The 288,358-nt window shown below is 44.6% G+C and overlaps 7 protein-coding genes and 1 pseudogene across 22 annotated transcripts in view; 6 read left to right on the top strand and 2 right to left on the bottom strand.

Moving 5' to 3' along the window:
* Nucleotides 1–4,327: 4,327 nt before the first annotated feature.
* Nucleotides 4,328–17,414, top strand: ADISSP (adipose secreted signaling protein). Of its 3 annotated transcripts, none has more exons than XM_081033615.1 (6): nucleotides 4,328–4,558; nucleotides 11,243–11,350; nucleotides 12,761–12,903; nucleotides 15,334–15,472; nucleotides 16,383–16,505; nucleotides 16,743–17,414. In XM_081033615.1, exons 2-6 carry the CDS (start codon nucleotides 11,332–11,334, stop codon nucleotides 16,841–16,843), a joined length of 525 nt encoding a protein of 174 aa, XP_080889741.1. In that variant the 5' UTR covers nucleotides 4,328–4,558; nucleotides 11,243–11,331; the 3' UTR covers nucleotides 16,844–17,414. The 3 variants fall into 3 exon arrangements, with proteins under 3 accessions (XP_080889741.1, XP_080889742.1, XP_080889740.1); XM_081033614.1 differs by having other exon boundaries at nucleotides 4,337–4,474; XM_081033616.1 differs by lacking the exon at nucleotides 11,243–11,350 and having other exon boundaries at nucleotides 4,328–4,474.
* Nucleotides 17,411–36,026, bottom strand: HSPA12B (heat shock protein family A (Hsp70) member 12B). Of its 2 annotated transcripts, XM_081033612.1 has the most exons (14): nucleotides 35,886–36,010; nucleotides 33,662–33,783; nucleotides 30,975–31,034; nucleotides 29,085–29,182; nucleotides 27,953–28,077; nucleotides 25,242–25,428; nucleotides 24,779–24,883; nucleotides 24,354–24,470; nucleotides 22,312–22,486; nucleotides 21,348–21,434; nucleotides 20,809–20,913; nucleotides 20,457–20,715; nucleotides 19,980–20,083; nucleotides 17,411–19,350 (listed from the first exon to the last, which is right to left on the bottom strand). In XM_081033612.1, the coding sequence occupies exons 2-14, from the start codon at nucleotides 33,666–33,668 to the stop codon at nucleotides 18,689–18,691; spliced, it is 2,091 nt and encodes a 696-aa protein (XP_080889738.1). In that variant the 5' UTR covers nucleotides 33,669–33,783; nucleotides 35,886–36,010; the 3' UTR covers nucleotides 17,411–18,688. The 2 variants fall into 2 exon arrangements, with proteins under 2 accessions (XP_080889738.1, XP_080889739.1); XM_081033613.1 differs by lacking the exon at nucleotides 33,662–33,783 and having other exon boundaries at nucleotides 35,886–36,026.
* A 22,813-nt stretch (nucleotides 36,027–58,839) lies between these two features.
* On the top strand, nucleotides 58,840–76,611 carry SIGLEC1 (sialic acid binding Ig like lectin 1; the record flags this gene model as incomplete). The annotated part of the gene is made up of 21 exons (XM_081033781.1): nucleotides 58,840–58,888; nucleotides 59,170–59,529; nucleotides 59,790–60,086; nucleotides 61,551–61,817; nucleotides 62,155–62,409; nucleotides 63,711–64,010; nucleotides 64,666–64,923; nucleotides 65,984–66,319; nucleotides 66,585–66,842; nucleotides 67,060–67,362; nucleotides 68,733–68,993; nucleotides 69,156–69,467; nucleotides 69,939–70,190; nucleotides 70,492–70,761; nucleotides 70,851–71,102; nucleotides 71,361–71,663; nucleotides 72,311–72,571; nucleotides 73,366–73,668; nucleotides 73,938–74,040; nucleotides 74,419–74,491; nucleotides 75,139–76,611. 21 exons carry the CDS (start codon nucleotides 58,840–58,842, stop codon nucleotides 75,241–75,243), a joined length of 5,178 nt encoding a protein of 1,725 aa, XP_080889907.1. The 3' UTR covers nucleotides 75,244–76,611.
* Nucleotides 76,612–82,768: 6,157 nt separating this feature from the next.
* ADAM33 (ADAM metallopeptidase domain 33) lies at nucleotides 82,769–96,332 on the top strand. Of its 9 annotated transcripts, none has more exons than XM_081034311.1 (22): nucleotides 82,769–82,931; nucleotides 85,219–85,331; nucleotides 87,680–87,756; nucleotides 89,481–89,559; nucleotides 89,761–89,837; nucleotides 89,921–90,110; nucleotides 90,352–90,414; nucleotides 90,493–90,564; nucleotides 90,765–90,931; nucleotides 91,017–91,101; nucleotides 91,197–91,339; nucleotides 91,860–92,037; nucleotides 92,155–92,244; nucleotides 92,495–92,690; nucleotides 92,843–92,951; nucleotides 93,046–93,244; nucleotides 93,333–93,410; nucleotides 93,491–93,599; nucleotides 93,677–93,824; nucleotides 95,180–95,271; nucleotides 95,437–95,510; nucleotides 95,817–96,329. In XM_081034311.1, the coding sequence occupies exons 1-21, from the start codon at nucleotides 82,832–82,834 to the stop codon at nucleotides 95,472–95,474; spliced, it is 2,403 nt and encodes an 800-aa protein (XP_080890437.1). In that variant the 5' UTR covers nucleotides 82,769–82,831; the 3' UTR covers nucleotides 95,475–95,510; nucleotides 95,817–96,329. The 9 variants fall into 9 exon arrangements, with proteins under 9 accessions (XP_080890437.1, XP_080890435.1, XP_080890436.1 ...); XM_081034309.1 differs by having other exon boundaries at nucleotides 82,774–82,931; nucleotides 85,252–85,331; nucleotides 89,484–89,559; nucleotides 89,668–89,837; XM_081034314.1 differs by having other exon boundaries at nucleotides 82,789–82,931; nucleotides 85,252–85,331; nucleotides 89,484–89,559; nucleotides 95,410–95,510.
* Nucleotides 96,333–98,962: 2,630 nt separating this feature from the next.
* Nucleotides 98,963–103,729, top strand: GFRA4 (GDNF family receptor alpha 4). Of its 3 annotated transcripts, none has more exons than XR_013992285.1 (6): nucleotides 98,963–99,094; nucleotides 101,147–101,492; nucleotides 101,584–101,693; nucleotides 101,785–101,919; nucleotides 102,533–102,774; nucleotides 102,949–103,729. XR_013992285.1 is itself a non-coding variant. In XM_081034075.1 (6 exons), the coding sequence occupies exons 1-6, from the start codon at nucleotides 99,034–99,036 to the stop codon at nucleotides 103,027–103,029; spliced, it is 825 nt and encodes a 274-aa protein (XP_080890201.1). In that variant the 5' UTR covers nucleotides 98,963–99,033; the 3' UTR covers nucleotides 103,030–103,729. The 3 variants fall into 3 exon arrangements, 2 of the variants coding, with proteins under 2 accessions (XP_080890201.1, XP_080890202.1); XM_081034075.1 differs by having other exon boundaries at nucleotides 102,683–102,774; XM_081034076.1 differs by having other exon boundaries at nucleotides 101,785–102,014; nucleotides 102,683–102,774.
* Nucleotides 103,730–111,657: 7,928 nt separating this feature from the next.
* On the bottom strand, nucleotides 111,658–255,102 carry ATRN (attractin). 2 transcript variants are annotated; one of them, XM_081034073.1, is made up of 29 exons: nucleotides 254,647–255,102; nucleotides 222,346–222,429; nucleotides 218,728–218,841; nucleotides 212,827–212,955; nucleotides 208,920–209,125; nucleotides 207,233–207,401; nucleotides 200,258–200,348; nucleotides 199,113–199,356; nucleotides 198,163–198,346; nucleotides 196,971–197,125; nucleotides 194,275–194,359; nucleotides 185,708–185,928; nucleotides 183,624–183,745; nucleotides 183,169–183,307; nucleotides 181,397–181,587; nucleotides 177,688–177,907; nucleotides 175,890–176,075; nucleotides 175,103–175,336; nucleotides 171,557–171,694; nucleotides 169,659–169,752; nucleotides 167,733–167,785; nucleotides 164,576–164,670; nucleotides 161,455–161,533; nucleotides 159,582–159,739; nucleotides 144,011–144,072; nucleotides 127,454–127,532; nucleotides 123,319–123,426; nucleotides 118,926–119,040; nucleotides 111,658–116,081 (listed from the first exon to the last, which is right to left on the bottom strand). In XM_081034073.1, exons 1-29 carry the CDS (start codon nucleotides 255,024–255,026, stop codon nucleotides 115,957–115,959), a joined length of 4,260 nt encoding a protein of 1,419 aa, XP_080890199.1. In that variant the 5' UTR covers nucleotides 255,027–255,102; the 3' UTR covers nucleotides 111,658–115,956. The 2 variants fall into 2 exon arrangements, with proteins under 2 accessions (XP_080890199.1, XP_080890200.1); XM_081034074.1 differs by lacking the exons at nucleotides 111,658–116,081; nucleotides 118,926–119,040; nucleotides 123,319–123,426; nucleotides 127,454–127,532 and adding an exon at nucleotides 136,426–137,575.
* Nucleotides 156,814–157,388, top strand: LOC308491126 (small ribosomal subunit protein eS7-like; annotated as a pseudogene). Its single transcript has one exon. The product of its transcript is annotated as a small ribosomal subunit protein eS7-like (transcript).
* Nucleotides 255,103–285,787: 30,685 nt separating the features above from the next.
* DNAAF9 (dynein axonemal assembly factor 9) overlaps nucleotides 285,788–288,358 on the top strand; it is a 117,434-nt gene continuing 114,863 nt past the window's right edge. Inside the window, exon 1 of the mRNA XM_081034652.1 lies at nucleotides 285,788–286,233. Coding sequence (XP_080890778.1) covers nucleotides 286,151–286,233 — 83 coding nt within the window. The 5' untranslated portion in view covers nucleotides 285,788–286,150. The remainder of the gene's footprint in view (nucleotides 286,234–288,358) is intronic.

Genomic DNA, 288,358 nt, shown 5'->3' with positions numbered 1-288,358 from the left:
CAGAGCTGTGGTCTCATCTGAAGGCTCGACTGGGAAAGGACTTCTGGAAGTTGTTGAAAGAGTTCAGTTTCTTGTGGGTTGTTGGCTGGTGGCTGCCTTAATTTCTTTGCTATGTGACTATCTCCAGTATGCCAGTTTGCTTCATCAAAGCCAGTGAGAGAGAGAGTTAACAGAGTCTGCCAGCAAAATGGAAGTTATAATCTCATCTAATGTATTCACAGAAGTGACATCCATCACATTTGTCATTCTGTTTATGTGAAGTAAGTCACTACATCCAGCACATTCAAGGAGAGAGGAACACATGGGTGCAAATATCGGGAGGCAGAGATCATTGGGAGACATTTTAGAAGCTGGCTACAAGGAGGAAAAGCAATGAAAGATAAAATCTAGGATAGCGGTTACTTCTGAAGGAAAGCAGGGGGCAGAGGCAAGAAGCACATGGGTAGATATAAGTTATTCATAATGTTTTAATTCTTGGGGCAAGTGGTAGGTTTACAGGTGTTAATAAGGGCTATTTATGGACAAGTAGGGAGAGAGTGACATAAACCAAAGATTACGTGGAGTCCAATTCTATTTACCTGAGTTCCTAAAATAAAAATAAAAATTGATGACTACCCCTGACCTTGGTCTGTGCCTCTCCTTTGCACTTAGCCTGGTCTTAGGTTAACACTGGCTTCAGCCTGCCCTCTGCCTTCCCAAATTAACCACCAGCCTTGCACACATATTTACCCCAGCTCTAGCATTGTTTTCTCTCAGTAGTCTGTATTGGGTCTCCAGAGTTCTTTCTCTAATCCTTTCATCCATCGACGACCCACAATTGTACGCTCCTGTGTGTGGAGCTGGTAGGAATAGTTTGTGGAGGGACTTGAGGACCAGGAGGTGGGGAAGGGCATGGTTCTGCCTGACAGAAGCACAATGAGGGCAGAATGCAGTTTCAGTGACTAGGGTCACCCCCTAACGGTCTTCTGAGCTCCTCTCTAGCAGAGCCTTGGGCCAGATCCTGGAGGTTCCTCCTCCTTTAATTCCCTGTCCCCATTCCTAGTATTCAGATATGCCTGAGTCTGTCTCAATCCACAATTATATCTCAAAACTCTACAGATCAAACCCCAAAAGCAATGGAGAATTTTACTGAATGTTTTCTGGGACTATATATGGAGGTTGATTATATCACACATTGTAATTCGATAACTTTTCTTTAAACTTCTCTCTTGTTCTCCAAACTTCCTTTCTTTTTTCTTTTTTCTTTTTTTTTCAAACTTCCTTTCTGACATCTACTGCCATATTTCTTTCACTCTGCCTCTCACTCCCCTCTCCCCACACTAAATTGGATTTCGTCTGATTTATTCATTCATTAACTCCTCAAATGTTTATTGAATATTTACTATGTACTAAATGCCAGGAACACAAAGATGAATATGAAACATGATTTGTCTCACACAGTATTCACAATCCTAGAAAGGGAAAAGCCATGTGAAAAGGTATTTAAATTTTTTGTTACCTAATGTTTTGAATAGCTAAAACACAAATAATTAAAAAAAAACATGAAAATTGAAAACTCTCTTTGGTCCCCACACACCTCCAATAGGAAATCTTTTTCTTTAGTTTTTGTGTATTCATCCAGAGTGTCTTATGTGAATACAAGCAAATATGCACATTTATTGTTATCTTATCCCCACTTTTTTTTTTAACAGAAAGGAGAAGCAGACTATCCACTCTGTCCTGTATCTTGATTTTCCACTTAATTAGATCTCTTGTAGATACGTGATGGTCAATGTTACATGCCAACTTGACTGGGCCACAGGGTGCCCACATACTTGGTCAAACATTGTTCTGGGTGTTTCCGTGAAGGTGTTTTGGGATGAGATTAACTTTTAAATGGGTAGACTGAGTAAAGCAAGTTGTTCTTCCTCATGTGGGTGGGCCTCTTCCAATTAGTTGAAGGGCTGAATACAATAAAAAAGCTGTCTCTTTGAGTACGAGAGAATTCTTCCTGCCTGATGGCCTTTGAACTGGGACATTGGCTATTTTTTTCCTGCCTTTGGTCTCTAATTGAAACTTTGATTCTTCCTGGGCCTGCTAGCCTTTGGCTTAGAACTAAACCATCAAGTCTCCAGCTTGTTGACTCATCCTACAGATCTTGCAATTTGCTAGCCGCCATGACGGTACGAGCTAATTCCTTATAGTAAATATCTCTGTCTCCCATTGATTCTGTTTCTCTGGAGAACCTTGACTAATATAAGATTATTCTGTAATAAAAGTTATGTGACTATGGTCTCTCTGTTTCTGATAACCAATCTGATAACAGAATGGCTACTAAGTCACTAGCTTATACAGTGTCACTTAGTAGCCATTCATATAATGGGCAGGATGGAGCAGGACAGCGCAAGATTTCTTCATACTACTCAGAACGGTGTACAATTTAAAACGTATGAATGATTTATTTCTGGAATTTTCCATTTAATATTTCGGCACCATGGTTGACTGCAGGAAACTAAAACCATGGAAAGTGAAATCGTGGATAAGGGGACCACTACTGTAGCACCAGGCAGTCCACAGTGAGCAGCTGGTCTGCATGTTTGAAAGAGCCAGGGATGTTTTTGAGGAGAAGTTGGCTAGCAAGACATAAAGAAAGGCAGGTTTTAACCTGGTCTTACAGGGAGGGTGAGTTTTGCCCATGAGAGAAGAGTAGGAAAGGTATTCCAGGTGGGAAGGTAGCATAATGAGGATATCATGAAATCAAATGTTTGTACAGACCCAGAAGGTAAAATTAATGTGAAAAAATAGGGATTGGTGGGGACTATGGCAAATTGATGTGCCAGCCTTTGGTGCCAGGCTGGAATTTGAGTCTATGTTGTTAGATATTCTGATATTTCAAAAGAGGAATAAAAAGAAGAAGAGAAGGCGGAAGAAGAGGAAGAAAAATAATTAGGATTTTTAAAAGCCCATCTGGGCTAAACAAAATACATTTGTAGCCTGCTTTGGGCATACTGTCTGGCAACTTTAGACCTTGAAGAATACAATAGACGGGAATACAATTGGAGGCGGAGCATAGTAGGACGCGCGGAACGGTAGGGTTGGGTAGTGAGAAAGCATCTGGCAGGAATGGATGGGCTGGGATCAGAATGTGGAAACCTCCCAATGTCCGCCAATGCCCACGCTGGAGGTCATCATCTCAAACCCCAAGAGAGCGCACGAATCATCCAAAATGTTGCTTAAAAGTTTGTGACGCTCGGCTGGAGACAGTCGCAGAGCACGGAGCGCTTTGGAGCAGGGGAAGAAGCGATGGAAACAATCGCTCAGGAAGATTAGTTTGTTAACTGTGTGCAGACTAGAGCACGGGTATCCAGCCGAGTGTAGGAGCCTTGGGGGCTTCCCAAAGGCAGAGACTCGGTACTCCCGAAAGGAAGCTGGCCCTCAGCGGCTCATGCCATCTCTCCTCTAGTTAAGTTGAAAAGAGGGAGCTGCAGGCTCCGGACGGCTCCCCGCGATTACTTTTGGGACTGCCCGGGCGAACGGAAGGGGACGTATGGGATGTTCAAGGGTCGGCAGGCGTAGCTGCGGCTAGAACCTCCAGACTCGAAGGCCACGCCTCTCACTCCTCCCGCTCAGTGCCCGCGTCCACATTCCACCCGCGGCGCTGAGCTGAGCTAGGTGCATCCTGCTGCCATGGCAACCGCCTCCGTGGAGACCGGGAGCAGAGGCTGCGGTCCCCGGGGGTGCCTGCATAGCTTCTCCCAACCCCCTCCCAGCGTCTTCTTTGTTCTGATGCTTATCCTGGCCCGCAGGGCTCCCAGGACCCGTTTCTGGTTCGCGCCGGAGCCCTTCCTCCGAGGCAAGGAATAGGGTGGAAGGGGGAAAAAGCCGAAACCCGAGGGTCGCAGAGAGGCTCCTGGACAGGGACTTGCGAAGCGCGTATCGATTGTATCAATTGCTATTGCAGGCTTGGAAGCGATTTTCAGGTGTCCCACCTAGCCCTGAGCCCTGCCTTACGACCGTTCTGGGGGGCAGAGCCTAAGGGACACCCCTTTCACGTTTAGGCAGAGACGAGAGGTGCACACTCCACAGCTGAAGGTGGAACGCGGGCGGGGCCTATTTAAAGAGCTCCTCCTTCTCTTTCTCCCTTCTGTTCCATGCAATACCCTGGGTACTTCGGGCGGCCTTGCTGCCCTCATCGCGATAACTCCCGGAGCTCTGTATAAGCAAGGGCTTGCAGGGCGCAGCTGCAGGGCCTTGCACGAGACGCGGTGGAGCCACGCCCATTGGCAGTGCTCTGGAGCCAGCTTATTGGTCCGAAGCCTCCTAGCCGACCCCCCTCGGCCGACCAATGGGAGGAGGCGGGGGCGTGCCCGTGAGGCGGGCGGTGGCGGCGCGGGGCTTCTTCCTCGTGCTCCGCGTTGATCCCCCGGCTGCCTCCGCAATCGCCACCGCTGCCGCCGCGGTCGTCTCGGCTCCTCCCCGGGGTGCGCAACGCACGGTGAGACTGCTCCTCCCGCTACCTCCCGGTTCCTCCAGGCTCGCGGAGATCCCCTTTCAGTCGAGCCTCTATCCTAGGCAGTCTGTGCGTGAGACCCCATTCGGCTGGGGCGACGGGGGTGGGCTCCAATGTCCTGGCCGGGCCCGGGAGGGCTGCCTGGCATCTGAGCTGGGGAGATGTCAGGCCCCGGGGACGCGGGTGACCGTTAGGTGGTGTAGCTGGGGTGTTTTCCGCGGGGCCCTGTTGGGGGCACGTGTGGCACTGTGAGGGCTGGGGGCGTACATGGGGTCAGCGTCGTCAGCATCCCCCCCACCGCTATTGCCACCGCTTCGCTGTGTGACCTTGGACGTGTAGCCTCTCTGAACCTCGCATGCCTCGGCACCCTCAGGGAGGAGGGCGGTGATGTCTGGGAGTACGGGCTCCAAAGACTGCGTCAACAGAGGTGAGGGTGGGGAGGGCACAGGGTTATCTCTGAGGTTTAGAGCCGCTGCCTTGCAGCCAGGGAGAGATGTGGTGGAAGAGCGGGTGAGGGGGTCGTCTAGCCGCATCTGTTTTCGGAAAAGATGAGAATGGAGCGGGGATGGAGACCGCCACACCCACGGGGATGGAGGCGAGAGAGGATACAGAGTCCTACACCCAGGCCCTGGTGCGTCTGGGGACTTGGCCCGCACCTCCCTTTTGTCACACTGCAGGAGGGATTCGATTTAGGTTCTGGAGCAGTGTTCTTGTTAGTGAGCGGGGACCCTGCTGGACTGAGAAAAGGAGACATTGGGCTGCCTTTCCTCTTGAATATTGGTATTGGAAAGTGGGGATAGGGCATTTCTCTGTCTGGGTAACTGAAGGTCAGGGGCAGCTGACACCCATGGACCCTGCCTGGCCTCTACTTGTTGGGACCACCGGTTCACAGGTGTAAGGCAGGGCCTGGTTGGGGCAGGTAGTCTGGAGGCTAGAGGGGTCTAAGCACCTTCTAGCTGAGGTTTTGGAGTGTGGTTTTGTGGGGAGGGGATGCTCAGAGGGCAGACTCAGAGGGCAGCACTTCTTGGGGAGACAGGAAAGTGGTATGGTGTGGGTGCAGTTCATCTGTGCTTCACCCATATGTGACAGAGAGAGAACCCCTACTTATCCTTGCACCTTTGGCCTGTTGGAGGGAAGAGGAAATGGAGTCATATCCACACTGAGTGGATATGAAACTGCCACAGCCACACCTGACCTCTGGTCTTGCCTCTCCAGGCACTGCTCTAGGTATACGGGCTCCCCACTGTCTTTCTAGTCCTGTTGCTGGAGTCAGAAGAACAGTGTGGCCTCAGTGGGCACTCCTTTTACAAGCTTGAGCCTTTGAGAGGCTGGACATTGATTCTGATGGGCTGAGTGCTTAAGCCAGGACTGAACCCTGGGCTGGGGATATGGGGAGGGAAGAAGGTTGTGGAATTCCTGGTTTAGAAAGTCCCAGAACAGGTTGAGAATGGGGATTGGGGAATTAATGAAAAATGAGGCCCCAAGAGGTTGGGGGCAGCCCCTGAAGCAGAGTGGTGGTGTAGGGGTGAAGCTATGGGGTAGAGGGCAAGAAGGTTCCAGGTTCTGGAGCTCTACTTGCCACGCAGGGACAGACTGATTTTGGCTCTCCCTCCAGTCTGGAGCCTTGGGCACTAGCGTGGGACAGCCTGCAGTAGCATTTAGCACCTAGGGGGCTGAGAACTTGGGTTCCTGTATAACCCTTCGTCTGTCCATCTGTCTGTCCACTTGTCATGTCCCTGGGCCTGCTCTTCATGCCAGAGGCTCCACTTCGCCAAGCTGACCCCTGCCCCGGGGAAGGGTAACCCTGAAGCAGCCATTCTCTAAAACTGAGAGGGACCTGAGCTGGCATATCTCTGTTCCCCAGAGAGAAGTTTCCTCCAATTGCCCTGTGAGTAACAGAGCCAAAGGGGCTTTCAAAGGCCCTGTTCCAGCTTTGCAGCTCGCCTCATCCTGTGACTGGTCCATGGTCCTGTCCCTGACTTGTTGACTGCCCATCCTTAGATGGGAGGGGTATCATTTTTTCTTTTTGAGAGGAGGGGGCATTTCTCAGAATGTACATTCTTCACATCTGCCTTGTGTGGAAACAGTAGGCTTCCAGCAATCTGCTCTCTGGCAATCCCTGGGGACCTGGCTGGCATGGGAGTGGGAGAGGAGGAAGACATGAGGGGGAGGGAATGGGGAGGGAGGCCCCTCAACCCTTGAGCTGTATTCTGAGAAGGCCGAAGTCCCGGGGGCCCACCCTGAGAGCCATTCCTGGATGTTCCAGGATTGGCCTGAAGTGCCCCTTCGCCAGTGCTGCCCTGAAATTGCTGTTGCTTCAGAAACCAGGTCTTTGGGGGTTTGCTTTTGCAAAGGTGGGGGTGGAGTAGGGAGCGTTGTCACAGAGCTGCAGGCACCCGCTGTACCAAATCCTCTGAGGAAGAGGTCACTGCCTATTCCTGTGTTACAGATGAGGAAACTGAGGCACGGAGATGTGAAGTAACTTGCCTGTGCAGCCTGAATTTGAACCAGGACTGTTGGACTCAAGCCCATGCTCCTAATCATGTCCCTGCCGGCTCTGGGAGTCTGCAGCTTGGGCCAGGCTCAGGACTTGGCTGGCACAGGAGGAGGCCTGGGTTTCGAGGGGGCCTAGCGGTTCCTCTGAACACCGCTGTAGCAGGAGGAGGCTCCATACCCTTTCTCTCCTCTTGTTTCTGATGAGGAATTATGTGGATGAGAATCTGGCTTCCAGAGGACAGCGACTCTCAGGAGAAAGGAGGCTTGCTTTTTTTCAGCCTCCTCTGGGCTCCTGAAGTCACTTGCCTTCCCCTCTGCTAGCTCTGTTCTGAGCTCTGGGCTGAACTTGAGAGGCAGGTCCTGCCCTCTGGGCTTTCCATCTCAAGGCCAGCACGGGCAGGTCACCAGCTGATTGTGGCAAGGCTAGAAGAATGCCTAGTTGGAGGCCACTCTCTGAGCTGGGGGAGGGGTGTGCCCTCCAGGCCCTGAGTTAGCTAAGAGTAGGGTGGGGCTCTTCCTGAGAGCTTCCGGTGAGAGAGCTGCTCCCACAACTGCCTAGGGGGCCCCTCCAAGGCCCCTGCTTGGGATCCCTTTAATTTGGTCATTCATTTAATAAATATGAACTGAACACAGGTGCTCCCTGCCAGGTGCTGGGCTGGGTGCTGGGGACACAGGGTTTGGCAAAAATAGTCACTGCCCTTGTAAGGTGAGGAACACAGATATCAAATGATCCCAGAAGTGAGAAAGGGGATCCTTTTAAAGATTTTTCAGGCCTATGCTGACATGGGCAGGGGTAGCGTAGGGTTTGTGCGTCCCTAAGAAAGGTTCTCTGTGGCTGAGACCCAGGCCAAGGTGTGGATGGGGGACGGGGTAGTTCCAGGCAGAGGGGACAGCCTGGGCGACGACAAGCAGGCAACAGGCTATTGGTTGTGGGGGAAGATGGGAAGGGCCCTGCATGTACTGGGTCTGAATATTTTGTGAAGACTTCCCAGGAGCCTTTGCTCATCAGCCATTGGTTAAAAGTTTCACCCAGGCTTCCTGGGAGATGGGGTACCTTGTGGGCATTGGGCAGTCGTCCCCCCATGGCTGCAGAGTTGTGGCTGGAGCAGCCTCTCTGAAAGGTAGTGATGGAGGAATATTTTTCCTCTGATTCCCCAAATGAGGTAGATGATGTTGGATCTGCTGGCAGTTTCTGGGTGTAGACCGGGATCGTGTCTCGTGAGACCGAAGAATGGAAACAAGGACCCAGGAGCGGCAAAGAGTTTTAAAAGGAGAATAGTTTATTGAAAGCAAAGAGTCAGAACTCCCGAGTGGGGGTGGCCCCATGACTGAGGCAAAAGCTCTTTTATACCTTTCATACCTTCCCTTGTCAGTCTGGGGAAGGGGAGCTGTTTGAAGAAGGGAACTGGTGCCTTCTAATGAAATGCGTCTACTAGGTTTGTTCTGCTTGCCCATCGTGGAGGAATTAGCAAAATAACCCACTCTTACCAGATCTGCTCCGTTTGTCAGGCCAAAAGGAATTTTATGATTAACCTCAAGGCCTTGTTACATTATGTCCTGGAGTGAGGAGTGATTTCAAAACCTGGAGTTTTAGGATATGGCTGTCTTTGTTTATTCCACCAGGGACCTCCCTGTCTACCTAGGGACATGCTAGCTAACCTGTATCAGTAGGAAGAGCGCCTGGTACACTTGTGCTTGTCCATTTTTCACATGCTTTGAGCCCACAGCTTCAGAGGGTGGCTGGAGTGGTAGGGGAGGGCGTAGGCCTCTCTCCTGGGGACAAGCTGGCATCGCAGGACTAACGGACTGCCCTTCTGAGGTAGACCCCAGAGCTGCCCTGACCAGTGATGAGTGGGGGCATAGTTTCCCTCCCTGGGTGGGGCCTGGGAGCTAGCCTCCAATGGTGGGGGGCTGGCAGGGGTGTTTGTCCTGGCCTGGAGCTGTTCCTGCCCTGGCTGATCCCGTATTCCTAAGACCCAAGCCTTGCCTTTCCCTGCGTCTCCTAACGCCTGCTTCTGGGGGCTCCTGGCACCCAAGCTCATCACCCTGCCCATGAGGCAGGGCTTGGGCCTGGGTGGGCTTCTCACAGTGGGAAGTGGGGAAGGAGGTGAGGCCGGCTCCCAGGGCAGTAAGGCGTCTGAAAGATCTCAGGGTCATGTCCCCCACAGGCCTTGCCCCTGACTGTGGGGCCACCCCCCCCATGGTTTCTCTTCCTCATTCCTTGGACTAGCCAAAGTCATTCATGGGTCACTCATCTCTAAATACTTCAGTCTGTATCTCTGAAAAATAGGACATATTTCTCTACAGAATACAATTCCATTAGCTCACAAACCAAGATCAGCTCTTATTTCTTAATGTCATTTAAGATCCAGTCCCATTCACACTTCCCAATTCTCTCCCAAGCGTATTTTTTATAGATAATTAGAAACCCCCTACCCCATTTATTTTTCTTCTTGTAACTGCTGTAGTGGAATAAACCAGGTCAGTTGTCCCATAGAATATCCTGCCTTCTTGGTCTCTGTGTGTTAATCTAGAACAGTGGTTGGCAAACTTTTTCTGTGAAGGGCCAGGTAGTAAATATTTTAGACTTTACAGGCTATGTGGTCTCTGTGGCAACTACTCAAACTTGTTTTGCTTTAGTGCAAAAGTAGTTTTAAACAATATAAGCAAACGAGTGCTGTTGTGTTCCAGTAAAACTCGACAGAAAACAGGCGGCAGCCCCACAGCCTGTTTTTTGCCCATCCCCCCCCCCATCTACAACAACCTCCCCTTTATTTTTTCTTTCGCAGTTTGGAAAAAGCCAACAAAAAAACAAACAAACAAAAACCGTTGCTATTGTCCTACAGAATATCCTGCCTCCTGGGTTTGTCTCATTGCTTTTTCTCGTGGAATCATTTAATTTGTTCCTCTCACCTCTGTGTTTTCAGTAAACCAGAAGTTGGAGAGAGGCGCTTGATCAGATCCAGGTTAGACCTGTTGGGCAGATGCTGTGCCCTGGTTAGTGGTGCTGTGACTTGGTGCTACCTCAGACCAGGCGACATCAGTGTGTCAGGTTCCACTGTGAGTGAGGGTCGAGTGATGGGTGCCTGACTGGCTGGTGTCACATTCTTCCATTGCAAACTGTGCCATTCCCCTTAAGAACCTAGGTCCTCTGTCCGCGGAAGTTGGGGATCTGTGATCATCCACTTCTGTCAACCTTTTCGCTCCTGGTTTAGCATCCCACTGACTCATTGCCTCCAGCAAACGAGTTCTTTGGGAGTTGCAGAATTACTTGGCATTGGGTCATTCCTTTGTTATTTAATAGCGGGAATTCTTCTGTAACGAAGAGCTTTCTTTTAACCACCAGGGCAATTTCATTTCAGGGAAGGCTGGGAGACAGGCTGAATTATTTCTCCTTATTGCCAATTTTCAGAGTAAAGAGTTAGGGCATTGCTACTGTCAGTTGTGACAAATGAGGGCTTGGGTTTGTTTGTTTTACTTTCCCTTTTTTTTCTAATCTCTGCGAATGCTCCAATTTTATGTATTCCATCTGTTTCCGTCAGTTGCACTCATTATTCTTTTTGATGCTGAGATGGTCCCAGCTCAGCTCACTGGGGGTCAAACTGCTCACACAGACTTCCTGGGGGCGCCTTCCACTGCCCCTGCCCTGAGGCTGCCAGCTAGCTCTTGGGGAGCTGAGCTGGGGGAACCACCCCTCCACAGGTGCCTATCCTGCATATCGCCCTGACTAATCTCTCACCAGGAAGAAAGCTCCAGGGACATGTTATCTTATGTTTGGGCCTCCATTCTTGCTCCCCTCCGAGCATACAGTTGACTTTGACGTGAACTCAGCAGTACTGGGTGTGACCTTAGTAATGTGGCCTCTGGATGCATGGGGGTACAGCCCTTGGGGTCGCCAACTCCAGAACTGGCTCCTGGAAGGTGCCAAAGAGGTCACCTCCTTTCCAGACTGCCTTTCCACCAGCCTCAGGTGGGCTGGACACATGCGTCCTGTTGTGGCACTTTGACACCCAGAAGCTGCAGCTCAGTGCATGCTGGCCAGGTCCTGGGTCAACAGGGTGTCAGGCAGGGGTGAGGGCTCTTGGTGAATGTGGGGTGTGGGTAGAGTAGTGGAGGTAGAAGCCCCCTGTGCTAGAGGACACAGGCACCACTTGGGCTGCTGAGAGCAGCAGGGGTTTGGGTCCTTCCTAAAGGGAGATCTCTGCTCTCAGGCCATGGGTGGCCCTGACCCATGCCTCCCCATGCCCCATTCTTCAGGCTCCTGCTGGTGTCCTTGGAGCATGGGAGTTTGAGAGGCGGGGTCCGGCAATAGCTGTGTGTCTCACTCCGTGGCAGGGAGGGCGTCCATGGCTGCAGCCAACAAGGGTGAGTGCCTTCCTGACCGGTGGGGTTTGCAGGGTCTTCCAGCGGGCTCTGGTGGGAGAGGTGTTGGTGCATGTGGGGCCTGCATTGGCTGTGGGGGTGTGTGTGTGTGTCTGATTGTGAGTACAAATTGCATCAGTAATTGCACCAGTGTTTGTGCTGGGTCCCGGGGCACACCCAAGCCCTAGCAGGGAACCTGGAGACCTCTGCTGGCTCCATGGTGTGCTGGTCTATGGAGGTGTGTGCCCTGTGTCCCCATGTTCCAGCCCCCGTGTTCCACTTGGGGACTGGGGGCATGAGGGGCTTGGGTGAGCACTGAGATTGGCAAGGTGGGTAGTGCCACAGCAGGCTGTGGAAAGAAATTTGGGTTTCATTCAGTGCCCAGAAGGACTCATGGAGAGTTTTAGGCGAGGAGACCTGGTGAGATTTGAGGGTCAGGTCGGGGGGCGTAGCAGGGAACGTGGAAGTACCAGGCTGGCTCCCCTGGGCTTCCACTGAGTGTCCAAGGTCTCAGGACAGGGCTAGCCCAGGCCCTCCCACCTAAAGGACTCCAAGCGGGGCTCTTGGGAGGCCTAGGGGCGGTGGGGGCCAGAGAGGACTGGGGTCGTGCTCTTGGCAAGATGGACCTCCCCCAGCCGAGGCCCTCAGCCCAGCTTCTGATCCTCTGCCTACTCAACCCCCAGCCTCTTGGCTCGGGAGAACCTGACCCCCCTGAGGGGACAGCTCAGAGCCTTGAGAGGGGGTCAGCAGCGGAGGGAAAGGCATCTCTGGGAAGGGTCCGGGAGGCTCCGCTGGGTTCTTCCATCTTTTGTGCCAGCGATCAGTGATGAGTTAAGGGCAGCTGCAGCTTCTCCTAGGTGGGTGGGCTCAGTGTGGGTTTTGGCCCCCTTTGTTTTTCCCACCTCCCCAGGCAGGTCCCACAGAGCCCCTGTCCGTACCCCCAACCCCTACCAGGTTGGGGTCATCAGGAGGGCCAGGCGGGGCCTCAGGTACAGACATATTTGGAAGAGAAGGTACAGAGATGGGGAGCTTGGTCCTGTGGAGGAGAGCCCTGGGCAGGGAGCCTGAGGCTGGGTTGAATCCTGCCCACCTGGGCCTGGGTGAGAGTCTGGCGGACTGTCTCTTCCTGTCTCTGGTGGCAGCCTTATCCCCTCTAAGTGAGGGGTCATATTAGCTAATCCCTGACTCCCCCCTGACTAATTCTCAGGGTGAGTATTTTTTGTGGGAGGCCTGGGCCTCAAGCCTTATGATCCTGCGTCCAGTAGGATGTGTCCTTGCCCCGAAAGGAGCTCGCCAGTGGGTGCTGAGTAATGTCAAGGGCAGTTGCCGGGGGTGGAGAGACAATAAGAGAGAGTTGTTTCCTGGTGGTAGAGGAAGACTGCAGCCCCTGGAGCCTTCTCCCTCTCTTCCTAGGCAACAAGCCCAGAGTCCGGAGCATCCGCTTTGCGGCAGGCCATGATGCAGAAGGCTCCCAGAGCCATGTCCACTTTGATGAGAAGCTCCATGACTCAGTTGTCATGGTCACCCAGGAGAGTGACAGCAGCTTTCTGGTCAAGGTATGTGCACACCTCCCCCCATCATCAGCCTTCCTCCCTCCAGTTCCTCCTCAGCCCTGTCTGGCTTCCTGGGCCTGTGTGTTCCGTTTCCTCTGCTTTATAGGTATGTCTTTATCCCTCCCTGGACCTTGGTTTCCCCATCTGTAAAGTGGGAGGTGGTGAGATTGCAATGAGCTGAGTGCATTTAGAATGTTACTAGAGTAAAGTGAGCAGAGCAGAGCTGTTGTTACCAGCATCACCCCAACAATAGCATTGGAAGGTGGGTGTTAAGGCTGTGGTGCCACAGGCCTGGGTACAGGCCCAGATCTGCTGTTTGGCTCTGTGTCCTTGGGCAGGTGATGTGAGCTTCCTATTCTCTGAAATGAAGACAATTCACACCCCACAGAAGTGGTGCAAGAATTAAATGGTAAAAACAAAAAACAAAACAGGAAAAAAAAGAATGAAATGGAAGCGTATATGTATGTCACACAGGTGTGAGGCTAATTATACTGATAACAAGGTGTGACTTTATTTACCTTCTTTGTCAGACTTCTGGCTGATTCACCCCATGTTTTCTGCTTGGTGAAGCATCGCCCTCACCTATTGGTGACACCTCACGCACCCTCCAGTAGGGCTTCTCCAGCTGCCAGGAAGGACACTGTGGGATCCCATATTCACATAGGAGGGACAGGAGGCTGTCTCTGTAGGGAATGGATTGGGGGAGACGGAGTGAGGCACTCAGGTTGGACAATACACCAGGGTTCCAGAGATGCGCAGGGATACAGGGGTGAGGGAGGTGGGGGTGGGGATGTGGTCCATTGAGACCACTCTGAGGACGGGCCCAGATTCAGACCTATTTCTGCCAAACTCGAAAATCCTTGTTCCTTCTACAGCTGATAACTTCCCCAAGGGAATAAACAGAATGCACCAAATTTTAAGAAAATAGCACCCTCTCCCTTCCTTCCCATTGCAAAATCCATCCATGTCTATTAGAGAAAATTTGGAAGATAGAGAAAACTATAAAGAAATTTAAAACTACCCACACTCATACTATCCAGAAAAAACCAAATATGGTTAACCAAAATATGGTTAATATTTTGATGTGTGTCATTCTGGCTTTCTTTTCTTTTCTTTTTTTAAGCCATGTTTCCAAAAACAAGCTGGCATCACAGTGTAACACTGTTTTTTTGCTTGCTTTTGTTATGAACCATCTCCTGCCTCTGTCAGTAAATAATTTTCCATGAGATGTTACAATGGCCTCGTGTTCCATTATATGTATCATCATTGATTTAGCTGGTTCCCTATTCCTGGTGTCACGGCTGTTTCTATTTTTCACTGTTGTAAATAGGGCAGGGCAGTGATGAGTATTTTTTGCACATCTCTGATTATTTCCCCTGGAAAATTCCGCGAGGAGTGCAGCCGAGTCCCAGGGTCACCATTGGCAGGTCCAGCCAAAAAGCTCTCTTGAGAGATGTACCTTCCACCTGCAGTGGGAGCCACACTGACAGAACTTTATCGTGCAGTGACATCAGCCTGCTCCCATTGAAAAGCTAACTGCTCTGTGCAGCCAATCCAACTGGCCCCCAGGGACAGGGCCGTCCAGTCCCTGAAACTGAGCAGGGAAGTATGTGCACGTGAGCGGTGGGTACAGCACGCACTCGGGCCTCCTGGTCAGCCACTCTGGTCAGTTACCTGCTCAACAACCACCCTGGCTTGTGACCCTTCACACAACTGGAGTTTCCAAGCATGGCATCTATCCCAGAAGGTGTCAGTTGCCAAGCACTGTGTATGAACAACAGAAATTGCTTTGACCCCGAGTCAGCACCGTTGGACACAGTGAGCCTTTGAGTGGGCAGGCAGGTATCCAGGTTCAGAGGCCAGTAGGGCAGGCAGGAGCCTGGGTTCAATGGCTGGTGCCAGGCCTTGGGCCAGCTCTAGACTGACACAGCTGGTCTAATGTCTGTGTTTCTAACTCTATCCCATCCTTCAGCCTGTGCAATCTGTGTTGGCCCATGTCTCCACATGACTGATGAGAACCAGTGTCCCTGACTCTGGGCTGTTGGCTCTGGGAAGGTGCTGGTAGTGGTGGGGGCAGGTTGTGGGACTTTTAGCCTCCCCTTTGGGCAGTGGCTAGTGCCTTGCTGTCTGCCACTCGCGGCAGGAGTGGTCCAGAGGCCTCAAGCTGGTCATTTCCTGGCTTTCATTTGCTTGTCTATAAAATGGGCCACTGAAGAGCTGTGGGTCCCATGAGACAGATGCTGAGGAAATGTGCTGGCTGAGCCGTAGGGATGCAGTCCTCAGGGGAAGGGCCTGGGAGTGTGAACCAGCTGGAGTGGTGGGGGGAGTTAGGCCCCCCTGGGATCCCCAAGGATCATAGGTGGCACAACCTGGGCAGGCTCAGGGCGAGGCTGTAAGTGAAGGTGCCCCCTTCCCCAACTCTTCCTGCTGCAGGTTGGCTTTCTGAAGATCCTGCACAGGTATGAGATTACCTTCACTCTGCCCTCGGTGCACAGGCTGAGCAAGGACGTCAAAGAGGCACCTGTTCCCAGCCTGCACCTCAAGCTCCTCAGTGTCATGCCTGTCCCAGAAGGTGCGTCCTCTGCTCCGGGTACTGGAGGCCTGCCCTCCTCCAGCAGGGCCTGGGTGTGAGTGGCAGCAGGAGCACGGGATGCTCCCTTCCCACCATTTAGGGTGCACAGGCAGCTCAGCAGCTGGGGACATGGGCCTCTACATGGGCTTGCAATGTGGCCACTTGGGAGGTTCCATGCCACAGGCGTCATTTCCTGGACAGAAGTCCATTGGCTCATTTTGTAGGCTTATGTCTGCCCATCCCCTGGTAGTTTCCTCAGGGGGATGATGAGAGCCAGAGGAACTGGGTCTGGACCTCCAGCCCTCCCTCCCTCCTTCCGGTCCCTCAAGAAAGAAAACCTGCCAGATCTTCAGGAACCCTAGGTGGCCTCCTGCTAGGTGGCCTCCTAGCACCCACCAGTCCTGGGCTTTGGGCAGGGGGTTGCTTCTCCCTACCCTGCTGACTTCATCCCCCACACCCTTCCGAGGCTGGGGTGTCAGTTCTGCCATGTGCTGAAGCCCCAGCTTGTTTCATGTCCCCCAACCTCCTCTTCATGACATTGCCCTTAAATGAACTGAGCAAACCCCCTCAGACCTTTGCCTCTTGCCACCTGATATGCTCAAGGCCTGCCCTGCCCACCCCCCTTTCCTTATCACCCCCTCTCCTTGCCTGCCGTTTTGGGGCATCAGCGGGCCCTGCTCCTAGAAGCCTGAGTTTGACCCTCGGGGTCATAATGGGGGCGGCCTGCAGGCTGGAGGCATGTGGAGCTCACTGAAGAATGGGAAGTTTCCTAGTCCTGTGCCCCAGCCCTGGGGGGCATGGGTCCTGGACCATCCTTGTTCCTTTGGAGGAGGCAGCCAGTCTTGGTGGTGGGTGGTGAGTGCTGGGGGATGGGGGTAGGAGGCAATGGAAGTGCTGATTGCCTGGACAGGTTACAGCATCAAGTGTGAGTACACAGCACACAAGGAAGGCGTCCTCAAGGAGGAAATGCTGCTAGCCTGTGAAGGTGGTGCTGGCACCTGTGTGCGTGTGGTGGTGCAGGCACGAGTCATGGGTGAGAGCATTAAGCATGCATCTGGCTAGAGGAGGGAGGTGCCAGGTTGGCCCAAAGGGTTTCTGCCTTCCTCCCGTCTGAAAAGGGGATCCTTGCCCTGGCTGGGGTTCCTTACCTCCTTGGTGGGTCCTTCTCTCTACCCCCTAGTAGAACTCAGAGGGAAGGTGGAGGGGTCGCTTTGGAGTGGGTGTGACCAGGGGTCCAGCCTGGCATACTGACTTGTATCTTGCCTTGCAGACCGGCACCATGGCACACCCATGCTGCTGGATGGTGTCAAGTGCGTGGGTGCTGAGCTGGAATACGACTCGGAGCACAGCGACTGGCATGGCTTCGACTGAGGCCCACGCCCCGGCCCCCTCGGGACCCCTCAGCCTTAATCTCCACCTCATCTCTCCAAATGCTGTGTGATGGTGTGGCTTCCTGGTCCCTCCCTGGGGTGGGTGTGGGGGTGGATTGCCCAGGGGCCTCTAAGCCACGGTGTCACTCACACCTCACCTCTGCCTTCATTTGTGCCATCTCCCTGCCTCTCCTGCATCTTCCTCTTCCCACTTCCTCCTCTCCGTGTGCCTCAGTCTCCTGCCGGAAGAAATGGGTTGAGCCCCCAAGGAGGCTATCTGAGGGGGAAGGGGGGAGGACTGAGGTGGGTTCAACCCACTCTCCACTGCAAGCCATAGGAGCTGCAGCCAGAGCCTAGGAGAGGAGGGAACTGGCTCTGTGATGTCGGAGTCCCCATTACTGCTGCTGCTGTCTCGTTTCGGCCACCTGCCTCCTCCCTCTTTCCCACTGCTGTCCATGGTGAGTAGGAGGGAGGTGCAGTTACCAGCCCGTACCCCCCAGGTGTGTGTTACTTGGTTTTTAAATGACGGATTGGGATAAAACCCTAAAGAAATAAACTTTCAGTGAATACCAGAGGCTAGTGGTATTTTTATCCTCCAGAGCTCTGAGAATGCTCAATCCTTCAAAGATGGGCCAGGAAACAGTTTGGCTAAACTCACTCTTTTAGGAGGCAAGGGCACTGCGTGGTATTATAGCACCTAGCCTATGAAGAGCTATCTACAGGTGGTGCACTTTAGGCTTGGCAATAGTTGCCAATTCGATTTGGATCGGGAGGAGCCTTCTGCCCAGCCCAGAGAGGTCTTACTGACTGGGGGGCAGTTCTGTTTGGGATGATTGAAAGGGAAACAACAGCACCCCCTTCTGGTCAGTTCCCAGCCCCCTCCACAGCTGAAAGCTTCCTCCCTTCTTTCTGGAACCCAGGCCCGTTCCTCCACACTACTGGGGTCCATCCCCTCTTGTGTGGTACCAGCAGGCTATGGTCTACCTTGAACATAAATGCTTTATTGCCACCTTAGTGTTCTTGGGCAGGGCAGGGAGGGCTGTTGCATGTCGTGGGTGGGCATAATGGCACTTAAGTTGAGACCAGACCTCATTGTTCTGTCCTCCCTACTGCTCCCTTTCCGTCGCTGGGATAGGGTTTGAGTGGATCATCTCTCCTGAAGGAAAGCCCATCCCTCAGCATGCTACCCCCACATCCCTTCATAAGTACCTTCACCCTGTACCCCCACTAGCCTGCTCCTGCCCTGTCTACAGTTAACAGTCATACTTGGGTGGTCAGCAGCACGTCTAGGAAGGTCCTACTATCCATGTCCCTCCTGTGTCTGCTTCCAGTCATTTTTCTGTGGCACAGCGTTGCTCTGCCCGCCTGCCTGTGTGGCCTGAGCCCACAATCAGTGCACTGGTCCTTCAGTCCCAGGCCCTGCAAGCCACCTGCTGCTGCCCCTCTTGTAGCGGCCTTGCTTGGCCTCTCCCTCCCAACTGCCTCCACCCCCCACTCCCACCCCACCCCCAGTTCAGGCCAGGGCCTAATCTTTTGGTGCATGCTGTCTTCCGAGTCACGTGTTCCCTGTGTACGCGCCCAGTCTCCTTGACCTCAGTCCTTGACAGGGCCGTTCAGCCTTACAGTCAGCAAACCAGGGCCCAATCCCAAAGCCAGAGTCTCTGGATGTGTCCCTATCCACCCACCTGTGACCTCATCTTCCCGGGCAGGGAAAGGGGTAAGGCGTTCTGACATCAGAACAAGGACGATCGTCCATCCCCCATCTTCCACCCCTACCGGCTCCCCAGAGCCCGGGACCAAAAGGCGGGGACAGGAAGAGTGGGGCTGACATCGCGCCAGCGCGCCCTCAATTGGAAAGAAAGTCGATGGCAGCGCGCACTGAGCGATTGGTGCTGACGTCGACAGCAGTGACCTTAATCTCGGTGTCGCCAAATTGCATGGCGGCACGGATCTCACGGCGGCCGGCGGGCGCGCCGGCGGCGTCGGGGCCGCTGTCTGCAGGCGCGGGCTCGAGCTCGAGGCTCAGCGCGCCGCACTTGCGCACCCCGGGGTCGGTGATGAAGCGCGCGTCCTCAGCGGCGCAGCAGTACAGGTTGATGAGCACGCGCCGCTGGCCAGGGCGCGCCGGGCAGTAGCTGCGCCGCACCTCTTCGCCCAGGGCTACCGACTGCTCGGCGGCCACGAAGCGCTCAAAGACGTCGGTGCACCAGCGGCGGCCGTCGCGGACCAGCAGCTTGTCTGGCGGATGGCGCCCCGCCACGAAGCGGTTGAGCACGCCCACACCGTACGTGAGTGGCGAGCGGCGCACCCGCACCACGCCCGGCGCCTGCCCGAACAGCACCGCACCCTTGAGGATCGTGAGGCCCACGTCGTGCGGGACCACCACGCGCAGGCCGCGGGGACCCAGCGCCGTCTGCACCGCGTGCTGCAGCACCGCTGACTCGGCAAAGCCGCCCACCAGGAACAGCAGCTTCACGCCCTGCACCTCAGGCCGAGACAGCAGCGCCTCTGCAGGGTGGGGTGGACGGGCGGGTAAAGAGGATGGAAGGGGAAGAGAGGGAGAGTGAGCCAGAGGCCACCATGATGCCGCCACTGGCACCTCCCCGCCACCTGCCTGTGCCCTCCTGGCAATTAGAAACTAGCCGTTTAAACTATAAAATGGTCGACCGGTTCTGATGAAGAAAAACACTGAGCGCTTTCACTGAGGGCTCCTGGAGATCCTCGTGGGCTCTGCCTCGCCAACACTACACCTCTGCCCCCACACCCCGCCGTGGACAGCCTGAAAGGATACACATTTATACCTGCCAAATGCCTACTACCTACTGCGTGCAAGACATTGTGCTCACTCTCTAGATACTTCAGTTCATTTAAATCTGTGATGTTTTGTGATACCAATACTATCACCCCATTTTATAAATGGGGACACTGAGGCACTAGAGATTCTTCAACTTGGCAAGACTACACATCATCCCTCTTAGCTCTTAATCCCCAACGCACTGCATCCTCCAGGTGTTCCAGATGATTCTGGGTCTCGTTCCTGAGTATGGATGTGTGGAGGTTCCCAGGCACTAATAGGGAGAGTTATTCCCACATCTGGTGTGTATGTGAGGGTGGAGGACCGAAGCTCAGGTGCTCACCTATGTGCTGGATGATCCCGCTGACTGTGGGCTGAAAGAGCTCATTCATGGCCTCGCAAGACATCCTGAGCATCCCCTGTGAGGACCACTTCACGAAGTTCACGCTGTAGGGGATGGAAGCACAGACCCATGGGTCAGGGTCCTGGGCACTGACGGCACGTTGTGTCATCCCAGCCCCTCTCAGGGCTTTTGCCTACTTCTGTTGCAGGCTTGAGGTTCCAGGCGCATTGGCTGGTGTGTGTGTGTGTGTGTGTGTGTGTGTGTGTGTGTGTGTACACGCGGGGAGGAGACACACCTCCGCCCTTTCCCCTGAGGCCCATGATTCTCTTGCTCCTCCCCCAGCCGCCGAAGAAGCTGGCCTGACGTACGCGAGTGGCGGATTAGGCACACTCCCATTGGCCCTTGGGACCCACACCCTTTTTGTAGGGGCGTTCCCCATCTGTACACCCTGCTTGAGCCCGCGATGCTCCGGCCCACCTGCTCCGACGCAGGGCAGTCTCCACGTTGTGGCCTCGCTGTTTGCGGTAGAAGTCGATGAAGGAGAAAGGCAGTGAGATGTTGAGCGCCCCGGCACGGTGCGGGCCTGCAGTGCGTTTGCGGGCCTCGAAGGCGATGGTTAGATCCACCCAGGCTGCTGGCCGTTGCCTTTTGAAGGTGGCAATGAAGTCCTCACCGAAGATGCGGCCCAGAAGCTGCTCGAAGGCCAGGTCCACGCCCACCGCGCCATAGGGGCCGCCTGGGGTGGGGCAGGGAGCAAAGGGTAGGTCAGTGCAGACCCCACTGCCAGGAGGCATTGGCGGGCTGGGTACCAAGGGCGCTGGCTACTCACCAGACGCCTTGTAGAGTTCCTTGAGGGTGCCATGGGGCTGTTCCAGCTGGTGCACCGTCAAGTCTACTGTGCCCCCGCCACAGTCGGCCACCACGTAGCGGTCTCCTGTGGCAGCCAGTGTGGGCACACACACTCAAGGCCTGCCTTGCACTCTTAGCCCTGAGCCCTCTCTGGAGTCACCCAGCCTCTGGCCCTGCCCCAGGTGCCCAGCCCTGCTTGTGGTGGTGGGGGTGTGTGAGAGGCTCCAGGTATTTGAACCTCAAGCCACCAGGTAGAGGCACAAGGTGTGTGTGTGTGGGGAAATGGTTCAGGCCTCTGCAATCCATCGGAGGATAACCCCTGAGTGGAGTGAGTTAGGGGCGTGGCTGAGTGAGGTGGGGGTGCAGGTGATGAGGAGGCTGCCAGGTTAGGTACAGGGGATGGAGAAGGGAGGGCTTTCCAAGGGCTGGAGCCAACTTTATGATGTTCCCTTACCCCCCATCAGTATATGGTGTCCCGCAGGGCCCAAGACATATCCCGTCATCTCTCCGTCGCCCCACCTGCTTGCATCTCTGCCCACAACTCTCCGACCCCCGACTCCACCAGGAACGTGCGGCTGTGGCGGGACTTTCGCAGCTGCTCACGGGCTGGGGGGTCGAGGGACAGCCAGACAGTGAGGTTAGGAGGTGCCTCAGCTACAACACTCAATCTCCATCCTCCTGCCAATGCTTTCCATGAGCACCGGGAGCAGCCAGTGCCCTGGAAACTGCCGCTCCACTCCTAACTAGGAGAGGGTAGTGCTGAACCCCAAAGAGTCCAGAGAAACCTGATAGGATAATCTCAGGTGCTGTGACCAACAGCTGAGGGGAAGCATTTCTGGCTGCAGAGCCTTCCCTTAATGCAGGAGGGCTCAGGCAGTGGCAAAATCTAGGTTAGAGGGTTTGAAGGAGCTGGGTGTGTGCTGAGGAGGTCTTAGGGGAATTCGGGAGCCCAGGACTTGGAAACTCTCCCAGTTATGGAGATAGCATGGCGGGGGGGGGGGGGGAACAAAGTTGACCTTGACTGTCTCAGTGCCTGGTCCTGGCAACAGGACCTTAGGGCTGATATGGGGGGGACAGCTGATTCAGGAACTGTTTAGGGGAAAACTCCTGAAGATCTCCTCCATTGGCTCAGAGTGGGGGCTGATGTCTCCTTTGCCAGTACCCAAGCACCACCCTCCCCGACCAGGGGAGGCTGTTTCCCTAGACCCCCAGACTCAGGGCTGGGCTGAGTACTACCCTCTTCAGACAGTGCGCCCCTAGGACAGGGTAAAACTTCTGCCCTCAGACTGGGCTCTCCCAGGTCAGGGCTGTGTCTCCTCCCTCAGACTGAACTCCACCTGGGATGTTTCTGCTCTCCAGTTTGGGCTCCTACAGAATAGGGAGGCCTCTCCTTCATGCTGGACATGGCTGAGCCTCTGGTCTCAGTGACCCTCTGACTCTCCAAGAGCGATTGCCTCCAAGCCCACCACTGGAGGCGGCTCACCTTGCCGGAAGCTGGAGTCAATGGAGCGGCGCTCACCAAGGCGCCCCCTGCCTGGGGCCCTGCTGCTCAGGTCTAGGAGCTGGTGCAGACGCAGCTTGCGGCAGTAGACAGAGGCAGCCTCAGGCTCCAGGGCAATGAGTAGTTTCTCTGCATTCTCTCTAGACACCAGGCCAGCCTGGGGATGGGTGGTGGGGAGGGCCAGAAGCACCATGGGCTGTCACACCTAAGATGGCACCCAGGGCAGGCAACTGGGGCCTGTGGGACTCCTACCTCCTCCCTATCACACGCTACCCATGTTGCACAAATTTGGAGCTGTCTCACAGCCACCTTGTGACCAGACTGGGGAGGGGTATGGCCATTGCCAAGGACACCATGGGGTTGCCCAACAGGAGGAGACCCTAGACATAATACAAATTTAGAGCACCTGGGATTTGCCCACCTGAGCTACTCAAGGAGGCCCGGGCTGCAGCAAGTTCCCTTCACAGGGTAGGGCCGGCCAGCTGGGCACTGGCTGAGGGTATTAGTGAGACTCTAGCATAGTATGTGTGGGGGGTGAGGCAGGGAGGGGGCATAATGGGCAGACCATCGATCAGACGAGATCAGTGATCCTTTGGCTCATTGAACCCTCTTCCTCCACTGGGCTGGTGTCCAGACGGTAGCCACAGGCTTCCCCACTCCCAGAAGAACTTTGTTTCTGGGAAATCTAATATAAGAGGAAGGAAACTCTTAACAGGGAAATTTCAGGCACCAAAATAGGCCAGCTGGGGGGAGAAAAACACTTTGGATCTGGTACTTCCTGCATTAGGACAGGGGATCCCCATGGGAAGTACTTTACGGTTTTGTGGGTTTCCCTGGATTCTGGGCAGGTGGGGCATGGGGATGGGTGGGTATTGAGACTTCCTGCCCAGGGCCAGCCCTTCCTGAGCAGGCAGCCAGGGAAGTGTGGGAGGAAGCAGGATGGGTAAACCAGCACTGGGAGGGGCACTATGGTGGTGGGGGGGGTTGTTCTGGCTGGGCACAGCTTTGTTTTCGTCATGGTGTATGCAGGGAGATGCCCACTGGGCTCAGTGTTAGCTCCTTCCAGTGACAAGCATAGGCACCTAGGGCATGTCTGGCCCACAGTGTCCTCCAAGGGGTCTATAGGCAAGCCCGAGATCCCTTTTGTAGGTCCGATGGTGTCCCCCAAGGCCCCAGAGGCAGGAACAAGCAATGAGTCTGGCTCTGGAAGTCCGTGTCCCTCTTTCTCCCCACATCTTCACTGGAGAGGGGGGTGCCTGAGCTGCACCCATCCTTTCTCCAGACCTGTAAGTATTTCTTATGGTAGGAAAATCAGCAAACATTGGCCCAGATCACCTCCCTCCTTAGTTTCATAGTCCTATTTCCTGTGCTCAAGAACTTACAGTGGCCATAGTGGTGGTGGTATTCCTGAAAATACGGATGCAGGTCAAAATGGACATTCTCAGTGCCCTGCCCAGCTCTTGGGAGTGTTGGCTCACAGCTGCACCCTTCTCTGCAGAATTGCCCTCAGCCAAATGGGAACCACCTTGCTTGAAGAGGTCCCCCCACCAACCTCATGTGATATGGATGCACAAAAAGCTAGCCCCTTTACCTCACTAGCCAACTTCGCGGTACAATTTTCCCTCCAGAGCTCTCCATGGGATCAGGCTGAGGCTAGACTCCAGATGAGACCACATCCTTGGTCAACTTTTTCTCCTGTCCTTCTTCCCTCACCCCCTTTCTCCTGAGAGCCCTTCTTCAGTAGACCAACGCATAAGAATCCCCATCTTGGGCTCTGCTTCTGGAAAACCTGACTTAAGACAGGTTAAGCTGGCCTGGGCTGGACCTGTGTCCCTCAGCCCTCTGTTCCTGCAGGCCCACCCCCTCTCCTGATGGCAACAACCCTCCAAAATGCCCCGCAGGGGAAGACTGGAGGTCTTTACACTATGACTCTGTGGTCCCAAGTAGTGGTGGGGTGAATGAGGATATGGGACCATCTCTGTGGCCCTCCAGAGCAACGCCCACTGCTCGCCTGCATTCCTCACCAGGTAGGCAGCCTCCCGCATGAACTGTTTGGCGGGCTGTTTCCAGATGGCGGGTACTGTCAACACCCAGCGCACAGTGTCCTTTTCTGGCAGCGATGGGCATTGCTCCCTCAGCTCCTGGAGCAAGAGGGGACAGTGACGGGAACGTCTGGCTTGGGTTGGGGAGGGTGTCTTCAGCCCTCTGTGGGAGCTGTTGAAACTCATCAAGCCTCAGGAAGGACTTCCCAGTAGAACTGGAAAAATCCTTAATATTCCCCCCTCCACCAACACCTATATGGGCAGTATAGCCTGTACCAGACAGGAAGGCTGGGGACTGGAGAAGATGACATCTAACAGTGGCTGCCCATCAGATGGGCAGGGAATGGGCTGAGGGGAAAGGGTAGGTCTGGGGGTGATCCTCCGTCTGCAGGGGTGGGGCAGTGCACCTGAAGGGCATGCTCCTTGAAGAAGCGCAGGGCATGGGCGAACACCTCCAGGGCAGGCATTTTCTTTCCATTTACTGCCTCCAGCTGGGTCTTCAAGGTGAGATCCTGGCAGGGACACAGGGTGACTCTGCAGACGGCCATAGTTCTGCCCCCATTTCCGGACGACCTCTCTCTTAAAATCTCCCTATTTCCTGGTGCTTCCCTTTTTTGGCATCATCCCACTCTGGCTCGAATCTCACAATAGTTCTGTCCCCAGCCCCTCTTTACCTCCCCCCTCCTCTAACCTCACTCCTCACTCCTCCACCCGCTTCAATCTCCTCTTACTTCTAAGTTCCGCCCCCTTAGCCACTCCTCCATCCCGCCCCTCCTCACTTTTAACTTTGCCCACCTCCATTAGCCCCGCCCCGCCCCTCCGGGCCCCGCCCCCTGGCTGGAGCCCGTCTCGAGCCACAATGTGACTCACAGTGGCGCTGTGGATTTTCATCTTGAACTTCTCGAAGTAGAGCCAGTCCCGCGCCTCCTCAGGGTCTAGGTCGTGGTAGTAATCGCGGGCGGTGTAGCCAAAGCTGTGAAAGGCGCCCTCCGGAGTCAGCAGCAGGCAGGTGGGCGTCTTCTGGTGGGCCACACCTGGGTCCCCGCCCTCCCATTTCCTGCGGAGAGGAAGGGATGTCAGTGGGGTGAGCAGCAACCCTCCCTTGATGGGGTTGGTGATGGCTCTGGGATGAGCTGTGTGACCTTGGCAGGCCACTTAGCCTCCCCCAGTCTCAGTTTTCCCACCTGTAAAATGGGAATAATAATAGTACTGCCTCTCAGGGTTTTGTGAAGATGGTGTTTGGCATCCACTTAAATCTCCATGAGTGCTGCTCTTGGGATCCTCCCTATCTATGGGACCAAAGGATCCATCCAACATTCTCAGTTCCCACTCCCATGAGGTATACCACTTGACTTCGCCTGCCTGCACCTTAACATACAGCAGCAAACCATCATCCATCCATCTGCCTGGGTCTGGCTTCCTGGTGTGTCTCTCCAGCACCCTACCAGAGTCCTGCTCCCAGCCAGCTGGTTTGCCCTCCTCTAGGCCGTCTTCCACAGCCAATCTCCTTCAAAGCATTCATGACATTCCAATCTGGCCCACCTCAGCAGCTACGCTCCAGTTGATTGCACCTCTGGCAGGTCTCCTCAAACCTGAATGAGATTCCAAACCTCCCTCCCCACAGGTGCATCTGGACCTTCACCCAGAACTTCCTGCCCAGTTCACTGGCCTGGGAAATCCTTCCTGTTCTTCCTCTGCTTTCCCTGGTGCCTTGACCCCTCTGTTCACCACTGCAGCCTTTTGGGAAAGGAACTGGGAATCCAGGCAGAAGGAACAGCATGTACAAATGCTTAGAGGTGTGAAAGAGCAGGAGAACTAGCTGTAGGTTGGCTCAATATGAGCAGGAGAAAATATAGGAGTGTTAAGGACAGCTAAGGGAGAACATCAAATGCCATATCAGAATTCTATCTTGGTGGGTTTTAAGTTGGGGAGTGAAGAGGCACGACATGGGGACAGACTGGAGGGGAGAGAGGCCGGACAAGAAAAACCATCCAGCTGAGAGAGGGTGGGGTTGAACTTAGGGCTGGTGGCTGTTGAGAGAAGTAGATGGGTACTCCAGAGATATTAGAGACAGAAATGACGGGACTTGGTGGCTGCCAGGGGTGGGGAGGGCTTGGGGGGAGGCCAGGATGTCCCCCAGTGACTTCTTATGACTATCACCTCCACAGGATAGAGACAGTGGCCCTTCATGTGTCTTCGGCCCCAGCACGGCCTCAGCTGCTGACTCCTAGAGGGCTGTAAATGCCCAGAATCTTTGTGGCCTCATGTGGATGCGAAGGGAGCAGAAAAAGGGGAAGGACAGTCTGAGTTTACAAAGGTCAAGTCTTTGTATCTTTGGGGCAGTGATCCTTCTGTCAGTCTCTCCATCCACCTTCCGTCTAGCCTCCCAGGCCCTGGGGAAACCCCCTGATCTTCCATGCCAGTTTGGGCTGGGAACTTTGGAGTCCTCTATAGCTCCACCTACTGGTTGCAGCCCCACTAAAATACTTTCAAAGGATCAGGTCTGGAGGCCTGGAGGGAGTGTTCTGGAGGCCTGGAGGGAAATGTTTTGTTTGAACATTTCTTTGAACATCAGAATGGATTTTTCGAACACCTCTTTCTGACAACGGTGTGATTTGTCAACTCAGTTAACCGTATGATGCTTTACATCCTTGTTTTTCATTTGAGATGCTGGACCCAGGAATTTGCCTCTAGGAATCTACCCCATAGAAATCCCAGCACAAGTTTGCAAGGAAGGAGGTTCATTGCAGCACTGTTTATAATAGTGAAAAATTAGAGGAAACCGCGCCCCAATAAAAACTATCAGTAGAAGAACAGGTAAATGATGACACGTCCTTACTGTGGAATGCTATGCAACTGTTAAATAAAAGTGGTAGCTCTATGTATTAACATGAAATGTCTATAAAATAATGTTGAAAGTTTAAAATAAGGCAAATTGAGTGATATCCACTTTTAATTAAAAAAAAAACCATATATGTTGGGGTGGCCGGATGGCTCAGTTGGTTAGAGCGTGACCTGTCAACAATAAGGTTGCTGGTTCAATTCTTATATGGGATGGTGGGCTGTGCCCCCTGCAAGTAAGGATTGAAAACGGCGACTAGACTTGGAGCTGAGCCACGCACTCCACAACTAGCCTGAAAGACAACATGACTTGGAGCTGATGGGCCCTGGAGAAACACACTGTTCCCCAATACTTTCCAATAAATATTTAAAAAATAAAAAGAATAAGTTTTTTTAAAAACCCCACATATATATGCATATGTTGTGTGTGTCTGTGTGTGTACAAGCCCAGAAAGAGATTTGTTTATTTTATTGTATGTTTATCTGAATACATTTTTTAAAAGTTGAAAATAGAGCCCAACATCTCCTGCAGAGTACAGGGAACTGCTCCAGTTGAGGCTGGAGGCCCAGGTATGGGGCCATCCTCAAACTTCTCGCCTGAGCAGGGAGCCCAGACTAGGGGTGGAAGGAGCTCTGAGCATACCCCATGTCTCCTCAGTGACAGTACTTCTGGGACCAGGCCCATCCCAGGGTGAGGGGACAACTGCCCTGGCCCCACCTCCCAGCCCAGCTGCCCTCACCTCATCATGTGGATGGCCTCAGGGTCACTGGCAAAGCTGAAGGCATAGCCACTGGATGTGGTGCCGAAGTCAATGGCCACTACCACGGAGAATGGGGCCTGCTGAGGGGCTCGGGCTTCAGGCTTCTGCAAGTACAAGACCTAGAATCAGGAAGCAGCCCAAGGGCCAGGCTCACTGCACACAGGAGCCCTGCCCCTCCCCTGGCTGTGGTCCAGACAGCCCTGGTGCACCCCCCACCCCACCTGCCTGCCTGGGCTCCCCTCCCTTCCCAGGCTCCAGGCTGAGCCCTGGAGATGCCAACTGCCTCTCAGATAGCCCTGTGCAGCTTTTGGCTCAAGTTCCTGCTTTCTTGCTTCTGGTTCTCTGCCCACTTCTGTCTGCACTGCCTGTGCCCCACCCCCATCTCACACCATCTCACAGCTGGGGCCAGCTGGGAGCAATTATGCTCCTCCTGGCAGCTTCGTAGCACATGGACCTGTGTATGTTTGACCCTCTTGATCTTTGTGGCCACAGCAACACAACCAGACTGTTAGTTTTGTGGCAGAGAAGAGAGGTCCCGTGCAAGTGCCCAGAACGGCCCCTATCTTCTCCCAGACCAGGCCCGGGATCTCTGAGAACAGGGGGTTACTAGGCTGAATCACTAGAGTGAGGCCATCTGGGGTGGAGTAACCCAGGGAGCTTAGGGAACGGTTATGTCCAAGATACTTCAAGCTAGTAATTTCCAAACTATTTTTTAGCAACGTATCTCTTCTTCCCCAGATATAACTTGTATTCAGGTGGGGCTGTAGTTGACAGAAAGGGGAGCGACTCTGGGAGGCCCAGTGCTTTGAAGACCCTAAAAATCGATATGCTTAGAAGTATACCTGCCCCAGGCTGGCTAGCTACAACGGCTCCTGTTTATCTCCCGTAAGGGTGGTGTTTGGGAGGTAGTACGTGGAGCTCACCTCATTAGAATTGTTACCCGTTGTCCAAGGTCACCTAAGGTTAACCCTTCTGCGGGGGGGCACGACTGAGTGTGCTGGTGGCACTCAGGCCCTGCAGGGCCTCTGCCAGACACCAGGCCTCGTTCACTGAAGCACCACCCCCTCCACACCACCCAGGCCACCCACCACCCAGATCCCCACTCGCTTACTGGAGACTGCGAGGGTGTGAGAGGGGCAATGCCACAGCTCTCCTGGGTCCTTGGGGAGCCGGGTGGGCTGGGAACGGGGGACCGCTCTGGGCTGGAGCCTGCAAAGAGAGGGCAAATCACTGTAGCACAGTCAGGGTAGGGGGCTGCTGGCTGGGCCCCAGGACTGGGAAGCTCTCCCATCAGTCCTGGCTGGGCTAAGGCAAGGGGTGCCCTGCTAGGGAAGGGGGATTAATTGGGTGGGTGGGGATGAAGGATGTGACTGAGGCAGGGGCAGGCTGAGGGCCTATTATCAGTTAGAGGCAACCATCTCTGAAGGATAACCTATGCCTCACCTGGGACTCCTGTCGGTCTCCCCCAGCACCTCTCAAACAGAGCAGCGGAGGGGAGAGACAGAAGTGTTGTGGGGGCCAGGGAGACTGAATCCAGAGACAGAAGGGCAGAAGAAATGGGGCAGGTAAGCTCCTGGGGTGCGGTGGAGGGTGGAGAAACCAGAAAAGGTCGGGGAACTATAGACCTAACTGCTCCCCGCTCCCTAGAGTTCAGCCACATGGTTCTAATCAGAACTTGAGGACGTAGCCCCCCTCCCTTCCCCACCAAGGGCCAAGGACAGGCCCAGCTGGCGGCCTGGTGAGGATCAAGGTGGAGCAGCACCTCCCCCAGCCTAGCCCTGAGCTGAGGGGTGTCCACAACACTAGGCAGTTGGGTCCCAAGGCTCCCCCACTACACACACACACACACACACACACACACACATACAACACACATACATCTGCAGCCAGCATTGGCGGGGCAGGAGGCCCAACTGAGGTCCTCTCACAGGCCCAGGACTGAGCTGGACCTTTGGTGGGAGGAAGCAGTGCAGTCCCCGGAAAGCAGCCGAAAGCCTAGTTTGGAGACTCAGGCAGCTCAGGGGGCTGCCTGGCTAGATATCCTCAAGGTGTGGGCTGGTGGCCTGTCACCACCACACTAGCTTTTGCTAAGGCCCCTGTGAGGGAGACTGAGGTTACCCTGAGATTCACACATGGGGACTGGGAGGCTGATGGAGTCTGGTGTGAAGAACCATGAACAAAGCAAACTGGTCTGTCTGGCTGCAGGCTGAGCCAGGGCCAGAGCCTACGCTCCCTCAGTGTCTGCCCTGTCCTGTGGCCCTAACAGGGCCCAGCCCTTCCTGGCCTTGGGGTCACATGTGGGGGCCCAGCTATGAGGGGGACTCTAGAAAGTGCCTGGACAGGGCTGGAGGGGCAGGGATATGACAGTCACACCCCAAGGGCTCCGTTTTCTCAGGCAGCCAGCGCGGGCTTGGGCCCTGCCACCAGCTCCAGTTTGAGGGGCCAAGTTGCTGTGGCTTGAGCCTGGGAAGGGAGGCAGGAAGGAAGGCCCGGCCCGCCAGGTCTTTGTGAGTGGACTTCCTGAGGAGTGTCCCTCCTGCCTCCCGGCCTCCCACCCCTGCAGAGAACCCGGAGCCTGCTTCCAGATCAGGCCACTGGCAGATACACAGGCACACACACAGAGAATTCCGTGCACACAGACCCACCTGCAGACACACACACTCTCATATGAGGCCCTGTGCACAGACCTGCCCACAGGCAAACAGACACATACACACACTCTCACAGTATGTCCTGCACACACAGACCTGCTCTGCACACACACACTAATAGACATGCAGGGGGTACTGTGAATGAATGTGTTCTGTACAATCATGTGCACCTACATTCACATGCAGTCTTGTGTGCACCAATCCTCCCTGCATGCACATGCATGTGCATGCACTCACACACACACACACACACTCAGGAACCTCTCTGGGAAAGGCACCCGTGGACAGCCTGGGGTGAATCTCAGTGCTGGGGCAAGTGGAATGATGGCTCGGTGCCGAGGGGGTCTTACCGATGTACAGTCCCTGCAGGCCCAGCTCCGGGACAGCGAGCATCTTTGCAGGCCCTGTGGCTGTGAACAGGAACAGACAAGCAGAATGGTATTTATTTGTTCCTTTGTTCCCTCATTGAATGTTTATTTATTTTATTTATTTACTTTTGGCTGGAGTGCTTTGAAGCAAATCTCAGATACTATATTGTTTCACTTATAAATTCTTCAGGGTCTCTCCAACAGATAAAGACCTAAAAAACCCCAAAAAACCTCGCCACAACACCATTATCATGTGTAACAAAATTAATAGTAATTCCTTAATCTCCTCTAATGCTCAGTCGCACAGGTCCAGCTTGTCTCAAAAGGTATTAACAGTTGCTTTGTTGGATGCTCCTAATTGTTTTCAGTGCCCACTCTGTGCCAGACGCTGGGGGCCGTTAGAGACCCAGAGACACTGTCCCTGCCCCGGGGGCCCACAGCCTAGTGGGAAAGCTGATTATAACCAGATAATCACCCAAGTGAATTTGAGATTCCAAAGGATGCTTTCAAGGTCACAGCTGGATACAAGTGGGGCAGAAAGGGGAGCATGGTAAGGCTGCAGAGAGCGGCTGGCTGGCCTGAGCCTGCAGTCAGGCCCCTGTGGACCTTATTTTAGATTTGGTTTTACATGAAGGACAACTGCAAATCTTGAAAGGTTTGAAGTGGTGGAGTGGAGGTGGGGGCATGACTAAATTTTCATTTTCAAGTCCCTCTGTCTGCACGGGGGAGGGGGGGTAGGGGGTAGGGGGGTGGCTTACAGTGGGACAACATGGAAGCCGGAGCTCAATGGTTGTATGTCTTGAGACTTGTTAGAGGTTAAAACCAACAGGGCTGATGGAGGATGACTGGATTGGATATGGAGGACGAGGAAGAAGGTTTCAAGGATGACATTATCTGACTCAGGTGAGGAGAGGGCTGGTGAGATGAAGAATACTGGAGAAGGGCAGGCTGGCAGGGGGAGAGGGGCAATGTTCTGAGTGCAGTTCTGAAACTGCTGAAAGGACAGAGCAAGGAGCCAGAGGATATACGATCTAGAAGTCAGGGAGACGCTGAAGTGGAGATGTGTGTTTGGGGGTCATTGACACGCGAGGCTTGGCAGAGAGTAGAGTGGGAGAAAGGAAGTGAGGAGAACCCGCCCACACATGTGGATTAGTGGAAAGTGGGCTAGCTGAGGACACTGAGAGGCCTGCTATGGTTTCATGAAGACCTTGGTAAGAGAAAGGCGTGAGGCTAAATGCCTCTAGACGTGGTTAGATGGGACTAGAAACACCTGTATGAATGGCCCAGGGATGCATTTTGGTGGAATGATGGAAATGGGGTGGGAGGCAGGTAAGCCTAGGTGAGGAGCAAACAGAGGGTAAGAGAGTGGGGCTAGCTAGTCCTTCCAGGAAGGTGGCTGGGATCAGGAGCTGATACGCAGGCAATCACTGAAGGAACTTAACGCTTGAGGAGGGTGGAAGGGTTTTCTTTTCTAAGATGTGAGGAGCTTGAACTTGTGTTGGTGAAGTTCTGCGGTCCGGATTAGAGGCACAGTCCTACAGGTCATCAACTGCTCGGTCACTCAGTGTGGCCTCAGGACAGCAGCACTGGATCCTCTGGGAGCTCGTCAGAAATGCAGAGCCTTAGGCCCTGCCCCGAACCTGCTGAGTCAGAACCTGCGTTTTAACAAGATCCCCAGAGCGTTGGTGCACATTCAAGTTTGAGAAGAGTGCTCAACTGTCCTTGGGCCAGTCTTCGGATCACCAATGCCACTGTCCTCAGTGCGCATGGGAGTACCTCTACACAAAACGGGGGGCTGCCCAGAGCCTACTCCCTCTCTGTAGTCAGTGGACTGATCAGGAAGTTTTGCTAACAGAACACAGGCAGAACACACCCATGTACACACCCTTGCTCACCCACAGTTCATACAACCCAGTCCTGTCATGCACAGACAGCCATACGTGTCCAGGATACCCCTGCAAGGCCAGCACCACGGAGATTTCCAGACACACTCAATCTTGCTGTCATCGGAGGTGCACAGTTGGATGCCCAGGAATCAGAATCAGGGGAAAGATAGGGCCTGGTCGTTGGCACTCATAGAACAGCTAGCTGAGTGACACTGAGCAAAGGAAAAGCAAATAGAGAGGGTGGGTATGGGCCTTGAGATCCAGGGACAGGAGTCCAGCTCCGGGTGATGGAGGGGCGTGCTGGAGCTCATTCCCACCAGTGGGCAAGAACTGATTCTGTGCGTCTCTTCCCAATTCTGAACTCACTGACATCACATTGGCAGCTTTCAGTCAGCCATGGTGGGAGCATTTACACCACAGAAATTGGCAAACACTACAAAATGGGGTTTTGTCCATCTTGTAGAGTTGACTGTAAAATATTTACCAGAGCACTGGTTGGATCAAGGCCACAAGGAGGGAGGTTGGCAGCCCTGTTTGTACATTGTTTCAATTCTTCAGCAAAAACTTATCCAGCATTTCTTTGTGTGGGGTGCTGAGCTAAGTTCTGGGGAAACACTGTTGAAGGAATGAATGGATTTTTTGGACCAAGGCTCTTAGGTCTGAAGGAGAAACAATCTAGAACCATGAGGAAAAAAAGAGTCAGGAGTCATCACTCTAAACTAGATTCCACAGCCACACTGGGTGCCTGTAATCTCCCCAGCTGTCTGAAGCTGGTTCAGTTACCTGCCATCTCTGAGTGTGTGATTCACAGAGTGCCCTCCACTGGGGTCTCAGGGCTGGCAAGGGCTTGTTATGGCACTTGACTGGCATGCACCCTGTTGCCTGTCTGTGACTCAGTGTCTTTCCTGCAAAATGGGTCACACAAAGGACTTATGAGGATCAAGTCCAGGTAAAAAAAGGTTGTTGATAAAGGCAGGGAGTTGGACAGATGTGTGCAGTGTTCTTTCCCTTCATGTTGTGGATTCTGAATTTTCTCTCGTTAGATTTTGGTCTTATTGAGAGTTTTATTCTAGTCATTCTTCATTCTTTAGGGAAGGCAGGAGGACCAGAATCAATTTGTTAAAGAAAGAGGATCCTGCTGATTCCTTGATAGGTGGAGGTAAAAGCGGGGTAGCAACCCCATCTGTCTTTGGGACTTCCTTCACCATGCACACACACCCAGAAACATTTAAGGAGAGTGCTGACCCTGGGGCTCAGGACAACCTCAGCTCCCAAAAATTATATCTTGGGCACAGTCCACGGTTGGAAACGGGAGGAGACAGATCCTGCCCCAGGGGCCCACTAATTTCAGACTGCTAATGCTTATGGGTTTGAGAATAATTGGGTGGGGTAGTTTGATTTACACAAAAAGTAACTTCATTTCCTGGCTATAAGCGCAGGCCAAACTCTGGCTCCAGCCTGACCCTTACCCTACCCACAGACAGATCCTTAACCCTGCCCATGGACTGATCCCTATCCTTGCCTACCGACTGAGGACCCCTAGCCCTTGACCTTATATCAACCTCTAATCTTCAATTTCACCCTGACTCCTGGAACCGACTTCTATCCAACAGGCCTGGGGACCAGGACAGGGTGTGGCTGAGTCGGGACTCAAAACCGGAGATTCCCATCCCAGATGCCCCCAGACTCACAAAAGCCTAGGGTTTCTTGCCTTTTGGAGAGAATTCTCTGAAGATCTCTTCCTGGGGTGGGGGTGTTAAAGCTGGGTACTTATGCCCCCCCAAGCCCCCCCAAGGCATGCTGGGGGCAAGGGGTGTTGCTGGATTTCAGGGCTCTGCACATACCTGTCCTCTGCTTGTGAGGACAAAGAAGCCACCCAGATCTTGATATTTCCCCTCTCTCCCCCACAGGCTGCCTTACACTGGGACCCAACCTCTCCCACCCACTGCTCTCTGCTCAGCATGCTGCTGGCACTTTAATGGAACTCTGTCAGCAGGCAAAGGGAGGCCACACGCTTTCGTCCAAGCCAGAGATTGAGCCAACCAGGGCCGAAGGGACAGATCAGAAATTCCAAAGGGCTGCTTCAGTCTGTCTCTGGAGAGAAGTCCCCCAGGAGAGGGACCAGTGGGAAGCTGCAGGGTGGGGAGACTGGGGCAAGGGTGACAGAAATGGCCTCCTGAGGCCCCTCCTGTCCTTAACTTTCCTTTCCATACATCCTGCCCCACCTTGGTGGGTCCTCATCATGGGAGCAGCCAGTTCATAAACAACCTCTGTCCCACACAGCCCAGGCCCTGAAGCCCCTCCCATCCTCTGTCCACTGGTTCCCCATCACCTCCCTATATTCTGGGGCTCCAGGGCTGCCTTTGCTCTCATAAGGAGTCCATATTTTAGAGCTGACTCCCAGACTTTCTTCCCCACACAAGTCTGCTTCACAGACAGGTTCCACTGCCCTGCAGGGAGCCCAGACCCCACCCTACCTACCTGGACCCCCAAGCTGGTTTCACAGAGAGAAACCAGAATTCCCTAGTCACAGGCTAGTCCATTGTGAAACTGGCACCCTGGCCACCCAGCCACTCTAGAACTTCCAGGACCACAGGCCCTGGGACCCCCACCCAAGACGCCTCCCAAACACACACACACTTAATCCCTAGGTACCGTGTCCTCCACAAATTGGCCCCCTGGAGCAGCCCTCACTCAGGCCCACAACAGCCCCGCCATCCCACGGCACAGGAGTCTCTCCAGCACCCCCACCCTCCGCAGAGCGTGTGTGGGGTCCCAAAGCCCGGATGGGAGCCCATAATCGCTGCCCCAATTTCCTTCCTGAACCCGCAGCCCCCGCTGGAGAGAGGGTCTTGCAAATCTGTCCCTAACCAGCCCCCGCCCTCTCCCGGGCTCAGGAAGTTTGTGGTGGTGTCTCAGCCGACAGCCCAGGACCCAGGACTGGAGGGCTAACCTCGGCGCCTTTCTCCTCTCTGGGAGCCCAGCAGCCCCTCGCCCCAGAACTCACCTCAGCCCAACCGACAGCGCGACCTCAGTCCGGCCACCTTGATCCGCAGCCGGTGGCCGTGCCCTGAGCGGTGGCCGCAGCCCTCGACGTGCGCCCAGCCCCGCGCCGAGCGCCCGCCGCCCCGCACCGCCCACCCCGCCCGCCGCCCCCTCCCCCAGGCCGGATGGCCGCGCCGGCTGCGCCACCGGGTGGGCCCGCGCTCCCAGCCCAGATGTGCGAGGCCGGGGCGGGGCCTGCCTGCGCGGGGCCTCCACCGAGGGGCCCAGCTTGGCCCAGCGTCCAGGGCCCCTCCCTGCGCCCCTCCTTTGCCTGGCGGCCGGGCAGCCCCCACTGCGCCTCCCCGCTCCGGAGCAGGCGGGGGAGTGGCGGGGGTGGAGGGGTGACTGGGGAGGTGGGGGAGAAGGGTGAGGAGGGGAGGTGGAGGGAAGGGAAGAGGAATTCCAGACCCCTCGTTGGCCTCCTGCAGCTCAGCTGTGGAGGGGCTCCCCTGCCCGCCCCAACAGACCCACCTCGGGGCTCTGCCTAAACCAGCCTGTCTGTGAGAGCCTAGCTGCTGGGGCGGGAGGGCCTGCCCCGGACTTCTCACAGCACCCTGTCCCAGACCCCTCCAGGCCCTTGACCCAGACCACACCCCTGTGATCCCTAGCCTGGTTTCCAAGAGTCAGAGGGAAGAGGCCTAATTGAGGCTGAAGCCAGGCCCTCGGGTTTGGGGCCTAGCTCTGTCCTTGCGGAAGTTTGGGGCAGCGATGGGAGAGTTCTCACGGGCTGGAGACCCACTCCTGGCAAGGGAGACCCACTCCGAACTCATCCTGCCTTGGCGAGGAGAGTGCAGCCCCTTTCCTGTGAGGTCTCACAGCCTTATTCCTGTCCTAACCCAGGTCCTCTTAGGGATGCTGGGACATGGCCTTCAAACAGGGGGTTCGCAGTGTGGAGACCCCCTTCTGCCAGGCCCCTGTAAGGCAGCTGACTTAGAGTGCCCCCCCCTACCTCCTGGTTCTGGCATGGCCTGAAGTGGGGACCCTTTTTCTCTGCCCAGTGTGCCCCCACAGAGGCTCAAGCTGGACACCAGTAGGATGGGAGCCAAAAGTTGCTTCTCAGCCTGTCTCTCTGTGCTGGGGGAGCTGGCCTCCCATCTGCTCCCCAACCTCCCCAGACAAGGTCCCCATAGTTCTTTGAACATCATAGCTGCTCCCCATGCCAAACCTTTGCAGGGGCCATTTTCCTGCCCTGGAGTTGTATGTCTCCTCTGCCCATCTAAAAGGCTCCCCAGCTAAAGGGTCACCTCTTCAAAGCTTGTTGCCCTTATTGTCAGGGCCACTGCCCCCAGAGGGCCCCCTGCAAAAAGGCCAGGGGGTAGGGGTGTGCTATCCCAGGTAATTTTGAGTGTTGCTAATATCCAATCAGCAGCAGGAGGGGAGGCTGGCTGCTCCAAGTGTGTGTCCATATGAGTGTGTGTATCTGTTCAGGTGTCTGTGCTTGTGTGTAGGTGTATCTGTGTGAATGAGCGTGTCTGTGACTGTGTGTATATATATGTCTGTGTCTCTTGGGATATCTGTGTGACTTTATCTGTGTATATTATTTATATGTGTCACTGTGTTTTGTGTCTTTGTGTGTGTGTGTTTTGTTTGTGAGTGTGTGACAGGTGTGTGATGGCGGCTGGCAGGCCTTCCTCTCATTTCAGAGGCTGAGCAAAGCCTGGGAGGACTGAAGAGTGGTTGTATGGAGAAAGGGCGAAGGGTCTGGACACAACCTGCCTCTTGTTTTTCTTTTTTCCTTTCATTCCCAGTTTTCCTCCATCCCCATCCCAGCTCCACAGATTGGCTCATCTCTGAGGGGCTGGTAGCAGGCTCTGAGCAGGAGTGAAGACTTGTGGGTGGGGATCCCCATCCCTGGGTACCCTCCTGCTTGGTAGTCTTCTGTCTTTGCCCACCTTCCATTTCAGGCTCCCTCGGCTCAGTCTGACACTGGAGTCACAGGCCCCACCCTTGGGCAGCTTCCAGTCTGACACAGAGAAGCGCAGCAAATAATCCACATGAGTCCTGTTCCATGTTAGAGGTTGTTTGATTCAATTGCCATCAGAAAGTTTGGGCCCAGGTAGACATGGACAAGTGTCCTGCAGAGCCTCCCCACCTTTACTGTCCTCTCTGTGCCCTTGCACCTCCCCCCTCTATCCTCTAGCACGATTGTAAGCCTACCCACTGACCTCACCGGCTTCCTGCTTCTCCTGGTTGGGAAAGCAGAAGGAAGGATCAGCCTCTGAGTGTGTCCTCTAGGAACAGCCTATCTCTAGGCTAGGCTTCCCTCCTCTGGCTTTTGCTCAGGATTTTCTTCCATGGATGCAGTCACTGCCAGCCCTGCCCCTCCAAATCCATCTCTATGGTACAACTGGAGGAGACTTTCAAAAGAGTAATTCTGGTCCTATCACTTCATCACTCCTATACTCTCTGTGTATCCCCCTAACCTACAGGAGAAGATCCAAGGTGTGGACTGCTCCTGGCTGACGTCCCAAGCTGCCCTTCTCAGCCTTAATTTCCAATTTCATCTCTTGCCCCTCATATCTGCCTTCTATGCTTCTGACACTTTGTTCTACTTGGGTGAGTCCCTAGCCCCCACCTGCTCAGAGGCAATAATATCCTTCCCTCCCTTGGAACCTTGGGGATAAACTGGCCCTTTGGACCCTATTGTGGGTGCTATGTCTGCTTAGAGAGCCCCCAGCCCTGGTCACCACCAGGTAGGGCTTTTAGGAAGACTCTTTGGATTCAGCAGGCAGGAGGGGTGTGCCCCTTTCCTCATGCCCACCTCCTGGCCTGACATGGCAGACCAGTAGGCAGTTTTAAGGCAGAGGGTGATGTTTGTCTTTAGGACATGTCATTCCCCCACCCAAGCCTATGGCTGCTGAGGGGCTGTGACGAGAACTTCTTCGTCTCTCCTCCCCGCTGCCCACACCTGGCTGCTTGCTCCTCCCCAGAACTTGGGACACACACACACACACACACACACACACGTGTGTGTGTGTGTGTGTGTACCAGGGGGAGGCCAGATGCCTTCACAGCTTACCTCAGGAGGGAGGGAGGGTGGGCAGAGGCTTTTGTCACCAGTAGACCCTGTTGACTGTGCCTCATGGTGTGCTTGTGCCTAGTTGGGTACCTTACCTGGTTACTTCTCCTGGGGTGGGGGGAGGACTCTCCATCCTCATTCTACAGAAGGGAAAGCTGAGGCTTAGAGAGCACAGGGCCCTACCCAATTCAGACCCAGTGGGCTGTCCCAGAGTCCGTGCCCTTGCCTGTGCCACATGTTGCAGGAGGCTGGTGAAGGGAGGGTAGTACCTGGATACCTAGAAGCAGCCTCCCTGGATGGCTGTCCAGCTCTGCCTGCCCCTTCCCGGGGGCAGAAGGTGGGGGATCCTGGGACAGAGGCTTCTGGAGTATTCCTCTACCAGATTCCTGAGGTGTGAGCTTCCTTCCAGGAATTACTCAGCCTGTTCCCACCCCGCTGGACTTCCTCTCTGTGGCTCACGGCCTCAGTTTGCATCATTTTCCTCGTTGGACATGGGAATATGGGAGGCCCAGCCTGTGACCAGAAGTTCAAGGCTCAGCCTTCATTGTGCCCTACCTCTACTGTTGCAAGGGCCACTGGCACCTCCTCCATCATAAAAAGAAAGCCTTGGGGTCCCACATTCCTGCTGAGCCTCCCCAGTACCTTATCCCAAATGACAGCCAAAGCACCAGAATCGGCCCCATCTCCTGGAACTCTACACCCACACTGCCCCACTTTACAGCCCCCTTTCCAGTGTGATGTTATTAGAATTCCCAGCAGGGACACTGGAAGCCTTCTTGGAGGAGGTGATCCCTGATCTGAGCCCTGAAGGATGACTGAGAGAGTTATCCACATGCAGAAGCAGGAAGGGCATTCCAGGAGAAGGAAACAGTGTAGACAAAGGCAAGGAGGGTGGAATGGGCAGGAGTCAGAATGAAACTGAAAGCCTCAGTCACCAGCTGGATGAGGGGCTGGGTGTGTTTGTCCCTGGTGCTTTCAAGTACAAACCTATCCTGGTGTTTTACCTCAGCAGGCACTTTGGCTCTTTGCTCAGCAGCCCCCAACCCCACTTGCTTCAACTGGGCACTTTCTGTTTTGGGTCTTTGATCTCTATTCCAGGCCACCGAGAGTTCAGCTCCATTGCACAGTTCTCTCTCTGCTCACCACTTTGCTTGGGTGATACCTCCCCTTGCCAGCCCCTGCCCCACAGAATTGCCCCTCCGCTAGGGTGTGGGGGTACCAAGACTGAGGGAAAAGGAAATGTTGGGAGGAAATGATACTTCCATTTTATCCATGTCAATTTGAAGATTCTGGGGCTGCTGTGTAGACAATGCTGGCCATCCCTCCCCCCACTATCTATTCTCTTTTTCTTGATAATTAAATCTTCTCTTTTTAGCCATGCACATGGCCACCCAGCATACAAAATAGATTTCCCAGCCTTTCTTGCTGCTAGGCGTGACCATGTGACCAAGTTCTGGCTAATGAGTTGTAAGCAGAAATGCATGTGGCATTTTCCAGCTTTTAAACATTGCTGTTGGTTGCCCATTATCTCTTATTCCTCATCCTGCCTTTCGCTACCCTGCTGCCTGGAATGTGAATGGGATGACTGGAATTCTAACCACCGTGGACCATAAGGTCGAGAGGCACACCCTAGTGATAGCAGAACAGTCACTTGCAAGGAGACTGGCACTTGAGCAATGTCCCCATGCCAGTCCAGGTCTGTGTACCTCCAGATTTTTAAATACGCGTACGAAAAAAAGAAACTCTTGTTTAGGACACTGTATTTTCGGTCTCTGTTACTCATAGCAGAATGTAACCCTATCTGATTCGACCCCACGGAGAAATGTTGAGTCGGCAGTTGGTATATGGATCTGGAGCTCGGAGCAGAGTTTTGGGTTGTGGGTAGAAATTTGGCAGTCATCCTTATGGAGATGGTAATTGAAGCCACAGGAGCGGATGAGGTCACCCAGGCAGAGTGTGCAGTGTGAAAGAAAAGGGAAGAGGGCTGCCACCCCACCCCCTTGCCCATGAAAGATGATTCTAGCTTTGCCACTCAGTTTCATCCACCCCTTTCATCTCAGGAGGATTCTGTCTCCCCAGAAGGCTTCTTGGCTTTTAGGATACAGAATCAGCATGGAGGGAGTCTGGGGAAAGATAAGAGACGTAGAGACTTGGGGAAAATTGTTTTGAGGTGTTTTTGTTGTTTTTTTTTAATTGGGGGATGTTGGAGAATAGTGTGTTTCTCCAGGGCCCATCAGCTCCAAGTCGTTGTCCTTCAGTTTAGTTGTGGAGGGTGCAACTCATCTGTTTTCAATCTTTAATTGCAGGGGGCGCAACCCACCCTCGCATGTGTGAATTGAACCAGCAACTTTGTTATTGAGAGCTCATGCTCTAACCACCTGAGCCATCGGCCGCCCTCTTGAGGTGTTTTTAATGAGAGAATTATATGTGCAGCTACGGTGTGTGGCAAAGCGGATCAGAGAGAGAAGAAGGGGGTTTTATAAAATGTTGCAAGTGTCCCTTTCATGGTATTCAAGAAAACACATAGAGGAGAACTGATTCTGGGTGGTGAACACACAATGGGATTTATAGACGATGTAATACAGAATTGTACACCTGAAATCTATGTAAATTTACTAACAATTGTCACCCCAATAAATTTAATAAAAATAAAAAAAGAAAACACATAGAACTTGAAATGTGCTGAAATTACTTTTTGGTTGCTAGATTCAACCTCTTCTGTCATCACGTCACCTGAGACTGGTCTACTTGAATGATGGCTTTAGAAGTGTTAGACAAGTAACAAAAATACCTTAGAGTAGAAAAAGAAAGAAGCTTATGTTAAGGACACAAGGGGCTGGTATGTTACAGAATCTGGGAGCAGAGGCATGCATTGGGGCTTCACAAGGGCGTGGAAGAAGAAACTAGAAATATGTCAGCAACCAGGGAGCTGTCGCCCTGGCCACTTTCTTTCCTCTGTTGCCATGTGGATTCTCCTCTCTGCTGCTCTCTGCATATATGCTAAATTCCTGCTTTGCTGCAGATTGCCTTTTTAAATAAATAAATAATAGACTTTATTTTTAAAACAGTTTTAGATTTACAAAAATATTGAGCAAGTAGTACAGAGAGTTCCCATTTATCTTCTCCCTCACACACAGTTTCCCTATTATTAACATCTCAGATTAATGTGGCATATTACTGTAGTTATTAGGTTGCTGCAAAAGTTATTGCAGTTTAAAACGTTAAAAATAATTGCAAAAACCGCAGTTACTTTTGCGCCAACCTAATACAATTAGTGAACCAATATTGATACATGATTAGCTAAAGTCCATAGTTTACCTGAAGGTTCACTCTTTGTGTTGTACATCTATGGCTTTTGATAAATACATAGTATGTATTCACCATTACGATGTCATACGATTTCACTGCCCTAAAAATCCCCTGTGTTCTACGTATTCATCCCTCCCCAAATACCTGGCAACCACTGATCTTTTTACTGCCTCTAACGTTTTGTTCTTTTTTCAGAATGTCAAATAGTAGGAATAATACGGTATGTCGCCTTTTCAGAGTCTCTTCTTTCACTTAACAATATGCATTTAAGTTTCCTCCATGTCTTTTCATATCTTGACAGCTCGTTTCTTTTTTATTGCTGAATTTATATTCCATTGTATGTATTAACATAGTTTATTTATCCATTCACTTACAAAAGGACATCTCAGTTGCTTCCAGTTTTTGGCAATTATAGACAAAGCTGCTATTAACATTTGTGTACAGGGTTTTGTGTAGACATAAATTTTCAACTCAATTGGGTAGATATCGAGGAGCGTGATTGCTAGATTGTATGGCAAGACTGTTTAGCTTTGTAAGAAACCTCCAAACTGTCTTCCAAAGTGGCTGTGCCACTTGGCATCCCTACCAGCAAAGAATGAGAGTTCTTGCTCCACATCCTCGTCAGCATTTGGTGTTGGCAGTGTTCTGCATTTTGGCCATTTTAATAGGTGTGTAGTGGTATCTCACTGTTGTTTTAATTTGCATTTCTTCAGCGACGTGATGTGGAACATCTTTTCATATACTTATTTGTCATCTGTATATCTCCTTTCGTGAGGTGTCTGTTAAGGTCTCTGGCCCATATTTTTAATTGGGTTGTTTGTTTTCTTATCGTTGAAGTTTAAGAGTTCTTTGTATGTTTTGGATGTAAGTCCTTTATCAGATATGTGTTTTGCAAACATTTTTCCCCCCTCAGTTCTTTTTCATTCTCTTAACAGATTGTCTTTTATTTATTTTCTCTTTTCCATGCATGTGATCATTCCATAGCTCCTGAATTTATTTGCCCTTTATATTATAAGCAGATGCCATAAACTAGTGTCTCTAGTTCCAGTTCCAGATTTTTGGGAGACCATTATTTGACCAGTTTAGTGAAGTGGGAAATTAATTATGGCTGAATGTTGTGGTGACATTAAGGTAGCTGGAAGGGAGTCTGGGAAATGTAATTTTAGTTTTCTAGTCTCTTCTGTACAGGAAAACAAACTAAAAAGAGGTGGGAAGGGAGAGTCAACCATCCATGTACATGTATGAGGTAGAGCTTGGTGGGTGGGTGGGTGAGTGTTGATACCGTATAATATGTGTTGGTAAATGCTGGCGTGGATGTGGAGAAAAGGGAACGCTAGTGCACTGTTGGTGGGATTGCAGATTAGTGCAGCCACTATGGAAAACAGTATGGAGGTATCTCAGGAATCTGAAAATGGAACTACCCTATGATCCAGTAATTCCACTCCTAGGCATCTACCCGGAGAAATCCAAAACTCCAATTCAAAAATCTGTATGCACTCCTATGTTTATTGCAGCACTTTACACAATAGCCAAGATATGGAAACAACCGAAGTGCCCATCGGTAGATGACTGGATTAAGAAGCTGTGGTACATTTATACACTGGAGTATTACTCGGCCACAAAGAAGTATGAAATCTTAACCATTTGCAATGATATGGATGGACCTAGAGAACATTATGTTAAGTGAAATAAGTCAGAAAGAGAAAGACAAGTACCATATGATCTCACTTATATATGGAATCTAAAGAAAAGACTATGTGAATGAACTAATCAGAAACAGTTTTGGGGACACAAAGAAAAAACCGAGAGTTGTTAGATGGGTGTGTGGTGGGGGTTGGGGATAAGGGGAAAGGTGAAGGGATTTGGAAGCAGCTGGTAACCACAAGATGGCCTCAGGGTTTTTTTGAAAATTAATTTGGGGAAGGTATTCAATAATGTTGTAAAGATTTTGTTGGGTATCCGATGGACATGCGTCCTATTTGGGAGACCACCTCAGGGATACTGTGGATACCTGATCATGGCATTGTACACCAGAAGCTAAACATTAATGAATGCCAACTATAATTTTATATATATAATGTGATGGTTCAGTGTGAGGTCGGAGGGATAGTGGATGGGGGGAGGGGGGTTCACAGTGTGAGGGATATAAATGATGAACGTCTAAGTATTACCTTGTCTTGTACACCTGAAACTAATAAATAAATAAATTAATTAATTAAAAAAATTTTTAAAAAAATATGTGTTGGTAAAAAAATTCAACCATTACAGAATGGGACAAAATGAAAGCAAAATCCCCTACATCCAGTTCCACTCTTCAGAACTTTTTCCAGTTTTAGTTATTCCAGAGTTTTAACATCATGGTTTTAATAATATGCTTTACTTCTAGTTCTCAGTTTAGTAACTCAAGAGATACCTCATCATTAAAGCGAGAATTTAAACCACACTATCTCTCAGCTTCCCCCATGCCTTCTTGTTTAGTTGTGTGAGCTATGTCATTATTGCAGTCTTAATTGGTGTTATTTATAGTTCTAAACAATCTATATTTACCTTTCTTTTCTGTTTTTTTCCTTTGTGTTAAACAATCTATATTTAAAACTTAGTTCCTTTTCCATCAAGACAGAATTTCCTGAGCCCCACCACTATGGATGAACAATTAGTCTCCCTATGCCACCTACCACCTTCCTTCTTCATGTCCTTCTAATTTCTATTAGTTTTATCTTTGCATTCCCATGGTCAAAGTTTATAACATTTGCATTCTTGTTCTGTAATTGTAATTAAGTCTTCCATTCTTTAGCTTTAGTTTGATTCTGAAAACGAACCCATCTTATGATTGTATAAACATTATTTACTGTAGAACCAAGTCATGAGATAGTTCCACTGAGAAGGAAGTGTAATGCCATCTTCTGCACCCTCTGCTACTCAAAGGAGAATATTTGCTGTCTCAAATACTAAGGTCAAGGAGAGTCCTTTTTTCTTAAAGTCCATTTATTGCTTAAAATCATGCTTCACATGTGTTTGTTTCATATTTAGTCCCTGGAACAGATTTTGTTGTTTCTGGTTTTCTAATTGCTTTTCTTTTTTCTTTCTGAGAGAAGAAACAGATGTCATCTCCATTATGTGACCACAAAATCTACTTGCCATGCACACTTTCCCACGTCTGGGTCCTTTGTATGTTTTGTGAGATGTGGTAGCTGTTGTATTTATCCAGCATTCCTTTTCCCTCCCTTTTCTGTTAGTGAACTGCTGCTCCCTTAGTCCAACTGTGTGACTTGGGTTTTTTCCAATTGCAGTGGCTTCAGGGGTGGGCTTATATTCAACATCTGGCAGTTTACCTCTATTGTGACTCCTCTGAGGGATGGGCATGCAGCGGAGCCACAGATAACTGGAATCCTTCTATGGGATTGATCAGTGGATATTGAGAGAAGCACTCACCCCTTTAGCTTCAGGTAAAGCTTGATCTAGGGACTCTACTGATGTCATCAAGGACCCAGGGTCATTATATAGCTTTCCTCTGTCCTCAGTGTTGTCTTCATTGCCTGGCTATTCACAGTGGACTGCCAGCAGCAACAAGCTCCTCCTACCTAACAAATAGGAAGGAGGGGTGTTAATTTCACCCAGTTCATAGGATCTGAGAATACAGCAGGGAAATCAGAGCATGTTTTACCACAAGAAGAGTGAATTCATTTTGGACACCCATACCACAGATGTTCATACTCCTTTCTATTGAATTTCTTTTTATTACAGTGATTCTATTTTAAATTTCCAGCGATTACTTCTTGCTTTATTTTCATAGCTGTCTCTTTTTGTTCTATGAATGTAATAATATTAGACTTTTTCTTTTCATAAGTTCTCTTCTTTCAATTATCTGTTTCCTCTGGGGTCAGTTTGTTCACCTTTTGTTTATTTTTTATTATTTATTTATTTGTTTAGTTTATTGAAGAGGCGGTATAACTGAGTAGTTCAGAGTAAAATGCAGGAAACAGCCTCGGTTCAGATTCCATCTCTCTGCCTCTCACTAGCTGTGTAAACCTCAGCCAAGTTATGTTACCTTTCTGTGATGTGGATTCCTGTAAAGTGGAGATAACAAAAGCACCGAGGGCAGAGGGTCATTAAAGGAGTTAATAAATGTAAAACACTTAGAACACTGCAAGGCCCACAGTAAGCACACAATAGCTATTTGCTGTGTGTTTTTTTTTTAATCTGTCTCCTTTTCTTGTTTTTTCTCAGCTATCTGGTGATACCTGGTGATCAATTCATCTTTATGAATGAAGGGAAGGGCTAGTTGGCATTGGCGTTGGTGTAGGGTTCTTCCTATGCCCTGGATCATTAGCAGTAGAGCGTGGAGAGGTCCATATGCCTGCTGCCATCATTTTGACGTGTGTTGTCTCCCACAGAGAGTTCACTCCTGCTCTCCATAGCTGCTCCGGCCTCTGAGGCAGCTTTCTCTCAGGCATGCTTCAACTATGATTTCCTCTGCCCCCATTTGTCTCTCATTGCAACCCACCTTTTTCCTGTCTTCTAGAAGTAAATCAATATCCCTGTACAGTTGATGTCCCCCACAACCATCCTGTCCTCAGCCCTCCTATGGGTTTATTTCCTTTTCCCTTACCTTTCTGTGCTTTTGGTGGCATTTGAGGGGCTAGAGGTGGTAGACACACATTCTCAGCCCACCATCTTGAAATGGAAGTTGGTGTAGTGATTTAAGTGTTTATAACTCCAACTAACACTGCACAGATGGGGCTTCTTGGGGTGTAAAGTGTTTACACTGGACACCTAGACCCCACACAGGAAGGAGAAAGGGAGAGTCCACAACTTGGGCCTTTTTATTTTCTTGTGAGGTTTCTGTGGGTCTGTTGGCCTCTGTGAGTTATCCCACAGACCTGACGGCTGGGTTGGGAAGGGTGGCTCTTCGGTCTCCCTAAGAATCCCAGAACTCTCAGACTCTGGGAACAGAAGTGGGTGAGTACAAGCAAGGGAGGAGAACCAGAGGGACAGACCACAGGCTGTGTGGGGTGACTGAATGAGTGAAAATCCGGGTGTGGCTGTGGGAGTAGATGGTACCTTGGGCTGGGGATGGGAAGCACTCTTTCAGCCACTGTCACTCTGCACTCACAGAGCTCTTCTGACATTCCAGGCTCTGTGGGAAGCTCTTCCCACAAGCTGTATGGAAGGCTTCAGGTTCAGAGTGGTTGAGTGACTTCCCCATGATCACACAGCTGGTGAATGTCTGGATTTGAACTCAGCTCTATGCAGGGCCCAGGCTCTTAACCACTGCGCTACATCACTCCGACCTGCCCCCAGGCTGACCAAAGCAGGGTCCGGAAGATCTCCCTTGGGCTACTATGGACTCAGTTGCCCACACTGCAGATGTTGCAATTGGTTATGCAATGACAAAAGCGAGGAAGCCGGGGCTCTGGCGCCCTCTGGAGGAGATAGGAGGCTCTGCAGAGGGCCTAGGGCTGGGATACCTGCAAGTCCAAGGAATGAATGATAGAATTAAGGTTCTGGTTGCACCACGTAAGGGTAAGGCTTAATCTCCCCTCATTCCTTTATAATAAGCCCCCAATATTTACCTGGGCACATCATTTATTGGAATAAAGACATAAGGCCATGGGACTAACTTCTGGCTAGTGTGCTATAAGCAGAAATGAAGTGTGCAGTTTAAGGAGTTATCCTTAAAAGATGGGGGCATGATCTACTATGTTTCTTCCTCCATCCTGCTTTCTGGAATGTAGATATAATGGAGCTCAAACACGCCTCTCAGACCATAAGTAGAAGCAGTCCATTGAAGATGGTGGAGCAAAAAAATAAGAAGGGGGTCTAGTTTTATGATGATTGTGCTATTGCCATATCAGCCTTAGATGCTAATACTTACCTGAGAGAGAGAGGGAGATATACTTCTATTTTATTTAAACCACTGTTATTTTGCATTTTCTGTCCTTCAGCCAAGATTTTTTCATTAAAAAAAATTATGCTTGTTTATTCCAGAACAAAAGTAAGACACATTACCAAAAATTTACTAAGAGTAACACCATTCAGCTAGGAAATAAATTAATTTATTAACCAGAGTTAATTTCATATTCAAGATTTCACATTTTAAGCATTGCCGCTAAATATAGATGGCCCGGTGGCTCAGGCAGTTGGAGTTCCATGCTCCTAAATATGAAGGCTGCCGGTTCAATTCCCACATGGGCCAGTGGGCTCTCAACCACAAGGTTGCCAGTTCAACTCCTCGACTCCCGCAAAGGATGGTGGGCTGCGCCCCCTGCAACTAACAACGGCAACTGGACCTGGATCTGAGCTGCGCCCTCCACAACTAAGATTGAAAGGACAACAACTTCACTTGGAAAAAAATCCTGGAAGTACACACTGTTCCCCAATAAAGTCCTGTGCCCCTTCCCCAATAAAATCTTTAATATATATATATATATATATATATAATGTATATATATATATATATATATATATATATATATATGACATCTTTGCTCATGCTCTGTCTCAATTCTGAAAAGTTCTATTATTTTAGGATCTTCCATTCTTAGGATAAATTTTGATCTGATATGTTTAATTACAAAGAGATGGAATTTCAGGATACAAAAGTCCAAGTTTTGTTAAAGAGTTTCCCCCCTGTCTTTTATTTCTTCTATCTTATAACCTGCAAATACTATGGATATGAACGTAATTATGCACACTACTTTGAGCTACCTGTCTCAAGGTTGAAAATGTCAATTGTCCAAAAAGTCAAGGGCATTAGTTTCATGTAATGGAAAGTGGACGTCAAAGTTGGGTGCCTACCATTTATCGCCAAAATTCTTGGGAGAATTTCTTAGCTCTCACTCCAGCAAGTGGAGCGAATGGAATGACCTCTGTCCTTTTTTTTTTTTTTTTTTGAGCAGTTTTAGGTTCCCAGCAAAATGAGGGAAGGTATAGACTTCCCATATGCCCTCTGTCTCTCCACATGAATAGCCTCCCCGCTATCAACATCCCCCATCAATCTGTTACAATTGATGGACCTGCATTGACACATCATAATCACCCCAAATCCATAGCTTACATTACAGTTCACTCAGACTTGCACATTCTGTTGATTTGGACAAATGTATAATGACATGTATCTATCATCACGGTATCATACAAAGTATTTTCACTGCCCTAAAAAACTCCTGTGTTCCATCTATTCATTCCTGTCTCCCGAACCCCTGGCAACCACTGATCTTTTTACTGTCTCCATAGTTTGGTCTTTTCCATAATGTGATAGAATTGGAATCATATAGTAGGAAGCCTTTTCAGATTGGCTTATTTTATTTAAATATGCATTTAAGGTTTTTTCATATCTCTTCATGACTTAATAGACAGCTAATTTCTTTGAACAATATTCCATTGTTTGGATATGCTACAATTTATTTATCCATCACCTACTGAAGGACGTCTTGGTTGCTTCTAAGTTTTCACAATTATGAATAAAACTACTATAAACATCCATGTACAGATTTTTTTGGCTCAAAAGTTTTCAACTAGACTGGGTAAATACTAAGCAGCATGATTGCTGGATTGTATGGTAAGACTACGCTTCATTTTGTAAGAAACCCCAAACTGGCTTTCAAAGTGGCTCTACCACTTTGTATTCCCACCAGGAATGAATGAGAGCTCCTGTTGTTTTTCATCCTCACCAGAATTTGGTGTTGTCAGTGTTCTAGATTTTGACCATTCTAATAGGTGTGCAGTGGTATCTGGTTTTAATTTGCATTTCTCTGATGACATATGATGTGGAGCATCTTTTCATATGTCGGTTTTCTTTTCTTTTTTAAAAAATTTTATTGGGGAATATTGGGGAACAGTGTGTTTCTCCAGGGCCCATCAGCTCCAAGTCATTGTCCTTCAGTCTAGTTGTGGAGGGCGCAGCTCAGCTCCAAGTCCAGTCCCCGTTTTCAATCTTCAGTTGCAGGAGGCGCAGCCCACCATCTCATGTGGGAATTGAACCGGCAACCTTGTTGTTGAGAGTTCCTGCTCTGACCAACCTGAGCCACCCGGCCGCCCCTTCATATGCTGATTTGCCATCTGTATATCTCTTTGGTGAAGTTTTATTTTTTTTGGAACGAAAAAAATTATGCATTGGGCAAACCTCCAAATGTCCCCATGCCTGATTCTCACATCTGGAATGAGAATCACAGTATGTACCTCACAGAGTGTTTGTGAAAGTTAAAAGTATGTGTGGCAGTGTGACCTCTTGAGAAATAGCCTAGGAATTTTTATTTTTTAAATTTACTTTGGTAACTGTAGACTCAAATAAATAACAAAAGGTAATGTTCCCTAACTAGACAAAGTAGACAAGACTTTGTTCTCCTTACCCCAAGAAAAGATAAGCACGTCCTGTGCATGCTGTTCTGGGACATAGGCCTTGTATAAGTTTACTGCCGGAGCTAACAAGCGACCGCAGAATTCTTGGTGGCATCCGACAATAAACACATACCTGCAGGTGGGCTCAGGTCTGGCTGACTTTGGCGGGGCTCAGCTTGGCTTCATTCCAAGTTGTGGGTTTGGTTCAGGTCTGTTCCACATGTCTGTCCTCCTGTTTGGACCAGTGGGTTACCTGGAGTATGTCCTTTGCATAGTAATGGCAGAAATGCAAGAGGGCAAGGTCAAGACTTGGTTTATGTCATGTCCATTCACATCCATTGGCCACAGTAAATTTTGGTTAAGACCAAAATCAAGGGGTGAAAGAATATGCTTCCCACCATGACGCCATGGAGTAGACGTATATAGTCTACAGTGGACTGAAGGATTGGGGCCGATAAGTTGCACAGGCCTAGAGCTGGGTGTCCCTGGACCGACAAGCTTTATGTTTGGGTTGGATGAAGAAACAATGGGATGAACCCATTGTATTTTGGTCAAAAGAGGAAATGACCCAAGACTCAGAGTAATACAAAGAGGATACAGTGACAGAGACTTAATCTTTCTGGGGTCTGAGGATTTCAGGGTAGAATGTCAAGAGACAATTGCTTTGTGCCACTGGCACCTGAGGTCCTCCAACTGATTCAGGGTTTCATGTGCTTTTTAATATTTTTTTATTTTTAAGGAGGGCACAGCTCACAGTGGCCCATACAGGGATCAAACCGGCAACCTTGGTATTATTAGCACCACGCTGTAACCAACTGAGCTAACCGGCCATCCCTCGTGTCCTTTTTTTAAAAAGATATTATTGGGGAAGAGGAACAGGACTTTTTTGGGGGACAGTGTTGTATTTCCAGGACTTTTTTTCCAAGTCAAGTTGTTGTCCTTTCAGTCTTAGTTGTGGAGGCCTCAGCTCAGCTCCAGGTCCAGTTGCCATTGCTAGTTGCAGGGGGCGCAGCCCACCATCCCTTGCGGGAGTTGAACTGGCAACCTTGTGGTTGAGAGGACGTGCTCCAACCAACTGAGCCATCCAGGAGCTCAGTGGCAGCTCAGTGGCAGCTCAGCGGCAGCTCAGCGGCAGCTCAGCGGCAGCTCAGCTCAAGGTGCCGTGTTCAATCTTAGTTGTAGGGGGTGCAGCCCTCCATCCCTTGTGGGTGTTGAATTGGCAACCTTGTGGTTGAGAGCCCACTGGCCCATGTGGGAATCGAACTGGCAGCCTTAGGAGTTAGGAGCATGGAGCTCCAACCGTCTGAGCCACCGGGCTGGCCCCCCTCATGTCTTTTTTGATAGCCACACATGGTTTGCCCACAGAATATAGGGGAACTGATTGGCTGTGGCTGGGCTCCCCACCAACATAGGTAGGCAGGGGCTGAGTTTAATTAAGTTTGATTTGTAAAACAAAGAAATGTGTTGTCACTTGTATCCAGGATTGTTTGGAGCCATTAAAATCTACGCCATATGTCAAGTGCTTGGCGCAGTAGTGGGGCCTCAGTACAATGGGCCCTAGTATTATGAAGGTAACTCAGCCATGCTGGGTTACCTTTCCTTCTCTGCCTCAGTGAGGGTGGGGGCTTGCTGAAATCATGTGTGTGGTGGGGAGCGGGGTATAGAACAGTGGGGAAGGAGAAAGAAATCAGAGATACTCCTGCAGCCTTGAGGAGTGTCCTGGATGTTGGGGCCCCTGTGTTTCCTACAACTAGGGTCTGCTTCTCAGGGGGTTCTTCTCAGAAGTATCCAGGTTGCAGTGGGGTGCTGAGAGGCTCCCAAAGGGCTTAGAGAATCAATACCTTGGTCTGGGTGCCCTGGAAAGCTTTCTCACCCCAGACTGGGCTTGCCTCTTTCCCAACTGTCAAGAGGAACCGTGTTCAGAAAGCTTCCTTCCACCACTCTCAGACTCCCTAAAAAGGCCAAGTGAGCCCAAAGAGAGGGATATAGAAATGGCTGGTGAACAGGGCTCCCTAGTTTCCACTTCACCTGAGAGGAGGCTCCAGCATGGCCCCAGATCCCACTTCTGCTTGTTCAAGTCCCTCAGTGCCAGGCCTTGCCCGAGGCTTCCCTGCCAACGAGATCTTTCCTGTCCTGGTATTGCGCAAACTTGCAGCTGCCTCCCTGACCAGTGTCTGGGCTGGGCAGTGGAGCTGAGGCTTTGGGAAAAGAGGAAGAAGTTCCTGAGGCTGGATCTCCTCTCTTGCAGTGGCGGAGCCCTGGGAAGCCAGCAGCACCACGAGCTCCCGGGCCTCCTTCCGTTCTCCCCACCTGTGGTTCACCAGCCTTGTAGCCACTTCCCCTGCGGAGCAGGTACTTCCATCCTTGGGCCTGGAGGGTGAGCAGAAGGTTGGGGATAGGACTGGGCTGAGATTGGCTGGGGGGTATCTGGGTGTGGGTGCTGGACTTTAAGCCAACCTGAACCCAAGACACGCATCAAAGCTGCACTCCCAACCCAATCCCCTTCACAACTCCAAATTTTCCCCAACCCACATCCCAATCCCAATCCTAACCACGATCCCGACCCCAGCCCAACCCACACCTGCTCTCTGCTCCAACCCTACCTTACTCTCAGTTGTGTCCCATCCCCAACCATTTACTAATCATTATCTCTACCCACCCGCAGCCCCAGCCTTCACCCTCACCCCAATCCTACCATTTTAGGGACCTCCACGTCAACCCTAATTCCATCTCAAATCGCAGCCTAACTATCTGTCTAACCCAGCGCAGCATCTCTACCCAAACTTCACTGTCCCCTCACTCTAGGCCCATTCCCATTCCACTTCATTCATCGGAGCATAGGAACCCCAGCACAGCCCAGCATAACGGGGAATGGGTGTTCAGGCTAAGAGCATTTATAGCCAGATTAAAATGTGAAATTTCTACTGCCAATTTCGAAGCCAACAGACCTTATTTAAGGGTTATATGGCTTCCAGAGTTAAATGTTTGGGGCTTTCCACTATTATGAAGATAATGTACTCCTGAAATTGCCCAGCTGTACCCTGGTTTCCTATCTATAGGGGAGAGCACTCCAGCTGGCTATGTTACCCAACTTTCCTCCTTCTCCAGCCTGATAGGGAAGTTGGGGGGACAAGGCCTGGTGCTGGGAAACAGAAACTGAATCCTTCATAGCTGCTTACAGTGAAACTTCCTCTGACCTTTCTTCCCTAGGCCGGACTTGGTCTCTGGGATCAGAGGTCAGGGGCTTGGGGACCCAGGCTGCCCTCCCCAGCTGTCCTGCGATGCGTGGTCTCACAAAGACTTTTCCCACTCACTTGCTTTTGCACAGGCAGCAAACATAAATGCCTGTCATGTGCCAGGCCAGCCCATCCCAATCCTGATGCAACATATACCATTTCTAGGTAGGACTGAGGATTTAAAACTCTGTCTTCAGAGTGCCCAAGACTTGGGGATACAAGGATGAACTTCAGGAACTTCCTGAGGTCTGGGAAACAATGCTCTCCCAAGTGGTCATTGTCTAAATGTCGGGTTGTTTTAGGGCTGAGGTGCTCCTTGTCCCCCAATACACCCAATCCCTTCCCCAGGACCTGCAGTCATCCTTCTAGCACCAGGGGCGCTGGGTGCACCCCAGGGCACCCAGAGCTCAGCCTAAGCCTTCAACACCAGGCTTTCAAACAGAAACAAGGGGCTCCCTTTCTGGGGTTCTTGTTGCCCCCTTTTCCCCCAGGAAAGTTCTCTGGACCCAGAGTGGTCTTTGAGGTAGAACAGGCTGAACCAAAAAGCTGGACTCTGGTGGGACCGACCCCTTGGGTGTTGGGGCTGGGCTAAGTAAGTATACGTGATGTGATTTTAGAAAAGGTCTTTTCACACGTTCCAAAAATCCTTGCTCCATTCTGAGGTAAGTGAGTCACCATTCTTCCACCATTAAGTTCAACACTGCCCTTTCCAGGGCCCCAAACAGGAACAACAGAGGAGCTGGGGACATCCTATGCGTGTCTTGCTGATATCCCAGCTACGGAGGATCTGACCCTGATACCTAGCATGGCTCTGGGCTCTGGGGCCACACCTGCCCCCAACCATGCACAGCGAGCTGCCTTTCAGTCCAGCATTCAGCTCATGGGTTCCAGTCTGGGCCAACATGAGCTTCTCCTGTGGCCAAAGACCGGGTGTGAGGGTGTGAGTACAGCCTCCTGGGACAGGAGCAGGCATAGGACTGCCCAAAGAACTGGAGACGAGCTATTGGGTCTCAGCAAATGACCAGACTTGTCTGTGGGAGCAGCCAGTCAGGGGGCCATGTACTCTGAAGAATAGTGCTCTTCCGAGCCTTCCCAGGCCTTTGCTTCATCGTGCTCCCTGCAAGACCATCTCTCCTCCCTTCACATTTGATTACGTACTGTTTGGTCATCCTGACAGGTAATTGTGCCCCATCCAGGTCCTGGGTGTCTGCTTCGCCCTCCCCAGGTGTGCCCCCTGGTAGCCACCAGAATCAGTTGGGCCCCGTCTGTGAGCCTGATGATCTGGGGGCTGGGAGTTCTCATGAGTTTCCTGTCCCCACTTCTAGCCTCCCCCTCACTCTGCTGAGTCAGCATTTAGGACCAGGGAGGATTGCACAGTTGGCAACAGGGGATTTTGTATGTGTGTGGTAACATATACGTAACATAAAATTGATTGTTTTAATCATTTAAAAAAAAAATTTTATTGGGGAACAGTGTGTTTCTCCAGGACCCATCAGCTCCAAGTCGCTGTCCTTCAATCTACCATGTTTCCCCGAAAATAAGACCTAGCAGGACAATCAACTCTAATGCGTCTTTTGGAGCAAAAGTTAATCTAAGACCTGGTCTTATTTTGCTATAATATAAGACCCGGTCTTATCTAACATAATATAATATAAGACCGGGTCTTAGATTAACTTTTGCTCCAAACGGTAAATTAGAGCTGATTGCCCGGCTAGGTCTTATTTTCGGGGAAACACGGTAGTTGTGGAGGGCGCAGCTCAGCTCCAAGTCCAGTTGTCATTTTCAGTCTTTAGTTGCAGGGGGTGCAGCCCACCATCCCATGCGAGAATTGAACTGGCAGCCTTGTTGTTGAGAACTCATGCTCTAACCAACTGAGTCATCCAGCCACCCCTGTTTTAACCATGTTTAAGTGTACAATTCAGTGGCATTAAGTACATTCATAATATTGTGTAACCATCACACTGTCTATTTCCAGAACTTTTTCATCATCCAAAATAGAGACTCTGCACCCATTAAACATTAACTCCCTTTCCTCTCCTCCTTCCAGCCCCTCATAATTTTTATTCTCCTTTCTGTGTCTATGAATTAGCTATCTCATATAAGTGGAATCATGTCATATTTGCCCTTTTGGTCTGGCTGACTTCACTTGGCATAATGTTTTCAAGGTTCACCCATGCTGTAACATGTATGAGTTCCATTCCTTCTTATTCTATCATATTCTATTGTATGGATAGACCATATTTTTTTAATCCAGTCATCTATTGAGGGACACTTGGTCGTTCCCACTTTTTGGCTATCGTGACTAACACTGCTATGAACTTGGGTGTACAAGCACCTGTTTGAATCCCTGTTTTCAATTATTTTGGATCTATACCTAAGAGTGCAGTTGCTAAATCATACAGTAACCCTTTGTCTGCCTTTTTGAGGAACCACCCAACTGTTTTCTACCGGGGCTGCACCGTTGTACATGTCCACCAGCAGTGCACTCAGCTTCTAATTTCTCCATATCCTCTTCAACTTTTATTATTTTCTGGCTTTGTTTGTTTCTTCATAGCCATTCTAATTGGTGTGAAGTGGTAGCTCATGGTGGTTTAATTTGCATTTCCCTAATGATTAATGAATGATGTTAAACATCTTTTTATGAGCTTATTAGCCATTTAATATCATCTTTACAGAAATGTCTATTCAAATCCTTAGCCTATTTTTTGAATTTGGGTTTTATTTTTATTTTCTTCCATTCTCTGGATTGTCTTTTCACTCTCTTGATAGTGTTCTTTGATGCACAAAAGTTTTTAACTTTTTTTTTGAGGGGGGAACTGTGTTAAATTTATTTTGTAATAAGTAAACACTACATAATCTAGAAATAAATTTGTGAAATTAATTCATTTAAGCTATATTTGAAATTGTAATTCAGTCGTTTAAAGAGGATATGAGTATCCAATTTCAACTGTTTGTTTTTAATATAAATGTCACATTCATATTGACAAAAATACTATGCACTTTATGTGTTAATCAGTGGGCTAGTGCTTATTTTGTAATTCCCTTGCCATTCCACTAACTTTCTTCTGTAAAGAATAAAGCTTTTGATGTTTCCTTCAATCCTTCCATTTTTTTTCTTTTATTTCTGTAGCAAATTGATATTTCCCCTTATCTTCTTCCAAGACACACATCTTCATTTGCAACTGCTTTTTAAGAACTGTCATTGCTTCTTTGTGTTGCTTTGCTAAAGTTTCCTTTTGATTCTGAAGAGTTTCCTTTTGTCATTTAAATTCTTGTGTCTCCACAACCGTTTTACCAACCTGCTCTTCATATTGAATTTCTGCTTCCTTTCTCATACATAATTCTTCTAATGCTTCCAGTAAACTTGTTTTGAAATCTCAGAGCTGAACAGAAAACAATGTCTCTGAAGAGATTTGAAGAGCAAAGGAAGATGATGATTCCGTCTTAAAATTGTTCTCCATATTAACATTTATCTCCTTATTTTATTGAGCTTTGCTTTATTGCACACGCTCACAGATGTGGTTTTTTACAAATTGAGGGCAAGACACTTCACCTTACTAACCTGCAGCCTTGATAGCATTTCAGGGAAAGTCACCAGAAGTCCCAGCAAAGAGAATGAGCTCCAAGGGTGATGCTCAGTTACCTCAGAGGAGCGCTCCTGACTCCCCCGGAAGGCAAAAGTTTTTAGCTTTTATTAAGTCCGATGTATCTACTTTTCCTCTTGTTGCCTGTACTTGTGGTGTCATACTTCAGAAGTCGTTGCCTGATCTTAGGTCATGAAGATTTTCACCCATGTTCTCTTCTAACAGTTTTATAATTTTTCTTATATGTGTTTCTGCCATCTCTCCCCTTTAGATTCATATCCATGGCACCCCTTAAAGCCCCATCCCCACCAGGGGTACAATAGGGTCTGCCTTCTTATGCATACTACTATAGTGTAGGCATTTAACTCATGTTTGTGGAATATGTGTTGTGCAGGACACTTGTGTCTCCATCCTACATAGACTTGCCCTGCCACCAACTCTAAATCCCCAAGAACCACACCCATCTCTTGCCCACTACTGCAAGGCCTGAGGGTCTCTGCGCTGCTGCAGGGCACTTATCCCCAGTCCCAGGTCCTGAGAAACGGGTGCTAACAAGCTACCAAGGACAAAAGGAAGAACAGAAATGGCTCTGGGTGGGTACAGGAATCCCAAAGGGGAAGTTGTAGCTAGAAACCGCCTTCGAGCTACACCTTGAAGACTGAATAAGGTTTCAGCAAGCAAAGATTATTTGTGGTGGAGACAGAGATGCTCAATTGGAGAGCCCATGGGCAGATGGGACTGGCCCCAGGGTGGGTGTGTAGGGAGCAGAGAATGAGGGCAGAGCTGGCAGTAAGAAATATGTATTAGGCCCATATCTCATGGGCAATGGGGAGCAACAGAAAGGTTTTGAGCAGGGGAGTGGCTCTTAAAGGTGGCACTTTGGTGAGTGCTCAGTCAAGCCCCATTATAGCTTATAGCTAACTGGTAAGGCTGGAGGTAGGGAGACAAATCTTGAGTTAGAAACCATCATTCTTCCTGAGTGCCTTGGAGTAAGTCACTGGGCCTCTCTGAGTTCCAGTTCCTGTTGGCTCGGATGGCAGGGAGGGACAGGGAAGTGGGAAGAAAGCGAGAAACATCTGTTCATCTGCTCTAGGGCAGTATCCTTAAGGGGCTGGGAAAGCAGAACTTGGGGTGGGGCTTAGGGACACATATTGGACTTTCTGGGGCATGATACCAAGTGAGGGCATTCCTGGTAAAGTCCAAGCCAGGACCGTGGGCTCCTGGCTCCCAGCTGATGACTGCCCAGAAGTCCTTGGCAGCCCTGCCCTCTCACTGGATTGGCCAGCACAGCATGTGGGAACACAAGACTGGGCTCTCAGCAGGCTCTGAGGCTGGGGTGCCCTGAGGTTCCTTAGGAGGCCCCTGTGTGCCCAACCAACACAGTGTACACCACCCTCTCAGGCACCAGAACCAGAGCAAAAGCCTGCTATGGGCCACCTGCTCCAGCTGCTCTACCTGGCCTCATCCATCTCAGCAGGTAAGCTGTGCTGGCCTGGCCTGTTTCCCAGGGCCCGGACTTGCTGGCCCGCAGACTGGACTGTGCCTTGTCACAGGTTTGGCCAGTGAGGTGGAAGGGCAGGCACAGGGAGGCACTAGCAGGGAGCAGTGACCTTCCTTGGGGCTCCCAGAGAGGCTGAGCTGCTGGGGGCAGGGCAGGGTTTGGGGGTTCATCTGGGGCATGTTCCATGGGGCAGATCTTAGGGCTCTTCGGGGACCCCAGGCCTGCAATATTCTCCTGTCTGTCTGCCCCTCCCTCAGTCCTGACGTCGTGGGGCAGCTCCAGTCCTAATGCCGTACAAGGAGTGAAGGGGTCCTGTCTCATCATCCCCTGCATCTTCACTTTCCCTGCTGATGTGGAGGTGCCTCATGGCATTGTAGTCATTTGGTACTATGACTACTCGGGCAGTCGGCTGGTGGTTCACCATTCGGGGGACCCCCAGTTGGTGGAGGAACGCTTCCGCGGCCGCACCGAGCTGCTGGGGCGCCCCGAGCACAGAGTGTGCACCCTGCTCCTAAAGGACCTGCGGCCCCAGGACTCAGGCTCCTATAACTTCCGCTTCGAGATCATTCAGGTCAATGGCTGGTCAGAAGTCAAAGCCACCATGGTCACCGTGACAGGTGAGGAGCAGAGTGATCTGTCTACTGCCTGGAAGGGACTCCCAAGCTGCTCCTGGCTCTGCTAACTCACAGCCCCAACTTCTGTCCTAAGCCTAGCCCCAGCCTTGTGTCCCCCACGCATTTGCCCCAAGTGGGGGTGGGGATAGAAAGCAACCTCTCTTTCCCCTTGAAGACCCTTGCCCAGGGCTCACCCCTTAGCTGGGTGAGGAGGTCTCAAGTGTGGTAAAGGGGAGTCCTGACCCTCTTGTCTTTGTCCTCAGAGAACCCCAGTGTGCCCACCATTGCCTCGCCGTTAGAGCTTCGCGAGGGCATGGAGGCAGAATTCAACTGCTCCACTCCCTACGCGTGCACACAGGAGAGGATCAGCCTGCAGTGGCAAGGCCAGGACCCTGCTCGCTCAGTCACCTCCAACCTCCAGAAGCTCGAGCCCACAGGCATCAGCCATCTGGAGACCCTCCGCATGGCCCTGTCCTGGCAGGACCACGGCCAGACCCTGAGCTGCCAGCTCTCGGTGGCTGAACATAAGACAGCGGGCAAGATTCGCCTCCAAGTGCAGTGTGAGTACACTGGGGCCATTCCCTCATTACCAAGCACGCATCTGTGGCTCCCCAATGGAAACGGTTCCTTCTCCAGCCAGTAGAAACATGGCCCTTGTCCCGAGGCAAAGCTGGGTACACTTGGACCTCCAGGGTGGGGCAGGTGGAGAGAGAATGCTAAGCACTAAGAACCACATTTAATGGCTCCTTTTCACCTCTTGTCCCTGAGGCTAGGCTGGGCACAGGAGAGGAGATACAAAGAGCCAAAGACTTGGGGGTCGGGCAGCAAGCACCCTGGGATTTAGCCCAGCTCTGGAGGATAGTGGGGGAGGGGAGTGGTCCGCCTCTTTCCTGCCTAAGGCTGCTCACGTTCATGGTAATCAGTGTGTCACTGGACGTGGCAAAGACGCCATGGGAGAAAGCCCCAGTTTCCACTTGATTGAGCACCTCCCCATCTCAGTGAAACGGGGTAGCCTGTTCTAGAACAACCACTGTGCGCACGCATCAGGCAGTTAGTTCCACCATCCACTACATGAGCAAATTTTGGGCAACTTACTTGCCTCTCAGAGCCTCTGTTTTCTTGTCTGTACAGGGGAGAGGCCATCTATAGTACTGTTAAGTAAATACTAGTTCCTATCTCATAGAATTGTTATGAAAATTAGAGGAGTGCTTGGCGCATACTAATGGCTCAAAAATAGTAGTTTCTACTATTTTCATATTTACATAGATTAAGCGCTTGAAAATATGAGCTTTTATTAACATATTACATAGAGAGAGGTTTTGGAATAAGATTTAAAGAAATGCAGTTCTTGGGGGCGGCTGGATGGCTCAGTTGGTTAGAGTGTGAGCTCTTAACAACAAAGTTGCCAGTTCAATTCCCGCATGGGATGATGGGCTGCGTCCCCTGCAACTAAAGATTGAAAAAGGTGACTGGACTTGGAGCTGAGCTGCGCCCTCCACAACGAGACTGAAGGACAACGACTTGGAGCTGATGGGCCCTGGGGAAACACACTGTTCCCCAATATTTCCCCCCCAAAATGAAAAAGAAATGCAGTTCTTTGTATGGTTGGCAGCCTCTTTACAAGTCGGCTAACCATTCTCAGAGCTAATTGACTCTGTCTTTGGCCCCCTCCATTAGGTGGTTGGTCCCTCACCAACCAATAGCTACCACAAGCCACCAAAGCAAGTAGTGTGTACCCATGACTCCCAAATAGGTGGACAGTGTCATGAGGCAGAAAGCCCTAGAAGACAGTGTGGCCTGGATACTACGTCAAGCATTGCATTATCAGGCTGTCAATGGAGAAGGAAGGGATCAGGAATTCCTCACAAGGGGGGGGGGGGACAGTGCAGTCCTGGATAGGGGAGCTAACAGGACTGATGATTATTCTGGGTGGGCTTCCTTAGGGCAGAGTGTTGAGAGAGGAAAAGTGTACCAGCCCCTGCCTACCCCAGGCACCTTACCTGACAATCTGTCATACTTTGCAGATGCCCCCAAGGGTGTGGAGATCCTCCTCAGCCCCTCGGAGGGGAACATCCGTCCAGGTGACCCAGTTACACTCACCTGCCAGGTGAACAGCAGCTACCCCAAGGTCAGTTCCGTGCAGTGGGTCAAGGATGGGACACACCTCAAAGCCCAGAGTCATGTGCTGAAGCTGTCCCAGGCCGCCTGGGATGATGCTGGCATCTACACCTGCGAAGCTGAGAATGGTGTGGGCTCCTCAGTCTCCCTTCCTGTCAGCCTCCACGTTTTCAGTGAGTCCTGGGTGAGCCTGGGTCTTGACCAGAGGGCAGAAAAAGGCTCCAGGCCACTGGGGCTGAGGAGAGCCAGGCCAAGATGCCTCCTGGAATGTGGGTGTGGAGTCCCAGCCCTGTGTCAGACAGATGGCAAACCTCCCTGTCAGGGTGGGATATCAGGAGGATCCCCGTGTACAGGACAGATCCCCACAGCCAATCCAGGAGCTCCCCTGCAGAAGGGGTGTGAAGTAGACAGTCAGAGATTTAGGCTGAGTGGCTACAACCCCAGCACTCTGAGAGGTTGGGCCTGGAATGCGGCTGGGTACCTCCAGTGTGCCCTATGTTGCCCCCACAGTGGCGAAGGTCCAGGTGAGCTCAACAGGTCCCATCCAGGAGCACCAGACAGTGACGCTGGCCTGTAACTTGCCTAAAGGAGCACCCAGTGAGCTGCGCTACAACTGGTACAAAAACCAAGTCCTGCTGGAGGATGCCCACAGCAGTACCCTCCAGCTGCTTTCGGCCACCAGGGCCGACACCGGCTTCTACTTCTGTGAGGTGCAGAACGCCCAGGGCAAGGAGCGCTCTCCCCCTGTCAGCGTGGTGGTCATCCGTAAGTGGCCAGGGTGGGACGGACGCTGCCAGAGCCCAGCCAAAGGCTAGAGCCCTGCAGGAGGGCTAGGGTCCTGGGCCCAGGTGACCTTGAGCTCTGCACACCTGAGCAAGGCTTTGATCTCCCTGGGCCTTAGTTTCCTCCTATTTTTAAAACATCTTTATTTTGAAAAAAATTCAAACTAACAAAAAGAGTGCAAAGAATTATCATATACCTTTAACTTAGATTCCCCATTTGTTAATATTTTGGTACATTTGCTCTCTTTCTTTTTAAATATATATTATATATTTATACATATGTGTATACACACATATGAGCATATATGTGTGCGTGCATGTATACACATTTTCTCTTTGTAAACACAGACACATGCATTCTCTATACACACATGTGTATAATATGCACTCTATTGGTATGCATACACCCATATACGCTATCTATCATCTATCTGTCTGTCTATCTATCTATCTATCTATCTATCTATCTATCTATCTATCTATCATCTATCTATCATCTATCTGAATTTATGTTTCTAAAGTTGCAGACATGTTGCCTTTTTACTCCTTTGTTCCTCAGTGTGTACTTTCTAAGGTTGTTCTCATCCAGAACCACAGTGTAGTGACCACAGCTGGGAAATCTAATATTGACCTAAGACCATTACCTGATCAACTGTCCATACTTAAATTTTACCAAAGGACCTAATAATGTTCTTCATGGCAATTATTTTTTCTGATCCAGGGCCTAATCCAGGACCCCATGTTGCATTCAGTTGTCACGTCTCTCTAGTCTCCTTTCATCTGGGGCAGTTCCTCAGCCTTTTCTTGTCTTTCTTGACATTGAAACTTGACAGCACAGGCTAGTTGTTGTGTGGCTGCCCTCAGTTTGCATCTGTGGGAACTGAGTAGACTGAGCAGGGCACTTGGGCGCGAATGTCACAGACGTGATGCCGCATCTGTCTTCTGCATCACATGCGGGGGCACGTCACGTCAGGGTGTCCCACTGCTGGGAGTCTTCACTTTGATAACTTAGTTGAGGTGCTGTTTGTCCACTGCCAAGTCTCTGCCAGTTTCCCCATCTTTAAAGTAGGCTGTGCGACCCCCCACTCGCAGGGTTGCCACAAGGATGCCTGGGGTGACAGCATGACTTGCCCAGCCCAGGGACAAAAGTGGATTCAGCAGGCCCTCATGGGTCACCCCCCCTGCCATGGCGTCATGGGACAAAGCAGGTGCAGGGGTCATAGGCTATAAAGAGGGACCCAGGGAGTGCCCCTGTCTGAGGGTGACAGGCTCTTCTCCTCACAGACCCGCCCCTCGCCCCAAACCTAACTGCCTTCTTGGAGATGCAGAGGGGACTGGTGGGCATCCTCCACTGCTCCGTGGTCAGCGAGCCCACGGCCACCCTGGTGCTGCTCCACGGCGGACTTGTCCTGGCCTCCACCCTCGGTGAGGGTAACCGCAGCCCACGCTTCAGTGTCTCCTCTACCCCCAACTTCTTGCGCCTGGAGATCCGAAACCTGGAGCTGGCCGACAGTGGGGAGTACACATGCACAGCCACCAACTCCTATGGGAATGCGTCCTCCAGCCTGGACTTCCGTGCTAATGGTAAGATGGCCTCAGGGGGCTTGTGGAGGCAGCCCGAGGAGGAGGCCTGCTCTGGTCTCTTTCTCCTAGGAGTCTAGAGAACTCAACTGAGGAACTGAGTTAGCTGGCTAGTAAAAACCACATCAAAAATCTGGGCTATAGACAGTCATCCCAACCTGGGAGGTTCCTGGAAGTCAAGGCAAAAAGGGAAACGTGGCAGGTTGTAGTATTCCTTTTGTACACATTCTGAATCAACGTAGAGGGTCCTTCACATGCATTTATTTGCTTTTTTATTTATCAAATGTTTGGGGCAGGCTCTGTGCTAGGAGTCAGATGCAGGAGGCACAATAGAGAAGTAGGTGCATGTGCTGCCCTCCCCTCCTTCAGAAGCCATGGCAGACATGGCTCATTGATCAAGCCAGGTTTTTGACACAAGCTTGGGTTCTGGCTTGGAATCCTTCTCAACCATGCTGCAACCAGTTACTGTCAATAGATCAGGATTGGCATTCGAGGCCAAACCCTCCTGATCTTCGAGAGTCACAGAGCTGATGGCAAGAAGCCCAGACCAACCTACAGTTGTGTGGGGAAAGGATGATGCTGGAGGGCTTCCTGCAGTAGGTGGCACAGAGCCACAGATGTGCAGAGGAGCTGAGCCTCCCTTTCTCTCTTCTGCCAGTGGCCCGCCTCTTCATCAGCCCAGCAGCAGAGGTGATAGAAGGACAGGCGGTGACACTGAGCTGCAGGAGTGGCCTGAGCCTGACTCCTGACACCCGCTTCTCCTGGTACCTGAATGGAGCCCTGCTTCTCGAGGGGCCCAGCAGCAGTTTCGTGCTCCCTGCAGCCACCAGGACGGATGCTGGCTCGTACCACTGTCGAGCCCAGGATGGCCACAGTGCCAGTGGGCCGTCCTCACCTGCCGTCCTCACTGTGCTCTGTGAGCAGCCCCCCCATCGGCCCCTGCCTGCCTTGGGGAGGGTCGGTCCCCTGGGGTCCACCAGCCATCCCTACTGGGGTCCACAGGCCCTCCTGGCCCTGTCTTGCTCAGGGCCTACATCAGGAAGGCAGCTGCAAGCCTGGGCACCATGGGTCTCTCCACCCAGGGCTAAAATCTGGGGAACAAGGCTAAGGATTTCTTTACCTTCCCATGTCCCATCTTGCGATCCCAGCCCCTAGACTCAAACCCACCATGGGCACCATGTCCAAGCTTTGTCCTCCTGAGCTGGGCCCCGGGACACCATCTTCCTATATACGTGCACACACCCCATAGGCTGTGCCCTCACGGGCTCCCAGAGACACAAAGGCAGAACTTCTCGGTGCAAGAACTGCGTCCTGTCATGGTTGGATGCTCCATATTATCCGAGGGGCTGACTAATGTTCAGGGCACACTTAGCTTCCAGAAAGCCTCCCCTGACATGGGCACGAGCAACATCCTGAGACTGTCAGGAAGAACAGCTGACTCTCAGGAGTTTTCAAGTGTCAGAGTAAGATCACGTGGGGGCCTTGGCTGATGGCTGTCTTTGACCATCCATCTCCAGAAACCTCTAGGAAGAGAGCATTTTAGGCATTGTCTGTTATCATGGGAGCTGGCTTGGAAATCAGAGATAAGACGCAGGGAGGAAGGGATGGGGTGCACAGTGGGAGCAGAGAGCAAGCCTCACAGGGATTGCTATGTGAGTGCCCTCCTCAGGAGCACAAGGGAGTTAGGCAAGTGGCTGGTAGGCCACACCACACCTTTGCCCACGCTAGAATATGGCCCTCCTTCCTCTGGGAAGACTCAGTCCAGCACTAGAGCACAGCTTAGCATGAGGCACATGGGCTGAATTCCTTCCAGCCTGGTTTGGTTTTCCTTGTGCAGTGCACAGCCTGCGCAGCTGTTTGTGGTAGCTCTGGGCACACCCCTTTACCCAGTATGTTCTGGGAGCCTCACCAGCTTCGGGACCTGTGAGGCCCTGGCAGAGATTGCGGATGAGTGCCCATGCTCTTCCTCCTTGCAGACGCCCCACGCCAGCCCATGCTCACTGCCCGGCTGGACCTCGATGCTACAGGAGGTGGGGCTGGCCGTCGAGGCTTTCTCGAGTGCCGTGTGGACAGTGACCCCCCAGCCCAGCTGCGGCTGCTCCACAGAGACCATGTAGTAGCCTCTTCTCTGCCATCAGAGGGTGGCTGCAGCACCTGTGGGGGCTGTTCCCAGCGCACAAAGGTCCACAGAGCCCCCAACCTGCTGCGTGTGGAGATTCGAGACCCGGTGCTGGAGGACGAGGGTGTGTACCTGTGTGAGGCCAGCAACACCCTGGGCAATGCCTCCTCCTCGGTGACCTTCGATGCCCAGGGTAAGTCGGGGCAGGAAGTGGTGGCATTGCGTTAGGAGCCAGTACTCAGGACTATTCCTCTGCAACCTGGCTCCAAGGAAGGTCTGTCCAGTGAAACCATCTCATTCAGCAGTGGGAGTTCACTACCCTCCCCCATATAGTGGGCACTCCAGAGGGTCTCCTTCCTGCTTCCTCCAGGCTGGGAAGTTGGACCACTGGCTCCTGGGGTGGGGGGAACAGTCAAGGTGAGCCTGTCTCGAGTGAGCCTGTGCTGCCTGCTCTCCAGCCACTGTCCTGGTCGTCACACCGTCACACAGACTGCTAGAAGGCACCGGAGCCAACCTGACTTGCAATGTGAGCCGGGAAGCCAGCGGTGGCCCTGCCAACTTCTCCTGGTACCGGAATGGGGCACTGTGGGCCCAGGGTCCACTGGAAACCGTGACGCTGCTGCCTGTGGCCAGAACGGATGCTGCCCTCTATGCCTGCCGCATCCTTTCTGAGGCTGGTGCCCAGCTCTCTGCCCCTGTGGTCCTGAGTGTGCTCTGTGGGTGATGGGCAAGGGCAGTGTTGGGCACTTGGAGGGTTGAGGGGGTAGGGTGGGAAGAACCAGGCTGGGGTTGGGTTTGGGGAGACAAGAACATGGCTTGGGCATGAGAAAATGTGGGTCTGGACTGTGTGTGGAGGGAGGTGTGGGACAGAGTGGCAGCTACGGTGTGGTGAGCTGTGCTGGGGGTGACCTGAGCTCCCCGCTATCCCTGCAGATCCCCCGGACCCTCCAAAGCTGTCAGCCCTCCTGGACGTGGGCCAGGGCCACATGGCTGTGTTTGTCTGCACTGTGGACAGTAGTCCCTTGGCCCAGTTGGCCCTATTCCATGGGGAGCGCCTCCTGGTCACCAGCATGGGACCCCAGCTCCCATCCCGTGGCCGTCTCCAGGCCAAAGCCATGGCCAACTCCCTGCAGCTAGAGGTCCGAGACCTGGGCCTTGGGGACTCTGGCAGCTACCGCTGTGAGGCCACAAATGTCCTTGGATCAGCCAATACCTCCCTCTTCTTCCAGGTGCGAGGTGAGTATCAATCCTCTGAAGACGTAGTGGACCCAGGTGCCCTGGGGGCCATCTGGCCAGGTTTTGGGCTGAGCTGTGTGTATTTTGTGCAGAAATGTGAGGTCTTTTCAGCCATAGTTTGGGGATAATTTCCAACCAGCCAGCCAATAGGAGGCCTCCCTACTCCAGCTAGATATTTACAGCCAGTAGGTGGCTGTGGCAATTGCACAAGGCATCTTGCTTTGTTGGAGCAATTTAACAGATAACTTCTTTTGTAATAATATAATATTGTTAGATAATAATTCTCACACAAAACTTAATGTGTGTATAGTATGCCTATACATGTGTAATATATGTATATGAATGTGTGTATGTACACACATATATATACACGAGTATGTACATAGACACAAAATACATTCATATTCTTTATTAGTATATATAGTCATACATATATATATTCTGTAAAAATCCTCCCTACGTGAATAAACCAGGAAAAAGGAAAGTTAATACCCATAATGCTGCAAAGGTCAAAGAAAAGCACACAATTTTTCTCCCACAATGACAAACATCAATTTTTGAAATTTTCCTTTGGCCTTGGTTCTATAAATCTTTTATTTATCATGCCAATTTCACAGGCAGAGAAATTAAGGGTCAGAGCTTTAGGAGCTTGCTCATGATCACATGACTAGAAGGTAGCCCTGCAAGCTCAGGACTAATCTGGTTCCGGTCTCAGGTACAGCCTGTGTTCTCTGTCACTACCCCTGCTGTCCGTCCTTCTCACTGCCCCCACCCGCTGTCCTCCTGCCCCAGGCCCAGGGGGAAATAAGGACTGCCCTTGGCCCAGTCCCCCGTTCCTGGGCTCTCATGACCCGGATCATGGGTGCAGAGCTGGGCGGGAGAGGGCTGGAGAGAACTCAAGATCACACTGGCTGTTTTCCTCTTCCAAGCCCTCAGTCACCACTGCAGAGTCCAGCTCATGATCAGGCAATGGCCCTTGTCATGACCTAACTCCTATTTTAGTGCTTTATAGAGTCAAACCAACATTTGTCAAGAGCTAACACATGCACGCACTGTGCCTGGTGCTGAGTTACTAATCGTACTAGTCATGCCCTTGAGAGGCTCACCCTCTTGTAGGTGAGGTGTGATGAATGGCACAGCAAAGCTGCCTCAAGGTGGTGGGCAGTAAATGCCAAGACAGACCGATGCCGGGTAGGGGAAAGAGGAGAGGCCGAGGCATGGAGTTGAAGTGGACTGTGGGAGAGGTGGGGAGGCTGTGGCTCCAGGACAGAGGCTTGCGGTCATGCAGTTCTGGAGTGGACGCACACCCAGTCTCAGATACAGGGGCTTATGGCGGAGGGCCCTCACTTGCTCTCGGTTTCTCCCTGCAGGGGCCTGGGTCCAGGTGTCACCATCATCCGAGCTCCAGGAGGGCCAGGCTGTGGTCCTGAGCTGTAAGGTACCCACGGAGGCCCTGGAGGGGACCTCATACCACTGGTATCGGGATGGCCAACCCCTCCCAGAGTCGACCGCAGCAACACTGCATTTTGCAGCCATAACTTTGAGCCAAGCTGGGGCCTACCACTGCCAAGCCCAGGCCCCGGGCTCAGCCACCACAAGCCTGGCTGCCCCTGTCAGCCTCCACGTGTCCTGTAAGCGCTTTCATCCTGTGCATGTTTCTTGGAGGGTGAAGGAGGCAAGGGCACAGCTGGGGGAGGGGAGGCTGAGCCCCTGGTCTTGGGCTCCGCCTCCATGAAAGAGCCTTAGATGAGGGACCCCCTGACCAGATCCTGACCACTCCCTGCCTTGTGTAGACGCCCCGCGCCAGGCCACTCTCACCACCCTGATGGACACCGGCTCTGGGAGACTGGGCCTCCTCCTGTGCCGTGTGAACAGTGACCCCCCGGCCCAGCTACGACTGCTTCATGGGGACAGCCTCGTGGCCTCCACGCTACAAGGTGTGGGGGAACTTGCAGGCAGCTCTCCCCGGCTACAGGTGGCTGTGGCCCCCAACACACTGCGCCTGGAGATCCACAGTGCAGTGCTCGAGGATGAGGGCGTCTACACCTGTGAAGCTACCAACAGCCTGGGCCGGACCTTGGCCTCGGCCAGTTTCGATGCCCAGGGTCAGTGTGGGGGTGTGAGTATGTGCATGAGTGGCTCCTTTAAGAGGAAAGAAGGTTGGAGAGGGTTCTGGAAGCCTGGGGCACAGGCAAAAGGACTGAACTTAAGGAGTCTCCATTTCCACCCTTCTCCAAACTTGGGTTTCATTGAAGAGCCTTTTTAAAAACAGTATTTTACATGAATGCCCAGTGGATAAAACTAATCAGAAAGTGGGTGCTCAAGGAGAAACCATAGCAGGGCCAGGGAAGACTGTATTCTCCCATGGGCCCCCACGAGGGACAGGGTGGGTTCTGCAGAACTCTCCTTGGGACCACCTGAGAGATGATGGATCATTTCCCAAGCTCCTCTGAGCCCCATTTACAGGTGGACTACCTGTGCCTCCCAGAGGCTGCGGGGCTTCCCTCCGTCATGGAGACAAATGGATTGTTTCACACAGCCTCACTGGTGTCCCCATGCCCTCCTTCTCTCCCCAGCTGTGAGTGTGCAGGTGTGGCCCAAGGCCACCGTGCAGGAGGGGCAGCTGGTGAACCTGACCTGCCTTGTGTGGAGCACCCGCCGGGCCCAGCTCACCTACACGTGGTACAAGGATGGGCAGCAGCGCCCAGGTGCCCACTCCATTCTCCTGCCCAATGTCACCGTCATGGATGCCGCCTCCTACCGCTGCGGTGTGGTGACCCCTGGCCAGGCACCCCACCTCTCCAGACCTGTCATCCTGGACATCCTCTGTGAGTGTGGTTGGCTGCAGGGTGGAGCTCGAAAGAATGACAGCAGCTTACAGGGATCAGGACATGGCCAGAGCCCCACAGGTGTCCACTGGGAACTTCGTACAGGAATTCACCCGACTGACGGAGCACTGCTCAGGAAGCATGAGAGTTGTGGGGGGCAGGGCAGCAGTGCCTCAGGTTGGGCAAGTGGAGGCCATTGGGGTAGGGAGCCAGGGCCGTCCTGGTTTGAATGTCACCTGCACACGGGCCTCCTTATGGCTGCGGACTCTGAACTCCTTCCACGTCTGTTGTGCTCCTGTAGATGCACCCCGCAGCCTGCGCCTAACCTACCTCCTGGAGAGCCACGGTGGGCGGCTGGCCCTGCTACTGTGCACTGTGGACAGCCACCCACCTGCCCAGCTGGCCCTCAGCCGTGCTGGCCGCCACCTGGCCTCCTCAGCCACAGCCTCTGAGCCCAACACCCTGCGCCTGGAGCTGTGGGAACCCCGGCCCAGCGACGAGGGTCTCTATAGCTGCTCAGCCCACAGTCCTCTGGGCCAGGCCAACACGTCCTTGGAATTGCAGCTAGAAGGTGAGGCAGGGCCCAGGTCCAAGTTACCAGGGGTGGGATTAGCTGTGGCGTCCAGCTGGGCCCAGCTGACCCTGGCATCCTTGGGACAGGTGTGCAGGTGACCCTGATTCCATCAGCCTCTGTGCCTGAGGGGTCCTCCATCACAGTGACCTGTGAAGACCCTGCTGCTAGCCCACCCACTCTCTATACCTGGTACCACAACAGCCGCTGGCTGCAGGAAGGACAAGCTGCCTCCCTCTCATTCCCGGTGGCTACACGGGCTCACGCAGGCGCCTACTCCTGCCAGGTCCAGGATGCCCAGGGGACACGCAGTTCCAGGCCTGCGGCCCTGAAAGTTCTCTGTGAGCAGGGGTGTCCAGCGTGGTGGAGGGCGTTTCCAGGCTGCAGTGGGGATGGGCACAGGACCACAGTGGACCTAGGAATGGGCACTAGGGAAAAAGGACATAGGTGATGAGGAAAGAGACCCTAGGTCCCTGGGAACGCTGCTTGGAGGAATCTGCCCACAGGACTCCAGAGAAGGTGGCACTTCTGGGAGGGTGGACAATGGACAGTACAGGGTTTCCAAGCAAGGCCCCCAACTGTGCCCTGCCCCACCCCAGATGCCCCTCGGGATGCTGTTCTGTCCTCCTTCCGGGACTCGAGGGCCAGCCCCATGGCTGTAGTGCAGTGCACTGTGGACAGTGAGCCACCTGCCGAGCTGACCCTGTCCCGAGATGGCAAGGTGCTGGCTTCCAGTCACGGGGTCCATGGCTTGACATCGAGGACAGGCCATGTCCAGGTGGCCCGTAATGCCCTGCGACTGCAGGTGCAAGATGTGCCCTCAGGTGATGAGGACACCTACGTCTGCACGGCCCACAACTTGCTGGGCTCAGTCAGCACTACAGGGCAGCTACATGCGGAAGGTGAGGAGGAGAGGGGGAAGGACTCAGGTGCTGTGGGATTGGAGTCCATGTGGAGGGGGGCTGGCGGGCCAGAAGGGGTAGCTATAGCCCTGCCTAATGATGGAAGAGGAGCACCTCCCACTGAGGGGTTTGCCCAGCCTGAGGGGGAGAAACAACCTTGCCCTTGGAGAGCTCCCTACAAGAGCAGCGGTGTAGCAATGCCCAAGAGGAGGCTGGGTGCAGGAGAGACAACTCTGCCCTCACAGAGCCCAGTCTGGGGGTGGTGCAGAGACCTGCCCTGGGGAAGCCTGGGGTGAGGTGAGGTACACAGCCCTACTCTCAGGGAGTCCAGTCTGAGAAAGGTTGCAGTCCCACCCTTGGAGAGTCAGGTCTGAGGGCAGGACACCGCCTCATCCATCAGAAAGCCTGGTTTGATGAGAGAGGGAGACACAGCCCTGCCCTAGAAATCCCCAGTGCAAGGATGAGAGACAGCCCTGTTCTCAGAGATCTCAGTCTGATGGGGGAGACATAGTCCCTTCTTCAGGGACCCCGATCTCAAGTCAGGTCAGAACTTCTCAGAATGCACAGAGACCTCTCAGATCCCACCCAGAAGCTCTGGCTCCCAAAGGCCTGCAGATCCCAACCACCTCCTGGTCGTCGGCCTGCAGGTGTGCGTGTGGTGGCCCAGCCAGGCCTGGATGTACCTGAGGGCACAGCACTGAACTTGAGTTGTCACCTTCCTGGTGGCCCCAGGCCCATGGGCAACTCTACCTTCGCTTGGTTCTGGAATGGCCAGCAACTACATTCGGAGCCTGTGCCCACCCTTGCCTTCTCGTACGTGGCCCGTGCCAAAGCTGGAGTGTACTACTGCCGGGCTGAGCTCCCCACCGGGCCCACCATCTCTGCTCCAGTCATGCTCCGTGTACTCTGTAAGTGACACCCTCCGCCTGCCTCAGTCTCCCCACATCTCACATGCTCACCTCAGGTCTTCCTCCTCTTCTGTCTGCAAAGAGCGAGGACTTCACAGGTATGGAGTTCTGGGTTGGAAGACTACCACTGACGGGTGGTGTGACCTTGTGCAACCCTGCCTTGGTTACCTCATCTACAAAGCGTCAGTCCCCTCACCTTGTGAGGTGTGTAGGAGACAAAGCACACAGAGTACCTGGAACACAGTAGGCCCTCATCAGCCTTGGTCCCCTACTCCAGTGTTCACCAGGGCCCCATGCTCTGTCAGCCAGCTGTTGCTGTGTATCAAGTCACCCCCAAACTTAGCACTTAAAATGACAGCCATTTTGTTTGCTCACAATTCTGTGGGTCAGAAATTTGGGCTGGGCTCAGCTAGGCAGTTCTTCTGCTGGTCTTACCTCATGTGGCTGCAGTTGTCTGATGGCTGAACTGAGGCTAGATGGTCTAGGATAGCGTCACCTTCTTGGCTGGCTGTTGGCTGGGCCACATGTGTGCAGCAGGCTGGCCTGGGCTTCCCAAATGGTTGTGTTCCAAGGAGAGCAGAAGCTGCGAGTACTCTTGCGGTCTAGCTCTGACCTCATTGTGTGTCTACACAATGTCACTTCTGTCTTTTCACGGTTAAAGCGAGTCACAGGTTCGAGGAGTGAGGAAATGAACTCTTGATGGGAGGAGCAGTGAAGTCACCTTGCATGGGTACAGGGAAGGCAGGAATTTATGGTTGTTTTCCACAATTACCTCACTCCCTGTCTTCCTACAGACCCTCCCAAGATGCCCACCATGACGGTCTTTGTGGAGCCTGAGGGTGGTATCCAGGGCATCCTGGACTGCAGAGTGGACAGCGAGCCCCTAGCCAACTTGACTCTCCACCTTGGCAGTCGTCTGGTGGCCTCCAGCCAGCCCCGAGACACTCCAGCCGAGCCTCACATCCACGTCTCCGCTGCCCCCAATGCCTTGAGAGTGGACATTCAGGAGTTGAGACCCAGTGACCAAGGGGAATATGTGTGCTCTGCCTCCAATGCTCTAGGCTCTGCCTCTGTCTCCACCTACTTTGGAACCAGAGGTGAGGGAGGGCTCCGCCTCCCAGGCTGCGCTGCACAAGGTCCAGCTCTCATGCCCAAGGGCTTCCTTCCGAGGTCTTCCTTGAATTCCTTCAGTGGCAATCAGCTTGTCTGTCTAGTCTAGACTGGTTGCTAGAAGCTCCTTTACCTGAGGAAGCTCCTAAGACAAAGTGAAAGTCAGAAGAAGTTTCATCTTGGGGAAGTCATCTTGGGAAGGAGCATTGGAGGCCTGGAGCCACAGCTGCCCCCTGAGCTATCCCCTGTGTTCCAGCCCTGCACCGCCTGCGCCTGTTCCAGAAGCTACTTTGGGTCTTCGGGCCGCTGGCGGGCCTGTTCTTCCTCCTGCTGGGCCTGGGGGCCTACTATACCTTGAGGTGGGTGTGGAGCTAGGGGTGGATGGAGCCACTCATCCTTCTCCCTTACTCCCAACATTCCCCCATGTCCCTCCTACCAAATTCACAGCCTCCATACTTTCTAGCCTGTTCCCCTCCCTCCTTCCATTCCAAATTTGGGGTCCCTTTTAGAATCATCTCTAAATCTATCTTGCTGTAGTTTGCTTCTTTTCTTGTCTCTACCCTGTCTGTGCTGAAGCAAGGGCTAGGAAGGAAGAAAGTTAAGGTACCTCACACTCCACAATGCTCCCCACTGCTCGGTGCAATGAGCAGTCAGGGGACAAGCATGTGGGGTGGGGGGAAGGAATGGGGGCAGGCAGCCAGGGGAGAGGCTCTTTGACTCCACTTTTGCCCTTGCAGAAGGAGGTATTTTCATAAGCGAAGTGTGGGTGAGAATTTGGTGGAGATGGATTCTCAGAAGGACACCACGCAGGTATGTATCCACCCTGTGGGCACACACAGAGGTAATGCCTGGCTACCCCACAGTGCAGGCTGGACCCTAGAGACTACTCTCATTTATAGGCTGTTTCCTGGGGTTGGAGGGAGACTGGGGAGAGGATATAGAGAAACGTGGTCCCTTGAGAAGATAGGGGGAGCCATATTCTGACTGGGGCAGAGAGAAGGCATGTGTTTGCTATGTGGTTGGCTGGATGACTGGGGCAGACACTCTGAATTTAGCAGCAACACCTCGACTTCCAAGACAAACCTTGGAACACAGGACCCCATCGGTGTTTTGGGGTCTGTCTTCCCCACTCTTGAGTCTTCCCATCACCTGGGCAGGGGCAAAAGTCTGTTTCCCCCGCCCCCATGATGTGTCCCCTTTTGTGGATAATCCATTTGGTGGGCCTGGGCTCCCAGCCATGCACATTCTCACTAACCCCTTTGGGACCCCTACCCAAGGTTAGGGGTCTGGGGGACTGCACTCCAGAGTTAGGGATCAGGTGATGACTGCTCCCAGAGTCCTCCTGTGACCAGGGTTTCCTCTGTGGGAAGCTCATTGGTCCTGATGCAACCACATTTGGGAACTCATCCTGTGCTCTGCCCCTGAGCTGACTGACCCATGGCATTGCCTGCCCTCAGGAGGAGGTCACTGAAAGCTGTGATGACTTGGGCCTCGTAAACAAGGCAGCGTTGGATCCTGCCTCCCTCTGTGAAAAGAGCTCTGTGACATCTGACCTTCTATGACCTGGTTCCAAACTTCTCGCCCCCAAGAAAAATGGGTGGTAAGAGGAGGGGTGAACCACAGTCTACCCTTGGGGGATGCTGAAGAGAATGAGTTGATCATGTTGTCCATTTCTCTTTCTCTTTTCTCTGGATCTCATCTCTCCATTTATCTTCTAAGGCACCGCCTCTTTCTCCTCCAACCCTGGATTTTTTGGATGGATTAAAAGAGGAACTTTCCACAGCCTCACAGCCAGGCCAATGCACTCTGTACTAGCTAGAATATAAGTTAGGCTGCTCTAACAAGAGACCAAATACAGTAACTTCAACATGAGAAAGTATTATTTTTCTCTCCCATACTAGTCTGGGTATGTTACGACGGATTAAGGTGTTGGAGCTCTGGATCTTTCTTATCTTTCTCCATCCCTAAAATGTTGCCATTGATTGTGAGGTTCACAATGACCCCACTGTGTTCACATTCCCTCCAGAAAGAACAGTGGAAGTTGAAGGCACACCCATTCCCATTGTGGACACTACCCAGAAGCTTCCCATGTCACACCCACACACTGCCCATTAGCTAGAGTTTAGTTATATGGCCACTCTAAGCTGCAAGAGATTCTGGGAAATGTAGTGTTTTAATTCTACTTCCAAAGAACTCCCAACTATGGGCTCATCCCTGAGACTTTTGACACTGATAAGAATGCCGGCCATGTTCTGTCTCAGGTCCATCTGCTGAAAGGCGTGCCCTGGTTCTGGGCTTCCTGGAGGAGTAGTCCCTCTCACACATTAAGACTGAGGGCATCAAGAAGGCTTGATAGTCTGCAAGGAGAGGGCATGCCAGGCAGTGTGTTGCCTGAGCAGGCATCTTGTGCCAGATCTGGCCCCTGGAACAAGAGGTGCCCCCATTCTCAGTCCCCACCCCCAGGGAGTGTGGGGAGCAAACGCAATGTTGTCAGCATCCTTGCCTCTGCTCCAGGTGCATTCCTCTCCATGATTTAGTGAGTTCAGGTCCTCTTCCTCTAGGCTCATGCACTAGAGGTTGTTAAGATGAATGAGGGTCACGAAGAAAGAATAAGGTGCTTCCGGGAAATCAGTGCATGAGGGGAGCCAGTTCTTGGGTAGGCTAGTGACTCCCCTGCCTGGTAGTCTGGTGACAGATGGTGGGAGGAGCAAATAACATGCCACTCTGGGATTTGGGTTAAGAAACATGGGTAATAGTGGAGACTTAGAATAGGGGCTAACAGGTTGGGAAGAAATTAGAGACCAGGTGAGCTCCATGTGGCCGTGGCTGGGACCCTTCCTGGTCCCAGGTCTCATTCCTTTTAGTGCCTGATTGCCAGAGTCTTCCTGGAAGCCTGTCCAGCAGGTCTCCCCAATAAATGTCCACCCTATAAAATAACTGGAGTGAGTCTGTTTCTTGCAACCCAAACTGCTAGAGTGGAACACAGAGGATTCAAATGTGAGTGGGGTTTATTCTGGGAGACTGTCTGCCAAGGTGACCAGTGGGTGCAAATTACACGCATTTACCACAAAATACCTTATACTCAAGTGGTTTGTGCCCCTTCCTGCTCCTCGAGGCTCCGGGGGCTGTTAACCTCCAGTGCCCACATGACCAGCAGGCTTGGCTCGCAGGAGGTGAGTATTTAGTAAGCCCTTGTTTTTCTACATTGTTGTCAAGTGGAAAGGTGGAAAGTATAGGCCAAATTCAGAAAGGGGACAGGGAGTGAGCAAGCCAAACGCAGCCAATGTTTTGGGGCTGTCTCGGGAAGAGAGCATGAGGGGAGGAGCACGTGTGGCCACAGAAGGGGTGGCTACTAGGAGATCTGGGAACAGTTGACTTGAGTCTTCATCTGCTTCTGGGTATCACCAAGGGGGTGTAGATCCACCTGGGATTAGAGGGTTCTCAGAGACGTTTGTTGTGTCCACTCCCAGTGGTCTGAGGCTCCTCAAGGCTTTTAAAATAAACTTTTGATTCAAGTGTAACACACATCCAGAAAAGTGCACACATTAGAAGTGCACACACAACTTAATGACTTTTCAAAGTCAACACACCCATGTAACCAGCACCCAAATCAAGAAACAGACCATTATAGAGCCTTCCTTATGACCCCCTAAATCATAACCCCCCCAAAGGAAAGTACTCATAACTTTTCACACCATAGATTTGATTTGCCTGGTTTTGAACTTTATACAAATGGAATCACACAGAATGTGTGACAACTTTGGAAAACTGTTTAACATTATCTATTTAAAGCTAAAATACTCCCGCTCTATGACCTTGAAATCCCATCCCCCACCCCAGGTATTCACTCCAAAGGATTAAGAATTTATGTCCACCATCAGATTGTACTGGAATATTCACAGTCACGCTATTCATAATAGCCCAAAACTGGAAACAACAAATGCACATCAACAATAGAATGGATAAATGAATTGTGTTATGTCACACAATGGAATATTATACAGCAGTGAGAAGGAGCTACAAATACACACTTGGCCAGTGCTCCCGAAGATAATGCTGAGAGAAAGGAGTCAGGCGTAGACTGCATGATTCCATTCTTGTGAAGTTCAAGGAAAGGCAAATCTAATCAATGGTGATGGAAGTCCAAATAGTGGTTATTTATGGGAGAAGGTCATGACTGGGAGGGACCATAAAAGGACTTTCGGGGATGGAGAGTGCGCTGGTCCTTAGTCTAGGGGCAGATTCTATGCGTGTGCTCACTTTTGAAAAGTCATTGAGCTGGACACTTAGTAGAACATGCACATTTTCCCCAAAATATACTTCAGTAAGATTTTAAAAAATCCCCACAGTTTATGTTAGACATCAAGGGCACTCTACCCAAATGCCATCTGATCTTGCAGTTTTTAAAGCACCCCCTTCACTTTGCCAAGGGACATCATTTTTCTTTTTAAATGCACCAGAGCCTTGACTGCCTTTGGGGCCCTCTATTCATACGTGTGACTTTTTCTGACACACCCAACGTTGGCCTGTCACCTCCAGGGGCCACCCAGAACATCTCCATGGGCCAGAGTTGGCAGCGCCTCTCTCGGACCCCCTGTTCTGGGTCGTTCTTCAAGATTAGTCTTGTTTACAGATGGTGGATGTCACCCATTATGTTAACACTTCACTGGTTTGCCTTGTTTCCAGGACACTTCGCAATGCCCCTCTGGAGAGTGACACCAACAAGGCATCTTCTAAATCACTTTTCCCATGGCATGTTATCAGGCATGAACACCGCGCTGATCGGGGCACTTCTACGACCCATTTTCCTCAACTTTGCTCCAATGGCCCCAGCCTCTCCTCTGAAACCTCCAAGTGTAGAGAAACAGTTGCTCTGAGATTTCGGCAGAAAATCCCTCTGATGTGCTTGGACGTGGCTCATCTGGGTTTGGGAGCATCCACTTGGCAAGGGCGACTCCAATCCCCACACAGCTCGTAGGCTACATGAACCCCTCATTTTTTTCAGCACTGACCGTGTGCCAGGTCCTGTGCCAGACATTGAACAAAAGACAGTCCTAAACCCCATGGACCTCAGGTCTGGGGGAGAGAAACAAGGAAAGGGGCAACTATAATGCTGTGTGAAATGTGGTACAGTGAGAAGGATAGTGCAGGGGACAGTAACTGGGCTTTGGGTCAGGGAGGACCCCTAGACAAGGAGACACCAAAGCCATGGCCTGAAGAGTGAGTAGGAGTTTACCAGTTGGCTGTATTCTTGACAGAGATGTCCATGCCGAAGCTTCCCCCTCTGTGTTCAGAGTCTGGTGGCTCTGGGGTCTGCTCTGCTTCCCTGATGCCTAGCTCATTTGGGGCTCGAGCCCTCATCAGACCCTGACAGGACACACATTTGATGTTTTCCTGTCCCTGTGATTTCTGGGGTTTTCTTAGCGGCCTCTCTCTTCCTCCTCTTCAGGACTGCTTCCTTTACCATGGTTGGAAGTTGTATCTTCATCATTTCCCCTTTCGCAGGATCCACATTCCCTTCAAGAACCTCCAGTTGTGCTTCTGGTTCAAGAGGGAAGCCTGGGTCTCTCTCTGTCCACCCCTGCTCTATCCCAAATCCTCCCCAAACAAGAGAAAAGAGCAAAATTAACCTTAGGTATGACAGGATGCCTTGCTCTTTGTCCCCTTGCTCATCCAACAGAAGGATCAGGGAATTCTGTCCTGGGGGGGGGGGTGGCCTCTGCTGCTGTCAGCACCCCTGGTGATCCCATTTAGTCATCCACAGGGTGAGGGGTTGATGCCTCTCCAGTCTGTCTACACTGGAACCCCTAGCGTGACCAAAGCCATCTATGTCTGTATTAGGTCTGGTTCCCCAGAGAAGAGTTCATGTTCAAGTGACTTATTAAGAACATGACCCCAGGGGAAACCAGTACAAGGGTGAGGGGAGCACGGACAAGCAAAGGGAGGAAGCGAAGGACACATGTATGTGAATGTCCATAGCAGCAATTTCTAACATCTCAAAACTATCCTGCTCTGCAGGATATCATAAACAAAGGTGGGCACAAACAACTAGCTCAGCAGGATAGTGGGTCACACATGCCCCTAAAGCAAGAAGGAAGAATGCCGGAGAGGGATGGGAAAGCATCTTGCTTATCAAAGTGTACATCCTGCTTCGCAGGGCCATTGTAATGAGCTCAGACAACCTTAGGAGCAAGAAGGGAGTACAAGGTATGCCAGCTGGGAAAATGAGAGATACTGGAGAGGGAGAGGGGGAGATAATTCTACCCATAGAAATAAAAACTCTCACACAATGTAAGGAGAAGCTGCTTTTCCCTCTCGGGTCACGCTCCATAATCTTTACAGTATATCTGTTTTGCTAATAAACTTCATACTATTCTATGCTTGCAGAAAATCTGTCTCTTGACTGAATTCATTCCCTCAAGAAGACAACAATTGAGGTACAATCCTCACACCAGGTAACAGTTACATTCACAAAATCAAGTACTACTCAGCAAAGAATATAAATGAACTAAAGGCTGGATACATTTCACAAACTGGGAAAAATATTTGCACCTCATACTCCAGACAAAGAATTAATTGCCCTTCATATAAAGAGTTTTTTCAAGTTAAGAAAGACTAACAAAATAGAAAAATGGGCTGTGGATGTGAACAGGCAATTCAGGGAAACGGAAATACAAATGGCTCTTAAATGTTTGAATAAAGATTCAAACTCACTCATAAGAGAAATGCTAATGAAGACCACTTTTTCACTTTCAGCCTAGCAAATATCAAGTTTGATAACTGTGTTGGTAAGAGCATGGGAAAATGGTGCAATTATAAATTGGCACAGATTGGAGGGCAATTTCACGACAGCTACACAAATCAGAAACACATATATCCTTTGACCCAGTTGTCCTGTGGTGTAGGAAGACACCTCACAGATAAATTTGTGTGTAAAATTATCCATCACAGAATTGCTTGTAATAGCAAAGGGATTGGAAGCCATTTACATGGCCAATAGGGGACTGGATGAATAAATGGCAGCTTTCAACAATAAAAAACGATGAGGATGCTCCACTAGAATAGCTAAAATTAAAAAGATTGGCAACACTAAATGCTGGGGAACTGGAATTCTCATACGTTGCTGGTAGGAACGTAAAATGGTACAGCTATTTGCAAAATAGTTCCTTAAAAATTAAATTATGCCCTTACCATATGACCCTGCAAATCTTCTTCTAGGTATTAGAGTGGTGCAAAAATAATTGTGGTTTTCGCAATTATTTTTAACCTTCTACACTGCAATTACTTTTGCACCAACCTAATGTTTGCAGATGTGAAGTGAAAACATAGGCCCATACAGAGACTTACACAGCAATTTTGCAGCAGCTATTTAGAAGAGCCCCAGACTGGAAAAGAACCCCAGTGCCTAGCTACAAAATTGAGCAACGTGCTTCCTTCATACCATGGAACGACAAAAGGACAAATTACTGATACATGAAACAATGTAAATGAATTTCAAAAACATAAAGAGGGAAGGAAGCCAGACACAAAAGAGTACATGATTTATGATTACATTTCTATGAAGTTCTAGAATACGCAAAACTTATCCACAGACGGAAGGCAAATCAATGATTGCCTGGGGTTGGGAGTGGGAGAGACTGACTGAGAAGGGATACGAACGTTCTGGGGTGATGGAAATGTATGTAGATTGTAGTGGTGATTACACAGGTGTGTAAACATCAAAACTCGTCTAACTGTGCACGTCATATAGGCGCATTTTATTGTATGTAAATTATATTTTAATAAACTTGATAATAATAAAGTAATCATAATACAATAATAGTAATAATCATCAGAATAGTGATAATGAGACCACCTTAAATACACTGATATGAAGGATTTTCAAGGTGTATTCAGTGGGGCAAAAAAAATCAAGGTGCAGAAAAATATTAGAGAACAAATATGTCTGTAATGCCTTGGGTTTACATAAACTAATCTAGAAGTCTATACAAGACGCTAAGAATAGTAGCTTCCTGCTGGGGGATGTGGGCTGAGAGGATGGAGAGAAGAGAGAGGGATGTTTCCTAAACATCTTATCATATTTTTTGATGTCTGAATCGGGTAAACATAGATTTCCCTTGCTGCTGGAACTCTTACGAACCGACCTGCCGCATTTTGAATTCTCAACAACAAATAGGTTTGCTTAAAAGTTAGCACCCCTGGCTATGGGAACGCTTGCTGCTCGCTATCCGAATGTACTACTCAGTACAAAAACAAACCTTTAAAACAAGAAACAGATGTCACCGAGGCCGAAAGGATTCCCGCACTTCTGGGAGTCTATGGCTTTGTACACTTTTCCCCCTGGTCATGGCCTCCGCCCCAGCCCGCGCACGGTCTGGCCTCCCGGCCGTTCAGCCGCACGGAGTCCCCTGTCCAGACGCGCGCACCGTGGGGCGGGGGCTGGCGGCCGCTGGGACACAGAGACGAGCTCTCGGCTGCAGCCGCACTGGCCAGTCGCAGTTGCCCGGGCCTCCCTTCTCCTATGGGCAGTTCCGCCGGGTTCTCTCCAGGGCGCGTCTGGGGAGGACTGGTGACAAGGGGGGGGGACAGAGGCCCCCCCAGGAGACCACCGAGGTGGGCGGGCACTCCCTGGGCAAACCCGAGGAGCAACCGGTGGCCGACGAGTAGCAACAGGTGGCCTCTGTCCCCCGCCCGCCCCCATGGCCCTCAAAGGCCCTTCGCCGGGGTCTGCACCCCATCTTCACCCTCTAGCCTCACGAGTAGGGCGCTTTCTGAGACCTATAGGGCGGGGTGGTGCGGGTCGTTCCCCCGGGTGGGCCACACAGATTCCGGCTCCACCCCGCCCGCCCCAGCCCTACCCCCCCTAGCGGGCCTCTCCGACCAGGACGGTCGTCCCCGATCCCCAAGGGCGCGCGAGCTCCGGTCCTGCCGGCCAGCGTCCGAGCGGACTTGGGAGACGTCTTGGCGCGGGCGGGCTGCGCTGAGTGCAGGGTCGCGCCGCGAGGGGTGCGCGCGGGGAAGGGGCGCGGGAGAATCCGGGGGTGGGGCGCGGGCGGGCCGCACTGGGCGTGGATCGGCGGTGATCCGGGGCGGGGCCGGCCGGGAGCCGGGAGCCGGAGCCGCAGCTTAGCGGCCGGGACGCTCACAGCCATGGGCCGGGGGTCTCCGAGAGCTCCAGGGTCGCCGGCCCTGCCTCTGCTGCTGCTACTGCGGCTACCGTGGCAGGTGTGGGGGGCCGAGGCGTTTCTCGGTGAGTGGGAGCGCGCCCCTAGGGGCAGGCGAGGTCACTGTCAGGTGATGGAGGGTTTGAAACCTCGGGAATGCGCGGCTAGGAAGACAGGAACAGGGAGGGTTTGGAAGGGTGTCCGTGGGACCTATCCAGGGACTGTCACCTGTACTTGGGCTTGGGGTCCAGACATGTGTACTCTGCCTAGCTCCCACTGTGCCCACGACGAAGCAGAGTGGCAAGGAAGGACCCTTCCCCTGTGAGCAGCTGCCCTACCCCTCAAACCCCTCTGCCCTGACTCTGGTGGGGGGGGGGGAACTACCCCCAGGCCCCATTTGCCAGTGAGAATGTTCCAGCACCTCCATCCCTTCCGGCTGAACAGGTTTTCCTCCTTCCGGAAGCCCCCAGCCCACTGGTCCTCTGGAGTCCCTGCTGTGCCTTCAGACTAGGGGACTAGCTGTGGCCTCGAGCTCATGGATCACCCATGCTCACCCCCTCGTTCCAAGACCTTGGGGCAGTGTGTATATTGTTTATATTGTTGCCTTGTTTGTTTAGCTACAGAAGGACATCTTCAAACAGAAAGTGCCTGTTTAGCAGTGCCCTGGGGGCAGGGGAGGGGGTGAACCCCGCATCTTCCCAGTGTAACCTCTCCAAATTCTCTGTGAGGTGGGGCTGGTAACGGCAACCTCTTCAAGTGGGTGGGAGGATTGGCCGAGTCCTCTTTATCATGTCCCTGGGGAGGAGACAGGCGGGGTGACCAAGGAGGAGGCTGGGAAGGCTGGGCTGCGCAGCCTGGGGGAGGTGGGTTCCAGAGCACTGTGGAACAGGACAAGGACAGGGTCCAGCTCTGTTCTGGGGCTGCCAAGGGTAGGAATGACAGCTCTCACACCCTGGAGGATGGTTCCCAGGCATTCTGCTGCTTCCTCCTCCTCATCCTGGGGTCAGGGAAGGGTGATTCGACCCCTGGGAGGGGTGGAGAGAAGCTCTATGCTCCCCAACACCACAGTGGCTTCCCCAGTTTCCACTCCCATCTTCCTAGTCACCACAGCTCCATCTCTGCCTCCCTCTCCCTCATCAAGGTGCCAGTGGCCAGTGTGTGTGTGCAGGGTCATGAGGAGAACCCCTAATCCATACCCACATATGCACACAGGCACACCCTCCCTCTCCACCCTGGGAGGCCTGGGTCCAGCAACACCTGGTTCTCTATAGCCAGTGAAGTCCTCTCCAGGCTGAGACACAGCTCCCTCCCCCTCTCCCCAGAAGCACTCAGACCCTTCCCCAAACTGGCTCCTTAGCCTCCATTCCAAGACCATGCCCAACCCCCACCCCCAACTGCCTGATGATAACATCCAATCAGAGAGGGCTTCTTGGGGGAAGGGGACTCCTGGAGCTGTTGCTATTCCAAGTCTTTGAAGATAGGGTTTGGGGGAGGTCATGGAGGAGGCAAAGGAGTTGGAAGTGGACTGGCAATTGCTGAGCCACTTCTACAGGCAGCCATCTTAACCTGGGCAGGACTGGGGCCAGGGCTGGGTGGAGATTGGGGAGCTGTCAGTTCTGGGAGCTGGGCTTCCCCAGGGATTGAGTGCCAGAGGGGTGGGAGGGTTGCCTGCAGGCTCTAGGCTGCCTGGGGTCTGCTTCCTGCAGGGCGGTGTAGTTGAGAGTTACTGGGGCCCATGGCAGTGCTGGGAGCATTCCAGGGGAGCATTCCAGCCATGTCTGAGTAATGCTTGGCTCTGGTATTCCTCCTGGCACCCCTTGAAGCACACCCGGTCTGGAAGCACTCAGGCTTTGTCCCCCAGGACCTCCCCCTCGAAGACATGAGAAGGGGGCTTCTGGGCCAGGGTCCCTGGAAGCCCTGCCTCTAGCATGAAACCCCCAAGGGCAGCTCTGAACATGGTGGGCTTCTCAGTAAACATTTAGCTGTTGTTTTTCTCCGAGGGTGTCGGAGACACAGGCATCCTCTTCACAGATCTCACACTAAAGGCATCTGCTGCCTAGTCTAAAAATATCAGAGGCTACCTCCCCCTCCCTTCCTCTCTGCACTGGGGGCCTTGGACACATCCTTGTGACCTTTGACCCCAAGCCCTCCCCCAAGGTCAGTGGGGCTCCTGCTTCCCCAGCTGAACTGTCCTTCCCAGCCTCCTCTGTCCCTCTCCTGCCACCTCTTTGGGTGTTCCTCAGTACCAAGGATGTCCCATGGGTGCCCACCCTCGTCCAGGCTAAATCCTTGAGTGTTGAAGATGGACGGTCCTCCCTGACGACATCCTCTAACCCCATCCCTCTGTTGTCCCCACTTCCCTCTGTCCCTCAGGTCCCCTCACCCTGCCCTCTGTTCTCACCCCAGGAAACACCCCTGGAGAGCCCGTCACCCCTCACTGGGTCCTGAATGCACCACCCTGGCGCGTGATCCCCCTGGAGGAGCCGGTCAGTGCTGTGTCATCCCCGCATTCCCTCTGTGGGGGCCCAGCCCCTTTGCCTCTCCCCAAATTTTATTGTGGCAGTTTTGCTGGGGTCCGTAGATTTCGCCCTACCCCCAGTCCTTTAGGCTCCTCCCCAAAAGGTTGGCAGGCAGGGGCAGGATGACATCTAGATTGCATGAGCCTGCACATATGGAAGTCATTTTCAGGCTTCCTCCCCCCTTTCTCTCCCTTTCCAGAACTATCTGGGCCACCCCATCCCATCAGGCAGAGGTGGGGCCAGGGTTTGTGAAGCTTGAAACTTTTCAGGGACCTCTTTAAGCAAACACCAAAGTATCTTCCTTTTGCAAAGTTTATCAGAACACGTGACCCTGTGGACACATTGCTGTCCCCTCCAGGGTCCTGCCATTGAAGGGCCTGAAACTTCAGCCTCATTGTCTCATGCAGGATCCACTTCTGACCAGGGGGCAGTGGTCACTCTCTATGTGGCCCCCAGATGCAAGCCCATCCCATTTTGCTGCTCTAGGATTCTCTGCCCTAGCCTCCTCCCAATACCCACCCATCACACACTTCCAGAATAATCACGCCCCCACCTGCATATGCCACACAGCGGTGCTGTAAACCAGAAGGCAAGCAGCTTCAATAAGCCCATTTCACAGAGGGGCAAACTAAAGCCCAAGGAGGTGTGAGAAATTGCCCAAGGTCACTCAGCTCTTTGGCCCAGAAGTCTGAGACCCACTAGGGTCCGAAAGACTTCAAACCATTGACCAATGACTCCCAAACCTAGGGAGTCCTCTTCATCCTGAATTTTCAGGCAAGAAAGGACAACCCACTGTCTAAGCCAACAAAAAGGAGGGCAGGAGAGCATGGCCATGAAGGCTGGTAGGCTCCCACAGACCCAACAGCTCCACCCCTAGAGCCCTCACTGGGTCGCCCAGACCCTCAGGGCCTACATTGAAGTGGTCAAGCATGGCACTGGCCCAGGCTTTGACATCGTTTTCCTGGACATCACCAGGAGAGGGAAAGGCTGGGCACGTACTGGGGTCACCCTGACTGTGGACCTTCCTCCTGGTCTGGTCTGGGCTGTGACCAAGAAGGGAATCCCAGAGGGACCTTGCTTTTCCCACTTGTGGGTCCCTGACCCCAGGAAGCCTGCCAAGATGAAGACAGAGTTGAGGCAGGGAGTCTTATCCCAGAGGAAGGAAACACTCACATTTCAGGTCAGGGATGGGGCATACAGTGAGGGGCAGGGTCACTAGGAGGGCAAGAAATGAGGACAGCAGGGGCCACACGCAGAGGGACAGACAGAGGGGATCCTGGGGTGGGAGAGGGGCAGGAGGAGGCTTTTCATCTGGGTTGCCACCTTTCCTCAGTACAAATATTTTCTCAACAAAGCAGTGGCATTCCGGCCACATGAGCTCATGCTTGGGGCCTTGGGGGGCCCTTGGCCAAGGCAGGGGGCTGTCTGCTCCCCACCTGCAGAGGAAGGGCCCCACTCCAAGACTGTGAGCCTCTTGGCCTGCAGCCCAATCCAGTGCATTGTGGGATAAAAAAGAAGGGCCAGCGAGGGTGGGGGCCAGCATTCTGAAGACACAGCAGCTCTCCAGGAGGCTCCTGGACCAGCTGCGATTCTGGGGCCCAGCCAGGCTGCGTGGACAAGGGAGGCAGGCACTTGGGGTCTTCCCACAGGATGGAAGAGTCAGAGGGTGGGGAAGGAGAGGCTGGCAGGCTGGCTCAGGCCCCCTCCTTACATCTGGCCAAGAAAGCCAGTGTTTTTCTCTTGGCCTGGGATGGGGGTCTATGTTTACTTCATGGAATCAGTAAAACAGGTGTGGAGCAGGCCTACTGGAGGCCAAGGAAAATTTCAGGGTGGGGGCAGTTTGTCAGAATTGGAGGTGGAGGAATAAGGTCTGAATTCTACAGGGAGTGGAGAGAAGCCAGACACAGAAACAAGAGGTTGTGAGGAGGCTGGAGCCACGGCTTCGTGATGTTGGCCCCCCTCCCTCCTCCCCGCAGTGCTGTCTTTAGGACCCCACTGTCCTCCCTGCCTAGAGGAAGCCTGGGCTGAAAAAGGAGGCAGGGCCAGAGAAGGGCCCACTAACCTTGGGCAAGGCAGGGCACTTTTCTGGGACCCCCTGTCTCTCTAGGGAGGAAGTAGCAGGCTATGTCAAGTGGTTGTTGTCAGAACAAACATCCTGAATTTGGGAACACCTTTGTCTGCATGCTCTCACCCCCACACCCATCCATACCCACCAGGCCAAGTAGGGAGCCTGCTGCCCCCTGCCCCCAGGAACTCTCACCAGCTGGCTCCATATCCCACCTGCCTACTGTCTCAGTTCTACACTCCTTGCCTAGGTCTTGAAGCTAGACACCGGGCTGGTGGCCTTGGAGGCTGAAGGCCAGGAGCTCCTGCTGGAGCTGGAAAAGAACCAGTGAGTACCAGGCTGGGGAGGGAGCTGGGAGCCAAGACTACTCCTCTCTCCGGGGAATGGGGGGTGGGCAGCGCTGGGGGCAGGAACTATCAGGAACCCAGGAGGGAGGCTGGAGGGGGTGAGGGCCCCAGGGAGGTGGAGGTGGCAGGGAGAGTTACACCAGCCCATGACTGGCTCCCTTGAGGCCGAAGTGGACTGTTGGGGCTGAGTCAGCCCTGCTGTGGGGCACGTCCCTCGTCCAGGCCCTACGAGCATGTTGTGGGCTCCCTGCTGGAAATGAGTGAGCATCATCTCGTGAGTGCTTGAAGAGTAGGCTGAGTCAAAAGAGAATCCAAGATGGATTCCAAAGATGGGCAAGCACTTCAGGCTGATGGAATGACAGGAACAAAGGATCCAGTGGCTGCAAAGGACAATGTGCATTCAGGATGGCAATTTGTCTGGCCTGCCCAGAGGATCTCCATCTGCAGGGAAGGGAAAAGTGGGAAACGAATGTGGGTATTCCCAGTGGGGCCAGATCACAGAAGGTCGTTTTAGTGCTGAGTGACCTGGATGGTTCAGAGACAAAGATTTTTGAGTTGGTGAATGAGCAGGCAGAGCTGGACGGGATGGGGTGGGCGTCCAAGATAGAGTGTGGGGTCTTAAAACCAGACTATATTATCAACAGCTATTCATTTATCAAGTGCTTGTTTCATTGCAGGCGCTGCTCTAAGAGCTCTATACATGTTTTATTTTCCCTCATGGAGTCAGATGGACTGGGAACAAACTCTAGTTCCACCATGCCTCACCACACAGTTTCTCTGGGGTTTCATGTCCCCACACATTAAATGGAGTGATCATATCACCTGCCTCCTAGGATTTTGTGTGTGCATGGAGTGGGTAGCAAAGCTGGAAGAGGTGGAGGAAAGACGGAGGGAGAGAAGCAGGCATCACAGGTCTGTCTGTGGGGCAGTCTGGAGATAGAGCGGTCAAGGCAAGGTCAGGGTCAAGGATTTTCTTTAAAGAAGAGAGATTGACTTATGGGTGATCCATCTTGGTGGGAAGGACCCTGGTGAGATGGAGCCTGAAGATGGAATCATTCCTGGAGTGGGGTCTGCAGAAGGTGGGGACAGGGAGCCCTGCTCAGACAGGCAGGGCAGGAGCAGGTTGGGGCAGGTGTGGATTCTGTTTCTTCTGGAAGCAGGGAGTGAGCACCACTGAAGAACAGGTGAGGAGATACGTAGGATCTGGGGCCAGAGGAGAAGATTTGAAGGAACTTTGAGGCAAGGAGGGAACTAGAAAGAGGGTTGACCAGATGCACAAGAGTAGGCAGCAGGCAGGGCCACCTAGCGAGTTCAAACTCCCATTCTTCTTTGGCTCAAATCCCACCTCCTTGGCAGTGTCTCCTCTCCTGCCCAGCCCTCGACCTGTGGAGCCAGGTGCCTACTGCAGGCCCCCTGGGAACCACAAATTCTTCCCCTATTCCTGCTCCTCCCTGGTTCTTCCCACACTTCCCAGTTCCCGTATCTGAACCATCACCAAGGCTCCTTCCTGCCCTTCATCTTTCTCCTCCCTCTAGCCTAAGGGAGGCTACAAACTCAACAAGTGTCCCTACCCTAAGATACATTTAGGTGCTTCTTAAGTGCTAGCCCTGCTCCTCACTCCTAAAACTGCTCGATTAGCATTCAGGGAGGAATCCCTCAGGAGGCACGGCTGAACCAAGTGATTCCTACAACACCCCCTCCTAGCAGGCTGCTGGCCCCAGGATACAGAGAGACCCACTACAGCCCAGATGGACATCCAGTGGTGCTGGTCCCCAACCATACGGTGAGATACTTCCATGGGTTCGGAGGACAGACAGGGTGAGGGTGTTGGGGGATGTGCTCCCTAAGGAGCTCCCCACCATTCCTCCGTCATTCTCCTCTTGCTCCGAAGGAGAGGCAGGAGCCGCCCACCACCCTGCCCTCTCTCTTGCCGGTCCCCCTTCAGCCATGGCTGAGATTTGGGGCTGTGTCCCTTGTTCTCCAGGATCATTGTCACTACCATGGGCGTGTGAGAGGCTTCCCAGACTCCTGGGTCATCCTTAGCACCTGCTTTGGGATGAGGTGAGGAGTTCTGGGGAGGAGGTTGGGCCTGGGGCTGGGTAAGAGTTCCCTCACACCCCCGGCTGCACCTTTCTGCACCATAGGGGCCTCATCACGCTGAATAGCAATGCCAGTTATTATCTGCATCCCTGGCCGGCTGAGGACACCCAGAATGTCTCAACCCACAAGATCTTCCGGACAGAGCAGCTGCTCAGCTGGAAAGGATCGTGTGGCCACAGCGACTCTGGAGACAAAGGAGATATGGCCAGCTTTTCCCATGCCACCCAGATCAGGGTCAGGGGCACACACAGGGTGGGAGTGGGAACGCAGTATTCACAGCCCTCCAAATCAGAAGAGACAACAATGCACAGCATGTATTCAGGGGCTCCTGTCCTTATATTTTGATTTGGAAGCTGGAGAAGGGTTCTAGCAGAAATTTAAAGTTAGCTTTGAGCTTTCTGGGGATTGGGGTTAGTAGCCAGGGCTCAAGCCTAGCAGCCTGCCACTCAGGCTCACTGTTGCCTCTCCCCAGCAGAGGCGGGAGGTCCGCAGGAGCCAGAGGTACCTGGAGCTGTACATAGTGGCTGACCACACCCTGGTGAGAGGAGACCCAGGGGGCTGGTGGCCAGGATGCGGCCAGCTCAGCCTCTCACACTGTCATATTGTGCCTTTCCAGTTCTTGACCCAGCACCAGAACTTGAACCACACCAAACAGCGTCTGCTGGAAATCACCAACTATGTGGACCAGGTTGGGGGTGGTGGGAAGATAGCCCTAATGGGGGTGAACCAGACAAGGAGTGGGCAGGTCCTTTTAAAGGGATGTGACAGGCTTGGAGATGAGGAGAGGGAAGGAGGGGAAAGCAGAGGGGGCACCCCCACAGAGGAGTAGGGGGGGACCCAGTGGTCTACATGGTCCCCCTGTTCAGGCCTGTCCTGTCCTGACCACAGATTCTCAGGACTCTGGACATTCAGGTAGCGCTGACCGGCCTGGAAGTGTGGACCAAGCAGGACCAGAGCCCTGTCACGCCAGATGCGAACGCCACTCTCTGGGCCTTCCTGCAGTGGCACCGAATGCTGTGGGCGCGGCTGCCGCATGACTCCGCGCAGCTAATCACGTGGGTGCCCCCGGTCCCCACGCGGGTCCCCGCCGGGAGGTGGCAACTCCTGGCCCCACCCGGTCACGCTGTGCTCCACCCTCAGGGGCCGCACCTTCCGGGGCAACACTGTGGGCCTAGCGCCCATCGAGGGTATGTGCCGTGCAGAGAGCTCTGGAGGCGTGAGCACGGTGAGCTCCCCCGGGATGGAACGGAAAGAGGGAAAGAGACGTGTGGGGAGAGGTTCCCACAGCCTGCAATGACCGTCTCTGCGTCGTCCTCGCAGGACCACTCGGAGCTCCCCATTGGCGCTGCAGCGACCATGGCCCACGAGATAGGCCACAGCCTCGGCCTCAGCCACGACCCCGATGGCTGCTGCGTGGAAGCAGCGGACGAGCAGGGCGGCTGTGTCATGGCAGCAGCCACTGGGTACTGGGGCCCCGGTAGGGGTAGGGGCTGCAGGGCAGGCTTTGCTAGACCTGGGGCCCTTCCTCGGCGGCATTCCTTTGGGCGAATGGTTATCCCTCACTTTCCTCTTCTGTAAAATGGGGAGATGATCAAAGTTCCTGCCCCGACAATAGTTTTTTAGGCTTAAATGGAGGAAACGCAGGGAAAGTGGATTCTCAAGAATATAAAGATTATTTTCGGAACAGCCTAGAGGTTATTCCATCCTCAGGAGTAGAGGCGCTAGTTCCGGATTCAGATTTGAGTCCTGGGCTGCCCCCTCCTAATGTCACACCCTCCCCATCTCGGGCTCGCTGTGTGACTTTTCGCGGGTTACTTACCCACTCTGGGCTCTGCCTCTAAAGGATTCGAGCCGCCCGTCGCTCAGGCAGCGTCCGCTCGTTCCGCGGTTGTGTGGCTAAGCAAAGGGGGTGGGGGTGGGCGGTATCAGAGATGGGTTGAGGGGGGTGGTCCCCTCACGGCCGACGCCCTTCGGGACCCGTAGGCACCCGTTCCCGCGAGTGTTCAGTGCCTGCAGCCGCCGCCAGCTGCGCGCCTTCTACCGTAAGGGGGGAGGCGCGTGCCTATCCAACGCGCCGGCCTCCGGCCTCCTGGTGCCCCGGACACGCTGCGGGAACGGCTTCGTGGAGCAGGGCGAGGAGTGCGACTGCGGCGCCGGCCAGGTCAGGTCCGCGCGCGGCGCCGGCGCGGGGAGACCAAGGCGGGCCCCCGCCCACACCCCCCTCCAGGTTCCCGGCGCTGCTCGCTCACCTGGTCCCTCCTCGCCTTTCCGGCTCCAGGAATGCTTGGACCCCTGCTGCTCCGCCCATAACTGCTCGTTGCGTGCGGGGGCCCAGTGCTCCCACGGGGACTGCTGCGCGCGCTGCCTGGTGAGGCCCCAGAGGCTCGGAGGGGCGGGTGGAGGGGCGCTTGGGAGCCGGCCTGTGGGTCGTGGCCGACTGGCGCCTTCCAGTCCCCTGCGGGTGCCGGCTGTGCTGTGTGCTTGGGTCCTCCTGCCTCTCCCGCGGGGATCTCCCGTTGGGCTCTCCCGCCTCCGAGCCTCGCTCTCAGCTGGGATCTCTCCCGGTCCGTTGTCTCTGCGCCTCGGACGCCCTCCCGCCGCCCGGGTCACATGCATAGCTGAAGCCTGCGGGCGCGCCGTGCCGCCGGGCTGCGGGCGACTGCGACCTCCCTGAGTTCTGCACGGGCGCCTCTCCCTACTGCCCTCCAGACATTTACCTACTGGATGGCTCGCCCTGCGCCGGCGGCCGCGGCTACTGCCGGGACGGCGCGTGTCCCACGCTCGAGCAGCAGTGCCAGCAGCTCTGGGGGCCTGGTGAGAAGACTCGCATGCCCTTGCACCCCGTCCCCATCCTTGGGTCTGAGCAATTTCCTATTCTAGGGAAGCTGGGAGCGGGGAACTGATGGGACCGGGGAGGAGCGTGATTCCCTTCTGGGCTGCCTCCGGACCCACCCATGCTTCCCCAGGCTCCCGCCCAGCCCCAGAAGCCTGTTTCCAGGTACTGAACTCTGTAGGAGACGCCCATGGGAACTGCGGCCAGGACGACAAGGGCGGCTTTGTATCTTGTGCTCAAAGGTGGGGATAGGAGCAGAGAGAGCAGCAGCTGGGGAGTGGATTAGGGGAAGGGGAATGCTTCAGCCTGTTTGACCACCCTCCACTTGGTCCCCAGGGACGTGCAGTGTGGGAAGCTGCAGTGCCAGGGCGGGGAGCAGAACCCTTTGGCGCCACACACGATGCCGGTGGACTCTACCTTCCGTCTAGGCAGTGAGGAGGTGACCTGCAGGGGAGCTTTCCTGCTACCCAGTACCCAGCTGTACCTGCCTAACTTGGGCCTGGTAGAGCCAGGCACCCAGTGTGGACCTAGAATGGTGAGCCCTGCCCACTGGACCCCTCCCTGCCACTTGAGTCCCCAAGTGTCACTTCCCCTCACTGCCCAGTGAACACCTCTGCCCATAGGTGTGCCAGGACAGACGCTGCCAGAACACTACCTTCTGGGAGCTGGAACATTGCCTGACTGCCTGCCACGGCCATGGGGTGAGTGGCCCGAAAAGTGGGGAAGGTGACCTTGAGGTCCCTGGTCTCATGAGACCCTCCTTCTCTCTTTTCCTCTGCAGGTTTGCAATAGTAACCACAACTGCCACTGCGATCTGGGCTGGGCTCCGCCCTCCTGTGACAAGCCAGGATTAGGTGGTAGCATGGACAGTGGCCCTGTGCAGCCTGAAAGTGCGCCAATGGGGGCCAAGTAGGGAGGGGCACATGGTGCACCTGCTCAGGACTCAGCCCCACCATGTCTTCCTCAGACCAGGATGTCTTCCTGCTGGCAGTGATCTTTAGCTTCCTGCTGCCTCTGCTCCCTGGTGCTGGCCTGGCTTGGTGCTACTATGGGCAGCCAGGTTCCCGGCTCCAGCAGTGCCTCTGCGGCTCAAGGAGGGACCCCGTGTGCAGTGGGTAGGCTCTGAGGGCTCAGGTCCCTGTTACCTGAACCCATTCCTGTGACTCCTGCTTCTCAGAGCTCTGTCAGGCCAGGGGCAGCTGGGCGGGGTCCTTCGGCCTTGCCCCCAGGTGCAGGGAGGCAGCAGAGGCAGTGGAAAGAAGCCTTGAGCTGGAGGCACCAGTGGCCTCCAGTCTAGCCACTGGGGTGGGTCCCTGCACGTTCTTCTACCCGTTTCCATTACTGTGGTTCAGCTCCTTTTGTCCATTCCCTTGTTTCTCCCACCAGGGGGCTGCTTCACCCTTGACTTTGCCCAGTTTTCCACTAATAATGCAGTTTCTGTTCCACTGTGTCCTTCGAGACCTCTCCAGACTCTCGCATGAGCTTTTAGCCAGCTGACACTTCCTTTGCCTAAATCTCTGCCGTTACCCGCTTTGAGTTCCCAAATGCTGGGCCCAGCACATCATTTTACTTCATACCACTGGTCGGCTATGGCGCTGGCTGTCCTTGTGCAAGGGTTCGCCCCTAACCCAGTTCTCCATGGCTTAGGAGGAGGGTCCCATAATACCAAGCACAGTTCACTTAGAGCTGCCTCTTCCCTGGGCACTGGGCAAGGCAGCGCCTTGTGGCCACATCTGACAAAGCCTGGCCTTGGGAGTGCTCCAGGCAAGCTGAGGGAGAGGGCAGAGTTTGGGCTGGAGATGGGGACAGAGGGCACCCCAACAGGGGTAGGGCATCAACCAGGTCCCAGGTGCCAGCTGAGAAGGCCTTGACACAATGAACAGTGATTTCAGTTCTGTGGGCAGAGGTGCAAGATGGTCAGAGCTTGGTGTATCAACATGAGGGGGACTTCAGAGGGTGGTGGTGACTGCATGTCATTGCCAGGGGGGAGTATTGAAGGCATCAGAGACATGGAAGGAAGTGGAGGCCCTGGGAGATGGGGCATGAGCAGCCAAGCATGGCTTGGAGTCATTGAGGGCAGCAGAGCCACCCAATGGCAAGGAGCGCAGGCAGAGCTGCCATTGAGGAAGAAGTCCACCCTTCTTTGGGACCTGAGTGATGCCAACATCTGGAGGGTGCCAGAATACTGGGGTGGTGCCAGAATGTGGGAGAAATGTCAGGGCTAGAGAAAGTGCCTGCAGACCTGGGAGGGCCTGGAGCCTGGACCCAGGGCTCCTTTTATGAGGGAATAGGAAGGGAGCTAGAGAGAGTGTCGTGGAGCAGAAGGGTAGAGACTCAGTCAACACAGAAGGCAGTGTAGAACGCAAAACTTGGGCTGGGCACATGCTGCCGGCTGTAGGGAAGCAGCTCGGGGGCGAGCACTGCTCAGTATCACTGTTCCAACCTCCTGGCCTCTTACCCCGCTGTTCAGGCCCAAAGAGGGTCCACGCAGGGACCACCCCCTGGGCAGCGTTCACCCCATGGAGTTGGGCCTGATGACCACTGGAGAGCCCCGACCCCTGGGTGAGTGAGGCTCAGGGGGAAATAGGGAGGGAAGTAAAGGGATGGACTTTGGGCCCCCTCCTCTCCACTTAGCATCCGGCCACCTTGAGGCCCCAGTGCCCGACCTGCCCCAGGGACTCCTGCCAACTGTCTTCACAGCACTAGTTCTCCACTCACTGTTCCCAGACCTTGAGATCTCTGCCACCGCCCAACAGCCACCTTGAAAAGCCTGTGCCCCGTGGCCCTGCCTGCACCCCAAGGTAGGGGGGACCCTGATGTGGGAGCCTCCACGTCCCATTGCTCATCCACCCACCTCTGTTGCCTGTCAGCTCATTGTCCCGCACTCTGGGGTTTCTGAGTGTGGGTTATTATGGAAATGAGGTATGACCACGTGGAGAAGCTGTTGTCATGGAGGCCAGATGCTGGAAGCTTCCAGAGTGAAGGAAGGAAACTTTATGGCTCTTCCTGAGTCATTTGTCCTCATCTGTCCCTCCCCCCTCACATGACTTGCAGCCTGAGCACCCAGACCTCAGGGGATGATACTTCCCCCACTTTATTATCAACAGGTCAAATCCAGAAGCCAAGATCCTGTTTCTGATGAGAAGGGGATCCTGAGATGAGGACACGCAAAGACAAGTGGCTGCTGACAGCCGCTCCAGGCACTTGGAGCCCCAGGGGCAGAGCCAGCAAGTAAGCTGACTTCCTGCACCTTCAGGCAGCTTGCAAATTTCTTCCCGGAGTTACCTCCGCCCTACTCACTCTAGGACCCCAGAGCATCAGAATTTGTCCACTAGGAACTAGTGTCCTAGCTCCTTAGGGCTGGGGCTCCTGGTAGGGTACACTGGCCAGGCCAAAAATCTATCTGTTATGTAAGACTCTGTTATGTAAAACTTCCCCTGACTGAAAGAGGCTGGTGGGGTGGCCAGTTGGCTCAGTTGGTTAGAGTGCAGTGCTCCTAACACCAAGGTCGCTGGTTCGATTCCCACATGGGCCAGTGAGCTGCTAGATTGAAAACAACTAGATTGAAAACAACGACTTGACTTGGAGCTGATGGGTCCTGGAAAAATACACTGTTCCCCAATAAAAATTAAAAATACAAACAAAAAAAAGAGGCTGACAACTCTGTCATTATCAGACTTTATTAAAGGAACCTACATAGGACGCATGTCTCGGGCAGTGGCAAGACCAAGTGGATATCCTCCATGCCACGTGGCAGGTGCTAAAGGGTTACATAGGATGGAGAGGGGTGCCGGGGTGGGACATGCTCAGGTAAGGGGATAACGCCTTACACGCTTGCCCAGGGTAAGGCAAGGGCCTATTCCAGGAACCAGTATGCCTGGGGCACAGGGAACGGGTCAATCAGACAGTCTTTGAGGGGATTTATGGGAAGCAATCTCTGTTCTGGTCCAGAGGATGGCAGCAGTCAGGCAGTGGTCACGTCACAGTCTCTCCTCTACACCAGTAATCCAAGGAGCAAAGGTCACATAGTCACTGACCTCCTGTCATCAGGGCAGGCTGGGTCACACTGGGCGCTGGGAGAGGCCTCTGTCCAGGGAGCCTGGGGGTGAGTGCTACATGCGCTTCACCTAGACTTTGCTCTGCAGAGGGCAGTGGCTGCTGGGCCAGAGCCTGGACTCAGGGATCCTACATTTCAGACAGGTCACTTCCCTGGAGCCTGGCCCCTGCAAAATAACAAAATCCTTGGGCTCTTCCTTCCTCCCTATTCCTGTCTTGTCTTGTCCCTTAGATGCTTCCTTAGTCCCATCCCATTCTTAGTCCTGCACCTGAGGTTCTGGAGGAGTGTGGGGTATGCTGCAGCCCCCTCACTTTGGACATTACTGAGCCTTTCCTCCATTCCTTGGGAGCCATTTTAGAAAGGGCACCAAAGAAATCAGAAGACATGTTACCTTTGGGCCTCTGTTAGTCTTTTCTGTCTGTAAGTTCAACCCCATGGGGCTCCCTGAGGGGTGATGGCTGGTGGTGGAGACTCAGATGGCAGCCGGGGCCGCAGATGGACCTGAGCATAGAATGGTGTTGCCTTGTTTGAATGATCCCTTTGTCCCATCTCTCCTGCCTCCCTTGAACATTCTCAGAAGCCACTTATTCTCTCCCTTTGCTTCATGCAAGAGTTGCTGAGTGAACTTCTGTATGAGCCAGCTGTTGCTGTGTAACAAAACTCCCCCAAAACTTAGTAGGTTAAAACAACCACCTATTCTGTGACTTGGCAAATTAGGTTGAACACAGCTATGGTTCGACTGGTCTCAGCTCAGCTCACTTATATGTTTGTTGTCAACTGCTGGTCAGTTAATCAGTTCTGCTTCTGGGGTTGGCTGGTTGTTGGCTGGGGTGATGGGGATGGATGGACTGTGTACCTCTCATTTTTCCGCAGGCTAGTCCTGGCTTGTTCACATGACAGCTGGGGAGGGTTCTAAGAGAGCAGGACCAGGATTAGGATGAGGTAAGTGTACCCACTTACCTTGGGCACAAAAAAAGTTATCAAGTAATATTTTTAAAATATCACAATTGCCAAAAATCCATGATGAACAAAATATCAAAATTTTAAGTCAAGATAGGATCAGTAAGAATGCCATGCCAAGCCATGTGGGAACCAGAGGCAAAAGGAAAAATCAGTAATTGTGATCCTGAGGCAAGTGCCTCTCTCACTTCATCCTGTAAGGCTGTAAATGGAAGTTTGCAAGGCTTCTGGAGATCCCATGACTGGCACGTTACTTCCATGACACCCTATTGGCCTAAGCAAGTCATGGGGCCAGTCACCAGTTCCCAGGGACTGAGGAAAAATTTCCACCTCTTAATGGGAGGAACACCAAAACCATAATTCAGAGCGTGTGGAGTTGAGAATTTTTGCTGTCACCCACTCCTTCCATTGGCAGCTGAGAAGAGGCATCCCCTCCACCTCGCCCCACCCCCCCAGCACAGGCTTCCTTTCACTCCACCAGTCCAAGGGGCTGAATGAGACTGTTTTCTAAAGCCCCCTTTTGTGTTCATTGTATCTATGGAATTTTGATTTATAGAGAGGACTAAGTGATGACAGAGAGGTTAGTGCTGTTGAAAGAAGTTTTATCACTTACAGTCCCCGAGAGAAGGGGGCATGGAGGGCCACATGGGGAAGCACCAGGTTTGTCAGGAAAGACTGAGGAACTACCACACATCAGAGGCAACTAAGGCAACCTGGCAACTAAGTGCAATGTGGGATCCTGGACTGGATCTTGGAACAGAAAAGGGGACATTGGTGGAAAAATGGGGGAAATTCAAAATGATCTGTAGTTCATTGTATTGTACCAATGTAATTTCCTGTTTAACAATTGTATTATGATTACGTAAATGTGAAAATTAGGGGAAGCTGGATGAAGGGTATAAAGGGAACATTAACATTTTTGTATCTTTTCTGCAAGTTAACTAAAATTAGTTAACTAAAATTAGTTAACAAAAAGTTAAAAATAAAACTATAAAAGAAGGTTATTTCATAAAGTTAATAGTTTAGCATGGGAGAGACAAGGTCTCCTGGGGTAGTTGTGTGGGTGGTGCTTTGACCGGGGAGGGTGCAGCCGAGTCCATCTAGACACATTAAGGATCCTGGATCTACCTAAAAGCGCAGCTTGGGGTGGGGACTCAGTGGGGGCGGGAGTCATTCAAAGGCTCCTCCCAGTGGGAGTGCCCTTGCCTGGGTTTCCATCTGCTCCAGCTCAGGCTGCATTGGGAAGAAGACACCTGTCCCACTGGGGTTCTGCCTGGCGCCGTCCTCTCCTCTGTCTGCAGGCCGGCATGGCCCAGTGCTTGGGGCCCACAATGCTGCTGCTGCTGCTGCTGCTATGGCTGCTTCTGAGTGAGTGGCTGCCTTTCTCAGGACCCCAGAACCCTGGCCTCTCTGTCCCAGACCCTCAGGGACAGGGTAGGAGGGCAAGAGGGTGATTCCAGGAAAAGCTGGAAGGAAGGAAGGAAGGAAGGAAGGAAGGAAGGAAGGAAGGAAGGAAGGAAGGAAGGAAGGAAGGAAGGAAGGAAGGAAGGAAGGAAGGAAGGAAAAAAGGGGCGTTGGCAAGAGACTTGTGCTCTGTCTCCTCCGCAGTGCGGTTTTCATCCTGCCTCTTGTCTTCGGTTCTATGGAATCACCCCTTTCTCAAGTCCCTCTTGTTACTCCTGCCCCAGGAACTTCCTTTTTCCTATTGCCTCCCCTCCCACCTCTCTTACCCTTCCTCCAGCCGCAGCCCTCCACCTTCAGTCTTAGAGCTTCGTGCTGATTCCTTGCCCAGCATCTTCCGTGCCACACATCTGCTGTTTCACTTGCTCAGACTGCCCCTTCACCACCTCCATCGTGGAGGGAGGGCTCATTTTACCGGGTGAGATGGGGAGAATGGAATCATGCAATGGTTTAAGGCAGAGGAAATCCTGGAGCTGAGATGTGCTGTTTTGAGGTGGAGATGAGGTAAGGGTGTTCCTGGCAGAGGGAGACAGGTAAGCAAATGAGCAGAGGTGGGACCAAGACTCTAGGGGACACTAGCTGCTGACGTGTATGGCTAAGCCCTGGGGAAGTGAGGGGCTTGGCTGGGAGAGAAGAGCAAAGTTTGCCTGCTGCTCTGTGTGTCTTGGAGAGGAAGGGGAGGAGAGGAGAGAGGAAGGGAGGGCTCACCCCTCTCCAGCTCATTGCTAGTCCTTAGTGTCTGTCCTTCCTGCAGAGCAGAGGGCAGTGAAGCCACTGCAAGAATCACCATGGCCCCCACCATCCAACCCATGGCCCCCAAAGAGGTGGCCAGTGCCAGAAAGGGGCCCTGCTCCCAGCCCTGAGGCAGGAGACACCCCTCATCCCCCCGACCTCCACATACACACATACATAATGAGGTGGGTGCCGGGCCAGGCTGGGAACCTTCCCTCAGATTGCGCTGCCAGAATGCTTTCTGCCTGAGTGAGATGCTCCCAGGGGGTCTGAAAGCATGAAGCCAAAGGGTAGTAGCCTGGTTTGGTGACTTAGGTCCTAGGAAGGGGATGCCAAGTCTCTGGAGACCCTGGCTTGGCTGTATTTAGATGTGGCCTGTGGCACGTCTGCACGGAGCTCACCCTCTGCCCAACCAACCCTTGTGTGTGACTCTGTTGTGCCAGGTGCGCTCTGCCCCCATCTTTGACCTGTGGCTCAGGATAGAGTTAGGTGGCCTGCCAGGAGGGACTTCTCTGGAATCCACATTGCGGCAGCCAGGCCTAAAAGGGCCCTCCAGGGCCAGAGCCCTTTCTGGAATCCCTCTTTCCCTGGCTGGCAGAGGGTGGAGGACCCAGGAGGAAGCCAGAGTCCAAAAGGGGCAGCACCGGTCAGACTGCCAGAAGGGAGCACTAGGAGGGAATGGAGGGGGGGACACTGGTGGTAGGAAGCAGGAGGAGTTGCAGGGGATTAGGAAGAAGGGAGAACCAGAACTCTATAGACCTGAGGTCTCTAAGGAGGATGGAGGAGGAAGAGAAAGGAAGAAATCTTAGCGTGCCAGAGAGAGGAGGAGGAGTGGCCACTGTCCTCAAGGCCATTTCTCATGAGTCTCCATTAGCCAGGTCCCCAGAAGCCTCAGGGGGACCCCATGAGAGCAGGTGGAACCCCGCGGACCTCTCTGAGGATGGGTGTGGCCGTTCTGGGGGGCGGGTGGTGCCTGGGGAGGATGGGCTTCAGCCTCTGGGGGAGCCTCGAGTGCCCCATGCACCCCGGACGTGTTGCAGTAATCCCCAGAGCCCACGGCCGCCCCTCTCTGAGACGGAAGGCCGGCAGTGCCAGTCGTTCGCGTCTTTGAGCCACACTCTGTCCCCCTCGGGTTTTGAGCGCCCTGCATCTTCGGAGGGCGGAGCCGGGGGTGAAGCGTGCTTGTGGAGCGCACCGCCAACTGCAGTCTGCCGGTCCCTCCACCAGGGTGGTCGAGCTCAGCCGCACAGAACCGATGCGTGGACGCGGCCGAGGCATGCACGGCGGACACGCGGTGCCAGCGGCTGCGCACAGAGTACGTGGCGCAGTGCCTGGGTCCCGCCCCGCCTGGGGGTTGCTCCCGCGCCCGCTGCCGCCGCGCCCTGCGCCGCTTCTTCGCGCGCGGGCCGCCCGCGCTCACCCACGCGCTGCTCTTCTGCCCGTGCGGCAGCCCCGCGTGCGCGGAGCGCCGGCGCCAGACCTTCGTGCCCGCCTGTGCCTTCTCCGGGCCCGGGCCCGCGCCGCCCTCCTGCCTCGTGCCCTTAGACGCCTGCGAGCACAGCCGGGTCTGCAGGTGCGGGCGACAGGGGGACGAGGAGGGGGAGGGGCTTGCGCGGCTGGGCGGGGCCACCAATCGCCTCCCGCCCGCCCACTGCACCGCGCAGGCCCCGCCTCCTGGCCTTCCAGGCCTTCTGCTCGCCTGCCCCCAGCTCCCCCGACGGCTGCCAGCCGGACCAGGCCCCTAACTGTCTGCGCGCCTACGCGGGCCTCGTGGGTACGCACCGTCGGGATCCGGCGCGGGAGGGGCTCTCCCAGGTTGCCTCCGCCTGGGTGGACCGATTACTCAGTCTTCCGGGTCCCCGCAGGCACCGCGGTCACCCCCAACTACTTGGACAACGTGAGCGCACGCGTGGCGCCCTGGTGCCACTGCGGAGTCAGCGGAAACCGGCAGGAGGAGTGCGAAGCTTTCCGGGGGCTCTTTACAAGGAACCGCTGTTTGGGTGAGGGGCCGGGGCGGGGCGGGCTGTCGCGGGAGTCGGGTCTGAAGTTACTGTCCCCTACCAAGCCGCTCGGCCAGCGAGAGCCCATGTTAGAGGTGAGAAAACTGACGCTTTTTGCAGCAGCTAGATAGGCCCATTTCTCCCTCTGCTGTCGTCCTGCTCCTCTAGGAATCTGCGCCCCGCTGTCTCCAGAGACCAGGTGACAGACCAAAGTTGAATCCTGGGGATGTCTAGGCTGGTGTGGGCGGGGGTGGGGTGTCAGTTAAAACAAGTTTCCAAGGGCCTGGAATGGAACTAGGTGAGACTGCTGCTTCTGCCACTTCTGAGGCGGTTCCATGTTGGAGGCACTGCCAGCTCCCCCCACTCATGATCTTGCCTTGAGGTCTGAATAGCTTGATGGTTAGGGGGCCTGAGTTTGAAGCCCAATTCTGCCACTTACTACTTAGCTGAGAGTCGGTTAACTCTTCTAAGCATGTTTATTGTCCACGTGTATAAAAGAGGGAGGATAATTCTCACCCTCCCCTGTGAGGGTAAACGACTACAAAGTTCTTAAGGCACTCTTAGCACAGTTGCGCTTATTTTGTTAATTCTCACCCTGTACCTTCCATTCCAGAAGCCAATTCTTGCAGACATTCTATCTTCACATCCCTGCGTGGAGAGAGCCCACTCAGGATGCCAGGGGTCTCTCAATCTGTCCCTGAGGAGCTGGCCCCCTGTGCTAGGGTTTCCCAGACATGCCCACCCTAAACTCCTCCCTCCGTAGATGGTGCCATACAGGCCTTTGACAGCGGGTGGCCCCCAGTGCTGCAGGACCAGCTAGACTCCCACCAGGACCTTGAGCACAGACTCCTGCAGGTAGGTGCGGGTAGGTGAGTAGGAGATGGTGAGCTGACAGTCCCTGCACTACCTTCTTCCATCTTTCCACGCCAGGTGGGCCTAAATAGACATGAGTGACCTGGGATGGGAGTAGAGGCAGAGAGCAGAGCTAGGCTTCTGCCTCAAGTCCACACTCTGCTCCCATCTCCCAAGGTGTCCTCTGCAGACGGGCCCCTGGAGGGATGCTCCACGTTCTCCATGCTCCTTGTCCTGGCTCTCCAGCCTCTCTTCTGACTAGGACAGCAAACCTTGGACAACATAGCCAACTGTCCCACTCTGCTTGAGGCCACCTCTGTGGCCTACTGCCCCACTGAAAAGGGATTGGCTTACCTCCCAAGCTGGCTCCAGTGCTCTTGCCCAGCTGCCCTTTGCTGCTCTGGACACCCTGTGTGCCTGTCCCTGGGGTGAGGTATATAGGCTGGGAGCCTGACTGCAAAGCCCATGGTTTCCCTTTCAGTAGGTGTCTTGGTTGTAGGTCTCTTTCTCCACAGACCTTGGAACAGTTAGGGTCTCCTACAGGGTAGGCATGGGAGGGGGTCACCTGTGTAGCTGAGGCTTCAGTGGGGCCCCAGATCACCTAGAGAAGGTCAGAGACCATCCAACCTTCAGAATTCTAGGAGATTTTTACCAGCCTCCCAAGCATATCAAGCTGTAAAGAGTCTATCTGAACAGACTTGTAGGCAAAACCCCTTCTAACACTGCAGCCTTTCATGGCACCCTCCCAGTTAGGTACCACCCATGATGATAGTCACCTGCACCCCACGACAAAAGTTGACAGAGTGCTTCCCATCCAAGATATGTTGCTTAGTGGGCACCGCCTGGAGTAAGTGAGAATCCAGTCCTCTGCATTGCACTGGCCATATGGCCGTTTTCCCCGTGGTTTAACCCAGCACTAGGAATGGCATCCACAGCTCAATAAATCCATGTGCACTGAGACTGGCCTTGCTTTCACTGATTTTTGTCCTAGGAGCCCATGGGTAAGCAACAGGGTGTGTCTCTGCTGGCCTGTGTGACCTCAGACGGCCTCAGAACCTCTCTGGGCTCTGTCTCCTCATCTACAGATGCTGAACTGAATCAATTCTCAGGGCCTAGTGGCAGGGACTTTGGGTGCTTTTGTCTATTCTCTCTTTCTCTGCTAGTACTCAGATAAAGGAACTATGTTTCCCAGCCTCCCTTGCAGCTAGGGGTGGTCATGTGACACCGTTCGGGCCAGTGAGAGGAATTCACAGATGAACCCTCCAGGAGAGCTCTTTAAATAGGAACAGACTTTCTGACTGGCCCCTTCAGCTGCAGGCCTCAACTCTCCCCTCTTCTTGCCCAGACTTTGGTGTCAATGCCTGGGGAACATGGGCACCATCTTGAAAATCGAGCCACTGAGTAAGCCCCAGTTCACTTCCCTCTGGACTCTTCTTTATGTGAGAAAAATTGTACCTCTAATTTGTTTAAGGCACTTTCTCCTCAGTTGTCTGTTATTTGCAGCCAAACACAGGCCCTGATTGATACACTTTCGCTTCCACCTCTCGGGTGCCTGGGAGCCCTGGGATCACCCATTGTACTCAGGGGAGCCCCACCTCAGTGCATACAGAGCCCAGCCCTGACAGATACTTGAAAGAAGGGATGATGGTGTTTTTTTTGTTTTTATTTCCACATATTCTACCTGCTTCTGTCCACATGGAGAGTCAATTTCTTTCCAGAAGCCAAGAGAAACTTATCATAAAGGTTTTTACCAACATTCCATGTGTGTGGCTGGTGTGGACCCAATGAATGCCGAGGGCATTGTGTTAAATTGCAATTCTGCGAAGGAGTTTGGGAAGGAGAGGGCAGATCAATGGGGCCGAGGTCCTAAGCCATCCATCCTCTTCCTTCTTCCTCAAAAGCTTGGAGATTCCTGATGAGTGAAGGGTTCCTGTGTCTCCAGATTGCTCCTTCTCAAACCTGGTTGAGGTTTGTTAGGGGCCATGAAACTAGTGGAAGTGGAGGCTGTTGGTGGCTTGCTCGGAGACCTCTCTGGGCCAATGCAACCCATCCCCCAGCTGCTGAATGTTGGCTGCCCCCTTCTCTAGAAGAAATGCCTGTAAGGTTACGGTGTTTTCTGACATGGACTGCTGCCAGTGACTGAGACAGGGGTACAGAGCCCTAGCCCGCGTACCTCAGGGGGGACAATTCTGTGTGCCAGTCTCCCTCCAGAGGTGCATGCCTGATCCCAGCTGAGACCACAGCCTAGCTCAGCTCCTTCCCCTGATTACTCCTGCTTCCCTCACTTAGAGGTTCCCCTGAGGCTATTTCCTCCAATAAATCATGGCCTGAGGAATCCCTATCTTGGGCTTGGCTTCTGGAGAGCCTGACATGACCTAAGATACGGGTTGGGTACAGACCACACCAAAGCCCCGGCCCGGTCCTGTTCTAACCATAAAAAGCCGCCAGCTCTGAGACTGTGTACTTAGCAACTCATACCAAACCTACCTTGTGCAGCAGCTGTCAGCCAGCCGCCCAGCTTCAGGCAGCGCTCTCCTGATTGGAACCGAACACAAATCAAACTGGCCTGGGCATGTGAACTGAGCAATGCAAGCTTCAGGCACAGCTGTCTCCAGGGGTTCAAATGATGTCACCCCTGCTGGTATGTGCGTGGCTTCCCTCTGTGGCTAGGCTCTTAATACCGGGTCGGTATCATGTTTCACTGAAAATAAGACCTACCCCGAAAATAAGCTCCAGTTAAGATGGCCAGCCAGATGGACGCATTTAGTACGTTATGACGATGTTCCAGAAGAAGATGACCTGACTGTATTTGAATAAATGTAGATTGTTGTACATGAAAAAATAAGACATCCCCTGAAAATACACCCTAATGCGTCTTTTGAGCAAAAATTAATCTAAGACCTGGTCTTATTTTCAGGGAAACACGGTAAGAATGCCACCACAGCTCTTAATCTGTGATCTCTTCAAGTATTCTTAGCTGAGAAAGGCACCTCTCTTTCCCAGCATTCATGGACTGCCCCAGGCAGGACTCTAATGGGCCCAGCATGGGTTATAAGCCTCTTCAGGTGGCTTGGGGAGCGACACCAGCCCACCAAGATCACATGGAATGGGGAGGCAGTTTTCCAATGGAAAAAAGGAGGGGTGTTGAGCAGAGTGAAGCTAAGAGTCCAACCTGTTCTCACTTCATGAAGAAGGAATGTTTTTAACCACCTACACCTGCATGGGAATGGACACCTGTAAGTGGGCTGGGGAGAGATGGTATGTGCATGTGTATGTGTGTGTGTAGGAGGGTTGGGGGCAGGATGGGTGTCATGCGGGGCAGCCTGCGGGGTCTCTGCTCCCGCTCCCCACACAAGAACACAGGATGTGGCTAGGCCAAAAAGGAACAGCCACGGAGCCATAGGTAGGAAAGTCATACCACTATGGTCTCACTGGAGGCTGGGTTTACACGACGTGCGACCTGCTGTCCGCTTTGCTGTCAACCGACCGACTCTCCTCCACTCTCCACTCTCCTCGGCTTCCCTCCGTAGCCACGGCAGTTATATCAGTGGCCAATGGCTCAGCGGTTGCAGCTGACGGCCAACCAGCCACAGCTGACGGCCATCTACTACCCGAGCCAGCACCTCTCCACATGAGGCCGAGAGCCTGGAAACTGCTCTCTGGGGCTCTGTCTCCGCAATGGGGAAGTGAAAGCACCACCTTGCCCTGCTCACCATGGTGGCATGGTGGGCCAAACACAGAATTAAATATCTGTTAAGTAATTTGCCTTATGTGAGTGTGTGTTAAACTCTTGTTACTCCATTTTTTTACTCAGATAACTAGAGTAAAATATAGGCATATACCTTTCAAAAGATAAGGAAGATAAAAGTGAGCAGAACCTAGTAGAAAATGGCACAGCTGTTCCATGGCAACTAGCTGTCTTCCTTCAGTATTTCTCTCCGAGCGGGCAAACTCAGGGGTTTAACCAAATGGGACCTATTTAACATCGGACAATGTGCAACAGGAAAGAGGCTACCTTATTGGGTGCAGGGGAAAAATGGGTCTCCGTTGCCTGGCTCTCTGTTTTTCCCCAGAGTGAACATTTCATGTGGGAGGCCTCAGGCCACACAGGGCATGGACCCAGCCAGCTCTGCAGAGAGAAGCCAAGTAGAGGGAGCCCTGCAGAGGCCACCGTCTTGCCACTCCTGGGCCAGTCGACTTTCTGAGGGTTTTGTTGCTGTAGTGGGCTGAATGGTGGGCCCAAAGATATGTCCACATCATAAGCTGTGGAACCGGTGAATGTTACCTTGTATGTAGGCAAAGGAGTGAATATTAATTACCCTACATGGCAAAATACGGGGGAGGGGGCAAAAAATGTCTACAAGTGGACACTTTGGTCAACGTTGCTCAAGCAGTAGTTCGCCGTAATCAGAAGAGTCTGGACGCTGATGGTAACCACTTTGAGCACCTCTTGTAATTGCAGACGTTAAACGTGACTTGTATTCATCTTTTATTGATATATATTGAGTATTACAATTTTAATAGTTCTTTCCTTTTTAAAAATATGTATACATTTTTTTGGCACCCTCTGTGTGTGACTAAGTTACGGATCTTGAGAAGAGGCACTTGTTCTGGGTTATCCCAGTGCGACTGCAGTCACCTGCTTCCTGGTATAGGAGAGGCAGAGGGAGGTTTGATCCGGGGAGAGATGCGTGTGGTATGACGCAGCCACAATCCAAGGAATGCCGGCAGCCACCAAAAGCTAGAAGAGGTTGAACGGATTCTCCCCCAGAACCTCTGGAGGCAGTGCCGTCCTGCAACACCCTGATTCTGGACTTCTGGCCTCGGGAACTGTGAGAATAGGTTTCTGTTCTTTAAAGCCACTGAGGTTGGGTAATTTGTTACAGCAGCCCCAGGAAACTAATGGAGTTTTGTCTAAGGTTGTCAGAGTTTGGTTTCTGTCACTTCCACCTAAAAATGTCCTGGTTCGTACAGTGTTAAGTCTGGCCCAACACCTGAAGGCTGAGCCCAGCCGTGGCCCCCACGACCAGGAAGGGGTGCTGCCTTGTTTGTCCACATCTGAGTGTCGGCCTCCATGTCCTGCCAGGTGGCCTGCTTGCTGTCCCTCTCTCACGTGCACTGTGGGACACTGTGGTCCTGGCCCTGGCCTCCTGCCTGAGACTGGATCTCTGTTAGCTGTTGTCAACATCGAGCTTCAAGCTGGCAGGTGGCTGGGGGTGGGCGTTGAGGCAGAAAGGCAGGTGTTGGAAGCGTCTGTGGATTTATGGGTGGAAACTTCACGGCTCATGAATGCCCACTCTGGCTTGAAGCCTGGCTTGAAGCCTGCTGTCTAGGGAACAAGATTTATGTGGAAATGGCTCACTGCCCACCATCTCCCCCCCCCCACTTCCCAATTGAGGTAGGCGAGGCCAAACTCACTGAATTGGCTCATTTTTACAGGAAATGTGGACATTGGTGGTGAAATTTCCAGGGAAGCAGGAGGACAGGGGCTATGTAGGGCTTCGGGAGACATCCCCCAGCTGGACAACAACTTGCTAGTGAGTCCAGCAAGCGTATGAAAAGAGGCAGAGACACGGCCCCGCCTCGCTAGGCTGCAGGACTAGGAAGGCCTGGGTTGAAGGATGTATCAGGAAGCTGCCCTTCCAGGGACACGTCACCCCACACACAAAGGAGCCTCCAGTCCAAGGCGAGAGATACAGAGAGGGAAATTAAGATGAGTACACACGCGGGAGAACAAAATAAACAAGCTTACAAACAGCCCTCAAGGGGCTGGGACTGGGCAAATAAGGAGGAAAGTTCTACAGGCATGTGAATGGGCCTGGTCGCACATTTCATACAATCAACGGGATCGTCTGGTCTGGTTCCTTGAGTTGGAGACACAGGATGGAAGAGAATTCTTGCCAGGCATGTTATACAGCTAGTAACACAGGGCTGCAGGGTGTGCCTGTTCAGATGTAACACACACAGGTGTACGAGGCTGGGGACTCAGTTATCAGGAATGACACTGACGTTGGTGACAGAATTTTCCAAAATGATGACCAATTCTTGGTAAAGTTATCAAGAAAGCAAAATTCAGTCTTCCCTTGATTTACACAATAGTTGCATTTTTGGAAAACTATATATTAAAGCAGCTCTCAAATACTGTGTTTATAATAAGGTTGGGTTTTACACTAAAATAATTGGGAACAGATTTTCTCAGCAACAGAAATATCCAGTAAGATGACTGAAAATCGAGTGGGATATGGGTCAATTCATTGTTGGGTGGGATGACCACCTTCAGGCCCAGCCACTAAAACACAGCACCTCCTCCCTCCTTCAATGCAATAATCAAAATCGCCTCCACCTATTTCCAAAGTGTCCCCTGGGCGGCAGTCCAGTGCCAGTTGGGAACTAGTGCCCTCCAGGATCTGCCGCCCCAGATCCTACCCCTGCTGTAGCCCTCTTTGCTTTTGCCCACCAGGCATGCTGCCACCTCTGGGCCACTACACTAGCTCCCTAGGTCTCTGCTCAGCTGTCACTGTATCAGAATGGCTCTCCCCAGCTCCACTATGTAAAGTAGCAGTCCCCCTAGCACTTTGTACCCCCAACCCTATTTTTACCTTTCTTCATAGAACGTATCACCTGATATTGTACTCAATTATCTCTCTCCCCCACTGCATTGTGAACTCCATGAGGACATTTTTGTGTTTTGTTCACTGTGAAATCCCTGATCCCCACACAATGCCTGGCTAGGCAGGACACCCTCAAGACCTGTCTGTACAGGAAGGATGAGCATGGCAGGCACACAGCAACCTGGCCTATAGCGGTTTTGAAATCCTGCTGGGTTGGGGGAAGTTCCCAACTAGGCCCAAATCTGCTCTCTGGACCATATCTGAGGTTGCATTGGGCTGTGCCCTCAGACACAGTTTTCTGCCTGTGGGTGGTTCTAAGCTTCCTCAATAGTCACAGGGTTGGTTGGTTCTTCTCATTTTTGAAGGTCAGGCTAATGGTTTATTTGGCAATATAATTTTCTCAAAAACCTACGCTTTTTCTTTCTTTTATTTTCCAGGCAGGTCCAGGGTCCGTGACAACATTCCTGGTTTTTTCCTGGACACAGTTCTCAAGCTGGCTTTATTTCTTTGCTGCCTTATCCCCATGCCTCTCCTTCAAGATGATGGCCTTGAAGTTATGAGGCTCCAGAGGGAAGATCACGCCCTCCATCTGATTCTCACCATAAAGCAGTCACTCAGTATCGCTGGGTCTTGTTGTACACAGGCGCCTGTCCTGGAGACTAGAAGCAAGATGAGTTGTCTTTTCCAACATCGCGAGAAGCCAGACATCAGGATTCTCTGCCCCTTTCCCTTCTGCTTAGAAACTGGCTGATTCTTTCTGGAACTCACCTCTTTCTTGTGATGCCTTGCCAAAAGCAGCCAGTAACAATCCATGCGTCACATTCTGGGTTTTTCCAACTTTTTCCCCTTGAGCTAAAAACACAGTAGACACGTCATTTGCTTTCTATCAAACACAACAGCCTTACTAGATGTTCTGCCACTGCCTGACGGGTCCCCAGCTGTTCTGCCTGCTCCATCTGTCTGCCTGCCACCTGGCCACTGAATAAGCCCATGCCACATTTCAGGTTTTGGTTATAGTTGCCTTCCACTTCGAGGTACTGATTTGTATAGTAGTGAGAGTAAGAAAAGCTACCTGTTGTAACAAAGCCCCACATCTCAGTGCATCAGTCCAGTTTGCTTTTCAGTGATGTGAAGACCAGCACACAGCTCTTGCTGACGCGGTGGCCTGCCTCTAAGTGGTGACTCAGGGACCCACGCTCCCTCCAATATCTTCAATACCTGACCTCAGGGAGTCCCTCCCACCTGTGAGCCTGTTATGTGCCAAGTTTGGAACTTGTGTACATCACTTCTTCCAACATTTCTTTGCCCACAGCTCCGTTTATGATGCCAGTCTAACTGCAGAGGGGCTGGGAGAGGCTGTTGGTTGACCTGGGGGTCCAAAGGCAAAGTGTGACAGGTTTGGTGAATACACAGCAGTCTCTGCCCCGGCACTACTGAAACACAGGTTTTTCTGTGGTCGGGAACACTTGGACGGTCTCACAGCGCTCCCCAAAAGTTTCAAGGTCCTCCCCAACCTGGCAGTAGCTACTACTCCGGGGCCCAGGGCCACTCTGGTGGGCTGGCCTCCTTCAGGCTGCGCTCCAGCCCCTTGGGCCTGGCCTACCCTCCTTTCCTTGTACTTCCTCCAGTGTTCTCAACTCCCATGATGCCTACCTCGTCTTTCTGGGCATTTTGCACTCCACACCAGGGCGAAATATACTACTGATTGGACCTGATTCTGAGGGCAGGAGCTGCACAAAGTGGGGTTAGGCCTCCAGAAGGCCAGCAGGAAAGACTGTAAATGGACATACAACTTCACTCACAAGAGCAAGGACAACACTGGGGCCTCGCAGGACGAAACCTCTCAACATAGCTGAGATTTAGCAGTTTGGAAAACCTAGAGACACATTCAGGGGCCCATGAGGAGATGAGATGCTGAAAGACCAAGGGCAGCAGACAAGGTGTGGCACTGCCACGGACTGCACTGTGCCCAGCCCTCCCCCCGCCAGGCAGAGCTGCTCTGCACACGTCGCCTGCTCCAGCACTGTCTTTTCCAGGGCACACAGGTATAGGAGGATGTCAGGAAGTCCTCTCACAAGCTGTGTGGGGACCCCCGTGTCTGAGTGCCCACCCTGCTGGTTTTACACCTTCACCTTCATGACTGCCAAGTGCTGCTTCTGCGGCAGTCTGAAATCTGGGAACCATTTCAAACATTTCCCGCCCCCCCTTAAGGTTCTAATGACCAAATTGTAAAAATAAGTAAACAAAACAAAATTAAAATTAAACATTCAAAAACCACATTTTTACCAGACCTACTTTTATTTCAGAAGGAAGTTTGTGGTATAGTATTTACTTTTGTTTATATACAAGTTCTTCACATTTGTGTTTAAAATGCACAGACCTCCCTTAATTCTCTTGTTCCTGCTTAAATTAGCTGTTATTTTACAATACAAAAAATACCAAAAAATTGCAGTCCTAAATGTATGTATAACACCCACAATCCCCAGCAATGAAATAGTTTACAATACTTACTCCGTATTTACATGAGTGCAATAGATGCTAAATTATACATATTAACAAACTAAGCTTGAATCCAAACAAATAAACAAAAAACCGCAAATAACTATAGAACAAAACATTTCCAGAGCCAGAATTAGTTCAACGAAACAGGCTTCACTAGTTTTTAGTGTGTTTTGTGCACAAATTCAGTTACTGAAAGTCGATTCCATTATTGCCTTTAAAAGAGAAGGCGCCAGCTTTCCTCTCCACTCCAAATCACTTCCCTGCAGGCCAGAGTGTTTATTAGTTTGAACAACTCAGGGGAAATGTCTCTTGGCGGGCCTGGCTATCTACAAACCATCAGGTGATTTTTATGGTTTGAGTGGAGTTTGGTAAATTGGGTAAACACTTTTCAGACTGAGAGCAGGTGCAGGACCCGAGGACAGACTCTCTGCCTTCGTGGGTTTGTCCTCAGGATGGCCACGTCTCACAGAAACCAGCACAATCTCCTGGGAGGATGGGTTTGGGAGTTAGATTCTGTTGTAATTCTGCAGAGCTGTTTTCATCTTGGTCACTGCCCTAGTGTTAGTTTGGGTTGTTAATAAGTGCTTATTGAGTACAGCATGAATGGATGAATGAATGACACTGAAGGACCAAAGGAGTTCACAACAAGGAAGTGACTCACTCCCACCCCCTCCCCAGATACATTCCATTAAGATGATCAAGTAAGACTTGCACCAAAAGGTAAAAAGTCTTTTTCTCTTAGTGCTGTGGTCTTTTCATTTGCCCCAGATCTCTGGGTGCATCTCTAATCTTGCACCTCAGGCCTCATCCAGATATTCCCATGTTTTCCTCTTGCTGCCACTCTTCTGTCCAGGGCTGCTTTCCCTCCATGTTAGTTAGCTCAGGGGAGTATGAGTTGTCTTCTCTCCACACGTCCTCCCACTTTTTGGTGGTGATCCAAAAAGACTTCTCCCCGCTGTGTAGTAAGGGGGCAGGAGATGGAGAGGAGGCCAGGCTGTGTGTGGTTCTCCATGGGGAAACAGGAGCTATTTATCAACAAACTAGCCACCCCACTCCTACCCCCCGTTTCCAATATGCCCAACTATGGTCTTGGGACATGATCATTAAAAATTTAGACAAAATCACAACAAAACACAGCCTGGAAAATCCTTTTTGGAAAATCTGCTTTCTACAGGTATAGTCTTTGAATTCAAAGACTACGAGAAACACTTCTCAGGACCAGGTTGGTCGTTCCTGGCCACCCACAGCACCAAGAGGCTGACACATTCACGACGCACTTGCAGAGCCAACAGCAAGAGAGAGATTCCTGCCGTCTTCGAGTCTCCTGACATACTGGTTTAAATGGATTCACCTCCAAATTCTCATATGTGTACTGACAGACGATTTGGGTTTTAAGTTAGCCAATTGGTACCAGATGCATTTGAACACATTGGCACGATGGGGACGCCCTTCTTGGCTTTGTTATCAACGTATCAGGGCCTAACAAGAGGACTTCTCTGAACTTGAATATTCAGTATATGGCACAAAAACATATTAGGGGTAACTCAGACACTGCTACATTTAATAAAAATACATTTAGATATTTTTATGTACACTCTGAATGTCTGAACATTCTGGACACTACTGTATAGTTATGTACAAGTGCAATATCAATGTTTCAGGACTACTTTAATTTACATACAGGCTCCCGTGACATGCAGACATTTCTCTGAAGTTCCTCTTGGTAACTGGCTCTAAGCTGAGTGCCTCTTTCTCCTGCCACTCTCTTCCTCTGGCCTGAGCCAGCTGGAGGAAGCTATTTGCTATTGGCTGAAAGGGAGAAGCAGATGGATTCAGCTGTTTCTCCACTGTTGGAGCAGAATTAAACTTCACTTGCTTCCTCCTTCCTCTTTAAAAATAAACAATATCTAAATTTTAGGGGGAAAAAAATAACCAGGTGGCTATGGGACACGGTGCATGTTATTTCAAGGCATGGGACTACCGTGGGGGAAGAGCCTTCCTTGGCCAAGGAAACACGGTTCTTTGATCAAAGAAGGATATCCCTTGTGGGAGGGCCTTCGCCAGCGGCCTCCCTCTTTGCCAAGAGGCCTCACGGGAATTAGAGTTGAAAGGCCAGTCCATGGCAAGCTCTCTGTGGGTGCTACGATCTGGAGTAGGAATGTGGGAGCTCGTAGAGGTCTTTTTTAGAACTGTCTGCTCTTTAACAGTGATGTGAAAACACAGCTTTTTGAGAGTGAGTCTCAAAGTGGAGGTGTTTTGTGCACCAGACTGTTTTCAACTTCCTTGAAAACATCCTTCCAGGCAATTCTTCATGGGAGTGGGCTTGGTGTTGGGGAAGAGATAAGACTCCCTCTCTAGACACTGAATTTAAAAGTAAAAGGCTGCAGTTTTTGCTCTTGTGAGAATTTCTCTGAATTCACAAAGTGCAGACACAAAGCATTGTTGTCTAGAGGTCCATCCTGATAGGGTAATGCCATAGAACCCCAGGTTTTGAAGCAGAAGTGAGGTCTTGGGAAGCTGTTGCACAATGCCTGAATACAGAGCACCACAGATGGGACAACACGATGCCCAGGCAGTGCCCCACCCTGCTTAAACTTGGTCACTTTCCATGTGGCATAGTTTTCCTCCTTGTCCATTTTCTCCATGTGCTTTTCGTCTTTATAGTGTTCGCTGCCCTCCCACAGCCTCCACCTGGGTCTGGGGAGGAGGACAGAAGTGCTCAGCCCCTCCCGGAGAAGGAGGGCCAACAGCTCCAGGGCCTTCTCCAGGCTTTGGGCAGGTTCTGCTGACAGAGGAGGCTGTCCCTCTCCTGATGTGCGATTCCACATGCAGCCTGAGGATGAGCCACAGCTCAGAGCAGGAACAAAAACTTGCTCTTTGATCCAGGGGTCCCAAGTGCTGTCATGCTCTTTTCTGCTCAAGGGAGACACATCATGTGAGCGTGTCCCTTCCTCTGTGGTGCCCTGGCAGGAGGAGGCCAGAAGGGCTGAAGCAAACACCGACCTAGAGTGAGGTGGGGGCAGGGGCAGGGAGGCACCTGAGACCATGCCCATTCAGTGTCCTTTCTGACAACAATACAAACAGGAGCTTTTACATTAGGTCACTTCTGCTTTCCTCTCAGTCCTTGCTGCTGGGTTAAAGGTTGCTTGGGGTTAGAATTCTTTCCTGGCTGCAAATTACATTTTAGAAAAGAAGCAGATTGCCAATGGTAGATATTTAAATTTTATAAGAATGTAGGAATGCCATTATGTAAAAACTGAGGCTTACTAACTTTCCAATTGCTAGATCTATTTAAAGTCTAGGCACTTAGTGTGTGTGTACATGTGTGTGTGTATGTGTGTGTGAGAGAGAGAATGAGAGAGAGGAATTTCAAATGGATTAAGACTAAATTAATCAAGTTGTTATAAAAAACTACCCATTACACCAGTTTACATTTTAATTAACACTGTTGACCTTGACATTTAAAATAGCCCCTTTCTATCATAGTTTGATGTGATTCAAAAGAGATGGACCATTATTAGTTCTCAACTAGAAAAAAGCTACTCCCCGGAAGAGAGGTATCTGCCTAAACCGTGCAAGAATAAATAGCACATCTTTAAAAAAAGATAGCAGGCTTCAGATGAAAACAAGTTAATTCATCTGACTAATTTTTAAAAGACCATGTTCCAGAACGACTGATGACGAATGTCTACTTGTAAACACTACATCTTTGTGTTTTTTTGCACAGTTGAGACAGTCCCAAGACCAGTTTCCCACAAGTGACCTGAGTGTCATTCCTAGCTCTCTCACTGGCTCCACACCGGCCTCCTCCAGCAACAACTGGATTACTCCTGTACCTGTAGTTAAATCAATTATTTCCTATGCAAAAGTAAAAGGTTAGATGCTGGAGCACAGATGGGAGAAACCGTCAAAGAAAGCTCGTGAACATGCAGATGAGTCAGATGTTTCCAGTCGGAGGGTTTCCAGTCTTCCGTCCTGCTCTGCTCAGCACCGCGCTCCCTGCCTGCTCCCTCCCTGCAGACAGCTGTCACACCACACCTCCCTTGCTCACAGGACAGTCCTGGCTCCAGCATCAAATGCAGGTCCCAGGCTGTGCAGGGGGCTGCTGCTTCCGGTTCCTTACCGCTCCGGACTTCTCTTTGTACACTATTGGCATCTGCTGAGAAATGTCCACCAGGGCGCTGGCTACTGCGAGACCTTGGGAGAACCCACAGAGGGAAGACACTGTTAAGGAGCAGCTTGCTTTTGTTTTTAAAAATCATTTAAAAAATATGTTTACATTCCCACGGTGCAAGACATAAAGCAATGAAGCATATAAGGAAAAGGCTTACTTCTTTACTTCTACTCTGTTCCTCCTTTCACCTTTCCCCTCTCCATCCGAAAAGCTGCTTCATTAGTTTACATGTATTCTTACAGGGTTTAGCTACACAAATACTAATACTGTATTCTCTGCCACACCCCCCCTCCCCGCCCCTGCTCCCTCCTCCCCCACCATTTACACAAAAGGTATAGCTTGCTTTTCAGAAGATAAACCAAGCAAAGCGCTCTGCCTGGTGGTAGGAGCATTTAAATATGCTTCCAGACATAGTCTAAGCACTATATTTCTCCTCCCTGCCTCCAAAAGCGTGCCAAGAAAAGGCAGCACTCTTTACAATGAACTTCTGATTCATTCCACATGGCCCACTCAGCACTAGTGATTTTTATATCTATACCTTGATACAGGTTAGTACCGCCTCTGGGGCCAGACTTTGGAATAAGCAAGGTTCTTTAACCTCCCTGTGCCTCAATTTCCTCATTTGTAAAATGGGGGCTAATAACAGCACAGGGCTTGTGTGAGGAGTCACTGAGTGAATCGAAGTAAAGTCCTGGAATGCTGCTTGGCTCATCTGCCCCCACTCCCCACCTTTGCTTTAGGAACTGGTGGTTCCATTCGCCTTTTTGTGCTGGTAATGGAATAACTTGAAGTTTACTAGGGAAGGCGCAGTTTTGGGGCAGCTGGATTCCTAAGGCATAGGACAAGACCAGGCCAGGCTCAGAGTCCTGCTGAGACCCTCAGGAACTATGTTAGCTGAGCTTGTCACTCCACCTCTCTGAGCCCATAAAACGGGGGGATGGAAGGGGGTAGCTTTTAAGTGCTAGGTTTAGGGACCAACATTTAGTGGGGAATCCACACCAGTGACAATTGTTATACCAAATGCAGTCGGGTGCTCTGGGAGTCCAGACAAGGACACCATCTGAAATGGGGGGTAGAAAAGGTGTGGCAAGGATGGTCCCACTGTTGGGGTGGGTCTCAACCAGCGAGCACACCTTCATCAGGGCACATACAGCAACAGTTGGGGCAGGACAGGCCATGGTGTTGCAAACCTGTCATCTCCCGACCCCAGCCAGCACTTTGACCTCAGAGGCACCGGACAACATTTGCTGAGCTGCTGGGCAGGAGAAGAAGACACTGCTTTACAGTCTTCAGGGCAATGGGTCATCCTGCCCTCAACACGGGCAAGGACAAGTGAGGGGCTTAACTCACAGGAATCCCTAGGTGAGGGCAAATCAAGCTGTTCCCCTATGAAGTTGAATCAATAAATCTTGGCCTGGCCATGCCTAACAGCCTCCCCTTGTGAGGACACCACAGACACAGAGCATCTGAAAGCCGAGCTTGAGGCTCTTCTAGGTGTTAGGGCTGCACTCAGGGTGCTGTGGAATTCTGGGCGAGGATTCTGGTCATACTTTCCTCAGAGACACAATGTTTTCTTGGGCTAATGCAACCCTGACCCCCAGAAATCATCTCAACTAGAAGATGTCTACAATGTTCATTGTCTGATGTATCCCTCCAAAGTACCACAAGATTAAGCAAGATACTTATTCCATCTTTCCTTTATGATCAGCAAGATGGTGTTTATCTAAATTATGATTTGAGGGGGTGGATGGATGGCTCAGTTGGTTAGAGCGTGAGCTCTGAACAACAGAGTTGCCGGTTCGATTCCCACATGGGCCAGTGGGCTGCGCCCTCCACAACTAGACTGAAGACAATGAGCTGCCACTGAGCTTCCAGAGGGGCGGCCAGATGGCTCAGCTTGTTAGAGCACAAGCTCTCAACAACAGGGTTGCCGGATCAATTCCTGCTTGGGATGGTGGGCTGTGCCCCCTGCAACTAAGATTGAAAACGGCAACTAGACTTGGAGCTGAGTTGGGCCCTCCACAACTAGAATGAAAGACAATGACTTGGAGCTGATGGGCCCTGGAGAAGCACACTGTTCCCCAAAATTCCCCAATAAAAATAAATAAATAAATAAATAATGATTTGAGTATTCGATGAAACAGTATAAAAAACATTGGTAAAACATCATGTAAGCTATACAAATGTTTATGAAAGTTATATGAAAAAAGGAGAAGAAAAATGAGAGTGAGTGATACAAACACTTCAACTAAATTGCCAACAAGGGCTAGAAAAGAAACAGAATAGTGAAAATTGGAGGGTGTTAGATGTAGAACTGTGAGTAAATTTTCAAAAACTTCCTTTAAGTTGCTATAATTGCTGTTTGTGCCTTACATTTAAAATAGAGTGAAAAAGCCAACGAAATGCAGTAGTGCTAGAAATACCAATTTCAGAATCACCCACTCTGTGTTGGAAGCCATGAGAGTAGGTAAGATGACTGAGAACGGATGTATGGAGTGAAGAGGGAGAAAAATCTACATTTAGCGGCAGAGCAAGGAAAGAGAAACAGGAAAGCAGCAGCGAGCCAGAGGGGCCTGGAAACACTGGTGGCAAAAGAAGGTGTGGTCGGAAGCATCAATAGCTCTGGGAGACTGAGGAAGCTGGCACAGGGAGGGGAGCTCTGGGCTTTCCCCTGGGAAGGAACGGTGACCTCAGGAAGGACAAGTTAGGGCATACCAGTGACAATGAGGTTACCTCACCGAATCCTCACAACCACATGAGCAGGCCCTACACAGTTCACCTTTATACCCAAGTTCTCTGTGAAAGGGAAGGATGCTTCACACATCTAAACTGTGAACTGTGTTTGTCACTGGCCCTCATCTACTCACCCGACTGCCCGGGAGGAGGGATTCCACCAAGGCCTCGTGGGAGCCTCACAAACACAGAGAGGACAGCAGCTTTGTTGCCAAAACATGGCTCCAGGGCTATGGGTTTAGGAACAGTCTGTTGGAAGAAAACAAAGAATTAGCTAAAGCTGTGTTTCTCAAGCTTTAATGGTACAGCATTTAGATGTGATTTTTAAAGATGCCCTCTATATTACTTTCTATTGCTGTGTAACAAATTACAAACTTAGATAATTAAGAGAATATCTATTTATTATCTCTGTGTTGGAGGTCAGAAGTCCAGGTGAGCTCTGTAGGGTTCTCTGCCTAGGGATATAGTACTATTCATGTCTTCCATTAGTTCTGGAGAATTCTCAGCTCTTATCTCACAGGGGGGAAGGTCAAGTATCTGCTGGGCTCCGGCGGCTTTGGGGAAGAATCTGCTTCAAAACATATTCAGGTTGTTGGCAGAATCTAGTTCCTTGCGGCTGTAGGCCTGAGCTCCCCATTTCCTTGCTAGCAGTCGGCCAGGGGCCACTTTCTTCACTTAGAGGCCACTTGCTTTCCTCCTTATATGGCTGCTCCAACTTCAAACCAGCGATGTCACGTCAGGTCCTTCTCATGCTTCCTCTTCTGCTACCAGCCAGAGAAAACTCTTCTCATATCTTAAGGTCAAGTACCTTGGGACTTTTATTACATCTACAAAATCCCTTTACAGCAGTGTCTAGAGTCTGACTAACTAAGAGACCGTGAGACAGGAATGTTTAGGATTCTGCCTACCATACTTGCAAATATGTCAGTGATCTCTTCAGTTCGGGTGAAGACAATTATTTCCAGAACCCCTTTGGCTTTGGCACAGTAAAATGACTGGATGGGTGAGATGGCAGAGGTGGGAAAACCAGTTATGAACAATTACAATATCCAGGTGAGCTAGCCGGAAGCCAAGAGATCAAGGTAGTAGGTAATAGGGGTGGAGGTGTGCACACTGGCCAGGAGTGTTTTTGAAGATAAAGTCAAACAAGATTTGCTGACTCACTGGTTGTCCAATGAGAAAGAGAGCAAGGACGAGTCAAGGATGATTCCACGATTTTGGCCTGAGCAACCAGGATGATGGAGGTGATATGTACCGAGTTCGGAAAGACATGCCCGAGGAGCAGGTGTGGGGAACAATATGTAGTGCTCAGTTTGGGACAAACTTGAGATGCCTGTTAAGACAGCCAAGCAGGGACAATGAGTCAACAATCTGATGTGCATTGGTGGCTCACGGGAGAGATGTGAGTGGAGAGCTCCTGGTGTGTAAATCCATGATATGTAAGATCATTGCTTTGGTCTCAGTATTTGTGTGCTCCCCAAATTCATATGCTAAATCATAATGCCCAATGTGACGGTATTTGGAGATGGGGTCTTTGGGAGATGATTAGGTCAGGAGGGCAAAGCTCTCATGAATGGGATTGGTGCCCTTAGGAAAGAGACCCCTGAGAGCTCCCTCACCCTTTTCACCCATCATGTAAGGGTTATAAAAAGAAGGCACCATCTATGAACCTGAAAGTGGGCTCTCACAAGACACTGAATCTTCCAGTACCTTGACTTGAACTTCCCAGCCTCCAGAACTATTAGAAATAAATTTCTGTTGTTTATAAGCCACTCCATCTCCAGTATTTTGTTATAGTAGCCCAAACAGACTAAGACGATCACTAAAGGAGTAGGTTTAAAAGATGTGAGAAGAGGCCCAAAGACTGAGCCCAATGTACACCATTGTTAGAAGATATTCGGGAGATGAAGAGGGTGAACAAAGAACACTAAACAGGAACAGCCAGAAGGTGAGTGCGTAGTGTCCTAAAAGGAAAATCAAGAAAGTGTTCTCAGGAGTAACCAACTGTGTTACATGCTGGTGACATAGGCATATGATTTTGTTCATTAGTTTAAGTTTGTCCATTCTTTTTAATCTAACAAATTATGATTACTATTTTATCAGGACAATGTTTGCTTAGATTTGTACATGTTTGCCCTTTTTACCATGTTTCCCCCAAAATAAGACTGGGTCTTATATTAATTTTTACTCCAAAAGATGCATTAGGGTTTATGTTCAGGGATGTCATCCTGAAAAATCATGCTAGGGTTATTTTCCGGTTAGGTCTTATTTCCGGGGAAACACGGTATCTACTCACTATTCCTTCTTATTCCATCCACCTGGGGTAACTTCCTCCTTTCTAGCACATCCTTTAGACATTTCTTTTATACAGGTCTGTGGGTGGCAAACTGTCAGCTTTTCTTCTAATCAGAAGATATCATTACTTTATTCTTGTTCTTGGAACATGGTAACTGGGCACACTATTCTAGGTTGGCAGTTCTTTTTCAGTATTTTGAAGACATTCTTCCATTCTCTTCTGGCTTCTGGTGTTACTAATGAGAAGTCAGCTGTCACTTTGTCATTCCTTTTTAGGTGATCTTTTCTTTATTTCCCATTTATTTTTTAATGTGGTAAAATACATACAACATAGAATATACCATTTTAACTATTTTAGGTGTACAGCTCAGTGGTATTAAGTACATTCACACTGTTGTGCAACCATCACCACCAACCATCTCCAGAATTCTTTTCACCTTGTAAAACTGAAACTCTACCCATTAAATAGCAACTCCTCACTCCCTCTTCCCACCCCAACCCCTGACAACTACCATTCTACTTTTTGTCTCTATGAATTTGACCACTTGAGGTACCTCACATAAGTGAAATCATACAGTATTTGTCTTTTTGTGACTGGCTTATTTCACTTAGCATAATGTCCTCAAGGGTCATCTATGTTGTAGCATGTGTAAGAATTTTGGTTTTTAAGGCTGAATAATATTCCGTGTTATGTATATACCACATTTTGTTTATCCATTCATCCATCAGTGGACAGTTGGGTTATTTCTATCTTTTAGCTACTATGATTAATGCTTCTATAAACATGGATGTGCAAAGATATCTTTAAGACCCTGCTTTCAATTTTTTGGGGGTATATATCCAGAAGTGGAACTGCTGGGTCATATGATAATTCTATTTTTATTTTTTTTGACAAAAAAATACTGTTTTCCACAGTGCCTGTATCACAAGAGTTCCAATTTCTCCATATTGTAGTGAAATTCCCCCCCATCCCCTGGCTGATTTTAAGATATTCTCTTTGTATTTTGAGTTCTTAAGTTTCACTATGGTAAACCCAATTGTACTTTTTTTTCTCTCCTGCCTTCCCTCTGCTTTCTTTCCTTAACCCTGTTTGTGGTATGTTTTGCTTCTAGAATCCGCATATTCATGACTTCAATGAGTTTTGGATAATTCTCAGGTATTATGTCTTTGAATATTACCTCTCTTCCATTCATTTGTTCTGGGACTCTGATAATGTTAGGTCTTCTCATTCCATCCTCCATATCCTTATTATTTGTCATATTTTCCATCTCCTTGTCTCTGTTCTACATTCTATGTAATTTTTTCAGATTCATCTTCTAGTTCAAAAGTGCTCTCCTCACTGGTGTCTGATGTGTTGTCTAACATGTAAACAGTTATTTTTACAATTTCTATTACTATATTTTCCATTTATAACAGTTCCATTTGGAACTGTTTTTCAGATCTGCTTGGCCATTCTTAACTCTCATGGCTTCCTCATTTCATGATGCCATCTTTTATTTCTTTCAACATTTCATACATAATTATAGTCTTTAGATTTCAGTTCTAACATTTGAAATCCTGTCTAAATCCACCACCTGCTGTTTCTGCTCTTATTCATGGAGGAGTGCCCCTCTTGTCCTTGATAACCACTTTAGACCACTCACAATTCTGGTTTGGGTTTATGGTTTGTACTTTTTTTGGAGAGGGGAAAGGAGGGAGTGGTCCCTGAAATTTTACCTACTTCCTTTGAGCTCAGTAATGCTTTAATAAGTATATTTTATTCAGGATATGTGGCTGTTTCCTCAGAGTATCTGAAATATTTCATCATTTTGTCAAAAGAGAAAGTCTTATCACTTTATCACTTTTGGGGGAGGGGTCAGAATATTTATTTTCCGCAGAATTCACAGTAAATTATGATTTTGTCCTTTTAAAAGAATTCCCCAAATACTTACAAAGAACAATGCTTCAATTTAGCTGTTTTCAAGTTTTAGAGTATTATGCCACAGTATACTTAGACAAAAAGAGTGTCAGACAAAACGTTTAGATTTTAAAATCCCCTGAACATGAGACTGCTTAGCAACATGAATCAAAGACTGGAAAATGAAAACAAGAGAATACGCAACAATTTCGGTGTGTTGGCTTATTGTACAAAAGAAAGAGAAGAAAACATAAGAGACAAAAGAATAACGTGCTTCCTCTCTCTGGTTTTCCAGACTTAGAAGCATGAGTTTTGACAAGTTATCATATTCTCACCTTTATACTCCCCCCAATAAGATCAGGAGGCTCTTCATCTGTTTCCAAGGCAACATTTACAGAGGCAAAAGGACGACTGGCCATCTGCTGCATCTCTCGAAGAAGTTGCTGGTGAGTAGTACAGCAAGCATTAATGCAATGAGTACTGAGGGGGTTTTATTAGAGAATACTACATACTAAAAATACATCATCTTCCCTTTTTCAAATAAGTCAAATCCAGAATGATATTTTTGAAACAGCTGGGGAAAGTTGGACATGAACCAGTACTAGATAGCATTAGTATTATCATTATATTGAAAAAAAATCTTCATCTATTAGATACATATACTTTAGTATGGATATAATGCCATGATGCCTGCTTGTTAAATACATAAAAATAAATGATATAGCCCTATCCCCTCATATTTTTTTAAATTTTTATTTATTATTTTTATTATTAGTTTCAGATGTGCCCTCATATTTTTATTACTAGATTAAAGCGAGACTTTCTTTCTTCCTGCTGAAACTTGAACCAAATATTTACACAGCAACAAAAACCTGTCCCTCATCACACAGTAGTTAGGAACAGAAAAAGTTCTTTATTCAGAGGAGTAGTGTAAGCTGAAAACACAAACAAGTGTGAAGTTTTGCAGAGTGAGAGGGACAAACAGGGGCTCTGGATTTAGGGTGACTTGGATGTGAATTCCTGTTCCAATTTATCAGTTGTGACCTTAAAAAAAAGTATTTAAAGTCTGTGGGCACGAGTTCCTTCCTTTGTGAAATGGGGTTTTAATCCCATCGATGTGTCACTTGGATCAGATGATATACTTTAACACAGTACCCAGCAGACGGTGGGTGGCCAATCACATATCATTAAAGATATCAGAGATCTGGGCATGTTACTGAAGCTTTGAGGTTGTGTCAAGGAAGATGACCCCTGGAACTACTGTAGAAGTGAGAATCTTGGGCTGGGTAGATCATGGCTGGTTTCGAAGGACATTTTTATGTTATTTTCTTAAATTACCCTAATAACATTCCTACATCTCATAAAGCTGTTGGTCTCTTTACTCAAAAAATATACGCAGCAACTTACTCTGGGTTGTGTGTGTGCTATTTGTTTTTTTTTGTTTTTTTTTCAATTGGGGAAGGGGAACAGAACTTTATTGGGGAATAGTGTGTATTTCCAGGACTTTTTTTTATTGGGGAAGAGTGGTGTGTTATTCCCAGGACTCATCCACTCCATTCAAGACAAGTTGTTGTCCTTTCAATCTTAGTTGTGGAGGGCACAGCTCAGCTCCAGGTCCAGTTGCTGTTGGTAGCTGCAGGGGGCGCAGCCCATCATCCCATGCAGGAGTCGAACCGACAATCTTGTGGTTGAGGGCACGCGCTCCAACCAACTGAGATATCTGGACACACGGGGGCTCAGTGGCAGCTCATTGACTTCATTCTAGTTGCGGAGGGTGCAGCTTGCTGGCCCATCCGGGAATCGAACCAGCAGCCCTGTTGCCCAGAGCTTGCGCTCTAACCAACTGAGCCACCCGTCCGCCCCTGTGTGTGCTATTCTAAGTGTTGGAGTCACAGGAAGACAGAGTGTCTACCCTCCTCCAGTTCTCATTCTAGTTCCTTTATGAAGAGTGAAGGAGATAATGTGCATAAAAGCATTTAAAACAGCCTGGGATGTAGCAAGGACATTAAGCAGTGCTAACTGCTATTGTTTTTGTTGTTATAAATAACAACAAATCATTTCTTCTACAACTCTGAGAGGAATAAATCATGACTGACAGTTCAGAAATGATGAAATATATTCTGAATGGTCAGGTTCACAGTAACAGAGAAATTTTAAATCACATGGGTAAAAGCTGAGTTTACTGGCTGATGAATTGCATAATAAACAGCTTTTTAAAAACCTCTCTTTTCTACAAGGTGTTCGCCTTTTCCTTATTTTCTTTCATGTATGTTGTAAATATTTTCCAATTGTTTGTCTTGTTATTCATTCATTTATTTTTGATATACTTCAGTATTAATTTTTATGTAGGCAAATCTCTACTATATTTCAGTATCTGAAATAATTTGGTCCCCAATAGTAAGAAAACTTTTTATTTCTCTTTCTCTGAGTTCAGTCAAAAATATCCAGACAAAATTAAGTGACTGTGAAGATTACATGATTATTAGATGACCTGTGAAGATAGAAGTGTCAAGTTTAAAGCCCAGTTCAGCCTCCAGGTGACTGTGTGATGATGGGTAAGTTACTTTGCCTCTCTGAGCCTCAGTTCCTCTATCTGTGAAATAGGGCTGGTGTCAGTAACTATTTCATAGGGTTGTTGTGAGGAATAAATTAGCTAATCTATATAAAACCTCTTAGAACAGTGCCTGGTATTTAGAAATGCTCAAATTTCAGCTCTTATTATGACTAACTTGCCTGGATTTTATTGATACAATCACTAATATTTTTTCATCTAGATATTCTTCAAAGTGTTAAAGATGTATTATTTTTGAGTTTACTAAGAGTTTTATTTTTAAATTAGAAATGAGTGTTGAATTTCAAAATGACTGAATGGTTACTTGGCTGCTACTAAAATTTTAGGTTTTTATTTTTACCTACGGATGTAACATTCTAATAGGTTTTCTGGTATAAAATGATCCTTTTATTACACTGGTAAGTTAGACTGCTGCACACACAGTCATTATACCACTGGTCCTTATTTTTTGGTGCTACTTTCTCAGGTTATGGTTCAAGGTTTCTATGTACAACATGATTTAGGACTCTCTTAACCTTTCCATCTTATTCTTTGCTCTGTAACAGTATATATGTTTTGGAAATAATTCCCATAAACACACATGGAGGAATAGACTATTATTATCTCCATAAACTCATCTCAAATTGAAACTGCCTGGATCTAATGCCGTATGTGGGGAGAGTAATATTTTGACAAGTTTTCAATTCCTTCCCTGGTTACTAGCTTATTGTGACGCCCACTTCTTTCTTACTCCATCTGGATAACTTGTATTTTTTTTTTTCAGAACATTGTATAATTCATTTGGATTTTAAAATGTCTTAGTAACAAGCTGTTAAAAAAATCCTCTGAACACGTTATATACTGAATTTTAAAAATAATAATCAGAATGCAACAATACGTCTATGATAACATCACCTTTACATGGGTCAGAAAAGGCATCATGGCTCCCAGGAGGTCCATATCCTGGAGCCTATCTTAACACCGTTATAGACACTAGTATCCTATGAACAGAGCTGAAGGCCGAGTGTTTCTGAGTTTTAATTTATTTAAAAAAAATTTTATTGGGGAACAGTGTTTCTCCAGGGCCCATCAGCTCCAAATTGTTGTCCTTCAATCTAGTCGTAGAGGGCGCAGCTCACTGGCCCGTGCAGGAATCAAACTGGCAACCAACTGAGCCATCCTGCCCCCCCATTGTGAGTTTTAATTTTAGATATTCCTGTTCTCTTCTAAATCTTGCCTCGAGAGCAATTTTTATATAGAAAAAGCTATTAGTAGATAGACCGAAGGTGCGCATGTAATCTAGATCTTAGTGCATTTCCATTAGCAGTAATGCAATAGACGTGATGACTAAAAGGCAGAGTATTAACAAGTGAAAGTTGCAATAAAGTTCTTATGTTGTAATTTTTAACCAGGTTTATTTGTCAATTGTAAATATTTGTTTGACTTACTAGTTTTGGAATGGAACTCTGGAAATAAATCAATACTGATTAAAAAAATGAAACTCAAGCAAAAATTTAATTAGTGACACCATTATGTTTCTTTGAATAATGAGAAATTTTTGAGATGCTTAAAGGGCTGATTTTACTCTTGTTCTAATGAAAGGCTCTTGTGAAGGCAATGCTCCTGAATCCTCAGATCTCCAGCCTAAGTGAAGGAGCAGGCTTCTGGCAGGAAGGGGAAAATTGGCATTTATAAGTCAGTAATAGAGTTTCCTTTCACAAAGTTAAAACCATGTGGGGCAGAATTAGTTACACTTTATATAGCACCAGTTGAAGTCTACTGACCATCTAGAAAGGGTGGCATTATTCTCACTGTGGATATCTCCATCGGTTATCACTAAATATCACTTGCTTAAGAGAAACATGCAGAAAGGAAAAAGCTCTTACAGAGATTGTTCATTTCTATTCACTGAGGCTTACCTCTCTACGCCTGGAGGCCCAACAACTTTGTTTGATCTTCCAAACCACAGCAGCCACCAGGAGCAAAGAGAGGAAACAACTGTGAGAAAGGAAAAGTACCAAGTTATTATCCCAGCCCCCAGAATCAGCCCCACTGTCATCCACACCTCAGGCGAGGCAGGGAAACATTCCCCCAGATACCACCTCCAAGTTCCTCTTTGATGAGTCATCACAAATAGGAAGCAAAATGTGAGAAGACTTTGATAAGCTGAGCTTCCTGATCCAACGTTTAGACTGTATTTCCCCACAGGTACTCAAGGTACTCAGAGAGAGCTCTGACCTCCCACTGGAACTTTATCAGAATGGCCCATCATGGCTTATCCCAAATAAGAAAAATAATTCTAAGATAATTATGACAAATAACAAGCACACTATTTAATCAAAATTAGCAAACATTCATTGGTAAAGTCTAATAAAATGAGACGTTAGTTATTAAAGTAACAATCGACTTTGTATAAGAGGTAAATGTAGAATAAATTTATGTGTAATTATATATGTTCATGTTGCCACGCAGCAGCCTACCTGTCTGTCCCCTCGTACCTACCCCTAAAGAAAGGAGTCTGTGAGACAGAAGTCTGCTTCATTTTTGTGCTTTTACACCTTATGTCTCCCTGTTTGGTCCCAAAGGATGGCTGGTTAGACAATGAAGGAACAACCTACGCCAGGCACAGTTGTATAGGGGCGATTTGGAGAACTCACAGGGCTGATAGAGGTGGGCACAGACCCCCAACTTCCCCCAGCTAAGGAGAGCCTCTGCCTCTGCAGCTACATTCCTTCCCACATCCTGCTTGGGAAGAGATCCAATGATGTGATAACATCAGTTCTCCACCTATTCATGTGCATAAAGGTTTTGTCCCTTGGGAGGTACATCCATCCTGAGACTGACGGTTCAGGTTGCTTGCAGGCAAGGGTGATGAGTTTGAATCAGTTTCCTACTATAATGAGTGAAATTCACAGCTCTTGAGATTAACAAGCTTTACTTCCTCATTTGTTAATCAATAAAAGCTATGCATCGGCCCGATTTGGGGCTCAGACCTTTGAGGCTGGAGTCCCTTGGCCCAGCTTGCACTGTATTCTTGGCTACTGTATTTCTTAACCCTGCACCGCTCTTCCCGCTTCCCACAGCTCTTGTTGCGCTGGACGCGCGACACATTCAATTATATTTTTATAAAGTAAATACATACTTTTCTTTCTTTGCGTTTTTTTTTTTGTAAAATAGAACTATCAAACTCAAGTCAACAACTTTCTTCTTTTTTTTTTTTTAAAGATTTTATTGGGGAAGGGGAACAGGACTTTATTGGGGAACAGTGTGTACTTCCAGGACTTTTTTCCAAGTCAAGTTGTCCTTTCAGTCTTAGTTGTGGAGGGCGCAGCTCAGCTCCAGGTCTAGTTGCCGGGGGCGCAGCCCACCATCCTGTGCCGGAGTCCAACCAGCAACCTTGTGGTTGAGAGGATGCTCTCCAACTAACTGAGCCATCCGGGAGCTCAGCAGCAGCTCAGCTCAAGGTGCCGTGTTCAATTTTAGTTTCAGGGGGCGGAGGCCATGTTCAATTTTAGTTTCAGGGGGCGGAGGCCATCATCCCTTGCGGGACTCGAGGAATTGAACTGACAACCTTGTGGTTGAGAGCCCACTGGCCCATGTGGGAATCGAACCGGCAGCCTTCGGAGTTAGGAGCTTGGAGCTCTAACCGCCTGAGCCACAGGGCCAGCCCAACAACTTTCTTAAAAGTATTAGGAGAGACTAATTCCCAGTGGCCATGTAACTGCAAGTGATTTCAACTTTCTCTGGTATAAACCAGGCACTGAATGGTTTGAAAAGCTACTATGACAGCAGAGAATAACTGACTTCTGGTAAAAAGGATTAATGAGCCTAACAAAATATGTCTCTTAGATAACTGCTTATTTTAAAACTGGCATTTTCACTTATTAACTTTTAAAAGAGGCTTGCTACAGAGTATTATTCTAGAGTGTTCCACAGACATGAGGCTGTTGGCTCTTGGAGTCAGGAACCCTCTTGCCGAGCTCTGCATTTGCAGGATGGGCGGCTTCCTGAATGTCAGCCTCAGTGCATCCAATGCTGACCCCAAGGCAGGCATCCCTTGCTGGCTGGAGAAAGGCGCTCTCCACTCTAAGATGCTCAGATGACTGAACTTCTCCTCTTTCAGAAACAGAAACCTCAAGGCTCTGACATCCCACCACTTCCCCAACATGTGCAAGAGTGCAGACCCCTCCAGTGGGCACCTGACGAAAGAGAAGGGGCCCCAGGGCCATCACTAAGTAGAAACTCTTCAGTTCCTATCTTGCTGGACCTCTCGGCTGTCCTGACACTGCCAGTCCTTCCTCCTCCCTGAGTCTATTTTCCTTTTTATCAGTACCTTATTGGGCCAGGTCCTGTTCTAGACTCATGGAACACATCGATGAACAAAACAAAAGACCACTGTTCCCATGGAGTTTACATTCCAGCAGGTGGAGACAAACAGTAGACAATACCAAAAAGCAAATTCCGGAGCATGTCAGAAGGTAGTAAATGTCAGAAAGAAAACATGATAAGGGAAAAGAGGTTCAGCGTGCCACAGGTACTCTAAAGCAGGATGGTCACATGGGCCTTCCTTCTTGAGAAGGCGACACGTGAACAAAGACTTGAAGGTGGTACGGGACGTGGCGCTGGGATGTCGACAGAAACACCCCTGAGCACTGGAATTACTTGAGGAACCCCAGGAGGCCAGGCTGGAGTGGAGTGAGGTAGGCCAGAGATGAAGGCAGAGATGGAAGGAGATGGCAAGTCATGGAGGGCCCTATGGGCATAAGGGTGTTGGATTTTACTGAGGGAGGGGAGGAGACCGGATAGGGTTTTGAGCAGAAGCGTCATTTCACTTACGCCGTGGAAACCATTAAGGTTGTCATGGCAGAAAAAGGGAACCCAGTAGTCTAGGTGAGACACTGCAATGGCTCAGACCGGGGTGGTAGGAGCAGGGGTGTGAAAAGCACTCTGGAATCTGGCCATAGATCAAAGGTCGAGTAAACAGGATTTCCTGATGGGATGTAAGTTATGGAAGAAAGAGAAGAATCACGGTTTTTTGACTAAGGGGACTGCCATCAACGTAGATGGGGAAGGCTCTGGGCGAGTAGGTACAAGACAGCAGATTAGAAGTTTAGTTTTGGACACGCTGAGTTCTGAGATATCTACTCGACAGCCACGGGGAGATGTTAGGGGCACATACAAGAGCCTGGAGTCTAGGTACCATGTCTGGGCTGGACACTGCATTTGGGAGTCACCATCACATATACGGTATTTGAAGTAATCAGTCTGGATGAGGTCACCAAGGGACTGAGTACAAACACGTAAGAGTGTCCTAGGGGGCACCGCAATAGTGAGAAACTGGGGAGAACAGGAAGAGGCAGTAAAGGAATCTGAGAAGAAGAGTAACCTCAGTCTTTCTTGGTTTTCATGCATAATCCTGATTTTGTTATTTTTATTCTAATAGAGTAACACAAGGAGGCAGTAAATCCACATGGAAGGACAGGAAGCGAATGAGAACAGCTTCGAAATTGGTCAAGACACTGCTGATGCAGCTGGTATTGGGGCTGGCCTCCCAGGTGAGGAGGCTGGTGTCACTCAGAGGCGTCTCTTGGGACCACCCTCTCAGTAGAGAGCTGTAAAACGGCGAAGCTCAGAGGTCTGTGCCCCTTTACCCCCAGGCCTGGGTGGGGCTTGTCTTCTCTGCAGACCTACTGAAAACAGCAACCCAGTTCCTTCCGCATGTTCCAGCTTTTTTTTTATGGTGGCCATGAAACTTTTTTTTATTTTTATTAAATTTATTGGGGTGACAATTGTTAGTAAATTTACATAGATTTCAGGTGAACAATTCTGTATTACATCATCTATAAACCCCATTGTGTGTTCACCACCCAGAGTCAGTTCTCCTTCCATCACCATATATTTGATCCCCCTTACCTTCATCTCCCACCCCCACCCCCCTTACCCTCTGGTAACCACTAAACTATTGTCTGTGTCTATGAGTTTTTCTTTCTCATTTGTTTGTCTTGTTCTTTTGTTGTTTTTGGTTTATATACCACATGTCAGTGAAATCATTTTGGTTTATATACCACATATCAGTGAAATCATATGGTTCTCTCTTTAAGAAGTGACACAAACAGCATACCAACATACAGTGATTGTCCCTCAAATCTGATACATGATGATTTCTCCTAGGATAATGCAACAATGAAGGATTTACTAGCTTTTTCAAAAGAGCTGGCACTTACCGATACCCCTCCCTTCTTTTTCTCCTACCACTAATTTATTTGGTACAGGTGGGGCTGTGACAGTGTTCACCCTACTACAGTTCTTCTTATCAACTGTTTTCTGTATTTTTAAATGCAAATGTAATTTAAAGAAATGTATCATGAAAAATTTCAAACATACAAAGAAATAGAACAGTCTAGGGAATTCCTATATGCCCATTACTTAACCTTGATAATTATTCCCATTTTGCCAATGTCATTCAAATGTCACTCTTAAAGTTTACCTTTCAACTCTAGGACACTGACCCCAGGAAAAGGGTCCCTTACTTCCTGTCAACACCGTACCTAAGGAGAAATCAAGAATCCTTTGGCTCTTTTGTTCTAAACTTGCCCCTGCCTCTCAGAGGCTTATACTTTCCTGAGACTTCTCAAAAATCCATGCCTTAATTCTAGTTCTTTCCATCTTTCGTATGTTTTTTGAAAACTCATAATTTGTCTAAAAGCTCAGCGAAACAGACTATTTCTCACCAGCTCAACTATAATTTTCGAGTGCCCTGAAGTTTCCTTCTGGGGGTGAGGCTATTAAAGAATGGTCTTTTCTTGCGCGTACAAGTCTAGCCTTCCTAAAACAGCATATTCATTTCCTGGCCTGGTCCTGACCTCCCAGCCAGCCTGAACATAGAGACATTGCAGCTTCTTCACAAGTTCTTGTGATTTGCACTTCACCACTCTGGTCAGAGTTAGATCTGGAGCAGCAGGACCCCATTACTTCCATCTTCTGGAAAATGAATTGGCCAACGAGTCATGGATTTGTCAAATGTCTGCTGTCTATCTGACAAGAGTCTCAGCAGAAATTCAGACAATCAAATTTTACGAAAACATTGTATCTTGCCTACATTAAGAATTTCCCATTACATTCCCCCTTTGGGCCAGGCAGTGTGACATCACCTGTTTCTCCTTTTTATCCTCACTCAAATGTTGCCCTCTAAGGCACCTGTAACCCCAGCCACAGATTTTCAGCGGTCTGTCTCTCCTCCTCTTACTAGTTAACAGTCATCATCCTAACCACAGTGCATCATCCCAGACACAAACCCCTTTCGCATATATTACTCATTTGATTGTCAGAACAAGCAAGAGAGTGGGTCTTATTATCTTCCTCTTTATACACAAGGCTCTTACTGGAGTCTGGAGAAACATCTCATTAAGACACAAACAAGGCTTAATAGATTTGTCAGGATCTAGAGTTTACTTCAATGCTGGAGTCTGAATGATGTTTTAGAACTCCTCACACTGGTTTTCATATTTGGATCACTGAGCCCCTCCCCCATCTAATTCTCTTTTCTGTATTATATGAGCTATTCTTCAGAGTGCTGAGGATTATCTGGATTCCTTTCCTCTTCCCCTTATATGTTTCACGCAAATCCTTTTGTGCCTGGTTAACTTGCTCTGGGAAAATACCTTCTTTTCCATTCTCATGAAAAGGACTCTATTCTCGGCCAAAAGCTCACCACTCCTAGTTCTTAAACAAAATCCAGAACTTCTGGATTCTTTTCCAAAGGTTCTACCTTCAAAAGGGAGAAGTGATGGAAACACCATCTGCGCTTGTTTATTACACAAGACTCTGTGGTCCCTAAAGAAGCCGATGGTTCCAGTCAGTCTTCCGCCAATCAGCAGAAGTGAAAATCCTCACGGGAGTGGTACTTGGCAGCAGGGTCATCTCATTCAGTACACGTTCCAAGAATAGAGCACACCTGCTAACTGGAACTACTGAGTTAGCCTGAGGTCCCTGCATCCCCTTAAAGCAAGCCACTAACCAGCACCACTAGCTTTTTTCCCTTAGAGAGGGTGGTGCCTATGGTTCCTTATGACTCTGCACTTCTGAGGGGTTAGTTTACTTTCCGCATATACTTGAGCATGATGCTAACGGTATGTGTGTGTACAGGGATGAACAAGAGAGTGTTCCTGCTATCTTGAAGCTTCGAGTCTCAATGTGGACACATAGTAAGTAAAACAAAAAATTGTTTTTTTGTTTTGTTGGTAGTACCATGATGGAATATGGTTCTATGGGAGAGAAGAGCGAGGGGAGATGGATTAGTTTGGGGTTCCGGGATAGAATCTTGGAGGAAGTGACACTATGCCAAGATTTGAAGGATAAGTGTGGTATAATCACAAATATACATTTGGTCTTTGTCCTGAGTTCCTGGCACAGACCTCCTGAAAACCCCTGACATTTTCTGAACAATGACCCCCCAACCCATTTTTGAAACACAGATGCACAAAATAGCTTTATTGCAATAGCCAAAATCTAGAGAAATCCCAATGTGTTATAATAAAAACAAGTAGGGCACAGTCCAAGAAAGGGTGGACTCTGGGGTGAATGTGCCAGGATGTGACTAAACAGAACAGATGCTTAGGCTGGGTTTTGAAGGAGTAAGATATGAGAGGTCAGGGTCATTGAGTACTGGCTGCCTGGCACTAAGCAGAATGAAATGTTGGGAGTAGTAGCAAGAGACCTTGGGATTTTAACTTTTCTGTGGTAACACGAGAGAGGGCAGTTTCCTTCTGAAATCTACATTTCTGTGGAAGGAAGAGATTTCCTTGTAAATGGGTAGAACTTTCATCAAATTTCCAGCATTCCATATTGCTGGCACTGCATCATTTGGGGCAGAGGTCCTGTCACAAACTCAACTCCAATGAGCTAAGCTGGGCATACTCTGAAAAAAGGAAAGGAAGTAAGAGAATGAATTTCTGGCCCAGTGGGTGGTGTGGCCTTGGAATTAGAGATCATTGATATCCTGCATTGATTCACTGACAAGTTTCTGAAGTCTATCCATTTGGGAAAAAAGTAAAGCTATATCCAAATATTAATAGATTCCAGATGGATAAAGGAAGACCTAAACATAAAAAAAGAGATACTCATGAAGAAAACATAGGAAAAGACTGACAGATGTGCTTGGTGAAAAATACCAGAAAAGACAAACAACTGAAGACATACACATGCTAATAGTTACAAAATATAATGAGGTCCTAAATTTCAGTAAGAAAAAGGCAAATAGAAATGTGGCCACAGGACACGGACAGGTAATTCAAAATGAGAGCTATAAGAGATCAGTAAATATTACTCATAATTAAAAGAAGTCCAAATTAAAACAAGATACCAATGATACTTCCCAGATTAGCAAAGTTAAAAATAATGACAATTTCTAGGGTTGCTAAGAACTAACAGTAGTAACAAGAGAGAGAGGCAGAAATAGTAAGAGAAATTACATTCCTACTGCAGGAGTGTAAATTCATGCAACTGTCCTGAGGGGACATCTGGCAGTGTTTCCCCATTTTGATATAGCAATTATAGAATAAAAAACTATTGAGAGAATATTCACAAAAAAACGCAGACATATGCAACAAAAATTGAGGACAATTTAAGAGTAAGTCAAAAGAGGAATGGTTAAATAAAATATGGTACTCATACTATGGGAAAAGTTGTTTTAAAAAATGAGGTATATCACTGTTGGTGGGAATGCAGACTGGTGCAGCTGCTATAGAAGGCAGTGTATAAGAACAGAATTACCATATGACCCAGCAATCTCTCTCCTGGGTATATACCCAAAAAAATCTGAAAACATTTATCTGTAAAGATATATGTGTTTCAATGTTCACTGCAGCTTTATTTATGGTGACCAAGACATGGCAACAACCAAAATGTCCTTCAATAGATGAATGGATAAAGAAGTTGTGGTGTATATACACAATGGAACACTATTCTGCCATAAGAAAAGACGAACTAGGACCATTTGTGACATCCTGGATGGGTCTTGAGAGTATATGCTAAGCGAAGTCAGACACAAAAAGTTGAGAACTATATGATTTCACTGATATGTGGTATATATAACTGAAAACAACAAAAGAACAAGACAAACAAATGGAAAAACAAAAACTCATAGACACAGACAATAGTTTAGTGGTTAGCAGAGGGTAAGGGGGAGGGAGTGGTAGATGAGGGTAAAAGGATTCCAATATATGGTGATGGAAAGAGAACTGACTCTGGGTGGTGAACACACAATGTGAGATATAGATGATCTATTACAGAATTGTACACCTGAAACTATGTAATTTTACTAACAATTGTCACCCCAATAAACTTTAATTAAAAAAAAAGAGAGGTGTATTTCCACATGGGAAAAACCACAGAACACTGAGGGAAAAAAACAAGTTATAGAATAATATATAAGGAGGTAGCCCATTTTGTAAACCAAGGAATCAGAAAAACCACAACTTATATGTAGTATTTAAAAACAGAAAAAAGTATGGAGACATGAACACCAAAATATTAACAGTAGTAATTTCTAAAGAGTAGGATTAGGGAAAGTTTGAGTTTTTACTTTATTTTAATTTTGTTTGACGTTTTAGTATGAATATGAATTACTTTTAGGACGTTATAAGAATTCTTGTCTTCATGCTGATTTTCCACTTTAAAAAGTCCGAATGAAGATCTGGTATTTTTGCTTTAAAATACTTGGATTGGTTTAGCATTATTTCATCATAAATTTATATGTTGTCCCTACAATCTTTTTTCCCTTTGTATTATCTGTATTATTGTTTAATAGAAATTTAATGTGAGCCACATATGTAATTTTAAATGTTCTAGTAGTCACATTAAAAAAGTAAAAAGAAACAGGTAAAATTAATTTTAATAAGTTTTATTTAACCCAAGCTAGCCAAAACATCATTTGAACATGTGAACAATATAAAAATTGAGATATTTTACTTTCTTATTTTCTACTAAGTCATCAGAATCTAGTATTTTATACTTATAAGCATATCTCTCAATTTGAACATGAAATTTTTATTAGGAAATATTTGATCAGTATTTAGATTTCATAAAATTCATATTTGAAAAAGTAGATTCAAATATCCAGGTTGTTCTAAACATACTTAAAAGTTTTATGATAACTGAACCAAGTATCAGTTTTTAAATTATATTTAAATTAGTTAAAATTAAATAAAAAATTCAGTTTCTGAGTCACACGAGTTACATTTCAAGCGCTCACGGGCTACATGTCACTAGGGGCCAGTAAGTCTACAGTGACCTTTGAGTTTCTTGTTGTTACTACCTACTTTTTATTTCCATGTAATTTTTCATCACGTAAAACAGATTTGAATCTTTTAAATTTTATCTGTTTCTTTGGTTATGTACTGTATTCCACTGGTCAATCTGGTTTTGTGCCAGTGCCACACTGGTCACTGTTGCTCAACAAAACACTCATTATCCAGGAGGGCTAGTGGATTATCTTCCCACTTTCCCAGTTTTTTCTTGGTCATTATTTCTTGATCGAGATGTGTTGAAATTTTGAATAATTTTATTAATCAAAATAGCGAAAACATAGGTAAATTGCATTTTCGTTGGTGAAATACAGAAATATAATTGATTTTCCCCTTAGTAATACTGAATGTACTCTTTTATTAGAATTCTTATCTCTCTTTGAGATTGGAGGGATATACCAGTTGCTTCTCGGTAGAGATTTCATCATCTAGAAACTAATTAAAGGCTATGCAGGATGCTGGGTCTCTTACATTCTGGTGAAAAAAATGTATTAGCAACCAAAGTAAAAAAAAAAAACGAGAAACAAAACACAAAACACTATAGGTGAGCTTTATATTGAAAGGATAACTTGGTAATTTGACAACTCTCTTTCTCTTTCTCAACCTCATCAATTTATAGCAAGTGGAAGTAGGCCCATCAGGATGTGGATGATTCTTGACACGACGCCATCTACTCCCCAGCATTACTTAGGAAGTGATTTCTTCTTTCATGGTAGAAAGAGGAGATCTGATAACTTTCTATGAGAAATAAATAATTGTATGGGTTTCATGCCAGCATCTGCCCTTACTGATAAGAGCTGCAAAAGATGTATGCCTCTGAACAACACAGAACTGATTTTTTAATACTGCCCTCGTGTCCAGCAACTTTGTTGAATTCACCTATTAATTCTAACACTTTACCTCTGGATTCTTTTACATTTCTGTCAATAAACTCATGTTGTAAGTAATGATGATTTTTCCCCCAGTTCTTATGTGTTTTATTTTTCTTATCTTACTACGTTGGCTAGAACCTCTATCACAATGTGGAATGAAATTAAATGACAATGGCATCATTGTCTTGTTCCCAAACTCAAAGAGATAGCTTCAAACATTTTACCATTAAAAATGTGGTTTGCTGTTGGCTTGTATATATTGTTCCTTTATCAGATTTTAAGAAGTTTCTTTGTAGTTTCCAGTCAAGATGGAGGAGCAGGTGAACGCTGTGCTTGCCTTCTCTCACAACCACATCAAAATGACTACAGAACAACCATCGCTGAGAATCACCTGAAGTCTAGCTGAATAGAAGTCCTACAACTAAGGATATACAGAAGATGCCATGTTGAGACTGGTAGGAAGGGTAGAGACGCAGAACAGGCTAATCCTACACCCACACGTGGTAGTTAAAAATAGAGAGGGTTATCTCGGATTTGGAGGAGCGAGGGGTCTCAGACCAGAGTGCCAATGCCTGGAAGAGAAGTCCCCACAACTTCAGGCTGTGAAAACCAGTGGAGATTGTGGCTGAGTGAGATGGTGGGCTGCTAGAGTCCCAGAGTTCCTCTTGAAGGGCCTGTGCACGGACTCACTCGCTGACAGACTCCCTTGCTCTGAGCTCCAATGCTGCAGCAGCTTTTTCCCAGACAGAAGTGCTGGCAGAATCCATTGTTTCTTTGTTGAGCACCCCCCACTTCCAGTGTGCAGACACAGGCAGCTGCCATATAAGTCTTCATCAAACTGGCTAACACTGTTCTCCCCGCCCTGGTGATTCCCTGAGACCCTGCCCCTGCTCAACTTATGGACACACCCAAGCCACTTATCATGGCTTTTCCATACAAATGGCCTGTCTTCGTTTATGCTTCGGCCTTTCCTAAAATCCCTCAAAGGTTCACAAATCCCAAACAAGCTGCATCTGGCCTTGGCATGCCCTGTACCTCTTACTAAGCAGTCCCAAGCCTGGCACTAGAGGCAACTGGCCTTGGTTCATAGCTTAGCTTCTCCCAGGCACCTCCAAGCCCAGCACAGATGGCAACCATCTGCATATTCCTCTGTAGCTCATACCAAGTGGCCTTGGGCAGAGTACAAGCAGCAGTTGACTTTGGCCTACAACTGAGCCCCTCCTAAGAAGCCCCAGAACCAACACACCTAGTGGCCACCTACAGACCACACCAGAGCATGACCCAACCACCTCCACAAATGACACACTCAAGGGCAGACTCAGCAGAAACAGAGCCTCGCTAAAGTGAGTCCTGCTCTCTAGGGTCAACCACTGCACAACAGCTCCTCCACTGTAGTCACAGCCAGTCCTCAAAACCAATCAGCCTGAGGGTTAATCCTTCTCACTGATGTGCCAACAGCAACCAAGGCTTAACTACAACAGGAGGACACACACAACCCACACAAGGGACACACCAGGAACACCCAGTGCAGGTGAACAGGGGAGACTGCACCACTGGGCCCCACAGGATACCTACTACATAAGACCACTCTGAAACTGGGAGACATAGTATCCCTACCTAATACACAGAAACAAACACAGGGAGGCAGCCAAAATGGGGAAACAAACATGTCTCAAATGAAAGAACAGAACAAAGCTCCAGAAAAAAGAACTAAACAAAATCAAGACAATCTACCAGATACAGAATTCAAAACACTGGTTGTAAGAATGCTCAATGATCTCAGTGAGAACTTCAACAAAAAGATAGGAAACATAAAAATAGAGATAGAAAACATAAAAGAGAACCCTTCAGAAATGAAGAATACAATTACTGAAATAAAGAATACATTAGAGGCAAGCAACAGTAGATTAGATGAAGCAGAGAATCAAATCAGTGATTTGAAAGATATGGTAGCAGAAAACACCCAATCAGAATGGCAAAAAGGAAAAAGAATCCAAAAAATGAGGATCGTTTAAGGGGCCTCTGGGACAACATCAAGCATAACAACATTCACATCACAGGGGAACCAGAAGGCGAAGAGAGAGAGATCAGGAATTGAAAACCTATTTGAAGAAATAACGATGGAAAACTACTCTAACCTGGCAAAGGAAATAGACATACTAGCCCAGAAAGTGCAGAGAGTCCCAAACAAGATGAATCCAAAGAGGCCCACACCACGACACATCATAATTAAAATGCCAAAGGTTAAATACAGAGACTCTCAAGAGCAGCAAGAGAAAAGCAGTTAGTTACCTATAAGGGAGCTCCCATAAGACTGTCAGCTGATTTCTCAACAGAAACTTTGCAGGCCAGAAGGGACTTACAGGAAATATTCAAAGTGATGAAAAGCAAGGACCTACAACTAAGATTACTCTACCCAGCAAAGCTATCATTTAGAACTGAAGGACAGATAAAGAGCTTCCCAGACAAGAAAAAGCTAACAGAGTTCATCATCACCAAACCAGTATTACAAGCAATGTTAATGGGACTTTTTTAAGAAGAAGAAAAAATCACAAATATGAATAAAATGGCAATAACGAGTATCTCTCAACAATTACTTTAAATGGATTAAATGCTTCCATCAAAAGACATCAGATGGCTGAATGGATAAGAAAACAAGACCTTTACATATGCTGCCTACAAGAGACTCACTTCAGATGGAAAGACACATACAGACTGAAACTAAAGGGATGGAAAAAGGTATTTCATGAAACTGGAAAAAAAAAAAGCTGGGACAGCAATGCTTATACCAGACAAGATAGACTTTAAAACAAAGGCTACAACAAGAGACGAAAAAAAAGGACTCAATAATTCTACTTCTGGGTATTTATACAAAGAAACCCAAAACACTACTTCAAAGAGATATGTGCATACATATGTTCATTGCTTCATTATGTATAATAGCCAAGATATGGAGGCAGCCTGGGTGTGTATCAGTGGATGAATGGATGAAGAATATGTGGCACATATATATAATGGAATATTACTCAGCCATAAAACAGAACGAAATCTTACCATTTGTGACAACATGGATGGACCTAGCAGGTGTCATGCTAAGTGAAATAAGTCTGACAAAGACAAATACCATATGATTTCACTTATTTTTGGAATCTAAAACCAAAGAACAAACAACAGAAATGGACTCATAGATACAGAGAACAAACTGATGGTTGCCAGAGGGGAGGGGAGTTGGGGGCTGGGTGAAAAAGGTAAAGGGATTAAGAAATACAAACTGGGATTTGCAAAATAGTCATGGGGATGTAAAGTACAGCATAGGGAATATAGTCAATAATACTGTAATAGCTATGTATGGAGCCAGAGGGTACTAGGCTTATCAGAGAAATAACTTTGTAAGTTATACAGATGTCTAATCACTCTATTGTATACTTGAAACTAATATAACTGTATGTCAACTGAAATTGAAAAATAAAAAAATTATTTAAAAAATGATATACCCCACTCCCCCCAAAAATAAAGAAGTTTCTTTTTATTCCTAGTTTCCTAAGATTTTTAAATAAATAATATTAAATCGTATCAAGTGCTTCCTCCCATTATTATTCCCCTCTTTTATACAATTAATGTGATTACACTGATTGATTTTCTGATGCTAAGTGAACCTTGCAATTCCTGGAATACACCCAACTGGGTCAAGATATAGTAGTCTTTTTATATTATTAGTAGATTTTTGCTTCTTCCTTCATGAGTGAGACCAGCTTACATTCATTTCTCATAATATTCTTGTCAGGTTGTGCTAAATTCATAAAATGAATTGAGGAGTATTCCCTCTTTCTCTGTTTTGTAGAAGACTTGGTTAATATTGTTTCTTCCTTAAAAGGGTATCAGTTACCAATGAAGTTACCTGGGCCTTGAGTTATCTTTGTGAGAAAATTTTAAATTAGGTATTATAGTAAAAATATGTATAGGACCATTCAGATGTCCTATTTCTTCTGTGTCAGTTTTGGTAAGTTGTATATACTTTTTATTTATTTGTTCCATTCCATCTGTTCCATCTTCAAATTTATTTCCATAAATTTATTCAGAAAGTATTCTTCTGGAGGAAAAAAATGTCTGCAGGATTTGGAGTAATGCTCTCGTTTTTATTTCTTCTCTTTTTCTCTTGGTCAATCTTGCCAGGAGTTTATCAACATTATGCTGATTCTTTTCAAAAATCCAACTTGTGGTTCTTTCAATTCTCTCTATCGTACTTCTTCCCCCATATCATTAATTTTGCTCTATTTATATTCCGTCTTTCTTTAGGTTTAATTAGCAGTTCTTTTTCTGATTTACTGAAAAAGGTGTTTTTTTCTTTTCCAACACATGCTTTTATAAAGCAGTGATTCTCAACCTTAGCTGCACTTGGAATTAGCTGAGGAGCTTTCAAATGCTTGAGTCCCATCCCTAGAGATTCTGATATAACTGGTCTGGGATGTGGCTTAGGCATCCAAAGTTCCCAAGTACTTCTACTGTGCAGCTAAGAGAGAATCACAGGTTTAACGCTATACCCTCCAAGTACAACTTGAACAGCATCCTATAAGCTCTTAATACTTCATTATCCAGTTCAAATTATTTTAAATTTTCCGTTGTGATTTAATTTATATAAATTTTTAATATGAGCAAGTGCAATAAAGGGTTTTAGAAGTAGTAAACAGTGAACTTTGGGGAAGAGGAAGGGGGTTGTTGGAAATACAGGGGAGCGTCTAAGTACTGGTAATATTACATCTCTTGTTCTGGAGAGTAGTTACGTGAGTATGCTCAATTTGTGATAATTCATTGAGCTAGACACTTATAATTTGTAACTGTTTCTATAATTTTATGTTATACTTCAATATAATTTTTCAGAGAGAAAATGGATTCCATATAAGGACAGGGAACTATAATGGCATTAGCCGTTTCAATACTATACTGGAAGCTAGAAGAAATAGCATAATGCCTCAAATTCTAATGGAAAATGATTTCCAACTTAGAATTCTGTTTCAATCTTTGAATCAGATGCGAGGGTAAAATTAAGACTTTTCCAGACAGGGAAGTTCACAGAAAGTTACCTTCCCTGTACCTTTTCTCAGAAACCTACCGGAGAATGTGTTCCAATAAAAGCAGGGAATAAATAGGGTGATAAATACATTAAGATCTGGGCAACAGATATCAGTGTAAGAGAAGGCAAACTCCCAAGACGACAGTTGTGCAGCAGGTCTCAAGAATTGGCGTACTTGGGAGCAGCAGGCTGGAGGATTCTAAGGCAGACATCTCCAAGCGAAACTAAAACCAAGGGACTACCTGCTTGTCTGACCAATCTGAGAGATTTTTCAGCACTGTCAAGAGTACAGGATGAATCAGGGGTAGCTACATAGAAAACCAAACAATTGAAAAAACCCCAAACATGGCAAATACTACATTTAGGATAAGCAAAGAGTGATTCCCCCATCCAAAAAATGGGGAAGTATAATCATAGTTCAGTTCAGCTGTGAATAGTTTTATGGTCACAATAACATAAATGGGGGACTGATTTAGCCAAGCATTGTGATAGAACTATATTAAATGAGTGGGAGGAAGGGAATTTTATATGTGTTTGTTGTGTGAGGGAGTTAACGTGAGATAATAAATCCTCATCTTCTATAGTAGGACATCAAAAGATAACTGAATGAAAAAATCATGGAGGAGTGTAAGCATGGAGAAGTAAAACACAGCTAAAACAATTTAATTTGGGAGAAGTGAGGTGTGAGAAGGTGGGGGCCAGGATGCTGCTTTCTCTTATAAGCACTATAGCACCAGTCTTTTCCAATTACATGTATATAGTATTTTCAAAAAATAAAATTAAACTAAAAAAAGAAACCAACCCTGTAATAATAAAAGAATCCTAGGGGCCTAACAAGTCATTTTAGCTTTAAAACTCTGGATAATCACTTGAATCATCTCTTGATCAAGAGGAAGCATACACATAGCACATGCCTGTAATCATTATTAATTATTGTTTCAACCCCAAATTCTCACCATATGAATGGCCAAATTATCTATATTTTAGTATAGGTACATGAAAAGCTGCCTCAAAAAGCCAGAACACACAAAGCAAATTGTTTTCATTTTATCAGATTAGACTGAATTCACACTATTGTTACTGACATGTAACTTTTCAGGAACGTAAATATAATAAGTTTGATCTGTTGTGCAAACACACGGTTATTCACATTATCTTTTATGAGCTGATAATTAATGGAATTAAGTGCCTGAATTAAAGAACAGATATAGTTTGTATAAGTGAAATTACCTGAAGAAAGTCACGAAGAACTGTACCAGATCCATAAAATTGCTGTGCTGGGAGAAGGCAATCTGTGACAGAAAAACAAGCAGTGTGATTAGGTGGGTTACAAAATAGCAGCACCATTACCTCAGCCTTCTCGGTTCAAGAGTTAAACGGAAAGACATACTTTAAATTTTAAAGAAGAGATTAACGAAATTTTTTTCACTTGAGAAAAAGTGCCTCATCCCTTTAGTTTCTTTTATTGCTTAACTGCCAACCAAAAAGTAATATAGCAGGTCCTCAAATAATGTTGTTCTACTCAACAGCCTTTCCTTATATAACACTGATGAGATGCCCCGGGGAACTGAACTTGTTTATATCAATTAGCCTGTGGTAAAATTAGTTTTGTTATACATTGTTGTGCTTAAAGTCACAGAATCCATCAATGATGTTCAGTGAGGACTTCCTGTATTCCGAGGCTTCAACAACCACCGCCTGTGCCCCTCTGCTCAGGACATCGTATCTAAGTTCTTACAGTCTGACCGGGAAGACCTCTCAGACTGCTCTGTGAAAACCGAATGACAGGAACATAGTTTGCTTGTTACCTCCTTCTGCCTTCCTCCAGACAAAAACACTCTCCTGGTTAGCTTCAAATTCCGATTCTTGGCCTACCTGGTGGTAGGCGGCCTCCTGTTGTGCCCTTCATTACATCAACATGTGTGGGCTCAGTGGGAACTCACTTTAAGACACTGTCCTTTTGTTTAACCGCATCTCAATTATACTACATTGAACATCACTTGATATTCAATATAACATCAGTTGGGACTTAAATAACTTCATCATACAGGTAAAAATCTTTATACCAAGAATATAAAAAAGCTCTCGTGTAGTTCATCAAATCTATGATGCCACTGACTAAAAGAGACATTATGTTGTGCACTATTCAGAAAAACACTGCCCCCCCAAAATGAAAATGAAACTGACAGTCAATTAAACTATGATAAATGCTTTTAAAAACATGGACTGTAAGATGCATCTTGATAGTAAAGCTATTAGAATACGAAAAAAATGTGCACATCAGGATTTATTACTAAGTGTGACAATTGTGTCCTTATCATTACCTATGATACATGTATAGTGTTTCCCCGAAAATAAGACCTAGCCGGACAATCAGCTCTAATGTGTCTTTTGGAGCAAAAATTAATATAAGACCAGGTGTTATTTTACTATAAAACTGGGTATGGTATATACGATGATATGATATAATACCGGGTCTTATTTTACCGTAAGACCGGGTCTTATATTAATTTTGCTCCAAAAGACGCATTAGAGTTGATTGTCTGGCTAGGTCTTATTTTCGGGGAAACAGGGTTTGTAGTCCTACCAAGATGTTATGATGTATTCCCTGCTTTTTGTAAAGGAAACACAAGCCCTCCTTGGAAAGAATGGTACTACAGATGAAACAATTACTGAATAAAGTGGTAACTTCCAGTACAGACAATAAGTATGACAAGAATCAGAGAAGTAAATGATTAGCATTTCTTTCCCTAATCCCACCCAAACCCCTCTCTGTTAGTTAGGCAGCTACTCCCACGCTATGGCAATGCAAGGAAAGTGCTTTGCTCACACTCCGCACAGTAACAATTCCATGCTGTGCGCTCTTTCCAGCCAGACTCAGAGGCAGAGAGATTTCCACTGTCTGCTTTTTGATGGTCTTATTTTCTTTCTGACATTCCATAAAGTACCAATACTATCTATTCAGGCCACAGAATATTATGGGGCACAGAATCAGAAGATTTTGTGTCCTTCCGTTAGCCATCATTTATAATCAGAAATACAAAGATAACAGATTTCGTATCATAGATAAGACAACCAACATTCTTTGCTTTTCCTTCACTGATTACAGTCACCAGTCCCAAATAAGGAGGCTCCTTGAGAATATGGCTACAGTCCTCCCATAAAAGCCTTTTTAATTAGACAGAAGGACAATTATATAAACAAAGTGATTTAATCTTGAGGAATGAAGATTCCATGTTACAACACATAAAGAAGGAGAAGGAAACAGATTCTAGTCAATTCAATTGTTTACAGAATTTAATCTTTTAAAACATTAGTATGTCCTCAGTGTTTAGACTTAAAGAAATCTGTGAGACATTTTTACTCATTGTGGGTGCCAGAAAGTTTGGATGCCAATGGCCCTTCTGAAGACCTACCAGGTGTCTACATGCCCTGTGCCATGCAATACTCCCCAGCGTTGGGATCCCGACTATCAGCATGTTTTTTCCTTGGTAAAACAGGGCCGCACCACATTCATGTCCAATTTAAAATCGTAACAAACCTATATAAACTGGCTGCCAGTGTGGCCGTGCCCAAGTCTCACATTATTCTAAACGGGGTCCTCTTTTGTTACATGTGTATCATCTAAGTCTCTATAGTTACAAGGTTTCCTAGGAAGTAAAAGTCAAAACATAAAAATGTTTATGAATGGACTGACCACTTCGAAACGTTTAACCCTGTTTAATACCCTATCCACGTGTCAGTCTTTGTTGATTATTGTTTAATTGATAGGGTGCTCAACTTATTGTCCAAACTAAGAATTGCTGAGAGCCAAGGGGAGTGCTAATAAAAATTACACTGGGACAACAAGCATACACTGGGCAATCCCTACTCACAGACTGTCAGACAAAGTAACCCAACTGTAAAATCAATTTTGGAAAAGACGTTGATTCTAGTGAAGGAGCTGTTGGAGAACTGAACACACAAAACCCCTGACAAATGAACACTTGGCAGGATTATAAACTGAAGAGGAATGAAGGATAAAGACATAATCCTTCAAGATACTCTTAATAGGATTAAGAGAGGATCTTGGGAAAACTGATGAGGCCCCTGACTTTTTTTAATTAAAGTTTATTGGGATGACCATGGTTAGTAAAGTTACATAGGTTTCAAGTATACAATTCTGTAATACATCATCTATATATCACGTTGTGTGTTCCCCACCCAGAGTCAGTTCTCCTTGCTATCATCAAGACAAATAATAACTGTGAAGAAAAAGGAACCCTCATACACTGTTGGTGGAATTGCAGACTGGTACAGCGGCTACGGAGGGCAATGTGGAAGTTCCCCTGACTACTGTTTTTAAATCATGCTGCAAAGTCAAATCTGAAGTGAAGGACGCCATGTATGCTCTGATTTCCAAGCACCACTGTACAACTGAAGCAAGACCTCTATCTTATTATCTTACTCGATTTTTCTTCAGCCTTCATATGTACATTTATTTATGGCCTTTTTCTTCCACTAGAAAATAAGATCCGTGAGGACAGGGGCTGACTGTTTCTAGTGCTTAAAGTGGTGATTGGCATGTAAGAGGTGCTTAATAAATATTTGCTGGATAAATGAATATGATGGTTGGAAAAATAATGACTTCACTTCCCCCTGTAGCTCAGTAAGACCTGATTGATTTTTCTTTCTTCTAAGAATTGGCTCGCAGTTGCAACCGTAATTGAAATTTTATTAACTGTAAAATTAAAATAAACATTTTTCATACTTTTGAGTTTCATTTTTCAAGATAATATCCCAATCAGACCCACTCTTTCATGATTTATTATGAACCAATTGAAATATGTTTTTGGACTTTGCTTATACTAAATAAGGGTTTCTATAATAAAATCTACTAATACAAAGAAGAAAATCTCATTACAATTTATAAATAAAACTCCCAATGTCATCCTTCTCCCTTTCCAAACAGTAGGTATCACTCTTCACACTCCAGGAAATCTAGAATGTATGTCCCCTTACATTTCCACAACCTGCTGCCCACTCAACTTTCCGCAAGCAGTATGTTTGATGAAGGTGTATTTGCCTGGGAGTGGGAGTGGGTGGGAGGGAGGGGCTCTGGGTTTGTTAGACTCTAAAAAACAAAACTCAGAAGCCCAGCTAGCCCCAGGATTTGGGATAGGATATTGTGGACCTGACCTTCCTCGTTTTGTATTTTCAGGTGGCTGTACTACTCTACTTGATCTTCCTGTCAGCAGTGTCCTCTCTGCCCTTCGTGGCCAGCACAAATTCTCCCTTCCTCATTTAGCCGCCCCTCCGTCCACTGGGAATTAGCTTTCTCTTCTCTACACTCTCTCAACACTCGATCCACTTCCTTTCATACCACGGGATAATCATATTCTACCGTATACTGTGGCTGTGTATAGGTTCCTGTATTCTGTCTACAAGGATATCAATATCTGACTTTTTAATTGTTGCTGTAGGAGAAAGAATGAAAAGGTAACTCCTTACCTCCCTCCCACACAAGAGCAGATACACCTTTGTATTCCAAGAACTAGACCATGGGTCTCAAGCTCTGGAGTGACTTCAAAAAAGTTGGAATCCTGGGCCCTATTCCTACTCCTGTAGTGTTAAGCTTCTCAGGTGATTCTGATGCTGGTGTCTAGAGGTCACGATTTAGGAAACTCTGAAATAAGGAATTATTTTTAAAAATCTCCCTCACTCCTTCCCCTGAAAAATTTCTTTAGCATTTCAGGAACTGCACTGAGAAAAACTGTCATTTTTACTTGGAAGGTTTGGCCTCCAAAGAAATTAACCTGGATCTTCCCCAGGATGGGAGTCAGAGGAAGAGTGAAGGTAGAGAAAGAGAGGATAGTGCTTTGAAACAAAGAGAGAGGCCTGGCTCAAACCTTGAGACTTGGATGGAAGAAATGGAGAGGATGCTTTAGTTTTGAAAGTGCTGATTCAAATATATGGTGATGGAAGAAGAACTGACCCTGGGTGGTGAACACACAATGGGATTTATAGATGATGTAATACAGAATTGTACACCTGAAATCTACGTTACTTTACTAACAACTGTCACCCCAATAAACTTTAATTTAAAAAAAAGAAAAAAGAAAAAAGTGTTGAGGAATACGGGGTGACTGCATGGAAGGCCCGTGGGGGGGGGGCGCTCTGGAGCCTCAGTGATTATTCTGCACCCAAGTCTGTCACACATGGGAGTGAGTACAGCTGCCTTCAAACAAACCCGACGGCCATGGGCCAGGGAACCGGGAGCAGCAGTCAGTGAATGCAGATGGGATGGGAGGCCCTTGCCAGATCTCTGGTCTTAGTTAAGCCGGGAGGTTTCTGCATGTCCCTGAGAGAAGGGGATGGAGCTCTGTGAAAACAGGCTGAAAATGAATTTCTCATTAACTATGGTTGGTGGGTAGAGCCTGAGCCCAAGTGTACTCTAAAAATAAGAAAAAATAAGACATTTCTTATATTAAACTACCATAGAACAAATTCTTTTTTTAACATTTGAATTGTGCAGCTACTATGTGCAATCCACAAAGTAGGTACTCAAAAAGTTAAGTGAATGAATGGATGAACGAATACTGAACGAGTAGGGCAAGATCACTGTTTAATAATATAGGTTTGGAAAGAGAGAAGGAAGGACCTTCACTTTGCGTTTCTCTTCTCCACCAAGACCGATCTTCACTGTTATGAGCATGTGAGACAGAGTGAGAATGGGAAAGGAGAGTTGGCCACCCTGTGAGGTGAAGCTTTCTGGCTCCGAGGCAGCACCCATCAGGCTCTGAGAAAACCCACGATCTGTGTGTGCCTGGCAGAACCTCTGTGGGCTGCTCCCATGGCCCCCTGAGGTCAGCAGCTCCACCCAGGTGGGAAGCCCATCGAGACTCCGGCCCCTTTGCTCCTCGACTTTCCCAGAGAAGCCAGGCTCTGCACACGCTCACGATCTCACATCAGGACCAGAAAAGGCCTATGTGGCCCACGGCTGCCATCTGGGCTCCTGGCTTTACCATGCCAATCTTGCCATGTAGTTCTGGACACTGCAAGGCTGGAAGCCAGAAGAGGAGTGATTCCTCCCATAAGAATTTAGGCCAAGGACAGAAGATTCTGTGATCACTGGCTGAGTTCTGCTGTGACATAAAATAACTCCCTTTAAAACAAAACAAAACAAACAAAAAACCTCAAAGTTCTACATGAACTCTGTGCGGAGACCACAAGTCCCGAACTGGATCCTGGTGCCCATCACCTGGCCTCACCCACCACCCACCTCGTGCTGGTTTGTGCTGGCACAGAACTATACACCCAAGCTCTGGTCAGAGCCGCAAGGCCGGTGAATGCCACCAAGCCGCTCATTCCTCACATGCAAGCTAACACTCACCATCTGTCCACTCCCAACCTCCCCCCTCAATACTGCTCTGTGCTTTCTTCCCCGAATTTCCTTCCAGCCATTCCTTTTCACTGCTGTCCAGAATTCCTACTCCGTTTTATCATGTTCATTAATAATTTAAAAAAACATTAAGAGCTACATACACTTGGCTGAATATCAACAAGTACCAAAGGACTAATCATGCAAAGCAATGGTTCTCCCCTCCTCTCCTAAGGCTTCTCTCCAGAGGCCCCACCTCCACCCCCTTTAATTAGGATTCTTTTCAGTTCTTCTGGGGGTTACCTTTGTGGGGTTTTTTTGTTTTGTTTTGTTTTTAGCACTAGTTTTTAAAAAAATTTCTGATTTCTCGATTTAGCCATTTTCGGCATCACTCACTGGCTTCCCACTACAATGGAAAGTGTCACCCGCTCTCCCCTCTTCCAGTATACTTCTATCTCTGTTCAGTGCCTGTGGTAGTTTCTGTGTCGTTATCCTGAGGGTGATGGTGACAGAAAGATGCCAACAGTGAGGAAATGAAGAGAATAGCCTTGGTTACAGGGAGAGGATGTGCCTGTCTCCCACGACAGTCGCAGGAGCAGGTGACAATGCAGCCATGGCTCACTGGACAGTAGCTTCCCAGGTCTCACAGCCGATGGGGAGAAGTCCGCAGGCCTCTGACACACCCCTGCGTGGGGGTGAGCTTAGCAGCTCCATGGTAGCTGCCTTTGCCATTCTTATCAGGATGAGGTGTTTTGCCCCTGATCCTTGATTGTTTTAGAGACTGCCCAACAGTGGTCAACAACTGGTAAAACCCTAGTACAATGCTGTGTGCTTCCTGAAAAGGAGAACAGGAGGCCAGTTCCAAGATTTATCTCAGCGGGCCCAGATGTGCCATGTCCCAGCTGGCCTAGGCTGCAGGCCCAGCTGAGGCACATTCCTGCAGCTACCTTTAGGAAGACTTTGATTTCTTGTTCTGTCACCTGCATTACCTTTTTTTCATTTTTTTATTACAGAAAATTTTAAAACTTTTAAAAAGTAGGGAGGATAGTATCACAAACCCAATGTGTTCATAACCCAGCTTTAATAATCACCAGCTCATGGCCAATCTTGTTTCATACATACTCCATCCACTTTCCCCACAATCATATTATTTTGAAGCAAATCCCTGACTTTCTATCATTTCTTTCTTAATTATTTCAATATAGAGAGTATCTCCTAACTACCCTGTGAAATTAGGGATGTTTGTGTCCTCCTCCCTTTCTTTTCTTCTACCTCTCAACTCTTCTGATAAAATTCCAACCTAGAACAACTCAATCCTGTAACAGCACACTGTACAGACAAGGACGACAAATTCTTGGTCTCCAACCCCAGCTGGCTACTTAGCACTGGTCAGTGATATTGTCATTCTGACAATATCAGAAAAAGCTGTCAGTAAATTCATAAAAGTTATAAAAAAGAACAAAGTTCTGATACCAACCCAAAGCTCTTATACCTACAACTACGCATCGATCTAGCACATACGGGTATTTATGCAGCGTCTACAAGTGACTAACACTGCGCTACATGACACTGGGGACACAGAAATACAAAACACAGCCCGGGCCTTTAAGGAAACCTTTGCATAATGAAAAACCAGACAGGTCTATGGCTGTGGAGGCGCAGATGAGGAAGGGGAGTAACTATGGGATATGCCTAAGGGTCCACCATTTGGACCCCTCGCCTGGGTTTCTAAACAAGAATTCTATTACTATCTGGCTCCTTCCAATCCATTCTCTCAACTGCTACCAGAAGGGTCTTCAACAACACTGATCTTTGGCCACTTTTTGGCTCACAGCATTTCAGTGACTCCCAGTGGTTTTAGGCTACGGTTCGAACCTCTGGGCTGAAACCTCATCTCTTCACGACAGCCTCTGCCTAGCTGTTCAGCATCCTGCCCACGGGCCTGGCACTTCAGCTCTGCTAAGTCCTGGTAGTTACTGAGAGTGACTGATGCCCGTACTTCCTGTTCCCTAGGATTCAGCTCTGATGTTGCCTGCCTCACTCGGACTCAGGTGACATGCCCCTCTCTTCTCGGTGCTTCCAGGAGCCCAGGCACACCCCAATCACCCAGCATCTGACACAGCTCCTACTGTCTGTTCATGGCTGCTGCTCTGGGCCAGAAAGTCTGCTGACTGAATGGATTTACAAGCAGCCTAGTGGGTCCGTGGAGATCACACGAAGAGGTCTGCTAGAGATGGAGATTTATGCATTCCAGCACAAGTGCTATTCACAGAGGGTGTGGATAAGACTGTCCAGGAAAAAAGGGTCCAATGTCACTGGAAACCTAAGGGAACAATGTCATTGAAGAGCTGAGAAGAAAACAGCCAAAGCCACAGGTAAAAGCAGAAGAGAGGAGACTTTCAAGAAGGAATAATAAATGATCATGATGAAAACCATGAGGCAGTACAAGAACCTTAAGTGCTATTTCAAACAAAGAAAGACTTATACTTCAAAGTAGTTTAATTCTAAACGTATTTCAAGGCTTTATAATTCTTAAAGCTCCTAAGGTACAGATACGTAACACCAGGATGTCTGTATTTACATCTACAATTACTGCAAACATTAGAAGTATTACTGACATTATTCATTACAGTCAAAGGGTACAAACAACCCAAGTATCCGTCAACAGATGAATGGATAAACAATGTGGTATTCCCATATAATGGAACATTATTCAATCTTAAAAAGGAATGAAGTACTGACACATAAATATGGATGAACTTTGAAAATATTGTACTAAATGAAGAAGCCAGTCACAATGGACCACATATCATGTGATTCAATTTATATGAAATGTCCAGAATATACAATCCAGAGAAGACAGAAAGTAGACTAGTAGTTGCCAGGGGCTAGGGAGAAGAAGGAATGGGAAATGACTGCTAATGGGTACAGGATTTCTTTTTTGGGGTGATGAAAATATTCTAAAATTGATTGTGGTTATGGTTACACAACTCTGTGAATATATTAAAACCCACTAAATTGTGCACTTTAAATGGGTGAATTGTATGTATGGTATGTGAATTATATCTCAATAAAGCTTTTACTAAAAAAAGTGTTATACAAGTCAACAAAAGTTTCATACATCCTTTGCTCAGTATAGCAATCCTGTTAGCACCCATAAACATAACTCTAAACTCTAAATGAATGCCCGGTTCTCAATACAAATTCTGTGTTGCCTTCACTTGTGAACACTAGCCTCTTACATAAAGCAGCAGATGAAACACGCAGCATGGAGAAGGCTTTAATATTAGTTCCACATTACAATAACAACCTCTGTTGCAGAGTCAGTAACAAGCCAGAATCCCAGCTTCAATACCCACCTCCCCACGTCACACAATGTCTGCCTGTCCATTCTCTATCTTGAATACCGACCCTCACAAACTATGGGCCTGTCCAAGCCAGCTGAGTCCCTGCTTACTGGGGAGAACACCTAGATGGCTTTCAGAAAGCAGAGGCTAAGAGAGGGGTGCTCACCCACAGGAGCAACCGACCAGAAAACAGGCACAACTGGCCCCAACACATCCACCACCCTACTACACACAGGCCTTTTCAGTCTGGGTGTGTGTGTTTTTTTTTTTTAACTGCATCTACCAAGATTTTTATAGTTAGTTTCAAATTCCCTCAGTTAGCAGTTATAGGTTTTGATCTGTTCCTAATTATGGAAAAGAATCCTGGGATCGGTTCAGAGTGAAGGAACTTGAGTGTAGCATTACCATTTTTAAAGCACCAATGTTTACATGAATTTCTGAGTAGAGAATTAGATTTCCTCAGTTATTTTGCTTTAAAAAATGAGAAAGACAGAAATTATTTTGCTTGCACTGAAAGCCATACTGAAATTTAACTGAATGGCCTACACTGCACCATTTAGACATTTCCCTATTCTCTTCCTCAAATAAGTCTCCACATTTTTACTAAATTTGTACAGTCCGGAAGTGGCCATGCGTGTGTTTAAGAGCTAACTACATCTAGAAACGCTAAGACTCTGAGGAAAATCGAGCAACACAGAAACATATAGCTCCCTTTGTTGAGGATAAGACTGCATCTGCCTAGGAAGACGCAAGCTCAGCCCTCCACAGTGCATGTCCAGATATGGTCCCAAGTGCAGAGAGAACCACCGTCTTTGAAGACAACAACACACGAGGCTACAGGTCTAGACACACTGTTTGCAATTACTGCAGTTAGTCGTACCAAAGAGCAAAACGATACATTTTCAATAGAACTTACCTGCTTTTTCAAGGAAAGCTTGGCAAACTAAATGGCGAGCACGCCATCGTTTATTTTCCAAAGTGCTCCTGAATGCAGCTTTCAGAAGGGGATCTTATGCAAGTCAGTGATCCAGCCCAGGTAAAGAGCACCAAAAGAATCAGGCAGAACTTCCACATCTCTGATTCTTAAACTTAAAACTGGTACTTTTTAAAAGTGAGTGTGGGGAACAGATCCCCTTAGACGGAAATGCTCTAAAACCATTTCAGTGACTTTCAGAGGGTGGAGCAACAGGGCATCGGGAGGAAAAAAACTAGAACTCCGCATTGGCAACAGCGCGGCTATCTCCAGCACAAAAGCCTGTTTATGTGCACGCAGCCCTTTCCAAATGGGAACACCGTCAGCAGCGTAAGTCAAGATTTTCACTAAGAATTTTAAAAATATTAATCATTTTTCAGCTGTGAGCAAAAAAGCCTGAAGTTCGACTGGATTCACAATATCACGAGGTATGTCAGTATGAAAACAATCTCAATTTAAAACAAGTCCATAAATATTTACTGAGCCCAAATCAAGTATTTTACAAATGTATGTGATCTATTATTTGATAGTGTAAAGAGATTTTACCAAACGAATTTGTACTCACTGGAGCCTAGAGCTCAACTTCTTTGTGGTCAAATAACCTAAATCCCTGGTTGGCCCCCAAGATTCCCTCTATGTTGGTATGTACACCCTGTATAATACCCTCCTTGAGTGTGGGTGGGCCTGGCTTAATCAGATGACCTCTTTTAAACTAGGATACAGAGGTCAGTCAGAAGAAGTAAGAGAAAGTTGAGGCTTCAGGAAATTATATCTGTACCTATTTTTGGTCCAAACTTTTTATTTTCAAATGTTATAGAAATGTAATCATGCAGAATGCAAATTTCTGAAAAAAAATTTTTTCCCCCACTCAGCAAGTTTCTTTTTATTGCTGAGTATTATTCCATATGTATATAGTACAGTCTATTTAACCATTTACCGGCTGAAGAATACTTGGGTTGTTTCCAGTTTGGGGCTCTTATGAACAAAGCTGCTAAATATTGCTGTACAGATGCTATAAACATTGGTGTGCAGGTGTTTGTGTGAACATCGATTTTCATTTCTCTGGGATAAATGCCCAGGAATGCAATTGCTGGGTTGTATAGTAAGTACAAGTTTAGTTGTATAAGAAAATGTCAAACTACTTTCCAGAGTGGTTGTACCATCTTACTTTCCCAGCAGCAAAGTACACATGATCCAATTTCTCTGCATTCTCTCTAGCATGTGGTGTTATTATTATTTTCAATTTTAGCTGTTTTGTTAGGTGTGTAGTGATATTTCACTGTGGTTTCAATTTGCATTTAATAGCTTTTGATGCTGAATATCTTTTCATGTGGTTATTTGACATATGTATATCCTCTTTTCTTGTCTTTTGTCCATTTTCTAAATAAATTGTTTTTTAACGTTGAATTTTGAGAATTATTCTTATGTTCCAGACACAAGGGCTCTGTAGGAACTATGGTTTGTAAATATTTTCTCCCAGTATTGTACCTTGTATATTCATTCTCCTACCAAGGTTTTTCACAGAGCAAGAGCTTTTTGTTTCGATGCAGACCAATTTTTCCTCTTATGGGTCATATTTTTGTTGTCAAGTCTAAAAACCTTTTGCCTAACCTTGGGATGCACGTTTTCTCCAAATGTTTTATAGCTTTATGTTTTACATTTAAATCTGTGATCCATATTGAGTCAATTTTTCTATAAGATATGAGGTTTAGTTCGAAGTTCATTTATTTGCTTATGGTTATCCAACTGTTCCAGCACCATTTATTGAAAAGGCTATGCTTCCTCCATTGAATAGCCTTTATACCATGGTCAAAAATGAGTTGGACATATTTATGGTTCTATTAGGCTGGTGCAAAAGTAATTGCAGTTTTTGCAATTGTTTTTAACCTTTCAAACCGCAATTACTTTTGCACCAACCTTATTTTCAGTCTTCTTTATTCTATTCTATTGATTTGTTGTGTATATCCCTCCATCAACAACCACAATCTCTTGGTTACTGCAGTGGAATAATAAGACTTAACACTGCATACAGTGATTCCTCTCATTTATTCCTCTTTTTCAAAACTGTTATAGCTATTCTAGAATCTTTGCCTTTTCATACAAATTTAGAATAAGCCTATCTATATCTACAAAAAAAAATCTTGCTGCAACTTTTAAAACTTTTTTTGGCTGGAATAAAATATATATAAGATAAAATTTACCATTTTAACTATTTTTAAGTGTACGATTCAGTACACTGAAGCACAGATGCTGCAAAGATTAGAGGACAGTGTGAATAACTTTGTGTCGATACATTTGAAAACATTTGAAACAGCTCTTCCCAGGCCAGCACTCACCAAGTAGAAGGCCATGCATGTGCAGTTCAAGCATGAAGATCGGGAAGCCCAATGGTGAGAAGCTGGACGAGTTCAAGTCCTGCATCTCCCAGGCTCTTCTTGAGCTGGAGATGAACTCAGACCTCAATACCCAGCTAAGGGAGCTGAATATAACAGCAGCCAAGGAAACTGAAGTTGGTGGTGGTCAGAAAGCTATTATAATCTGTGCTCCTGTTCCTCAATTGAAATCTTTCCAGAAAATCCAAGTCCAGCTAGTATATGAATTGGAAAAAAATTTCAGTGGGAAGCACGTGGTCTTTATTGCCCAGAGGAGACTTCTGCCTAAGCCAACATGAAAAAGCCGTGCAAAAAGTAAGCAAAGGTGTCCCAAGAGCCACACTGACAGTCGGACAGGATGTGATCCTGGAGGACCTAGTTTTCCCAAGTGAAATTGTAAGAGAATTCTTGTGAAACTGGATGACAGCCAGCTCATAAAGGTTCATTTGGACAAAGCACAACAGGACAATGTGAAAAACAAAGTTGAAACTTTTTCTGGTGTCTATAAGAAGCAGGCAAGGATGTTAATTCTGAATTCCAACAGTTTCATTTGTAAACAAAAATGACTAAATAAAATATCATTCACAACAAAAAAAAGAAAACACATGGAATTAGTTATCTAGAAAAAATTATCTTAAGTGACTCAAACAGGAAGAGAAAATCCAAAATATCCTATAACTATTTTAAAAGTTGAATCAGCAGTTAAAAACAAACAAACAAAAAACTCCACAAATAAAACACCAGAATAAAATGACTTTACAAGAGCTCTATCAAGTATTCAAGGTTCACGTAATTCTAATTTCGTATAATCTCTTCCAGAAATGGGAAAGAAATAAAACTCAATTTATATGATTATTAAAGGTTAGTTTAACCTTGATATAAAAAACGTAACAAGGACAGGAAAGGAAAATTATCGCATGTTCTCTCACTCATGAAATAGATACAACGTTCTAGTTAGCAAACTAAATCTAGCAATACATAAAATGAGAAAAGAATACATCACTCCCAAGTCAGGTTTATCCCAGGAATGCAAATGACTTCCAGGGTCCTGGCTTGTGCAACAGGACCAACGGTGGTACCATTCACTGAGAAAAGAAGCACAGGGTTTGGGGTAAGGCCACACAGACTGATGATATGCTCAGTGCAGGGAGCTTGTGAATGTCCAGGTAGAGATATCTAGGTTGCTACCAAGAGTATCGGTCTGGAGCTCAAGTATAAGCTGGGCTGGAGACAGAGCACTGAGAATCACCAGTACAGAAGTACTACTACCATAAGTCCTACAAGTGGGATGGAATTAGCCAGGAAAACTGTGGTATGAAGACACAAGAAAACCAACGCCTGAATCCCAGACAACCCCAATGGTTAAGGAAGAAGATTCCCTAAAAAGACTGGCCAGAGAATCAGGGAAAGAAAGGACAAGGAAGGCAAGCAAGTGACTGAAATCATTCTATGAGAAGGAGAGAGGACTGGAGAATTCAGTCAATGGAATGCACTAGGACAGGGCAATTTCAGGATGTGGTGAGAGAAGGAGGCAGACTGTTGTGTGCTGATTTGTGAACAGAAAAGAGGAAACAGAAATAGGGAGTGTGGTCAATGCTTACAAGAAGGCTGGCTGAAGAGGGAAGCAGTGTATGTAAGAGCAAAGGGAGAAGCAGATTAGAGGATGAACAAATTTGTACACCAGCTAGACAGAAAAAAGAAAGAGGGTGGTAAGAAAAAATATAACACACAGCCTGTCCTCCACATTCCAGAAAAGAGGACTGTTCTTTAGTCACAGTCCAATGGCACAAACACAAAACCACCAGAACTAGATTGCAAACCCATCCTAATTTATCAGTGATGACTTGCTTCAGTTGATCACACTTCTGAAAGCCGGCAAACAGCCTCAGCCCCAGCGCATGACCATGCTTCCATGGCCAATTGTGAACCAGTCCCTGAAAGTCCACCTATTCCTAAATTCTACATTTACCCAAAAGAGGGTAAAAGCAGAAAGTATCAAGGCAAGGCCTTAAGGACACAGTGGTGGATGATTATAAAAAGCACAAATGGGGCCGTGGGTCTAGGATAAGAGAGAGTCCACTGGTCCCCTGGGAACAGAGAAAATGAGCATATGGATAACAACAGTGGCTGCAGCAGGTCACATGAACCCTTAGACCTACCCTTTAGATAACATGTACAAAAAATCTGAGATGTAAGGAGGCTACATGAACTGTACAGGAGCATGAGATGACTGAAACTCATGTTTGTGTGACTACAAGGCCTAAGGCCCTTTAATGGAACCTTACATTGCCTCCCACTACACCCTGTCCTATTCTCCTTCAAACTCTGCTAGCATTTTGGGGATCTTTACATGTGGCACTCTCCACACTCTGGCTCTCACTGGTTATACATGTGTTTGTTTCTTTTATACCCACCCTATTCTATCCAGAAGTGAAGCTCTTTGTGTAGCTCTACAGGCGTCTATATGGCAAGTGTTCAATGAAGAAGGTGCAGTTGTAATTACCAAATCTGTTATATGCCACCTTGTTTTCAAAAGCGCTGATAATTTTCCTTCATAAGTGATTTACACCATCCGCGTGCTACCATCTTTTTTACGGTATTCCTGTGCTCGGCATTCCTTTCCCACAGATATTACAGAGGCAACGCAATACTGTCCATCTCATTTACCACACATTCCAAAGTACTGAATTTAATCTCTACTAAAGAGATTTCACCATGTCTGCAGGGGGCACCAAAAAGCATATCTTACCTGAATTTTGATGGGCCAAGTGAAATTACTGACATAAACAAAGAAAGTGATATTTGGGTGGTTGCGAAAATCAAACTTCTCATTAGAGAAGGTATCTTTGTACTCCTTAATGTTGGTTTTTGAAACAACAGGCATCTCTTCTCCAGCCTGGGTTCCAGCTGTTGGGAAGAAAAGAATGAAACAGAAGAGCCATTGGGGTGGGGGGCAGAATCTACCCTCATTAATAATAAGGAAAATAGTTATAACTTACTAAACACTTATTATGTCCCAGGAACGCCTTTAAGAGCTCAGTCTCATTTAATCCTAACAACTCTATTATTATCCTCATTAACAGACCAAGAAACAGGTTCACAGAAACTAAGTAACTTGGTTTAGGTCACACCAGTCAGCAAGAAGTGGAGCTGGGATTTGAAGCTGGGAAGGTTGATACACAAACCTGTGCCCTTAACTAGAATGGTTTTACCAGGCACCCCTGCAACTCCCCTCCACTGAAACAGGCTGCACGTGGCCATGAAAATACAGATACCACTAGAATCCTATTAACGAGCAGTGGCATTCATTCTGCCCACAACACTTCAGTTGCTCCACATTTCCCCCTTACACCTACTCGGCAGGGCTCCAGATCCCCGCCAGGGGGACACTGATTTACCCTTCACTTCCTGACTAGCAGTGACCTCAAGTCTCAACAGTAATGGGGAGCAAGAAGCTGTAGGTGTCGCTCAGTCCCTTCTGCTACCAGCTACAACTGTATTTAAGTCCTCCTATCAGCTATACACTCATCCTATTTCTAAACAGTCCTTCAACTTTCCATGTTCTTCCTCAGCCAGGAATTCTAGTGTCTATAAAGATTCATGAAATAGACTTTTCCCATGTCTGAGTTAAATCCTGTGACTCGAATCAGACTGGCAGGTCCTCACTGAGACAGGCATTACAAATTATTCATATACTCAGAGTTGTTGCCCTTCTCAAGACAAATGCTCCAATAATTCAGACTTTTCTTAAAAGTCTCTCCTCACTGCCAAGTTTCTGAACCTTTTCTGAATTCTATACAATTTTGCAAGACATGATAAACATAAAAAGTGACGCGCAAAGGTAACGATTTTATTTTGCTTCAGTCTAACTGGTTGTGTTTTGACCAAAACAGTAACATATAGCAATAATAATGATGAAACAGTTATTATTTAGTGAGAATTTACTATGCTTCCAGCACCACATTGAGTACTTCATTTATTATCTCATCTAATTCTCATACAGCTCTACACGGCTAGGTGTTTTGATACATGAGGAAACTGGCTCAGAAAGCTTACATAATTTGCCCAGTAGCACAGTGCAGTAACAGGCAGAATTCAAATCCAAGTCTGTCAAGCTATGTTCTTAACCACTACATTAGGCCCACCCTTTCCTTTTTTAGTAGATGTTTCTGCCCAGTTCATCTTTAGTGAATCATAGTAAGATAAAAAAGAGCAAGGCTGTGCTCCTAGAGCTTGATTTACTTCCCAAGCACATTTCCCAGCACCTCCTAACATCTCCTTCTGCCACAACAGCGCTGCCGCAGTGCTATCAGTAGTGGCAGCAGGACAGGGGTACTGAGCATGGACTGAGCTTGACACCATGGCAGACACTGGCATGTATGACCTAATTGAATCTACACAACAACTGGAGGAGATAAGTACGGTTATCCTCTCTTAATGAGGAATAATGCTAAGGTGTAGAGAGGGGTTTAGACATTTGCTCAGGGTCTCCCAGCTACTAAGTTGCAAAAGGGGGTTTCAAACCCATCTGTCTGTCGCCAGAGCCCCCTTTCTCAACTCCTGCATCAAGTTTCTCAACCTATTACCTCCACTTGGAAGGTCATCTCTAGGTGTGTTTGTACCTGAGAAGCTGGCGGCCCAGGTGATGTTGAGGTTGAAGTTTTTGGAGGCATTGATGAACATGTCCAAATCCCTGTTTTGCTGATGAGAAATACAGACAATTAGAAAATTAACTATAACAGTTTTCAGATTTTAAAATAAAGCAGTAATTAAATTTCACTACTCTCATTTTTCTTAATTATAAAGCAGATATTTTACAATGTCTTAAGAGAAACTCACAGAAGTTAGCAAAATTTCTAACCAACATAAGCAACATAACCCAAATAAATTTCATTTCTCGCTCATAAAAGTATATGGAATGTAATGTTTTATTAAATGCCTAACTCCATGAAAAATATTTTTAAGAAAGACCCTTGGGTGGCCGGGTGGCTCAGTTGGTTAGAGTGTGAGCTCTCAACAAGGTTGCAGGTTCAATTTCCGCATGGGATGGTGAGCTGCACCCCCTGCAACTAAAGACTGAAAACGGCGACTGGACTTGGAGCTGAGCTGCGCCCTCCACAACGAGACTGAAGGACAACAACTTGGAGCTCATGGGCCCTGGAGAAACACACTGTTCACCAACATTCCCCAATAAAAAATTAAAATAAAAAAGAAAGACCCTCACCAGATCACAGTGACTTAAGTCCCCATGACCTATGTTACCTACGTTAGGGAGCTCAATCTCCTAAGCATCCTCTGGGAATCCAAACATCTGGACAGTAAAAACACTTGACTTGTAATAATCTATTGTGTATGAATACATATGAATACATACGTGTATTCATACATATAAACACTTAATCTGTATTTATAAATTCAACCTATGTGCTTCTGACCTGATAGATAGATTACATAAAGTTCTCCAAAAAGGAAATTGGTAAAAAAATAAATAAATAAAAAAGCATTATATGCTTTACAAGCTGAAATAAACTAAATAAAAAAAAATTTGTTTGTATTCATGATTTGAATAACATTTTTCTCTCCCTAAAAATACTATTTCAGAGAGAGATGACTGAATGTACTTTATTAGCTTTGAAAATCTTGTTTACCACGTAGAGATAGTGATGTGAAGAGCTAGTTTAGTTTATTTTGATTCTTGGTTTTAATGACTGAAAAGATATCTGTGAGAAATGTGTTGAGCCAACTAGAAGAAGTGTACTGTTGGCCATGCTGGGTAAATTATAATACTAATTTTTAGTTTTCACTGAAATTTGGCAAATAAATCTCTTTCTTGGAGTCAAAGAGTCATTTCTGCAAATGAATCAGATCTTATGTTCACAAATGGATCCAATCCTGCTGAAATTTTTCATTTTCTAAGATCATAAAATAAGTTAGAAAATTAAGACTTTTAAGGATGTTGTTTTGATAGATTTTTTTAATTTTGATAGTTTTTACAGGAAAAAAAATCACAACAACGGAAACATTTCCAAATAACCATTTTCAAAATGTGATCTTCAAAGCAGAAGTTTCTCTCACAAAGCAGTTACTTTCTCATTTACGGATATAATCTCATCTTCCTCTTGAAGGGATAGCTCAAAGTATTTATTTTTAATATTTCAATATTTTTAATAAAATTGTTAGTAGTAGCACACTACTAACTATTACTAACAATCCTCGGAAAGGATCAATAAACTTGAAATGCTAGTGCTTTGGTATAAGACAGGAAGTACACACACTGCACTGGATAACTATTAAATATCCTGTCATAAGATAAACAGGGAACTCCAGAGAGGTCCAAAGACTTTCACCATTACTCCCCACCTTGATAAGAAGTATTACCAAGTACTATTATGTTTATTTAAAATAAACTTAACAACATCAATTACTTCCTAAAAGACTGAGCACCTCAACCACTTGTTTCTGAATAAGGTAGTAAATAAATTTCATGTGCGACTTTTGCTATAACCTTATTGTAAAACCTTTTTTTCTTAAATTCCACTTAACACAGCCACTCAAGTCAAATGAGTGACTTGACACAATTTTGTCACTACACAATTTTGCCACAAAATATTTTCATTTAAAGTCATTTATTATTTTTACTTCAAAAGCTATTCACTCATGAGACTGGATCTTCTCTAGTATTATCTCTTCTTGATTTTATCATTGAAATGGGCTATAAAAAAAACAAATCTTATTTTCATTTAATTGTATAGTAAACATCCCACACTGTGGACTTTATTCTATTACTGATCTATTTTATTTATTTTAATTTAGCAATGTTTGTTGACACCAATTGTTAACAGAGGAATACACTTTGGCTTACTGTCGTATCGTTTTCCATGTATTATTTGCCACACTTACCGTGACGGGAATTTTGTAATGGTAAATGGCATTGTGTATATTGATGAGAAATTAGAAACTTCCAAGGAGGTTCATAAATAACTTACCATCAAGTTTAGAAAAACTGCACTATATACTGGAGTGGGTATTGAATGACTTTATGTTTCATTGAAGAAATTGCGTAGGTGTGTCTCCATGTTCTAGAAGCTTCACTTTTAAATGTCATGCTGTATTGGCTCCCCTCTACCACTAGGTACCTTACGGCAGGATGGGGTTCATCCTTAACGACAGTAGACATAAATTTACATTTCAAATAGTCCTCTTTATAATTTCAATGATTTCTGGCTGACTTTTTGTTGGACTCGATTAAACCTTTGCTGTTTTTACCTCCTAATGAGGCTAACAACTTATTCTAGGAGCAGAAGTGTCACCTTTCCCAACTTCCTGCATCAGTGGAACGAATTTCTATCCACAATTTCTTTGTGGATGCTTCCTAAGCCTTGGAAGTAAGAGTAAGTCTGGGCTCTGTCATCTGCCCCTCTGATGGGGGAGTTCCCCTTGCAGTCTCTTCTCTTTATCTGTATGGGGATGCAATGGGGTGATCAGCAAACCAAGTATGCGTATGTGTGGAGTCAATGTCAGTCTGTGTATCAGATTCTGGTAAATCTTAGTAACACTGTGTTCTTGCCTGTTAGACGGACAGGAGATAAACTGTAGGTTCTGATATTTCTTTCCTATGCCTCTAAACATCATTCTGTGTGCTTCACTCTGGAGACCACTGCTAAGGCAGTGCTTCTATCCATAATGACCAAGAAAAAGACCCACACAAATTCAAAACAAAATGAGCAGACTTTTAAATCTTACTTCATCAGGTGTAGCCACAAAATTGATGGCTGTGTAATAGCGGTCATCCTCCTGGGATAGGCTAAAGGTGAACTGATAGTCAATAAGAAGAGTATCTATGGAAAGACAGACATGCATATTTAAAAAGTGAAATAAAACAAAACAGAACAGGTCTCGGGAGACACAACTTAATTTTCTCATAAATATTCACTAGCCAGGAAAGCAATTTTGGCTCACTTATACCAGGGAATGGGAGTTTTTCAAAAGAAATCAAGTCTGTGGGCAGTATCATTTTGTTTGGGTTAACCCACCAAACCCTCCTTATATCATGACCTTGGTTGAAATTTTAAGTTTCAACCTAACTCACCTACTAACTAAACATCTATTATGTGCTATGGTTTGCTTAACGATACAGTGCTATAAATGAGGAGTTGTTGGTAATTTTACTTTTAATTGCTTTTTTTTTTTCACAGAAGACTTTGAATTTCAAAGGCAGTATTCAGTATGCAGTCTTTTAAAATTATTCATTTATTTATTATTTTTCAAATATAATTGTCATTTAATATTACTTTATATTAGTATCAGGTGTACAGAGTAGTGGTTAGACATTTATATAATATATGAAGTGACACATCACCCATTAGTCTAGTACCCACTTGGCACTATACACAATTGTTACAATATTATTGACTGTATTTCTATGCTTTACTTTACATCCCCGTGACTATTCTGTAACTACCAATTTATACTTAATCCGTTTTTTCACCTAGCCCCTAAGCCCTCTCCCCTTTGGCAACCATCAGTTTGTTCTCTGTATCTATGGATTTTTTTTTTTTATTTTGTTCTTTAGATTCCACATATAAATGAGATCATATGGTTTTTGTCTTTCTGTGTCTGACTTAGTTCTCTTAGCATAATGCCCTCTAGGTCCATCCACGTTACCATATATTCTTTATCCAGTCATCTACTGGTGGGCACTTAGGATGCTCCATGTCTTGGCTATTATAAATAGCGCTGCAGTGAACACAGGGGTGCATGTATCTTTTTGAATTACTGTTTTGGATTTCTTCAGATAAATACCCAGAAGTGGAATTGCTGGGTCATAAAGACCCAACTCTTTTTAATTTTTTCTTTTTAATTTTTCTTTTTAATTTTTCTTTTTAATTTTTTGAGGAACCTCCAAACTGTTTTCCGTAGTGGCTGCACCAATTTGCACTCCCATCAAAAGTGTACAAGGGTTTCCTTTTCTTGCCAACACAGGTTGTTTTTTGATTTATTGATGACAGCCATTCTGACTGGTGTGAACTGATATCTCATTTGATTTTAATTTGCATTTACTTCTCTGATGATTAGTGACGTTTAGTGTCTCTTCATATGTCTACTAGCATCTGTATGTACTCTTTGGAGAAATGTCTATTTAGATCCTTGGCCCATTTTTTAATTGGACTGTTTGGTTTTTTTTGGTGTTGAGTTGCATGAGTTCTTTATAAATTTAGGTATTTAAAATTTATAGTACCAGATGTATCATTGGCAAGTATCTTTTCCCATTTGATAGGTGTCTTTTTGTTTTGTTGATGGTTTCCTTTGCTATGCAAAATATTTTTAACTGTTTAAGAAACTGCCAGGGTGTAAGTGTCTAATCATTATGTTGTTTTGTACACTCGAAACTAATACAAATTATTCAACAAAGAAAAAAAAAGAAACTGCCAAATGGTTTTCCAAAGTGGCTATCCCATTTCACATCCCACAAAGAATGTATGAAATTTCTCTACATCATTGTTAAAACCTGGTATTGGCTTTTATTTTTCAAGATAGATAGATAAATATAATGTACGAGATTACAAAAAATTCACTGATGTGGTTTTAGGTTCCACATGGCAACTAACATTTAAAAAAAAGGCCAGTTTGCTGGTTTTGGTACAGTATCAAAGGATAACATCCATAATTATCTGAAAAGGTTATTAAAATACTCCATCTTTTCCAACTAAATGTCTTTTTCATGTACTTTTACCACAGATGTATTGCAACAGGATGTAGAAAGAGATGTGACGTGAGAATCCAGTTGTCTTCTATTAAGCTTTAGTATTGGCGTTTGGTTCTAGTTATTCTAGGGTTACATCTCACTGTGGTTTTAATACACATATCCCAAATGTTTAATGAGGTTAACCACTTTTTCATGTGCTATTGGCCATTCATGTATTTTTTTGGTGAAATGTCTATTCAGATCTTTGCCTGTTTTTAACTGGAATTGTCTCCTTATTCAGTTGTAAGAGTTCTTATATTCTGGATACAAGCTCTTTACCAATTATACATATGCTTTTGCAATCATTTTCTCTAGTCTGTGGCTTGTTTTTTATTTTTTTAATGGTGTTTTCTAAAATATAAGTTTTAAATTTTGGTAAGTCCCACTAAATAACTTTTTCTTTTATGAACTGTACTTTTGGAATCATATCTAGGAACTCTTTCTTCTACACAAGATCATGAAATGTTTCTCTTGTTTTCTTCTAGAAAACATATATATTTTTACATTTATTCCAGGTGGACATGAATTTTGAAGGGACACTATTCAATTCAGGAAAGCAGGGACATAATTATAGTGGAGATACCAAAACATTAACTCTTTTTTCTCTCATTCCATAATCTGGCCTACTGGAAGGAAATGCATTTATCCATAAGGACCTGATCACCTTGCCAGATTTACCTTTCATTACAAGTTAATCATTAGAGATTTATTTTATAAATTATTTCCTAAATAAGTAGTCAACACAAATCAATTTCAGAGAGAATGGTAATTTCAATGTATTTTAAGAATTCTGTTTTTCATCTATAGCCTAAAATATGAAATATGCTGACTCCAACCACGTAATGGCAAATGAAACAAGGTTTCAAGTGAACATAAACAAGGAAACCAGAGATGTGTATCTCTGTACACTTGCCTGATATCTGCTATGGATGTATTAACATAAACCGCAGCCACAATTGAAACAGTTTAAAATAGTGTTCATGTATGTATTAAACTTAATAGAATGTAAATACATCAAATCAGGGGACACTTCCGTGGGTGACTGTTATGTTGCAATAGCACTTAATATTTTCAAACCATGTTAAAGACAATAATGAAGTTTTACTAAACTACTTTGCTGCTAGACACATAAGAATTAATTACGAAACCACTTACAGTAACATGTTCCTTTGAGAGGGTTTCCCTGGTATCGATTTTCTACCTCACATCTAGCAGGGGGGAAAAAAATGAATGTTATTTTCTAGTGCTATTTAAAAGAGAATCTACAATCATTTTTTAAATCCAGCAAATCCTTTAACATAAACTAGTTTTGAGTTAGTATAATTACATTCTGCACTGTTACTCAAGTCCGGTGAAGTAACGAGAGTTTGCGTTCATTTTCAGTGCTGACTGCCCGGCAGTTCACACCACCACCGACTGGTACACACTGGCTAAAGCACATGAGATAAATCCAGATACGATGAATCTAGACCCTAACTTATAATTATGGAAAACACATTTTCACTTTTGTGTGGACGAAATATTCTTCTAAAAGTGCTGTGAAGACATTTTTCACATATTCATTTCTCACTTCTTTCCTATTCTCCCTGGATAAACTGATCCTATTCTTTAAATACAAGTGAGAGAAGGCTAACCACAAAGAATCTTTTTTTAAAAACCGTGGACATGGTTCACCAGTCTGGAGAAAAAAATAATAAATTCTAGTTAAAAAGAAGTATTAATTTCCCCATAGATATCATCTATAAACATCAGCGAAACCATTTAGGCAGGCACAACAGCTACGAACTATGAGGAAAGACGGGGAAAGCTCGGGTCAAGCACTTTACCACATAAATAACACAGGGAGATTGTGTTCTTTTATCCAGGGTGATTATCAGCACTGCTTATATTTAAATCTCTTGAAAAGAAAGAAAGTTTTTCACTGGACCTACACCTCATTTCTTCCTTGTATGTCAAAACTGAGGGCAGGAGTAATTGATTTTGCTCTGTTACATTTTGCTGTTTAAAGGAATGTAGATTCAAAAATTTAATCTTTGGTTAGACTTTTCTTCTTCTTAGACATATTGGCTTTAGGGCAGCATGAAACCAGTAAACGTATACATTGGTGTACACTGGAACATGTAAACAGAGCAATCCCTCCTGAACACCACTAACAAGGCCTCAGTTACTGATAGCATTATTACCGTGTTTCCCCGAAAATAAGACCTAACCGAAAAATAAGCCCTAATGCATCATTTGCAACAAAAATTAATGTAAGACCAGGTCTTATTTTTGGGGAAATATGGTACCTCCTGGGAGGGCCAAGCTACCATATTTCCCCAAAAATAAGACCGGGTCTTATATTAATTTTTGCTCCAAAAGACGCATTAGGGCTTAAATTCCAGTTAGGTCTTATTTTCGGGGTAACAGGGTACTACTTAACATTTCTCACTAAGTCTCTTCTAGAGAGAATGAGTAAACCTGGAGCATGTGTTCTGTGAGTTTTCTGATGAGGCAGACAGGTATATATTAACCGTGGAATAATCTCACTTCTTTCAACTGCCCAGGGCACTAAAAACAATTATTGATAGCCCCACTGTTGATAGATGGGGAAACTGAGGTTCAGTGCAGTTAAATGATTTGCCTCAAGAATACCCTGCTCTGTGAAGGCACAGCCAGGGCTGGAATTCCATGTCTGTCTGATGCCATCTGCATCCTCATGGCCGGGGATCCTAGAGTCTCCCCTGGAAGATACCTGCCACACTTCACCAAGGAAAATGAAAGACTAGGGAGGCATGTGTTCAAGGCAAGAGGATCATCACTACTATTACACAACCAAAACGTCAAATGAAATACTGTCCTGGAACACCAACTCTTCCAAGCCGCTCTTTGGGAAAAGGGTGCAATGTCCTGACATGACAAAAATCGAGGAGTGGCTCAAGTTAAAGACTAGTCCAAGGCAGCAACCCAGGAAATGTCCGCGTCACATAAAAATGTGAATTAAAGGGCCTTAAGGAACTACTGCTAAACTGACAACCTCTTCAGTATGAAAGTTGATCAAGATCGAGCTGTCACTAAATCCGCCGGGAGGGTGGTACTTACAGCTGGCACTCATCCCCCTTGACGCCCTTGGTGGTGCAGAAGCACTTGCCCGTGTTGGTGTTGCATAGGGATGCGTGCCCATTGCACTTGCATGCTGGGGAGGAGGGAAAGGAACAGAGGTCACGACTGTCAGAGACTTTTTCTACGACCATTTTGTCTGAATTGGATTTGATAGGAAAGCCAAGATGAAAATAAAAGCATTTAATCAACAAGATTTATGTTTTTCTGCTAATGATTTATCTCAGATAATGTAAAGGCAACATTAAAGGAACCAAAGCCCAAGGACAGGAGGAAAGAATGCTATTTTCTCCTGCCATCTGAAGCAACCACTATTTTGATATTTTTCAACAGACTCTGTTTTTCACTCTTATAATTCTTCCATTCATTTAATAAACATTTATGAAGATTCCCCAGTGTGTCAGCCAGTGGGGTCAGGGACACAGACAGTCCCTGCCCCCATGGAGATGCTTTGAGTGATGACCGCCCCTGAGGGAAGGCTGGTTAGGCTGAGCTCAGCCTCAGCTGATGTGCCTTCTCCACACTGGTCACGTTTCAAACTACACCAGGGCTCTGGGTGGGATTCCAACGGCAGGTCAGCATTTCAGAGGCCCTTCATGACACACCACCCTTCCCAGTCTTCTTCTTAGCCTTCATTTTAGAAAACAACTCTTACCATCTCCCTCCTCTAGACATCAACACCTCTCCACCTTTTCTCATCTCGTGTGTGAGCTATGATAAATTTTATACTTCAGTATGCTAAATATCTTTCACTTTATACCCTGTTTTTCTGTGACTAAATTAAAGGTATTAGGCTGGAGATAGGTGTATTTTTTAAATAAATCTTGTGGAGAGAAAAGAAATCAACCAAAGAAACCTGTGTAATAGAATAGTGCAGCAGTTAAGAACGTGCGTACTGGAGTCAGAAACACAAGCGTTCAACACTGGACTCAGCTGAGTATAGAGACGGGGCGCAGTGTATTAGTGAGAAGCAAAGATCTGAAGTCAGTGCCTGGATTTGAGTTCAGTCCCCTCCACTTAGCTCCTTTGTAACTCTGGGCATGCTATTTAAGCCCTCTAAGTCTCAGTTTCCTTGTCTATATGATGGAATAATAACAGTACCCATCTCACAGGGTTGTTGTGAGGATTAAATGAGATCAGACATGAACGAAACACAGGAAGCGTTCAAGAAATCATGGGTATTGTCCTTAGCTGAAATACAATTCTAAGAGGACTTGGTGCCCCTCACAGCATTTTAAAATTGTGCTTTCTATTGTGAATTGCAACTCTGAAAAAGAAAGCTAGCTCTAAAGTCTAGACAATTGCACTCAGGCCCCAGAAATGCCACAGAAGATGATGTAGTTTTTTCTAGATGGCAGTTGCAGATGTGGAGATGATGGCAACAAGGCACAGACCCAGCGTATCTGGTTGTCAGTCCAAGTACGTGGAGGCACAACCACACTCAGCAGTTAGTCACACATCCTGAACGGGGTTCCCAGTGGAGCCACATCTCCCAGTGAGAACTTGGGCAGGTCACTTGATCACAGGGATAATAAAAGCAACTGTGTCTTGGGTGGCTGCCAGCACAATGCCTTGTATACATTTATCAATCACTTAGGTACTCAGATTACTATCTAATGAAGTCTCTTCACAAGGAGTGGGGAAATATTTTTACTGAATATCTTTTAATCTGAGCGAGAAATTTTATTTGAGAGTGGTGGGAACTGACATTAGAAGAAGAATTGCTCCCATCTACTGTGGGAGCTCCTGACAAGCATGACTTAAGAAATGCAGTATCCAAAATCAAGTGGCTTCTTTTCTCCTAGATATTTAAGTCAAATAGGAGCACTATGTTCCTCCTGGGTTGCAATCAGTAACCCTGACGGATGGATTTGACTTACGCTGACATTTCCCCCCGTTGGTGGGATCACCATAAAAGCCAGATATGCAGGTCTCGCAGTGCTTGCCGGTGGTCAGGTTCTCACACTTCTCACAGATACTCTGATTAATGCATTTGCTGTGGCCATTGCACTGGCAAGCTGAAAGAAAAATAATTTTCAGCGGCCCATCCCATAGTAAAACTGGGTGGAGTAAGTTCCACAAAATTTATTTGCAATTATCTGTTTAAGTTCCTTATTGCTTCTAATACAAAATCATCAAAACTGGCCCACTAAAAACTAGTTGGAGAAATAAGATCAAAACATCAAAAAAGAGGTAGCCCAGAAAATCGGAAATATACCACAGCAAGGTTAAAGGCCATAGCCATTTAAAAAAAAATAACTTATGCTGTTAGTCAATGTAAAAAATAATATATGCTCATGATAATAAATTTGAAAACTATAAGGGGAAAAATCATATGTAATTCCACCACCCAAAGATCACTGCTCACATTTGGAATCTTTCCTTCCAGTATTTTTTCTACAGAGTTTTACACATTTGTGTTCATATTAATACTAAAGTTTGATTTTTTTTACGTCGGTCACAATTATTTTATCATGTTACTTCATCAATCGTAAACAAAACTTTAAATGGCATAATGATTTCTATGAAATGTAACAGTCATTTAACCATTCCCTTACATCTGATATTTAGTTTACTTTCAATTTTTTATTTTCAGAAAAATAGCCATCTTTATATATAAACATTTCCATAAGTTGAACTAATAAGATTCCTGATACACACAGGATTTTACTAGAAAGGCATAGAAGTCTGGACTTCTCAGGACAGCTGTACAGGCTGTGGGTGGGGGGAGCCACTCTCATAGCACACAGCCTGTACCACAGTGAACAGAATCTCTGGTTCTGCAGATCTTTTTTCCCCCCAGCTTTATTGAGCTATAACTGACATACAACATTGTGTAAGTTTAAGATGTACATGTGTTGATTCGATACTTATTTGTTGCCAAATGATTATCACCATAGTTAGTAAACACCTGCATCACATAACATAATTTTCATTTCTTTTTCATGCTAATTATCTAAGACATATTCTTGTAGCAACTTTTCCAGATCTGTCCTAGTTGATCAACGTGATACAGTTTTTTGTTTTTGTTTTTTTTGTTTTTTTACCATCTCAGCAACGTTCCATAGCTTTGCACCTGTCCTGTTTACCACGTTTTCTACCCTATCCCTGCAGGTATTTGAGTCATTCTATATAAAATGCAGTTGAAAAACTTAAAAAAATAACTACGTCAGTTATGACTGCACCCAAATTACTTTAAATGTGTGATATATACACGTTGCTCCTGTAAAGATGAGAAACTATATATATAATCATCCCTCAGTATCTGCAGGCGCTCAAGTCCCTTAGTCGGCCCTTTGTATCCGCAGATGCAGAACCCACAGATACAGAGGGCTGACTATAGAGCAAAATGGCAAAGCACAATACACACAGAAAATGTAATACCTAAAATCATTTACCAAAACAAAAAAATCTGTATTCTGGTTCAAGATAAAAAGACTGAACATATAGTTTCTCTCACCTTCAAAATCCTACTGACATTGCAGAACACATGTAAAAACAAAGATAATCAACAGGAGTATGGGATAAGAGGAAAAAGTGCTATCAGAAGTATTGGGAGATACTTCTTAAGTATTGAGGAATTTCTAAAAATTATAAAGCAGACAGGGCCGATCTGACAGAAAAAGGGGAGTTGAGACACCTGAATCCTAGGGTAGAAGGAAGGGACTCTCAGATTGACTAAATGCCCTTTCCCAATTGACATCTGAACAACCCAGCAGAGGCTGAGAGCCAGAGCAGGCCTTAGGAGAGTGATGGACAGCAGGAAGTCCCTCATGACATGCTCTGTGCCTGCTCAACAGCTACCTGAGGCATCTGTCCAGGAACTGCAGTAGGAAAGGTTAAGTTCTGTAGGGTGGGCAGGGGAGGGGAGGTTGAGGACATAAAGAAAAACCAGGGCAATAGCCCAGCTATCTTTAGGTTGCCATAACACCCATGGTGGAGGGGTACTTGGGACAACCATAAACATGTCAAATGCATCCATGCCCCTGGCCTGCTGCTTCTTTCTTCTCCACTGAGGGAGGAACGCAGACCACTTAGTAACAGTCAAAGCAGACCAGAGCTGGAGAGCCCTATTGCTGGCTAGCCAGCCTCTAACTTAGGACAGCGTACCACACCTTCACAACAGCTCTGTACACCTAATACTGATAAGTCTAGACATTCAGTTTTAAATACAAATCAATCTTGAGGAGCCACCAGTACAAGAAAATCATCAACCTAAGTAAGCACTACCTGGATAAACATGCAGAGCAACTAACTCTGAAGGAATGGTTAATGCAAGAAACTTAAGAGAACGAAAAATACTAATTTTGGTATATTCAAAGAGGCTTGAGAGATTATTGCACCCATAAAATAAGAAAGCAAACTCTGAAAAAATAAAACCTCACAATATTTAGACCTTGCAAAATGAAAAAGGATAAAACAAAATCAGACAAAAAACAAAAAACCCTCAATAGGTTAAACAGAAGAACACATATGGCTAAGAATTACCTGCAAGAAAATACAACTGTGTGCCAATAAATTTGATCACTTCGATGAAATGGACAAATTCCTAGAAAAACCCAGATTACCAAAACTGACTCAAGGCAGAAACAGAACACTTGAATAGACTATAGTAAGTAAAGAGATTGAATTAATAATCAAAACTCTTCCCACAAAGAAAAGTTCAAGCCCAGATGGCTTCACTGGTAAATTCTATCAACACTTAAATAAGAGTTAATGCCAATCCTTTGCAAACTCTTCCAAGTAAATAGAGGAGGAGGGAATACTTCCCAACTCACTCTATGAAGCCAGTAATACCCTGATCCCAAAGCCAGACTGTCATCACAAAAAAGAAATCCCTCATGAATACAGACACAAAATCCCCAACTAGCAAACTGAATTCAGCAACAAATTGAAAAGGATTATACATCATGAACAAATGGCTTTAATCCCAGAAATGCAAGGCTGTTTTAACATCCTTAAATCAATGTAATACACGGTATTAATAGATGAAAGGACAAAACCCACGTGATCATTACAACAGATAACAGAAAAAGCATTTGACAAAATCTAGCACCCATTCATGACAAAAACCCTTTAAACGCTAGAAACAGAAGGAAAACTTCTCAGCCTGATAAAGGGTACAGAGAACTGGAGATGAAAAGAGAAATTCCAGTTTTTATTTTATCTACATCTGTAATATTAAATTTTTTATAATGATCTTATTTCATTACGTTTGTAATAAAAGTCAGCAAAACAACTCACTTGAAATTCTCAGCATTTTCATTAACTGACAGTAAAAATATTTTACATGTAAAAGTGTTTCTCCTAAAATGATGTTATATTTTTTCTTACAGGAAATCCATTGAAGTAATGTAGCTTTCAAGGTTTTAGTCTTTGTAAGCAGGTAGTGAAACGCTTGATTTTGTATACACGAGACATCTTACCTGGACAATGAATGAAAGACCAGTTATATCTGCTGTCCTCCAGGCACATGCTGGAATTGAGAAGGGGCTGCGGGTAGAAATTTCCTGTAGGGGCCTGAGAAGGCATCTTCACTGGTCCTTTATAGGAGCCCTCTATGCATTTCCCTTTGCCAGTATTGCTGGGATCGGTACACCAGCCGCAGCCTGGTTGCTCCAAGCAATGACTACAGGTACAGTAGCCTGAACAATTTTCAGCTGTTAAAAAACAGAAGTTGCAATTCACTATCACATGTAGATCTAAATTCACTGCATTTAAATTATCTTTTCCTTTGACAAACTATTCAAAATCCGTGAGTCAAAATTCATATTTTGTTATGATTGTTTAAATGACATGATAAACTTGAGGAGCTCAATATCTTGCCCAACATGAAACGGACTCCTTCCCTCCTCTCTCAATCCCAGACTGCTGGAGACAAAAGGGACTCTAGAGGTCACCTATTGGAAAGCACTTGCTTTAATGAATTAGAATATGAAGATGTGGCAACCTTACACAGATTGGGGAATGTGATACTGAAGCTGGGCAAGTTATTTCTGTACTCTGTGATCTATCCTGCATTTATTTACTTGTGTTATTGTGCTACATTCGGTATGAAGGTCCTCATCAGGCAGTCTCTGGACAGACCAGGGCACAAGGTCAAATCCAGTCTTGTGCCTAAAATGTTCAGAGGCCACCAGTACTGCCCCACAGCAGGAGTAGTCACCCACACACAGGGCACTCACGAGTGGCTTGGGCTCCCTTCTCACTTACGGGGGCAGCTGCTCATGGTATACCACTCCATACACTGGCCAAAGGGGAAAGAGGCGACGTAGGCATTGGAGTCCACGCACTGCTTCATGTTGCTGCACCACATGCACTCAGAGCTGCCACTCGTGCACTCTCCACACGCCGTCCGCAAGGCACAAGGCGTCCGGCACTGCTTGGCGCTGTGGTTCGCTGGGGAAATAACCAAGAGAGACACTTAGAGTTCCCACCATGTCAGCCAAGGTCAAAGGCTTTTCAGTGTGGGCTGTGACCCACTAGTGTGCCATGAAATCAGTTCAGTGGACTCCACTAAATGAAGGACAAACTAGAAAACATTAGAGTCACCATGTACTGTTTAGTCAAGTTTATTTATACACTTGGGGGGAAAAACTGTTGTTCTTTTCAAAGAGCATTAAGGACAGACATGAGGGAACAAGCTAACCTTCCCGTACAAGTAGGGGTTCTAAAGATCCTTACCGTACAGGGGACGCAGGCTGACCTTCAAGGGTTTTACCACCCACCTAAACATGCGAAGTCCTATCTTGGTACATTTGCAGGAAAGGACCACAGCATTAAGTCCACCAAAGCATGCAGGATCCAAAATGGCAGAAAGGTTCCCATATAGGAACTTTAGAAATTATATTTTACGATGAGTCCTACAGTGCTAAGACTTCTCTTCTATGTCTCCATATTCCTCAAATTACATCACCTTCCTAACAGGAGACATGATGGCAGTGGAGTCCAGCCTCCCAAAAGTGCTCACAAAATCCCACCTGTTGCTTGTGAGTCCCTCCGCAGGAAGACGCTCATTTTGGGCTTGTCTGCATGCTGCAGATGCTGCCCTGGGCCTGCCTTTAAGATACCCAAATTTAGCCCAGAGGACAGTTTCAAACCTGTGAAGCGACTCAAAGTGTTCGTTCCTTAGTATTCCCCCACAGCTTTAGCACATCAGGTTGCTCAGATTTTTTTGTTTTTCGTTTTTGCTTTTTTAAAAATAAATTTTGTTGGGGAATATTGGGGAACAGTATGTTTCTCCAGGGCCCACCAGCTCCAAGTTGTTGTCCTTTAATCTAGTTGTGGAGGGAACAGCTCAGCTCCAAGTCCAGTCGTCGTTTTCAATCTTAGTTGCAGGGGGCGCAGCCCACCATCCTATGTGGGAATTGAACCAGCAACCTTGCTGCTGAGAGCTCACGCTCTAACCAACTGAGCCATCTGGCCAACCCTCCGGAAGCTCAGTGGCAGCTCATTGTCTTCAGTCTAGTTGTAGACTGGCCCATGTGGGAATCGAACCGGCAACCCTGTTGTTCAGAGCTTCTGCTCTAACCAACTGAGCCATCCGGCCGCCCAGGTTGTTTCTGTTTTTGATGAGAACTGCTGTCATCATTTTTCTCTCCACTGTCCCTTTTGTCCTACACTGTCTGTTCCAATCTTTTCTTTGCTTTTATTTGTATTGCTGGTTCTTTCTTCCACAAGATTTCTCTGCCAACACTAAGAAATTTGCCTTTCAGAGCAATTCTCAATACTTTCTGTGGTCAACAAACCAATCAATCTCATTGTTAAATCAGAATATTAAGTTCTTTGAGTAGTGTTATTTTTATTTTGGCTTATGGCTCATACTATTCAGAATCAGAGACTATTTCCTCCTGCTTTTAAAATTCTGGGTTATACTCTGCGTCATATGCTTGAAATCAGTACTCCATCTGTTTTTCATGAATATTTCATACATCTCAATACCTAACTATGCCTCCTACAGTTTCCTCTTTCAATGAACTTCCAATACGGCATAATTCCCCCGTATACTTACCAGGCCTTTCACAGACACTACCATTGAGTGGGTTGATGCAGGTTGCAGCCTTCAAGCCCCGAGTACTGGGTTCTGACAAGATTCCACAGAATCCAGCATCACTAGGCTCTGATGGCATCCACTGTAGCAAAGTATTTGTGAATGGGGACATATCTTCCCAGCACCAGTAGGACACATTGATCTTCCGAAGGCCAACCCACGGGGTCAAGGTCAGCTTGGACTATAGGCAAAACAGACATGGCTATGAATATAATCAGTATCTTGACCAAAACAGGTTTCTAGATAAAAATCAGGAAGGTACATATACCTCACAAATACAGGAAAACCTCCCTACCTCCTGATTCAGCCAGGGCAGATCAGGATAAACCGTCATTTTTGTTATATATCACGCCTGGCACTTCAATATGGCCATTTTATAAAAAACAAAAATACAGCTCAGAGAAGATAATATTATCAAAAATTTCAAAGAATTAATAGCAAAGCCATAATCAAATTCCCGAATTTTTACATCCTATGACAAATGCTATGAAGAGATAGTCACCCCAAGCTTGGTTTTTTGTTTGTTTGTTTGTTTTTTTTACAGATAAATTTGTTTTTAATAAGAGTTAATTTTCTTTCAACCCTATATAAAACAATAGCAATTAAAAACTTCATTTTTGAAAGTAAAATATTTACATATGAACAAGTAACTGTGCAAAATTTACATGAAAAAATGGAAAGACAGGGATTTCCTAAAAGACAAAATAAAAGGCGTAACAGTTCTCAGATGTTGATAAAAAATACTGGTCAGCATTTCGTTCGCTTGCACGTGCGCGAATCAAAGTCTAATGTGAGGGTTCACACGGGGGAAGCCAAAGTATTTACAGTCATAAAAGTACTATCAATAGACAATTTAATACAATAACCTCTGAAAATATAAAGAACCAATTAGTATATTTGTAATAAAAAAATAGGTACAAAGAAGGGGCTTTGCTCTGGACGTCTGTAAAGTTGGCCCACAGCGCGCGTACAGTCTCTTAGCAAAATAATTCTAGTTTATGTAGCCATTTTTATGTTATGTGCCAAAAATTATGTACAATTACCGACAAAATACACCAACCATTTTTCAACACTTGATTCACACTGAGAAACATTCTTTTGATGATTCTTCTCAACTTTGATTTTATTTCATCTAAGCTTTTACTTTTAGCTAAAAAACACAGTGCAAGTAAAATATGTTTATGCTGAAAAGGTTTTCATTTCTTTTACTTTACAGCTTTACAAACTATAGCAAATAAAATGCATTTGTACAGATGCTGACCACACATTCAGAGGGGCCGCCAGCACTGGGCTCCACAGAAAAAGTGACTGAACTCCGAGGAGGGGCGTTTAGATGAATTGTGTGTTCCTCGAGAGTTCCGAGCGGAGGGGGAGGAGGGGGGAAAGATAAATAGTCTAAAAAATCAGTTTGCCCCAAGCTTGGTTTTAATGTGTTGCCAATATTTATGAAATATTAGTTATACGCTTATCCTAAGATCACTGACTAAGCCTGTTTTGGGGTACTGGCCAGTTCAAATGATTGAAGATTTCCACTTTTAGCTGGGTGATATTGGCTGGCACTGAATTTTATAGAGAATAATAGGACAGTAAACCCCTGGGAGAATCTCTGTCTCCTACTCTACTGAAATTTTCTTCCCGTTGCATTAAAAAAATTTTTTTTTTAAATAAAAGTATAAAGTTAAGCCCGGAAATGAAAAATATTCCTTATTTTGGCAGTTACAAAACAAAATGTATAATGTATTTCCGTTTTTGAGAAGAAAAAAAAAGCATGCCTATTAAAAGATCTAAAAGGAAAACACACCCAAAAGTGTTATTTTTAGTTATAATGAGTAATATTTATTTTATTTTTAATGTATTTTCTAAATTTCCTTTGAAATATGTATTTTTTAAAAAAGATAATTAAAATTAATGCTTTTCAAAAGTCCTTTGATAACTTCCCTTTACTTTCACAATGCAATTCAAAGCCATTAGCTTTGACAAGGCCTCTCAGGATTTGGCCTTGATCCTTCAGGTGACCCAGCTACAGCAATTCCCTTCCACCCAGCCTACATCCAGCCATACACTCTTACCGTAGCTCATCCCTCAATCTCCATAGCTTGCATGTGGGGGTAGCAAAGCACAGAGAGCCCTTCCCTTTTTACCTTTTCACCTCATTCCTCACCTGTAGGGGCTACCTCTTTCTGGCTGTCTTTCAGCCAGGTTACCTCTGCCCTAAAGGCTAGGTTGGGTGCTCTTTTTTGTTTATCCATATACTCCTAAGCTTGGGCTCTAAGTCTAAACGTACAGCTGTGGAACTTTAGTTGTCTCTCATCTGTCAATCTTACCAAAGGACTGTGAATTCCTGTTATATAAAGGTAGTCCCAGCAGATTAGACTACCCAGAACCTTCTAGAGCTAGAAAACCTGCGGAAGAGAGAAGATGGACAAGGTATGATATCTGTGGCCAGCTGGGATAGCTGAATCCTTCTAACTAGCTATTCTTTCAGACACATGGAATTGGGAGTCACTAGTAATGAACAAAGCTATAAGCCAATACATTTCCTGAGGGAATGACTACAAGTAACATCAGCTAACATGTCGCCAAGGACAGAATACTGAGAGAAGCCCACATTTAGGGGTGAGGCAAAAAGAAACAAACAACATAGTCAGTCTCCAGTAGAGATTATGAAATCTGAAAAAGCTTTCAAAATATAAAATGTAAAACGTAGCCATACTGGCCCTGGGGTAACCACACTTAGACAATGTATTACCAATGTCTGAGTGTCCACACCATACCAAATTTGTGGAAAAAAAGACTAACTGGAGAAAAGTGAAATATAGGGCACCTCCTACCGGTTGCAGAATGGCCCTCTCGGTGGTCAGAGACCACATGTGGCCAGGACGCAGACCACACTCCACGTCTCACTTAAGACGGTTGCACCCAAGGAAGTGTTGCTCATTCCTCCTCCTGCTTCACTAGACGAACATTTCCCCTGCACTGCTCTGTACCAAAGCCAACGTTGCTAAAAAGCTTTGTCCTAGGAGTGTCTCCTTAACTGAGGGTAGGACCACAGTGTAGAACCATGGACTCAGAACAACCAAATGTGATTGTGGAATGTCAACTACAAGCCGCCTGAAAGCACTGGGCAGACAGGAAGAGAACTTGGCGCCTTTCTATGCTCAAAAGCTCTTAATAAGAAGGTACCCTCTCCTTTTGGGCTGGCCAGGTCTAAAAAGGACCCAAATGGGTGTACATTTCTTAGGGTGATAAACATTAAATCATAATACACACTAATAAAACCACAAATCTGAGAAACTCAGGTGGCTTAATTCAACCTAGCTAATTAGTAGGGACATTCTCCTCCCCCACAGCAGAACCTAGTGATAAAACAGATACGAAATCATCTACTGATGTCACAAGGATATGTGCATATACACATTACTATTCAATACACATGTAGTTATTCAACGATCTTTATCATTTAATAGATATGACTAATAAAAATAAATGTTAAAAAGTTTAAGGTAAGAAAGAAGGTATCAGAGGAAGAGAATGTGACAGTGCAGTTCCACGGTCTATCACACTGTACATACATCCCTCTTCCTGCCAAGCACATCACAGGTAAGCTGCACTTATGCCCTCAGTAGAAAGGTACATATCAGAAACTTTAGTTCTCAGGATTTTAACTCACCATGCTCTGCGATGACTGCATTATTCGCAGCTGCTTAAGGACAAATTCTACCTTCTTCTGGGATGTAAGAGAAGCCAAAAAGGCATTGTGGTTCCTACAGGACAATTTCGCGTTGTCATAATTCTCCCTTGCAGTAGTAATTTTCAAACACGAATTTACAACCAAATGCCAGCCACTGCCACAGATATTTTCTTTTGCAAAAGAGAGAAAAAAAGTTTTAGAAATCATATAAAACTACTATATTACCAGTTTGAATTACTGAAAACCTACATGGTTTTTGAGATTTGAGTTCCAGATCTTTCAGTAGGGTGTGGTGAGGGCATCAGACACATTACCGAGGACCAAATACAGAAGATACGAATTTTTTAAATGTTTATCAGCCATATTTCCTGGATCTGAACAAACATATTCTGTTGAAAGAGCTTTGTCCTGTAAGTATCTACCTAATTGAGTGTAAGCCCATAGTCCAGGACTTTGGATTCAAAAAGACCGTCTTGTATCATAGAGGAAAATGCCTGTTTGATGCCAGTGTTGGATTTTATAAACCTCCTTCTGAAGAACAATTAGGAAGGGTGGGGTATAAAATTGCAAGAATAGAAATGAGTTGGTGAATGACAAGTCTACAGTCTTCAAAAGTTGCACTGTTTTCACGTCAAGTGGAAGGTAAAATCAAGTGCACAAATCATCCCAAAAGTGAGGAGGAAAGATCCTTTCGGGGGGGAGAAAAACCCCAAGTGATACAGCTGCAGCACAAAGCAAGCCTGCTCTCAGCTACTGCGACCCCCCTGAACCCACCCAAAGAACTACACAGAAGCTGTGAAGGCTTCCTGAAGACAGCGAGTGAGCAAAGCAACTTCACCAGAACCAAAGGACCCTGCAGACACCATCAACAATGTGCATTAATGGTCAGTGAAATAAATTAAAGGTATCATGGGACAGGGATCATTTAAAAGCAGATAAAGACTTGCTTCTCAAAGTGTGGCATCAGTGTCACTGCTTTTTAAAATATAGATTCTAGGGCCTCACCCAGATTTGTACCAGAATCTGACTTTTAGCAAGCTCCACAAGTACTCTGATGTGCACTGAAGCTTTGAAATGCAGTGATATAAAGAACAAGAAGCCCACTCATGCAAGCTGAATCATGTACTTCCAAAGAATATTCAAAAGGTGCCTGATAGAACTCAGCTGCTCTGCACAGGCCTCGACGTTGCACAGAGCCTCAGAAGTCCCCCTTCCTGAACATCCAGGTTGAGCAAAAATATCACAGAGTTTCAGTCGTGGCTAGCTGGCCTCAGGCCCCCTAACACATCATCCCGAACCTCACAAGTGCCTAAACTTGATGTATTTGGGGCTGGGGAGAACCCCAGGAGGTGCTGCTGACACGGGCATCTCTCCTACAAACTAACTGCAGTGATCAATAAGAAGCACTCTTCATAAGGTGCCCGGCAGACTGGCTGAGACCGCTGTATTCTATTCCATTTCCACAGCAGAGTGGGGCGAAGACAGACAATAGAGCAGGCTCGATGATATGAAGTCAAACTGTCATTCAGTTCTCCAGAGCAGCAGATGATGCTTCACTTTATTTCAAAGGATAGGAGCAAATACTTAAGAATTGTTATTTTGTTTTTAAAACTAACACTATAGTAGTGGTGTGGGGGATGAATGGATGAAACGAGTTCCCCCCTCTGCTGGGTTTCATCTAGGCTGCACAGTACTGGGGGCATGTGTGTGGAGTCGGGACCCACACAACAAGATGCTCCTGCAAGGCCTACCGGGAAGGGCGATGCACTCCTGATTCCGGGGCTCCCACTGGCAGTTCTGGTCCAGGGCACAGCTCCTGCAACTGGTCTTCTTGTTACAGTAGTACATGGGGTTATCCTTGGGGCAGTTCTCATACCTGGAAATGGAGATCTAGAACACAGTGGACAAAAGCTTTTCTCTTATATCCACAGAGAAAACTCAGGGTGAAGACAAACAGGATACTAAAAACAACAAAATCTAACTGAGGAAGCCAGTTGTAAACAGATAAATGAACAAATAAGATGCATTAGGATGTACAGAGCATCCCTTCCTAAAAGAAAACCTGAGCAATAATAAAATCCAAATCTATACTGAAGGTTGTAAAAATGACTCGGAGCCAGTATTTATGCCATACACACTATAATGTACACCTAACCTCATTCAGGATTTTTCCATCCCCCGAAATCCTTGAGAAAGGGCCCCTGACCTGGCCTTCCGTGCAGCTGTGGTTCCTAGGGACACAATGGTCGTTGCACCAGTGGCAGTCGTTGGTGTTGGCTGTGCAGCTGTAACAATCCGTGTGCTGGTCACACCTGTCATGGTCAAGAGCTATGAAGAAAAGAAAAACTTATGAACTGTGACAGCTTCCTCAGAAACGTCAACATTACAGCTGCTGCTGAGCACAATATGAGACTGAGGTAAAAAAAAAAAAAAGAAGTAACAAGGGTTGGGAAGTAAAATGAGAAGTGCAACTGTTAGGAAAATATATCGATGTGTTCACGTTAAAACAAGAAAACAATCTGAAGACATATTTTGTACCCACTCCCCCAACAAAAGTACAAAGAAAGTGAAAAACAAAGATAGGCTAATTTAATTCAACAACAAGATATAATGGAAGTAGGTTTGGTTCTTTAAACATTTTCTTCCCAAGAAAAAAAATCAACTAGCAATAGAATGAATACCAAGAGCTGCCCAGGAGCCAAACAAAGTAAGGCAGGAGACGAAGCCATTCCTCCCAGCTATAAATGAAAGGCTAATCAGGGCACAGAAGTAGGTAGCACCACAGAACCACAAAGGAGGCACTAGGCTGAGCTACATTTTGTACACACATATGTAAATTCAAGGGTGCAAGTTCGAGAACTTCTGGATTACTATAGACCTGCTGTATCTCCTACTGATTGACCGTAGACAGGTCAAGGTCAGCAACAAAAGCTGCACAACCATATTTCCTCATCTGTTCAATCACTCATGGACATGGCACGTGGTGGAATCCACAAAAGGCAGGGCCCTCCCTCACAAAGACTCCAGCAACTGCTCCTGGGTTGCTCTTCCTGCCCTGGTCATCACCCCAAGGACTGGGCCCAAACAGAAAGCAGAGTGAACCATGGAGGCGATATTTTTGAGATGAGTTAACAGCAAATGGGCTCATATTGACCCACCTAAGATAAGTAAACATTATTTCCTATAAACTTGTACGTTTAACTTGAATTTTAAAAATCTGGTTAAAAAATAACTATATCTCATTGATTTTATTATACCTTTTAGGAGACAGTGACCAACCCTACCAGGTTCTAGTCATCTCAGTTCTCCAGCACTCACCAGCCCACCAAAGAACCTGTAAGGCTGCCTGGGTGTTCTTACTGAGGATTTATGTTCAGCTTAATTTGGGGCATTCCAGGAGAGTGAAAGCTGTCTCTATCCACTATAAGTCTCATAGTAACTACTACACCATAATAGTCAAGAAATTCAATAGTCAACATACTTAAGGTAAACAAACATTTTGCAGAGACATTTTTCTCACTTTAAAAGGACTTCCTCACATATTACTTCACTGGATTGCACTGTGCTACATGTCAGAGTAAAAAGGTAAGAAGCTAAGGAGGCAAGATGAAGAAAGCTTGGGAAACATAAAGGGAGGTTCTAGACGCAGAGATTACTGCTCATCCTCAGCAACTGTCTATCCTGCTATCATGGCTGTGCCCAATTAGAGAAGCTAGACAAGAATAGTACTTTGAAAAGATAGCAACACTACCTCTATCTACGAGAACACTCTACCTCCACATAGCTTCTCTGGGCTGGCCCGCTAATCTCATCCTTGTGCAATATGGTAACCACTAGCCACATGTAGTTTTTAATTTAAATTAATTAAAATTAAAAATTCAGTACTTCGGTCACACCGGTCTCATTTCAAGTGTTTTATAGCCACATGTGGCTAGTTGCTACCATATTGGGACAGTGCAGATATAAAACACTTCCACCATCACACACACAAAAATCATTGCATTGTATTGCCTCAAAGCAACTGCAGCCAGGTTCCAGAGTCGGTATACAAAGTCTGCAATGCCAAGGAGGTTTTGGTCTCCGTGATTCATAGTCAGCTTCTAGGAGCCACATGGCATGTTCCCATCCATAGTAAAGATGTTTACAAACCAATTTTCAGACACCCATAAAGCCTCTGCATAAGTTATTGCTAAGTAATTTTGGATAATAAAATGAACATAAAAAGTGTTCATATATTCAAATAAAATGAGATCTCAAATTAATTGAACTTTAAGAAGAGAAAAAACATACTTCTTTTGGCAAAACATTCTGATTTTATCTTTTCTTCTTGCGCTTCAGTTGCCAACTCCCAGGAGATACACTGAGATAACCCAGTGTCCCACACACATCGGACGCCAGGTCCTGCTGCTACACAAGCAGCTTCACTCCGATGTGCTTCGCACTGTTCCGAGGTGAAGACCAGGACGTCACTGAGGAGGAGGCTATTGAAACCACCAAATACATACATGGAGCTAAAAGAAAAAAAGGGGGGAGAGTAGTTTCCTGAAACTGAAACCTTATATAAACAAACCTTATGCAAATAAAGGCATGATACACTTTTTATAATCTTAACAAATCGTATATGCGAAAAGTCCTGTAAGAAATTATTTTTCAAGGTCTCAAAACACATTCTTATACCCTCTCTCCCAAATTCCAACCTTTCATTCTGGCCTGTTCTACCCACATTAGTTCCAATAATCCACCTTCTTTTTACAGAACTATATTAAAAAGTTCTCATGGTAACCTGAAGACTTCTAACCAGCATTCCCTGGAATATTTTAGTTTCATGGTAAGCTAACATCGTTTTAAATTAAACACATAATTCTGTATCTACATGTTTTTAAATATTAAAAATAAATATGTACAATTTAAAAAGCACAGGCAACACCTCCCTAATTAAAACAGTGTAATGAAGATATAAACCAATAAGAAACAAATAAAAGTGCACATGCAAATTTAGTACACAGTCAATGTGGCATCTTAAATTAGTGGGGAAAAGATGGACTTTCCAGTAAGTGATATCAAGATAACTAAATAAACATATAGAAAACGATAAAATTGAATCCATTTCTCATTCTCTACACCAGGATAAATTCCAAATGGATCAGAGAACCACTGGAAAAAAGAAAAGAAAGGAAACTACACATGCACTAAAAGAAAACATTGGTGAACTACTCTATAACCTGAGAGTAGAAAAAAAATCCCCATGACTTAAAATACAGAAGGTAATTAAAAAAAACAAATATTGAAAATTTTGATTATTATATGACTTTTGCATAGAAAATAATGAATAGTGAATATAAGCAAAGTAGAATAATGAATATAAGCAAAGTAAAAGAGAAATGATAAACACTGTGAGAAAATTATTTATAAGCTGTGTTACAAGGAAAGGAGTATCCCTAATTTAGAGAGCTGCAGCCAGTTTGCAAGGGAAAAAATGGAAACAGCCTCCAACATATAAAAAGATGATTAACTTCAGTCATAAGAGAAATGCAAATTAAAATTATACTAAGGGAATATTTCTACACCTCAAAACACAAGTCTGACAAATAAATGGACTGATGAGGCAGTGGGGAAATGAGCTCTCATACACAGCTTCTGGGCATACGAATGGTACAGCCTATAAAGGGGAATTTGGCAATATCTAACAAAACGATGCATTTACCATTTGAACCTCAAATCACATTTCCAGAAGTCCGTCACAAAGATATATTAGTAAAAGTACAAAAAGAAGTATACGTGAAACTATGCACAAAACTACTCACGAAAGTTAATGACAACAGCAAAGACTCAGACAACCCAAAATGTCTATTAATTAGGAATGTGATGTATAAACTACGGTGCATCCACACAATGATATAGTAAGTAGATTTAAAAAGGAATGAGGAAGTGTGAGGGATATAAATTGTAAATGTCGAACTATTACATTGTTTTGTGCACCTGAAACTAATAAAAGAGAAAAAAGGAAAAAAAAGGAATGAGGAAGATTTCTACATACTGCTATGGAGCAATCTCTAGGATATATGGCTATGTGGGGGATAAAAAAGGAAATATAGAGAAAAGTATATATAAAGTGTGCGAACATTTATCTACTAAGGGAAGAAGAAGCTCAAACACACACACAAATTCATTTTTCTCTTTAAGGAAAACAATAACAACAAAGTTTCTGTTTAACTTGTCTTCTTAAAAAGGCCTAGAAACAATGACGACTCCGTAGCAATGAACACGACTAGTACTTACCACTGTCCTATCTAAACCCCATTTTCTCCCCCAACCCTCAAAAAAACTAAGACTCTAGAGCAAAGTCTAATTTCATGTCTGGGACAAGAAATGTTCATGATGAGCCCAGAAGATCTTGGCACGCCAGAAAGAAAGGAAGACTATGGTAGTATCGAAAAGAATCAAGAGCTAACATAAAGAGGTACTTCCTGACCAAAATTGGGAAATGTTTGAAAGTTAATAAGAATAAAAATTATAATAGATTGAAACACATAAAATATTTTTAAATCCATGACTTCATAATGATACACAACTCCTCCCCACAAATGAAACCTCATTTGTCATCTTTGGAGAATGCTTAAAAATCAGCTCATCATTTTGAAAATTGGTAGTTGTCTCTCAGTGGGAGACTTTGTTGGATGATGCCAGAAGTGAAAGTCTTCCTTGGTCCAGTGTCAGGATTTCCAGCCTTTTAAGTCAAGCCCAATTCCCCTTAAGAGAGATGGTGATCACAGTGTACCTTAATGATTTCACAGATCTGGTGGATCGAAAAGATATGTGTTTGAACATGACGGCAAAAAGCTCAGAATATAATGGAGAAGCCCCTTTCTATCTACTTGGTTCTGGCTGAACATGATGCCTTGAAAACATAGAAAATAAAAACGAGGGCACACTTGTAAGCCTCCTGAAACTTGTATATAGTCCCCCAAAGCACACACAGATCCATCAGCAAAGAATGGAATCCTTACTGGCTTAAATTGCTTAAGCAAAACCATTGACCAATCACTGGCTGATCACTAAGCTGCACTGACTTAGAGGCTCAGAGGCAATGCCTAAGAAGTTACGTTTAAAAAAAAAAAAAAAAAAACTAGGCATAAAAATCAGCAATGGCACATTGGGGGAAACAGACTGTAAGAACTAGTCTAGGTAAGACAGTAAACAAACAGCAAAAACAACAACCGGTGGTGATGGTTGGGGAATCAGAATCCAGACCTGTTACACTATATTACCTAAAATGTTTAATTTTCAACAACATATTAGAAGCTATGCAAATAAACAAAAAAAACTGACTTATACAGAGGAAACAAAACAATCAATTGTCTCTGAGGGGGCCCACATGTTGAACTTAGGAAACAAAGGCTTCAAAGTAGATACTATATTCTAAGAACTAAAGGAAGCTATATATAAAGAATCAACTGAAAGTATGACATCAATGACTCAACAGATAGAAAATATTAATAAGGATATATAATGAAGAATACCCAAATGGACATTTTGGAATTGAAAAGTACAATAAGTAAAGTACAATAAGTACAATAAGTAAAATGAAAAATTCACTAGAAGGATTCAACAGCAGATTTGAGCTGGTAGGGAAAGAAGCAGCAAACTTAAAGACAGATCAATAGTGTTTCTACAATCGGAAGAAAAAGAAAATATCGAAGAAAATGACAAGAGCCTCAGAGACCTGTGGGACACCACCAAATGTTCAACATACATTTAACGGGAGTCCTAGAGGAACAGTGAGAAAGAGCAGAACACACATTTAAAGAAATAATGGCTGAAAACTTCCCCAAATTTGATGAAAATTTCATCCATAAATCTCAACAAACTCCAAGATTAACACAAAAAGATCCACACTTATATACATTCTAATCAAACTGCTGACAGCCCAAAACAAAGAAAATCTTGAAAGTAACAAAAGTAAGACAACTCATCACATACAAGAGAGTCACATGAAGATTAATGGCTCAAAAACAATGGAGGCTCTTAGAAGGCAGAGGGATGACACAGTGAAAAGTGTGGAAAGAAAGTGTCAAATAAGAATTCTCTATCCAACAAAACTATCCTTCAAATATAAAGTTGAAATTCCCAGATAAGCAAAGAGAATTCTTTGCTAGCAGTCCTGTCTTAAGAGAAATACTAAAGTAACAATAATAGTTGGAGCCTTCAATATCTCAGTGTCAATAATGGAGAGACAAAACATAAAATATGCAAGGATACAGAACACTTGAACAATATTATCAACCAACTTGGCTTGCCATCTATAGAACACTCCACCTAACAGCAGCAGCATACATATTGTTTTCAAGTGCATGTGCAACATTCTCCTGGGTAGACCATATGCTAGACTATCAAAAAACTCAATAAATTTTTTAGATAAGGAAATCATCAGAGTATGTTCTCTGACCACCACAATGGAATTAAATTAGAAATCAATAATAGGCAGAAATTTGTCAACATAAAATCCTGCCAAGAAAAATATTATCAAAACTGACAAATACCGTATGATCTCACTTATATGTGGAATCTAAAGAAGCGAATAAGTGAATGAACTAATCAGAAACAGTTTCGGAGACATAGAGGAAAAACTGAGGGTTGCTAGATGTGGGGGGGGTTGGGATAAGGGAGAAAGTGAGGGGATTAAAAAGCACAGTTGGTAACCACAGGATTACCATGGGGTTACAAAAGTTAATTTGGGGAATGTAATCAATAATGTTATAAAGATTTTGTAGGGTATCTGAAGGACACTTGTCTCATTAGGGATGATGTAGATGCCTGATCACTGCGCTTTACACCTGAAGCTGAAGCTGAACAATAATGAATGTCAACTACAAGTATATATGTGTGTGTGTGTGTGTGTGTGTGTGTGTGTATGTATGTATATATGTATATATACATATATATATGTATGTATATATGTATGTATATACTTACAAGAAGTGGAGTACAGCATTAGGAATAGAGACAGTGGAAATGTAATGGCTGTGTGCCATGTCAGAGGGATAGTAGATTGGGGGAGGGGGGGTTGACACATTGTGAGGGATATAAATGATAAACGTCTAAGTATTACTTTGTTTTGTGCACTTGAAACTAATAAATAAATAAATAAATAAATAAAACCTGACTAGCTCTTCAAAAAATTTTAAAGTAGAATTACAGTATGATCCAGCAATTCCACTTCTGGGTATAGACCCAAAAGAATTGATAGCTGGGACTCGAACAGATATTTGTATACCCAAGTTCATAGCAGCAGTATTCACAGTAGCCAAAAGGTAGAGGCAACCCAAGTGTCCATCAACAGATGAATGGAAAAACAAAATGTGGCATGGACGCACACACACTATACATACATACACACACAATGGAATACTATCCAGCTTTAAAAATGAAAGAAATTCTGACACATGCTACAACATGGATAAATGAACCTTGAAGATATTATGCTAAGTGAAATACGCCAGTCACAGCAGGACAAATACTATATAATTCCACTTATATAAGGTACCTAAAGTAATCAAATTCGTAGAGATAGAAAGTAGAACAGTAGTTGCCATAAGCGGGGGAAGGGTAGAACGGGGACTTACTGTTTAATGGGTAGAGAGTTTGTTTTGCAAGATGAAAAAAGTTCTGGAGATGGATGGTGATGGCTGTACAACAATGTGAGTGTACTTAATGCCAATGAACCAGTCACTTAAAAATGGTTAATATGGTAAATCTTATAAAAATTTTACTACAATTTAAAAAAAAACTGGTAAACCCTGCTCTGCTTAACAAGAAACAGAAAATGTGACTAGACAAACCTATCACAAGAGATTGAATTACCAATTTAAAATCTTTCCACAAAGAAAAAGCCCAGGCCCAGATGAATTCTACTAAACATCAAACATTTAAGTAGTAATACCAATCCTTTACAAATTCTTTCAGAAAACAGAGGGGGAAAGAATGTTTCTTAATTTATTCTGAATCCAGTCATAACCAGACAAAGAAATCACAAGAAAACTACAGAGCAATATCTCTCATGAATATAGGTGGGAAATTTTTGAACAAATAGCATAGGAAAACTTTTGTGAGTGATGGATATGTTTTCTTGATTGTGGTGATTTCACAACTGTATATGCATGTCAACATTTATCAAATTATACACTGTAAATATATTCAGTTTACTGCGTATACCACTCATATCTCAATAAATCTATTAATAGGCCACACATGTAGAATCACACATATTTAAAACAAAAGCAACTGTATTATACAATAGGTCCAGGGAAAGGTTTTAAAATACTATTGTGGAGACCAAAGCCACAGGTTATCAAAGTGATGCAGTTTGTAATAGAGTACCACGGGCCATATCTGCCACACACCTGGTGTCTCTGTGCCTCTTGTGTGATGTTCACGGGACCTCAAACCTGCCAAACACTGTGCCAGATTAGAACCTGAAGAAGGAATTAGGCCCGGGCTGTGTAGACAGGTGAGACACCACTACCCTTAAATATCAGAGGAAGCTTTGCGTGGCAGAGGATTTTGTGCTTCTGTTGCAAAGAGTTAAAGAACAGAAGTAAGATCAATAGGCAGAAGATACAGAGAAGCGGATTCCTGATACTACAAAGGAGAGCTTGCTAATAACTGGAGCCCCCTTCTTGGGTGAGTTTTCCCTTCCTTGACATGTTTAAAGGGTTGTCTTCTTTAGTAGGCATGTTCACCAGCCCTGACCATGTTTAAAAGGAATGCCTTACATTAAGTGGGAGTTTGGAACAGACGATTTCAAGGATCTCTTCCAACTCTGAGACTGAAATGCCACGAAGATTGATGTTAACCCACAATGAAGTATTAAGTAATTCATTCTCACTGTGCCTCAATTTCCCTCAAATCAACCAAGGACTAAAAAACTAAAACTAAGTATTCGTTACTATATCTGACAACTGACACATCTCAATAACCAAAAACGAACAGCAGTTTTAATTTTTAACCTCACGATTGGCTTGCTTAGTATCACATTACGCAGTCTAGATTCAACTAGTCAATTTGTTGCTTAAACCAAATAAGCTCCATCTTGCTCCCAGTACAGCTGGTGTTCTCAGCCATTCTGAGTCCATCTAGTCACACACCAGCTACGTGAGGGTAGGCTGAGTTCTTCAAAGAGACTTGGAGCAGCCAAATGAAAGGAACAGCTGCAGCTACGGCAGCCTCAGCGTCTCACAGCCGCTCTTCTTCCTGCCTCCCTCAAAAACCACAAGGATAACACCCAATGCTGCTGGTCTGTTAAGAAAACCACTATTCAAAACAAAGAAATCATGTCAATCCAAGTTTCTCTTTCGGTGAACTGTGTCCTACTACATGGCGTCCCTTGTCATGTCCTGCCCCTCCAACTCTGGCCATATTCGCAGACACTCACATAGAGGCTCAAACACACCCTTGGAATTACACAAAAATAAAAATATTCTTATAACTCAGGCAAGCCAACTCCCAATTTTGATTCATCGTTAGTTATATCTTATGGTAAACTGTCAACTTCTGAGTTTGTATAAAACCTCAGAATGTTTTAATAGAAGACCCACTTAGGTATTTGCTAGTTATCATCACTGTAGTAACAGCTGTCATTTAGCAAATGCCTATTATGTGCCAAATCCTGTGCTAAGAGAACACCAGGAATATAAAGATGAACAGAGCTGAGGCCAGGCACATAGGCAAGATGACGTCAAAATGGTCCCACTGCTTTTCAGATGAAAACAATCAAGAGGCACTTAGAAAACTGGGATTTCCTTACTGAGGAAATAACAGATTATAATTCAAGATAATACTTCAAATTAGTGAAGTAGTTAAATCCTTCTGCTTTATTATATACCTGCAAGAGTTCTCATAGTAAAACCGTAATAAATTTTAGCTAAGTGATTACTCTATAAAAGATGTCACCTTTTTCCAATATGGACGTACTGGAATTCTGTCCATCCTCCCTTCATATCTCCAACATATGCTGCTTTCTTATCTTTCCTAACCCAAGATGAATTACCTTCATCTGATTCCCATCATCACAACAGAAACTTTGAAAGCAGAAGGAATCCTCACATCATATAGGCATAGCATTTAAACAATTTCAGGACTGATAAGGCCTAAAATTTCTACAGGTGAAGTAGACAACAGTAATAACAGCAAAAACAAAAAGAGAAAAATTAATAATATGATTAGGCTGTTTAACAGATCAAAAATCTTTAAAGCATCCTGTAAAGAACAAGTAGAAAGACCACTCTGCATCTCCCTTATATGAGAGTCTTTTCCAGGAGCAGACTGAAGAGCTCTGTTAGTTGGCGCCAGGCATTTTGAGGGAACGAGACGAGGGGCGGACTTCAGATTATCCAGACTACAGACAGTCTTGTATATAAAGCTTCACAGTCTCCCCATTTCTGTTCCTCTACCTACACCCCATCTGAAGTGCCCTCTTACCGTTTTTTTCAAATCTCTCCTTCTCACTCAGATACAACTACAAGGAACTTGACAACCTAAGATAAGGTTTGCTATTTGCAAATGGTAACAAAGAGAAGAGGCCATAAGACAGTAACTGCACATAATCTTTGTTGTCCCATGCATTCAGACAATACTAAACAGCATACTCCTACATTCTAATGAACAAGGCATTAGAAGTAATTCCAATCCATATCAAACATTTTAAATATAAATCAGGACATTCATCCCTACATAATTCTGTGACAAACTAACAAGATGAGGAAATCCTGAAAATAATATATAAATCCAATCCTACCTTATATTTTACTTCATTTTCATTTTAGACACAAGAGAAAAGAAGCAAGCACTTCTCGAGTTACCTGTTATATAAGACTGCTGAATGGCCAAATCTGTTGACGTCATGGTGGAGATCAGGTCTGGGAAGTACTGACCAGCGATCACAAGCTAGGAGCAAGAAAAACACTTTTCAGAAGGGACTGCCCTTCATAATCAATAGGAACTGCCATTTTCTTTGGGACGAACACTGTAACAAACACAACTTTATAAAATGTGTCTCTCGCTCTTTCTGAGTCACACCATTATTTCTGAGGTAAAATGCAGTAGCAGTAGAACAGCAGGGCATGAAAGAAAGGCAATCCTAATTAGTAAATGTCTCCAACATCCATTAGTGAATGTCGGATCCAACATCCAACACCCACACCACGAACTCTGTTGCTTATCAATTTTATCTACCAGAATGTTTTTTAACTTAAGCAAATTTTACATTTTTCAAAGCTGGTGAAAATAAAACATGGAGGTTCCATAATTATTTCCTACTCTATACTGACTTGCCCAAACGGTAGCTGAAACAGGAAAATACAGGTGCAAAATTAAAACTGAAAACAAAAAATTTCATACTTTATCTTATTTTTTAGAAGTCCTTTCCTAGATCCCTTAAATCTAGTAATTTTCTTTTGTTCTGATCCACACTAGTAACTTCTCTTCTGGACCCTACCGTCAGCTGGTGCTGCTAACCCCCGCCAAGGCCAAATTTCACACTCTCTGTCTCCTTCTCTGAGATACTTGGACATTCACACCCACTAAGCAAAGGTTCTTCCTTCTACCAGTCCAGATCTTTATTCAACCTTGACAACAACAGCTTTCCCTTCCTTCTCTGACCCAGCCTAGATTCTGTGGTCTCAGGAAGAACAGAGGCCATCAGCTCTTCTGGCTTCCTGCCCACCCACCTTGCTTCCTTCCCTAAAACCACAGTGTGGCAGGGACCCCCTCCTCTTAATGCACCTGGCTTTCACCACAGCATTTAAACATGCCCAAGGGGGCACTCAACTTACCCCTTTTCTTCCCTTCACAGGTAAGTTTTCCTAATTAAAATAGTCAACATTCACTGCATAGATCTCACTTTACATATTTTTTAGCCTCCTGCAATCTGGACGACTCCTCCTTGTCTGCAGGGTAAAAATGACTTCTTTGTTGCTGTATCTGAAAGACCCTCCAGTCCTTGTTTTAATCCCTCTGTAGCCATTCACTGTATCCTCGCAGGTCACCAACCCGGCCTCACCTTCCTCCTACTCCTCTGACGTGGTTTCATAGTCTCCATTCCCTTTCCCACTTCTTTATCCATCTGTCTCCTGGCTCTTTGCTCATCCCTGATGACACATGCTCCCTACAGAAGTTCACTGCCTCCTGGAGCTTCCCACTGATTTCTGTATCACTCCATCTCACAGTAACCACCAGCTGAACATGCGCCCAAACTCAGTTTACTTGCCTCCTACCAGGCCCTGTTCTTCTCCTTCTATTTCCAGCTTTGGTAAAAAGCACCATCTACCATGGTCCACACTAGACACCTGGAGTAAAGATGCTTTCATCTCTCTTAAAACATGCCCCAGTAGTTCTCAAACCCATTTAGCTCTCTTCGTTCTCGCTGACATTTCCACAGCCTTGGTTCAAACCCTCCTCAGCGCAGAGCAACAGCCTTCGTCTCCCATCATGCCCCTTCCCAACCACTCACCATAATGCCACAAAGAGATGCCTCTAAAACACAAATAGGATTCTGTCACCTCTTCTGTTAAGATTCTTCAAATAGCCCAAGCTCCTCAGCATGACATAAGAGGGCCCTCAAGATCTGACCAGTCTGATAGCTGCTTGGTTTTCTAGTTCCACTTGAAGCCACTCCTCCACGATGTGCTGCTAAGACACAGTCCAAACTAACCACTCACAGGTCCCAAGGATCTATGTGGCATGGTCTCTTTCCGCCTCTCTGTCTCTGCACATGGGAGTCCTTTACCTGAGAAGTCCTGCCTAATTTTGTCTCGCTGACTTCCTAGTGTTCCCCAGGACACAGCCTGGACAGCCCCTCCTCGAGAAGGCTTTCCCTGACCACAACCCTTACCCCCATAAGTTAAGGGATGTCCATAGGTGCTCTCATATATTCATCTCAGAGCGAGTACCACTTGAATTGCAATTATACTGTGTGCTTAGTTCTCTGCTTCCCCCACTATGAGGCCAAGAGCTGTAACTTATTCATCTTACAATCCCCAATGTTCAGCTCAGGGGCTGGCACAAAAATGAACATCTGATGATATTTATATAAGAGAACGCCTAGTATTTTTTATTTATTTATTCCTTGTTTTGCGTGAACAAATACTGCCCTCTTCTGGTTAAATATACTACCACACCAAAACTTTTTTTAAAATGTGAAAACAGTTTCTAAGGAATGAGATAAAGCTATATACTTAAACCAACTTAACACAATGCTGCTGGTGGTCAACAACTACATGACACTACTAAGTAAGGCATTTGTAACACATACGATCCCAGTTATCCCAACTCATGCTCAAAAATTAACATTCAACCGATTAAAGGAGTGACTTCAAAAATAATATAGAAGTAATGCTTTTTAATAGATGTAACAATGTCAAATTAATATTAAAAATACTGCTCAGGCCTCTTTGAAATGGCCTGACCATTTTTAACCTGCAATATTTTGTTTCCTTTAAAATCTTACTTATAAACAAAGAAGACTCTTGAAGATAAAAAGTGGCTTTGGGAAACTTACCAATGTCATAAGCCATGAAATCTGAAGAAAAGCATTTGGCACCATGGCTCATGGATGTGTCATTGTGTGTGTTTCCCCCAAACACCAGCATGGTTCCACTCACTATCACAGCTGTGTGCAAGTAACGGAAAAATCGGCTGTCCTTAAGAATGGTCCTTTCGAGTTTATTTAAAAATAATAAACACAAGGTTAGTTTTTTAGAATATGTATCACCTATTTGCTAATACAAACATAAGCATTTTATTTTCAGACCCAAATGTGCAAATACTTTGGAATTTTCCCCATATATTAGTAACTTTCTCAACAACAAACAAACATGTAAAATCTTAAAGACCTATGAGAATTGTGACAAAATATATTAAAAGCCTTAAAAATGGTCATGCCTGTGAACTTATAATTCCAGTTTCTGGGTAGAAACTATGTGAAATACAGACAGAAGCCTACGCACAATGCTTTATCAATAGGACAAAAGCTAGAAACCAAAACTTCCAACTGTACAGGCTCAGTATACCCACACGATGGAGTATTACACAGCAAAAAGGACACTTTTAATGACAGACAGAACATATAATGGCATCCATAGCATGGTCTCAAATATGTAGGGAACTACGAAAAGAAAGAAGAGAAACAATTGTTTTATAATTACATTATTTCATTAACTCAAATGTGTTTTGCATTTATTATAATTAGCATCCTTTATATAGACCAATATATAGTTCAGAGTGAAGAGAGTGCTAATCTTTTAGGCACCGAGACCGTCTCTGTCTGATGATTTTACGGAATGACACTGACCCCAATAACTGACCCCAATGATGATACTTTAGTCATCAAGAAAAGTTAAAAAACAGATATAGTCTACTTAATTACAACAGTGTGCATAAACTCAGCTACGTAGAATAATTTATTCCTCAGGTCTCTGAAGAGCTAAAATTTTACAGTGGTACTGAGTGTATGAAAATTGAAAACCAGTCAAAAAATACTAAGCATTTTCTAATCAACCTGCTACAAAATTATGGAATAATGCAACAAAATAAATACTATTTTATTACCTTCTGCCCACTGCCTAATTTCTCTATTTATAATACTGAAAAGAATTACTTGCTAGGCCTGTAAACAAAAATACAGCACCATATTTTCCCAGCGAGTGCCAGAATTCACACCTTAATCTGAAAGCTCAAGAAAAAGCACCCACCACATATGTGTGTCCACGTCATATCTGTAGAGATCATCTGCGAGCCGGTATTTATTGGCGCTGAAAGCCTTGTAACCTCCATGAACATACAGGGCCCTGGTCCCATCGTCATAGACACTGCTGTGGCCATAGCCCCCTTGGACAAGGGCGCCCTGGGTATGTAATATACTCCACGTGTTCTTATCTGAACAGGAAAACAGTTAAAGGCAAATGTTGCAGGCTCCTCCTCTCTAACATTTAAAATTACCAAATAGCTTAGGACAAGAGATTTCAGGAGGCTTGATACAGACAACTTTCATTTATCTTTTTATTTTTAAAGGAAGACCACATAAAACTTATAACAAAGTCAGGCGGCCAAACTTAATCTGTGAAAGGTTACGATGTTCTAATATGCCATGTAGAAAAAGAATTACATTAAATTTACAAGACTCAGATTCCCCTTAGTTGAACACTTCCCCTCAATTCCCCATGACCTTTATTGACCAATACAAAGATGGACTTCATGGGCCTACTCTCTCAAAATATCAATGATAGCTGGTACTCCTACTCTACAACAAGAGATAAAATAAAATTTAACCAAAGGAAAGATTACATACTAAGGAGTAATTACACTCCCTTAAACCAATTTCTAAAGGGCTATCCACATACCTTTTTTCTTCAGAATATTTGTTTGAACACTTTTATGTATTTATTTACTTACTTATTTCGTTTTCAACACCTAAAGCATTTAGTGCCATCTCTGGCTCTTTGCCATATTGACATTAACAAATCTATACTACACAACAGCATCAATAATCTGAATGTCACTAGTAATACACCAATGTTAACTGCATTTCAAGATAAAGTACTGAGTTAAGGTTAGGCTGAATCTTGTTAAACAAGTCATAGTCATAAGGGTAAAGGTTTTAAATGTGACACTCAAAAAAATCCACTGGAGAATATATACTCACTCAAGTCATATTCCTGTACATTGCTTATATATCCATAAAGAGGGCAGTGACCAAAGATGACCAGCATGACCACTCGTCCAGATTTCAAAGTGACAATGTGTGCCGAGTGCCCAACCACTGCATACTGCTCCTTTGCTTTAGGGGTCAACAATACCCATGATTCATTATGAATATGAAACACTCTCAATTCATTGGTCACATTCCCTGTTGAATCAATTTTTCCTCCATACATGTAAATTTTATCCTAGGGAAAAAATGTGAATAAAATTCTATAAAACATTGAAAGGATCAAATCTGAGAACAGTAAAGCAGCAATCCAAAACCACAATATTATGCTTAGCTTAAAAAGTGTTAGTAAAATGCATCTTTCAGTAAAATACTAGGAAAAAGATGGCAAAGAGAACAAAATAAATCATATCTATATCTCCTAACATTTCGCCACTTTTCTTGGACTTCCTCACACAAGATCTTTTATAGTAATAAAATGACTTGGAAAAATAAAGCTGAAAAGTTCTCTCATCCTACCATAAACCACAAAAACAAGGGAATGAAAATGATTGTTCAGTTATATTGCAATGTGGCTGTTCTTGGCTAATCTTGCTAATGAACATAAACACTAATCTATACTATATTAATTTTTAACCATTTAGTACCACAATCATAATATCCCAGTACAATTTGAATCCATTAAAACCTCTCAGGTTAAATTAGTTTCAGCTTTAACTTCTGCTTATACATTAGCAAACTATATACCCTCCCCAAACAGAAAGTTTTCCTCCCAATTAAAAACCAACACTGAAGTCAAAATCATAGAGACAGAAAGTAGAATGGCACTTGTCAGCAGCTGGGGGGAGGGGAGAATGAGGAGCTATTGTTTAATGAGCATGGAGTGGCAGTTTTACAAGATGAAAAGAGTTGCAGAGATGGATGGTGGTGATTGTTGCACAACATTATGGTACGAATGTATTTAATACTACTGAATTTTACACTTAAAAATGGTTAAGATGGTAAATTTTATGTGATGTGTATTTTACCACTATCAAAAAGATTAGGGAAAATAACAATACTAAATAGCTTTTCAATCACATAATATGATAAGTCACTGAGGAAGAGGTGAGTTTCTAGCGAATACAGAGACATTTTACCTTGTATAATGCTAAAGAATGACCATATCTAACAACCACATTGTTCACAGAACGATTCAGTGCAAGCCACTCCCTAGAAGCAAGGTCATACCTACAAAACAAACAGATCATATTTTCACCCAAACGACAAAACATCTTGTACTCTCTTATTTGTGATATAATCCAGTTTGGAGATGCTCATTACATCTGCCATGCATATGGGGAGGCACCTGGGCAAACAAACCGAACATCTGGGCCCACTGTGTACATGAGAACTCAGGAAGGGGCACTGGGCTACACACCCTCGGGATAAGAAAGAAAAATCTACTGTGAGTATCTAATGCTTCCTGAAAACCTCCTCTACACACAGTCTAAATCACTTAAAGGTAGCATCATACTCAAAAACTTAAACTTTTATTACTATAATTCTTCCTTCATTTAGTCATGTGAAATTGAAGACAGGTACTGAACAAGGGATGATAATTAAGTAAAAGGAAATTCCTGGGCAGCCGAATGGCTCAGTTGGTTAGAGCACGAGCTCTGAACAACAGGGTTGCCGGTTCGATTCCCACATGGGCCAGTGAGCTGCGCCCTCCACAACTAGACTGAAGGACAATGACTTGGAGCTGATGGGCCCTGGAGAAACACACTGTTCCCCAATATTCCCCAATAAAATTTACTTTAAAAAAAAAAGAAAATCCCTAACTTTCCCTTTTCTTTATCTAATTGATTTTTTAAAAGTCATATTTTTAAAAAGCTAGATTATTATTATAGCATTTCAATTACATTATGAATACATTTTATACAAAAAAAATGTCAAAAAGAAAACCGTCTATACTCTTGTATTGCAGCTTAATCACATTCAATATCTTAGAATATTCACTTTATTTTATTTTCTTTGAGGAAAACATCACTATTCTTATTAAAATCATAATACTCATTACGAAAAATGTAACCAATGCAAAACTATAAAGAGCTAAAATCTTAAAATATGATCCCACATTTCATCACCTAAAAATGAGTATCATTAACATTAAATAAACATCATTTCAGACATTTTTCTATGCATATATACAGACATAAGAAGATTTGACAACATATATTTATATAAAGGGGGTCATGCTATAGATGATACTTTTAATAAATACTGTTAATTTAAATTTTTATGTAATTTAATAGAAAAAAATCAAAGGGAAACCAATGCTATTGTTATACTTTAAATGTTTATTTATTTTCTATACATTTCCCTGAATAAAAGTTATTTTATTATTAAAAATATTATTATATTAAACAAAATATAAGAAAGTTTTTATCACAAAATAATAGCAAAAAGGAAAAAAGTGTTCATTAATAGAAAATAAATTAACAAATTATATATAACAGAATTACACAAAGCAAAAAATAAACTCAAACGTATCATCAACATAAATCTCAAAACAATTCAAAGCTTAAAAAGTGAACTACAACATACTGTTTCTATAAAGACTACAAACAGAAAATTTATTAATTCTAATATATGTTTATATATAAGTATGAAAATACATGAACAAATGACACCACAAAATCAGGATATTGATAATCTCTGGGATTCTGGAGGGGCATGAATGAGGGGGTCTTTAACTATATTAACAATGCTTTATTTCCTAACCAGAGTGGTAAATGTATTGGTATTCATTATTTTTCTCTAAACCATTCTTTTTGCCTTAAATATTTTATACATGATCTGAAACAAGTTTACCAAATGGTGACATTTATTAAATATGAATAGTACACAGATTAACACCAGCTATTATTTTATGTATTGTTTGAATATTCTACTCTTTTTAAAAATGAAAAATTTAGGGGTTGAATTCACTTTAAAGTTACACACAACTTAATTTTGGACAAAATCGACTCACTTCCTGCTTTAAAAGTTGAAAACCTTAGCACTCACATTTCCTCCTATATGATTTTTACATTGTCGAGGTTCATAACATTCACATTCGGTTCTATACTTCTATAGCTATTTAGTACTAGTGATACATTTTAGCTGAATCAATCTCTTCACAGTCCTCTTATCTTCTTCAGTCTTTAATTCTGAATTGGCTGGATTTTAGCTTAGTAGCCTTTTTTTTAGTTAAGCTCATACGTACTCCTTTCTTTAAATTCTTTCTTTAAGAATAGTATTTGTTCAAATATATGGTGATGGAAGGAGAACTGACTCTGGGTGGTGAACACACAATGGGATTTATAGACGATGTAATACAGAATTGTACACCTGAAATCTATGTAAATTTACTAACAATTGTCACCCCAATAAATTTAATTAAAAAAAAAAAGAATAGTATTTGCTTGCTAGCTTTACAGTTGAATGACAGCTTGGCTGGGTATAATATTCTTGGGTTACCCTTTCTTTCCTTCAGAACTTTGCAGATGCTGCTCCCTTAAACATTACTGAACTTTGCTACGGAGAAGTCTGAGGCCAGTATGAGAGATGGCTGATTTTTCTCCCTTTTACGTGGTTTGCTTTTCTGCTTGGAAGCCTGAAGAAGTCTTAATCATTCTCATTCTTTCTTCCCCACACCTTCTTTCCTCCCTCCCTCTCCCCCTCATTCTCTCTATATATATCTTCTTTCAATATATATATTTTTTAAACACAATACTGTACTTAAGGTAAAAATAACTTAAATCCATCCATGGAAATTGAATGCATATCACTGCAACACTTTTGTAGAGTTCTGACTCTACTACAAGTGTTTCCTGAGAAGGACTGCTGAGGCTTCTGAAAACACATTTACATCTGATATTTAAGCCAGAGGCCTGTTTATGCAAGATTAAAAGAGGAAAGAAACAGAGGGAGCACAGAAACAAGACTCCAAATAATTCAATCCACATCTCTTTCAAGTGACATAGTGGGTGCCCAATCTGTATCTTTATGCACTTTGCTCCTCCTCAGTCAAAAACATGTCAGCCTAAGAGCTTGTTAGAGACACTAAGGGGCTGGCAGTTCCCCATAACCCGAAGAAAACAACACAAGGTTTGGACTAGCACATGTATATTAGGAAATTTTTATAGTTGTTCAATGACAAGACCTGATTTGATCAAGTTACTAAACTCTTAGGATAAAGGACAAATTATTGGGTGGAAAGCCTCATATGGTTCTGTACCTCCTGCTGGTTGGGGTCATGTGCAGTCTCTGCAGACCTTTGCTGTGGTCTTTGGATGGCCAGATGCTGTAACTGGAATACGAGGCCACCGTGGGTGGTGGACATGTGCTTGCAGCATCATGGTCACTGTATCACCAGCCATCCATGAGTTTCTGAGAGATGGCTGCAGCTCCACGGAAGACATGTTTCTGAATCCTGAAGTCTGTCTTTGCTTATCTCCTTGTCCAGGTGTTAGAACTAGTTGTTCAGTATTCCATTATCTTGAACTCAGCTTCCAGAAGGAGCATTTATTTGGTGCTTCGAATTTCTTATATTTTATTGCATCAATATGTTCTTCTCTTGTGTTTGCTTCTCTGTGTTGTGAAAAGAGTGATAGACTGTTATATATCTTTTGATAACCTTTATCTTTCAAAATAGAAAAAGGAAGCAAGGCTATTAGCTGAGAATTAAAATAGGAGAAAATGTGATGGAGATCTGAAAAATGAAATCAAAGTATGATAGCTGAGCAGAAGAATGAGAGAGGAAATGAGAAAGAATCAACAGATTGCAAACCCTCGTGGGAGTCAGAGATTGTGAAAGTTTGCCCAGCTTCCTGAATCCATATGTGCACGTCTTTTGCCAAATTTGGGCAATTTTTGGCCACTATGTTTTCAAATACTTTTTTAGACAGACTCTCTTTCTCTTCTCCATCCAGGACTCCTCTGGTGACAGAAATGTTAAGGTTTTCTTGTTATAGTCCACAGGTCTCTGAGGTTCTGTTCATTTTTTAAAATTCTATTTTCTCTCTGTTCACATTGCAGAATCTCTATTGAACCTTCAAGTTCACTGATTCTTTCCTATCTTCTCCATTCTGTGGTTGAGCCTATCCACCGAAATTTTTGTTTTGGTTGTTTTTCAATTCTAAAATTTACATTTGATGTTTCTTTGTATCTTCTATTTCTTTGATGAGACTTTCTGTTTTTCATTTGTTTCAGATGTTTCTATAAGTGCTTGTTGAAGCATTTTTATAACGGCTGCTTTAAAATCCAGTCATATAATTCCAATGACTGTGTCACCTTAGTGTTAGTATCTCTTGATTGCCTTTTCTCATTTCTCAGTTTAGATTTCCCTGGCTCTTAGCATGACAAATGATTTTCCACTGAAATCTGAACATTTCTGGTATGATGTGAGATGCTGGATCTTCTTTGAATCTTCTGTTAGAGGAGGCCTCCTCTGACACCACCCCGGTGGCGGGGGAAGAAGGATGAATCATTACTGCTGTTACTGCCAGGTGGAGGTAGAAATCCAGGCTCCTCACAAGGTCTCCACTGACATCACAAGGGTGGGGAAGGCCTCATTACCACCTGGTGAAGAAGAATGTCCCAGCTCCCTAACTGGCCTTCTCTAACACTACCCTGGCAGGGAGGTAGTGCACCTCACTACATCCTGGCAAGGGTGGAAATCTAAACTCTTCACTCAGACTCTGGCAGGGTTTGGGGTGGGGTCATAGTTCTTTCTGTGGTGTTTGGAGTAGAGTGGTTATTGTCTAAAAGTTTTCTGTCTTGCTAAGCTGTTCCTTTCCTGGTCATTGGGCTAGGTAGAACAGGTTTTCCCCAGGGTTTCTTCAGGTGGTGCCTACTGGCATTTCCAGATTGCCAGCTGGTGCCCATTGGCATTTCCAGATTGGCATTTCACATATATGGGACAAAAGGAAAACTCTTGGAACCTACCAATATGTCATTTTTTTGGGTCCAGAAGTTCCTCACCAGACTGTGTCCTTCTTCCTAACTTTCAGGGTTGTGGGGACAGAGCCCCAGAGAGCAGTTTCCAGACTCTCGGCCTCACGTGGAAAGGTGCTGGCCCGGGTAGTAGATGGCCGTCGGCTGTGGCTAATTGACCATCAGCCGTAACCAGTTAGCCAATTAGCCACTGATATAACTGCCGCGGCCGCGCTGGTTGGTCAGTCGGTTTTTTGGCAGGCAGAGAAGGAGACAGCAGGTTGCAGGTCGTGTGACTCCAGCCTCCAGTGAGACTATAGTGCCACCAGTGAGACTACAGTGGTATGACTCCCCTGTCTATGGCTCCATGTGTGTTCCCTTTTGGCCTCGCCATATCCTATGTTCTTATGTGAGAAGCGGGAATGGAGGCCCCGTAGGCCACCCCGCACGACAAATGGCGCAGCGAGCAGGGTCCCCCGCACGACAAGGGTTTTCTCATGTTTGTTTTATATGTAATGTCCAGCATTTTTAGTAATACTTATAACGAAGAACAGGGGAAAGTGACTTTCTCATTTCTTTAAATGTGTAAAAATTTTCTTTTTCATATTCTATTTCTAAAGGAGTGTATGTTGTATTTAGTTACTCTGTGTTCCTTCTAGGTGTGTCTTCAATTTTGAAATTACTTTAAAATTCTTTCCTAACATCTATCATCTTATTTTTAAATTTTTCTAGTTCTGATTATATTTCATGTCTTGTATCATTTTATTGTAGTTTAGTTTGTTTTGGAATTCTTTAGTTTTGTGAGCATATTTTTCTACTATCTTTCATGTATGAAGGGATATTAGTCTACTCTTTATTCTCTTTCTTGAAATAACTTTCGATGAAATTTGACCTTGATATTTTTTGTTGCTCAATTTTAAAATTACTTTTTCATGATTTCTCACAGAAAAGGCTTGGTTTAAGACAGTGTTTCTAATTTCTCAGCTCTCTAACTCACTCTTGTGTTGTAATGTAGTGTCAAATACACAGTAGCTTACTCGTTGAAATCTCCTGACTTTGTTCCCCTCCCTGTTAACCAGACTTTTTTTTTATTTTGTCTCTATTGCCCTTTATCTTATTCAATTTGAATTCTATTTCCAGCAGTTTGCCCTCCATGTGGAATTTTCTCAGGCAAAGAGACTTTGGCTGGTTCGTTATGAGAGCTAATAAGGTACAAATTGCTCCAGCCCCTTCAGATCCTACTACAGATTCCTTGAACTCACCCCATTACTAGAATACGCAAAATCTTTCCAATTCTACCTGTTGTTCCCAAAGCATCTGGCTGAGCTTCCGAGAGTCTTCCAGGTGTGCTGGAGCCTGGCGGGGGACCCACTGTTCCCCTTTGCTGACTCTTGCACAGATGCTGATACCACAACACAGGGGTTGCAGCTGGCAGCTTAGCCCCACCTGACCAAGTTCTGTTATAGATGCGATCCACGTGTTTTTGACTGTTATCCTAGTTGTTCTCTGGGTTTTAATGAGTATATTTGGGCAGGCTTCAGAAACTATGCCACCACTGCTATATTTCCAGAATCCCTTAAAGAACAAATACTCGTTTTTAATAACCTTCATTAATAGAAAATGCCTAGAAAACATTGCCAGGACACAAAATCAGCATGAGTAATATTATAAATTTCTCCCCAAAATCAATCTCCATAGCTAATTTCACTGTGACAACGTATTTCTCCCTTCAAGATGAGACCAGCATGGGACCAGCAAATAAGATCTTGAACCCTAGAAAGTATTAGATATTGGCATTATTTCCACTAGCCAACTATAAATGCAAGCCATTTGATCTATAAATATGTTAATAAAATGAAGAGATAAACTAATCCCCTAATTATAGAGAACTTACTATACGTACCTAAAGTAAAATATACAAGATAGTATCTGGAAAAGATGAATTATTGCTTACTACAATGAATTCTTTGTGGCTTCCGATCGCAAAAACTAAGAATATGTCAAAAAAAAGTCTGGACTACTACAACATATTATTAACAGGGATTTTTCCCCAGGTCATGAAATTACTGATTATTTCTTTTTGCTTATCACTAATTTATAAATTTTCAAAATGAAAAACTAAGCTTCTTGCAAAAGTATTTAAAACCACTTACGCTAGAACCATGCTGAAATCTGAGTGGTTGAACATATATCCTCCAACAACCCACATTATATTTCCATTGACCACTGCTTTGTGAGAGGCTCTGGGGAGCTTTAGATTAGAATATTCTTCTTGAGTCCAAAATGACTGGTTAGCTGGCACAGGAATTGAACATCCAGGACCTAATAAAACATAATAAATTAACTTCACAAAATGCAGCTTTAGAATTACTGCATTTCAAGTTTTAATCATCTAAATGTAATAAATGTCTAAAGAATATTTAGTCTTTCCTTTAGCATCTAAATATCAGACAAATTCCTTTAATTTGTGCTTTTAATTTACTCAAAGCTAGTGACCAGCAGTAATCTCTCATAAAATTCAAAATCACATACGTTCTAATGACAATCTGACCATATCCAGGTTAGGATTTTTCAGTAATGAAACACTTGCTTAAACAGCCCTCAGAGGAAAGAGTGGACAAAGAAATTACTAGGATTGAAATGAAAACTTTAGGATTAAAATGTAAAGACTAGTCCTGGGAGTAATAACACAAATTATGCATTTCCTGAAAAATCAAGAAACTCCATTCTTGGGAGGTTTGGCTTCTGCTACATTTGCACAGTGGTAGGTACTCAAATATTTTAATTAACTCCTTGATGTCAGCTACATTGAACAAACTAAAGCATCTAAACAAGCACATTTCCTTTCAAAATAAGAGATATGAGGGAAGGGTAAATGTATAAAGAAAATCAGCAACAGGGGCGGCCGGATGGCTCAGTTGGTTAGAGTGCAAGCTCTGAGACTTGCTGGTTCGATTCCCACATGGGCCAGTGAGCTGCGCCCTCCACAACTACTACAGTGAAGACAACGAGCTGCCGCTGAGCTCCCAGGTGTCCCAGGTGGCCGGATGGCTCAGCTGGTTAAGAGCACATGCTCTCAACAACAAGGTTGCCAGTTCGACTCCTGCAAGGGATGGTGGGCTGCGTGCCGTCCCTACCTTCCCCCCAAGTAGATTGGAAAAAAACAAACAAAAACGGCAACTGGATTTGGAGCTCAGCTGCACCCTCCACAACTAAGACTGAAAGGATAACAACCTGACTTAGAACTGATGGGCCTTGGAAAAAACACACTGTTCCCCAATAAAAGTCCTGGAAATACATACTGTTCTCCAATAAAGTCCTGTTCCCCTTCCCAAATAAAAAGAAATCTTTAAAAAAGAAAAAAAGAAAATCAGCAACAGCTATTATCACTCCCCCCTTAAAGAATTTACTAAAGCTTCTTTAATAATTTTTATCTGCAGATAATTCCATTAGCTAGCTGACTGCTTTAGAATTCTACTAATTGACCCCAATTTTCTCTGAATTTATTGAAAGTTGCTGAAGAGATACCATTATTGTCAGCACTTGTCCCACCTCCCAGCTTGGTTCTCTGCTAGTATGTCTTCTTATGGCTTGAGACCAAGTTCTCCCAGCTTTCATGAATGAATTGCAAAGAATGTCAAACCCCTCCACAATTCTAGAGACCACAATCACACATCTATGAAATTCAAAGATTTGTAAGAAGCTCAATAAAGAGATGTGAAAAGTTAAACATTAGCTGATATTTGACTAACATAAATGGCATAAATGCTAGGGCCAATCTACAACTTCCTAAACCAGGAATATACTGTAAGTTGGAAGAAAAATGAAAGAAACTCCTACCCTGCCACTCTGAAAAGCAGGCACATCCTCTAACATCACTTGAATTGCAGGTGCCTCGATGAGGAAAACCACAGTTATTTACACAGTGAGGAATGTCACATGCTTCACCTTTCCAGTTTTCAGAACATTCACATTGAACAGTGTTGCTGCTATTACTGATCTTACATTCTCCACGGCCTGAGCAATTATTCGGACACATGTCAAAACTATAAAAACAGTGGGAGAAAATGAAATCAACACAAAGCAACACTTGCAATAACTTAGTAGAACTTCCTCCCCCATAAGGTTTCCGAATCCCACTGTCTCCGGTTCATTCACAAGCATAAATGCAGTACTTACCATTCAGCCTAAATGGGGTCATACAACACTGACTGCATAGCTAGGGCAAGTAATGAAATCAAATTGACCTTTTTGGATTCTCCAAAGAAGAGCAAGTTAAAGAAATTACAAAGAGAGAAGAGAGCCTTAGCTTCTCAGGGTAGGATGACCATCTATTCTTGGTAGACCATAAATGCTGAGCATCACAAAACTACCAAATGCATGCTTGCAAGTTTGGAGAGGAAAAGGATAAAACAAGCTGCCAACAATACACTACCATCCTTATGGTATATACGTATCTTTCTGGATAGTCTCCGAAAGGTTATGGAATTTGTTAAAGATTATATTGCCCAGGTTGGTATGTTTAAAATTCCTCAGTAAGTTTATCTACTCATTTCAGATGGCAAAAAAGGGAAGGCCAGTTGAACTTAACACAGGAGTTTAACTATGTCTCATAATAATGTGACTTAAGATAATTGTATTGACAGCACTTTGAAAAGACATAATTCAGATTTTTAAAAGGGGAAGGATAACCAAACTGTTAAGATACTTTCAGAGTGTAGATTTCTTAGAAGACCTGTAAAGAAAACCAAAAAGAAATGTGGTAGCAAAGCACGTCAGAATAGCAGGAATCAGTTACAAAAACAAGCTAATTAATGTTCATGCCTACACCCAAATATCAGTTCATGATATATTTATAATAAAATTTTGTAAATATTTATATATAGTATTTTTATAACCCATATTATAATTATAATAAATGCATATGCCTACCTTTCAAACTCCAGTAAAAAGAATAAATATTCAGTTATAAAGCTGAATGACATTCTTGCAGGCCTCTAGAAAGTGGGGCCTATTGCCTCTATATAATAATACATACGTATAAGTAAAGCTTCAGTGAAGGCCAATTTCATTTTTATTAAGAAAAAAGACTTGCAAGACAAAGTTTACAAAAGATAGTCTAAATTACAGATTGGATTTGTTATGCTGAAATGGCTATAATAATCACACTTCATGGCCTAAAAGAAAACTGAGGTAAAGCATTTCCATTATGTGCTCAAACTTAGCCTTACACTAAGCACATGTCAACGTCCTACAGACATGCTTATTAACCATACATGAGGGAGTAGCACATAACCAAAACTTAATGTTATTGTAAAACATGGAGGAGGAGGTAACACATAACACCTTTTAAACTGAAGGAGGGAAAGGATAACTTCAACTTCTCCTTGAATCTCAACCTCTCCACTCAAATGCCTTCAGGGATAGGTTTACTTCAAGTGCCAGAAATAATACTGAACACTCTTTACAACAGTGAGTTACATCTCAAACCGTAAGATTTAGTTTTGAATCTCTAAAACGTGAAAAATGGCAGGTAATACATCAAAGCATCTGCTTGTATACCTGTCTAAACTGAAATAATGAGAAAATTAGTCTAATTTTCTGTGCTTAAAATATGACTCGGCATGAGACATAAAATGGAGTGCCAATTTGTGTGAAAATAAAACATAACCTTTTTCATTCTTCTTTTAAAAGAAAATTAACAAACACCTGAGTAACTGTGGGTGTAAGTCTAAAGGGTCCTCCAGCTGAAGTCAGTCCAAAGCTGGGATTCAGTGCAACCTGAGGACATTGGGAAATGAATGATAGTGCTTTATGTATGTGCTCCTGGGTGTTTTTCTGGGAATGAAAACCATCATTTCATTTGGGTTTTCATAGGGTCTGGAACCCCTAAAACAGTTTAGGACTCTTTTTTAAAGAATAAAGATCTTGGAACCACAAAGCTAATACAATTTACGATAACTTCTTCATTCCTTCGTTTAACAAATACTAATTCTGGTCCCCAGGGGAGGATCAAGGCTTTCCCCCATGCCAATTAGAGTAAGAGACACCTGCAGTCCTGGGAAAGATACTGGCTATAGGGGTAGAAGAAGAGCTCTCCAGTGACAATGGGCAAAGCCCTTCCAATGTCGAGGGGTGCCTGAATTGCCTTCTCTCCTGGAGTGCTCCCTCCCTGGAGTTTCTCTTCTCCCCCAGGGCTGCTACCGTGAGGGGCCATGTAACAGTGAAGCCTGTGCCCTCTAGCCCCTGACCTAGGAACCTATAGGGAACCCAGAATGGGCCCTGGATGAGTAGCTCAGTGCTACTCAGAATGTGGCCCACAGACAGGCGGCAGCAGCATCACCCAGGAGCTCATCAGAAATACAGATTCTCAGGCCCCAGCTATACTGAACTACAGTCTCTGGGTAGGACCCAGGAATCTGGGTCTTAATAAGCCCTTCAGAAGATCCCTGTGCCTGTGAAGTTTCAGAAGCCCTGGCCTAAACCCACGTCTCCCCTTCAGAGAGGGAATTCTGCAGTGTCCCACTCTCAGCGCCATGACTGTCTAACCTTCCATCCTGAACTGTGTCCCCACCAGGCCCGACTCCACCCTCCCCAGCGAAGGTGACCTAGGGCCTCCTTTGCTTACTCAACCTCATAGCTATCAGCTTCCTCCTTGAGACTTTCTTCTCTGGGCTTGTGACAAAAAAGCCACTGGAATTCCTTTGTCCCTTAGCTGCCTTCTCCTTGCTCTGCACATGCCCCAAAGGCCAGTCAGTCACTGTCCGTGTGTCAATGAGTCCCAGATGATATCCCCAGCCCTGACAACAATTCTGAGTTCTAGATCCAAATAGCAATGCCCTGCTTAGACGTCTCACATGGACCCAACCAAACTCATCAGCCTCTCCCCTCAGCCTTTGTGCCTGCCTGTGTCCCTAAAAAACACCTTGCTGGACCTGTGATAAGCTGCCTAGGCTGCCAAGTCACAAACCCTAGGCGCCTGAAAAACTGAATCACCATACCAATCATGACAGAGATGGCTTTAAATTGGCCTGAATGAACACTGAGATCCTGAGAAGAAAATGGGCAGAAAATGAACTCAACATAAAGGTTACCAGTGGAGGTTACTGCCTAGGCCAGGAGCTGGCAAATTTACTCTGTAAAAGGCCAAATAGTATTTTAGGCTTTGTGGGCCACAGAAGCTCTTGATCACAAATCACTTTTATATAGCATTTTATGAATTTACTTACAAAAAGAAACATTTCTTAAGAGGAAAAAAAGAAAAGACACAAGTTAGTCTCTCTCCTATCGCAACAAATTCCAAAAGCTGCCTAAGTCTCCCTGTCTACATTTCCTTTGTAACCTCAACTAAGTTGTCCTCAATGGGCCAACTATAACACCAGTACACGAAAACTACTATTTGTTAAATTATACTTAGCAAAATCCCCAATATTTCTATCCATCTAAATGCCCTCTATTCCAGGAGAAGCTCAACAGCAGCAAGACCTGGTTGAAACTGTAGTCCCACCATTTGACAGTTTACCGTTTCCTACCCGTTTCCTCAATTATAAAATGAGTAGAAAAACATTGCCGTACCTCACTGAGTTTTTGTTGTTTTTTCAATTTAAAGGAGAAAAATCCATGCAAACTGCTCAGTGCAATGCCTGGCACGCTGTAAGCCCTCAATATATGTTAGTCATTATTATTGTTAAAACAAAGTGCATGGTCTTTTGAATACAATCACAAATATTAGACTTAAATATCTTACTTGTAAGTTATATTAAATCCAGTCAAATTATAAGCAGCATCACTAAAAAAATGCAGCAGGGCATAACCTGATGTGGCAACAACCTCGGGGACAGTCTCATTGCCATCTCTCTCGGGAACGATGAGGCCGCTGAAATGAAAACACATTTCTTGTAAAGGGAGGCACAATTACAGACACATCACATGATGACAGACAAAATTCAGAGATGGAATTCATCCTTACAATTTAAAAAAACCACTTCCACGAAAGGGGGAAATTCCTGTGATGAATGTGTGATAAATGCATGGTGCTACCCTATTATCCTATTGTTCTGGATCCTCTGAGGAACAGATGTGAATCTTTTGCTAGGCTCTCCTTTATTCCGGGTTATATTTTATTGAGATTTTTATTTTTTGTATAGAACTTTTTATAATGCTTCTTTGAAAAACTGAGTAAACCTCCATCACAGACAGTAACAAACTTTATGAGATGATGAATGCCGAATATTCACTATCAAGACATGAAAAGTAAAAGTATAAATAAATAAGCTTGATAAACAAATACCCATAATCCCAACACTATTAGCATTCTGATGTATTTTCTTTGCCTAATTGATACCATATTACATCTTATATTCTATTTTACAAATAATATACCATAAGCATTTCTTGTGTTACTAAAAGTTCCTTCACTGCTTTTAGGATCTCACTCAGAGCCCAGCATACAATATTTGTTGGGTGCCTGGAGAGGAAAAGAATTACTCAGTTAAAGGGTCTAAATGATAGCTTTAAGGCTCTTGATCCATAATACCAACTTGCTTTTCGGCAGAGATACGCCGACTTGAAATCCCATCAATAAAGAATGAAAGGGTCCATCCTACTTCACCCTGCCAACAAGGAGGATTTCCAGTCCTATTTTAGCTTAGCTAATTTAAGAAGTGAAAAGTGATTTTTTAAATTGTGATTCTGAGTTTCTTTTATACTCCTGAGGTTAATCATCTTCTCTATATTGCCTTCGGCATTTCTTCATGCTCACCTCTTTTGCCCAATTACCACCACACCACCTCACTCTGTAAAAGCCTTAATCCTTACCAGGCACTATGCAGTCTGCTCCACACACAACCCCACCCAATGAATAAACATCTCATCTATTACTCTCTTTCCTTCACTCATCGACCACAGCCACACTAGCCTATGATTTCCGAGGGCACACAGCAGGTAAACTCCCACCTTAGGGCCTATAAAAATCTTAAATGCTCATTCACTATGACCTAGCAATTCTATTTACTTGTAGAAGAAACACTTGCTCATGCACACAAAGACAAATATACCAGAATCCTACATGCTCATCCACAGGAAGTTGGTTGAATGAATGATTATATATCTGTTAGGTCTGGCAGGACTTAACAAGGAGCTTATCAAGGCATTCTGATTGGCAGGGGGGAAAAACAAGCTGCAAAACAATGGGCCTAGTGTATGTGTACATTTACATGTATTTACATTATGTGCACATGAAAAGGACTGGAAGAGTACAAAGCTGGGTATGAGGGGGAGGAGGGGACAGGATTTTCACTCAATGAGACTTACAAAACAGTGACGCATTTTCTATAATAATATATATTCAACTAACAAATACTTACTAAGCACTTACTATATGTAAGGCACTATTCTAGGTACCAGGAATACAACAGTGAAGAAGTTCCTGCCCTCATGGAGTTCGTGTCAGAAAAACAACAACTAAGCCTAGATACAGCCCACGCCCCCACCAGGTATGTATATATAACGCCAGGCAGAGATAAATGCTATGAAGGGAAATCGAACAAAGAACAAAAGGTGCTACTTTAGAAAGAGCAGGTAGGAAAGGCCTCTCTTGCAAGAGGTGACATTTGATCAGAGACTTAAATGAAGGTTTCAATCATCATCACACTTTCATCGTTTTTAGACACCAGAACCCTTTGAAATGCTGAAGGAGTAAGTACTTGCAAAAGAGGGGCCACTTAGAAGCAGGTGTGCCAAGAGCAATTTTCCCATAAGAAATACTGGCACAGGAAAGGATCAGGAGCTTCAGTCACACGTGGGAGACCCTGCACTCTCTGTTAAGCTAGCAAGAGCTTCAGGATCAGAGATATGAGCTGCGATCCTTGCTCCACATGCCTGGGCACATCACTGACATCTCTGAGCCTCAGCTTCCTCAAATGCACCACGAGAGAATTCCTATCCCCCTCACTCTCAGGGATGCAATGAGAATCATACTGTCAAAGCACGCGAAGCGCTGCAACAGTGTCCCATGCTAGGAAGGGCTCGACAAGTGATGGCTAATGGTATTTATTACTTGTGTGGCTGGGACACCTCCGTGTATAGGATTAATGGTAGGATGGGTGGAAGGAGAAAGGATGGAGAGTCACAGAAGGAGCGGGAGGGCCCTCTGTACAGATAACCAGGATGCTGGAGAAGGGGGATGAGCTTCCCACTGTCAGAGGCACTCAGGCGTTTGCTTCTTTTCGCTTCAAAAACTTAAAATTGTGACAGCTTTGGAATGTGCTTTCTCCCAGTATAAAAATAAAACTGGTTTATGACAAAAATAAACTTTCACCGAGCAAATGAACACAAACATGGCCTCACCCCAGCATGCCATGCAGTGGAACGTGTGTGGGTGAGATAATGATGCTGCAGGTGTGCCATTCCACTGTCGCCCTGCGCCACCTCCCACCTCCCTGTCCCCTGCCCCTAAGTAGATAAATGCAGGCACAGCTTAGGCTGCAGCAAGTTGTTCACCTTGAGCAAATCAACTGCCTGCCCTCAGGTTCTTCATAATTTTATATTTTAAACACAGAGTTTTTAACTGTTCAGAATCACTTTTGAAAATCGCTAAACTAAAATATTTTCTTGATTCCCCATAACTGTCCCAGACAGACGTGGGCTCTCCGAACATACCTGAGGCACAATCTGACTTTACCAACCGCACTATGTAAGTTACTAGTACTCCTCAGTTTGACCCACGTGTCTTCTTAGAAGACTGTACGCTCCTCAAGGGCAGGGAGAAGTGGAAGAAAGGCAAGACAGATCTGGAAAGTTGGGGGTAGGAGCCGGGGGAGGCAGAGCAGGCAGCGGCTACACTTCTGACTGGCAAAGGAGGGTCCGAGAACCTGAGAGACGTGCCTGCCTTTGACTGCCTTCTCTAACTGTGCCATGGTCTGACCATGGTTTCAACTGGGTGCTAGACTGACTGGCTCCCGTTTGCACAAGGCTCGATTTAACAGCTCTTCATCCCAGTCCAAAGAACTGCCTCGTCAACATATGACTTTCATAAAAATAAAAATAAATTCTAAAAGGAATAATATTCTCTTGAAGAATGTCCTCAGAAAGGAAAACTATTGTCCCTGCTCCGTCACCACTCCCACCTCTGCGTCTCCCTCCCAACAGGTCACAGCAGAACAGCTGCTCCACGAGAGTGCTACATGTATGCATTTGTGCAATTGAATGCACCACAAAATCATAATGTTACAGAGCTGGAAGAGACGTGTCCCAGGGATTCTCAAATGTGTCTAGTAATGGAACTTTGTTTATTAAACAAATTTCATTCAGAACTTCAGTATATAAAACGTAAACATGATCAACCAGTTCGAAGTGAAACTGAACTTTCACAGTTTGCAATACACCCAGAGAAAACACACTACCTACCACACCTTCATTTTAGGTTTTAGAAGCTGAAGGCTTGAGCACATAAATGACCTGTTCAAGTTCAAACGCAGCGACTTGGACAGAACTCAGATTAAAAGTCCGCATCTTCTGAATCCTTTGTGGCTCTTTGTTGACTGAACCGTCTGCAGCCAGGCTGTCTCCACTTGGGGCCCCCAGCACATCACACTGGGTCGGTCGGTACCTCCATCCAGAGTCCTCCTGGCCCAACGACACCGCGCAGCCCCCCACCTCGTGACAGCGCCCTTATGGCCTGAACAGTGGTTTGCAAATTGTTCTGCGCATCAGTGCTTTAGAGGTTTTATGTCGCAGGTAAATTTCAATTTCAAAACATGTATTTTCTCACTATAATTTTAGAAAAGTCATACTCAAATACTGTATCATAGGCTAAATTTTAACAGTCAGTGGATTCATTTATACCATCAGTTAACCAACTTTTTATAGAAACCTAAAAATTCTCCTGTTGCCTATACGTGTACTTTGGCTTCTCTCCGAAGTCACTACTTAGAACAATTCTAGCCTTCTGCTTGTTTTGTTGTTGCTGTTGATTCACATGTCTGCTCATCAAACACCTGGTCCAGGGGAACCACAGGGTTGCGCACGTCGGCTTGGCTGACGTCCCCACGGGGCCCCAGGCTGATTCAAAGTGCCCGGCACATAACAGGGATGCAATGACTCTGGATTAACGAAATCAGGATCAAGCGAAGCCCCAATAGTGACTATCATGATAACACCATACTACAGGCAGTTTTTGTGCTTATTTTAAAGTTTGGGGTGCTTCATGCTATAATCCGAGCAAGCTGTGCTTCAAATTCTGGCAGGAAGACACTCGTATACACACCTATACACGCCCAACACTTAGCCAGTGACAGTTTAATGCTCAGCATGGCCCATCCACCCTGCTCTGTGGCCCCCATAAATGAATCTTTGAAACTGATTCTTAATTCAAAGATATGTTGAGAGATTTCTAAGCCAAAGAAAGGGGAGAAATCCAGGGCACATTAGTCCCCTGGTCTCCTGTGTCCCCTGGCAACTCGTGTGCCGTTTACTGTTATCTCCTCACCCCCATGAGACATCAACCAGACTAACCCCATGTGAGGAACACAAAAAAATATTTGTTGAAGGCGGCCGGTTAGCTCAGTTGGTTAAAGCGCCATGCTCATAACACCAGGGTTGCCGGTTCGACCCATGCCTGGGCCAGTGTGAGCTGCGCCCTCCACAACTAGATTGAAACAACGACTTGACTTGGAGCTGATGGGTCCTGGAAAAACACACTTAAAAATAAAAAAAATAAAAAGTTTAAAATGTTTAAAAATATTTGTTGACTTGATTTCTTTTTAAAGTCAGGGAAATAAAATGTCAGCGGGAAAGAAATACAAAAAGTCAGTTGCAGATGAAAAAAGTGACAACCATGGCTTTCTCAGGAGATGTGTATTTTAGAAAAATATTATTTTACAAATCCTCTATCAAGTCAAGGAAGAAAAACAGGATGGTTTTGAATTCCCATGTGGTCAAAAGCAAAATAAACAACACAGCTAGTATTGTTAATAAAAACTAAACTGCCAAAACAATTCAGAACCCCTCCCATATTTGCTGTTAAGCTCTTTTGTTTAACTACTAATAGAAAACATACGTGTTGGGGGAAAAAAATCATAATACATAACTGGTATGACTCCTCATCCCCCTCATTCTCTATGGGTAATCACTGCTCATTTTGGGTACTCTTCCAAAAAGTTTTCCTTGCCCATATTAATGCATATACATAAATACACACACACACACACACTATTTGAATTTGACATATAACTTCTGAGGGCCTACGCAATAAAGAACATAACAAGATCAAGATGAACATGGTTCTTGATTTAAATTTTTCACAGAAATATTATTGTTCAATATATTACTTACAAAACATTTTTTTAAATGTAAACTTCACCACCATGAGTAGCATGTAAACTTGATACTACCATTACAGTTTTATACAGCAGGAAACTAAAAAGAGAGGTCAAGAACTTTACCCAGAAACTTACCCAGGAGCTACAGGAAACCAAATCAGGCCTAGCACACAAGTAACTTCACAAGGACTTCAGAAGTAATACACTTTTCATGAAATAAATGTGTTAAGTGATACTAAAGGTGAGTCTAGTAAGAATGCAATCTAGGAGATACGTTTGAATTCAGAAATCATGTAATGATTGACAAGTACTTATATGACCGAGCTTACCTAAAGGCAGCAATGAGTGGTGCATAAATTGAGTCCCCATCATAAACATATAAATGGTCCCAACTACACTCTGTAGCAAAATGACTGAAACGAAGTCTCATTATTCTATTTGGCCTGAAAAAAAAATAATTTATAATAATCATCATAACTATCAAACATTTGAAAACAATATAAAAATTTTTAAATAATTTACAAGGAGAAGAAATTAGTAAACGTATACCTTCATTTGTCAAAGATTTACTTACTACGTACTATGTGCTAGAAACCTTAAACAAGCAATGGTAAACAATACAGACATGGTCTATGCCTCTTTGGACCTTACGGTCCATACAGCAGCCATTCTTTAACAGCCTCTGAACCAACCCATCAGCCCTTGCAATTCCTGCACTTCCTTGTTCAATTTAAGATTCCGCACTAGATTATTTCACAAACACACCTGCCAATTCTCTAAACTGGCCTGTCCCTCTGCCTTTTCACGGAACTGCCTGGCAAAAGCCCTTGTCTAGAGGAAACCAGTTACCTGCTCTGACTTAGACTGAATCCACAGAAAACTAAGCCGTGCCAGAGAAAGTCACTCCACTGGGCAGCTACTTCCAGTATTGGTCATTGCCCCCCAACTTCAAATGGCATTCAATTCGGCCAGCAGTCCTACTACTAACACTCTCTCTCCCTCTCCACAATTACTACTAACTCTCAATTGCTATTTCAAACCATTCAGTCCCACCTCCCTGCTTACGCTCAGCGACCAGAGAAAAATCTCTCGAAGTATTATTTTCCCAAACAGATATACCTACCTATTCTTCCTTCCATCTCTCAAATATTTAACATCTCCCTCTCATCTGGAACTTCCACACCCATATTTAAATCTCCTTATGTATCACATATTTCACAAAAAAACAACAAAATATAAAAAGCTTCAAATCCCAACTCTCTCTCCTTCCAGCTATTTCCTACCTTATCCCTTTCTCCTCTTAATAGAGTGAAACTCAGAAGACTTTGTTTTTTCCATTTCGTCATATCCCACTCACCCCTTCACCCTCTAACCTGGCTTCACCTCAAACACTCCACTCAAAAAGCTCTTGTTAATAATAGCAACACCATTTATTTCCTGGTGATGCCTAATTATATGTCTCCAGCCTAGACCTTTCCTCTACCCAATACTTATTTGTCTAACGAACATCTCTAAGCAAACAACTAAATAAATATATAAACAAGTTAACTCCGATGGTGATGAGAGCACTGTGAAGAAACTAAAGGAATGTGATTTGGTGTACACAGGTGGTGGGGAAAGACCCCAGAAAGCTTTGGAGGAGATAAGAACGACCAAAGATAAGCCATGCGAAAAGCCTGGGAACAGTGCTTCAGGCAGAGGGAACAGCACTGTCTGAAAATCTTAAGGAGAGAGAAGTTAATGTGTCAAAACAATATGAAGAAAATCAGCATGTCTGAAACACAGCACACAGAGGGAACCATATGAGTTATGAGGTGAGAGAGACGTAGGGCCAGGGGCAAAAGCGAAAATTGGGAGGCCAATTTCAAGGCTAATACAGAGGCCCGGAACAGTGGGGATGGTGGTTGTTACAATAATTGTAGAGACAAATATGAAAGGGACAACGCAGATGGATTTGGCAGATATTCTAGAGAGAAAACTGACAGAACTTACTGACAGGTTGAATGTGGGGAAAAGGGAAAGGAGGAATTCAGTCTTTTGCTGAGGCCAAGGAGGAGCAACCACTGAAACCACATTCAGAGCAACAGCAGAGGAGGACATCAGACTGGAGTGAACTGATAGAAAGGCCAAGGGCAGACAACTAGAGCAGCGGTTCTCAAAGTGTGGTCCATTGAACTCCAGAGGTCCTGAGGCCCTTTTAGGGGGTCCGAGAGTTCACCACAGTCACAATAATACTGCGCTATCAAGTGCCTTTATCACCATGTTGGCATTTACTAACAGTACAAGAGCACTAGTGGATGAAACTGCTGGCGCCTTAGAACGTAGCACCAAACTGTACTAACAATCACTGCTATTCTTCAATGACACTTTCATTTAAGGTTATCTTTATTACATGGTGAAAAAAACTGTTAATTTTATTAAATCCTGCATGACAAGGTAGGAAGTCTGCATAAAGCACTTCTGCTGCCTAACGAAGTACAATGATCTCAAGGAAAATCACTTTTGTAATTGTTTGAGTTGTGAGCTGAACTAGTTGCTTTTTTCTTGGAATCCCATTTACCATTTTTACCTGGAAGAACAACTGACAAACTATGGTTTTTCAAACTTGTACATCTGGCAGATATTGTCTTGAAAATGAACAAAGAAAGCCTCAAAGAAGTTGCTTCAAAGAAAACAACTGACAGTATTTGTTGCCAAAGATAAAATACAAGCTTTCAAGCAATAATTAAGAGTTTTGGAAAATTTATATCTGCCACCCAGATACAACCTCCTAATATTTAAAACTTTCTGATGAGATTGATGGTGATTAACCAGTGTGATTTTTTTTAATACTACATAATGAAGTATGTCAATATTTTGGGAAATCTGCATAGTTGAGATCTCAATATTTCCCAAATGGCCCATATATAGCGTTATAAAACCATGCGTAAGCTAAAGATCCATTCAAAGTACAATGAAACCAGTGGATTTTAATCCAACAAATTCCAAAAGTTCTTTCACATTGTTTCAGACTCCACATTGCAATTTATTTTTAAGAAATTACTACTTGTTAAGTTTTGGTGTAGTAACCAAAAAAGACCATCCACAATTATTTAAAAGAGTTTTTAAAAATCTCCTCCCTTTTCCTACTTCATATTCAAGTAATTTTCTTCACATACTTCACCAACATATTGTGTGAATTGCAGAAGAAAATATGATAATCCAGCTGTCTTCTATTAAGTTAGAGATTTACAAAACTGTAAAGCAATGCCATTCTTTTCACTAAATTTTTTTCAAATACAAGGTTTCTTTTTTCATAAAAATATGTCATTTGTGCTAACACATTGTGGGTTTACTATTCTTGCTTTTAAACTGAATTAAATAATATTTCTTAGTTTTAATTTTTAACATGGTAAACAGATAAACCCACATAAACAAATATTATTTGGAATTCTAAAAATTTAAGAATGTAAAGAGGTCCTGAGACCAAAAAGTTTGAGAAACAAAGTTTGAGAAACAAACTCAAACAAAAAGTTTGAGAAAGGTTTGCTATGAAGGGAAGAAAACGAAGGCAATAGCTGGAGGGAGAGAGGGGCTCAGAAGAGTTGTTCGGGCAACAGTAGTTATTCTGACTTTCTTGCCCACAATAAAAATATTAGAAAAAATGAAACAATAATTTTCCAATGCTTTAAGTAAACAATTTAAAATACTCAACAGTTTTTTAACTACTACAATTAAAAATATACAAATTTCTGATGTGTACAATTCATTTGCAGCATTAAAGTTTTTTTAAATAACAATAAAGATTTACAAAATAAGGATATCAAATTCACTTGTAAAAAAGGTTATCAAATAAAAAACATTTTAAGTACTTTATGCTACAGATTATTAATTTTATTTGTAGGAAATGTAATGCCACACTGAGCTTTATCTTAAAACAAAAATTTAAATTAGCCATTACTACTTACTGTCCTTCAATGAGCCATGTGCACTTCGTTTTATATTTATAATTTCCAGGTCCATCTGTTACAAACCCAGAAGATCCAGTTAGTCTGTAAAAAAAAAAAAAAAAAATACAAAAACAACTTAAATCCATCAAAATTTCATATATTAATAATATCTTTCTTAATTCTCAATACAATCCAAGTTAAGCATAGTGAATAAATTAATGCGTACCATATACAACCAGAAGAAAATAACTGGATAATTACATTAAGATTATACAAATATAGATGAAACAAATATATACACTTAAGAAAAGGAGATACAAATATACTAAAACCGACAGGAATGAACAAAAAAGACACCTAAATCTAGCTGAGAGGGGAAAATCATACTTTGTACTATAAAAATAACCACAAGAACTTATTTATAAATATGAGTTGTTTTTTAAAAAATAAGATCACACAGTAACAGTTACAAGTATTTCATACGATAACACTATAGAGAGCGTAACAGTGATGGGCAAGCACATCAAGCCACAATATACGACAGACACATCAGAGCCACTGAGCTGCTACTTCGGAAGTGGCAGCCTACACCACTCCACGAGCAGGGAGCACGGTACACCAGCATCTGTCTTCCCACACTCATGCCAAGCCTGAAGTTTAGCAAGTGTTGTAGGTCTTGCCAACATGATAGCATTTCTAGTATTTCATTGTTTTGACTATACTAACCCTAATGTTGAATATCTTCTCACACATTTTGTTCATTTGCATTTCTTCCTTTGTGAATTAAGATTTCGTATTCTTTGCCCACTTTATAACCAAGTTGTCTTTTTCAAATTAACGTTGAGGAGCTCTTTTTATATGAAGGCACGCCCATTTGTATGTTAAATGTTCTGTAAATATATTTTATTTTTTCTTTGTATTTTGTGTGCTATATTTTGTTATGTAGATTTTTTTATTATTTAAGAAGGATGCTATTTCCTTCCTCACTGCCCTTTCCAGATCATTTTTCCTCCCTCTTCTATCCGCAGTGTCAGCCTCTTTGAAGCAGATGCTCTCTTCCGGACAGGCCTCCCTTACTTGGACATCCACTGAGATCCCAGTTACTTCTCCTCACCTACTGGAGACATTAGCATCTAGTTTACCACCTTCCATTCAACTACATCAACATCCAAGATGTTCCATCCAAAACCCAGCCTCTCCATTTCTTAATTGCACCATTAACAATCTTTCATTTCACCTGCACCCCCACGTTAGTCACCCATTCCTGTAGGCCTTGTCATGACCAGTAACAGCACTACCACCAAAACCTTCATTTTAGGTGTCCTATCCTCTGACTACCATCTCCATCCCTCCAAATCATTTAGCCTAGTTCTCCCTTTCCAGTGACTCATCAGTCCCATGGGGACCTCACTCCAACGAACTAACACTTTTTTCCTGTTCAGACCCCATCATCCACACGTTTCACTTTCCCACTTACATAGTTAAGATTCCACGGTCCATCACAAGTATCGTGGACTGAAAATCCACTGACTTCTCTGCCCTTCTCTCCCTCCGCTATTCTTAACTGATATAAATGTCTCTGTGTCTTCCTCCCTAACATCTGTTCTACTCCCAAAATGTTACTCTGAGCCAATCATAGCTTCCTGTGCCTTTTCTCAATAATTGATTAGAAACTTGTATCAGTTAAGATTAGGTTCTAATGCAAATGAAAGAAAAACCTCAACCTTAATGGCTTGACTGAGACATAAAGTCCAAAGGTAAGCAGTTCAGAGCACATAACGTGTTTCCATGATTATCAAGGACCTGAGGTTCTTCTACCTTGTTGCTCTGTCATCCTCAACGTGTGGCTTCCACGCCATAACCCAAGATGGCTGCTAAAACTGCAGCTATTATTCTTACTTTCTACCCAGCAGGAAGGCGGAAAAGTACACTAGGTGCACAGCCCCCTCCAAGTCAACATGACAATAAACTCGGCCATTAGCCAAAAGTTAGACATATCTAAATGCAGAGGCTACGCAATGTAGCCTAAATTACCCCAGATGGCCACGGACCCAGTGAAAATCACGACTTTTTTTACTAGAGACATGGAGAAAGGCTACGAAGGGTCATTGAAGGCTACGAAGAAGTCTCTGTCGCGGCATGTAATCTAATACTTAGATGTGAGGGGAAGTCTAATGGAGGGCTTATAGGAACTATGTTCTCATTCTTCAAGTCAGTGTGGTAGGCAGAGAGGTGCGCCATCTAGACTTCCCCTTCAAGGACGGAGGTGCTGCCAGCTGCAGCAGCAGCACGGTCATCAGACACCCTCTAGCTGACAGTTTCTTCAAGAGCTGCCTACCCAGGGCAGCCCCCACCAGGGTAGGTAGAAAGGCTGGGGCCTTTCAATTCAACACGGACGACTCTGACAGGCAATCCTTGCTCCAGAGCGTCCCTTGGTCAGGCCTGCATTGAAGCTCAACTTCTTCCTTTGCCCAGTTCTGCCTCTGGCCCCTTCCTCTCACAGGTGTTATAACCAACTTGTACCCCAATCTCCATCTCAGCAAATGCTTCCAAGAAACCCAACCTACAACAGACATCCAGAAAGACCATCTTTCTTCTCCCTCTGGAATTTGCTACAGTTAAGATTTTACAGCTGAAGTACTGTAGCCATCAAGCTACTGTGTTTCCACAAAAATTAGACCTAGACAAACAATCAGCTCTAAAGCGTCTTTTGCAGCAGAAATTAATATAAGACCCGGTCTCATATTATATTATGTTAGATAAGACCCGGCCTTATATTATAGTAAAATAAGACTGGATCTTACATTAATTTTTGCTCCAGAAGACACATTAGAGCTGCTGGTCCGGCTAGGTCTTATTTTCGGGGAAACACGGTAGGAGCCTAAACACAAAGCCAACACCAAGGATGACAAATCAAAGGAAGGCAAAGGTCCCGGAAGACCAATCCCAACCAATCACAGAGACCATCCAGTTTATGGATAATTAAATTTCCCACGGGTTACTGTTTCAGTGTGTAAGCACACACATACGTGAGCACGCTTCCTTGATTTTTTGTTTTAGGCTTAGTTCAAAAAGTTTATGGCTTTCTACTAGGCTTGTTTTGCTCCTAAGAATTTCTATGGACTTCCCATGGATATGCTGAGGTATTTGCAAATCAGAATCACTTTTAGAAAATAAATAGGTCGTATTTATTTTAAATATTTACTAAGTATCTTTAAACGTATACATTTACATAATTTTACAGATGATGAATAGACATAATCACCGACAGGCTTTTTTGTCAACTAAAGGACAACTCTTCTTTTTTACTTATCTCCCCAAGTACTCACACCCACCCCCCACCAAGATAAACATTTAACTACTAGCAAGTATTCTTAACTATTTTTCTTCACACTCATGAGCCTGGAATATATGCTTGGTTCTCTTAAATTATTTTTTGTTGCAGAAATTATTACACAGTTTTCTGCATCTTCCTTCTCTCAACAAAAGTTTGTGGGACTCTGTCCAATGGGTATTAATCTAATTCATTCTTTCTCATGTAGCATAATATTCCAACTTATGGAGGTATCGTTTTTTCTGCCCACCTCCTACTAACATTCATCTTATATTCAGTTAGTTAACATTATGCACATTGCTGCAATAACTATCCCTATACATATGGCCTTACTTATGCTTTTATTTTCTAAGAATAGACTCTTAGGAGGAGGATCCCTGGGCTAAAAGACATATGAATTTTTATTATTAAGCAGGCTGCCCAATTACTTCCCAAAAGGCTGTAACAATTCACATTTGCACCTACAATATATGAAAACATTCTATTCTCCACATCCCCTCTGTACTGGGTGTTTTTATTTCTTTTTAATTTTACCAGTTTTTAATTTGAGATTCCCTGTGTTCTAGTGACTGGCCAACAAGTTGTTACTAAAAACTTAGAGAGATTTGAAAGGAGAAGAACAAGAATGTCAACCTAAAACTTCAGATCAAGTTTTACAGTGTAATTAGTGACCTAGGTACAGACACGGGTATTGCCTGTGACCACTTCACCAGCAGTCACAGAAGCAAAGGCATCAAACTGAAACATGAAGACAACATAAGAGCAGAAATATTAAGAATTAACTCCTTGCTACCACCAATTTCCCAATTCGAGAATATTCTGAGGGTGAATAAAGGTAAATAGGGGAATCCTCCATAGGAGGCAGGTTTCAAAAGGAGTCATCTTATAACTATTTCTAATTTACTTGTATTATTACCAGACAATGTGGCCTGTAAACCTGCAACTTTTCTCATCTGTTAAGATTTTCTTTATGAAAACTGGATACTGAAATCCCATACCATGACTGCTCCATTTCTTCCATTATTTTTACTTTATGTATTTAGCTTTTAAGCTGTATAAGCATATGATTATTAGATCTTCATAAATTATGCCTTTTATTATGACAATAATCCATTTATTAGTTTGATGCTCAAATTAGAATTATTTTTTGTTGTTTTCTTGGGCCTTAGATATTTATCTCTTTATTACTCATATTTCTTTATCAAATTTTCATAAATTTGCTTCTTCTAAACGGGACATGGTTAGGTTTTGTTTCTTAATCTAGTCTTGATAATTTTACTGGCACAACAGAATCTATTCACATTTAATATAATGACTGCTATACTGATATGATTCCTTCCAACCAAATTTTTAAATCAATCTTAATGAGTAATTTATATACAATAAAATGCAACCACCTCGAGTGTACAATTTGATAACTTTTGATAAATGTACACCTGTGTAACCCGCCAAACAGGATATAAAACAGTTCTGTCACCCCAAAAATGTTCCCTCATACCCCTTTGCAGGTAGCCTCTCCCACCACTGATCTTATTTCTATCACTATAGACCAGTTTTATGGAACCTGATCTAATGTAATCACACAGATATTTTCAATGGTTTGCTCCTTCCTGTTGCTAAACAGTATTCTACTGTATGAATGTACCGTAACTTGTTTATGCATTCTCTTGTTGATGGACATTTGGATTATGTAGTTACAGGCTCTTACGAATAAAGCTGCTAAGCACACTTCTATACAAGCCTTTGTGTGGATATGCGCAGATATTTCTCATGGATAAATACATAAAAGTGGAATCACTGGATCGAAGTATAGGTACACACCTAAATTTTTAAAATCTGCCAAGTACTTTCCTACGTGGTTGCACCATCTTACACTTTCATCACCAAGGTATGAATCTTCTCTGCTCTCAGGTCTCCCAGAACTCCCCACCCTCACCCCTCCACCCCCCAGCCTCAAGCCCAGGGACGTCTGCCCATCCATTCGGCAAACGAAACCACTTCCTGTGGAAGACAGGAAAACCTATGACACTCCATGAAACACTAAATGAATAGCCGTGGAAAGAAGAAATAAATCAGAAAAGAACTGCATTTTCTTCCCATTACTAAATGCAGGTACTCTGCTTTCCCCCTAGTTACCATGGATAAGCTGTGTAAATCCATCTAGGATCACACCCTCCGCCTGGATCTAGAATTCTTAAACTCTTCTCCATCAAGGACATCACCAGAACAAACTTCATTTTAACCCCCACCCCATATTTTTTTCTCTACTGCATCAACATAAGACAAGTTGCTGGATTTCATCTAACTTTTTCAAATTTATTGGAATAAACTTGTTAATAATAGCCTATGATTTTTTTCCAATGTCAGCAGGAACTATAGTGATGGCCTTTGTCATTACTGATATCAGTAATTTGTTTTTTCTCTTTATCAATCTATCAGCTTATCAATTTTATCAGTGTTTTCTAACTCTTATATTTGTTAATCTTCTGTAATCCTGTTAATCCTTGCTGCAATACAAATACTGAACACTATTTTCCCTTTTCACCTTTCTCTGTAAAAGTGAAAATCCCCTTTAGATTTCTTTGTTAGCAAAAACAGGCACAAATGTAGGTCTTTTGTAAAAGTCAAGTGGCAGAATGGGAACTTTCAGAAAGCAAGAGATACCTGTATCAATGTTAAATTTACTGAAGGTGAAAACTGTACCTTAAGATTTAACTCTCTTAAAACTATCTCTATTCTTAGAAAATACATACTAAAATATTGTAGTTTAATGGGTCGAGGGTCATGATATATTTACATACAGGTAGCTTACTTTCAAGTGGTTCAAGGAAAAAAATTGAGTGTATGGTCGGGGGTGAGAAAGCACATAAATGATGGAGTATTTTTCATCACTTCCACTCTCTGCGTCTGTCCAGGTATTTTTTCCAACATATCTTACAGTTCACTAATTTTCTCTTCACCTGTGTCTAAGGTTATCAAAATCGGTTACTGTCAAATTGTCAATTTCCATTCATTCTTTTTTCATATTTTCTAATTCTCTGCTGAAATTGCTGATCTTGTCATTTAAATTCTTAAAGATATTAATCATTTATTTCAAAGTCTGTTTCTAATTCTAATTGCCAGCTCTCGTGTGTGTGTGTGTGTGTGTGTGTGTGTGTGTAAGTTCTATACAATTTTGTCACTTATGCAGGTTCACGTATCCACCACCACAGTCAAGATACCGAACAGTTCCGACACTACAAGGATTCCTCATATTGCCCCCTTTATAACCACACAGACCTCACTCCTACATCTCCACCAAACACTCCCCGTACTTAACCCTTAGCAATGTTTATTCTGTTATTTTATCTTTAGTAATGTCTCTCACTGTCACTAGTACTTTTCTTTGCTTTTCTCTCACTGTCTCTGCTACTTTTTCTTTGCTTTAAAGTATTAATATAGCCATTCCTCCCATTTTAAATTAATGTTTGTGTGGTATAGTTTTTCCATTCTTTTACTTTCTACCTATCTACGTTGTTGAATTTAAAGTGACTTTCCTATAAGCAGCATATAGTTGGGTCACATTTTTTCATCTAATCTGCCTTTACAAATAAGGTAATTCCAACCTGATTTATTTATATTATCTTATGTATAGTGTTCTTAATGGTTACTCTAGGTAATAGAATACACACCTGTGACTTATAACAATCTACTGGTAACGACACTTTATCCCTTTGAGTGAAGTGTGGAAACCTCACTTCCATTTCGGTTCTTTACCTTCACTATTTTAAATACCACCATATTTGATATCAAATGGTTTTATATTATTGATTCAATCATGATACCTCATTGTTAAAACTCAGGAGAAAAAGTTTATTATTGTATGTATTAATATTTCTGCTCTATCATTCCTTCTTTTCTGGTGTTCCAAGATGCATTCTTTTATGATTTCTGTTTAAAGAACTTCATTTTGCCATTCTTTAAGGGTAGGTCTGCTAGCCACAAATTCTTTTAGTTTTCCATCATCTGAGAATGTTTTAATTTCCCTCTAATTCTTACGGGACAGTTTTGCTGGATACAGAATTCACAATTGATCATTCTGTCATCTCAGCACTTGTGCCACTTCCTCTGGCCCCCAGGCTTTCAGATGAGACATCTGTTATCTAAACTGGAGTTCCCTATAAGTAATGCATCATTTCTCTTCAGCCGCTATCAAGACTTTTTCTTTGCCTTTAGTTTCTGGGCTGTCTGTTTTAGTTCATTGATCTATTTGTTTATTCTTTCGCCAATACCACAGTTTTGATTATTGTAATTTTATAGTAAGTCTTGAAGTTTAATAAAGTCAGTCTTCCAACATTGTTCTTTACCTTCAATACTGTGTTAGTTATTCCGGGTCTTTTGCCTCTCCATATAAATCTTTAGAATCCGTTTGTCAATATCCACAAAGTAACTTGCTGGGATTTTGATTGAGATTGTGTATAACCTACAAATCAAGTCTGTAAGAACCAACATCTTGACAATACTGAGTTTTCCTAGCCAGGAACAAAGAATCGCTCTCCATTTATACAGTTATTTGATTTTGTTTGTCAGTTTTGTAGTTTACTCATATAGATCTTACACATGTTTTGTTAGACCTATACCAAATATTTCCTTTTGGGGGTGCTAATGTAAATGCTACTGTGTTTTTAATTTCAAACGCCACTTCTTCATTGTTGGTACATAGGAAGCGACTGACTTCTGTATCCTGTATCTCGTGCCTTTAGATTTAGGTCTGTAGGCTTGCTTCTTTTGCCAAATTTGGGTTTTCAGCCATGCTTTCTTTCCAATACTCTTTCAGCCCCACTCAATTTCTCCTTTGCTTCTGGGACTCCAATTATATGAATGTTAAATCTTTTGTTCCATAGATTTTTTTTTTCCAAGTCTGTTTTCTCTGTTATTTACAATGGGTAAATTCAATTGCTCTGTTTTCAAGTTTACTTATTCTCTCCTCTGTCATTATCACTACTCTTGAATCCATCCAGTAAGTTTGTTTGTTATTGTGTTTTTCAATTCTAAAAGTTCCATTTAGTTCTAATTTCATTTCTAATATGGTTCTAATTAATTTTATTTGGTTCTCTGCTGAGATTTTGTAATTTTTGTTTCAAGATAATTTTAATTGATTTTGAAGCATTTTTATGACATCTGCTTTAAAATTCTTGTCATAAAATTCCAACATCTGATTCATCTTATATTGGTGTCTGTTGATTGTCTTTTCTGATTCAAGCTGTTATTGGCATGACAAGTGATTTTCTACTACATGAACACTTGGTCTTACGTTAGAAGTCACTAACATAGTCTTACTAAATTTTCTATTTTAGCAGATAGTCACCCTGTTTAGTTTTAGCATGTGGATCTTGGCCTACATTTTTTGGCTATTATTCCAATAGCAGATTAATTTTCAGAGCCTTTGTGGTATTACTTGGTCTGCTTTGTTTATCTAGTGCCACTGGACTCCCCACTGGTCTCTGCTGGTGCTTCATGAGGGGGTGAATGGAGTTTCCCTAAGCCAGGCTGCCAGGTGGTGTCTCCTGTGGTGGGAAAGGGATGTGACAGGCCCAGGCTGCCCCTTACCCCAGCTTCCCCAGAGTCTCTGAGTGGGAAAGGCAAGTCTTGAGCCCACAGAGACAAAGAGCCTTCCCAGAATGTGTCGCCTTCTATAGCTGGGTCCCTCTTGCCAATTCCACCCACCTGCTTGTGTCTTTGGGTAGCTTCTTTGAGAAGCAGCTCAGGCCCACATGGCCAAAGACACTATCCTGGACTAGGTCACTTGTAGCCGTGTCCTTTTTGTAGGTAGTGCCCACTTTGGGGTGGGGGAGGAGAGTTTCAAGTCCTCAAGGGCAAAGACACTTCTCAGATTAGAATGCTTGCTGTAGCGAGTCTCTCTCGTCCAGTCTGTCTACCTGCCTTGATCTCTCTCAATGGAAAAGAGAAGTCTCAAGACGGCTGGGAAGGAGAGTCCTTCTCAGCACTTACTCTCAGTGGGGCTCCCAACTGATCACCCTTGCCAGTGGTGTCAGGCGTGCATGACGTTTTCAGAGAAACTCTCATTTGATTCAGGAGAGGAATGAGCCTACCTAACTGCTAGGTCAGGTTTTGGAGACCTTCCTCTATTGGGTGGGGGGATGCAAGATAACCTATGGTTATGCTGTTCTCCCAGACCTATGGTCCCAAACCAGCTCACCTTCTTACAACCTTTCAGAGTTCTCCTTTGGTTATCTTCTGCATCAATTCCAGGATTTACAGTTAAACTTAGCAGGGGAAAGTGAGTCTGTACCATCTCATCTGTACTGGAAGTCTCCCTATGAACCTATTTCAATTACTTGTTTTCTCTCTTTATTTTCAGTCAATTCTTTTATTTTTATATATAACCAACAATGTGTGGTTGTTTTTTATTGAATACCAAACTAAGTTTTATAAATATTTATCATGTTATAAATACCATATATATTACATATAGTTATATACAAATATATATCACACACTATCACTGAACAGATAAATTGAATCGGTGGTTGATGGTGTCTTCCTCCAGAGCAGATTTACATTTGCTTCTAGCACACAATGAAGGTGCAAATCTCCTTAATCCAATCAAGGATTAAGGTGATTTGAAAGCTAGGCTTCAGCTTTTATAAGAGCTGATCTATTTTCAGTTCACCCTTAAACACAGAATGTAGCCTATTCTTCAAGGTTCCCAACTAAAAGCATGGGGTGTTGGGGCAGCCAGATGGCTCAGGTGGTTAGAGCACGAGCTCTGAACAACAGGATTGCCGCTTCGATTCCCACATGGGCCAGTGAGCTGCGCCCTCCACAACTAGATTGAAGACAAGCTGCCGCTGAGCTTCTGGAAGGGCAGCTGGATGGCTCAGCTGGTTAGAGCACCAGCTCTCAACAAGGTTGCCGGTTCAATTCCCACATGGGATGGTGGGCTGCCCCCTCTGCAACTAAAGATTGAAAATGGGACTGGACTTGGAGCTGAGCTGCGCCCTCCACAACTAGACTGAAGGACAACGACTTGGAGCTGATGGGCCCTGGAGAATCACACTGTTCCCCAATATTCCCCAATAAAATGTATAAAAGAAAAATTAAAAGCATGGGACGTTTTCCAGTGTCTCTCTATCTTCGCAGGCTTTGAACTCCAATCTTGTCCCCCAACTCTACATGATTACCAAAACCTCTGCTTAGAATCTCAACCTCTCTGCTGCCATTTTTTGCTCAACCTGCTAGCTGCACATTTCAAATCAGCCAATCATTCCATTAGAAAAGCTGTACCAAAAGTTGGCCTCACCACGCTGAGCTTTCCTTCTCTCCAAAATTTTGGTCTCTCAAGTCCTTGCTATCTGCCTTGCTCATGCTCCAAAGCCTACAAACAGATTAAAATTATATATATAATATACATATATTTTTAATCTGTTTATAGATATCTCCCAGCTTTTCTAGCTGTTTTCAGCTGGAGTGTTGGCTTAGAAAAAGCTATTCTATCATTGATAGAAACAGAAATTTCCCTAGTAACTTGTTTTGTGATACAAAGTTATTAGTGGGAATCATTTAGGGAAGAGAGTCTAGCACTAGAAGTGCTTAATGCTACCTACATTGGTTTTCAGTAGAGAGAACTAGGAAATACACTTAAAAGAAAATGCATAATGAGTTCATACTTACATTTCCAAATCAAAGTTAGGGTCCCAGGATTCTTACCCAACTTCTCTGATTGCATCTCTTTTCTACACCAAAATCAAAGGCCCTAGTCCAATGTAAGTACCCATTTGTTTTACCTTACAACATACACCTCTGGAATAATAATAATACCAACATTACTACGAACTACATGATTACTAAAAAGAGTTTATGATGTCTTTGTGGTTTTTTGTCCTTAGGGGAATATCCCACTAGAAATGGACAGTCAAATTACTGTGTTTCAGAGTCACTTGAAATTCTATGTGCTTCAGCCTCAGACTTGATAATTTAAGTTCACTTACTTCATTTTGCATTTGATTTTCAGGGATTGCCTTTGTCTCTCATTTTAATTAATTTTTGTTTTATAATGGGGTAAAGCATTTGCATGATTCTAAAGCCTAATCCACAAAACAAAGTATATTAAGAAGTCTAGGTTCTATCCTTGTTTCTTCCAAACCATTCCTTCCCTCTCCCTTAGAAGAAACCATCTGTGTTAGTTTTGGTTTATCACGCGTTGATGTATCTATGTACATACACAACAATACATGTGTATATATTTGTAGACGCCCTTTCTTTGAAAAAGGTAGCATACAATACCACTGTTCTGCTTTGCTTTTTCCATTTAACAATATATTCTCAAGATGACCATATTAACATATAGATAGTCCTTGTTCCTTTTTATAGCTATTCCATTTGCAATAATCCATTGTGTAGACATGCCATATTTTATTTAACCCGTCCTCTGATGCTCTGAGCCTAGACAAATCTGCTATTGAAATTTTTCTGTAGAATTTAAATTCACATAAAAATTCAAATGGTCTCACTATGATGACCAGAACAAATAACTAACTGATATTCTGTCTGCCCTTTGCGGTCACAGCTTTAAGCAAAGAACTTAACTACATAAGCACGAAACAAAATACACTAACAAAGCCCCTGCCCAAACTGCTGATACAGGGGTCTCACGTGGAGGACACAGAAACACCACCCACGGAGCTTTAGAAAACACAATTGACAAATAACGGGACACAAATACGAAACACTCTCAGATGGAATCCAGCATTGCATCGGTGTCTTTAAAAGCTCCACAGATGATTCTAATACACACTCCAAATTAATCTAATCTTCCATGAACGATCTTGGAACTTCTATGTGTTAAAGGAAGTGGTTGAATTTTTGGCATGAATACCAAAAATATTTCCACATTCCAAAGTTTCATCTTTAGTCAGAAATTTTTCATCTAATTCCTTAAAATCAAAATATAATTAAAAAGTTTATGAAAACTTATTTATACTAATAGCCCTAAACTAGAACAGATTTAGCATTTGTCCTATTTAAAAATAATAAATCTATAACTATTACAAATGACATAACATTACAAATGAGTGCTATGTGCTTTAATGTTTAGGATATCCTACTATAACCCATCTATGATGATAACTAAAACTACAAAATAATATGCCCCCTCATTTAAAAATCATAATAAATCATCTATCTTGAAAGACTAAATAAAAAAGACAATACTTTTGTTCAAACCCTGGGCTCTGTCCTTGGAGCTGCCTGGATCCAGTTCTCCACGATCTCCCTGTACGTAATTGATCTGTGTTCATGCTTCCTGTGCCAGCTTTATGCTGATAACGGCCCAAGCTGCATTTCCAGCACAAACCTAGACCCATGTTTCAGACCCATATTTCCGAAGTCATAAATTAAAGTCATTAAATCCCCTTCTCTTACCTCTTGCCTTTTTTCACCATTTTATCATCATCTGCCCCGTTTTTCAAAACTTATCAACTCTTCCTTCACCTCACGCATTCGTTCAGCCTACAAAACCACTCTCATTCCACCCCCTCCCCCCCCCCACCTTTTCTACCCCACTGCCAATGCCAAGCCCCTAGTTCAAATTCTCCTCCTCCAAGCCTGGTCTCCTACAACAGCTCAGCCCAGTTCTCTGGTCAGTTCTCTACAGAGCCACCTGTTTCTTCCTTAAAGGCTAATGCGATCATATCAAAACCTGCTTGGAAAACTCTTTTTGCCTTAGAATTGCATTAATGGTCCATCGCAATAACATCCGCAACTTACCTCTCCGGATCCATCTCTAGCCACTGCTCCCCAAACAGAGCTGCCCATCCTGGAGCAATACCGAACCTCACTCTCCTCCCTCAAAACTCACCTGCCTGTAAGTCCCATGCCTTAGCACACGACTTCTCAGTCTGGAATAGTTTCCCTTCTTCCCTCCCTCTTGCTCCCTCACCTGGTAAACTCCTAACCACCCTTTCAGATCTCAGTTCCAATGTCCTTTGGAACTCTGGGACCTGTGCCCAGTGTTTTATGTACTGAGCTGAGTGATGCCTTCTCTGTGTTCAGACTGACCATGTGGTCTGATTATTACCGATACAGAGAAGTATCTCTGCTCACTAGACTAAGATGATTTTCTCAAGGACGTATCGCCTTTACTTCTTTTATCCACTGCCTAAAACATCACAGATGTTCACATAACATTTGCTGCCTAATGAACATCCAGCAGTTTCACAGCAACAAAAAATTTGTAAGCTCTTACTATGAATAAAATTGACTACAATGAAAGTCCAGGATAAACTTCTGTATGTATCCATGACAGTCTGGAGAGAAGAGCATTTCAGAAGCTAAAGAAATGGTGGCAGAGCCTTTGTTCCATGTATGGGAACACTGACTATCATCTCAGATGAAGAGGTACCTTGTGAATGCCTAGTTTGTTTCACGAACCAGGAGAGTCCAATAATTTATGTAAAGCATTCCCTTAAACAAACAACCATATAAAGATTGTTTGTATATATTTTTCTAAATAGCAATTAAAACTCAGAGCATAAAAGGGCAGTGCAACCACAAAAACTGAGAGTTCCAAAACCAATAAAACTCAACCCAGCAACGAAACCAGGAGCCAAAAAACATGGCTCTGAGACAAGCTATATTTGGCTCTGCTCCATGTGGTCCCTCATTTCTTCTAGGTCTCTAGATACATTCTTAGCAAAGAATTTGCGATATTAATCATATGGGGAGAATATCTCTTCCTATTCAACTACAGTCCCCTGAAATGATAAAGCAGCCCCAGTTTCCCAGGGTTAAAATGACCTTTGTTAGCTTCTTCCTTTATTTTATCACCTTCATCAAATATATGACTAATTTATGATACAACTGTCAACAAAGTCTTCTTCAAATTCATCCCTTCATCTCCATCCCCTCCGCTACACTAACTCAGGACCAAGCTATTCAGAGTAGTCTTTCTGCCAAGCCTTTGGCTCCAGTCACAACTTCCGTGAACTTCCCACAGCCAGAACAACATTCTTAAAGCACCGATGTCACTATGTTACTACCCTTGTCAAATGTTTACAATGACTCTGCACAGACTGTGGAATGGAGTTCAAACTCCTGCTCCTGACATTCTGGCTACTAAGTCAACCCTTCCTCTCACCCTGATAAGCCAGTTCCCATCACTCTACCCCAAACACTCCATGCCTATTCTCATCTCTGCTGTGTTTTTACTCATACCATATTCCCCCTTTCCCTGGAAAGCAAATCCAACCACCCACATTTCCCCTTATCTAGTATATGCTCTTGATCTTTCTTGTGTATCCAGTAACCACAATCTCTCACAGGGCCTTGAATATTCAAAAATAAGCACAAAATAGGATTATATTTAACCAAAGACCACCCTACTGGCAATAAACTCTTTGTAACTATACCCCTTTCAAAGAGTCCATATAAACATACAAGAATGAAAGGAAAGAAAAAGCAATGAGCCAGGATAAAGAAACAAAAGGAGATTAAGAATACTGACATTTAAATTCAACTCCTGCCAGTCATCTACAACACCTTTCATTTGTATACCACCTTACACTTTTCAGACTTTTTTATGGTTATTTAAGACTAAAAAGACATACACAATCTGTCTCCTACCTACAAATGGAAAAACAAAAAAAAAGAATACCAGCAGATTATTAGATAAATTTTAGTGGTTAAATATTGAGAGTTGGAATTTGATGGTATTTTGGACGTAAGGAAAAGAGAGTAAGTAAGGAAAACACCCTGGTTGTTGGCCTGAGTGCTGCCATACATGTGCTGAGAAAACGGAGGACTGAACAGGCTTGGAGTAAAAACCAAGGGTTCTATTTCATAGCGTTTAAAGTCCTGTGACTAAGGAGAACCTGAATATGAGGTGCAGATACAGAAGAGGATTGAGTGCAGATACACGAAGAGTAACATGAAGCACTCTATAATTTTTAGAGCCAGAAGAAGAAAGAGTTTGCAAATGAGCAAACAGTCGACTATGGCGGGGCCGGGGGGAGGGGGATTAGAGGGAAAAAATAGACAAGAAAATAAAATATGGAGTATACAGATCAGAAATAAAGAAACTGTCACAATTTATTAACAGTAGGATTATTCACATAGAAAACTTGGGAGAACCCACAGTCAAGCTATTAATACTATAAAGATTTAGGAAGGTTCGCTAGACAATTTCAACATGTAAGAAAATCAATTCTACTTTTACACCTCTGCCACCACCACGGTTTTAAGACTCAGCTAGCCTCTGGTCCAAGGAGGAGGAGAGAGTTGTGACACCCCATCCGCACTAAGTGAGCCCAGCCAAGCTCCAGTTTAGACCCAGTTTAGACAGGTGAGTAAGTTCAGCAGAGATCAGCCAAGTTGCACAGACAACCACAGAGACTCATGAGCTAAATATTATTTAGTGTTATAATAACGCTAATAAAAAATTCCATTCCTATGTACTACAGTAATAAATTAGGTTGTAGTCATAGCAACAAAATTATGTATCTGGGGGTAAATCCAATAAAAGTATATCAGACCATTTTGAAAAAAGTTGTAATAATTTACTTAAGGACATAAAAGAAACCTAAATAAATGGAAATAAATATAAACCATGTCTGGATGGGAAGACTATATCGTAAAGATGACAAATTTCCCCAGGCTAATCTCAATACCAGGCGAAATTCCAATCAAAATCTCAACATAGACTTTTACTGAAATTAGATGAGCAAAGGGCTAAAAACAAGACAAATGTGAAGTTTTATACGACTAAGGTGTATTTCAAATCAATGGCGGGGGTGGGGAACATAGCAGTCTACAAATGGGACTCGGACAACTGCTTATCAAATAAAAATAAGTAAATTAGATCACTGCAACAAACTAGACATAAGAAAAAATTACAGGTAGATAAAAGATCAAAATGTGAAAAAACAAAAATTTTAAACATTGAGGAAGAAAGATAGGAGAGTACTTTTACAACAAAAGTATAGGGAGAAAAATTTTAAATATAACACAAAAAGCACAGCCATAAAGGAAGAGTGATAAAATTAACTATATTAAAATTTGAAATTTCTGTTAAAAACACATCATAAACAAAGTTAAAGACAAGCCATAACATACTGCTGCTGGTAATAATAAATTGGGTAAATCTCTATGGAAAGTCATTTGGCAATACCTAACAAAATTTAAAATGCACACATCCCTGTGATAAAGCAATTTTACTTCTGAGAATTAATCCTAAAGGCAGACCCATAAATGTGTAAAATGCCATGTGTACAAGATCATTCAACACGTCTATATAAATTAAGGCACATCTGTACAGAATACCAAAGAAACAAAAAAAAGAATGTACCGATATGAAACTATCTCCAACATGACACTGTTCAATGAGGGTGAAGGGGGAAAAGCAAAATACAGGTAGTAAGTAGAGTATGTCATTTATGGGGGGGGGGATATAACATACATAATTACTCATATAAGCAGCTAACATATCTGGAAAGCTATGCAAGAACCTGACAACAGACTACTCCTAGGGAGGGAAGGAAAACTTTCCATCATATACCCTTTTTCAGCTTTTGAACCTGTTACTTTTATTTTTCCCAAAGGCCATATTTTATCTCTTCTAAGCTATGCCATTTTTCCTCATTTAATATCTCTGGAATCAAGGCGCTTCTTAGAACTGATGCCGTATCTTAATTTTACTGGAAGCATTTTTCTTTCTTAGTAGTACCTAAAATAATGGTGCATCTTATAATCAATGGCATCTTAGATTCAACAAAATTAAGTAAAAAAATGTTAACAACCTTTTTATTTTGGAATATAATTTTAGATTTACAGAAAGGTTGCAGAGATGATACAGTGAATTCGCAAACCCCTATTGATTGGCCATGGTACCTTTGCCAATCTAAGAAACCAATATTGGTACATTTCTATTCCCTAAATTCCAGACTTTAGTCAAAGTTCTCCAGTTTTTATGTTAATGTACTATTTTCTGCTCCAGGATTCAATCCAGGACACCACATTACATTTACTCAGCATGTCTCATTTGTCTCCTCTGGTTTGACAGTTTCTCAGTGTTTCCTTGTGTTTTTTTTTTTTATGACCTTGACAGTTTTGAGAAGTATTATGCAGCATTTTGTAAACTGTCCCTCAATTTGTATGATGTTTTCCCCATGATTAGACTGAGTTATGGGTTTTGGCGAAAACACCACAGAAGCGACATTCCCTCCTAATTACATCATATCAGGGGACACATGATATCAACATGTCTTGTCCTTGCAATGTTAATCCTGATTACTTAGTTAAGGTAGTATTTGCCAGGTTTCTTCACTGTAAAGTTACTATTTTTTCCCCTTTCCATTTTCTATTCTTTGGATAAGAGTCAATAAATCCAGCCTATACTCAAGGGGAAGCAATGGAGAGAAATTAAGCTCCACATCCGAGAAGGGGGAAGTATCTAGTTATATTATTTGAAATTCTTCTGTAAGGTTTGTCCTTCTTGTCATTTACAAGTATTCATTTACCCAATCATTGATAGGTAAAAATTTTAAGTTGTGAAATAAAGTAAGACCAACCATTCACTAGATCACTGCTGTGTATACAATCCCAGGATTAATATCCAGAATATATGAAGAACTCCTATAAATCAATAAAAAGGAATAAACAATCCAATATACAAATGATCAATGGCAAGACAAAGCAATTCATATAATAAACCCAATGGCTTATAAACATATGAAAAGATACTCTCACTAGTAATCAAGAGAATGCAAAATGAAACCACCATATACCATTTCATACCCATCAGATAGAGTAAAAAAAATAACTAGAACACTCAAACATAAATAATGGGAGTAAAATCTGGACCAATCCCTTTTAATAACAATTTAGCAATATCTAAAATTGAAGTGTTTTGACCCAGCAATTTTACTCCCAGGAATATACTCCAGAGAACAGCCTTCAAACTGACCTGGGTTGGTACATGAAAACGAGATACAGGGTCTGGACAGTTTAAATGGAATACATTTCTAAACAATATCTTCCACACACTCTTTTCTAAAATGAATCCGCCTGAGGAAACGTACACAGTCTTGCTGGTCTGTCTCCCCTCTGGAAGAGTTTCCCACCTGGCAAAATGGAAGGCATACCTCTAGTCAACCTACCTCCAGAATACAAAAATGTCTAGGGCCCTTGACGAAGAATAATCCAAAATATCAGTGCCTATGATGAGAAAGTAAACGATTCAAATGACTGAGTAACAAATCCTTTTGAAAGTCAGGTGGTGTCCAATTTTTTGCTTACAACAAAATTAAAGGCAGATGTTACTCAGCTGTCACTTGGAAGACGCTTCTTAAGAAGAATTTTGGCATATAATTTAAAAGGAGTCCAAACACTTGAGAGATGCTGCCACAACAAACTTTCTTCTGTCTAAATATACTTAATATTTATGTTAACAAGGTTTCCCAGTTTTACATTTACCAAAAGAAAATTAAAACTATATGATTTACAATAAACTCTGTTTCATTCTGGTGGTAAGTTGTATCATCCACAGATTTTATAAAGTACTACCCATCTCAATAAGAGATGCTTTTCCAATAAAAACCTACCTATTATGTTTAAAAATTATTTATACAAATGTGTATCACATTTACATGGTTTGTTCAGTTGTGTACTAAAAATAACAGTCATGATTAGTTAATTCAGAAGAAAATGTTTACATAAGGTCTCACGGTCACAGGAAACTAAAAAAAATTTATTTATATACAAATTCTCATTATAGAGGATACTCAATAAATCTACCTTCAAACAAATATATTAGAATAAAATTGGGGGAAATACACATACACACAAATTAGTACATATAAAACTGGTAGAATCTGAGCAAGGTTGATGGATTGTGTCAATGCCAATTTTCTGGTTGTACTGTAGTTATGCAAGATATTACCTTTAAGAGAAATAGGTAAGGGGTATAGGAGATCTCTCTGTATTATTTCTTATAACTGTATGTGAATCTACAATTATCTCAAAATAAAACATTTTTTTAAATTATAAAGGAGGATTTTGAAACTTACTACAAAACTTTATTACAAAGCAATCAAGATAGTCTGGTACTGATATAACAATAGACATATAGGTCAATGAAACATAATTGATAAATAAGCCTATCTAGAGTCAATTGATTTTTGACAAGGGTACCAGGATCATTCAATGGAGAAAAGATAATCTCTTCAATAAATGGTGCTGAAACAACTGCATATCCACAAACAAAAGAATGAAGTGAAATCACTACATCAAAGCACATACAAAAATTAATTCAAAATGGATCAAGAACCAAAATGCAAGAGCTAAACCTATAAAACTCTTTTAAAAAGAAAACATAGATGTAAATCTTCATGACCTTGGATTAGGAAATGGTTCCTTAGATAAGACACTTAAAGCATAAGCAACCAAAGAAAAAATAAATTAGACTTTATCAAAATTAAAAATGTTTGTCAAAAGACATTATCAAGATTGTTTTTCTGTGAAACAACCAACAAAATGAGAGAAAATTATTTGCAAATCATATATCTGATAAGGGTCTAGTATCCAAAACATGTAAAGAACTCTTACAGCTCAACAATAAAAAGAAAAATAATCTAATTTTTCTAAATGGGCAAAGGTTTAGAGTAGAAATTTCACCAAAGAAGATATACAAATGGCCAACAAGCAAATGAAAAGATATTCAAAATCAACAGTCTTTAGGGAAATGCAAATCAAAGCCACAATGAGACACCAGTTACACTCACTAGAATACATACATACATACATACATACATACATACATACATACATACATACATAAAACCACAGAAAATAGTCTTGGTGAGAATGTAGAAAAAAATGGAACCCTCAAGATTGCTGGTAAAAATGTAAACTGGTGCAATCGCTGTGATAGTTTGGCACTTCCTCAAAAAGTGAAACAGTTACTGTAGGTCCCAGCAATTCCACTCATAAGTATACACCCAAGAGATACTCATATGTCCACACAAAAATTTGTACAGGAATGTTAATAGCATCATTATTCATAATAGCCAAAAGGTAGAAAGAACAAAAATATCTATCAACTGATGAATGGATAAATAAGACATAGTATATGCATACAATGGAATATAATTCAGCCATAAAAAGGAATAAAGTACTGATACATGATAGAACATGGATGAATTTTGAGAATAATTTGCTAAGAAGTCAGTCACAAAAGCCCACATATTTTATAACATTTATATGAAATGTCTAGAATAGACAAATCCATAGACAGAAAGTAGACAGTAGTTGTCAGGGGCGGGGGGAAGACGGAATGGGAGTGACTGCTAGCAGGCACAGGCATAATGAAAATATTCTGGAATTAGATAGTGATGATGGCTGCACAACTTACAAATACACTAAAAATCACTGAATTGTGTACTGTAAAATGGTGAGTTTTATGGTATGCGACATCCAGATCACTGGACAGAATTCATAACCCAGGGTAACAATTATATTGGGGAATTAGAATAAAAATAAGAATTTAAGCAAAAAAATAAATAAATAATACAAAAATTGATTGCTAAAGATTATACAGAAGTATCTTTTTTTTTTTTCTAATGAATGAGAAAGGTTATCAAACTGCTATGGAATTTGGATTTCACCCAACAAATTTAAAAAATAGGGCCCGGTGGCTCAGGAGGTTAGAGCTCCGTGCTCCTAACTCCGAAGACTGACGGTTCGATTCCCACATGGGCCAGTGGGCTCTCAGCCACAGGTTGCCGGTTCAATTCCTTGAGTCCCACAAGGGATGGTGAGCAGTGACCCCTGCAACTAAGATTGAACACCGCACCTGGACCTGGAGCTGAGCTGCGCCCTCCACAACTAAGACTGAAAGGACAACTGGAAGCTGAACGGCACCCTCCACAACTAAGATTGAAAGGACAACAACTTGCCTTGAAAAAAAGGTCTGGAAGTACACACTGTTCCCCAATAAAGTCCTGTTCCCCTTCCCCAATAAAATCTTTTAAAAAATAAATAAATACATAATAATAATAATAATAATAATATAATGGATTTTTTTTCAGTAACTTTATAATATACCAGAAATGACATCCTTTGCAAATATGATATCCATATTTTAAAAATTGTCAAAATTCAATCTAAAAGTATGCAAGGAAGTAAACAGGATTTTAAAATTATTTTGGAGGTGCTTCAAAAGTTTGAAAATCACTGTTCTAGAGAAAAATCATACACATGTGCACAGAGAGATATGTAAAGAATGTTAATTGTAGCACTGTGTGTAACAGCACAAGCTGCAAAATCTAAATGCCCATCAACAGAATGAATAAATAAATTGGAATTCTGTAATGAATATAGCTATGAATCAACTACAGCTATGTTTATCAACACAAAAAAATCTCAAAAGCATTTAGAAAATGTGCTTTGGAGTAAAAAAAAAAGCATATTTATTTTTTATAAAGTTTGAAAACATGACCTTGTTTTTGGAAACAAGACTTTGTATGTATGTATGTATATATGTATATGTAAGTACGTATGTATGTGTATGAGTGTGTATCTGTAGTAAAAATAGAAACATACATGCAAGGGATCACCATACTAGTTACCACTGGGGAGAGTAAAATGATTGGGATTTGCGAGGGGTTATGAAGGGACTTTGGTTGGTATCCATAATGTTTTATATTACATAATTTATATTAATATTATGTAATAGTAATAACACTACTATAAAGGAAATTCAGCAAGGCTAGGTTGTAGGTACAAAGATGTTCATTTTATTATTCTTTGTATTTATTCCATAGGCCTGAAATATTTCATATTAAAAGGAAGTTAAAGTTAACCCAGAGACTGAACAAGCATTAAATATATGATTGCCTTAAAGCAACCAGTTACTTGGTCAAGGTTGGTCAGTGTTTCTCAACCAGTGGCCCAAACAATATTCCAATTAAAAGACAGAAAGGCCATCCATTAAAAGAGAAGCGTAAGACATGATACTTCAATATAAGTTATGGAAAGATACAAGATGAATCTAATTCTGCAAATTTGCCTCAAGATCATCTTGCCAAATCTTCCGATGAAAATCCTTGTATATGTAGTTTTGTAAGATATCTCCAGTACTTCAAAAACCAATGTTAAAAGGGGAAAATTAAGTGACAATTATAGCCAGTTTGGCCTTTTCATTCAATTTTGAAAAAAACATCCACGCAGGAAATAAGCTATTTGCAGAGAAATGCTTACAAATAGCTGAAAACTGCTATCATTTTATCACTTAGAAACAAAACACAAAAAAAGTCTAAGAAATAATTTTTAAAGCACAAGTACATGAATACCAAACATAAGGACAGGAAAGCTTCTATTTCTATAGCACAAAGCAGAATCCAATCTCTATTTTAATATACATTTGATCCCAAAACTAAATCATTTTATTTGTGTATAAATCACGCTTTTCCTTACACATTAATTTAAAATACATTAAACAAGATGCACCACATGCTGTTAAACAAGGAAAAGGTCAAATTTTTCTATTTATAATGGCACTGAATATCATTACAAATTATATTTAAAATGTTTGTTGTAATTTTTACTAATAAATTACTTTTTACTCTAAGTATCTTATCAAAAAGAAGATACTTTTTTAAGATTATTTTTTAATTCCTTAGAGAGTCCATAAGAGTATACATTTTTGTGAAAGAATTTATGAATCAAAATATACAGGAAACACTGGCTGAAAAGTCTCTTAACAGCACCTGACAAAATTTCAGCCCCTAAAGCTTATAGGCTCATTAAGAAACAAATTAGAAAATTCTTAATTAGAATGGAAAAACCAAGAGGAATTAATTGGAAAATTCATTCAACTTAATAACTGTACAATGTCAATGTCAAATTCTAAAAGAATAAATTCAGCCCTGACTAAAATAAAGTTCTATAAGTGAAAGAATTCTACATGAGTAAACACATAAATAAATAGCTAGAGTTGAAGTTCACCCAAAATGTAATTTGAAAAAAACAAAACTTAAGGAATTAAAAATTGAAAGGATAAAATCGAACCAGGGTCTCAAGAGCTAAAAGAAAAGCAGGTGAATGGATCTGACATCAATAAAATGAGGAGGAAGAAAAATAAGACAAATATAAGAAAGCTATCCTAAGAAGAAAAAAATTAGAAAAAGCCAGGCAACAATGAAGGGCTAGTTTGAAAGTATAGGAGGAAGAGGAAAAATGGAAGGAAGAAAGTAACAGAGTGAAGGATTAAATTAGTATATAACATATAAGGAAATCACAGAAAATGACAGAGTTTAAGTGGGACACAGTTCCATAATAGGTTGGCGGCTGATAAATTCCAGATAAAATTATTTTGGAAAGCACAACTACAGTTTCATTTCAGTTTTACGGACAAGATTTGTGAAAGAGAATAACCTTTAAGATTTCCATTCAGTCGCAGTTCCTGGTAAATAATTCTATATTTAATACTCAAGATAAAGATAACCTACAAATTTATTAACTCAGTTAATACTATTTAGTAAAACTTGTTTTGATCATAAAACATATTCTGCTTCTCTCCTATGTACTTCTCTGTCCTCTACACTGTAGTAAATTTAAAAAAAAACAAAGAATAATTGCCAATCTTGAGAACCTTTCACAGGGGTCAAGTTTGAATGTCAGACGTCTGCCTTCAAACATGTTATAACTTATGCAATTATATTAAGATATCCATGTTCAATTTTTCTTTTTACTCAATAACATATTTTTACCTTTTCAAATAAGTGAACTATCTTCCTGGAATCAGCCAGAAACTTTACAAGTCTTATTACGTAAGTACTTTATATAAAGTTTCACCCAATACAGCATAATTTCACACAATAGAAGTACATATTTGGCTGCTTCCTCCCATAATCGTCTCCATTTCCCCCATTACAAAATCAGGGGATGAGTCAACTGCCATTCAGTGACTTGGCTCTACTAGAGTAAAACTCAACACAGCACAGTCCTCACGTCAGTGACTAACCTCAGAGAGTAAATTCTTGATAAACTGGGGGACCATCATCTCATTACTTGGTACAGTATTTTCCAGACCGGTCCCAATTTGCAGCAACACTTACTGAATATCACCAAATGCCAGGTTCCAAGAATACATGGAGATGTTACTGATCTCACTTGCCCAGCACTGGCCCCACTTTCTGGTAACCCTGCGTGTGTTTTCCTTTCTCCTTTCCTCGCTCTCCCTTTTTCAGTCCGTGTCATCTAATGGAGCCAGACCTCACACCCCCCACTCCAGAGCAGGCAGATGCTCACCTCAGGTCTGACCGGTCAGACATTCCCAGGACCCTAGCCACAGTGATTGCTTCAGTAAAGGACAAGAGACCTGTGAGACTCACCCTTCTTTATCTGCTACAGCTCCTAAGGAACAGTCATTCTTTTCGAAGTGGAAGATGCTAAGCCAGTTTGATTTAGCTTCTGGAGGCACCCCCTGAAGAGAGCCTGCCTGAGAGTGAAGCCAGTCAAGAGCAGAGCTAAGAGATATGGAGGGAGAGAGACCAACTGGTCCCCTGGATCCAGCCACGCAGGAAGCCAGCAACATCCCCTTGATTTTCTGTCACAGGAGCCAATAAATCTCCCTGATCTCTTTCTCATAAGCGTGTCTGAGTTGGGTGTCTGTCACTAAAAGAACTTGGATAGAAATCACATCTATTACAATTTACAGTGGCAATTAATGAACCCTCAAATGTGAAACTGGCTAAACAGAGCTGAGGTCCGGGGAAGTGAGAACAGTTTCATCCCCAGATGGAAGCTGGCGATCTCAATTAAGCAGTATCAAAGAAACACGCTAAAACTACTGCCTATAGTAACTTTGGGTTCAGAATATGTCTGTCAAGACTGGAAAATTGGGAGACTTGGTAGAAAAATGTCAGGTTTTTAGACGATGTTATCAATTCCCAGAAGATAAGGCCCAAACTCCTTGGGGTGGAATATAAAGACTCATGATCTGATCCTATGTTCCTCTGTATGTTAGGAATTTTTCTGTATTGTAAGACAGGAAATTCAACACTAACTGGCTTAAGAAAAATATAGACTGCAGGACCTCTCAAAACTGAAAAGTACAGCTTCAGGCAAGGTTTGATCCAGAGATTCAGAAGTCATCGGGTCTCTGGCTCCATTTCTCTACCATCCTCCCTCTTCTAGGAGTTGCTCTGACCTCAGAGGGGCAACGCTACGTATAACCACGCTAGGTATAGTGTCGCAACAGCAATGCTAAGTATAATATTTCTAGGTCTTATAGCCTCACCACAAAGACAAACAGGTGACCAAAGTATCTGCCTCATAAATGCACACAGAGGAGAGAAGCCTCCAGCAGAAGCCCTGAGATTCACTCTGATTGAGTCAGCTTAGGTCCCATGCCTACCTCAAAATCATCACTGCTGTCGGAGCACAGAATCGTGAAAGATGCACCCTGAAGCTGGAGGTTGTTGGAAAGGAAAGTGGGAGAGCCATTACCACCTTCCAGGCTCACACCCTTTCAATGCATCTCGCACCATTTATGCTCCGACAACATCCATCTATGTTGTGATTTGAACTGGGTCCCCAAAAAAGCTATGTTGAATCCTAAGCCCCAGTACCTGTGAATGTGACCTTACTTGCAAACGGTTTTGCAGATGTACTCAAGTTAAGAGGAGGTGATAGTCACACATCCAACATGACTGGCGTCCTTATAAGAAGAGACACACACACAGAGTGTCACGTGAGATTGAAATGATGGGGGCAAAGACTGAAGTGATGCATCTACAAACCAAGGACTGCCGGCAATTCCAGAAGGTCAGAAAAAGGCATGGAACAGATTCTCCCTTCGAGTCTTCAGAGAGAGTATGGCCCCATCAACACCTTGATTTCAGACTTCTGGCCTCGGGAACTGAGATTCAGTTTCTGTTGTTTGAAACCGCCCAGTTTGTGGCACTTTGTTACAACAAACATACACAGTCCATGATTCTTTGTCTTTGCACAAGCTCCTTGCTCCTTCTGGAATGCTCTCCTCCACTATTCATGATTCACTATTCACACTAAACCTCTCAGATCTGCCCAAATGTCCCCTTCTCTGTGATGCCTGCCACCAGAGCCCTCAAAAGGTTAGTCTCGGGGCCAGCCCGGGGCTCAGGCGGTTAGAGCTCCATGCTCCTAACGCCAAAGGCTGCCGGTTCGATTCCCAGATGGGCCAGTGGGCTCTCAACCACAAGACTGCCAGTTCAACTCCTCAAGTCCCACAAGGGATGGTGGGCAGCGCCCCCTGCAACTAAGATTGAACACGGAACCTTGAACTGAGCTGCCTCCCAGATGGCTCAGTTGGTTCGAGTGCCGGCTCTCAACCACAAGGTTGCCGGTTCAACTCCCACAAGGGATGGTGGGCTGTGCCCCCTGCAACTAACAACGGCAACTGGACCTGGAGCTGAGCTGCGCCCTCCACAACTAAGACTGAAAGGCCAACAACTTGACTTGGAAAAAAGTCCTGGAAGTACACACTGTTCCCCAATAAAGTCCTGTTCCCCTTCCCCAATAAAATTTTTAAAAATTAAAAAAAGAAAAAGGTTAGTCTCTCCACAACATATTAATCCAGCACCACATACTGCCTGTATCTTTATTATTACATTCTAATTGTGCATATAGCTGTCTTCCCTTCACTGCTATGAGTTCCCCAATGGGAAAGCAAGGCCTGACTCCTAACCACCTTCATAAGTTCAAGGCAGTGCACAGTACCTAATACATAACAATTATCAAAAGCTATCTATATATTGAACGGGTTGATAACTCACCTCAAAAGAAAGTAACAGGTAGGATTCGGAGAATTGTCTATTACCGGTTGTACAGAACTGAAGATGAGCCTAGGGGTAAAATCTAGATAAGTAGAGTAGAATCTAGATAAGCAGAGAAGAAAGCATGTGGGGGCAGGGAGGAGGACGGGTGCTGAATTTAGCAAATATGCAGAAAAACTACAAGGTAGAAGGATTTGGAGAGGAAAAAGGAACGTGTGTAAGGCAGTGGGAGCCTTCTGCTGACAGTCATTTTACAGGTAATGAGAGGAGCAAAAATAAAAAAAGGTTTCTGAGCAAGATAGTGACATACGTTTTCAGGGGATTATATGACAACGTGCAGAATGGACTCTGGAGGTGCAAGAGACCAGTCAAGGTGCAACAGAGGCAGACGAGCAATGAGGTGAAGGGCCAGGTGCACCAGGACGGCAGCAGGAGGAATGGAAAGGCATACATTTCTAAGATTTCAGAGAAAAGAGAACAAACAGAAAGAGAAAAGGACTACGCCTAAATTTTGACCCTTGGTTATCTAAAGTCAGATTCATGATGGAAATAAGGAAGTACTAAGGAAAAGACTATTTTTGCAATGAGGATAAGAAGTTTGTCTTGGACGTGACTAATTACAAGGTGACAGTAAAACATCCCAGGAAAGATGCCCAGCAAACAGTAGGAAAAAAGACAATCAAGTCTAGGAGAAATAGGACAAAAGACAGATATGGCAGTCATATAGTCAAAAAGTACTTTTTTTAAGTCACAAAAAAGGATGTTGCAGAATTTCATTCCTTCATTCAACAAATATTTATTGAGCACTCTGTCCCAGGCACTATTCTATATTCTAGGCTCTGGGACTACAACAGTGAGCAAAGAAGATAAAAATCCCTGCCCTAGTAGAGCTTAGGTTCTGATCGGGAAAACAGACATCTCTAAATTTGATTCACGAACACAATTTTAGGGTTTCAGGTTAATCCTGCTTAGTGCTTACTACAAGAAAAAAATTTTTTTTTCACCTTTTTCTTTTTCCAAATTTTATTTTCCAGAATTTTCATTTCACTAGTTAGAAAGCTAATTTTGTGTCCTCAGACCAGCAGTTAGACAGGTTCAGGTGAATTAAGATTTTTTTTTTTTAACTAACTTTCCTGTTGTAACAAATCAATTTTTCTTCCTGTTTCTCAAAGTGTTTCTCAAAGGAATTAAGGCAGCTCTTCCAAAGAATGCTCATAAAGTATTCGATTTGGATTCAGAAAAAAAATAAGAGGCCAGCTGGTACAGTGGAAAACATGGGTTTGGGAATTAGACAAAGCCTGAGTTCGAACCCCAATTTTTCACAAGCTGTGTGACCTTGGGCAAGTAATTCGGGATCTTCAAGGTTCAGTTTACCCATCTGTGAAATGGGAATACCTTCACTCTAAGGATTAAAAGGGGGTAATTTCTAAAAGGCACTTAACATAATACCTGGAAAAAAAATGGAGAAATGCTTGAAAAATAGTGGCAGTAGTTGCTACAACTACTATTACTAGTATTACATGTGCTGGGCAAAAAGCAGATGCTCAATAAATGCCTCCTTCTTTTCTTTTTTTCCTAACATCATGGGTAACTATAAGGCTCCAATTCACTAGGCTATTCAATTCTATCCTCCCAAAAGTCTTGTATAACAGGAACTTAAAAGAATTAAGTGCACAGTAATTTCATAAATGGGCTTAATATCTTTATCCTCTAACTTGATGGGATGTATTTATCCCTCAATATTTAAAATTTCAGTGGTGATGTCACAAGTAGAAAAAAAAGATCACTGAAAAATGAATGAAAATGACACTGCTTTAGAAATCATCCACCAAAGATTCCATAGTTATTTTTATATAATGGCACTATCATTCTTCTGTAATTTTTGTAGTATCTTTCATTTGGAAAATAGTTAAGTGATTTTCTAATTACAACCATACAATAATCCAAATTTTATACAACACCCTCAGAGTTGTCCTGAAGATTAAATGACACAATGTATATGAAACTGCTTGACAACGTCCCTGGCACACAGCATGCTTTCAGCAACGACAACTTCCGTGAAATCTAATCCTCTTATTACCCTATGTTACTTTCAACTAATGAAAAAGACCTGACTAACAGCAATTATAACACAGGATTTATGGAACTAGAAAGCTAAAAAAAAAAAAAAAAAACATGATGACAATCTAAACCAGAAGGGTATTCATTTTAATATCTCTTAGCTTAATAACAAGGAGGTTTGTAAGTTAAACCAAGATACATACCACGATAATCAAAACCAACATTTTACTCTTCCCCTAAAGAAATCCTTCAACTAAAGATTTAGCTTTTTTTTAAAGGCCAGAGGCATAAGTTCCTCTTACTTGCATTTTTTAAAATGCAAATTCCAGAAATCCACAAAATATATTGAAATAACCAGGACCGAAGTCAAAGTCATAACTATTTGTCCAGGAAAGGGCACTGACACCAGCTTCAACCAGCTCAAACGAGTGTCCACAATAACCAAGGGAGTCCCTTCTCTCACATGTGACACCATCTGAGACAACCAGTGTCAGGACTGCCTGTTCCCCATCACAAGTGGCTCTTTTCCAATCCTCTGGACTCTTTCGGAGACACTCAGACCTGCTCTGTCCCCCTGCCAATCTCCCTCCTATGCAGGTGACTTCAATGCTTACACCTGCCCTGCTAGGTGGATACCCTGAAAGCACCCCAATCTCAGTGTGTGCAAAATTAAACATCTCAGATCCGTCCTCCTGTGTCCTTGTGTCTATTAATGATATTACCATCCTCTCAATCGCCCAAGATAAGATCTAGTTTTCTTTCCCTCACCATTCCCATCTTCCCACGAGCAAATCAGTTTCAAAGAAAGATCTGTCATTTACCTCAATAATACCACCGAGCATTTATCCCTGCCTCTATTTCCATATCCTATCTCAAGTTCTCGTGACTGCACTCCTGACCCATGCGAACAGTTCCAACTAGTTACCCACCATCTTTCATGCTTAAAGTGAGTCCACCTATGCTGAACATTGTAAACAGACTGACGTTGCTATGCACGTCCTTCCCCACTCTATGGACCCTCACTGCCTACCACGGCATCCCAGACTTTCAGAACTTAAAGAACTCGCCTCTGACCCAACCATCCATTCATTTGATCTTGGAAGCTCCTCCAATTCAAAATGCTCTGGCCTCACTTTCAAGGCCATTCTCGCTCTGGCACCCATCTAAAAACCTGTAATATCGTGAAAACGAGATGAACTATGCCATTCCACCGCTTATAGGCTAAAAGTCAAAACGCTCAATCCAACCAACAGGAATCCACATGGCCTGGTCCCTCCCCTGCCTCTCTCTCCAGTCTTGCCATGCTCCCCTCTGCTCTCTCTGCTCCAGCCACCTGGCCTTCGATCCAGCCTGTCACGATCCCTCTCATCCCCAAGCCTCTGTACATGCTGGCCCTTTACTACGCCACCCCTCATGTAGGCAGTGCCATCGCACCCCTCCGATCTCAACTCAATATCTCTTATTCAGTCACTAACCTTACTATTCCAAACTAAAACAAGTCCTCTTGTTTGTCCCCTACTCATTTCCAGGGCCTTAAGCAAAATCATAATAAATTGATTACTGGATGTCTATTCCCAAGCTAGAATGTAAGCTCTATAAGAGCAGGACGATGTCTGTCTTGTATCTCACCACCTAAGCTAGAAGAGCTCTCAATAAATATGTGTAGATTAAATCAGTTCATAAATCAGAACACCCTAAGGAGGTTCCAAACTTCTCTCTCACAACGCTCTTCTATATACCCTGGCAATCCTGTATATACCAGCAACACTGTTCGTCTGGTCTCCACAATTTTGCTTGCATCCTTCCTTCCATCTGAAATTCTTTTCCCAGCGGCACAATTCCAAGTCCTTACTTAGCTTCAAATGCTCAAATTCAATGTCCCCTCCTCTTCAAAGTCTTCCTTGAATCCCTCAGCTAGTCCCAACCTCTCCGCCCCTGAATTCCCACAGGTTGCCCATTGCCTCATTCAGGTCTCAGGTCAAATGTCCCTTAAAATGAGAGGCTTCTCCTAAAGTTACCCACCAGTTAGTTCTTCTCTATCAGACCCTCCTGTTTTATTTTCTTGACAGCATTTACCATTATCGAAAACTATCCCGTTCATTTCTTTCACTTATTTGTTAACTGCCTGTCTCCCCAACTAGAATGTAAGATCCATGAGAGCCAAGGTCTACCTTGGTCTCTGTATTTCTCCACTTCTCCACAGCTGACATCAAAAGTGTTCAGTAAAAATCCGCCAAAGGCATGAATGACTCTGTAGCCCTTATGACGGGGGTTATTTGTGTACATATCTTTCTCTTGCTATATTCCAAACTCCTTGTGGACTAGGCCAAAGTCTGGCTAATTGATTTGTGTGCCTTATCGGGAGACCCTTGCACAACTGAAGCAAATAATAGATAACTACTAATCAATTAATGAGGGATCGCTCCAAGAGGTACTGCCCTGAACCAGGCCAACTCAAAACTCCGTATTTCCCAGAAACCAGGGCAAACAAGAACCTCCTCCTATGCCCTCTCCAGGACTGACCCTGTTCCCGTGTGCCACCCAGCTTCAAAGGGCTAGTTTCCTCACTCTCCTTTAACCGATAACCATTGATTTTTCCATCTCTCGTATCTCACAATCCTACCCTTTCCTTTCTATCTCCAGCCAACAAATCACTTCCAGGGCCCTGTTTCTCCGGAGCTACCCACATCTCCAGTCAATCAGAGAACTCATCAGACCCTAGGGAACAAGGGGATGCTAAAACGCAGGGTTTAAGTAAGACTGGCTCTCTTTCACCTTTTCTTTCATACCTCATTTATCCGAATGAGGCCCAGTTTCAGAGACTGGGTTTGATACACTTTGGGACCCTAAGCTTCCTTCCCACGTAGCCGGCTGCACCCAAACCCCTTTGGGGTTACCCCCACCCTTACCTCCAACCTTTTCGTCTCCCGGGACAGACAGAGCCCAGGCCAGAGGCGATGAGCCCCCCGGAAGCAAATGGTCCTCAAACACCGTGGGGCGGACCTCCCCTCCCCATTGCTGCCCGGCCTCCGCCTCTGGCCTGACGCTGTCTGGAGCGCCCCTCAGCCTCCACCTCTGGCTGGGCCTGACCCTCCAACACCACCCTCAGCTCACCTGAAGCGGCCCCCGCAGTGCTGGCATTGCTCGCCCACCCAGCCGGAGGGACAGACGCACTGGCCGGTGCCAGGGTTGCAGCGGCCGCCGTTGACACAGGGCCGGTCACATTCCTTGGCCTCGGCTGCGGCTGAGCCCGACACCGCCGCCGCCGCCGCCGCGGCCTCAGCAGCCCAGGGCAGCAGCAGCACAGGCGGGAGCAGCAGCAGCAGCAGCAGCAGCCGCCGCCGCGGGAGGCGCAGCCCGGCCCCCAGCCCCGGCCTCTCAGCCCTGCTCGCGTCAAAGTCGCCGAGCCGCGCGCCGTGTCTGCCCGCGGGCGCTGTCGTCGCTGCCGTCCTCCTCCTCAGCCTCGCCTCAGTCGCCGCCGCCACCGCCACCATCTTCCCGGGGCTGAGACCGGGCCCCGCGAACACATACACACACACCGCACGGCCGGCTCCTCTACGCCTGGCCGTGCGGGGCGGGGCCGTGCGGACGGTGGCTCGGGCGCTCAATCCGGAGGGCTGGGCCGGAGCGGCGGGGCCGGCGGGGCGGGGCGTGCGTGCGCTCGTGGGCGGGTCCCGCACGCCGCTGGCGGCCGGGGCTGCCGGTCCCGGAGGCTCGTGTCTGAGCCTGAGACTGGGGGTCGCTGAGACACCCCCCCACACCCCTCCCCACGCACACCCCGGTTCTCGGTGCCAAGGCTCCCTAGCGGGCGAGTTTTTATGCTTCGCCCGCCACAGCGGAGACGGGGAAGCAGCCCTGAAGCGCTCTCTTCCCGTTGGCTGCCTAGGAGCCTACTGCTCTGCTGGCCAAGCCAGCCGCGTGGAGCGCTGCCCTCCCGGAGACCCCGCGGCCAGTGATTGCCCTGCCACAACGCTAGCTGCTGGGTAAAAAGGGCCTAGGAGGCTGCGTCGTGGTTTGGTGCTAGGTGCAGTAGAGTGCTGCATTCGAGCCTCTGCTTTCGCCTTTGTAAAACAGAGACAACGAACTCACACGTGTTAAGACCTAGCTTGTACACTATGCTCAATAAATGCTTAATAGACTGAATGAAGACACACACAGCCCAGCCTCCCTCGATTCAGGCTGATCCAGTAGCAAACCAAGTTCCCCCCAACTTCCCCCCCCCCCGCTTTAATTCTGTGGAGGAAGTTTGGGGTTTTCTTGTTCCCCACTATTTGCCCTCCAATCATCATCCACTATTTGGGCAGCATAAAATTAAGAATTGGAGCACCCTCAGCCCACACACGTCTGTCTGTTCCTAGAGCCCTGCTTCTCAGGTAGCTTGTTACTTTGGTGGCCCCCAATGAAACATGCCTTTTGGCAGTATAACCTTTTGAGGTCCTCGACCCTGGAATCTGGACTGGACCTATGACTCAATTTAACCAATAGAAGCAGGCAGCAGAAGTGACGATGTGCCAGTTCCAGAGCTGAGCTTTATGAACTCCTGGCCTTGATTTTGAACTCTTGATTATCCTGAGCTGTTCCCCATCATCCACCTTGCTGTAGAGAGACCACATGCAAAGATAACATAGAGGAAAAAGTAGGGACCCAGTTATCAACAAGAACTAAGGCCCCAGACACGTGAACCTAGTGGACCCATCCCAACTGATTGTTCCAGCAAGCTGGATTGTTGCTCACTACCTAGAACAGAGACAATCTTCCTACTGTGCCTTATACAAAATCATGAGAAATGACACATGGCTGCTGTTTTAAGCCTCTAAGTTTTAGAGAGGTGTGTTATTCAGCAATAGATAACCAGAGCATTGTCAGACAAGCCTTGTGCTGTGAAGAATATTTCTATGGCAGCTACCGTAGAATTTGGGCACCTTGAAGTCCCTGGGAAACAAACAAAGCCCCTCATAAAGCCGAGTAGAGACTTTCGGCTTTACCTTACAACACAGAATTCTAAGATTCTAAGATATACCCCTACAGTCATACCTAAGTCCTGACTCTGCATCCCTTACAAGCCTGGTGAGGCTAAACTGCCCAACAGCCTCACCCCAGGCTTTCTAACCACACATCCCTCCTATTCCTATGTGAAGCCTGTTGTTAGGCCTAGGCCCAACCACTGGCATTCTGGTTTGCAGGTTGTTTTTGCTTCCTTCTCCTACATGGGGCTGTACAGGATGAAGGAGGGAAATGAAAGACATGGCCCTATCCTCTGGCAAAGCCCCAGTCAGATGGGGAAGGCTGACGTGGAGTCATGCCCTGGCTTCAGGAGGCACTGCTGCCCCTCCTTCTCTAAGCCAGAAGTGGAACCAGACTTTGCCTTCACTCCCCACAGCAAAATTGAACCCAGGCTGTGAAGTTTCACATGATTTTACCAACAGTCAAGGATGACAGAAAATGGTTTGCATCCACAAAACAGCAATACAGCTGTCCTACAACCTTGCTGTAGCAAACATTCTCTTTCTTAGTTCCTTAATCTGCTCCCTTCTCTGGTTCTTTTTTTTTAGCCTTCCAACATGCTGATATTATCTTGTCCTTAAAGAACAAACAAAATCTTACCTTGGCCTGTGAAGGGAAGTATTGCTATCGTCTTTCTCCTTTACTTTTATTGTCAGAGTCCCCTACACTTTCTACTTCTGTGTGGTGTATGAAAGATGGCTGCAAATTCTTCTACCCTCCTTCCATGGAGAGATGGAGACTAACCCTCACCCTCATTCCTTGAATCTGGGCTGGCCTTAGTGTTTGCTTAACCAATAGATTACCAGTAGAAGTGCTATGCTGGTACTTCTGAGTCTAAGTCATACAAAGTTTTTCAGCATCCTCCTGAGTGTTTTGGAACACTTGCTCTGAAGAAATCCAGCTGCCAGAGAAGTCTACCGTGTTTCCCTGAAAATAAGACCTAGCGGGACCATCAGCTCTAATGTGTCTTTTGGAGCAAAAATTAATATAAGACCCGGTCTTATTTTATAAGAGCAGGTTTTTATAATATAATATAATAAAATACCCGGTCTTATTTTACTATAATATAAGACCAGGTCTTAATATAATATAATATAATATAATATAATATAATATAATATAATATAATATAATATAATATAATACTGAGTCTTATATTAATTTTTGCTCCAAAAGACGCATTGGAGCTGATTTTCTGGCTAGGTCTTACTTTCAGGGAAACACGGTAGCTATTCTGAGACTGCCATACTATAAGGAAGCCAACCCCCAGCTGTTCCAGCCCCCCAACCATTTGAGTCTTCCCAGTTGAGGCCACAAATGTTCATGAAGCAGAGGGGTGTTATCTCTGCTGCATCCACTCCAGTTTGCAGATACATGAGCAAAATAAATAAGTATACATGTTTAAGTCACTAAGTTTTGGGACAGTTTGTTTTGGGACAGCAATAGATTATCTGAATATCTGTGGTTTGCTTCCTCCAAGGAGAAGACTACAAGTAAGTCTTGCAAAATAGACTTGATTAAGAATTTATTAAGGGGGTGACCAGTTAGCTCAGTTGGTTAGAATGCAGTGCTCTTTTTTTTTTTTTTTCCTACCGTAGTGAGAAAGCAGTTTATTAGAAGAAAAAGTACACTCCAAAGGGTCTGGAGCTGGCCGGAGCAAAGGCAAGGCTCAAGAGGGGCCTGGAGTGTGGTGCTCTTAACAACAAGATTGCCTGTTCCATCCCCGCATGGGCCACTGTGAGCTGCGCCCTCCACAACTTGATCGAAACAACTACTTGACTTGGAGCTGATGGGTCCTGGAAAAACACAAATAAATAAAAGTTAAAAAAAAGAATTAAGAATGGTATATAATTATACGTATATATATATAATGTACAAGTATAATACATGTATAATATACCAGGAGTTCTGATATAATTGTCCAGTTGCTCCTCATGGAAGAGGTCACTGCAGCTCCAGAAGCATTTCTGTTCGACTCCTCATACTTTACTAAGATTCTGTGGCTGTTCCACCTGAAATCCCATGTCACCTTTTTCTCACTAGCCCTTATCGAGATGGCCACTTCCAGGTTCCAGAAACTTTAATGCCAATGGCAAAAAATTGCTAGCCTCTGATCTGGAACTGCTCTAAGTCTAGACTCTAGATAATAAGAGTCCTCATCAAATGCATGGCCAAGGAGGGTTGCATCCACTGAGATGGTTTGAAAGTACCTCCAGTGGTTTTTTTTTAACTCAAGAAAAACATTTTCTCTGTTTGTGTGGCCCTTTTGTTCTCCCTGAATTCATGTCATCATTTTTTGTATCTTTGCTTGCATTGTCTCCAGATCATGGAATTGGATGGGCTTTTACTCACACAGCGTCTTAGGTCAATTTCCCTAGAAGCAGAGCCTGAAATAGGATTTGAGTGAATAATTTATTGGGAGAGTACTCTCAGGAGAAAGGCAGTGAAGGAAGCAGGATAGAGCAGGAAAGGAAGCTGAGCAAGGATATGGCCTTATCTGGAGTAGAACTTCCACTTGATCCTATACAGAAGCCTGGATCATGAATTATACCATAGAATTGATCTCACTCTGAGGCAAGAGAGCCAGCATTTTGTACATGTATCTCATTTAACAGCCAACACTCACAGCAGTAAGAAGGATCCAGTAAAGGAAATTTGAGAGGATACCAGTAGTCTACTATATTCTATGAATATTCATTGAGCAATAGATAGCAAAGATGAATGTTGCCCTGGTAAAATCTATCTGATCAGCTGTCTGACCTTCCCTAAGCATCAATATACCTCACTTTGTACTATTTAAAACATCAATGTATTTTAGTATGCCAAAAGTCTTCCTATACTTTTAGTCTACGTGGGATGGAGCAATTCCTTGATTGTAGATGTCAAGATCTCACATAACAGGTAAGGTACTATATTATCTGTGAAAAAGGCTGATCCTGAAATTTTGAAACAGACACAACTGGGAGGGTTCTAGATAGGAATGAAGCTCCATTGCGTAGCAGTTCCTATGTGAGGGGTAGGTCAACTTATTATACAAACATAAGATTCCCAATAGTCCTTGGCAGGCTCTACAGCAACGTGTTTAGGGATCCTTGACCTGGGGGCACAGGGTTAGTCCCCTGAGCTGTTGGCAGAGGAGCTCCTGGTGGCCTCCATAGACAAGTCCTACAAAAACAGGAAGTAGCTTTTATATCAGCTTAAGGGACAAGACTCAGCCTTGGGAAGAGACCACCAATTTAAAGGAAGAGCACTTGAAATTTCTACTGAATGAGCTGGACAAATGTCACCCTCATCACCCACCATCCACCATTTCTACAATAGAGAACTAGAAGGCTTTTCCTGTACATAGTTAAGACATTATGAAAATAGTAATAGCTCCAGACAACTGGACTTGCTAAAGACAGTCATGAAGGACTTCAAATTAAAGGTTCCCAAACTGAAGCTATTCTTTTTGATAAAAATTTCTTAGAACTATACGTAACAACCTGTCTGGCTTCTTTCACTCCTCTTTATGTTTGTGAGATCCATCCATACTGTTGTATATAGTTGGTCATTTATTTTGATTTCTATATTCCATTTATAAATATATATGCTATAATATGACAATTTATTTATCTAGCCTACTGCTCATGGACATTTGGCCAGTTTCCAGTTTGAGGCTACTATGAATAATGATTCTATGAACAGTCTAAGAATCAAGCACAGGTCTCTTGGTAGATATATACCCATTTCTGTTGGGTGTATACCAAAGGTAAGCTGATAAATGTTTAACAACCAGCTCTCTGTGGGGAGAAAACGTCCTCATGTGTAGCATTTTTTTATTTCTGTGCTGTAAATATCACCACCATGACCTATGTATGTCAAGCTACCAACATGATGTCACTGAATGCGAAATTGGGAAGAAATGCACAGAATCTGCTGTCACAGCCAATGGGAATCAGCTCCAGCCTGTATGCCTGGGAGGTCTACCAAGAAACAGATGCCAAAACGGAGCTAGACATGCAAGAGACTTATTAGGGGAAATGTCTATGAAGGATAAAAGGGAAAGAAGCAGAAAAAAGCAGAGAGAGGATTCAGACTAGAATAAAAATCTGACAGCTGTGAAGGAAAGGTGGGAGGAAGGATTGGTTAAAAATGGTCTCAGATTACATACAGTATAGCTCCAAGGAAGGCTTATCGAGGCCAACGGGGAGTTCTGGAACCAAAGTTGTCAGTTGGAGTAGCCCAGCATCTTGCAGGAATGGGCCTGCGTTAGCACAAGTGTGGTAGTGAAGCCAGAGGGGCAGCAGCTAGGTTGCCAGTTGCTTATGCTGGCCACAGCAGGAGCCCTGAGCAATGCATTTTCATGGCCGCTATACCTGGCAATATTCCTTTACACCACCTCCCTAGTGATAAATGTTGTAGTGCGGGGCGTCCGGCGGGGTCTCTGCTCCCACTCCCCACATAAGAACGCAGGACATGGTGAGGCCAAAAAGGAACACCCACGGAGCCATAGGTAGGGGAATCATATCACTATATTCTCACCGGCGGCATCCGCCTCTCTGCAATCCGCTCTTGCTAGCCCCCAATCTTCTTCTGGCGTAGCCACAGCCGTTATATTAGTGGCCAATGGCTTACGGGTTACAGCTGACGGCCAACTAGCCACAGCTGCTGGCCATCTGATCACAGTTGATGGCCATTTACTACCTGAGCCAGCACCTTTCTATTGTGAGGACGAGAGCCTGGAAACTGTTTTTTGGGGCTTTGTTCCCACAAATGTGATGGCTTTTCAGTCAGTGTCCTTTCTAGATGTCTTACCTTCACAAGTTAGAGGCACAGCCCTAGCTTGGTTGACTTGTTTGGAAGCTGAACTGGCCACTTTAAAATGAATAAACCCCAGGTTCATTGGGATTTCACTGAAAAAGAAAGAGGGATTCAAGAGGAAAACATTGGATTTCCTTCTAATAAGGACAGAGAAGTGTTCTAATTATTTATTAAAGAAATAGGAGTTGATGGGGCGGCCGGATGGCTAAGTTGGTTAGAGCAAGAGCTCTCAACAACAAGGTTGCCAGTTCAATTCCCGCATGGGATGGTGGGCTGTGCCCCCTGCAACTAAAATTGAAAACGGTCACTGGACTTGGAGCTGAGCTGCGCCCTCCTCAGCTAGATTGAAGGACAACATGAATGGGTCCTGGAAAAACACACTGTTCCCCAGTATTCCCCAATTAAAAAAAAAAAAAGAAAGAAATAGGAGTTGACCGTACTATATTCCTAACTGATGATTGGTACATAACTGAGCACATGAAAAAAAAAAAGAAAGAAAGAAAGAAAGAAAGGAAAAAAAAAGAATAGAAAAATAAAGTAAGTCTGAAATAGAAGCTGAAAAAGACCTCATAATCCAAGCTATAGTTAGCTATTGAACTAAAAGCAACATGGTGTTTTTTTAAAAAAGTCCACAAATTCTTTGATATGCCCTTTAAAAGTTCAAGTTTAATTCCCCTTCCTAGAAGGCCAGACTTAGTGATTCATTCCTCACAAATAGAATGTGATAGAATTATGCTATGTGACCTCTGTGGCTAGGTCGTACAAAAGATAGTCTCTCTCTCTTTCTCTTTCTCTCTCTCCACACCTTCTTCCCTCCCTCCCTTTCTTTTCCCTTGCTTTGTAGGAAGCCAGCCATTGCTAATGAGAACATTCCAGCAGCCTGTGGAGAAGCGCAGGTGGGGAGGAGCTGAGACTTCCAACTAAGAGCCAGCACTAACTTGCCAGACTTGTGTGTCAGCCGTTTTGGAAGTGGATACTTTAGCCTCATCCAAGACTTCAGGTGATGGCAGCCCTGGCCAACATCTTGACTGTGACCTTATGAAAGACCCTGAGCCAGAAATTCCTAGTCAAGCTCCCCTTGAATTTCTGACCCACAGTAACTGTGAAGATAATAAATTTTTGTTGTCGTTGTTGTTGTTATAAGCCACTCAATTTGGGGGTAATTTGTCTCACTGCAATAGATAACTAACTAATATAGACAACAAGAGTTTGGAAGTCCCCCTACATACTAAGACCGTGACAGAAGATATTACACTGAGACAATACAGCAAACCCATGGAAGATGTCCTTTTCCTCCTTTCCTGCTTTGGCTCATAGAGAAACCATCTCCTCTCCAAGCTGTCTTCCATCAAAGCCCACTGTCCTGGTGTCACCAGAAGCCCCATCTCTATTTCTTGCCCAAGACCCTATTACAGACTGCTGGCAGTGTGGTGATCAAGGCTTTTTCTGCGTACACAGACGTCCCCATCTCACATTGCTGCTGAGCCGCTGGCACTAACTCCCATCATCTGAGAAGTCACTGGCAGCAACGCAGCCTTCATTACTGCAAAGTGGTTCTTGTATTCACTTGTGCTATGACTGTGGCAGAAACCCCAAGGTGGGGGAGGGTGGTTGATAACCCTGTGTGCAGAACCAACTGACCAAATGTCTGGCCTGTGACTAGAGGTGTGGCCCAGATTGCAGTGTTTACACAGTGGAACAGGCTAAAGCCAGGTAAGCATATCAAAAATGACTCAAGGCACAGGGGAGTTTAGCTATGAACCCCAGCTAGTCAGGGCCAAGGGCATTAATTATTGACAAGGTTCAAAGAAGATAGAAAAAACGCAAATATACGGGAAGTTCAGGAGCCAGAGTCCAGGGCTTGAGGCAGCTTTGAAGTCTGTGCCTATGGCCAGTGGTCTGGCCCCCACCCTCAGGGCTGGCTTAAAGCCAACAAGTCCCTTTTCTCATATGCATTTCAAGGGAAGCTATCGCTTTTTTTTCATGTGGAAAGTTCCCACAGAGTTGCCAGGGCTCAGATTCTATCTGGTGCTGGCAAGGAAGCTTGACCAATTTTATATTTGTTTAGGTGCCCCCAGAAGAAAGCCCTGAGGCAACGATTCAAGGTTAAGGTGGGTCTTAACCTAAAGAAGCAGGTAGGGGAATGGGGAAGTGAGACGTGGAAGGGAAGGGTAGTCAATACAGGGTCTGTTGTCAAGCCTGCTAGTGTGAGGAATTGGAGCTTAATTCTACATGGGGAAACTCTGGGAAATGGTGTAAGACACATGCCTCAGAGAGGCAAGGGGGCTGTAATATTTGGGGATATTTATACACCAACTCCAGACAACCATTGTTGAGGGCTACTAGGGGAACGGGTGTTAATTACTGTGGGGACCAACACAGAGATGCAGATACTAGTTGATTAATCTATTATTTCTTTATTGGTCATTTAGGTGCTCCCTTCTGTGAATTGTGCATTCATATCCTTTGCCTATTTTTCTATTGTGTTGTTTTATCTTTTTCTTATTGATTTATAGGACTTATGTATTCAGATACTAATTTTTTCTTCATTATATGTGTGGCAAATATTTTCCAGATTGTAGTACCTTTTCACTTCCTTTATGGTATAATTCACTATGTAGTTCTTATTTTTAATGTAAGTGAATTTAACAAGCTGTTTCATATAGTCTGTGCCTTTTGTGTCTTCTTTAAAGAAGTCTTTCCTATCTTGAGGTAACAAAGATGATAATTTACTGGGCATTTTTACTTTTTACAGATATTCTTTAATCCACTTAGAAATCATTTATATGATGGTGCAATATAGGAATTCAATATTTTTTATCATGGGAAATGTCAAATATACACAAAAATAGGATAATACAATGACCTCAACACGTAGTTTCAGTAATTATTAACTGATTTCAATTGACCACTGCTGTGTCACAAATTACCACAACTTTGCAAATGAAAACAGTAATAAAAATTTGTTATCTCACCCAGTGTCTGTGGGTCAGTATTTCAGGAGTGACTTAACTGAGTGGTACGGGTTTAAGCTCTGTCATGGAGACTGCAGTCACGTTTTCAACCTGGGCTGCAGTCGTCTGAAGCCTTCACTAGGACTAAAGAATCTGTTTCAAGGTGACTCTCACCTGTGGCTGGTAAGATGTTGGCAGGAGGCATCTGTTTTCTTGACACATGGACCTTTCAATAAAGCTGTTAGAGTGTCCTTACATGACATGGTGGCTGGCTGCCTCCAGAAGGAATGATCTAAAAAAGAATAAGGTGGACGTTGTAATGACTTTTATGATGTAGTCTTGAGACACACACAGGATCACTTCCACCATATTGTATTCATTAGAAATGTGTCACTAGGTCCCACCCACACTCAAGGGGAGGGAAATCAGGCTTGACCTTTTGGAGAGAGAAATGTCAAAATTAGTGAACTGTTTCTAAAATCTGTACAGAATTAACTCATGGTCAATCTTGTTTCAGCTATGCTTCCATCCGCTCTTCCTTACCAACTGGATTATTCTGAAGGAAATTCCAGGCATCATATCATTTCATGTATTATGTAAGTACTTCAGTATGAATTTCTAAAAGATATGCCCTCAAGAAAAGAAATGTCCTAACTACCATTAGCGCACAAAAAATTAAGAATATAACAATAATTCCTTAATATCCCATCAGCATTCAAACTTTCCTGATTTCATATCTCTCTCTCTCTTTCTCTCTCTCTCTCTCTCTCTCTCTCTCTCTCTCTCTCTCTCTCTCTCTCTCTCTCTGTCTCTCTTTCTCTCTCTCTCTCTCCCTGACACTTCTGTGCATAACTTCAGATCCTCTCATGCTCACCTATCTCTAAATTCAGCCACTGCTGCTTAGATCAGCTCTGCACAGACTCCAGCCAACTTCATGCAAGTGTGCCCTGGCACCTCCTTGAGGGCTCTTTAATACTGCAGTGTGTGTTACTGTGGAAACCTGCTTGGCACCCAGACATACACAACCCAGAAGTACCAGGGACTTAAATCTCTGAGGCAACCTTTGACCAATAGACAATGAGAACCAATGGACAGTGTTTTCCCTTTCACACCCAGATCAACAGTCCTAAGACACAGTACATGCAACTTCTGAGGTCTACAGCATTAAAGAATCACCCTTGGTGGTGGCCAACTTGATCGCGCTTCCTTGTGTTGGCTTTCTCTGCTTCCCTTTTTCACTTATAGAGTCCCTCTGTCTTGCTCCCTGAGATTGCACTCCTCAATAAAGTATTTGCACATAGCTTTTTTTTTCCCTTTTCAATCAAGTTATCCTTTCTGGGGGATCTAAGCTAAGACACAGTTGGTTGCAAACAAGGTCTACACTTTGCACTTGATTAATCCGTCTTTTAGGTCTTTCTGATCTATAGGTTCCATGCCCTCCCATTTCTTTTTCCTTGCAATTATTTGGTTATAATAACTTATATTGTTTGTTCTGAGGGGTTTACCATATTCTAGATTTTGCTGATCTCTCTTGCTACGGTACTGTGAATCATGTTCTTTGTTCCCTATACTCCCTAAATTGATGGTTAGATCTAGAATCATGATCAAATTGAGCTTTGATTTTTTTGGGGGGCGGCAAGGGTGGTAGTATATATTTCCTATTGCATCACATCAGGAAACGTAATGTCTGTTTGTCTCTTGTGATTTTAAGATTGATCCGTAAATTCAAAGGTAGTCATTCTAACCCATCTATTATAAACTCGCCACCATTCTTTCACCTAATTATTTTAGCAGCCAAATATAATCACGCCCTAGAAAACTGTACGGTGGAGTACAATAACAACTAGCCACATGTGGCTATTGAAATGTAATGAAAATTGAATAAAAGTAAAAATTAAATTCCTTAGTCACACTAGCCACATTTTCAGTGCTCATAGCTACAGTGGCTTCTGTATTGAACATTGCAGAAAGTTATATGAGACAGAGCTAGCCTAGAATTATTTCATTTTAATCTTAATATTTATAATCTGTATTTCATTGTAAATCTATCATCCTTTATACATTTATTAGCTGTAATTGTTCTATAAAGAATAATATTCCCTCATCAACTATTTAGTTACCATAAGGTATAGTTCATACAATAAAAGCATAAGTGCTTATTTTCCTTTATTTACAAGTATTCAGAATAATGAGATGATTCCCTGGTATCCTCCAGAGCGGATCAAAGCTTTTTGGTTTTCTTATGGTTTTAAATATCATTATAAACTGGTGAATAACATATTTGATGTCTTTCAGTTCATTATAGTTACTGTTCTTTTGATGCTCAAAATTTCCCATATTACAGTTGACTTCCCACTGTAATATTTTATAGTGTTTTTTTTCATTTCTAATATAAGATGTATCAAGCTTTTCTTGTACATTTTCTGCCCCAGACATGGAATCAAACATTTCTTCAAATGGCTCTGGTTCCTTTTGGGAAAAACGGGTATTTGGAGACCATAAGCTGGGTGCTAAGGATACTCATTCCTAGTGACGTGGCTGTTTTGTTGTTGTTGTTGTTGTTGTTTAATATACAGAGCTACAAAATAATCTTTTTGATTTTTTTAAAGAAAACACATCTAGGGTCAAACTGATATTCCAAATTCAAATTTAGGACTACAAAGTGTTGCATAACTTCTTTGATTTTTATGTTTATATCTCTTTTCTCCTGGACTAAGGATATTGGTTCCTAATGTTATTAACACAAGTACTCATTTTCTTTGTCTTATAATACCAACAATAATTTTTCATTCAGTTGTGCCCATTAATGTACTGATTGTTAAATATCTTGAATATCACCCCTTGACCTTTGACCTCCAAGCTCCATGAATTAATTCTTTCTTGCCTGCATTTCCTCATTTGAGAGATTTTCTCTTCTACACATGACTTAGTGATCCTGTTAGTGAAGAAACCTGGCCTCACCTTCTGTAGGACTGGAAAAGAATCCCAGGCAATTAGGGAGTTAACACCCCATGGGTGAACTTTGGCCAGTGCAAGATAAGAGACAGGAAGGAACCAGGAAAAAAACTTCTATCGGTTTCACTCCTCAGTGGACCATTTCAAGAGATGGTAAGTTTGCATAACTTTTTAAGAAGACTCCTGTGTAACTAAATAACCAGGTATGGTTTTTTTTTCTGTTTTTTTAAATTAAACTTTATTGGGGTGACAATTGTTAGTAAAGTTACATAGATTTCAGGTGTACAATTCTGTAATACATTATCTATATCTCACATTGTGTGTTCACCACTCAATCAGCTCTCTTTCCATCACCATATATTAGCAGGTATGTTTTCTTGAAGCTGCAGTGAGCCCAATAACATACCACCTTGCGTTTGCTTTCCTTCCTTCCCCTTGTCTCTAACTTTTGTTGCTCTGGATAGTACCACCCATTAAGACATTATCATGAAAACTTTGCCTCCTGCTCTGATCTCCAGGCAATCCAGGCAACCGTCATTTTCCCAGGATCATCTCCTTCAGAAGGGTGAAGAGCAGTACTGTGCATTTATGTATTTAATAAGCTCTCCAAGTGAGTCTTATGGTGAAGCAAGTATGGCGAACACTACCTTAAAGCATCCTCAGGCCTCAGATCTCACATCAACAGGAAATGAACGGGCGAAAGCTGTACAGAATTCAGAAGGGAATCCGTCCCAGGAACCCTTTAGCTGTGGCTGTGAAGGACAATGAACCAGGAGGATAAGCACGGAGAGCAGCCAGAGGCAGCGAGATGGACTGATCAAAAACACTGCTGCCGAAGTAAAGAACACTCGGTGCTTCTATCTTTTTTTTTTTTTAATTAATTTTATTGGGGTGACAATTGTTAGTAAATTTACATAGATTTCAGGTGTACAATTCTGTATTACATGGTCTATAAATCCCATTGTGTGTTCACCACCCAGAGTCAGTTCTCCTTCCATCACCATATATTTGATCCCCTTTACCCTCATCACCCACCCCCCACCCCGGTGCTTCTATCTTACAGGGAGGTAATGTGTGCTCTCTCTCCTGCTCCAAATGTGAGTTTTTATTGAGTGAAGTTTTTCATCCCCCTTCCAATAGTTGGATGTTTTGTTTTTCTTGAGAGTGTATTTATGTTGTTGACCATGGGGAGCCACATCTAGAGCTAAATGAGAAGAATGCAGCTAGTTTATAGCTCAAGGAAACCACCCCTCATCCCTGACACACACACACACACACACACACACACACACACACACACCTTCCTGCAGCAGACATTGCATGACCTGAGCTATTTCTGTTTGGGGAGGGGATGTTTTAGTTTGGGTGCCCCCACAAGCATATCCTGAGACAAGGAACTGACTGCAAGTAGTTTGTTTGGGAGGTAAAGGAAAATGCTGGTAGAGCAGTGGGGAAGTGAGACAGGGAAAGGAAGGCAACCCACATAGGGTGCATTATCATGCCAGTTACCATTGTGTACAACTGGAGATTAATCCCATGGGAAACTCAGATCCAGACCATGCACCACAGCGTTATTCCACTGTAAGGAGTGAGGAAGCTAAAGTGTTCATACTTCAGCTCCTATCAGTCATTGGTTGAGAGCAGCTTCCAGGGAAGGAGAAACATAATTCCTCTGCGTTTCTGGCCTGCTGCGTGGATAACAAAGTAGGAACAATCAGAGAAAGCCCTTATGCAACGTGCACATGCTGGCAGCTAGAAGTCAGGCCATTATGACTAAAGCGGAAAGGACAAGGGGATTTGGGCAAGGCAATGACAGCATCCACTCTGAGAAGTGAGAGAGTTTCTGTTCAATTGTGAACCAGCTGCATGATCTTACTTGGGGGCATTTTTAAAGTTGTAGTCACGTGTGTGTGAGTGCTGGCCAGTCAAAGAAGTGTATTGCAGACAATATGTGATTCTGCTTGTCAGAATCACCCTTCTCCCATTCTATGTGATTCTGTAACTCAAAAGGACTGTCTCTCCTGTCATAAGGCAAACAAATGACCCAAAGAGGCCAATCGTGCTAATTCACTGTAGTAGATACTGTTGGAGCCCCAGTGAGATCCCCTTTACTGGCCAGCATCTTACCCCATCTCTCCCCTCCCAGGGCATTCCACATCTAAAGGTAAGGAGATAAAAAAGACAGCTCCCTTGCCTCAAGGGGAGAGTGGAGAGCCAATTCTGTAATGCAATTTATGCTTCAGGCTAAAGTTAGGCTACAACTGGACCCTCACCTTTTCCTAGTTTCTTCCCTGGTCCTGTCCTGCTTCCCTCACTCCCTTATAGGTTTTCCTGAGAGCACTCCTTGATTAATCAGGTACAGCTGAATGCCTGTCTCAGGATCTGCTTCTAGGATGCCCAACCTAAGGCCCATTCACTGGGTCACAATGATGGATTAGCCCAGGGGAAGATACATGGCCCTGGCATAGCTAGAGCCTTTGGGGGCATTGATATAGACTCTGGGCAAAAGCAGATCTGTCTCTCAGATTATTGGAGTATATATGTTTACATTGTAATATATATTTCACTCTACTTCTGGTAACAGTACATTGATTTTGGAGGAAGAGAGAAAGAACCACTCCTTTCTCTTATTCTTGGCTCCCTTACTTTGGGTGGAGGTGGCTTCTCTTTGAGTCCATAAGTGGGCATATAATCTACACTCACTAACCATATTCCCATGGCCAAAGAAATTGTTTGGGGTGGTCATATGACCGAGTCGGAACCACTGAAATATAGAGTTGTTAAAAGAGAGAAAAATTCTTTTTCCCCCCTGGACTAAGAGCATCAAGGATGAGGGGGAACCTGGGGCTGCTGGAGGCCATCAAGAGGAACCTGAATATAAAGCCAGCACAGCAATAAACAGGATACCTTGGAAGGAGTGAAGTGAGTCCTTGTTGAAATTGTTGGAGCTCTTGCTTCAAGTATCACGCAGACATTCCTACCTTAGATTACACCTCTTTGATTACAAAGGCTAATGAGTTCTCTTTTTTGTATAAGCCAGTTTGGGTTGGGTTTTATAACACAACCAAAACAGTTATGACAGATGCAATCATGACATACCTGCATCATTCGTTGTATTACAATTTTAATACATTTTTTTCTTTCTTAAAATGTGTATACATTTTTTTGGCACCCTCTCTATATCCATTCCTGTGTTTGGTGGCTGGGTCAGTCATTTCAAACTACTCAGAATGTGCTCCACACAGATTGAAAGAGTATTATTATAGAAGAATGGAAGAAGGGAAAAATCTGGTAAGCATCTGATAGCCACCATATCATCACTGTCTTTTATGTTTAGTTTATGAAAACCTGTCTCTCTCCAAATTATATTTGTATATGTTTATATATGTAAATATATACATATGTATTATTTAATCCTGTCATATTTTTACTTCAAAATATTTGTGTTTTCATTTTAGAATGATATTCCATCTAGAATGTATTTTTATTTATAGCATGAGGTAGACATCTAACTTAATATTTTTTCCCATATGTAAAACCTATTGCCTTAAAAACATTTATTGAATGATCTTACTTTGCCCCACCAGTTGGAAATGCCATATTCATTACAAACTAAATTCTGTTGATGTGGTCCTGTTTCTTGACTATGCATTGCTCGATTGATCTCGTCTTCTATTCCTGCAACAATTCCACGTTGTCAAAATAACAATTGCCTTCACTGGGAAGTTCTGCTTTTACTTGGTTCTAACCTTCTTCTGACAGGCATGTTTTGGGCTGTGGTTTTCTTTGATCCTATCTCCATTAATCTGATTCTGTCAATTTTTCTTTATTTATTCAGTAGTTAAAATTTTTACTTTAAATTGTTAATTTTTACCAAAGCAACAAATTAAAATGATTCAAAATTTTGTTTCATGGATATAAAATCTTCTCTAATATCTCTGGGAATATTAATTATAGGAATTTTCACAAGTCTCTTTTTTCTCCTTGCCCTTGTTTTTTTTCCCTCAAGTTCTTTATTTCTGTTTGTTTAGGTCTGTGATTTCCATGTTAGTAGCTTTCCACATTGGATGACTTATGACCCTCTGTTCGTATGCATATGAACTGGAGCTTATGTTTGTAGGTAGAGTTTATTGATCGGGGCCTCATTGTAACAGGATAAACAGGGACTTGGAAGTTTCATGGGGGGGGACCCCTCCAAATGTCCATTTCTGTAGGTATTTTTCTCTAGGCTGGTCAGTTTCTCTAGAGAAGGCTCCTCCTATCATCTGCCTGTTGGGAGGGAATGTAAGTGTGAGTGGAAGGGAGAGAGAGTGGACAGTTGTGGTATCTGCCTGGTTCAAGCAGGAGATGACGCCAGGGTCTCCATTCAGAATGCAAACTTCATTCAATTCCCCAGGGTCCACTCCAGCAGCCTCACCCTCAGCTGTGCCAGATCTCCCTAAACTGAGAACTTTGGGGTCCAACCTTTCCAGATGGCAAACTGTAGTTTTCTGACCTGATAGAGGACCGAGATTTTCAAGAGGACCGAGATTTTCGACTACGAATGTCCTCCATTTCCAGTAGCAACCTGACATCATGCATATGTGGTATTTCCAATTTCTGAGCCTTTCTGGGGGTACTGAAGCACAAATCGATTTTCCTCTTATTGGTTTACCCCCATTTACTTAGCAGAAATAGGGAAACTGAAAGCAATATTAGAATAAAATTCTGAAACCAAAAATTGTGAACATCTATCAAAATTTTATATAACACGTGAAGAAAGGAACCATCAGGTAGACAGAAAAAAAGAAAAAGACAAGAAAAAGGTGGTTTGTCAGTCCTTGAAACATAGAGGTGTGTGTGTGTGTGTGTGTGTGTGTGTGTGTGTGTGTACAAACAAATACAGAGTTAAAGCTAATGAAAAGAATTCCAAATACAATTTCCTAGGTAAGATTAGAGTCTGGATAACTTTTTACAGGGCAATAAAATTCTTGTGTTTAACCACACAACCAGACTATAAAACCGTAGAATGTATTGATTCCTAAAGTTAAACTATGGCTATATAGGACCCTAAAACTGTCTGTTCCTGCAATGGCTGTGAATCAATTAGATACACTGTGGCAATGAAATTACCCAGGACACAAGGTTCTGCTTTCATTGAAACAGGATTTGAGAAAGTGTTTCCTTGAGATATCAGGAATCAGTCAATCATAATTTTGCATTTTTTCCAAGTGTGTAGTCACTTTCTCTTTCTACTTTATCCCAAGTTAGAACATCTAAGATATTATTGACATCATTAGCCCAGTCTTGCCTCAGTGCCTTTTCTTTTTGCCTTGTGGGTTTTGTACTTTTTTTTGTCTTTCTAATTTACTGTACTTTATTAAGACTTACGGACAAAACAGGCATTAATACATGAGCTCAATTACCCTTGTTTTGACCACACATTTCCTTCTTTCTGCTATCTTCCAGGACTTTCTTAAAATGTCTGGTCTGTTGGTTTTTTAGTTTCCTGATGGTACTATAGACCTATTAGTTTCCCTCTTTCACGTCTTTTCCGGATTTTATTGGGAGTTTGCAGCAGGAATGACAGTGTGTAATTTTGCCATCGTGATCTAGGCCTTTTCCTGATTAGAGCAATGTTTGATTCCAAATATCAATCCCACCTTTGGGGATGGAAGTAAATGGTTCCCATTATTCAGATAAACATTGCTGTAACATGGCAAGAATTAGTAGGTATCTTTTCTCCCATCCTCTCTACTTCTTACTCATCCCTGTCCACCCCATAAGACAGACACTACTCAGATGGTACTTTGGAAGGGTTTCACCTCTGCTTTTCAAACTTCAATGGGCACAAGTAGCAGTAGAGGGAGCCAGTTATAAGTGTAGAAGCCCACAATCCACCCTCAGAAGAGGGAGAAGGTGCCTTAGAATCTACCTTTTAAAAAGAGCTCCATGTCAAATCTGGAGTAATGCCAGCCTCAAATGAATAATGCAGGGATAGATTATAACATATTGAATATAAAGAAATTCACCCATCTATCTTGATGCTAACAAAACAATTTTTTCTCTATTTTAATTAAAAATTTACAAAGTACAAAATATACTGTCCTTCTGGGGGAACGCTAGATACTTTTTTTCTCTCCATCATACAACACATGAATCTCGAGGGAACACAAAACATTTTGAGGAAGACAGAAGAGAAAGTTCTTCATACAAAAACGCCAATCAGTCAATGTAAAAGGATGATACAAATGTAAAAAGATGATACAAATGGAAAAATAAATCATCATTTTACAAACATTCTAATAATAATTGATTCAGACAGGACTCTTCAATGAAAGGAGTTGGGGGAAAAAGATATTCAAAACATCAACCCTTCAAAAAAGGGTGTGGATTTCATCCTCATACTCACAAAATGGCTGCTGCTCTTCCAGACATTGCTTCTGCATTCTAGGCCAGAAAAAAAGGCAAAGGGCAAAGAGCCAAAAGCCATGTCCATGGGTTCTGGCCTTCTTAAAGAACTTTCTTTGAAGCCCGACCAATATTTTTGGCTTGTATTTAATTGACCAGAACTGGGCCATGCAGCTCCTCTGACTTCAAGATGATAGGTTTTTACTGGGCTTATTGTCATCATCGACAAAATCATCTTTTATAAGGAAGGAAAGGAAAATGGATCTTGGTGGACAATTAGCAGTACTTGCCACATATTTAAACATATTTTATTTCATACATATATGAAAAATATCTGTGGGATAAATTCCCAGAAGTGAAAATTTCTGGGTCAAAAGATATGTTCAGTGTGTATATTTACGATTTTGTTGGATGTTGTCAAATTGTCCTCCATAGAAGTTGTACTGATTTCCACATTACCAGCAAATATAAGAATGCATATTATTTTAACTTTACTAATCTTAGGGAAAATTAAACTTTAATTTGCGTTTCTATTGTGAAGGATGTTGAAAATATATTACTGGTTTGGTTTCTCTGGAGAAACCTGACTAATACAGGTGTCATATTGCAAAAACTCTTGTAGCTCATTGACCTCTGCGTTTGAGATTTATCCATATTCATTTAATTGTTGTATAACATTGAATTAATATTTCACATTTGATTCATATTTCACATTTGATTCCTTATTGATAGATATGGACTTAATTCATATGTTCCCATATGAAAGAGTTTCTTTAAGAGTGGAATTGTTAGGTTAATTAAATGGACCTATTTAATTTAATTGTTAGGTTATAGGGACATATAAACATTTTCTACTTTATTAGATATTACTAAATTGGTGCCCAAAGTGATTATATAAATTTATACCCCACATCAGAAGTATATGAGAATTCCCATTTTTTCGTATCCTGGCAATACTAAATAACATCATGTTTTAAATATTTTTTCCAAATTAATGGGTATGATGATATCTCATTATTTTAATTTTCTTTTACCTCATTACTAGTGATATCGAGCACATTTAGTATGTTTACTGAGTTGTTTCGTCTTTGAATTACCAATTCTTTGTGCATTTTTATATTGAGCTGTTTGTCATTTTTATTGCTTTATTGGATTTTTTGATGTAATCTGTCAGTAATATTCATTGCAAATGTCTTCTCCCAGTGTGTGGCTTGCCTTTAAAAAAGAAACAAAACAGTTTTGTTGAGAAATATTCACATACCACAAGATTCACTCATTTAAAATGTACAATTCATTGAGCTTTAGTTATTTTATAGTCACAGAGTTGTGCAAGCATCACCACCATCTACTTTTAGAGCATGTCCATCATCCCCAAAAGAAATCCTTATTAGTGGTCACTCTCCATTGCCCCTCTTCCAAGCCTCTGGCAACTTCCAATTTCTGTTCTTTTTTCTTTTTTTTTATTAAAGGTGACAAGTTGTTTGTTTTGTTATTGGGGAACAGTGTGTTTCTCCAGGGCCCATCAGCTCCACGTTGTTGTCCTTCAATCTCGTTGTGGAGGGCGCAGCTCAGCTCTAAGTCCAGTTGCCGTTTTCAATCTTGGTTGCAGGGGCACAGCCCACCATCCCATGCGGGAATTGAACTAGCAATCTTGTTGTAAAGATCTCGTGCTCTAACCAACTGAGCTATCTGGCCGCCTCCCAGTTTACTTTCTTTCTCTATAGATTTGCTTATTTGGGGCCTTATTTGGACCTCATAAAAATGGAATCATACAATATGCAGTCTTCTGCAATGGCTTTTTTCACTTAATATAATGCTTTTAAGTTTGATCCATGTTACAGCGTGGACGATTAACTTGGTTACACTATGCATTGTTGTACATATGTTTTGAATTTTGATTTGGTCAAATATATCAGTCTTTATTTAGATTTCTGATTTTTCTGTCTTACTTAGTAAATCCCTCCCTTTCCCTGAATTACAAAGATATCCTCTAATAATTTCAAGTTTTTGTTTTTCATACTTAAATGATCTGCAGTTTATTTAGCATACTATGTCACATAGAGATTTAATTCTCTTCCACGCAGGTCAGCACTGCTTACTGAATATTACTCCAATGTTTTATAATGCCATGTTTATTATACAGCAAGGTCTCATGTATGTTTAGATCTGTTTTCCTCTCCTTGTGCCATTATGAGGGCTTTATAGTTAATCTTAATTACTAATAGATGTATAATGAATCCTGCTATTTGGTAAGGCAAGTTTTCTCTCCTTGTTCTTCTTTTCCACAACTGACTTTGCTATTAATGACCATACGGATCAGTTTTTTAAGTTTCATTAAAAATATCCTGATACGGGGCAACCGGTGAGCTCAGTTGGTTAGAGCGCAGTATTCTTAATAACAAGTATCCATCAAATACCCTATAAAATCTTTACAACATTGTCCATCATATTCCACAAACTGTCTTACGTATCCCTGTGACAATCTTGTGATTACCGATTGTGCTTTCTAATCCCCTCAACTTCTCTCTCATACCCCCCTCCCATTTAGCAATCCTGTTTTCCCTCTCTATATCTCTGAGACTGTTTCTGATTAGTTTGTTCATTTATTCTATTCTTTAGATTCCACATATAAGTGAGATCATATGGTACTTGTCCTTCTCCGTCTGACTTATTTCACTTAGCATAAGTGTCTTATTAGGGAGACCACTTCATGGACAGTGAAGGTGCCTGACCACTGCACTGTACACCTGAGACTGAAGCTGAATAATACTGAATGTCAACTATAATTTAATGTATATATAGTCACAGGATGTGGAGTACAGCTTAAGAAATAGAGTCAGTGGAACTGTAATAGCTATATACGATGTCAGAGGGGTAGTAGATTGGGGGAGGGAGGTTATCACTTTGTGAGGGATATAAATGTCTATTTTATTGTTTTGTACACCTGAAACTAATAATAAAAAAGAATATTATCCCAAACTATGCTTCTGGAAAGAAACAGTCAATGCAAACAAGCAGAACAACATTTCCAAATACGATTTTAACCTCCATCTTTTGTTGAGAGACCCTACTGTCTTTTTTGTTCATTTCTACTTCTCAGGTCAGATTTTATCATTGTATTTTAACTAACCAATGGAATAAAACTGAACAAAGCAACAAAAAAGAAGGATTATGCAAAATGAAAGAAGATAAACCTGTTTTTGAAGCACTCCATTGCTTAATGGAACTGGTGACTGCATTAAAGGAATGATTGAGGAGGAAAAATATTGAGGAAGAAAAATTTAATCCTTTAAGAATCGAGGCTATTCTTTTTTTTTCTCTCCCCTCTCCCCCACCTCAAACTCTGAGTCAAAAGACATTAGACAAGGTTGCCGATTTGATGCCCAAATGGGCCACTGTGAGCTGCGCCCTCCACAACTGGTTTGAAACAACTATTTGACTTGGAGCTGATGAGTCCTGGAAAAACACACTTAAAAAAAAAATCTTGATAGAATTCTGGAAATTGCATTGAATTCATACAGTAATTTGGGAAGAAACAACATTTTAATGAGCATTTGAATAAACATGAACTATATTACCTCTGATTCTACCTGTTTTACTTTGCAGTCCTCTCTTTCTCCCTGCTCAGAAGTAAACCCTGATGTAAGAATTTGCATGCAAGTACCTTATTTGGGAGGTAATCCTAGGAAAAACCAGCCGGAGAGTGCGGAAGAGATTCAGGGCAGGGAAAACAGCAGATAAAGTGTGCATTCTCAAGCTAGTTACCACTGTGGGCAATTGGAGCTTAATCCTAAGGAACCCTGAGAAATGTTGCAAAATAGGTGCCTCAGAGTGACCCCACCTGAGGAGTGAGAAGCTAGGGTATTTATACAACTCCCTTCAGCCATAGATTGAGGGCTTCCAGCAGTCATTAATTCCCCAGCCCATCCAGCCTGCTAACATGGAAGGTGGGCCAGCATGCCGGGAAATGGTAAGTGCCAAGGAGCACCAACAGTGTCTGCTAAACAAGTAAAGGACCTGTTGAAAACACAGATATAAACATGTCTCTCTCCTGTCTAATGAAATCTTGCTATTTGCGACAACATGGATGGACCTAGAGGGCATTATGCTAAGTGAAGCAAGTCAGACAAAGACAAATTCATATGATTTCACTTATATGTAAAATCTAAAAAACAAAATAAACAAACAAAACAGAAAAGCCTCACAGACAGAGAACAAATTGAGAGTCACCAGATTGGGAGTGCGGGTTGAGGGAAGGGATTAAGTACAAATTGCCAGTTATAAAAATAGTCATGGGGATGTAAAGTGCGACATACGGAATATAGTCAATAGTATTGTAATAACTATGTATGGTGTCAGATGGGTACTAGACTTATTGGAGCGATCCCTTCATAACGTATATAAGTGACTAATCATTATGTTGTGCTCCTGAAACTAATATAATATTGTATGTCAACTCAAATTAAGAAACAGATTTGAACCAAAAAAAAAGATCATTATTTGAGGCATTGACGGGAGGAAAATCGTTATCACTATTAAGTTCTCTTAGTTGGTTCAGGCCTTCCTATCTCTCCTGTTCTCACATCCCCAAACACCATGGCCAGCTTCATTCACCTCTTAAATAACAGGGAAAAAAATTAGACTTCATGAAAATTAAAGCATTCTGCTCCATATAATACATCGTTAAGAAAATGAAAATGCAACCCCGGGATTGGGAGAAAACATTCCCAATGCATATATCCAGGAAACAACTCATATCCAAAATACATAAAGAATTCATTTAATTCAGTAATAAAATACAAATAACCCAAGTTTTTAAAGTGGGCAAAATACTTAAAAGGCACTTCACAACAGAAGATATTCAGATGGTAAATAAGAATAATCATTAGGGAAATGCAAATTAAAACCACAATCGGAAACCACTGCATACCCAGGAGAATAATTTAAGTTAATAACTGACACTACCAAGTGTTAGTGAGAATATGGAGCAACTGGCATTCTCCTACATTGCTGGTGGGAATGTAAAAGGCACAACCACTTTGGAAAACTGTTTGATGGTTTCTTATAAAGATAAAAATACATGTACCATATGACCAAGCAATTCCACTATGTTACCCAAGAGAGATTAAAACATATGGCCACACAAAGACTTATATATGAATGTTTATAGGAGTTTATACATAATAGTCTCCAACTGGAAACAACTCAAATGTCCATCAACTAGCAAATGGATGAACAAATGATGTCCAAACTAGGAAATACTTCTCATCAGTAAAAAGGAATAAACTACTGATACATATAACAAGGTGAACGAAACTCAAATTGATTAAGTTGATTCCATTTATACAAATTTCAAGAGCAGACAGGACTAATCTATGGCAATTAAAATTGAATCAGTGGTTGTCTGGGGCCAGGGTGGGGGATTTGACTGCAAAGGAGTGCCAGGGAACTTTCTGTGGTGATGGGAACATTCAGTATCCTGATTGGGGAGCAATGATTCTACAACTGTATACGTTTGTCAAAAATTCATTGAACTGTACATTTTATTATCCATTTTGTTGTAAGGCAATTATACCTCCACAAAAAAAGATTGGGGAAAAACTTTTAAATACCCTCCTCAAAGTGGACTACATCCTCATACAGTATCTCAGATCATCCAGAAGTAGGGTTGCCAGAATTAGCAATAAAAAATAGGAGGCCTAGTTTAATCTGAGTTATATCTAATTGCTTATGCATATGTACATAGATGTAAAGAAAAACATTGCATGGGATATATACTAAAAATATTTGTTATTTACAGGAAATAAATTTTTAAGTATCTAAATTATGTACTTCCTCCTTTCTGTCTTTCTGACCATTTGGTTCTCCTTAATAGTTCCTTGTTTTGTGGAATTTGCTTATAAAATTCCTTGCAGATACAACCTATGTGTTTTTTTTTGTTTGTTTTGTTTTTTTGTATCATAGTTTCTCCAGTGTCACATCTAACTTATTTAGTTATTTGTTTACTGGACATTCATTAATGAGAAAACATACTCAACATTAGTGTTATGAATCAGTATACTGAACATGTCCTAGAATAAAGCTAACAACCTTGAAAATTGCTCTTCAAATTTGGTTTGGTGAAGCAAATACCGTATTTCATAGCATGCCTGGCTTTTCCACTCTCTAGTATTATGTTTCATCTTTTGATCAATAACTTTTATAAATGTTTTCCACTGACAAAAAAAGAACATTGTCATCAATTTTTATTCCTTTCTCCTTTAACATTGCACATGATGATTCCACTTGTCCCCATCCTGGAAGAGTATTTAGTAATATCCATGTAAAAGGATCAACATTCCTCATGAGATGAAATCCACTTTAAAAGGTAGTCATGACAAGTGCCGTATTTATCATCTACTTCATGTCAGAATTTTCCCCCCATTTATAAGTGATGTTTCTATTAAGAATAGCCTCAAGGGGCGGGCAGGTGGCTCAGGTGGTTGGAGCGCTGTGATCCTAACACCGAGGTCATGGGCCGGTGAGCTGCGCCCTCTACAGCTAAGATTGTGAACAACGGCTTGACTCAGAGTTTGAGGCGGGGGTGGGGGGAGAAAAAAAGAATAGCCTCCATTCTTAAAGGATTAAATTTTTCTTCCTCAATATTTTTCTTCCTCAATCATTCCTTTAATGCAGTCACCAGTTCCATTAAGCAATGGAGTGCTTCAAAAACAGGTTTATCTTCTTTCATTTTGCATAATCCTTCTTTTTTGTTGCTTTGTTCAGTTTTATTCCATTGGTTAGTTAAAATACAATGATAAAATCTGACCTGAGAAGTAGAAATGAACAAAAAAGACAGTAGGGTCTCTCAACAAAAGATGGAGGTTAAAATCGTATTTGGAAATGTTGTTCTGCTTGTTTGCATTGACTGTTTCTTTCCAGAAGCATAGTTTGGGATAATATTCTTTTTTATTATTAGTTTCAGGTGTACAAAACAACAAAATAGACATTTATATCCCTCACAAAGTGATAACCTCCCTCCCCCAATCTACTACCCCTCTGACATCGTATATAGCTATTACAGTTCCACTGACTCTATTTCTTATGCTGTACTCCACATCCTGTGACTATATATATATATTAAATTATAGTTGACATTCGTTATTATTCAGCTTCAGCTTCAGGTGTACACTGCAGTGGTCAGGCACTTTCACTATCTGTGAAGTGGTCCCCCTAATAAGACAAGTATCCATCGAATACCCTATAAAATCTTTACAACATTATCGATTATATTCCCCAAACTGTCTTTCATATTCCCATGACAATCTTGTGGTTACTGACTGTGCTTTCAAATCCCCTCACCTTCTCTCTCATCCCCAACCCCCTCCTATCTAGCAATCCTCAGTTTTTTCTCTCTATCTTGGAGACTGTTTCTGATTAGTTTTTCATTTATTCTATTCTTTAGATTCCACATATAAGTGAGATCGTATGGTATTTGTCCTTCTGCGTCTGACTTATTTCACTTAGCATAATGTTCTCTAGGTCCATCCATATCATTGCAAATGGTAAGATTTCATTCTTCTTTATGGCCAAGTAATACTCCATTGTATAAATGTACCAGTTTCTTAAGTCATCTACTGATGGACATTTCGGTTATTTCCATGTCCTGGCTATTGTGTATAGTCCTGCAATAAGCATAGGGGTGCATAAATTTTTTCAAATTAGTGTTTTTGGAATTCTCTAAATAGATACCTAAGAGTAGAATTGCTGGGTCATAAGGTCTTTCCATTTCCAGTATTTTGAAGTACCTCCATACTGATTTCCATAGTGGCTGCACTGCATAATCCTATTCTTAAGAGATAATTGTAAACTATGAACAAGAAATAAATAGGTTTCCCTTAATAGACTATTTTAAAAGTCAATAAGAATTCTGGGGGCTTTTGCCTTAAAATTAAAGTATGATTCCAGTGCTTCAAATAAATTGAGGATTCTCTCAATTCCATTTGTTAAAGAGAGCTAACAGGTTTTTGAATGCGAGAGAAATGAAGAATATTGAATGCCAACAAAAACACAAAAATCCCTTAATTGTTCAATTTAAACAGTAATAATGCTAGCATAAGAGAACAATTTCATTACAATTACATCAAATCAATGGGAAGGACATCAGATGCTATTTGAGCAACATTATGCACCAGCAGGACAGCCAATAGCTTCCCTATAATCATTCATGCTTTGCTTCAATTTTGAATAAACAATGTCTGTACCTTTATGCAAACATCTACCAACATTTACATTTGTATTATCTCCACCAAAAACAGTACAATTTTCCTCATGAACTCCTAACTTAATAAGAAAGTCTCTGCAAAAAAAACTTGCTCTTATTTCTGAAGTCTCATCTGGAAGGGATTTTATCCAAAATAGCCTTACAGGTGAATCTTTTCACAAGAAGAATATGGCACAAGCAAAAGGAACATTTTTGTGCAATGTAATTACTTGTGTCCATGATGATGCTATAAGGGGATGAGCTTTGATAATCACTGCAACAGTAAATGGAGTTATTACATTTTTAAGTATTGAAGTAATTTTGTCCTCACATTTGGAATTTTGCTTTCAATTTTGGAATTAAAAAATACTTCTGATAGCAGTACATTCAAAGAGTCCTTTGAGCTGTAAGACTGATGACAATATACAGAATGGGAGGCCATTACAGCTTCTGCTGTAATTATTTTATCTTCTTCCTCCAAATTTTTCTTAATCAAAGTTTTATTATTTTATCACTTTCTTTCTTTCTTTTTTTTAAAGATTTTATTGGGGAAGGGGAACAGGACTTTATTGGGGAACAGTGTGCACCTCCAGGACCTTTCTCCAAGTCAAGTCGTTGTCCCTTCAATTTTAGTTGTGGAGGGTGCCATTCAGCTTCAAGTTGTTGTCCTTTCAGTCCCAGTTGTGGAGGGCGCAGCCCACACCCAGGTCCAGCCGCTGCTGCCAGCCGCAGGGGGCACAGCCCACCATCCCCTGGGGGAGCCAAAACTGGCAACCCTGTGGTTGAGAGCCCACTGGCCCATGTGGGAATCAAACCGGCAGCCCCCGGAGTCAGGAGCACGGAGCTTCAACCAACTGAGCCAGAGGGCAGGCCCCTATTTTATCAGTTTCTTTGATACAAACTGAAGAAACCACATATCTTTTATGCTTAGCTGTTAGTATATGCTGGTTTATATTCTACCATTTTCAATATTGAATGAACACTTGCATTATAACACAAAGTGCTTCAAAAGGATTTTTTCCTCATTTAATAAATGTCAGTTCAGAAAATTCATTATGAAATTCACAGTTGTATTTTGGCATTTTGGGGTTCAAATATACACAGATGTAAAAGAGATAACACAATTGATTTTCAACAAGAGTGCCAAGACAATTTAGCGGGAAAAGAAGAGTCTGTTCAAGAAATGGTGCTGAGACAACTGGATAGCCATATTCAAAAACATGAAGTGGGACCCTTACCTCACACCAAATACAAAAATTAACTCTAAATGGATCAAATACCTAAACGTAAGAACCCAAACTATTAAACTCTTAGAAGAAAATGTAGGGGTAAATCCTCATGACATTGTATTAAGCACTGGTTTCTCAAGTATGACACTAAAAGTATAAGCAACTTAAAAAAAATAGATAAATGGGATAACACCAAATTTAAAAATTTTGTGCTTCAAAAGGAATCAGGAATGTGAAAAGACAACCCACAGAATGAAAGGAAAAGTTTTGCAAATCATATATCTGATAAGGGACTTGTATCTAGAATATATAAAGAACGGTTACAACTTAATAATAGACAAATAACCCAATAAAAATGAGCAAAAGACCCAAACAGACATTTCTCCAAAAAGATATACAAATGGCTAATAATTAGAACATGAAAATATGCTTGATATCGTTAGCTATCAGAGAAATGCAAACCAAAACCACAATAATGATGGTGAGAGCACGATGTCAAATTATAATGTTGTACACCTGAAATTTATATAATGTTAAAAAGTGTTGTTACTGCAATAAAAAATAACATGTAAATAAAACTAAAAAATACCACAATGAGACAGCACTCCTACCCATTAGGATGGTTATAATAAAAAAGATGGATAAACAGTATTGGCAAGGATGTGCAGAAATTGGAACTTGCATATGTTGTTGGTGGGAATGTAAATGGTGCAGGCACTTTAGAAAACAATTTGGAAAAAGAAAACAATTTGGAAGTCCCTCAGATGGTTAAAGGAGTTACTATACCACCTAGTAATTCCACTCCTAGTTGTATGCCCAAGAGAATTGAAAACATATCCACACAAAAACTTGTACATGAATGTTTATAGCAGCCTTAGCTAAAAAACAAAAAATGAAAAAAGTACCTATACATCAACTGATAAGTAGATAAGAAAGATGTGATATATCCATGCAATGGAATATTATCCAACCATAAAAAATGAAATTCTGGTACATGCTGCAACATGGATGAGAGTTACAAACATTATGTTAAATCATATACTCCTAAGTCAACCACAAAGGACCATATAGTGTATTGTTCTGTTTATATGAAAGATTCAGAATAGACAAATCCATAAAGATTAGTGTCTGCCCAAGGCTGTGATAGTTGGGGAGAAATGGGGGAATGACTGCTAAAAGGCATAGGGCTTCTTGTTGGGGTGAAGAAAATGTTCTAAAATTGATGGTGGTGGTGATAACACCACTTTGGGAACATAGCAAAAGAACTGTTTAAAAAAAAAAAAAAAGGTAATACCTAGCAACCATCGTAAGAATTGAAAACGTTGTTTTTGATAAATTTCATGGCTGTGACATCGCGTTTGTCCCAAGTCCAAACTCATAACTCCTGGTAAGTGAAAATCTTGAATGGATTGTGAACTTTGAACTTGCGGGTGTTAAAATATTGAACTCAATATCTGATGCAAAAAAAGATGAATTTCTCTTTTACATACAAAAAAGAGCTGTATTTCTAAGGCACGGTCTCCCTAAACAAATCCAGAGCTGATCTTATACGTTTTGGGAAGCCTTGCGTTCAAGGATTGGCGGTTTCACAAGCGAGAGCGTCCAGCGACCCACGGACTAGTAGCTACGTTAGTGTGGTCACTGTTGTAAGGTAATTGAGGACCAGATAACTTTCGGAAGCCTGGTCCCCCGAGTGACGCACTTGCTGATTGGCTGTTGTCTAGAAGCATGGAGCTGTCAATGATTGGCTGATTTTCAGAAGCTTGAGGCTGTAAATGATGTATTAACTTTTGAAAGCCTAGTTACCGGAGTGAAGCTGTTGTTGACTGGCTAATTTTCAGAAGCATAGGAGTGAGGCTGTCGCTGATTGGCTGACTTTCTGTGTACCGATGTGAAGTTCTCTCTGAATAATGGTGGTTGCTTGTTCATGACTTTGAACTTGAGCCGAAAGTCTTTTCATTTCTTGACTATGAAAAATACTTTTAATTTCTAGTGCCTTCTTTTGGTCTTCCGTCCGCTAAACCTGCTGGAGGCACCATAGGAATTGCCTATATCTTTTATTTGTGGAAGTAGGATTTTCAGCTAGTGTTGCCATTTAAGTGATTTAAGCGCCAATTACCTTGGAAAAATAGCTCTGATCGTTTTTGTGATTACAAAAAGATGAATACAAGACATCTAAGGCATATTGACAAATACAGGACGCAGGACGAAATCATATACAGGACGCCTGACAAGCCTATTAACGAGGTATTTCCTCCGTTTTACACACGAAAAGACCGAAGCTCGGCGGGATTAATTTTTTTGTATATGGCCCTGCAGTGGAAACGCGTCGAGCCAAGATCTGAACGGAAAAGTGCAGAGATCCTCTGAGACCCGATAAGTCCCTAACTTCCAAACCCTGCGCATGGCTGGGCGCGCACTGCTAACCTGAGATCGGCTAGGTCGGCTGGATGTTTGAAGGGAGGATGCACAATTGAATAGCAGCGGGTTTCTTAACAGTGGGAGGCACCCGCCTGGGAGACCGCGGGAAGCGAGCAGGGCACTAAGGAGGTGCTCAGGTCCCGGCGTTGTCCTGGGACACTGTTGCCGCAGCGGAAGGCTTTGCTGGAGGCCGAAGCCGGTTCAACGGGGCGGGACAGATCGAGGCCCCGCCCCCGGGCGCGTCCGTGTGCGTGGCTGGGGGCGAGATAGAGAGTCCCACTCGGCGATGCGGGACCTGAGGACAGGGCAGAGTGGCGGCGTGATTAGCCCTCGCCCCGAGGACCGGCACTCCCGGCGTTCTGCCCAGCCGCCACGCAGCTGCAGGAGGGCGCGGCCCTGCGTCCGTCGCCCCTCCCCACATCCCCGCCAGTCACGACGCCCCCATCCTAGCTCCTTGCGCGCGTCCGACTCCGCCCCCGCCCCCGACGTGCCCCCGCGCGCCGCGCCCTCCGCCCACCCGACCCTCCCCGCCGCCCCGCCCGGCAGCAGTGGCCCTGTAACCGCCCCACGGGCCTGTGCGACCCTTGCAGCTGCACGGTTCTCCCCCGGCGGCCGCCACCATGGATGTGTACCCTCCGCACCGGCTGGGGCTGCCCCGCGCGCGGTTCCCCGGCGGCCCCGGCCGCGGGTCGCCCTCCGTCAGGTACGCGGGGCCGAGGCTGCAGAGGGGCGGGCGGCCGGGCCGGGGGTTGTGGGCTGTTGGGGTCCCGCGACGCCTCCCGCCGCAGGGCGTGGCCCGACATGGCTTCCGTGCGGATGGTTTTTCCCTAAACGGCTCCCTGAGGAACGTTTTCCCGGGAACGGCGCCCTGTGTAGAGATTCTCACGGCGGCTCCCTTGTGAAGACCCCCTACTGTGACATCCCCCCCGAGAACGTGTCCCCAGGAAGGAGTCCCCTGTAGGGAATCTCCATAGTGGTTTCTCTATGGAGAGCTCACTTCCCAACCCCGTAGATTATTGCCTCCAGTAACGGCCGTATAATCCCCCACAATAGCTCCCCTGTATAGAACCTCCAAATGGGTTTTCCTAGAAACGGCTCATCTATCATGCCCCCCCATCGTGAGTCTCTAGAGCCTTTCCCCTTGACCGAGACGTCCCTACAGAGCACCCCCCTCCCGTCCCTACCTGCACACGAACACTGACAGCATGTTCCCTGTCGCTCATTTCCCACCTCCCCCCGCCCCAGCCTGCAGCGCAACGCGCCTGCACAATGGGGAGCTCAGGTTAGGGGCAGCTGTAGGTCGTTAGGGGCGCAGGAGGGAAAACTAACCGGATGGGTAGGGGAAAGAAGCCCAGAATCTTCGAAAGCGGCGGACCCCAGCACCCTGAGCCTAGGGACAGAGCCCCCGGGTGCCTCGGTGTGGGGAGGGTGATTTTGGGGAGGGTCCCGGAGAGTCCCCGCCCCCTTTCAGTAAAGGAAGATCCGTTTTCGTTTTCTGCTTCTTGTGCCTTTGGGGCTGACCTTGATAGTCTGGGCATTGTTTGTGATGTAGCTGGTATGGCCGCTTGCGGATTGTGGAGGTTGGAATGACAGGGGTTTCGGCAGAGACCATTGAGAGGGAGGGAGGGAGAGAGAAAGAAATGGGCTTTGGTACTGCTCAACTGCCGTTAAACCAGAAAAGGGTTTTTGCTTTGCTTTTTCTCTGTCTTAGCCACTTAGCAAAGCATATACGGCATTCCGTTGAAAAGAGATTGTCAACTTCTGTTAGAACAGCTTTTCCTCTATCCTTCTTATGGGACTTAAGGCATTGTATGTTTTTTGTTTTTGTTTTGTTTTAATGAAACCAAATTCATGGAGAGTAAGAACTAAACCTTAGAATCCTGTTTCTCTCTTACTTCCTGGCATTCCTTCCCCCACTGCAGCAACTAATGCATGTTTGTTGAATGAATAAAGGATAGGGAGGAGGTGAGGCATGGTTGCATTTGAGATTCCTAATTTGCTTCTCATTTGGCAGGTGACATTGTCTGAATTCCTGCTCTGCCCTTCAGTGGAATTCCTTGTGGACTTTATAGTTCCAAGTGTTTAGCTGCTTGTGGTAACCATCTCCAATCCATCCAAACGTCCTCACATTTCTGGCAGCCAATTTCACTGTTAGAAAGTATTTGAACTTTGTAAAGAATAGAAACTGCACAGAATATTTTAGAACTTGGAGCAGCCATCCTTTAAATCTAGGCTCTGTGTAGACTTGGGGTTCATCCCAGATCATCTTGAGCTTAGGAATCTTGAGTCTTTGAGATTTGTAGGGGAAAAAAGAGCTTCCCAGTAAAATCTCTCTCTAAAATAACTGCTCTTTCTAGTAACATGATAGTGTGCAGCTTTTTTTAAGCAGTGTTTTTATGTTAGAAAGATAAATATTGGCTAACTTTATTAATCATATTCAAATTCTGAATCTTCAATCAACACTAACTTGTTAGTCTTCAGACAAGGGGTAGTGCAAGGAACCCCAAGGACTGGCTGTTTATTGTGCCTTTGGTAAAGAAATTTGGTGAAGCTTCCCCTCCTTTCCCCACATACTTTTCTTACCCATTCAAGCCTTTCCCTGACTTTTGACATTGACCCTTTCTAGCAGGTTTGCGCTCAGCACTTTTCTGTCACCATCTTGGCTGCTTTGTTGCACTCTGACTCCTGAGTGATGAAGGAGGCAGGCCTAACTGGTGAAGTTACATTCCTAAAGACCCATGGGTAGTATTTTGCAAGTGTTTGGATTAGCAGTGGTGTTCATTAGCAGTGGGAAATAAAGATCAGGTGTGAAAATCTTGTTGCTTAGA

Source organism: Rhinolophus hipposideros, assembly GCF_964194185.1.
Source record: "Rhinolophus hipposideros genome assembly, chromosome: 22".
In the NCBI taxonomy this organism is placed as follows: domain Eukaryota; kingdom Metazoa; phylum Chordata; class Mammalia; order Chiroptera; family Rhinolophidae; genus Rhinolophus; species Rhinolophus hipposideros.
The sequence above is the reverse complement of the archived record's forward strand: the minus strand, read 5'-3'. Positions and strand labels throughout refer to the sequence as shown.

Coding starts and splice junctions, on each gene's coding strand:
- GFRA4 (XM_081034075.1), top strand. CDS start 99,034: ATGGCCCAGTGCTTGGGGCCCACAATGCTGCTGCTGCTGCTGCTGCTA. Junction 101,493..101,583: donor GAGCACAGCCGGGTCTGCAG/GTGCGGGCGACA, acceptor TGCACCGCGCAG/GCCCCGCCTCCTGGCCTTCC. Junction 102,775..102,948: donor TTGAGCACAGACTCCTGCAG/GTAGGTGCGGGT, acceptor CCATCTCCCAAG/GTGTCCTCTGCAGACGGGCC.
- ADISSP (XM_081033615.1), top strand. Junction 15,473..16,382: donor TGTCATGCCTGTCCCAGAAG/GTGCGTCCTCTG, acceptor TTGCCTGGACAG/GTTACAGCATCAAGTGTGAG. Junction 16,506..16,742: donor GGTGCAGGCACGAGTCATGG/GTGAGAGCATTA, acceptor CTTGCCTTGCAG/ACCGGCACCATGGCACACCC.
- HSPA12B (XM_081033612.1), bottom strand. Junction 24,471..24,778: donor TCAAGGAGCATGCCCTTCAG/GTGCACTGCCCC, acceptor CTCTTGCTCCAG/GAGCTGAGGGAGCAATGCCC. Junction 22,487..24,353: donor TGCGGGAGGCTGCCTACCTG/GTGAGGAATGCA, acceptor ACCCATCCCCAG/GCTGGCCTGGTGTCTAGAGA.
- ADAM33 (XM_081034308.1), top strand. CDS start 82,832: ATGGGCCGGGGGTCTCCGAGAGCTCCAGGGTCGCCGGCCCTGCCTCTG. Junction 90,565..90,764: donor TCACCAACTATGTGGACCAG/GTTGGGGGTGGT, acceptor TCCTGACCACAG/ATTCTCAGGACTCTGGACAT. Junction 92,952..93,045: donor TTTGTATCTTGTGCTCAAAG/GTGGGGATAGGA, acceptor CTTGGTCCCCAG/GGACGTGCAGTGTGGGAAGC.
- ATRN (XM_081034073.1), bottom strand. CDS start 255,026: ATGGTGGCGGTGGCGGCGGCGACTGAGGCGAGGCTGAGGAGGAGGACG. Junction 209,126..212,826: donor GGATTTAATATAACTTACAA/GTAAGATATTTA, acceptor CTGTTTTTATAG/TTTTGACATGTGTCCGAATA. Junction 169,753..171,556: donor CAACGGGGGGAAATGTCAGC/GTAAGTCAAATC, acceptor CCTCCTCCCCAG/CATGCAAGTGCAATGGGCAC.